The sequence below is a fragment of the Ambystoma mexicanum genome, chromosome 4q, assembly GCF_040938575.1.
Source record: "Ambystoma mexicanum isolate Mex_15411 chromosome 4q, UKY_AmexF1_1, whole genome shotgun sequence".
Taxonomy (NCBI): Eukaryota; Metazoa; Chordata; class Amphibia; order Caudata; family Ambystomatidae; genus Ambystoma; species Ambystoma mexicanum.
Genome location: NC_090928.1, coordinates 143,051,227 through 143,339,584, shown reverse-complemented (window position 1 = coordinate 143,339,584; position 288,358 = coordinate 143,051,227). Strand labels below are relative to the sequence as shown.

Below are 288,358 nucleotides of genomic sequence, written 5' to 3'. Positions count from 1 at the left end.
CCGGGCGAGGCACAGAGCGGCCCAGAGTGCTGCTGCCATGTGGGCAAGTGGCAAAGAGACCTGCCTAGCAAGAATCCAGATGTGGTTCGGCAAGGGACTGGGTGACGATGTGAAGCCCACAGAGGAGAGTCAGATGCATCTGCCGGAAAGAATGGAGGCTGCCCTAACAGTGGAGAGAACCAGCGGGGTTGCCAGCTGTGACACGAGACAGAGGAGCAGCTGGCAGATGGTCAGGGGCAGGACTCCCAAGGGTGTCAGAAACTAGTACTTGAAATGGCCTTGCAAATAGACTGGCACATAGCTAAAAGGGTCCACAGTCTGGTGTGGGAATACCGCCCCTATGGCGAGAAACCAAGGGAAGGAAGAGAGTGAACAAGGATAAAGCCCAAACCTCAGCCAGCAAATGAAACTGGAGAGCCTGAAGTATTGTAGTCCCTGTGAATATGAATCTTCAAGCAGATGAAACAAGCAGAGGTTGCTCCCGATGACGGCACAATCAGTCTAAACCTCTAGAGGAGCTGTGACCAATGGAAGTGCCAACAGCACCTGACGGTACACTGATATGACAGTAAACTGCTGAATGGTATCAATAGAAAGCAGAGCAGCGCTATAGTAAGGACAGAGAGGGATCATTGCCCCGTGAAGGGGCTCCATTGGCTGTGCAGTAAAATAGGCACCCTTCATGAGCCCCAAGAAAAGTAAGATACCATCCCACAACAAGGAGCTGTGGTTTTCAGTGGCTGGCACCACGCAATTGAAAATCTGTTCAGCTGCCCCACTGTAAGGGAGAGGAAGGCGTGATGGTGGTTGGGAAAACAGCCAAAGGGGCCAAACTCACTAAGGAGGACATTGAAGAAGCCTGGCTGAGATTGAAACCAACATAGGTAGTCTTAGAGGAGACTGGTCAAAGAATTCATGCAAGGTCTCTTTAGGTCATTCCCTCCAGTGAAAGCTCTGGCACTGCCATAGGAGCTAAATGCTGTCCTCAGGAAGCTCATGGGTCCTCCATTTGAGCCTTTACATCTTGCTCCTCTCAAGTTTCTTTCATGGAAGGCTACGTTCCTAGTGGCAATCACTTCAGCCAGGCAGCTTGGGGAGATCCATGCGCTTTCCTGAAAGAGTTAGGATGCACTTGGCAGGTCATGTCAGCGGATTAATAGGAACCATCAGACTCACAGTGAGTTTCAATGCTGGTTCTTAGAGTCGCAGCTAAATAGTTAGTTTAACTGCATTGACAAAATAGTGATGATCAAACTACGATGTTTAGAAAAGTTTATGGATACAGACATTACTGTTAACTTTCCATAAATAGACATACTCCGCTAGTCATTTAGCAACAGAGAACCCTTTAAACAATGGCACTGATTGGTCTGAGACCACTTGAGGGTGCAACCAATTAAGACGTAGACGCAATTCTATTTAAATACGAAGGAAGGGTTTCCGCGGATGTCATTTCACCATATACATGTGAGGAGAACGGAACTATATGGACTAGGTAAGCCTGAAATCCATTACTTTGAACTCTGGTTTGCCAATACATGATTAGGCGTACATTTTCTACAGAATCTACAAATAGCGCAAATGGGCGAATTATGGGAACGAGGTAATTTAGAGCCATGGTGAGAGGTATTAATCATCCCTATCGGGATTAAGTGGTACAAGAAGTTGTTTTATTCGAACGCGTTAAAGCGAGCGATGGTTATTGCACAATAGTCGCTTTTTGAATTCTTCTGTCAAATACCGTCTGATAACACAGTTAATGGCACGGGCTAACACTGCTGCAGGACGAAGTCCTCAGACAATATTAATACACTTTTAATGTTATTCAGATCAGCAGATAACATAAGCTGTAGGACTAGTGGATCGATATTCTTTAATGATGTGACCCTTTAGTGACTTAGTACAGAACTACGGTTGAGTTCACTTTAATGCATGTATTCAAAAGTAAGGACACCATTAACAGGCAGTCTCATTTTTCCACATAAGTAGCTATTCTAAGGAGATTAAAGCATGTAATCGCAGATAGAACTATGGCCTAGTGAACCGTCATGAAAATACTCGATTAACATCTTCAATTTTAACTAGCATGAAACGGTACCAAACAAGTCACGTACTTATAATATACAACCAGAGGCACATATCGCTATTTGAGTAGCATTTTCTTCTCTTGACAACAATTGCAGGCATGGAGATTACACCCGAATATTGAATTTTGCGCTATCGATCGAAGGTGGTTCCCTTAACACCTAATTTGGTGAGTTCAACTTCTCTTTCACTACGTTTTATGGATGTAACAGCATCACATATCGTAGGACCACACACAGATCAACAAATTATTACTAAGTGACTTAGTCTATGAAAATGAGGCAAATAAATGAAAACAATGAATATGCTAGTGTACCAATGGTTGGCTTGCACATCATGATGAGTAGCCCATTTGAATAACATGTATTCTATACTAAGCGATAATGAATGAATGGTTCATTAGAACACAAAATGATGTTTAGATGAGATAAACAGAGGAGTACGCTTTCTATGCAATATTAACATGTCATAAAGTCTGTAACCGTGTTCTAAAATATGTTTATTTTTCTTATCACCATTTTCTCATTCTCTCTTATTACTCTTTCTTTTGTCTTTGTTTTTTCTTGTTACCTAACATATGGTTACAACCCCTGGTACAACCCCTCCAATCTCTGTCTTTATCTTGAAAATATCCAATGTATATCCAATGGACGATCTCATTTTACTGGGACGACATACGTGATATATGTATGGCTACTGTATTCATGTTTGACACTGATTGAATTAACTGTATGCGACTACACGTTTTGAAATGAACATTCTGATTGGGTGCTTATGTTCAGTACTAACATTTAATTTGCAAACATCAGTCCGGTTCTGAAGAAGGGCACAGGCCGAAACACGTGTCATGTACTGGACACCTGTTATGATTAAGCATTTTTGAATTAGCAATCTTGACCAGTGAATAAAAGTACATATGCAAACTGGCGCACACAGCGTGGTGGCATCTATTTTTAGTGAACATAACGAGAGTGCAGTGGGTTAACTCTTTTGCCTGCACGCGCTGTGACAGATGGTAGCAATCTTACTATGATATACTACAATTTATTCCAATACACGGATCTCACGCTAAGATCCTTCTAAACCATCCCACAACCTCTTCCATTACTTTCCTGAAAAGCCCCCTGCTTATCGCTACAGCCTACTAGGGTCGTGCTCCGCACTCACCCCACCTTCATGCCAAATGTCCTGCCTGAGTTCCACCTCAATGAACCTTTGGTGCTTCCAGTCTTCTTCTTGAATCCGGTTTTGGCTGCTGAACGGTCACTGCATACGCTGGATGTTGCTTGTGCCTTGAAGTTCTATGTGGCCCGTTCCAAAGATTTCCAGAAGACTTTGCAGCTCTTTGTGAACTTTGGTCCTGTGAATCAGGCAAAGGCCCTGTCCAAGGCCTCCCTATCCAGATGACTCTTCGACTGCATCATGCACTTCATCGTCTGGCTGACAGGCCCCTGCCAGGCCAGCTGAGAGCCCACTCCACCAGAGCCAGTGCTGCTACGATGGTATTTCTCTGAAGGGTTCTCCTGCTGTAAATGCGCAGGGCTGCTACGTGGAGGTCGACACACACCTTCATGAAATTCTACTGTGTCAACAGGGATTTCAGGGAGGAGTCCAGAGTTGGTCAAGCAGTGCTGCGCAACCTGTTTGCTTATGATGAGTCAGTTACGGGGGTAAGTGTTGTACTTCTGTTAAAGGAATGGTTCGGTCAGAAATATTATTGTCCCTATGGTTCGGCCATGTGCTTTTAACCATAATTCGATCGTACAAACATTTCACATGCACCTTACCCGCGTTTTCGTCTCATGAACACAAGCAAAATCAGGCAGCAGGGAGCGGCCATCTTGTGATAATCTTATCACTTGCCGCATTGCCCTGGGTGACCTGCGTTTGTGGCACTGAATCATATCACCCGCCCCTGAGCCTGACCTCACCAAATCATTTATATTCTCGGCCTCTCTCTGTGACGTTGCTGGGCAGTGTAGCCAAACGCGCCCAGTCATCACCTACGCGACTAGACGCGGAACCCGGAAAACAACACACATCGTCTCACAGCACTCGCGTCACAATTAGGAATAGGACACTGTACTTTAAAAGGAAACAGCAAGACTGTACAATTGGTAAAGTACATTTATTTCACATTAAATGTTTCGATAACATTCGGCGTCTGACCTAATCAATGAAAATTGAACTTTTTTTCTTTGCTCTTGTTCCATAAATCTGAAAATGTTTATCGTGAGTCACGCGCTGTTCCTATTGGATGCACAGGGTATTCGTTTTGTCTAAATGAAGCACTTCGGTCGCTCAGTGAATAGTAAGGCTGGTGCATCAACTTGGCACTAGACCACCGTAAAGATTGTTATGTTGCTCCTAATCGCCAGTACCGCATACGGACATATTGCACCTTGTCTGTCGCCCCAAAAGACGGATAAGTAGATCCAGTGATTGACATGTAGCTGCAGCTGGCGGTTGAAGAATCCATCGGTCAGGGTCTGGAATAGATGACAATCGCAGAACGGCATGATGTACCTGTTTGCGAAAGATAAAAATCAAAGTGTCTCAGTAGCCGATCTTTATTACAAATTAATCATTTCCTTTATTAGCGCAGAGGTGACACAATGTGAACCGAGAGAATACAACGTGGAATATCAAAGTACTCTGCTATTTGCTTCCGAGGATAGTGCGATCGAGAATGTTGAGCTCTAAACGTAATGCGTAAACTGGGGCAAGAATTCGAGGTGCAAAAACAATGTAATGATTTATTAGCATAGAGCCAGGGAGAAACGAGTGGTGGTCTACATGCGTCTCGATGCTGGCCTGCCCATGTGCCCGGTAGATAGCCCAGCACACAAAGGTTGTACTAGCACTTCATTGCAATAAGCCAAACAGAACGAACAAGTACAATGTCACCCAGCAGTAACGGTCAGCTATTCGTATTTCGACTAGTTCTGGTATGAAATCGTCTAAAGAGAAACTTACATTATATTCGGCATTTCCATTCTCTAGCCGTAATGCAGACCGTAATGCAGACTCCTCCGTTCGTGTCAACGATTTCTCATAAACTGAACTTATATGTAACTAGGTGCAGTTTTTCAATGGGCAACCTTAGCAATTATACGTTATTACACCCCCCCATTCAATTCAATCCCTTTCGGAATGGTCCCTGCCTCTCAAGGTCAAAAAACAATAGAACCTTATACTGTGCGCGGGACGCGTGGGCCTCTCAGCTCCCAAGCCAAAATTCACATCTGTTGATCTTCACTCAAAATGAACATACATTCTTACTTTGCAACATCCTGTGTCAACTCATCCATGAGAACATGAATTTTGAAGCACGGGTACAGGGAATCGGGGGCTGTCACTGCTCGTTTTTGGTCGCGCTACTGAGCTGTAGGGGAAAAATTGCCAATGACAGAATGCCCCCTATTCCGAAATTATAGTCGATGTAACACATAAAATGAGTCAAAATGTGTCTAGCGATAGGCCCACCTCTGCTTATCTCATGGCCTCCTACCCCATTGCATGTTTTCACAGTCAGTACTTCTTGCGTGCCTAGAATGTTTTGTGGCCTAGGTCTAATCCCTTTTGTAAGACGAGCAGATATTCAGCTTTTTGCGGAACTTTATTGCAAGGCAACTACCAAAACCCAAATATTCTTACACACTGTTACCCATTGGTCATTAACACGAAAAATGAAGGTCCCACAGTATCTCGACTAAACTGTGAAATGTGAAAGCAATAGTAATAATTGTAATATATTTTTAAGAAAAGGACTGAGAGAATAGATTTCAAAAGACAAATTGCATACTTTATTTGTACACTTTATAGAAACATTTTCTGCAAAAATAAAAACAGACGGTAATCATTTCAACCGGGATTTGAACGATTTAACAAGCTCTGCTTTGGGTGGACATGGCACACTGGCAATGTTTTGTGGCAATGTATGTGTGCTCTGAACAGATTTTTGCGCGATTCCATGAGTATGCATCTCGATGACATTAACAATAAGATCTTTCACAAAATCGAATTCCATTTTCTCATATACTGGTTTGAGAACCCATTTTTTGCTTCTTTTCGTAAAGGCCATAGTGTAGTGAAGCATCCCAAAGTTTCCTGCAGTCCTAGATTGTTCCAGGCCTACATTCTCGTTATGCGCTAATACCGCAAGTAAAGTCCTGCATTTCATCCCTTGGATGCCAAAATGCAATCTCTTTGGCCTGTACTTTAGGCACATATTGTGGAACACCTCCGAATCTCCAGGGTGACAGAATTCTGTGAGTCCCTTAAGATCTCTTGATAGAGTTTTATCAAACACAATCTTCTCAGGGGCTTTGTGTGGAGGTGAAGATGGGATCAACCACTTCTTCTTCCGTGCCTGCTCTGGGGACAAAGGGCCATGTTCACATTGGTGGAAATGTTGGTTTTCTGTCCAGTGGTGAACGTTGGAACAGTGGTGCATTAGTGACGGACATTTTTCGAGTACAATCTCCACAGACCCATCACATGTTTTGGAGCTCCACCAAAGGTGGTTGCTGAAAGACTGGGACCATTGCGAAATACTTTCAAAACCTTTTTTTTTCCCTGCAGCCGAGATTTTTTTATTGATTGATTTGGCAACATGCCATACATCAAATTGATGTTTAATAATTGGATACTGCTCTCTCATTGTCTTGGCTATTGAAACATGTCTGTCCATGGTTATGAGGTTGATTTGCATTCCCCTCAATTGTAGATCTTCCAGTGATTTTATAAAACCAAGTTTCTCCATGGCCACCGAGGATTTACATTGGGACACCTGCACGACCACCAAACTCACAATTTTCTTACTTTCCATGTCCTGAAGATGGTAGTTGCAGTACTTAGCAGAAAATCTGGGGCTGTCACACTGTCCATCGCCGGCTAGCCTGAACCGTTTGTCAGGGAATGTACTTTGAATAGCCAATTGTTCAATTTTCCAAGCATCACTAATGGCAGGGAATATATGACCACGTTGGTATTTGTAGTATTGCATTTTAGAAATGAAATGGAGTACCACAAACTGAAAGAAACTGGATAACTTCGTGAAACTAGACCCACTGAAAAGTAAAGCTGCTGCACACAGTAGATTGCCAGCTGGCAGTTTCCCCAGCATCGGTTGAGCGGACCATGAAAATGCTTTATGTGACTTTTCACAGGTGGCATGTATTTTGAGATTACTGCCTTGTGTTAGACGAGTCATGCTCACCAATGGCTTTCCACATACTTCCCCTCCCACTGAATGCACACATTTCAGCATCTTTATAATCTCCATCAAGCTGCTGTCGAATACTATGTATTTGGCCTCTTTTATTATACTGTCATCTGGCAACACTGTTGTTTCAGACTGAACCGTTGTGGACATATCAGCCAAACCGGACATACTATAGCCAATATCTTTGTCTGTTTTTTCAGTCAATAGTGTTGATGCTTCAGCTTCTGTCATTTCAACATCTTTTATTTGACCATGGATAGGAGAAAACATCAATGTGGACTGTTTTTTGGGGGGCATTTATTTGTTTTGGCGGGTGTCGATTGTGTCAAGTGCTCATCTAGTAATGTTAAAATATCATCTATAAATTCAATTTCACCTTCCTCTGGCAGAGCAGGCGCATTGTAGCAATGCTCCAAGAACACTTTGCTGGAATCGCCGGGCATATTAAATGAATTTTCTGGCCATTGGACATAGGCATCTTGAGTGTGAACACGACGCACCTCAATGAATAGTTCCTCCATGGTGAAAACAGTTTGGCAAGCATCATCTGTCATTTGTATCGCTGTCTGTGTCTGCATAGTCCGTACTCCATCGGGCAACTACAGGACAGATAGGAAAAGGGATGTTCAGTGTAAATCCAACATACAGTGTTGTACAATTTACATTAAAAAAAGCATATAATGAAGGCCTTAGCACAACACTATTGCCAACAATATGGGTCATTACGACCCAGGCGGTAAGTACGCCAACTTTACCACCATGGTGTAAACTATGTTTACACCATGGTGGATGGCGGATTTACCGCCCCATTCCAAGGTGAGTGGGGCGGTAAATCCCCATTTCCCATTTTACCCTTCCCCATTCCCATTTTTGCCCCATAGGGCATAATGGGAGTGGGGAAGGCGCTAATTACGCCACCGTAAATTACGGTGGCGTAATTAGCGCCATGGATTTTAACGGCTGCTAAAAGCAGCCGTTAAAATCTGAATCAGGCGTTAAGGGTTAACGACGGCATTAACCCTTAACGCCTGAGTTGTAATGAGGCCCAAAGTGTTTATAACTAACCTTATTTTTATTTCTTTTCTTTGAAACCTTCTTTACTCTAACATCAGCAAACTTGCGCACCGACTCAGATCCACATTCCTCCGGTTCAATATACAAATCTTGTATACATCCCTACAAAAAATAGTATCAATTTAAAATAAGTCATTGGCATTACACATATAATTAGTCCGACTTTCTTTCATTAGATGGTACTGTCAGTATGCATACCTCTGGCTCCGGATCAACAGTAAGGTCTGGTTCCGGAACAACTACAAGGGATAATTTAATTGTAGAGGACGCTGCAGCATCTCCCTGAAACACAGTGCTTGCATTAGTAAGGACGAAAAGATTGGAAACTGGACACACAATTTGGAAAGACGACAAAGGTACATATCAACAGTAAAGTAGGAATGAAACATTGTGTAATGCAATGATACGTTGCGAAAATATGATCATATTGTCTAGAATTCCGTGCATAAAACCAGTCTGGAACAGAATAGCTAGGTAAGATTACCTGATACGCGCTCGAAGTGGGTGATGACTCCAGGCAAGACATGGATGTTGAATCTTGTTCTTTCATATTCGGTGGATAGTCATGGAGTGGTAAAGGGAAAGTATTATTCGATTTAGAAATTCTGACATTACAAAATGGCATGTAAGGAGACTGAATATGAGAAAATTACACTTATTGAAATGCATAATATAGCATAGTTATCCGTCCCCATAAATCATTTTTCTATGTGGGTTCTACAAAACAAGGACTAATGTTTATCAAAATAGTCATTATTTCAACCGCTATTCAATCGCATAAATATGGAAAGTACTATAAGTGACATTTACACCGAAAATACAGGCGTAAAGCTAAATCCGGAAGCGTGACTCACCTGTGGCGGCATTTTCACGAATAAAGTCGGAATAGCGTTTGGGAGCAATTTCCGAGTTGATCTCAGTTGACTCCTCTTTGTGTACAAGGATGTGTCGTACATATCCGGGTCGAAGTGCAGGCTGCAGATGCGGTATCGATGACCCCTCTTGTCCTCCAAGACTTGTTTGACTCTACTTTCAAGCTCTTCTGGTGGATATCCGCAACGTCTGACCCATTCTCTTATTCGATCAACAGTCTTGGGGAATACATGCATTGTAATGCCCTTGGATTTGTCATGGGTCTTCGAAGGGCAACTGAAAATAGAACATGCAGGCAGTGTTGTAAATTCAGCAAAATAAAGGTCAACATTATTAGAAAATTATTTTGCATAAACATGTGAGAAAGAATTAATTGGACCATACATTGTTCATTGCACGCTTTATTTTGGGCACCACAGCGAAACCAGTGCAGCGTGTGTGGCTGTGTTATGGGATAAATTGCAGAAACAATTCATTGATGTGTTGAAAATCAGAACATGTTACTTGTCCCTTGAATGTACTATTGTGCATGGAAAGGAAACATGCTTATATTATAGACACGGTCCACGAAGGATGCAATACGATGCCAATTGACACTAATAAAAATTGATATATCGATAACATAACAAAAGAAACTCAAGTCAATAGCAATGATACAAATTAACATAGCACTACGGAGTTCGATACTTCGGAATAGATATACATTTACAAATGAAGGAGAAATGATTAGGATACATGCCCTTACCTTGACCAACAAACAGTTGGATTCAGCAAGCAGAGTAATTAGTGGTAGGAAAACAGGGAGATGTTCACACTGACGAGTTCACGCGAAGCGGTCACAGAGTAGCATGTTCACGAGTTGACTTGCAGTGCTCAGAGATGTTCTCATGGTAAATATCCAGTGGTTTATAAAGAATAACAAAAAGGGGTGTGTTTGTGAATGAATGACGTGTATTTGTCGTGGTATTATGTACATTGCAGGGGAGCGGCCTGCTTCAAGGGAGCCTGCCTGGAGACACAGAGTCTGAGGAGACCATGTGAACAATGGCCCCTGGGGGCACAATAACTTTTGATGTGTACATGGTGTTTGGCACCTTGGCCGTTCGCTCCCCTCACAGCACCCCATGGCAGCGCACATCCACTTGCGCGAACTGCCTTTGATAGTGGGGGGTGGGATGGATGGGCCGGGAGGCATGCAGACAAGGCACCGTAACACTGCTGAATGGAGACACACTTATGTGGATTGCAGGGGCACGGTCTGCTTCAGGAGAGGCCAGCCTGGAGACACGGGGTCTGAGGAGGCCATGTGAACAATGGCCCCTGGGCATAGGATACCTTTTGAAGTGTACATGTTGTTTGGCACCTTGGCCGTTCACTCCTCTGACAGCACCCCATGGCAGCGCACATCCACTTGTGCGAACTGCCTATGATAGTGGGGGGTGGGATGGATGGGCCGGGAGGCGTGCAGACAAGGCACCGGAACACTGCTGAATGGAGACACACTTGATTCACTTAAAAACTGAAACAACCATTGATAAAAAATATGTTGTGCTTTATTTGGTTTCTTATTTTGATGGCAAAAAAATACTAGACATTGTAAAGGTCTGGTTGCAGCTCAGCGAGGGAAAATCCCCTGTACTGACCACTGTCACTGGGGAAAGTTTGTCTAATGGCGCCAATCACACAGGTGGGTATTACTCGTCGAACGCGGTGTCCAAGCCTCCCATGAAGCCACCGTGTGTACGAACGATAGGCCACCAGCCGGTACCACCTATGAAAGAGAAAGATACAATCTGTTTTTAAATGACCAAGTGTATTAAACCTTAGTTGTGAATGACAATTCTTGTATGCAATGGCATTTTTGCCAGGACAAATGCTAAATAGACACTGCACAATATTGAACGACTTTTATGCGACTATTACTAGAGAATTGCAAGACTAAACGGATATGACAATGATATCTTGAAGTTACGAGAATATAGGGGACAACCGTGAAATAGTAGTGGCCTAACTGACATCACAACCAGACTATACTTACTCGTTAGTTGGGTTACGAGGGTGAACTGTTGCGCGAAGTTCGTGCATAAGCACCATCAAAATCCTCAACTCGGACCATGTGAGACAGACTGCCGTGAAGGCATTGCGGCTGTGGATCGCCTTGCGATATGTAGGGCAAGCATCCAGAGTTTTCTCGGCAGCAGCAGTTCTCCACCTCGGTTAGCATTAGCGCGCACCGATTGCAGGTACACCAGATGGAAACACTGTCCATGCGACTAGGCCCAGGTTCTTCATATGTTGAAACGTCCGCCCAACTGTTGTCCAAATCCCCATCGTTTACAGAGCTTGCTCTTTTCAGTAATTCCTCCTCGGAGTACAGGTAGGGCATTATTGTTGCCATTGTGTGCTAAAGAAAAGAAAATAATTTATAGCGGTCGTACTGCTATCTGTTCACATGGGCTACAAGCAACAAAGGTAGCTGACCAGAGCACAGAAATGAGTCACAGAATACTCAAAGAAATACAGCGAGAGGAATGGAAAAGAGCTGTTGTGTGTTTTGAAACGCTCTGTTTATACTTATTGAGGAAAGAGGCTTCCTGCTGTTTTCATGGCGCCACGTCATTAGCTGAGGCACAGAGAATGATGACACAAGACGTGCTTTGGCGTTGTGAAATGGGCGGTACGCGTCTAGTGATGTCAGGCTCAGGGGAGGTGGATATGATTTAGTGCTGCAAACGCAGGTCACCCAGGGCGATGCAGAAAGTGATAAGATTATCACAAGATGGCCGCGCTCTGCTGCCTGATTTTGCTTGTGTTCAAGAGATGAAAACTCGGGTAAGGTGCATAGGAAATGTTTGTACGATCGATGGAATTATGGTTAAAAGCACATGGCCGAACCATAGGTACAATAATATTTTCTGACCGAACCATTCCTTTAAGACTTGCCACCTCCGTGGTTGTGTATTTATTACTGCTGTATAATCGTATTCATGATCATGTGAATCCATGCCAGACCTCATGCTGGAGAAGGAACAAGTTACTTACCTGTAACTGTTGTTCTCCAGCATGGGTCTGGCATGGATTCACATGCGAATCCTCCCTCCGTCCCTGCGGTGGCTCTTCATAATGGTGTCTCACCTGCTTCTAATCTGAAGATGGCTGCTGGGGGCGGGACTTAGGGAGATGACCGTCATTGGATGGGTGCAGTGTGACCCGTCTTCAGTGATTGGATAATGGGTGAAAGGCAGTACTTAAGCTTTTAAAGCAATACTGCGTTCTTTTTTACCGTGGATTCCCGGCCTGACGACTGGGAATATTCATGAGCATGTTGATCCATGCTTGAGAACAACATTTACAGGTAAGTAACTTGTTCCTTCTGACCACAAATCACCATCAAAGAGCCTCCTACTCCCTGCCCCCACTAAAGAACTGGGGGCAGAGCTTACAGAGGAATGGGATAAAACATTTCATGGGACCTACAAAAACCTAAAGGTTACAGAACAGGGACTTGCAGCTTAAATTACTATATATATGGCATTACACATAATCTGAAACTGCTAGCTATACTACCATCCTCTAAGTGAAAGATGCCAACAACTATGTTCTTGAACATTTGAATGCGATGACTGGGTGGAAGGGGTGAGGGAGATGAGGGTATGAGAAATGGAATTGAGTTCGAGTTGTGCCATAAGAAGGTAGAATAAAGTACAAATATTTGCTTTTGACAGTTATGTTAATAAGAGGTGCGGAAGGACTGATATGTTGAAATCACGCTTATGAAGGTGTAACACAAGTAAAGCTAATTAAGATTTTTGTTTATAAAAGAACAACAAACTGCAAACTGTTTCGGAGCTGTCCAGGGTGAATACATTGATATGGAACATCTCCTTGTAGAAATACAAATAAAAGTAGTGGTTTGATCACCAACTCGATCTGAAAGGGAACTTTCCACTTTGCAATGGGGTGCAGAGCTGCACCAGGCCAAGATCTAATACTGCAGAGAAAGAAGTTCCAATCATAGGATGATTCTATAATTATTTAGAAGACCCAGAAAACAATCATTTCTCTGAACTGGATTGGCAGGGGAAAGAAGATCCTTGAGTATTGTTGAAATTCCAGAATATTTTCAAGATGGACTTTTGGTTCAGAAATCCTGCACATGACACAGTAGAAGCTGGTCATCGGGGTTTTCAAAAAACAATGGAGATCCTACATGAGGTCACTTTTTGGCCACAAATGGACCTAAATATTTACTTAAATGGGTGTCTAGTGTGTGACGGCCGAGTTCTACCTCTCATAGAGCTACTCTACGTAAGAGGGGAACAACCATACCGTGGCCTGAGCTTCACATCACTTTTATCAATCCAGTGGCTCATTCTACACACAGAAACAAATATATATTGACTGTTAAGTGTCTCTTCACAAAGTGGTTGAATATCTTCCCACTCCAAATTGCAAGGCAGAGAGACAGCAACTATGTTATTGGTTAACCACATATTCTCTCATTTTGGCCTTCTCAAAATATTGTGTCCGACAGAGGTAGTAATTTCATCAGTGAGGTAGTGACTAAAATGTGGGAAATTCTTGTAGTCAAGAGAAAATTGCATATCACCTACCGCCTGGCATCCATTGGGCAAGAGTAGCGATATAACAAAACTATTGTGAGAATGTTAAAGAAATTTGTAGTAGATTCTGGACCCAGCTGGGGCTTATAATTACCACTAGTCCTAATGGCTCAGAGCGGTAGAAAAATGGTCTAGCATCAACATCTGTTATACAAAACACAGGAACAGACATTGATCAGTGCTTCTACCAACCATGAATATTTGAAGTATTTGCAAAAGCCTCTCCAACATATCTTTGCCTATGTTCAGAGGAATGTGGAAAAATATGGTGTAAATACCAAAGCCTACTATAACTTGCAGACATCCAATAAGGTAGGTGATAGTTAATCTTTACAATTTCAAAAGGAACCAGTCCAAGGAATGTAAGTTCCTTGCCAGCTGGAAGGGGTCATAAGAGATCACTGATAAGATCTCTCCCATTGCCTACAAAATGCACATTAAAAAAGGGCAGTAGACAGAGGAAAGCCTGTCACCACTCCTCCAGATCAGACGGATTCTGACCAAGGAAAAAGTGGTCATTGGAAGATGTGAGTTTAAATGATTTGGTTAACAGGATGAATGTTTGTAGTATGTTTAAAGATAAAATATAATTGATTGCACAATACTATACATCAAGGTTTCACATACAATTAAGGAGTATGAAACTTTGCCATTATGCTATGCTAAATCAGCTTTTATAGCCCTCTCTGTAGTTACATAAGGATTTCCTTCCAGACTTCTGGACCAAAGATGGGAACAGGGCCCAGAAAAGGAAAGGGTGTCAATCGCAATGAAGAAGAAGTAAAGAATAATGCAATCAAAGCCTTATTGTGACAATCCAAGGCAGTTGTGTAATCCTCTTTGTGGGGCAGATGTTGACCCCATGTCAGAATCTAGTTTTATAAAGAAGAAATTGTCACTGAACCTTTTGGTCCTTCTTGAGATGTTGGCTCTGGGATGAGGGACCTTTAACGAAAAAATGCAGTGAAAGATAATTTCCCTAACGTAAACTGAGAATAAAACATTTTTCTATAGAGCAAAGAAGGCATTGCCAAAAAGTTGGATTTCTCAAAGAACAAAGTACAAAGAACAGTGTGCGCACCCGGGAGACAAAGTGTAACCATTTCTTAGGATTCCAGAGACTGGGTTGATAAGGACATGCAGAGAAATATTCCTATTGAAGTCGGAACTTTGCCACATCCAAAAGAATTCAGCAGGCCCCCAAAACATTTATTGAAGATTTGTAACATAAAGGAACAATTCCAGGATTTTATCACAGTGCAATGTTTGTAATGTTCCTGGAGGCCAAGCACAGAGAAGAAAAATGCACTTGTGTATTTCAATAACCTCTCCTGTTTTTCAATTATTGTATCTTGCTATGTATTGCATTTGGATAAAATAATATGAAGTTTAATGAAGAAGAAGCATCGTTTGAAGTTTCATTCTATCTTGCCAGGCATTTCATTTGACGTTGAAAAACGTTACTTGTGGCTCTAAAGTCAGTTTGTTGTCCATCAGGACTCCCAAGTTTTTTTACAATCGACGATGGGGCTCGGGTTGTACCGAGATCCCTTGGGCAAGGGATGTAATGGTTGTCTCCTCTGTTTTTTGTGACAATCATTATTTCTGTTTTGCCAGGGTTGAGTTTGAGTTAGTTATAGTTCATCTAGTTGTATATTTCACAAAGGCAATTCTCTAGTGTTGTGTTTTCTTCTTGAATGTCTTGTATTTGTAGACTATTTGTGTATTGTCAGCGTAGTTGCAACAGGTAAGTCCAAGGGCCTCATTACGAGGTTGGAGGTAATGGAAAAACGATGCCGGTAGAGGATTACCGGCATCGCTTACCACTCCGGTATATTATGACCCGGCAACCCACTATTAGCGGCACCCTAAATAACGGTGCCTCTAATAGCGGCATGGGCGCGTACACGTGCCCCTTTGTGGAGCAAATACCGGCTTGCCGGTAATAGGAGTACATCACAGCCCATGCGGACATGCAAATACCGGCATCCAGAAGCTGGTAATCACAGGCTGCACGATGCCAGCCATACAGGCATTGCGGACCACCCGCAAACAGCAATCAGCAATGAAGCCAACTGCCACAGGTGCACACAATCATCACAGGTGGAGTCAATGGAGGCTGGGCCAATATTAAATGAGCACACCCACACACCACACCCCTTCCTATACCAAAATGCTACCACTAGCTGTTGCAATCATGGCACTGGAGGACATGCCAATACTGCTACAACTACAGCAACAACACCAACTACAACAACTACAGCAGCAACAACAGGCAGCACAGAGGAGACGCAGGAGGAGAAGGAGGGTGAGACAGGCCCAGCAATTACCACCAGTGCAGCCAGCAGTGCCTCGTAGGCAGCCATCAATCCCTCGCATCAGACCCAGGCCATTCAACCTAACCCCTGAGCAGATCCACACCCTGTACCGGTTGGACCGGGAAACCATCACCACCATAGTGGACATGATACACAACGACATTGCCAGCCTCATAGAAATACGCACTGCCATCCCCCCGCTACTAAATGTGGTGTCTGTGCTCCACTTCCTGGCAACACACAGTGGGTCAGCTGCATGGCATTTCACAACCACTATTTTCATGAATGTTGAACCAAGTGCTGGATGCCCTCCAGAAGCACGCAAGCGCCCACATATCCCTACCACGGACTGCCCAGCAGATAACCAACACCAAAGTAGGCTTCCATGCACTGGTAGGCATGCCCAATTGTGTTGGTGCCCTGGACTGCACCCATGTGGAATTGGTAGTCCCCCATGCCATAGAGGCGGTGTACCGCAATCGCAAGCAATACCACTCCGTCAATGTGCAAATGGTATGTGACTCCAGCAAGATCATCACACATTGCTGCGCCCGATTTCCCGGATCAACACATGATGCCATGGTGCTGCGCAACTCCACGCTACCCTGTTACATGACGAGACATGCTAGACCACGTGCCTGGCTGCTTGGTGAGTTGTCCAACTGGCGCATGGCAGTGCTTTGGGGTACTGATGTGTAGGGATGCATACTCCACCTTGGTGGGAAAGGGGGGGATGCAAACTTTACCTGGGTGGCATTGGTCGGTGATTGGAGAATGCATGCAGAGCTAAACACTCCTGACCTGAAGCTCCCAAACAGAACATGACACATCACTGGCACACATTTGACCATTTATGCATATCGAAGACAACAAGTAAGAGGCACAACCAGGCCACCATGGGTATGTCAAGCAATGCATGACTGAACAGGATTGCAACTGTGCCAATGTGGCTAGTGTAACCATGCACAGTGTAGAATACACAGCATAAATGGGAGGCTAAACATTGTCGTACAACCACAGTACATCCGCCTCAGCATGCATTATTACAACCTGCATCATCTATTGAACGCCATCCAGACTACCACACCTCATATCAGTATAGTATGCATCTAGGTAACAATCTTGCATACATACCGGGGTACGTGCATGTCCACACCAAATAGCTGCGGCCATGACTGTGCTTCCTGACGGTGGCAGCTCAGAAAGACACACACCTATTTGTATTTGCTTGCAGGTGATGGAGGATATCCCTTAAGGCGTGGCTACTTACCCCTGTGTGGAACCTGCAGAACTGCCATGAAGAAGAGTACAATCGCCTGTTGAAGGCACGTTTCCGCTGCCTAAGCAGGTCTGGTGGGGCACTCCTATATAGTCCTGAGAAGGTGGCAAAGATCACCATGGCCTGTGTCATGCTGCACAACATGTGCGTACGGAGAAATGTACCACTGCCACATGACATTGACATGCATGCACCGGGTGAGGATGATGAGGATGGAGACCGAGGTGAAGTAGCTCCCCTGCCAGTATGTGATGCACAGGATGGCCATGCAGTACGCCAAGCACTGATTCACGAATACTTCTGAACCACAGGGACTATGATAGACATGTGTCAGTGACACACTGGGTCCATGTGGACATGCACACTGGGATTGTTGGGAGTTGGCCACTGAACACTGTCACACATTAAATGGATATACAGAAAATGAACAATGTCCAGCCATAGAATTTATTTGCACAAAACGGGTGTATTTGTTCACTCCTTTGGGTCTGGTGCACAGGGCTGGTGGGGACTGAGGATGCAAGTGTGGTGGCTGTAGATGAGTCGGAGACAGGTTCCACGCCTGCTCCAAGGCTTGGCCGCTGCATGTGGAGGAGGATAGAAGTTAGTACTTGTGTCACTGCCCCCAGGCAGTCCCTCATAAGCACAGCTGATGCATTCACAGCGGCTGTTTTCGCTGCAATGGCCGCTGTGGTCCCCACAATGGCAGTTGCGATTCCCCGCCTTGTGTCCTCTCCATCAGCAATGTACTGCTGCAGGAGCTCCAACATGGCCTCCTGTCGGGCCTCCACCCTTCGACAGACGCGGCTCCACTGTGTTGGTGGGAGCTGCTGTGGTGGGTAGTGCACTGATGGGGCCTGCATTCTGGGTGCTGTCCTGCTCAATGGAGTTCAGGTCTGAGTCTCGGAGGCAGGGATCCCAACTGCTGTGGATGGGTGAGGGCTCCATATGGTTCTGGGGGTGGACGGGGGGCTTGGGGTGGGTGGACAAGTCACTACTGTGACTCCCTCAAGGACCACATTGCCATCCTGGTCATCCTCTGTGGTTGCCGGCGCATGTAGGGACTCCCCTACAACTGGTCTGGGTGTGGGCTGCTGGGTCTGATGTGTGTCCGGCACACTGGCAGCAGGTGTTGTCGGCTGTGCTTCCACTCATTCAGGCACACTGCCTGTGGGTGTGGCCTGCTTGTCTGCCATGGAGGTGGTGCTGGGGGTGGTCCTTTTCTTTTGGTGCGACGTGGATGCCCATGCAGTGTTCTCTTGCCTAGCATCTTCCTCATTGGTGCCTGGGGGGTAGAATAGATGCAGGGCATCAGTGATGGTGTCACATGCGAGAGGCATACCATAGTGCTGTTCAATGTTATTTCATTTATGCATTCATGTCTTACAGGTGTGTCACACAGGGTGTTCTGAGGGGGCTTTTTGGCATTCACTGCATGGCAGGTGGCATGCCATTGATTTGGGGTTTGTGTGATGTGTTACATGGGCACGGTCCAGGTGTGTTGGCCGTGTGTTGGTTATGGGATTGGCACTCAACATGCATTTCTGTGTGGCAGGTTTTGGGCCGCAATCTGGACTTGGATATGCTGATGTGAGTGTAGGGATGTGCATTGCCTTGCCTAGTCTCTATTCCACATCACTTATGCTACGTCATGGTTTCCCCTACAGGGATGTGCAGGGTCACTCACCTCCTTCTGGGGATGATGCCGCACCCATCTCCATCTCCCCGAATCCCTCAATCGACTCTGGATCGATGAAGCTGCTAGCGGTCTCCTCCCAGGGCAACATCTTTGCGGGTGAGTGGGAACCCCCGCCTGTGGCCATGGCCGCCCTCCTGTTGCTTGACATTATGTTGCGGACCCTCAAGCGGAAGTCGTCCCACCTCTTACAGCTGTCCGACAGTACGTGGGGTGGTCCCCACGGCCGACATCTTGCGGGCTACCTCCTGCCAGATTTCCTTTTTCTTCAGCTGGGCCTCACGCTTCATATCATTTGCTTTAATGATGTCTGCATGTGCAGCGAGAGTGTCCGCCAACATATTCAGTTCTGCGTCGGAGAAACGCTGTTTCCGCTGCTGGGGAGTGGTCTTCCGGGTAGCCTTGGACATCCTCAGAGTATTGCCACAGAGCTCAACAGGAATCGACTGGTGGTTTGGGAGGATTGCAATGGATTGTATTTTCAAAGATGGCCACCGGCCCATTTCCCGTTCCGACGCGATGACGTTATTTCCGGGTCCGGTTTTACGAGCCCGGTATTAGCATGTTGGTATTACCGGGTCGTTATTTAGGGGTTCCTCCTAGGCCATGGCGGTATCGGCGGGTCCCGTGATGGCACTATCTGAGGGTTGGAGGGCCTTTTGCGGCATGCCGGTGTGGTCATTACCGGAATTGGGGGTTCGCGTGTGCTCGCTCACTCGTAATCACCCGCTATTAGTGCTATCATACGAGCACGGACCCGCTCGTTCCGCCATGCCGGTAATGACCCTGGTTTTACCGCGCTACTCGTAATGAGGCCCCATGTCTTTTGATGATCTTGATTAGTTGAGACAGGTAGTGTTAGAATTCTTCCTCTTGGACTTGGCCCTGTAGTGTAGAAGAAGAATTCTTCCTGCTAATATATTACTTTGAATGTGCAAATAAACATACAAAGCAATCTATTGACTGGAAGATTGGATTCCCATCGAGACCTCGTGGCTGTAGAAAATAAACAAGAATGATATGATTAGAACAACTGACAATGGGTAAAGAAATTAATTTCTCTAGAGTTACTCCAAACTAACCTGACTAATGTTTAGAGACTTCACAACGGATAAAAGGAAACCCAATAGATGTTCTGAAAGAAGGAAAAAACAATGTGAGCCTATAACCCTGGGATCAAATGAAGAGTGACAATAAGCAACAAGAACCATATCTTGCTTATAATAATGGGGAAAGTTTACCAAGTGAGACCTTCTTCCTAGGCAGAGCGGAGGCTGTTCCGCGGTGCAGCGGCGGCTGTCCCACGGTGCAGCGGAGGCTGTCCCACGGTGCAGCGGAGGCTGTCCCACGGTGCAGCGGCGGCTGTCCCACGGTGCAGCGGCGGCTGTCCCACGGTGCAGCGGCGGCTGTCCCACGGTGTCCAACGGTTATGTTAGTCTCTAAAACGCGGAGGTGAGATAATGTCTTTATCGAGTGCAAAACAACAGAAGGAAAACCAGAGAGTTGCCAAGTACAAACCGGGTCGTAAATCCAAGCGGGCAAGAACAGGAACAGGAGGAAAAAAGGCCAAACGTAATCGAGGGACAAAAGCAAGAGTTCGTTACCAAGAAGACAAAAGTTTTCAAAGCAGGCAAGGATGATCCAAAAGAGTAGTCGAGTCAAAAAGCCGGGTCAGGAACGTGTATTAAATCAGAACAAGAAAAAGGCCAAAAACCGAACGCCAAAGAATGCTCGATCAGAAGCACTGAACAACGTGGAGGCGTGGTTTAAATAGTCCAGGTCACCTGATCAATGCCGTGATCCCAAACGAACGTTGCGCTTCCTTAGCAACGTATCACGTAGTTTCCATGGCAACCTCCATTCACTGTGGCGAGTAGTGCTCCGATTTGAATGTTCTCTTACTGCATTAGCGGGACCAAAATTGCGTGAACCAACGCGCAGCGGTCCACGCATGACAGTACCCTTCCCTAAAGAACGACCCCGTTTCCTTGAGGCCCAAAAATCGGAGATCAAACGGGGAGCATGAATGTTCTGGACAGGCTCCCAGGTCCTCTCTTCTGGACCATAACCCTCCCAATCCACATAATACATCCTGACCCCTTTGGAAACCTTGGTGTCCAAAACCCTACGCACCACGTACTCCTCTTCCCCTTGCACCATGATTGGAGGAGGACGAGAAGGAAGGGCAGTATCCGGTAAAAAAGGTTTGACAAGGGAAACATGAAACACCGGATGCACTTTCCACTTTGCAGGTAAAGATAAACGCACTACCACAGGATTAATCACCGCCGTAACAACATATGGTCCTATAAAACGCGGAAGAAACTTCCTCCCTCCAGGTATCCGTAGATTCTTGGTGGATAACCATACCTTATTGCCTACTATGTAAGCGGGAGCCGGAGAACGATGGGCATCTGCGAACCTCTTAGTGTTAGTCTGCGCCGTCTCCAAATGTTCTTTCACCCGTCGATGCACTCAACACATGTGTTGAATGCAGGACGATGCCGCCGGATGGCGTGCGGGCAGGACAGGAGAAGCAGGCAACGATCTAGGATGTCTGCCGAACATAGCAAAAAATGGTGAGGAATGCGTCAATGTATGCAAAGAGTTGTTATAGGCGAATTCCGCCATAGGGAGTAATGACAACCAATTGTCTTGATACTGGTGCGTAAGGCAACGGAGACATTGTTCCATGGTGGAGTTGAGACGTTCCGTCTGTCCGTCTGTTTGAGGATGGTAAGCAGTGGAATATCTATCATTGATGCCAAAAGAGGCAGTGAGCGATTTCCAGAAATGAGAAGTGAATTGGGAACCTCTATCCGTGATGATAACAGACGGTAGCCCAAAACGACGAAAGACTTTCCTGAGAAACAGATCTGCCAACTGTGGGGCAGAAGGAACACCTCGACAAGGTACAAAAAGAGCCATCTTGGTGAAATAGTCGATGACCACCCATATGGTGTCATAACCACAGACCGGAGGCAATTCGACCACAAAATCCATTGAAATCATGTACCAAGGATAATCTGGAATCGGCATGGTCTGTAGAAGTCCAACAGGTTTGGAATTTGAGGTCTTGCACTGGGCGCATATATAACAATGAGCAATATGAACGGCCACATCCTTTAACATAGAGGGCCACCAGCACCAAAGTTGTAGAAGATCAACGGTCTTCTTGTTACCCGGGTGAGCAGCCAACTTGGCATCATGACACCATTGGATAGCTTTCTTCCTGCTACCCTCATCCGGAAGGAACAATAAACCGTTGATATGGGGTAAACCCTCTACAATGTTGAGGTTAAGTTCCGTAATGTCTGTGGGGTGGGTCTTTACCCATTCACGTAACTCATTACAGAGAGAAGACTGGAGCGTACACCCACAAATCACCTGATGTGGTAAAAGAAGCGGACCGTCTGATCTAGGGGGAGATGAATCCCCATGTATACGTGAGAGTGCATCCGCTTTAGTGTGCAAGGAACCGGGTCGATATGTAATGGTGAAATCAAACATGGAAAAGAATTCATGCCACCTAGCATGTCGGGCCGTGGAGCACTTTACGGATTGTAAGGCTACCAGATTTTTATGATCAGTGAATACCTGAATTGGAAAGGCTGACCCCAGTAAATGATGTCGCCAAGTCAAAAACGAGTCACGTACTGCTAGCAACTCCCTTTCTGTGATAGTATAATTCCTTTCATAAGGGGTGAGTTTTCTTGAATGGAAGGCCACTGGATGCAATCCTCCAGTTTCCGGACATACTTGAGACAGAATGGCACCAAGAGCGATGTTAGATGCATCAGCTTCTACCACAAATGGTAATTCAGGATTTGGGTGTTGTAGTACCGGTGCGCTGGTAAACGCCGATTTAAGACTTTGAAAAGCTCGATCACAAACTCTATCCCAAAGGAATGCTACTTTGCTGCTAGTCAACGCGGTCAGTGGAGCAACCAAGGATGAGAAATCTTTGATGAATCTCCTGTAAAAATTAGCGAAGCCTAAAAATGACTGTAATGCCTTCAACGTCGTGGGTACTGGCCAGTCCAAAACTACCTTGACCTTAGAGGTACTCATTTGTACACCTTTACCGGATATCTCATACCACAAGAACTCGACTTCTGTAGCATGAAAGATACATTTCTCTAATTTCGCATACAAACAGTTATCACGTAGCCTTTGAAGGACACAAGTAACATGAACCACGTGGAGATCATAGGATGCAGAATAGATTAAGATATCATCCAGATAAACCACTACAAATTGGTCCATCATGTCATGGAAGACGTCGTTAATGAAGTATTGAAAAGTAGCGGGTGCATTAGAGAGCCCAAATGGCATGACTCTATATTCAAATAAGCCATACTTGGTTTTGAAGGCTGTTTTCCATTCGTCTCCGCTACGGATTCTTACTAAATTGTAAGCCCCACGGAGATCCAATTTTGTAAAGATTACGGATGATCCCAACTGATCCAAGAGTACAGAAATAAGTGGTATGGGATACTGATTACGCACCGTGATGGCGTTAAGGGCCCTATAGTCTATACATGGGCGGAGGTCTCCCTCCTTCTTGGGTACAAAAATAATGGGGAGGCTGCAGGTGAACGTGAAGGACAAATGAAACCTGATTTAAGAGCCTGATCAATATATTCTTTAAGAATGACATCTTCCTTGTGGGTTAGGGAGTAGATCCTTCCTGAAGGGATCTTAGCCCCAGGAACCAAATCAATGGGGCAATCATATGGTCTGTGAGGGGGTAAAACAGTACCACCCCCTTCATCGAACACATCCTGAAAGCCGGAATATTCCATGGGCAATTCCCCTGATACTACAGCTCCGATAGTAGTGGCTGTATCCATCAATGGAAGGCAAGGATTATTTATAAGAGTCTTCCTATCATGACACTTGGTCTCACAGTATTCTGACAAGAACTCAATAGTGCCTGCGTGCCAGTCAATGGATGGATTATGCAGTCGAAGCCATGGTATTCCTAGAATAAGCCTGAACTGCGGAGCAGTGATTAGATCAAAATATATGTTTTCGGAATGTCCTTGAATAGTTTCCATTATCAGATCTTCGGTTTGCTGAACCACCATACCCGATATCAAGGTAGAACCATCAACAGCATTGACCATTACAGGGTTCTCTTTCTTAAGAACGGATAACCCCAAGCTTTCCGCATAAGAGGTATTGATATAGTTTCCGGTTGCAACAGAATCCATAATGGCGGTGACATGAACGATCTGCCCTTGAGGTAACCGGAATATCACCGGAGCGGCTACTGGTTGATTGATTGTAGAGTCCTTAGAAACATGAATGCTCGGCAATCGGACTCCTCTCATTGCCGAGCTCTCAAGTTTCCCTGTTTCTTGGTAGGTTTCTTGGTACATTAGTAAGTGTTCTGAAGAACCACAATAAAAACACAAGTTGTTTTTCTTTCTATGTTCTCTCTCTTCTTGAGTAAGAGGACCTCGTGTAGCTGCTCCTATTTGCATTGGTTCAGGCGCAGTCGTAACTGGGGTAGGAACAGGTTGAAGATTAGAAGCAATACCCCTGTTCTCCCCTTTTCTAGCAGCTTTACGAGCATCAATCTGCAGAACTAGCTCAAGTAGTTCCGGAAAGGTTACTGGAACCACTGTACCATAGCCAGTATGTCTTTCAAAGAATCGGATAATCCCTTGTAGAAGAGTGATGCCTTTTTATCATCAGGCCACCCCGTCTCAGCAGCCAATTGATTAAATTTGGCTAAATAGGCCAGAAGCGTCAAATCACCTTGTTGTAGATTCAACAATTCTAATTCCACAACTTGAGTTTTGTATCAGGTGTCGAACACCTTACCCATGGCCTCCATCAATGCATCGCAATCAAACAATAAAGGACTGCCTGCCTCCAAAAGAGGATTAGCCCACGCTGCGCAGTACCACCAAGGTGTGACAACAAAAACGCAGCTTTAGTGGCAGAATCAGGAAATGAACCGGGTCGACATAAATAATGGAGGCGACACTGATTCAAGAAGGTCCTAAATTGTCTTGGATCGCCATGAAATCTTTCTGGCGGGGCCAGAGGGAACTGGGATGTAATATACACCGGGCCGGCTTCTGCCTGTGCAGGTTCAATGGCTGGAGCATTAGGCATAACTGGTGCTACTTGGGGTACAGGTTGTATGGCGGTTTGTAGTTCTAAGATCTGTTGTTGAGTGGTGGCATGCGCATTAGCCATGTCGGTTCTGAGATCTGCCACTAATTGAAGAAGATTAGCCAGGGTCTCGTCGGGATCCATTTAGTAAGGCTTCTGATTATGTTAGAATTCTTCCTCTTGGACTTGGCCCTGTAGTGTAGAAGAAGAATTCTTCCTGCTAATATATCACTTTGAATGTGCAAATAAACATACAAAGCAATCTATTGACTGGAAGATTGGATTCCCATCGAGACCTCGTGGCTGTAGAAAATAAACAAGAATGATATGATTAGAACAACTGACAATGGGTACAGAAATTAATTTCTCTAGAGTTACTCCAAACTAACCTGACTAATGTTTAGAGACTTCACAACGGATAAAAGGAAACCCAATAGATGTTCTGAAAGAAGGAAAAAACAATGTGAGCCTATAACCCTGGGATCAAATGAAGAGTGACAATAAGCAACAAGAACCATATCTTGCTTATAATAATGGGGAAAGTTTACCAAGTGAGACCTTCTTCCTAGGCAGAGCGGAGGCTGTTCCGCGGTACTGCAGCGGCTCTCCCACGGTGCAGTGGCGGCTGTCCCACAGTGCAGCGGAGGCTGTCCCACGGTGCAGCGGCGGCTCTCCCACGGTGCAGCGGCGGCTGTCCCACGGTGCAGCGGCGGCTGTCCCACGGTGCAGCGGCGGCTGTCCCACAGTGTCCAACGGTTATGTTAGTCTCTAAAACGCAGAGGTGAGATAATGTCTTTACCGAGTGCAAAACAACAGAAGGAAAACCAGAGAGTTGCCAAGTACAAACCGGGTCGTAAATCCAAGCGGGCAAGAACAGGAACAGGAGGAAAAAAGGCCAGACGTAATCGAGGGACAAAAGCAAGAGTTCGTTACCAAGAAGACAAAAGGTTTCAAAGCAGGAAAGGATGATCCAAAAGAGTAGTCGAGTCAAAAAGCCGGGTCAGGAACGTGTATTAAATCAGAACAAGAAAAAGGCCAAAAACCGAACGCCAAAGAATGCTCGATCAGAAGCACTGAACAACGTGGAGGCGTGGTTTAAATAGTCCAGGTCACCTGATCAATACCGTGATCCCAAACGAACGTTGCGCTTCCTTAGCAACGTATCACGTAGTTTCCATGGCAACCTCCATTCACTGTGGCGAGTAGTGCTTCGATTGGAATGTTCTCTTACTGCATTAGCGGGACCAAAATTGCGTGAACCAACGCGCAGCGGTCCACGCATGACAGATAGATGTTGAATAATAGCAGGGAGAAGGATGATCCTTGTGGTACTCCGCATAAGGATTCTCTTGGGTCTGATTTGAAAGGTTTCATCCATATGGTCTCTGCTCTGTTTGTTAAGAAGGATTTGACCCACAATAGGGTGTGGTCAGTGATTCCAAGCTCTTCCAATCTCGTGATTGGAAGAACTTGATTCCAATCACGGTGATTCACCAATCACAGTGATGCCAAGAACGGTGATTCCAAGTTCTTCCAATGTCGTCGTTAACTGTGTCAAATAGCCCTGAGAGGTCTAGAAGTATCAAAGCAGTACTCTTGTCTGAGTCTTTTAGGTCATCACATATTGAGAGGAGTGCTGATTCCGTTCCTCTCATTGCGCTGAAGCCTACTTGTGCCTGGTCTAGTAAACAGTGCCCTTCTACGAATTCTTGGGTTGTTCTGTATATGTACGTTTCAAGCAGTTTAGCTGGATACGGGATGTTGGAGATGGGTCTGTAATTGGAGAGGTCCTCTACCTTTCCAGCTGTATGTTTGAGTAGAGGCCTGATGTATGCTGATTTGAAGGATTGTGGAACTTTCCCTGTTGAGATTGAAAGGTTGAAGACATTCCTGTGGTATTTCATGGGTGTTCCTTGTGAGAGGATTTGTATATGTCCGGAGGTCATCGATACGCAGGGGAACGTATTTTGTTGCTTTGATTTACCAGTTTGATGAAAGTCTCAGCTGATATTTCGGGGAAGCTTCGGAGTTTGTTCGGGCGTTCCTCGTGGATGAACATGGGTTCTATAGTCTGTTTGCATGGTCTGTTTTGTATGGTCTGTTGGATGGTAATGATTTTGTTTTTGAAGAGGTCTGCTAGGTCATTACATAGTTTGTTCGATGGAATTGTCATGTTGTCGCAGGTGGGTGGATTTTTTATTTCATTTATGATTTTAAAGAGTTCTTTTTGGGTGTTTGGTGCTTTGAAGATACGGTTGTCGTAATATTTCATTTTTGCTTTTTGTATTTCCTTTTTATATGAGCGGATATGTTGTTGAAACTTGAATTTTTTTCTGCTGTTGTTTTTTATTCTTCATTCTAGTTCCAGTTTTTGGTATTTCCTTTCAATGGCGCAGAGTAGCGGGGTGGACCATTTTGTCTTTACTCTTTTACTTGAAGGGGTGAAATGTTTTTCTTTGGTGATATTGTTGTTGTGATCCAGTTGTGGAGTAGAGTTTTTTTTGTCTTGGTCAGCTTCGTCCATAGTTGTTGCTTGTGGTTTGCTAAGTTCCAGAAGTTCAGTTAGGTTGGAGATTTTGATGGTTCTCCAATTTCTTTTCATGGTGATCGGTAGCTTGCCTTGTTGCTTGATTATTGGAGTTGTAAGTGTGATTGTGAAAGGAATGTTGAGGTGGTCGCTCCAGAGTACCAGAGTACTTGAATTGGTGGTGCCGTGCTAATGAGTTTTTTGTTGGTGAAGATTGCGTAAAGTTTATGCCCTGCCGTGTGGGTTGCTCCTTTGATTAGTTGGTGTAGATTCATTGCTGCTATTTGGCTGGCTAGAGATTTTTGTGTGGCTGTGGTTTCTTCATCGAACAGATGTTGAAGTCACTGAGGACGATCAAATGATTGTGCTCGATAGCTATGTTGGTGATAGCTTCCGTGAAGGCATCTACGAAGGTTGCATCGTAAGTTGGTGGTCTGTATATCAATATGAATGTCAGGTTTGTTCTGGGGGTTTGCTGATAGGCCGTAGGATTAGAGATTCACATTTATCAATGTTTAATGGGTCTTCCAGTTTGATTTCCAGGTGTTCCTTGTGGATGATTGCCAATCCACCACCTCTTTTGTTTTTCCTGTTTGCTTGGACGCATTTGAAGTGATCAGGCCGGCAGTTGTTGAGGGTGATCTTGTAGTTGTCAAATAGGATGTTGATACCTCCGTCACATAGGAGGTCATAGATTTTGGTGGCATGTTTAGACATTGACCTTGCGTTGATTAGATTGCAATGGATCTTTTTGGTGTGGTCTTGTTTATTTGTTGTTCCTTGATTTGGTTTGAATCATAGTGCTTCTCTATCGATGTCGATTTGTTGAGGATCAGCGATGGCAGCTTCTTCATTGAATCGGTCTGTTAGATTAGTGGTTTGGTTGTTGACCAGTAGTGCTTCGTCATCACGTATGGTGTGCTGTGGGTGTAGATAGTGCCCTTCTGTTCTTCTGATGTAGAGAAGTGAGGGAGTGGATATCTTCCAAATCTCTTCTTGTGTACTCCCATCATTTTTCTGGTGTTTGGGGGAGGGGGGATTCTTTGCTTGTCTCGAGATGTCAGAGTCGTTGAAGTATCGAGACTCTGTTGTTGTGAGGTACGGTGCAAGATATAAGGATTTTTCTATTACGATGTTTGTTCTGTTGATAGTTTGTGTCTTGTGCTAGGGCAGTATTACTGTTTTCCTCTTACGTTGCGATGCCTGGGTGATGTCTAAGGTGGTCTGTCCATTCTGTCGTTTGGGTAAGGGGTTTCTTTCCTATAGGAGCACTGTCCAAGGGAATAGGGGATTACTACGAGTTGGGCGTGTGGCTAGGCTATTTGGGGCTATGGGGAGGAGGTCAGCAGGGTTGGTGGTTGAAGGTAGTTACTAGCCTTGGAGGCTGCTAAGTGTTCTTGGGTGTCGGGCGGTCTAGGACTCAATAAAGGTTGATATTCATAGATTGCCCAGAGATTTGGAGTGAAAGATAGTGGGCGCCTAGGTTTCACTGAGGTTATAATTGAGGTACTCTTTCATTTAGGATCTCCGAGTGCTGGGGAGGGATCTAGGTTGGGCACGGCCCAGCAATAAGTTAAGCGCCTTGATTCCAGAATCTAGTTGACAGGGGCCAATATTCACAGTACTATCACAGAGTGACACTTTCTAGATGTGATTCGAGTCAATCTGAACAATTCTTTAGGGGTGACGCAGGCCAATAATCACACTACTAACAAAGAGTGGTGCACGCCAATAATCACAGCGCTATCACAGAGTGGCAATTCCTAGATATGAGTCAAGTCAATCTGAACAATTCTCTACGGTGTGGCGCATGCTTATAATCACAGTACTATCAAAGTGTGGTGCAGGCTAATATTCACAGTACTATCGAATTGTGGTGCAGGCTCATAATCATAATACTATCACAGAGTGGTGCAGGCTAATATTCACAATACTACCACAGAGTGGCAATTTCTAGATATGATTCAAGTCGATCTGAACAATTCTCTAGGGTGTGACGCAGGCTAATAATCACAGTACTATCAAAGTGTGGTGCAGGTTAATATTCACAGTACTTTCCCAGAGTGGGAATTTCTAGATATGATTCAAGTCAACCTAGACTATTCTCTAGGGTGCGACGCAGGCTAATATTCATAGTACTATCAAAGAGCGTTGCAGGCTAATATTCACAATACTATCAGAGTGGTGCAGGCTAATATTCGCATTTCTATCACAGAGTGGCAACTGCTAGATATGATTTAAGTCAATCTGAACAAATGTCTACAGTGCGACAAAGGCTTATAATCCCATTACTATCACAGAGTGGTGCAGGCTAATAATCACAGTACTATCACAGAGTGGCAATTTCTAGATATGATTCAAGTCAATCTGAACAATACTCTAGGGTGCGACGCAGGTTTATAATCACATTACTATCAAAGTGTGGTGCAGGTTAATATTCACAGTACTATCACAGAGTGGCAATTTCTAGATACGATTCAAGTCAACCTGAACAATTCTCTAGGGTGTGACGCAGGCTAATAATCACAGTACTATCAAAGTGTGGTGCAGGCTAATATTCACAGTACTATCACAGAGTGGTGCAGGCGAATATTCGAAGAACTATCACAGAGTGGCAACTTCTAGATATGATTCAAGTCAATCTGTACAGTTCGGTTCACATTTTTAAAGGTCCCACGAACAGGTGCTTTCTTCCAACAACTATCACACTCACTACAGTCCCTGCTCTGTATCAATTTGTCTCAGTACTTCGGTGGTTGTGGGATTTGAAGTTCAATGATATTAGCGGATGATTTAGTTGGTTGTGGGAATTGAAGCCCATTCATGATTTCTGATGCATATCTTGTAAAAGTAGATTTTGCATTATGATGTTGGCCTAAGCACATACACATTGAACCGCGCCATAGCGGTTTCCGAAAATGGCGTCTTGGCTGCTTTGCTCTCATTTCCGAGTTTTCATTCTGAATGCGGTGAGACTCATAAAGTCACTGCTTCAGAAGCGTCCCTAAAACATGCCCCTACACAGGAATGCTGAAACCGCTGAGCACGCTGAACTCAGAGAGCCTTGAAGCACTGGCACAAACATAGCTAATCTGTAAATTATGTGCCATCCTGTCTTCTTGAACACTCTTGTTTTCCGCAGCTAATTGTGAATGTGCAATCCAGACAAAGCGAGGCACAATTCACAGCATATTCTGTTTCTGAAATGATCAAGCTACGGAGCAGAAATACAGACTGACATTTTAGCCCAGCAATAACATAGATACAGTAGCGCAAGGAATGTTCCCTTGTGCTGGAGAACACAATATCCTCCTACACCCCTCTCCGCTTAACTTCCCAGACAGTAAATAGTCTGCAGGGTGACATGGAGTGTTGCCATGGTAAACTGCCCACGTCCATAGGTCTATAAGTCACATCACGGTATTCCGAAGGTGCATAAAACACATCTATGCCCGCACGTTTTTGCTCACTTTTCCTATGCCTTTATGCCATGCGTTGTAAAAGTGGAGTCCACTCAAGTGTGAATAAACTGTTTATATATTTGTTCCTCGTGACTGGTGTGTCTTCATTTCTTTGCAGTAGCCTCCTATTTTTGGACTAACAGAATGGCACCCGGAACGTGTGCTCTTATGATCAGGACCCATCGCTTGGCGAGGACGCAGTGGATGGACCGTGATCGGAGTATCGGGAGCCCCTGCACTTTGAAACATGATTCTTCAGCAGACTGCTGCTTGCGATCTCCGTATGCCACGCTTCGCCCAGAGGTCCTGATGGCAAGATACCCAGACTAGAGGCTTTTTGGGAAGACGGCCAGCACATCGATTGGTTGCTTAGATGGGAGATGTCTCTTTTTTTATTGGAATCAGGCGAGTCTGTTTCAAACCGAAAGTGCTGCCGGATGTTGTTTTGAGATGTTTGTACACGCACAAATATTGTCCTGGTAGAACTGCTTGTTTAGACATGCCAGGCTTTATAGTAAATTGTTATCCTGTTGGACAACACTTTGTTGTAGGGGAAGACACTGAATGATTTGGAACATAGTCAGCCGGCACCACCACCAGGGTCGCCGGCGTATGATATGTTCATTAAATATGGTATAGGAGCTGTAGTATTCAATAGTATTTGGCATTGTCAACCAGACATGAACCAGAACTTCAGTGGCCGAAATTGGGGAATTTTGAGATAGCGAGAATTGGGCATTTGGAAACTGTATATTTGCAAAAGAAAGCAAGACCGGTTGCATTTGACGTTGTTAGGGATTGGTGGAAGGAAGCCACCCAACATCTCAGAAGCAGGGAGAACCATGCACATAGACATATTACATAGGCTGTTAAAGCCTTAGCACATGGCCAGCAAAAAGAGGAAGGGGCCATGAGAAAAAATGGATAGGGGTTTCAATTAGAAGTACAGAAGTACAGAAAATATACCCGTCAAAAGATGTGCATGCATCTGATGAATTGATAAATAAATTATTAAATGAGAGGAGAATGTCTCCTAATGCACCGCCTCCATATGTATCGCCACAGGCACCACAGGTACAGCCACCATTGCTTGCACCAGCTACACACTCTGAAAGTTTTCCTTTGCCTCCTAGTGCACACAGCTTACTATTACTTTCATTACGGACTACTTCTAGCACTCCATTGTTGACAGAAACTGTTAGCAGTCAAAGGATTGTAACTTGTAGCACAATATTGCCTGCACAAAAGAGGGAATTACGAGATTGGCCAGAAAAGTATATAGAAGGGGGTGATGAAGCTGCGACTTTGCATTCTCTATCAGACCATGGGGCTATTCCTGAACAAAAGATATTGATAGAACAAATGGGTTTATACTTAGCAGAGATTTGGGGTGATTTAACTGATTCAGCTGTACCACAGGAATAGCAGGATTTGAATTTCTTGTCTCGTACCAGAGACACTGCACTGAAAGTGCACAATCATGTGTCAGAACTGTTTTTCTATAAACATGAATTAGATCGTTTGCACCAGATAGCATTAGACGAACGAAGGTACACGATTGCCATCGTATGCGCAGAAAAGATTTGTGCCGCCTCCATCAAATATAGTTAGCGAAGAAACGCGCATATGTACAAGAGACGCTCTTGGATGGATCTCAGGCGCCTCCATTACACCTATTGAGGCAGATGATACGTTTAGCTAATATTCTATGCCGATGCCGAGAGAGGTATTACAAGTAATGGTAGAATATTTACAGGATGAATGTTTGAAAAAGAATTTGTGTTGTCCAGCTGACATTATGGTAATTTATAAACATGCGTTTTCTGCTGGCACTGCGCTAACTTCATTGTCACTCGATTTAGCTTTACTCCTTAATAAACACTCAGACTTTCCCACTATGAAATTGCCTATGAGAGAGGTTCCTCCAAGTCTTGTCCCGAAGGTAAGCTGCCACGGGAGATACTTGGGTTGCCCTGGAATTAGCTGATAGATCTAGGAATGCTGGAGAAAAACTGCTGCAGAGCATATTAATGTTACTGAACCACATAGTAACTAAACTTAAAACCCTAGTGCCTGAAAAGAGAATTATTTGGGATAAATTGACCGCGCGTATGCAGGGAAAGACAGAGGGAGCAACCAAGTGTTTTAATAGGTTTGACAAGTGTTTTCAGATTTTAGTGGTCTAGACTTAAGTACAGAGCCTGGAAAGAGATTATTTGTTGACACATTTGTGCGAGGAGTATTGCCAGACATTCAGTCGCAGATCAAAGCTTCTGAAGGTGCATGGCAGGCGAAATCCCAATCAGAAGTTTTACATATGGCTCAGAACTATGAGAATAGAGTAAACAATGATAAAGAGAAATTAGAGAAGAAGAAAGGAGATTTGAAAACTAGGGTACTTCTGCTACAGATTGCGAGAGGAGCATGGGGTGGGAATAATGGGAATACACAATTGAGAAGCCAGTTCATGCCACAAACAGGGCCAGTGCATGCAAACCAATGTGCCTATTATAGGCAAGAAGGTCACTGGAGGGCACAGTGTCCGACCCGCCAGCAGAGAGCAGTGAATGGAACGATAGGTAGAAGATTGAGAGCACGCAATGGCATGCCCGGTCTAAACAGGAATCGGTTTGCTCAGAATCAACAGACCCAGCCACAAGATAATAATGCGAGAAAGAAGAGGAGGGGTTAATTCCCTACACCTGGCTGCTTACTTTAAAAACTCCACGCACGGCGAAACCGCGGTGAAGAAGGGTGGAAAAGGGCAGTCTCTGCCCAGGAGCACTGTGCGAGAAGGAAGAGGAGTGGTAAATTCCCTACACCTGGCTGCTTACTTTAAAAACTCCATGCACAGCGAAGCCGCGGTGGAAAAGGGCAGTCTCTGCACTGCACGAGAGGGAAGAGGAGGGGTTCATTCCCTAGACCTGGCTGCTTACTTTAAAAATTCCACGCACGGTGAAGCCGCAGTGAAGAAGGGCGGAAAAGATCAGTCTCTGCAGTCTGTGTGGCCTTAGGGCTGCAGCTTGCTAATGCTCTAGCAGCAATCAGAAAGCCCTGCAGTGGCAGCTCTGGATGTGGAAGTCGGCTTGAGCAGAAACGAGGTGAGGCACAGCTCCCAACATACTCCGGCCCCTCCTGACCATTGTAGGCTCATAAGCATATATCCCTTCTCTGCACTGTCACACTTTTCAAGGTCCATCGGGAAACTCTCTGGCGTCCTGGCATTGTCTGGCCTGTGTGTACTTTGGAATTCTGTCAGTAACTACTCGATGCGCTCTGTGATGAGCGGCAGGTCGCCTGCAAGCCAACCCCCCCCCCCCCGTTCCCCAGAGCAAAGTCACTGAAGCAGCTGAAGTTGAAGTTTTGAAGTTGCTGAAGCAAGGGGGCTGGTTTACTCTTGGCACCTAGTAACAGCGCTGACACGGAATTTACCTGGAACCTTTATACTGTCAGATTAAGACATTTCCCTGCTAGCTGTTGCTATTGTTACAGCCACACCCTACAAGTCATTGCTGTTTGACACCTGGAATTTGGCAGCTAGTGCAGTCTGAGGGACAGGGGGGGAGAGACGGACCAAGGTGGCTCCTTGAGCTGTCGGGCGTGCCATGTCCCAGTTCCCGCAGGCGGGGTTTCCTTGCTACAGTTTGTGTTAAGAAGAAAGTTGTTTTGTGCCTTCTCGTGGAACTGTTGGCCTAACTGGCCCATTTGTGTTATTTTTCCATCGCCTAGTGTCAACCCCTGGCTCCTCTATATGTTTTCGTTTCAGCCTTATAGGGTGAGGGGCTGCAAATGAATCCCCCCCCTCTCCTATCCTAGCCCTACAGTACACATTTTTCTTGTACTGTGTCTTCCCTGCACATTTATTGTTAGATTTTACTCTCCCATTCTGGGTCTTTTTCTTTTTTTAAATTGTGCATGTGTGCTTTTATTATATTGATTTCTGTGAGTACCGCTTTTGCTCACTCTGTTTTTCATTTGCACTTTAAGTAATCTGCTTACATTTCTTCATCAATTGGGGTTCCCTGGCTGATAGCTCTTAGGAAACACTTTAGCACGCCCCACTTTGCTAAGTAGGTGCTTTTAGTGTTACTAAAACATGTCTAAACGTAAGGCTAAAGCCCCCCCCCTTATCCCCAATAAAACTAAAAAAAGTAATCCCAGTTCTCTAGGTGGCCTGGGTGGTTCTGAACCTGGTGGTAATGTTTCTAAACCAAAGTCCAGAAAAAGAAAGGGTGCTCAAATCTCCCCAGGCCAATTAACTCTTAATGAATACCTCAAACAAATTGCAGAAAAACTTGAAGAGCGTATTCTACACACAGCAAGAGCCATTGAAGGTGCTAGTTTACATTCTAGTGTAATAGGTGAAAAGAGAATGCCCTCTTTACCATCTCCAAACTCCTCACTTCCCAGCCTATCGCAATGTCTCGAAACCACAGTGAACAATAACCCCCCCAGAAAGGGACCCATCGGGAGGCAGTAGTGTGGGGACCCCAATTGGGGATCCCGCTTTTGAGGAAGTAAAAGCAATTGCACCTTTTGGCAGCCCAGTGGATAAAGGACAGAATTCCCCCCAAGTGGTATCTCTAAATGACTCTTTGGAGTCAGCATCAAGTGATTTTAAAATCTTGGATGCGGTGCTGGATAGAAAGCTTGCACCAGTCCTAGATAAAATAGGGGCTCTCAAAACTTCTTTAAGTACAACACTTGGCATTATGGATTACCTAATAAGAGGTCATAAAAACGATATCCTGGAAATCAAAGATCTGGTTGTAGAATGAGCAGGGTCAGTAGTACCTGGGACTGTCCTGGAAAACCTAGTTCACCACCCTCTACATATCCCCAAAAAACCACATATGGGTGGGACTGTAGTTCACAACCCCAGAGTCTGCTATACCAATCTCGCTCCCAATATGCCATAATGCCTCTCTTCTGGAGGGCACCTCGTGGAAGGGGACTAAGAGTCGGATGGGGGCCTCATCTGTGGGCACACATAAGATCTTAAAGGACAAATGTCCTACCAGTGAGCAAGTAGTGCTCAACCTCCCTCCAGAGGCTGCCCACTGGTCAGAGTAATTATGAGGCTCCCTCAATTGGACCCAGGCCAGGTGGAATCCACTTCCTTTCTTTTATATAAAACAGCACAATGGATCAATACACATCTGCCAGGGATGAAGGTGAACCCTAGAGGTATCCATATGCCCAGAAGGGTTTCATGGGTGGGGAAGGAGCCTAAATGGGCAGAGGGGGACTGTGTGTGGTGTCTATGATCGCCCCAGCCATGCTTAATTATGTAGTTTCCTCCATTAACCCTGAGTGGTGTTCTTGCAATTTCCACCCACAAAATAGTGTTTTTTTTTCCATAGGAGCATTTTACCCTGCAAACCCCCCTCCGCACCTTGGTTCACTATTAAAACTCTGAACCCATGTGTGGCTTTGGATGGCCTTGGGGGAGGGAGCCAGTCGGTTCCAATGATACCAGTGGCTACTGTGGACCGGACAAATCGATTTCAGGCTCTGGGGGAAATTGAAGAATTGGATTGACCAACTGCTGAGGGGGAGGCAACTCAGTCTGGTGACAAATCGGGGAAAGGAGGGGAAACCGGGCAAAACCCCTTTATAAATGAACAGGTGTTCTCTCACACCTTTGTCATTTCTATGCTGGAACATAGCAGGTGACGCGTCCAAGCTCTCTAAGGGAAGACAGCCGCTACCCTGAGGGAATATTATATCATATTCCTCCAGGAAACGTGGGCACTCTCCCCACTATGTTTTGATTGTTATGTTGCAGAGTGTGTTCCAGCGGAGAAGGGTAGACGCGGGAGTTGTTTTGGTGGCCTGGCAATTTTGGTGAAGGCGTCCCTGGCCCTAACTCTAACGGTGAAAGAAACCAAAAATTAGAACATAGAATGTATCATTGCCAGTCCTGTCAGTGGCCGCCCTATACTTCTGGTTAACCTCTACAATAGCCCACATATTGCTAATCAAGGGTGTCCAGGGGCGTTGAGAGATTTGATTGAAGGATATGGCATTGCTAATGGGAGCCAGGCCTCATTGCTAATTGTGGGAGGTGACTTTAATAGGAAATTGGGGGTGGGGATCCCGACAGGGACCATAGACCCTGGTGAAGATTTTTTACATGGGGTAGCTCCTGCACAGATGGTGGATGAAAGAATGTGCGCAAGGGGACTGCAGTTCTGTGAGCGGTTTTTGGAATGGGGCATTCGCTCACTGAATGGCCGTGTAGGAGTGGATCGGCCTGGGAAGCCAACCTTTGTGGGCACACAGGGATCGTCTACCATTGATTACTTCTGTACCCACATAAGGGACTGGCACTTAATCAAGGAGTTAGAGGTCCTCAAGAACCTATGTAGTGACCATCACGCATTGCGGTTGGTCATGGGAATTGACCGGTCGGTGGTCCCAATTGTTAATCTTCCCCAAATGGACCACTGTAGCATTAATCCCCTGTGTAAGCAGAGAGTTAAATGGGCCAGACTAGAATCTGCGGACACACAATACTCCGTTTGTAAATTAAATATGGAGGAACTCACTACCATCTTAACAAATGGATCCCACCCAGGTACTATAATATCAGTGTCGCAAAAAATTTGGACTACCATTTCTGCTATTTTTCAAAGGGACTTTAAAACAGGGAGAAAGAACCCGGAAACTTGGTTCAATGTATCCTGTCGGACAGCACAGAAAAACCTTAAAGGCATTCTGGATGCAAAAGACAGTACCCGACGCAAGATAATCACTGCCCGGGCACACTATAAACACGTCCTGGCCAAAAGGAAGACCCACTTAGAAGAGCAAGCCTGGGTGAATTTCATTCAGTCTGTACAGTCGAAGGAGTCCAAAAAATGTTGGGAATTTGTGGCCAATGGGCCCCCCCACAAATGAACAAAAACCCACAAAGAGTTCAATGTAAGTGTGTTGGCCTGGTCTAATCACTTTAGCACTCTGTAGAAAGCAAATCCCCCTTCCCCCTAGTTATAGCGGGCCTTGTGGATCTCCTCTGCATTTAACCTTAAAAGAGGTAGAGATGCCTATTAATAAGCAACTCCCCAACCGAGCACCCGGACCAGACGCCATCCCCGCGGATATTTTCTGCGATGAGGTGGACCTGTGGGCCCCTATACTGACCAAGTGCTTTACTGCATTTTTCGAACTCAGCACCTATCCGGTAACATGGAGGCAGGCAATAATTTTTCCTATTTTTAAGAAGGCTGACCCTGGTAGTCCCCTCTCTTAAAGACCAATTTCTCAGTTGGACACCTTTTAAAATCTTCGGCCTGGCTAGGGACCAGGCTCTTAATCTGTACCTGGTGGGTGCTACGTCTAAATATGTGAGGGAAGAGCCACTATATCTAGCATTCATGGACCCGAGCACCGCATTTGACAAAGTGGACAGGGCTGTGCTCAGGGCGGTGCTCAGGTCCATGGGTTGCCCAGAGGATTTGGTCAAGGTCCTTCAGATAATCCATGAACATACATCAGCCTGTGTCAGATTTGGTGACCAGGTACAGTGCACAGCTTTTTTGGAGACCTTTTTGGGCGTCCGCCAGGGCTGCATTGTGGCACCGGTACTGTTTGCTCTCTACATAAACAGCGTTTATCAGGCATTGGTCAATTCCAACATTGACTATATCAGGGTAGGAGGCGTCCCCCTCCCAGTACTTGGCTATGCTGATGACATGGTTATAATTGCTCGTTCCCCCAGAGCCTTATAATGCCTGGTGGACGTTTACACTCAATTTATGGCCACCCATAGGTTGACGGTGAACTCCAAAAAATCAACCGTCATGGCATGTAGGAGCACGGGTGTCAGACACTTCAAGATGCGCAAGATATGGAACGGAGGTGAACCCATTCCTAGGGTTACTAGTTTTGAATACCTGGGAATCTGTTTTACTGGGAATTGGCGAGGGTTTGGCCATGTTGATAAACAATGTATGAGGATGAGACAGGCCCTTGAGGGCTTGTCCCGCTTGCAACATAATTGTGTGGGGCAGCCAATCAAACTAATCCTTGAAGTGTATGGGGCACAAACTAAAACTGCTACTAACTATGGGTCTGCACTGAGGGGCATGGAAAAGATTTCAAATATTGAAAATGTGGAGAACTCCTTTCTTGCAAACTCCTCGGGCTACCGCAGTCTTCGTCAAATTATGGTACACATTTGGAACTGGGGTGCCCATACATTGCTGACGAGTGGCTACTGGCCAACGTTTCGCACTGGCTGGCATTATGGTCAAATCAGAAAGCCACTCTCTCAAATAAGATCATAAGAGCCTTGTTGAGAAGCCCAGCTGCAAAGAAAATTCCGTGGCTCATATATATCCAGAAATGTATCAGACAGTTAAACTGTGTTAACCTCATCTGCCCTTCAACCTTCTTGACCCTGTGTGCTGTAAGGGCATACAAGCAAATGTTTAAAAACATCCTTGTGTTAAATTAGGGAGTCCTCTGCTCTAGGCATTTCTGCAAATAGAAGGCACATTGTTTTAACAACTGCAGATGCCATTCAGCTGTACCTGCTCCACAGTGAAAAACCCACAGACCGTTGGGCCCTGACTCGAGTCCGATTTGACTGCCTATGCTTAGGGGCTCGAACAAAAAGCTGGTCTCACAATGCACAACCTATAGCCTGCCCCTGTTGTCAGTGGCCGATGGAGGACCTTTTACATTTTGTGTTGTTTTTCCCATATTATACAGATCTAAGACGGAAAACACTCCTGCCACTTCTCAGGTCTGCTGGCATGTCTCAGGCTAGGCCTGCTCTATGTTATCTGCTCTCAGCTGCCAGTGGCTTGGGGTTCAGTGGATTATCTGAGAAGGGCCTGGCATCTGAGAACTAAATTTATTTCTCAAAACGTGACCAAACATTGAAAATGTAATGAACGAACTGGATGTCTCTTGGCGGATACTAATTGAAATTCACACATGCACTGTTTTAATCTTCTTTTATATGTAATGTTTGTAAGTTTATACTATGGCCTTTTTAAAAAAATGTAGAATTGAACTTTGTATTGTCTTATGTATTTTGATCTTGTATTTGCAGTTTATGGACAATTTGTCTCTGAATAAACTTATTGAATTGATAATAATGCAGGTAATCAGGGAGATCAGCAACAGAATACTGGTAATACAAACGCTTTTGACACTAATTTGCACTTCTATTTCACTGACGATTTCACATCTGATGGTGTTTTGTTTTGCTAGGACAGCCCGAAGCAGGGTCTGGAACCTTTTCCTATTCCCGTAGATCAGAAAGGACCCTAGGTAGAAATGAAAGTCAGAAATAGAGAGCATGTTTTTCAATAGGCTCCGGGGCACAGAAGTGTTCCATTGACCATCTGCAGGTTCCAGATATCCCACTGTCAGGGCAAAATAATGTTTCCGTAGGGTTCTCTGGTACTCCAGTAGTGAGTTTGGTTTCTCAACTGGTACCGATAGCTTTGGGGCCATTCACTGACTCATGTCCCTTTTTATTGACTACAAATTGTGGTGAGAATCTTCTGGGATTAAATTTGTTGAAGAAGTTGAATGCAATGATTTACTGTTCACCAGATGGAGTATATTTGACCATTTCCCCCCAGCTGAATTCCACCTCACAATTTGTGACTTTACCTTTACCAAGTGATTTACAACAAGTTCCTACACATTTATGGGCAGTAAACGACAACGATGTAGGGATACTGAATGTGAACCTGTACGCATAGTATTAAAATCTGGTGTTTCATTGCCACATATTCCACAGTATAAAACATCTGTAGAAGGTGAACAAGCGCTTAAAAGTATTGTTTCCGATTTAATACATCAAGATGTTATAGAAGAGATTTCTGGTAGTACAAGTAATAGTCCAGTTTTGCCTGTTTATATGAAAGATGATAATGCTTTACCCTACCGTTGTATTAATGATCTCCGCGCAGTTAACAAGGTAGTAGCACCACAGTTTCCCATTGTCCCGGACATCACCACTATGTTGACTATGATTCCTGCTACGGCTACACATTTTTCTGTAATGAATTTGAAAAACGCATTCTTTAGTATATCTATTTATCCAGACAGTAGATACTTGTTTGCATTTTCCCTGGAAGGACACTCTTTTACTTTCACACGCATACCACAGGTATAAACTGAGAGTCCTAGTATATATAATAGAGCACTTAAAGAACAACTTGATATGCTTGAATTGCCTTCCACTTGCACATTGATACAGTACAATGATGACCTACTTATAGCTGCAGATGCAGGGATGTTGGGTAGATCGGGAAGAACAAAGATGGATGCTGCCCAAAGCATATGTAACAGCGATAGTTACTATGGCACATGGACCAGCACACATTAGTGCGAAAAGCATTTGTAAACACTTAGACGCAGTTTGGTACAATAACATTCCCAAAGCTGCAGAGCAATTAGTTCAGAACTGTATAATTTGCCTACAACATAACATTGGTAAGGATACACCAGCACCCAATGGTAGTTTTGGACCTCCCGCTCTGCCATTTGAAGTGATACACTTTGACTTCATCGAGATTGAGCAGTGCCAAAACTACAAATATGTGTTAGTGGTGATATGTGCTTTTAGTAAATGGGTGAAAGCCTTCCCTCTGAAGGATAACACTGCCATGTTAACTGCAGAAGTAATGCTAAAAGAGTATTTCCCTAGATTTAGACTACCCAGAGTAATTTGGTCAGGTAATGGACCGCATGTTGTAGTGGCTATCATAATACAGGTATGCGAGGCTCTACAAATAGATAAGAGATTTCATTCAGCGCTGCATCCACAGAGTGCCTGTTTAGTGGAACGGCACAACAGTATCCTTAAGAATAAACTAGCAAAAGTATGTCCACATAGCAAGCTGAAATGGCCTGACGCTTTACTGTTAGCCTTACTGTCAATGAGGACAGCGCACAGTCTAGAACGGGACTCTCTCCTTGCGAGATTGTCATGGGGAAACCTGCTAATATATGGAATGCACCCAGACCTAAGAAATTAAGTGAAATAAGAGTATCCGTTATTAACAGATTACTGTGACCAATTGACTCAAAATCTGTGTTTTATTCACCAACAGGTTCGAGCTGCTTGGCCTGAGAAATAGGAAGGGCTTGTTCATCACATTCAACCTTGGACTTTATTCTGGTGAAGGACTTCGAGAGGAAGTCCTGCCTTGCAGCTCATTGGAAAGGACCACATCAGGTGCTAATGGCTACTCAGACGGCTGTTCGAGTTGATGGAAAACGCCACTGGATTCATGCAGCGCACCTGAAACGAGTGCCCTTGCCTTTACACCGTGACAAATGGGTTAAGGCAGGGGTTGAAGATCCTGATGGCAAAGATGTACCTGTGAAAAAGGGCACCCATTCTGATCCTGGGCAGAATTATGAGCCCAAACAACTCGAGAGGTCTTCACTTTTTTCAGATCCTGTTCACCTATTCATCGATCACACTGTACCTTGAGTAACGAGGTACAACCTTGGACCACGGAAAATAGTTAGGGATATTACATATTTTATACATTAGGCAAGTGTAGTTTGTATACTGCACCCACAAGAAGCCAACGGCCTTCCCTCCAATCCCCTAAAGACGGTCCAAGGAGTTCCACAGGGGGGAAGGGCAAGGAGATGACTACAAGCAAGATCGGCCACGTGGTCAAGCGCCACCTACGGATGAACTTATAGAGCCTGTTTCAGTGAGGCTTCTTAACGGACACTGAAAACTATGCCCATCTTTGGGAAACGTAGAAACGAGGACATGGATAGCATTGCTACTGGAAAGTGTGTATTTAGAGGCCTATGGTCAACAAAGGAGAAATTAATAATAATCACACTTGCAACTTGTGTTGTGATCATATTAATACCTGTATGTTGGTACTTGGAGAGTACAGATCCGCTTAGTTTACTACTGCCTACTGCTAGCACTACTTTGTCTCCTCTATATGTGCATTCTCACACTCTTCGTCCCATGGATTTAAAACATCAAGAAGGATACCATAATAACATACTCATATAGATTATGAATGCTACATATGCGATCTTGAACAAGACTAACTGCTGGGTATGTTCTCATCTACCACAACACGTGAGAAAGATTTGGGATGGTATATCTATCCACTTCCACTATCGACTTCTTGCTATGCAGCCTTTAGGGCCCTTTTCTTTGGGAAGTGGAACGATAGTGCCACTGGTAACTTCGATGGGAAAACATCAATGAATTGAATCGATTAGTATTGCTACCCTTAGGATGTTCTGTCTTTGCAAATAAAAGTATGACAAATATTGCCTCCACTGGAAACACTGACAAACATGCTAGACCATATCAATCCATGATCTCATTTAAAATGGCACCAGTAGGAAACAATTCCTCCATCTTAATGATGATCCAGATGTAAGGTTCTCGGTATGTGGGCATGTATAAGAAATGTGTAAACACTGCTGTGTTGGTGAACGAGAATAGGCCCTTATACATTGGGGGACCCATATACTTTGTGGAAAAGAGGCCCACCCATGGTTATCTAAAGATTGGAAGGGGACTTGTTATCTGGGGATATTGCTGCCAGGGGTTTATGTCACATCCACTGCAGACAATGCTGAAACATTGCCCTATGAGGGGAATTGAGGATTACACCCCCCTACAGGTATTGGATGATGTAGCAAAAACCATCCTTTTTGGGGCCAAATCATTAAATGGTGTGATTGATGATCACTAGATGATAATGTTTGTAATGTTTTTAATGTGCTTTTTATGAAAAATAATTAAAGAGATTTATATGTTGGAAAGTTGCATTCTGCTTTAGTAACTCTGCCAAGAAGGCGTTAACCCTGCTGATGAATCAGACAGGGTAACCTTTACCCTCACCTGTGTTACATACAGGACTTTAAGAGAGGGGTAGTCAATGTGTACTTTATATGTTTCTCCTTTTCCCTTCCTACAGACTTGACCCCCCGTTAACAAAAATTAGGGAGCACCCAATCATCTAAACCGCATGCAGAAAAGGCAAACATTTCCTCAGGATTTTGAGATGGAAGTGACCAGATTGCCAAACTGCACTGATCAGAGCTTCCATTGAGAGAGAGGAGGCAATCTTGACCCCCAGATCCTTAACCACAGATACAGGTGCTGGGAGATGACCTAGTGAACGAGGCCACAACGAAGATGACCAGAGAGACATAGAAAGAGAAGATCCCACCACTACAATGTGTGTCCCGTCACCCTTCAGCTTCAGCCAGTTGTCACCCATCCAGCACCCAATGGCTTCCAGACAGCCCCTAAACTGAGACAGATAGCTAGAATCCCTGAGATGAATCTGAACAATATTCTGAGTGTCATCAGCATAGGAAACCATGGGCACAATGGGATTGACAAGGAGCTGAATATAGATATTAAACAGAATTGGAGACTTGGCAGACCCCTGAGGAACACCACAAGTGTGAATTTCAGAACAAGAATCGAAAGGGGGAAGAGAAAGAATGTGAGATCTCTGAGCCAGAAAAAAAAGATGTAAACCAGGCCCGAGAGACCTGCCCTGGATAGGTGGGCCAGTAAAATCTAGTGATCAATGGTGTTGAAGACAGTTGACAGAGCTAACAAAATCAGGCCGCCTACTTCACCCTGATCTGCCAGGTCGTCCACCACAGACACAAGGACACTCTCAGTTCCCCGGCCCAAAACCTGACTGAAATCGATCAAAGAAAGTAGAACATTAGTAATAGTTATTGTTGAAAGACTTTTTCTCGATGTGTATTATTAATCTTACGAGTTAGCAAACACCAACTTGCAGATCTGTTTGGAACTTTTAAGGCAAAACTTTTAGGAGTGAGCTAGAGTCCCCAGTGGTAGGGTGAGATAATGTGGAAGAGATGATCTAAGTTGGGAGGCATGGTAAGGCATAGGTGTGCTATGGTAAATGTGTAGGCATAGGTGAGTTACAGTAGGTGAATTGATGGAAATAGGCTGGGGTAATGTAGGGTGGGTAGGCAAGAGTGAGGTAGGAATGGTGATTTTGGAGTTGGGTGAGGCGGTTGGTGGCAGAGGGATATTGTATAGATGGTTGGGAGTGTGGGGGTTAGAGCGGTGAGGATGGGTGGGGGTGGGATAGGGGGCAGAGACTGGTGTGTTAGGTTGGTGGGGGCAGAGAAAGGCAGGGTGGGTGGGAATAGTGGGGATCCGGAGTAAGGATAGGGTGTGGGGCTGTGGAGTAAGAAGGGTGGATGTGTGGGGTCAGTGGGGCTGTGGTGGATGAAGGGGGGTGGGGTAGTGAGGCTATAGCGGAGGAAGGGTGAGGGGGTAGCGGGGCTAATGACGAAGGGTCAATGTGGTGTAGAAAGGGGTGGTGGGTTGTCCCATCAGGATGAGTAAAATAAAGCTATAATATTCTATTTGCTAAAAATTATTTTTAAAATACTATGTAATATCTGAGTTTTTTTATGTAATTTGTGTACCTTTCAAGGCATCACTATAAAACTATTATTTAATCTCTTGGAACCAAAACCTTAACACATTCTTATATTAACTGTAGCTGGGAAGATATGTGGCCATGAGCTTACATTGCAGACTGGGCCCAAACCTATTTTCACCACATAAGCAAAGTGTGTTTGATCTTGGGAAAATCAGTTAATCTCACTGTGCCCAAATTGGAGCCAGTAGAAGTTATTTTAGTTGGTACCTTTTGGTATTAAAAACCTCCTCTCTCATGGTTTACTAAACTATACATTTGCTACACATTAATAAAAGTGATAGTTCATATATTGCACACCACAAAGCTACTTGTCAATTACCTTAACCTCTTTTAATATCACTATCAAAAATGTCCTAGTATCAATGACTGATGACACTCTTTGAAATGCTACTTCCGGTGATGCGATTGGCAATCTCAGTACAGGCTCTGAAAAGAGATCTAAAAAGTCAGTTCCTGGTATTGTACAACAGTCAGATCAGGCGCCCGATTGTAAAACTATACACACGTTGAGTGATCATAGGCATTTGAATATAATAGCTTCGACAAAGAAAACCTTTTCACTTCACACAACAAAATGTTGGCTATGTTGATTGTTTCTTTTTTGTTTATTTGTTCAGTCTTTCTACATTTTCCGTTCTTCCCCAAACAAATTATCAAAAAGACAAGTGATACTCCTGAGCAATAGAAGGAATGTATGACCGAGGACTGTCACCTTTTCACAAGGGCGGAAGAGGGACAACACAAGGGGAAGGGGAGGAAGGACAACACAAAGGGGGAGGGACAACACAAGAGGGGCAGCACAGGGGGGGAGCGGGGGCAGGACAGAGGAGGAGGAGGGGCAGCACAGAGGGCGAAAGGAGCAACATCACAAGTGCCATCTGTTAGTTCTATGTATAATTGCAGCCTTTTGTTGTAGTTGTCTTATATTGTAGTTTTGATCTCAATGTGATTTCTTACAATCAAGTATGTTGCTACTGCTCCTGTCCAAAAAACAAACAAAAAAACAGAACCTGGGAAACATGAACTGTCAGTGGTACTACAACTCTCCAAGGAACTACAACTTATAGATGTCTTCCCAACTTATTTTATTGGCGAGTTGCAATACCACTGACAACATACAGATGTCTGCATAAGAAATAGGACATCTGTATGTTGTCAGTGGTACTGCACCTCCCCAAAAAATAATCGCTCACTACGAAGCCTTACCCTGCGAGCTGAAGGGGTCACATTGTATAGTGCATTGTTTGTATATATTTTGTAATAACCTTTGTATTGTATAACTATTGACTGTAGAATCTGGCTTGATAGAAACACTTTTGAGTAAAAAAACAAAGATTGTTTTCAAACTTTTTTGACTGTATTTTTTCAGTTCATGTGGTGTGCAGGGGACGGGAGTGAGACACTTTCCCTTTACTGTAAGTTCATCAGACCCTGTGTCAGAGTCTATTCCTCCCCTGCACCCGATACTTGTCTATTCAAGAGAATAGGCATTCATAATTACATTGGTGTGCGCATATAGTTTTATCATCGCATAAGAAATCTAGGATTTCTTATGAGGACATCTGTATGTTGTCAGTGGAACTGCACCTGCCCAAAAAATAATCGCTCCTATGTCAGCAGTCTCTAGAAAGGGAAACCTACATATAGCCTAATGGGGCCAGGAAAGCAGCCCAACTCCGTCTGGCTGCGAAAAGAAAGATCACTGCACCACCCATCTTCGAAAGTAGCACAGTCACATGAAATGGTACAGAACTCCTGATTGGGAGACAATTTATTAAACAAGCCGCTATTGGATTACATTGGTGTAATAGAACAAGAAATAACATCTGTTGGCTTATTATTCTACAGCATTTGCAGTTTTCATGCCAACCGCAAAGTCAGCTTTCTGGCACCTCTTTACAAATTAGTTCTCTTCCCTGTAGCAATGGCGTTTGTGATATTCGGTGGCTGAGCTACCAAAATGCACCAAAACCAATCATTGGCAATAGGTTTGGTATTGCTCATGAACATGTCTGTAAGACTTTTTTTCTCATGGAGGATTAACAGTCTCCATTAACAAAGTAAAAACTATTAGTTTTGCCAATAACTGTTCGTGGCAAATTGGCCTTGAAGAAATGCCCACTGCTTCCTCTTCAGAGCTACTGGGGGACTGGCAAGATCTCGCTTAGCTCTGTAACCTTATTTGTATTTACATTTCTTTGGCCAGCACCAACCTAGTCATGCACTGCAGAAAACTGCCAGGTCTCACATAGAATAAATGAAGCCCTATTTGCAATAAAGAAACGTGCTTTCTTTCTGTAAATCCTGTTATATGTTCACCCGATGTACTCAAAGTGCTGTGTGGAGAGAGGTGAGTGTACGTACGATGGTGCTATATACAATAACACACACGCAATAATCACAACCTGATTTGACATAGGGGATGTTCCCCAATAATATAATGCAGTGACTCAGTCACTAAAATGTACGTTCCATGCCACATCTCAAAGTTGTCACACACAAGGCAAAAGCAAAGTGACAAGAACAATTATCACAGAGCTGGCACAAGCAAAGTATGCATCATTGTCTGTCATGACATATCACACACACAAACCACTTCCTCGCCACCCCTTTATTTGCCCAGCAGCCACCCCTGGAAGACGACCTATATGATAGGTTATTTATAAGGCGCTTAATACCCAGAGGTTTCTAAGCGCGGGATCGAACCTGTGTTGCTCGGTGTCGTCTTGCTTCCAAAGCGAGCACATTGCCACTGAGATATCCTCCCGAGACAAACATGATGGGTATTTCCTGGATGTCTGTGCAGGACAGTTTTCTGCAGTCACAGTTACATGGATTTTACTTCTTCAATTGTGTCTTCGCATTTGTCGTGGTTCTTGGTTATCATGTTGATGTTTATCTTTGACTGGCCCCTATTTTTTTGCCTTGTTCTTGAATTACTGTCGGTTCAAGCTTTCTATTGGACCCCTCTTCACTCAGGGTTTTCTTTACAATGAATGCAGGTAGGTAGGTATTTTCCTCTCTATCTGCATACTACTGACTGGGACCTAACCTGGGTTCTCAAAGGTAAGTAAAACCTATTTTTTCAACTGGTGGTCTTGCAAGTGCCACCAGTATGGACTTAGAGACCCTGACTTTCCTCAAGTGTTTGCCCCTTCCAGTCCTGTGACCCAGGTTCTCAGAAGGCCCTTTAGCCTAGTTTTCCCTTCAACATTGCTTCTCCTAAACGCTGGCTCTGCTGGTCCAGTGATCATCTCCGTTTACCTGATACTAGTCCCCAGTGCTCCAGATAAGATTTTGAGGTGGAAGTATTTTACTCCCTATTTCTAAACTTTGAGAGTACATGCAATTTCTCTGGATTAAATATTAGTTTTCTCCTTCACAACAGAGTTAAAAGTTTGACATCCAAACTAATCCATGCACAAAGTTAAATCTGTATGGAAATCATTATCATGCGACAGATGTCCACATCATGACAGAAAAAGATTCTCTCACAAATGGAACAGATGAGCACTAACACTCTGAGCTTCCCTTGTATGAAAAGAACAGGGGCACCAGCAGAATAAGCAGTTGAAAGGTTTGCTGACACAGAACAGGTCAGCTTCAGTAGGAGCCGTTCAGGCTTCCCTCACACAAACAGAAAAGGCAAATCAGGGCAACAGCAATGCAGGCTTTCATCATGTATAAAAGGTAGAGTGTTTCAGCGCTAGGTAAATCAAGGGTAGACCATAGCCACACAGAACAGATGAGGAATGAGTCTCTGTTTCAACAAGTGGAACATAGGCCTCAGCAGTACACACACTCCTCCTAATTTAGAGACGGTATACTCTGGACCACAAATCATTCTGTCCACACATGGAAGAGGAATGTTTTGGGTCTAAGTACAAGATGGCCACAGCAATAGAAGTTCCGCCTGCATAGAAAAGGAACTGCATGAGTTGGAGCAGTGCAAGTACCCCCATACTGTACAGTTAAATGAAGAGCATCTGCAATCAAAACTACTTGCCTAGAGAGAGAACAGCATAGGCCTCAGCAGTCCAAATTCCCATCACAAAGGACATGCCCAGCAGGGGCGAAGTGATCCTAGCTCCCCTCAGATAGCACAGTAATAGCATAACAGCAGTGGGAGCACCACCAACATAGAATACCAACACTTAATTGCATCTTCAGTGCAAGCTCCTCACAGATGGAACTAATATAGCATTGACAGTGACTAGTTCAATTAAGTAGGCTAACTCCTTCTGGAATCAGAAAAACTCCACATTTAGGAATCTAGCAAACCATAGTTAGAAAGAACTCAACCTTAGCGCAACAAATCATTTGTGTACCAATTCCCAGCGATTCTACGATCGGTTCACTTCCTAAAGCATGGTGCAGAAGCGGATATTATTACAGGAGGATAAGTAACTATATGCCTTTCATTATTCCCCTACAAAGGTCTGCACATTTGAACTCTTCTCTTCTGTATGTAGTTTTCATTTTTAAGATACAAACAAACCTGGCCAATTACTTAAGTGTTTTGAGGTTTGATAGCAGAATTTTCTTTTGATGATTAATGAAAGTCATAATTTCCTGAAACTAGTACAACTTAATGACATGCCAGTGTTGTGATAAGAAAGTGCAGAGAGGTAAGTGCACAGTGCTAAAATCTATATCTAATCTCCTGGTCAAATGTTGTCTGTCCCGAGTTAGCCATACATCCTTCAGAGGTCAGTAAACTATCAATTGAGGTAATATTCACAATGCTTGTTGGAGGAATCCCGCATGAAGCGCTATAAACACATTTTAAATACTGATCTGGATTACCACCATACAGATTTGTGTATCTGAATGTCTATTTCATTTGCAAATGAAACCCTTTAATTGTTGCTTTTGTAAAAGCCCTTTCACTGGGTGGAGAGTCAGGTTTTGAACGTTTTAAGTGTAGCTTGAAGATTTTAAAGTGGCTGCGACCCCTCGGATTGCTGCAATGACAATCACTCACCCTTGAGCAAGGGCCCTGCTGCTGCTGCTGACCATATAGCCGGTCAAGTGGCACAGTGAGGGCGCTCGCTTTGACATCAGTGCAGAGCCCGCCGACGGTCAAGTGGCACAGTGAGAGCGCTCGCTTTGACATCAGTGCAGAGCCCGCCAACGCAGGTTCGAATCCCGGCAGGGCCAGCTCAACCTTTCATCCTTCTGAGGTCGATAAATGAGCACCACACACCGTGGGTAATAATAAGCAGCGCTCAGATACCTGAGGGTTCGTAGCGCTATATAAATGCGAAATTATTATTATTTACCATATTGACGTCTGGCTTCAAACAATTACATTTGTGTAAAATGTTCTCCTACACATTTATGTCTATGAACACACTACATAGACATGTATGATACATGTGCACACTCTAGAAACTCGAAAACATTTAAGCAAGCCAAGCTTTCACTGAAAAAGTATAATTTGTTTGTTAAAAGGACACTGCCAGTTCGGTTTTCCATCTTATTACTGCTAGGATCCTAGAATGCTAGGAAAAGAAACATGCATACGTCATGCTCCTCTACATGAGCATCTAAAGACACAAAACACAGAGGAAGTTAAACAGAAAGAAAGCCGTTCCTTAGCTCACTGTGTGGATTTTATGACTTGTTCAGCTCAGAGAAAAATGTGTTTTCAGACCACTCTCAGCCTGCAATTTCTTGTATGAAAATAAGAAGCAAAGGATGTGTTCTGGTTTCTGCCAAGTCACCTGCCCTTTGCACTGCTCTCTGGTTTCAACTGGTGTGTAAACGACACGCATGGAAAGCTAAGAGGTGCTGAATTTACAGGATTTTAATGCATAAAAAAGCCCAGTGCGACACTCATCTGGAGGCCAGCCAGTCGCCCTTCTTGGATTTGCCAACAAAGGCTGTGTTCTTCAGATTCCCCCTTCACCTTATCTTCCGGTCACATGTTGTCTTTGTCTTGGTCAGCACACGTTTTGCTCTCTTCATTCTCCTTCTCTACCTCTATACTAACTGTACCAGCACTCCCTCTATGGAATGTCATCCTCACACCCACTAAGTCCAGGAGGCTTATGTCACTTCTTATACAGGTACCAATAGAGTGATTGAAATAATGAGGGTTCAAATTTGTGGATCAGTTTCCCCATTAGCTTCATAGTGCATGATTGACCCTTGTCTAATGGTTTTGTCGCCTCCTCCCACCCCCATCATTGTGGCTGCTGTATGCATTTTTCTGCAGGATACAAGAACCTTGTGTGCCATGTTTGGATCGGGCAGCATTATCATGGTAGCCTGGTACCCACTGTTTCAGCTTGCCTGGGTCTATGTGAGTTCCTATCCCCACTACCAGCACTGAGCACAGGCATTCACTAACCATTTCTGCTTTACTCCATGTAGCATTCTATGTTGGAGTTTGGGATATCTGTGATTTGACCGAGTCCTGCAGTTTCAAATTCTAAATTGCTGAATGCGGCAATGCCGAATTTGAAAAGCGAGACTCTGTCACATAATGATCCCCAACTGCCCCCCTACTTACCTGTTGGCGGCACACCTCGTTGTGTGCCGTCGACTCCTCCAGCTCTCTGCGACATCGGTTCTCTTCACACGTGGATGGATACTGGCGCTGCAGGGTCCTTTTGCCTTCTCTTTTTTCCTTCTTCTTCTTCTTCTTCTCGGGAGCGCTGGACACCCCTGATGCCATTGTAGGAAACAAGGGTGCAGGGCCACCCACGCAACCTCTGCTCCCCTTGTTCACTATAATGGCACCGAATGGGAGATTTGTTCGAAATGTGCAGCGTTTTTTTCGAAATTTTCATTCAGCTGAAATTCAAACAAATCTCCCATTCGGTTTTTTAAATTCAAAAATTTCTACCGATACCTGGAGCTTACGCATTCCACATCCTCTGCGTTTCAAAACCGCTCCGTACATGGGCCTGCAGCTGAGTGAAGTGTACAAAACACCCACTGAGTCCGTTTATATCTACAGTTATTCTGGGGTAAATTTTTTCAGGATTATCTCCCTAGCAGGAAAGGGCTGATCTCTGGACCAAAAGAATGGAGACATACTCTTCCGACTAGCAAAGCATATTTTCTTCAGTCTGACACGCGGCTGTCTTACTATTATTGACAATATCTCTACCCCTGGATCATCCAAGGAAGGACTGGAGAGCACAGGGGAATCCTCCTTATACTGTCTCCAAAGGGTCACATCATGGAACAGGCATTGCCCCATACGCTCCAGTTTTCCTCCAATGGTGGCAAACAGGTGACCCGGTCTCATTATCCACTCAGAAATGGCAGCCATGAAAATGTTTTCTTGATATACAACGAGCCAATGCAAGGCCCTAGCTGAACCACAACGCAGCTAAGTATTGGCAGCCTCATATTCTTTGAACACGCAGCACTCTGCATGAGCAGCACAACAGCGGAAAGCATCAGGTACCAAGCAGCACAGAAACCCACTCTTAAAAGCAACATTCAACCATGGTCTCCCCAACCTACACACAGATTCTACAAAAGGGCTGATGCAATAATAGCTGTCGTGGTGATGCACTCTTTGCTGTTAACGAGCTGCCACGTGATGAAGAGTCACTCTACATATGGGTGCAAGAGCTCTGGCTAACATTTCTCTATAGCCAGACCTACAAAAAAAAATGGCAGGGAATCTATTTTCCCTGTCCTCTTCTGTAGATGGAAAAGAATACATAGTGTGAAGCCTCTGCAAAATAAATAACTTTGGGTGCATTTTTTGAATATGTACCTCAGGCCAATTCACCCAGTGTTCTGCGCTAAAGTTTCAGGCTCATGTGTCTGTTTGAAAATGCCAAGTTAGTTTTTAGAAATTGAAGGTCCAGAGTGGCTCTTTACTTTTCAAAAAGTGCGTTTGATAATTTACAGTGCTATGGTGCCAAACCCTTGTGATCTCACATCGACAGGGCAATTGCCCTCCTTATTGGGCTTCCACTCTTTCACCTGGCCTCCCTCAAAGCGGCCCAGTCGATTAGAGGCATATCTCTCCAACACTGCACAAGCTTCACTGGCTCCCTCTCCCCACATATTCAAAATTGCGTGTAGTCTCAAACGGAACACTAACAAACTTGGCAACTAAACTCCACACCTCTGGAGGCTCTTGCACCTCAAGTAGCAAAACTATCAAAAGGTTGTAGTCTAAGCTAGCGAATAAAGAGAAGGCTGCAAGCAGACGTTCTCCGGTCATACCAAAATCATCTGGAACTGAATTGCAGCAGAGGCTCGAAATGCCTCGACCATCCTTCAGGTGTGCAAAACACTAAATCTTTCAACAAAACCTACCAGATGAATAGACATCCCTGCCTCCACCAAGAGTGTTGTGCTGCTATATAAAATGCAAATCCCAATGCTGGCACCCTCCTGACGTGTTCATGCTATGAGCAATAAAATATGAAATAAGTTTAAAATGGCAGATGGTGCCTCATCTGTGCTACATAAAAACAAGACAAATAATAGTGTGTATTACATGCCACTGATCCAGGCCACACCACACCCGGAGAGGGGCTCCTGCCAAGTAAAACACCCTCCCCAGGTATTACCCACAGGAGAGGAGGACAGGTTAGGTGGGGCACCGTAGAACCCTTTCAGAGTTATCTGGGCTGTCATTTTGGGTGAAGTCATGGGAATGGTCTGAGGCCACAAGTTATGCAGGTCTCATAAGATAACTGCACCAGACTTCTCCATGAAGCACCCAGCACATGGGAGAAGGGTGGAGGGGAACTGTGACCTCTGGGTGAAAGGCTGAAGAATCTAGCCACAGAATTTTGGATTTGTTGGAGTTTCTTGAGATGATGTGCTAGAACGCATAGATAGAGGGAGTTGGCATAGTCTAAGCAGGAGAGCATGGAAAGTGTTGCAGAGAGTCTCTGAGGGTAGGATAGGTAAGGGAAGATTCCCTTTAGGATGCAGAAGTAAAAGCTGCAAGTTTTGGACACAGAGTTGATGTGTTACGTGTCCATTGTGCATCCTAGACTTTTACAGAGGTGGACGCTGCAGGTGGGGCTCCTAAGCGTGTGGCTAGTTATCGGTTGGAGGATGAAAGCAGTTTTGCTGCATAGTAGTATTTCAGTTTTGCTAGGGTTGAAGAGAAGGTGGTTGGCTGTCATCCACTGATCGATTGCAGAGAGGCAGCAGGAGAGGTTGGCTCAGGGGGATGTTGGTGTTTTGGGGATATTGAAAATTATCTGGGTCTCATCTGCATAGCTATAGCAGGAAAGGTTGTATGAGTGCCGGCAGTGGGCTGAGTTGTAGAGATTGAAGAGAAGGGGTGACAGGTAGGCTCCCTGAAAGACCCCTATCAGGACAGGGCAAGGGGCAAAGGTGAAAGGTAGAAAGAGCATGATTTGCGATCGATTAGAAAGGAATGAGGACATCCATTTTAGAGCAGAGCCTTTGATGCCTAGTGTGTGAAGAATATCCATGAGAATTGTGTGGTCCATGGTTGCAAAGGCAGCTGATAGATCAAGCAGGATGAGTGCAGCGCATCATTGGGAGTTAGCTGTTCTTTTTAGATCATCCCAGACGGGCTCAAGAGTAGATTTGGTTCCTCGAAGGGGTCTGAAACCAGATTGGGCTTGGTTGAGAGCATTTTGAGTTTGTGTATAGGGCGAGTTGATTGTTAGCTGTGCAGTCCAGGAGTTTAGCAATGAAGTGGGTGTTGGAGATAGGTCTGTAGAGTTTGAAGGAAGAAGGGGGTCGAGAGACTGCCTTTTGAGAATGTGCTTGACATTCAGGTTTGGATACCAGACGAGTGAGGTTTGTTATTAACGGGCCAAGCCATGTCACAAGCACATGTTATGATTAGGATTTTTTAAAGAAGTGTATCAGGACAGGGATCTCCAGGGAAGCCCGTGGGCTGGTTTAGTGCTAGGAGTTTAAGAAAATCAGAGCGTGATATAGGTGTAAATGAGTAGAAGGCTGTCCGAGTGGGCCAGAGAGGGATAGGATAAGAGAAAGTGGGTGGGCAGAGCAGACATAGCTAGTTTGGAGAGGATGAGGCAGTGTCTCTCCACAGCAATGTTGTGAAAGTAGTCAGATAGTGTGTAATAGAAGGTTTTTGAGTATGGCACGTGAGATAGGTTGGAGTTAGAAATCCAGTTTTCATAGAATTTTATGGGGGCTTTTCTCATTTTGGTCAGGTAGGCCCTTTTTATTCTTGCACAAGCGATTTTGTTTTCCTGCGTGGGGTTTGTTCTCCAAGTCTGCTCTAGGCAATGCTTGATGGTTTTAAGGGATTTGAGGGAGGTGTATACCACTTCAGGATGGGGCCTGATCTAAGGGAGGTGCGTCTTATCGGCGTGAGGAGGGTCAGGACACTGGTGAGCCAAGGATCAAAAAGGTCAATGGAGGGGTATGTTCTCTGCAGTGGGAGGTCTCAAAGGGTGTTTAGAAGGGAATTGGCCAGATCAGGGTTTATGACTACTTCATTCCAGAGAGGTACTGTGGGGCGAGGGTTAGAGGTGGGGTTGGCGGGCGAGAGAAGGGTGCATGAGGCAGAAGAATATAGCATATTGAGCCGCCCAGATTAGTGGACGAGGATGGAGAGTAGGTCGGATGTGCTGAAAAGGGCCTTGAAGGTGTTCCCGGTGGTGTGAGTTGGGCAGGAGATCAGCTGAGTCAAGCTGAGAGCTTCCAAGTTGTCAGTTGTAATGGGTCATCAGGTTGGTGGGAACATCAAACCAGATGTTGAAATCTCCTAATATATTATTTTTATAGGCTTTATTTGGTTTATGATTTACAAACCTTTTGCCTTTGGTGTTACAATCAAATTGGTTAAAATAATCAAATTGATTCAAATAATCACAAATAAGTTACAAATTAAAAACAAGAAAAAAAAAGAAGATACATTTGTTTTTCATTTATCAAGTTCTATTTGATTATTTACTCTGTGACTAGTTGATTTTTAAATTGTTGATTTTCTTAAAGATTAACAACAAGAGTTAAACCAGCGCTTACGTTAGCCGTATTAGTTATCCTCTCAATAACTCCAGCCACCAATCTTCTGATTTTCGACATCCATTAGGTATTAATGATCCCAGTCATTAGTTGTGTTCTTATTGCATCCAATTCTGGGCAAAATAAAACCAAATGCTTTAGTGATTCTTTTGTCTTGTCACTTTGGCATAGCCTACATTTTTTAGTCTGTTTTGATCTTGCATTGAGCATTTCCCCACTGGGGAACAGATTCAACCTGAACCTCAGATATTGATCTCTGAACAACACATTCGGGAAGACTTCTAAGTATTTTGGTATTGTATTTAATTTTCTGCTTTCAGGAATCGATTTTCCATATAGTTTTAACTTTTGTCTTTCCTTTTATGTGTTGATTCAGTCCATCGTATAATGCTTCCTCTTGATCTTATCAGGGTTCTCCATGAATGTTTGGTCAGTCTCATCTAGGTCTGAAATAGTTGCTTGGCATATTATTTCCCATTCTTGTAATGTCAGGCCATTACTTTTTATGAGCGCATTTCTTATTGCGGAGAATCCACTTTTTGCTGGTGGTTCTAAGCATTTGCGATACAGTGCTGGCGATTTCTATGTTATAATTGCCTTTATTGAGGTTAAACCTACTTCCATGCACAAGGCCTGAATTGGTATGCCAATGGGTATTCACAGCGCTCTTTTCCAAACAGTCCTTCTATCAGATCTAAATGTGAAGACTGTTTCAGCACTGTATAAAAAATAGGAATTGCTTTGAGCCGATAAAAGTCTATCAAGGGTTTGAGGGAAAACTCACAATATCTTTTTAGCAAGATTCTACCTTGACTAGCAAGGTTTATGGCTTTTGCTCTTAGTGACTCCAGTCTCGGTTTGTCAATCTTGCTGGTATTTAGACATAGTCCTAGATATGTGAACGCTGATAATTGTAGAATCTTTGCTCCGTTTATATGCCAGATGTTTTTTTTCTCCCCTTCAGCCTTCTTGTTTGTTCTCCAAAGACCCTTACTATAGATTTAAGCGGGTTGATTCTTAGCCCGTTAATTCGAACGTAAGTTTGCAATGTGTCCAATTGACGTTGTAGTCCTACTGGAGTTGTCCAGCAGGACTATGTCATCAGCATACAGAAGAAAACTTATTTTAATGCCCCCAATGTTGGCCGTGAAACATCTGATATGGACAAATGCTTGGTCGATATCCGAGATCAACAAATTAAACAAATCTGCTGCCAGTGGGAAGCCTTGTTCTAGCCCTTTATTTGTTGCAATTGGTTTAGTCAACATCCCCAGTTGATCTAACCGTGTATGTACTGTAGTCTCTGAATACAGATCTTGGATTGCATGGAGGATTGGATTCGGACAACCCCACTGTTTCAGTTTGTTCCAGAGTTTAGGTCCGTCAACTGAATCAAAAACTTCAGTGAGGTCGATAAATGCTGTGTACATTTTTATGCCCTTAGACCGTTCAGTGTGTACCTTCAATATGTTAATTGTGAAGAGATTTAGGGAAGTACCCACTCCTTTGACAAATCCACTTTGCCAACTATCACAATGATTGGATTCTATACTCCACCTGCTCAATGATTTTGCGACAAAAGATGCAAACATTTTCCCCACCACATCAAGTAGTGCTATGGGCCGATAGTTGCTAGGCATAGATCTTATGCCTTTTTTGAAAATTGGAATTATTACTGCCATTTTCCAGGATGTTAAGAAGTTCTGGTTATTAATTACGTGCAGAAATAACATAAAAATTTCAGTCCACTGGTCAAGCTTCTCTTTAAGCAGGGCATTCGTAAGGCCATCCAGCCCTGGGGCTCTAGATTTGTTTCATTTGGAGATTGCTTCTCTCACAGACTTAATTTGACTTAGTTAATTTGAAATATATTCCAGCTTTGTCTGTCCAATTTTTGATCCACTGTTAGTTTTAGGTTTGGATCAAAAAGTTTGGAGAAATGAGCAGTCCAATTTGTGGACGTGATAGGATTCTTGTGGTGTATCCAAATTATTAATCATCGACCACATTTGAGAGGTATTTTTCGACTTGATGTTATTCAGCATTTGTTCTGCATCATTTCAAATAATCGCCCTTTGGGGGATTTTCCTCCAATTTCTGTATTTTTGTTTAATTTTATTTATGTGTGTTAGTCGATGGACCAATTTTTCATTTTTTAATGCTCTTATCTCCTTGTTCATTTTGTTTTTTTGTCCCGCAATTATTGGATCAAAGCAGTGTCTGTGTGCAAATCTCAGTTTGTTAGTATTTCAATTTTTTGTTTCAAATTATTTTAATAAAGCTGTGAATACCACTGTGTCTGCGGGTGTGGTTTGAGCTTTTGATATTATGGATGCTTTCAAAGTTTTATGCAGATGTGATAGCTGAGAAGAAGTTATTTGTAGTCTATTACGTCCTGGCATTACGTCTGGCTGTGCGTTCTAAAACCCTGCTACACTCTCAATTTGGCAAACCCAGGTCCTCTCTACGAGATTATGGTCACTTTGAAGTTTCTCCACCACTTGCATGGTAATTGCAGACCTCAATACATTTTCTGATATACAAATGATGTCTAAGATTTGATCATACTTCTTCCCCCTCCATGTTGATGATCCTGGTTTGTCTTCTGAGGGGTGGTCAATAAGATGTCTTAGATTTCTTTGTGTCATTGCTCGTCTTCAAGTCATACCCCTCTTTCTTGCAGCACTTAATGTAGTAGGGTCTTCATCTATGTCGTATCCTTCAGTATTCCAACAAAGGGCATTCAAATTTCCACAGATGACAAAGTGGGGGGTTTCAATTGTTCTCTAAGTTTATCCACATCTAGTGCTATTAATTCTGGGAAGTTGCTTAGGGTCTTTATTGTTGGATTCCAGTATAGATTTAGGATAATTATGGTTATAGATTCTTTGATAGCGTTAACAGTCACATTTCCCACTAAGCATTGTATATGTGGATTTAAGTTGTTTGATTATATTAATTTGAACTGTAGAGTGTTTTTAATTGTGATGAGAAGGCCCGATGTTGGTCTGCCTCGGGGGCCCTTGGGAGCTGGATTCAGGAATACAGAATAACCGTCGACAATTGGAGAGGTTTGAAACCAAGTCCCCTGTAGGCAAATTATGTCTTGTGTTAATTTTGATGATCCTTTACTTGATGTCAAATGGACAAATCCTCTTGTATTCCAGCTAGCTATCGTTAGAGATGAACTCTTGTTTTGTTTTCAATTCTATGTGTTCTTCATTTTCGCAGCAAACAAGCCGGCCAACGATCTCCTACTCTCTGCCATGTCTTTTTCTGAGGTCTATGTGTTTGGTGCCATATTCAGACGTTTGGACAATTGATCTTGGTTGGCACTCATATTCCGCGTTTGGTCTCTTGAACATGGTCTCTTGTTTTTGTCATTGTGGTTCTGTGGTTCCCTCTGAGAGTGCCTTGGAACGTAGTTCTGTTTTGGTATTGGATTTACAGCTTGTACTGAATCTTTTATTTCGATTAAATCGAAGCCCATCGGTCTCAAATTCCGGGCCTCGTCCAGTAAAAGATGTTTGATAACTGTACTGGTTAAATGAATGATCACTTTGTCCATTTGATCCTCTTCTACACATTCGATAGTTGTCAAATCTTGGCTGGTTAACAGCCTCAGTGCCAGGAGATGGTGAAATAGCCTGATAACATTGGCTCAATTTAGGGTTAACCCATCATCATTTGGGATGATACGTCCTAGTAATATACGGAACGTCAGTTCAGTTCGTTTTATTAGGTTTGCGTGGAGGGATAACGCAGATTGTGGTTCAGTAGTATGTTCTCAAGTTCTTTTTCTTTTCATAATTCTTAAAGGAGACATCACATAACCATTGTTTGCTGGTGACATTTGTTGCACATTGTGTGACTCTTACACTCCTTATTGCTCCTACTGCTCAGGTTAGGGTGCAAATTCCTAGATTTTTCAATTGTTTGAGATGGCTATATGTCCTCCTGAATTATTGAAAATAGTTTTGAATTCATTTCAACTTCATGTTCTTTTGGCCTTGAAACGGGATTGATTACTCGTTCGGGTAGACAATGTGTTTGTGTCTTTCCCTATGTCGCCAGTGTTATTTGCTGGATTAACATGAGGTTGCAAGTGTACAGGCCGAGAACCTACTGGCTTCTTGTTCCACGTTGGTTTACGAGATTTGTCAAGGTCGTCTTCAGATTCCAATGATCCAGCGTCACACGTGGATTCTTCATTGTTCGTGGACTCTGTCAGACTGCTCTGATGTTCATAGGTCCATAAGGTCACTGAGTGAGGTATTGGCAACTTGTATACTCTCAATAGTTTTGTTGATTTTCAATTTTTTATCAAGTATTTTTGTAGATGCCGTTAGTTGATTTGGGTTTGGCAATGTGATGTTTTTAATAAATGTTTTGCTGCCATTTGATTTTTGTTTTGTCGTTGGTGGTAATTTCTTGCTTTTATTGTTTTGACTGAGCGCCTCTGGAATTCTGCCCTTTTTGTGTGTCAATTTCTTTCTCTTTGACTCATTAGATGTTGTGACTTGTAATACTGTTTGTGAGTTGGTCTTTAGTGGTTTATCAAAGATTGGGCACATCGTCTTTGTTTAAATAGTTGGCCTTCTCATTGACTGGTCTTTTTCAACAAGTTTTGTTCTTGTACAGTATCCTTGGCATCAATATTGATTTGAACATCCTTCTCATGTTCTAAAACCAATTTGTCTGCTGGTTGGTTGTTTAATGGAGGATTGGGGGGTCGATGTCAAGAGCGCGTCCCGTGATTATTGCAGTTGGTTGATTATCCCTGTATTGGGTATTTTTGATTGGCATAGAGAAGCTGATGTTATTTTCTTTGGTTTTGCAAAGTTGAATTGGCGAATCTGTTTAGCAATTGATGTCATTCTTCTGGAATGCTGAAGAGTGCAGATTTAATTCTACTGGCTCAAGCGACTGCGATAATCTGCGTGCCAGTTTTTCTTTTATGATGAGATCTAATAATGTGTGAAGTAGAGAAGATACTTTAGCTTTGTTAGTATCAATGTTCTGCTGTACTCCACTTACAAATCCTTTGACGTGTATCTTCTTCGAATGAAGCATGGCGAGAACTGTTGTCTGGTCTTTTATTTTCTCATCAATTTGTTCGTACAGATTCATAAATGGTGATAATATTGACGTTAAAGTCGAGATCACTATAAACTGGCAGATGTTTGGGATGTTATCTTGAACCCTCTCTTCAGGAAGTATTTTTTCCTCAGTTTGAGTTTCTTTAGAGATCTTACTAATGCACTGTTGTTTATTTGAATTCACAAAGTATCTAGCTGGTGACTGGATAGAAATAGGTTTCACTTGAAAACCTGGTTTCATGGTTTTTTCAAACGGTTTGAGTTTTGGCTGTAATGTGGGTTGTGGTGATGCCCAGCTCCAACTTGTTGAAGCTAAGTTCGATTTTGGGGCGCTCTTGTATTTATCCTCATTTGCAAGGTAGATGTCATGGCCTTCACTAGTCTCCATTACCGTGGATGTTTCTAGAAGTAATTGATCTGAAATTTCTAAGTCATTATTGTTGTTACAAACTGACACAGGTCTGTTGAAACAGGTCAGTCATGTTTTTGGCTGTGTATAATTGCTTCAATTTATAGCTTGCATAATGAAAAGCTTGTTCTGTAGATGTGTTACATTGTGGCTTAAGGGTAGTAGGTTTCCATGGATCCAAATGTTTTGCGAAGAATTTGGCAGCACGTTGTTCATGAAACGAGACGTCGTGTTTTCTTTTAGGATCGAGTACAGGGGTTTGATTTTCGTGTGTATCACGCGTATCATTGGAATAAAATGTAGGTACTGAGGACACGAAACAAGGGCGAGAGAACGTTTAACTTGTGTTTGCTGTCGTGTACTGGTGAATCGGCGCGGGAGGGACTTCAATGCCAGTGTCGATCGCCCCATCGCTTCTCATCACAACAGCCTCCGCTGCGCTGCCTCTGTTAGCCTCACAAGTTCCCAGAAGACATGGGAGGTCCAAAGCCACAGCACCGCTCCCGACCAGCTCCTCGGTGCCCAACACCAGGACCCCAGCAGTCGGAGCAGTCTCACTCTCCCCCACTCTGCGGCGCCGGCTCCCTCTCTTCGTGAGCAAGTCTGTATGTGTGTTTGTTTTGTCATACTTCGTAGACGAAGATTTCAAATTGGTCATATTAGCTACGTCAATGACGTTGTCTAACATAATGTTCTCTGTATGAAATAAAGTTGTTTCACTTGCCATCACAGTAGTTTGTAGAATATTAATGTGGGAGCATGTCTTCGCGGTAATATCAACATCGACAGTAAAGGGCGGTAAGCTATTAGGCTGACCTTGAAAGTCTGAAAATGCGAGGGTTCATGCAGTTGTAGGCAACATTTCCCCCACTGTGTATGTTGCAATGTAAAGTAGAGAGTACAAGATCAGCGCTTTCCTCTCGATATGCATGGCATTGTTGTGTGTCATTTTGCGACTGGACATCAGAAGTCACGCTAGTTCATATTGCATCATCTGGCTTTATTTTGGCAGTTAATGAAATAGAGATGACAGGGCTAGCGTTTAATGTCATTGTTGGGCTGAGAACGAGAGTCAATAGTTGCTCACTGCTCTTGGGACTGCAGGACTGTTCACCTATGTCCAGTTCCGTCTGCGAATGTACCGCATTGTGGAAGCTGGTTATAAGCACATCTTCTCCTCAAACAGGTAGCAACTGTAGAAATACTCCAGGACCAGTCACACAGCTCTCCAACTGCAGGACTGTCCACCTCTGTCCAGCTCCGTCTGTCTCAAATATAGGGAGGGATGGAAGTAGGATTAGGGTGGCTGATAGGGTGCCATAGAGGAAGTTCGCGAAATTCCTGTTATAGCCCCGAGACCTATAGAGGTGTATACAGCTGTGGGTGACAGATGGGGAGGGGGATCTTTACTAGTACTGATTTGCACTCAAGAGTTACAGGGTAGATTCTCAATAGGTATGACAGCAGTGTTTGTGGAGGATGGCTAGACCTCCTGCTCTGCTGGACCTATTTTGTATGATCAGGAAGTAGTCTGGCAGGGAAAGCCTCATGTGCGATGGGTCCGCAGTAGTCAGTGAACCACGTTTCAGTAATGAATAGGATGTCAGGGTTTTCATTAGAGACGAGGACGAAAATGTTGCATTTGATTTTTGAGCCAGATCTGGCATTAATGAGTATGCAGGAAAGCTGGTGTGGTTTCTGGTGTACGGTCGGGTAGGGGATGTCAGGGGTGGTTGGTGTGGGCGTAGAGATGGGTAACTGGGAGGGTGGATGGTCTGAGGGAGATCAGGGTGGTGATCAGTTGTGGTGCTGGAGGCGGGCTGTGGTGGGCGACAAATCAAGGATTCCGGGGCAGAGGGGTATGGGATGGGGTTTTAGCGGTGATTTGAAGAGAGCCAGCACGGGGTTAGGAGTGGGAGGAGAGGGTTGGGATGAGTAAAACGAGGGCGTAGGGTGGGATCCTGGGTGGAGCTGAGGAAGGACTCAAGGGTGTGAAGTCCTCTGGTGCATGAGGCTCATGCGTTTAGGTGGTAGTTTGGGGATGTTGAGCGAGGTGCGCTAGGCCAGGTCGTCCTGTGCTGTACTTATGGAGGTTAAAGTGTGAGATGGGGCACTGGGAGTAGGTGTGGGGGGAGAGGGTTGGTGGGTTGCAAAGGGAGGATGGGGGTCGGGTGTGAGTGGTATCTGGGTGTGTGTGGTAGGTGAGGGTTTGTGAAAGCAGGGACTGGTGGGCGGTAGCTGGTTCTGATGTTCTGGACAGTAGAACATTTGAAAATCCATTCACGTTTAAGAGGGGCCGGAATATAAAACAGCACTTGGTCAAGGCAGAGAGATTGGCTAGAAAGCCAGGCACAAATTTGAGAATATATTTTGGCCTTCCCAACATTACAGGACATTATGCCTGCAGCAACTGTTCTATGTGCAAATTCACAGAACAAAAAAATCTAATTTGTGGTTAATAGAAAAGATTGGAAGCTCAAATTCCATAGCACTTGTAAAAGTTTGGATGTAATATACATTGTTCAATGCCCATGTAAGAAATTATATGTAGGTAAAACTTCAAGACGAGTCAGAACCAGCTTAATGGAACACAGGTCCAAAATCAGGACTAAGACCATATGAGCCCCATTAGTTGATCACTTCTTGGAACAGGGGCCTAACCAGGACAATTTGCTGTGGTGGGTCAATGAAAAAATTCAAACAGGTGACCCACACATGAGGGAGGAACAGCTAGCTAGAAAGGAACAATACTGGCTTTACACTCTTCACAGTCAGCAGTACGGCCTAAATGATAGGAGCGAGTGGCATCCTTTAGGCTGGATCTAGGATTCACCATTGGCCTTTTTGCATACTGCTGCCATCCTCTCCTTGGCAGGGAACTATGAAAATATCCCCGTTTCTATCACGAGTCCTCTTGACATGTCATTTTTTGACTCTCCTTGATACTTTCCACACAGCACTCCATTTCGAGGTGTTTGGAATGTGTCTCTGCATGGGACAATGTAACTGTCCATAGCTCTCCTTTCAGGTTACCATACCCTCCACTGAATTCAACAAATACAAATAGGTTTATTTTTACTATTGTTTTCAAAAACATTTCTGAATTTTTCCACAACTACATTCCTGCTGCCATGAATAAAAAATGTTTTTCACTTCGGGGGGGGTCAGGCTAAACGTACGTGTAATTCAGCGACAACAAGGGAGTCTGTCTTCCATTTCTTAACAGGTTATGTGCATAGACCAACAAGTCGCTGATTCAAGGGCTCACCGAAAGCTATTACGAGACTGTAGGAAGGTAAGCACACTTGCTCTGTGGCACCGATGGTTAAGTAACGTAACTTGGAACCAGTGGCGTCGCTAGGGGGGGGTCTGGTGGGGCCGGGGCCCCCACTGTGAAACCCTGTGCCCCCCCTTGTTCCCCCCTACCTAAGACGAGCAGTGACCATGCTCTTCCCCTACCTTTGTCTATGCCCCCCCACCTGTTGTCTTTGGTCCCCTCTGTGCCCCTCCTAAATTTGATTCCTGGCGACGCCACTGCTTGGAACGGGACACTAAAATTTCCCTCATTCTCTAATTTTGTTTTACAGCAGATTTTTGGCTAATTTAAGCTTCTGCGGCTTAATTGCAAGCGGGATGATGTAGAGCCCCACATCAGCTTCAGGTACGAGGCAGGTCACTTGGCTACATGCGTCCAGCGTCTGGGTTTATAATAAGAGTTCACATCAGTGTGAAGTGGCAGTACCAGATGGGCCACGCACTTACTACACAGTACTAAAAGTGTTCCTAAATCATAGTTTAATGTATGAAAGGATTAGAGGCTTGGTGTAAAAACATGGCACATTTCCATCATTTTAAGGCCGTGTTCTGTAACTTTGTTTTGTAGGTTTGTGAACGTTTAAATAGGCCCGATATTTAACAGAGAGACTTGACATAGTGAGTACGCATTTCATTCATTCTTTACATGGGTAATTAATTTGAGTCCTCGCAATACACACGTTGGTGAATGTATGCCGTTTTAATTATAGATTGAAGGAGATATTCCTGAAAATTTGGAAAATGAAGCCAGTCCTGAGCAAAACGAGGTCCACATTGGGATACTATTTGGTTTAAACTAGGATGGGGTGATGACCTTGCACCCCTTTATGCCCTCGATATAGAAGACAAAAATTCTTTAAAAGCAGACGAATTGTCTCTTACAGCTCAATTAATCTTAATCATTATAAAATGACACAGCCTAGACTATATTCTTAGGGCCTAGCACATTGCACTTTTAAAAACATTTTTTTTTTTTTTTTTTACACATGTCAAATCATTCTGCGTCTTAATTTTTTATATCATTGGTCTGATGTCACGCACATTTCACTTTGCTGAGATATGTTTTGTTGCCATTGTATGCACTTTATGTGATCGTTTTTTGATGTATTGCTTTTTTAAAACATGTTTGTTATACATATGTTCGCTATTGCTTGGACTTATTTCCACATTGTTGGTTAAAGGTTGACTTTATTCAAATTAATTTATATTCGTTTGCTTCAACCTTCATACACACACTTGTGTTTTGTCTGGACAGAGCACCAGTGGGCTGCTCTGTTCCTGGAGGTGTGGGGGATCCTGGGGTAGTAGGTTTTAGAGGATGAGAGGTGAGGGCAGGTGGGGGGTCGCAGGATGGGCGAGGCCACTAGTTTGGTTGGTAAGGGAGAGGGGAGTGAGTGAAGGAGAGGGAGGGTGTGGGCATTGGATTGTGGAGAGGGTGAGTCGGTAGAGGTGTGTGTCATTGGCTAGGCTTTTGAGATGATCTGGGCAGAGTGGGGCATGGTACGTCACCTAGATTCAACACACTGTGTGGGAAAGCCAAATTCACAAGACAGAATACCACCAGACCACCTTACCTTCACCAACTCAATATACCAAAGTTTAACCTGAAACCAGCTGGGGGAGCAACTTTCCCTGTTCTGGCAGACAAATAATGAAATGCACTACCCATGACAGTAAGAGCCTACACCTCATTCTGGTCGTTTAGAGCCAAAGTCAAGGAACTGCTCAGCACCCAACAATAGTCTGGCCAAGGCACTTAACTATACCCGAAGTGTCCACTACCCTACTTATGTCATTGTAATCTAATGTATTATCTGCTTCTTCATTCAAATGTAACCTGGTCCTTACCATAACCTACTATGCTTCTCTCCGGACCACTCTGTAACCAGGTCCTCGAACCACTTTGTAATGTATTATATTCACCTGCCTGTATGTGCAACAATCTGTAACCACTGTTGAACTTAAAGAATTAGTTACCTTAGTGTTCGGCAGCGCTTACAAATAAGCAAACTAAACTAAAGACGCATCTAGAGTCAAAGCATGCAGTGTGTGGATATGCACCAAGATTCAAAGCATTCACTGCGTGGAAATACACCCAGATTGAGAAAAAAAACACTTTGTGGAAAAAAGCACCCAGCCTCCAAGCAGACACTGTGTGGAAATGCACCTAGATTCAAAACATACACTGTATGGGAATGCACCCAGATTTAAAACCGTTAGTCTCAGAGGTGCAACAGTACCAAAGCACTAGAAACGTGCCTCCATGTACCTACATTCAGAAGGCAAGAAAGTTCCTAAAATGACACTGGATGCAAAGGGAGTGCCAAACCTAACGTGTGGTCACAATATTAATGCGAGGACAATGCTTATATGTTGGTAGATTCTAGACATTCACCTTGAGCGAAATGCACCTAGATTCTAAACGTACACTGAACAAAGTACACCCAGATTCAAAACCTACACAGTAAGCCCAGGTAGACCTAGCTTAGAATCCTATGTGAGCAAAATGCACCCACTGTGTTTAACGTATATTTGAAATCAAAACGAAACACTGTGCAAAATATTAGTGTGGTAGTAATGTAAAAGTGGTGAGGTTTTCGGGAGCCGTTATGGCTGTGCTCCCCGCCTGTAGCACCATACCTGGTTGTCACTTTCGGGTCGATCTTTCCATGGGCAAACAGGGGCTAACAGGAAGGCAAGCTGCCCTTTTCCTCTGGCCCTTTGCTGGATGGCTGCCATGTGGTAGCTCGTGAAGTAGGGCACTTCTGGTCACCGGATCCAGTCAGGGAGACCAATCACAGTGATATGGGCGGGCTGGGGTGTGGGGGGGTGCTGCAGGGAAGGAAGCTGGTAGCAGGAAGGTGGAGAAGGAAAAGGTGCACAAGGGGCCTAAGAAAAAGCGCTAAAAAGTTATGGAGAAGCCAGAAACAGCAGCGCTTACCAGAGCAGCTTGGGCACGAATGGACTGATGCAATAGTATAAGGAGAACCTGTTCTGATAGTTTACTACTGTATTATACAGTTAATTAGCCTTGCTGGAAATGGTTCCTCAAAGAAGAGCAAATATGAAGTCAAACAGGATAGGTGGGGAATGTTGCACACATCAAAGGTTGGGAAAGAAAACATACAATAAGTTTGAATATACACTTCACTGTTCCACAGTATGACGTTTAGGGCTCTTCTGTTCAAATAATGCATGGCATACCTTCGATATGTACCAGGATACACATAATTAAACCACTGTCACCTACGGCAGTTAGGTGGCCAACTTACTGTGTAAACATTTTCATATTCTACAGCAAAAGGCTGCAATAATTCATCCCTCAAAAGTGTCTTGCCAGCTTCCAAGCAGATCTCCCCTCATTGAAAGCAGAGCCTGGGTACAATAAAGGCTAAGACAAAGGGGAAGGATTGCAGGCTTACACCACTAATTTCTAAGCACATCAAACTTCCTGTGCACAGATCTTGCAAGATTTTCCAAAAGGGAAAAACACAAATCAATATAACAAAATGATAAATCCGTGTGAGAACCATGCTAGATCTTGAATAAATAGAGTCCCAATAGCTCTATAAAACCTGTGACCAATTCCCAGCGGTGAACGCTTCAAATTAAGGGGGTAATTCATAGAATTCGGCGCACAAGTGGCGCACAGCGTATTCATGGATTAATACATCCATAAGCAGCCGTGGCGCAGCGACCCTGCAGCAGCGCCAGTTACGCCCTCAACCCCGCCCCGTGCGCCAAAAACATCGCACGAATCCAGTACATGGCGCAAAGGCCAGTGGACCAGCATACAGCCACCCAACCATGAAAACTCATGTAAAACTCCCTGCGCATGCCCCAGAATACACGTACCCCGCTCGCGCCAGGCCCATCGCGTGTAAAACTCCCCGCGCACCCCTGGAATACACGTAACCCGCTCGCGCCAAGTAAATTGTGTGGAAAAAGTCCCCCCTGTGGTGTGGGCTGCCTGTGGGGCATGGCCAGGGTGGATGGGCCGCCTGTGGGGCATGGGGAGGATGGATGGGCAGCCTGCGTGAATTTCTGTGGTGCGCAGGAAGTTTCACACGCGATAGGCCCTGTGCGAGTGGGGTATGTGTATTTGTTGGGTACGCAGGGAGTTTCACACGCGATAGGCCCTGTGCGAGCGGGGTAGGTGTATTTGGGGGCTACGCAGGGAGTTTCACACGCGATAGGCCCTGTGCGAGCGGGGTACGTGTATTTGGGTGGTACGCAGGGAGTTTCACACGCGGTAGGCCCTGTGCAAGCGGGGTACGTGTATTTGGGGTTGTGTGGGGAGTTTCACACACTATTTGGCATAGTCGGCCCTCCCGGGTGTGCAGTTTCCCCCCTCCACATTCCCTGCAGGCAGCTCACACCACAGGGGACTACCCTACAACCCTCACCATGCCCTGCAGGCAGCCCACATGGCATCATGCACTTGTAAGCACACTTGTGAGCCCTGACTCATGTCCCCTACCCATACACCCACCCCCAGTGAATGGGCACCTGCCAGCAGGCCCCGACTCATGTCCCCCCACCCACTCAGACGGGCACCTGCCAGCAGGCCTGACTCATGTCCCCCCACCCACTCAGACGGGCACCTGCCAGCAGGCCCGACTCATGTCCCCCCACTGACTCATATTGACGGGCACCTGCCAGCAGGTCCTGACTCATGTCCCCCTGCACCCTCACCCACCCAGCAGTGACGGGCACCTGCCAGCCACTCCCAATCCACAGTCCTCCTGCCCTCCGGCCAATGCCTGCCCCTCTGATGTTGATGGCCCGAGCCATCATCGCTCCCACCTTGAGCCTGCAGCTGCCGTGCATGTGCCCTGCCCATTGATGCCTGCACGTCCTCCTCCTGCTGGGGTCCAGTGGGGTGGCCACCCCTGCTGGACCTCCGACTCCCGACTGTGGCAGGGATGTGTCCTCCACCAGCCTGGCCGCTGGGTCAGGGGCAGCTCCACAGGGTGACCAGGTGATACATGGCCAGAAAGATGGCACGGAGGACGACAGGCGCATAGGGGGTTCAGTTGAGCAGGGGGGTCGGTCGAAGGTCCAGCACACGGAGGAACCCAGCACTGGTGACCCGTCCTAGTAGGTCCACGTGGTCAATGAGGCATCCAAAATAACGTGCACAGTCTTCACGAGAGCCCTGCACGTCATCCCGGATGCCACGTTGACACAAGGCCACCCCAGCCAGGACAGGCTCAACACGGTCCCGGATTGCCACATACGCAGGGAGAGGAAGGCCAGTTGTTGTTAGCGGATCCCCTCCCTGAAAATGGGTCTGGATGAAGGCATCCCTGCTGGTGCGGGATGATGCAGTCACAGGATCGGGACAGGATTACACACAGGCATCTCCGCGGCCGCCTGTGCTGCCTCCTGTCCCTGCCCATGGACTGCACCACTAGCACCAGTGGACTCCCCCCTCCAGACCCTGTGTGTGGCCCTTCCATGGCCTCCTCATCAACCAAACCCCCCCACCGACCTGGATGACTCTGTGCCATCTTCCTCCATAGGCCCCTGTGGGGTCTCAGCTGCCCCTTCTGCTGCCGAGGAGTCGCCTCTTGGACCTACTCTCAGCAGCTCCGGCGATGGACGCGGCCTCAGACTCCTCACTCCCCGACAAGATGACAACCTGGGAGGGGAGCTGGGCCTTGCGTCTCCGGCTGGCGGTGGGATCCCTGCCACTGTGCTCCACAGCACCGTCTCCGCTCTCTTCATCAGTTGACGCTGCAGACAGGGAGAGACAGAACACAGGCATCAGGGCCCTGTACAATGGTCTGATACACACATGACAGTTGCACATGAGTGGCAGTGTCAAACTTCACACATGGCATCACACTCCCCAACACACATATCATTTGAACCCACACACATGCACAAATTCACAGGAATATTGCAGCAGGCAGCACCATCCATACACATACAACAGCATGAGCATCCGAAGGTTAGCCTGACGTTACATGCAACACGGGGAGTGCCAAACACATGCACACACGCCACCAGAGATACATGCATCTGTACATCTCCACCACCTGTCGCAGTGAAATCATCAGCATCCATGTCACATCTGCCTATCAGCCTCCTACATGTCGGTGTCACATGCATCCATGGTGTATCACAGTGGCACACATGTCAAATACACACACACATGCACATGTACATTGTGCACATACATGAAGGTGGAACCAGCATCCATGTGTCACACCACAATCATGCCACAGTACATACACAGAAATCTAAACATGTGTGCACCCACACATGCATTTGGGCACCATGCATTTGAACACATACACCATTGATGTGCATCACACATGACTGGACTCACATGCAGCAGGCTCATGTCCCTGTAAATACACATCCATACATGGGCCTTTCAAGACATATGTCCAACCTGCACACTCCTGGCACACCTCAACATGCGCAGCGTCCAATCAGTACGCATGTACAATTACCGCTCGACTCCGGACGGGTCTGTCTCTGAAGGACCTGGAGGTGGAGTGCTGGGCCTATGCGTTCCAGGACCCTCATCTGGTTGTCGGTAAGGCGGACCCGGCACCTCTCAGCATCCACTGCCTTCAAGAGATGCCGGGCCTTGCTGAGGGTCCTGGACCTGAAGTCCTCCCAGTTCTTCTGGACGTGTTGCATGTCGCGGGCTGCCACCCCCTCCACGTTGATGGCAGCCACAATGTCCTTCCAGATCCTCTTCCATCCTTCATTGTCGGCGCGTGAACTTCCAAAGAGGGCATTATAATGCCCCAGGACTTGCTCCACCAGGATGCCAACTTCATTGGCACTGAAGCTGGCAGCCCTCTGTCTCTCTGCTGGGGGGTTGCCAATGGTGCCAGATGGTGTTGTTTTGGACATGGCAACCCCCGAGGCAGGTGAGGGTGGGCAACTGGGTCCTGGGGCTGGGCTGTGGAGCAATGGAATACCAGTCGGGAGTCTTCTGTTCCAGCAGGGGTGGTCACAGCAACTGGACCCCTGCAGATGGCTGATGTGCAGGCACCAAATAGCAGGGCACATGGCTAGCAGGCAGGCAGGCAGGCAGGCAGCAGCAGATGGCAGGTGGGAGCGTGCTTGGGGCTCTGGGGGTGCAGGAAAATGGCCTTCTGGGCAGGAGCATGGTCTTCCATGTGTTGTCGCGTGGCCAGCTTGATACGGAGTGATTTGGCATGTGAAAAAAATCACATACGCGTGTTAATGTGTGTAATCCGAGGAAAGGGCATAAGCGCGTAAGAGAAGTGATGCGCACGGATGTTTCCCTCAGCACAGGTTAAAGGTGAGTGGGACCAGCAGTTCGCTGTACGTGCCTTTCATGGAGACCGACGTGTGTATTGCTACTTCATGTTGTTTCGCGCGCCTTCAGAACTTCACAGCAGATCAAGGACGTATCTCTTCTTTTGGCGGGGGTATTGGCTACGCGTGTTTTACATTATCACGCTAGTCTGACGATGAGTCGCGCACGCTATTTTTCCCACTGCAGGTGCCCCTGTGTATCGCATACCCGTTTTCAAGGTCATAGTAGCCTGCGTGTCCCACGCGTATGTGTTTTTCGTGTCCCTGGGTGCCACCGTGTACTGCGGGAGGTTAATTCCACTCACGTGGGCTACCAGGGGTTGCGTGCACAGTTTCACTGCAGTTTTGGGGTGCCTGAGCGTTGCGTGACCCGTCACTTTATCACCAGGGTCACATACAGCCTTGCAGGTGCAGGGGTGCTGTTAACATCTTGTATCCCACCCCCTTCACCCCAATTGCCCAGGACAATTGTCGTGTACACCTCCCATTGGCACTACCACATCTGTGCCAGCACTGCTACATCTATGCCATGGCTGGGAGGCCACGAAAGATGAGGGGCGCCTCAGCTGGGCGTACTCCACATGGCGGGCGTGATCAGGGACGTGGCCGGGGTGACCAGGGAGTAGGGGGATTCCAGGGTGGGCTGCAGAGGGGGAAGAGGCAGGGGTGCGCCACTTCGGCATGATGTTGTGCCACGTATTGGTGCAGTCATGCCACCACCCCCTGCGGCTCCGGGAGATGCAGTTCTTGCATCTGGCACTGGCGCCCATGTGACCCGGCAGTCCGTTTCATCAACTGCCATGGGCCCAAGGGGAGTGGTAGCTGTAGGTACAGCTGTGGACACCACCACCCAGGCTCAGGGTCTGCCAGCGCAGGCTGCGTTGGCACCTGAAGAGTCCCTGGAAGATTTTGTGTAGGTGCACGCAGGGCTGCCCTGACTGAGGCACGTGTCCCTGGGGCAGTAATGTCATCTGGTGCCCCGACCAGCCGGGTGTTGGTAAGTGCATGGGCAGATGCAGCCGACACCACCCCGGTTGTGAGTCTACCATCCAGGACAGTCCCGGTCAATGACCCCCCTGGCACAGCGGATGTTGCTGTGCAGGGTCCATTCCAGGGCACCCAACAGCCACTGATGCAAGTCAGGGCTTCCATCCTCGTTCCACCTGCCACTCCCTCAGTTCAACCTACCAGCGCCACAGCCCATACTGATCAGGGCGGCATTTGCCAGCCAGGGTCCGGACCACTGTCCAAGAGTAGGAAGGTTGCACCTGCAGTAGAGGCTGGGACCCCAGACACAGCGCCAGCCTCCGGCACGTTGAGGAAGAAGCCTTTCTGTGTGCAGGAACTGGACTTCCTTGTGGACTACGTGTGGCACCACAACCGTGATATGCTAGTGGGGCGAATTGTCAAACTACGGTTGCCCATCGTATGTCCCACTGGAAGCATGTTGCGGATCGTGTAAGTGCATTCGGCCATGAGGTGCGCACAGCTCAAGAGTGCAAAAAGCATTGGGATGACCTCAAATGCAGTACTAAGGCGAAGCGTGCATCTAATTACAACATGACTCTGGTGACTGGCAGTGGGCCACCACCTGAGGAGGAAGACCTCACTTCGCATGAGTCAGTCGCCATGGAGTTCATACCTGCAGGAATGGTCGAAGGAGTGGGAGAGATGCTGGAATTTCATGCCCCATCCAGTGAGTGTTCTTGCATATTTGTTGAGGCCATGTGTGGTTTGCTTGTGTGATGTGTTGTGCTTGACTGCCACTACATGTCATGTGTACATGCTTCTCATGTGCAAGTCATGCAATGCTTCACTGATGCGTGCCTGCTGTGCAGGATGCTGGACATGTAGAGCAGACGGGGACTGTCCTCATCGCCACACTTGCACCCTACTCACATACTACTCACCCGGATGCCCCTCCGGTCCATGTTCCAGCTCACTGGCCCTTCTGCATGTAGCCTGGGGTGCCTTTCCTCTCAGCACTGGGACTATGTCATTGCATGACTGACATGCATGTGTCTTCTGCCTGCATGCGGGTACTCCACGTAGGCATGCTCCCTTGCCCCTCCACCCCCATTTCACCATGGCACTGGTGTGCATCATGTTGGCGTACTGCACTGGCCTGTTCAAGGCTCCTGTGTACATGCAAACTTCCACCAGCCAACCTGCCAGACACATACAGTGGGGTACATCCTCTGTCCTTGATGCAGGGTGTGTCACTTGGACTGTGCAGATGGCAGATGCTACGCAGGGACATGAGTGCCCATTCATGCTCCATGTGCATTCCATGCATGCCCCTGTGTGTCCTTGATAGGATGATCATTGTAGTACGTGTCCAGGATGACCTACATTTCATGGCATTTGATCATCCATTCCATGCCCACTCTGGCTCAGTCCAGCATCACACACAGGTTTAGGGTGTCACAGTCTGTGTGGGGCACAGACCTCCCCCTGTTTCAGGCCCACTGACTGTTCAACTGGTGCAGTGGCTTCTGCACACATGGGTGTACTACTGAGGGTTCATCATGTGTCCTGCTTACTGTCCCATCATCATCTGCTGTGTTGTCAGTTGACTCAGATGATGCAACTGATGCTAGTCAACACTGTCTGCCAATACACAGGTCTCTGGTCACCCTTTTGCTGCCATGCAATGCCTCCCTGCATTTTCACGTGGGGGGTTTGCTAGTAGCCATGCAACCCATTGCATGCACATTGCATGTGATGCCCTTGCACTGCCTTCGCGTTTATTGATAGACATCGTAATGTACTTATTCATGTAGATAGTGGGTAACGTGCACATGTTCTGCACTGCATCAGCCCACTTCTGAGCCGTGTTACACCCTTCTACATGCCTACTCACTGATGCAATGTCAAAGTCCCTGGCATGTATGGCCAGTTTTTCATCCCTTCTCTGTCATGGGCACTGATTGGATGTAGCCTGCCAATCGGGTTGTAATGACTGTGGAGCTTCCTTCACGTGTGTATGTGTGCACCTCCACATACATCAAAGCAAGCAGCGTTATAGCTGCTTGCTTTGGTGTATTTAGATGCTGGTCATGTTCACAATACAGGTGTATGGGGAAATGGGTGTTTTTGAACGCTTTCACATGTACATATGCAAGCATCTTCAACGTTGTGTGGTGCAACATTGCGAGTACTCACTTATGTGTTTGTGAAAGTGTCCATTTACACATGTATCTTCCGCAGCTTTTTTTGTTGACTGACTAATATGTAGCTGATAGACATTTATGCTGGTGAGATTTCTGCATTGCGCACGTTATGTGGAACTGGCATGATCCCAAAAGTTCACTGTTGTCCATTATGTGTATGCCCAGGCCCACTTAGCTACAATGGTGGGTCCTGGGCGTGGAGATTTCCACACGGAATGATGTAATAGGGCACATTCATAGCCCAATGGGCTCAATCAGGCCCTGAGGGCTGTTGTGGAGGCCTCACATCCTGCAGCTCGGGTGGTACTGGGCGTTATGGTCCCTCAGGCCTGGTTGCAGGCCCTTGCTTTGCTTGGGACATTCACTAGATCTACATGGCCCATGCCACCCGGTACGGGCCGAGCTGCAGATGGATGTAGCTATATTGATGATGATGCTTTAGTGATGCATGTTGAAGGCAAGCGTCCCCAGCCAGCACGATCCTCCCCGCAATGAGAGACAATGACGGACTCTCCCAAGTCGGGAATAAAGCCAAGACAGAGTGCGGGTGAGCTTAAATGGGAGTTTATCAATCAAAATAGGGCATGCAAAGAACTCTGCAACCTCCGAGAGCGCTCTGTCTGACAATAGCAAAGACAGGCGTATATATTTACAAAAAACGTCATAAGAACCTACATACTATAGGGGGCACAAGTTCGATGGGATTGGGTGGCGATGACTAACTATAGGTGCTGCTGCGATGCGGTTGGCTTCGGCTGGAGGACGTCACTGGTCAGCCTCGTGGGTTGGGCTGGGCCTGGCAGGTTGGCTGAGTTCATCCGGGCGGTGTTGTTGTGCCATCGCGGCCAGTGTCAGAGATGAATGTCTTTTCCTGACTTATTTGCCCTAGGCCATGCACACCGCAGTCATTCAGTCATTACAATATTATCTTCTTTAGTAAATCTTCCAATAGGTTATTCTACAGGTTAATGCAACACAGGAGGAATGGACCTTATGAAGGGTCTGATGGTCATTCGTCAGGGCATGGTTACCAGTGTCCTGTTGACCGGAGCCATAGGTTGAGGGGCTAAGCTTCAGGGCATGGGACGGGCGGTACATGCCTCCCTTTCTTGTTAGATGTGGTTATAAATGTGCCGCTGTGTGTTGACACAGTATTGGGTGTCCTGATAGCACAGGGCCATAAGTCTAAGATGATCCGGTGGGTTATGGGGTTTACGAGGGGGCACCTTTGGAAGTGTATGCTCAGGCAGAGGTTTACTGCTGTGCTGTAAATTATGCAGGTGGCGGGCCGTGGCCTTGGGTGCTGTGGAGGGGGCTACACATCTTTGAAGCGGCTCCAGTCTGGTTGGGGGAGGTGGAGCAGCGCAGCGCGGGCCTCTGCTCTCATGTTTGTCAGTCTCCGCAGGGTGGGAGGGGAAATGGCCTTGCACATATTTACGAAGGTATCTTCCTCGTGTGTTGCCGGCTTTTAGAGGTGAAAACATCACAATCATTTGAACACTTTATAATATTTGTTTGAATCACTTGAAAACATACATTTCACTTTGCTGGATGTGCCTCAATTATATCCAGTCTGAGCACCTTATTCGTACACTATGTTTTAACAATTACAGTATTTAGTTATATGCATATACATTTGCAGTAAGTGAGGTAGTAGTGAAGTTGGTGGAGTACCTAGAAAATGACCCGCCACCGTACGCGACGGTGGTGGCACATAAGGGGCTTAGACATACACGCATGACAAGTGCATTCTCGCACATCCTTTACATGAGCCCTCTGTATGGTTACATTCGTCTTCTTGTGTACTCTAGCAGCATTAGTTCAGTTATGGCACGGGACCGCGGGGTGTACGGTTTTCAATGATACATATAGAGAATAATCCCCCGGAATGCTTTTATCATTTGCACACCCCTGCAGGGGTGTGGGTCCTTCATAGCTGGTGTCATGTAAACATGCGTTTCGTACAATCATTACACAATTTTACAGGTTTCTTTAGTAGAAGTAGTTTTATGGAAAGGATACACGTATTAAAAGTAGTTTTTGACATTCGTATTTGGGTATTTTTCTGCTTTCATCGGATGACCATTCTACAGATCTCCCCATCACCCAGGCCTCGCTGACCGGGTCATGCCGGGAGCAGAGATACACTGTGGACGGTGAAATGTTACAGTGTTAGTATCTTATGCTAGTTCATGTCCGTCTTGTTCGTGGGAACGGGCTCACAGCGGATCTGCCAGGGTGCTGCGGCGACAGGGATAATTGAAACTCTCCGAGGGTGGGGGCCGCGCTACAGTGCGCTGAGCTCACACCATCTTTGATAGACAAAATAGTTTCTGGGCCTAGCTAAATTCAATACGTGTGGGCAATGTCTTCAGCAGGTGAACCCTCCACCACCTGGGCCCGGGTGGTCTGAGGGGACGCCCAATGAGCCATGGCCCTCACCTGGGGAGGGGATGCAGGCAAGGAGGGTCTTCTGGACCACTCCTCCCCTACATTTCCCCCCTTTCGTTACTTAAGTAACGAATACTTTAAGTCCTCCAACCTTCTACATTCTGCTTCGTCCATTACTGCCTCATCCCATGCAGGTGTGCCTTTTATGGGCATCCATGCTCTGCACACCCCCCGTAAGCTCTCCCCTCTTCTGGCATATTCATCTGGGGTACAAGTCAGGTATATACATCCGCCATCTCCCGCCAAATCTACCCACACTTCCTGGTACCATTCTAATACACGGGGCTCCCTAATGGTGGTGTGCCATGCTTTATCTATGACATCCTTGTCATGATACCTAGGCACCAGTTGATATCTTGGTGCGTCATCAGTTCCAGTTTGTACCTGCACTTCCTGCATAGTTTGCATTGTCCCACGGGTGTTGCCCATTGTCACCATCATCATTGCACCATTAGGTACTGCGTTTGCACAACATCGAAGACCCACCTGGCACAGGCAAAAAATTAAAAGGAGGAACACCACAGCTGGCATCAAAAATTTCACAGTTGTTCCAAGCCATGAGGGGACCCAGGAGAAGATGTTATCGAACCACGTACTGTCTTCTGCTCCACCTTCCATTTTCATTTTTTCTCCCAGGTTGTGTACTGCTTCGATCACGTGGGACAGGGAGCCGTTTTCTGCGTCTTCGGAAGGTACGAAAGTGCAGCAGGCACTTCCAATTTTTCGGCAAACACCTCCATCCATCGCCGTCAACAGGTCCAAGACATACCTGTTTTGCATTGTCATCAGCCGTAAAGCCCTTAATTCCACTTTTATTACGTTGAACCCTTCTTCAGTGTCATTGGCCAGCTGAATCAATTCCCAACGTGTTATCTGGAGCCATTTTGCGTTTGCCCTTGCTTGGACACTTGAGATGAGTGAGGCAAAGAATGTTTCTGCTGAGCTCAACAATCGATATCTGTCTGGGATCTGAGCCAACAGTTCTGATGATGCCTTTGATATGTAGTTTGATGCGCGTCTGTTACGGGTCAGCACCTCTCCCTTGCTCCCGGAAGACAGGACATACATTTGTGACTCTGCAATCGGCTGGGCTGCGCTCTGTTGTATGCGTTCCTGTGCCTTTTTGCTCTCATCGATGTGGCTTTCTGGTATTACCATTAGGGCTGAGTGCAGAGTGGCCATTGAGCAGCTCCAACTCCATGACGGGGGAAGGTGCAGGTATGCCTGGTTGCCGCATACCCAGTACGTGTCCATCAGGGCCGCTGTCCCTTTTCTCAGATCTGGGATGGTGAGGGTCTTGTTACAGTTCTTGTTTGTTCCCATGGAGGTTTTCCCCTCTCCTCTGAAACATAGTTCATAGTCTATTTCGTTCTGTAGTTTGAAGGGTTTTTCAATGGCGGTTACCCAAGTTAGTTTTGAAATGTGTTCCTTCCATATTGGTGTGCATGTTTCTTCTATCCACTGCAATTTCTCTGGTGCCACACCTCTCAGTGCTTCAGCTTTGCCCATTACTTCTTCATCCTTCCACTTGTTGTCTGAAAAAAGTGTCCCTTGTATTACAAAAAATGGTTCTTCCAGACATACCACCCCTGCCGTCCTTGGATAGCAAGTTTTCTCCTTCTGCAGCATTGTAAAAGTAACTTCATGTGCCTGGAAGGTGTTCTTAATCCTGCATAACGTGAGATGAAGGAGACATTGGGCATCTATAATTGGCAACTCTTTGGGTAGCAATACTTTGGGTGTACCTGAAGCATGAGGAATGAGGGAGCAGACATAACAGCTCTCATTTGTTGTTTGTTTAGCTGTAGCACTCATATCCGCATACCATTTATTTGTCTGGTGGGGGTGTCGTGGGTCTTCCATTTTATCTAGTCCTAACCCATAGTACTCATCATACCTTCTTCCCCCTGCGTCTCTTTTTCGTCTGTGGTTCTTGTTCCTCATGTATTTCCCAGCCTCCTGGGCGAGGGACAAAATAGACCCCCCTTTCTCATTCCCGCCCCCCTTGGCCCATTCATTATATAAGATATCGTGTGCTGCTAGCATTTTTTCCTTTTCGTCCCTGACGTTATCTTGCAGGTTGTTTTTTAATATGGGGGCAGGTTGGCTGGTGGGGGTATCATACAACCACGATATGGCAGACGGGTTTTGATCATTTAAACTGCGAGCATTATAATTAGATATCTTTGGTGGAGACACTGTGTTGTTTTGCATTCCACCCTGCGGCTCTTTCTTTTCTGAAATGACAGCATTGGATGGTGTAGTATAGTAACCCCATACAAGTTTAGTTCCGTCCCATACCAGAAAATCACCTTCCCTCGTATTGACACTTGCAGTTGCATTGGTCCCATTAGTGCTGTTAATCCCAGTAGTGCTGTTAATCCCTCCCCCCTCGTTCATCTCGATAGAGATGAACGCTACATACCAATATGTAACCAGGCCAAACATTATTATAAAAAACAACGTAATGCACACAGATAAACCACACTCATACGAATATCTGCATCTCTCATTTAATAATTCTCTCATTCTACTAATTCTATCCATTGCAGGCTGCCCGTTAGATGCCATGGTAGTTCCTGTTCGAGATATAAAAGTGCATTAAGTGCATGCATGTAAACATTTTGTTGGCACTAACAGTGCCAATATATATTGACGGGGAATGGAAGCGGGTAGGGATGCAGGGAAGGGTATTCACAGACACGGGTGTAAACACGTCATAATTTGGTCACTTCATTAATTACATATAAGTCTACAAGATAAAAAAGAAAAAAAACGTCTTTTTTTTCCAGTAACATCTTAAAAAGAATGCAAGTATACTTATGAGCCATTTTCCCATTCAGGTCCAGTACTAACACACATACACAAGTTCATTTTCAGACATTCTGCTCAGTTGCATCGTTTGCTGTTGTCTGTGCCTCCTCATCTACCTCCTCTTGCACATTACTATATGCTTTTCGTACATCTGTCAAGTGTACCCAGTACTTCAGGCCCTTTACTTTTACTGCCGTGGGCGTGCAGAACACTACCTCGTATGGGCCATGGAACCGTGGAGCATTCCATCGACGCACAAAACTCCTGACATAAAGCAATTCGCCCGGCATCAGCTGTAGCTGTTGCTCAGGCTCCGTGACAGACCCTGTTATGTTTCCCTCTTCTCTAGTGAAGGGCGGAGAGAGCTGCTTCGATATTGCGCGCGCTGCCCTTGTTAATTTCTTCAAATAATCTGTGAACTCATCTCCCAATATCGCAGCGCTTCTGTGTGCATCTGAGTGTTCGCGCAGTGGAGAGTGTGCTGTGCACATTCGTCTCCCAGTCACGATCTCGTGCGGGGACAAATGGTGGTCTTTGCTTGGCTGATTCCTCAGCTCAAATAGCGCAAGGGGCAGACAGTAAATCCAATTCTTTTTCAATGAAAAGCATAGTTTTGATAACCTGCCCTTTAACAGTCCGTTCATCTTTTCCACTATGCCATTACTTTGAGGATGATAAATCGAACACAACTTGTGTTTTATTCCCAATAATGTAGTGACTTCCTTGAAAAGTTCATTTACAAAATGAGTGCCATTATCTGAGCGAATCACGTCACAAATTCCCCAGCGCAGGAACACTTCCCTCACTAGGAACTTTGCAGCGCTTTTGGCATCAGGTCGTGCACATGGTCCTGCTTCCACCCACCTTGAGAATGGGCATACAACCACAATCATGTACCGTGCGCCATTACACCTTTCCCCCATGTCGGCGTAATCAATATGTAGCTCTCTGAATGGGCCAATGGGTTTTGGAATTGTTCCCTGGAGCGTGCGTAATGTCATTCCTGAATTGTAGATCTGACATGTTGTGCATTCCATTGCTAATCGAGATACGTGCTCCTGGAGACAGGGCACGAACCATTCTTCCTGTATTTCTGCTGCAATGTGCTGTTTGGTATTGTGTGCAGGGAAGTGTAGTTGTTGAAACGCAATTTCCAATAACTTTATTGGCATTACCACTTTCCCTGAGTTGTTTTGTCGCCACAGTAAGTCTGTTGCCGACTTGCTGCACCCTCGTTTTGTCCACATCAATTTTTCGTCTGCACTAGCTCCTTCCTGTAATTCTAGTATTTGTGATATAGACATCATGTTGTAGCCTTCTGGGAGCTCTTTGTTTGTCTTGTGCTGCAGCATGTACTCACCTGCTTCATATTTCTGAAAATAGGAAGCCTCCTTGGCGGCAGCGTCCGCTGCCGCGTTTCCCAAAGACACAACGTCTTTGTTGGATGTATGTGCTTGGCACTTCACTATTGCTACTGCAGTAGGGTTTTGGAGGGCCTCAATTAACTCTTTCAGTAATTCCGCATGCTGTACTGGCGTTCCATCTGCCCGTCGGAATCCCCTCCGCCCCCATCTCGCTAGACCTCCATGTACTGTCGTCGTCATGTAAGCTGAATCTGTGTATATTGTCACTGCGCAACCCTTTGCTGCATGTAGTGCTTCGATGAGCGCAATCAGTTCTGCTGCTTGTGCGGAGTAATGTGATGGGAGGCGGTACTGTACTAGTGTTTCATACTCGCCGTCTTCTAACCACACCACCGCCATACCAACATGTTTTTCTCCCGTGTCCACATCAATCGATGCAGACCCATCCACGAAGTACACTTCCCCCTCGCTCAGAGCGTTCTCACACACCACTGTGTCCTCCCCTCTTTCTCCTGTGTAAGTTGCACAATCGTGGTCCTGCATGTCCTCTAGTGTGCATGCTTCTGTAATGAATGTTGCGGGGTTCACTGCCTTGCATCTCACCACATGGATATTGGCGCTAGACAATTTGATCTCATAGGCTGTTGCCCGCTGTGTTGTCAGTGTGCTTTTTGACCTCTCTAGTATTGCAAATAATGAATGTTCCACAAACAATGTTACAGGGCAACCCATTACTATTGTGGCACTTTTCTCAATCGCGAACGCGGCTGCAGCGAGTGATTGCTCGCACGCGAAATGGCCTTGCATCACGGCATCTAAAGTACCACTATAATAAGCCGAAGGCTTGTGTCCTAGGGACGTCTTTTGTGTCAGAACAGCTGTCATGAGTGTTCCCTTGCAGTGTGAGAATAGGTAAAATTCGCGTCCATAATCAGGATTTGCTAGCACTGGAGCGCTTGAAATTAACTCTTTTAATGATTGGAATGACGCGCTCATTTCTTCTGACCATTCGATTTTTTTATTTTCCTGTTGTGCTTCTTTGAGTGCTTGTAGTAGGGGCCTCGTGTATGCTGCATAGTCTAATATCCATGCTCGGCAATAGTTGCACATTCCCAAGAATTTCTGCATGTCTTTCACTGTTATGGGTTCTCCTACTGATCTTATCGCTTCTACCCTGTCGGGGATTATTCTTTTTCCATCTTTTGATATCAGCTGTCCCAAGTATAAGACCTCTGTCAGGCAGTACTGTAGTTTCTCCTTGTCTACCTTGTACCCCTTATTGGCCAATAGAGTCAGGAGCGTTGTTGAATCCTTTCTACATATTTCTTCGTCTTGTGCACACACTAGTAAATCGTCTACGTACTGAATGATCATACTCTCAACTGATAGGTTCCCCAAGTCTTCATGCAATATGCGGTTGAATATGCTTGGGCTCTCACAGTATCCCTGTGGTAATCTGCAGTGTTCATATCTCTTTCCCCCCAGTGTAAATGCTGTCAGGTATCTACTCTCTTCAGCCAGGGGGATTGGGAAAAATGCGTTTTTCAAGTCTACTACTGTGAAGTGTGATGCCGTTTTTGGGATGCTGCATAATATTGATGCAGGGTTCGGGACCAAAGGGAACTCTTTCTGAATTACATCATTTAGGGGGCGTAAATCCTGTATCATCCTCCAAGACCCTCCCTTTGCTTTTTTGATTGGATAAATACATGTGTTACATGGGGAGTTCGAAGGCACTATTATCCCTTGTGCTAGTAGTGCATTATTGTCTCTTTTATCCCTTCTTCAGCTTCACGGGACAATGGATACTGTTTCACTCGAGGTAAAATTGCTCCTCGCTTTAGTTTTATTACCACAGGTTGTACTCCATGCAACAGCCCTACATCATGGGGGCCTGTTGTCCACAAATTATTTGGTACGAGCCTCATGTCGTCATCAAAAAATGACGGCGGTGCTCCCACCACTGCCATCAGTTGAACGGGGATTTCCCTGGCTTGAATCAAAATGTCACAGGGCATCGCTATTTCCATTACTATTTCACCATCCCCTTCTGCATCTGAAAAGAGATCCTCATCTGCTAACTCTCTTAGGGCGATGTTGGCGTTTGTACACAGCACTGTACGCCACTCACATCCCTCCCTATCTAATCCAATCACAGCAATCCTTTTCGCTGATACCTGTACAGCGTGCAAGTCTAATGATACCACTGATCCTGGTGCTGTGTCGGGGCACACTATGGGGCGGAAGAGGAACTCCGCTGGAATCCTCCAGTCCATTCTTCTCAGCTCTGGAATTATGAGGGCCAATGTCTTTAGCCCTTCAATAAACATTTCCTCATTTTCCGGCAACCCTCGTACTTCTTGTGTGGTTGTGTAGGCTTGCACTACCAACATTGCACGCAATGGGCATATTCCGGGTGTTGAACACACTATTCCTCTCTCTGTAAATGATATGGTCATGTTGAGTTTACTCAGGAGGTCCCTCCCTAATAAATTTATTGGTGAATGTTCATAATACAGTAAGGGTGTCTTTACAGTCTTACCCCCCACTGTTACATCCAATGCTTCTGTGTAAGGAACTTCAATTACAGCCCCAGAGAACCCCTGCGTCTCTAACTTCCTGTTGGATAACGGGAACCGGCCCTCCCTGATACATGATTTCTCCGCTCCCGAATCCACCATGAATATGAACTGCTTGTCTCCTATCTGCGCCCCTACCAATGGTTCCTCTGCTGCATCGTAGGTGGTAGATAGAACTGGACACGCAAGTGTTCTCTGTGGGCTGTCCTATGCGGGGTGTCTCATCGCCCCCCCTTGATTGAAGACACTCCCTGAAACTGCTGATACGCCGCTATAGGGTGCTGGGGCGGGGGCCCCGTTTGCCGCTGTTGCAAAAGGGTTGCCTGGCGTGTACTGCATATTGTCACTGTTTTGTGGGTAGTTCTGTGTTCTATACTGGTGCCCCGGTTGTTGCTCATTATTACCTTGTCCTACGTTTCTCGGTTGTTGTTGTCCCATTGGAAGACCATATGGGCTCCCCGGGTGGGGATGGCCATACTGTTCTACCTCTTGGAACCCGTTGTTGGGTCTGGCTCTGCACTCCCTAGAGTAATGCCCCCATCTTCCACAGTTCCAGCAACTCCCTTGTGCACCTCTAGGGCCCTGCCATCCATTTCCTCCCATTCCCCCGTACCCCGGTCCACCCCTTCGGCCCCTGTACCCACCTCGTCCTCCTCGAGGGGCCCACTCCTGCCACTGCGATCCTCCGCCTGTCTCCTGCTCATTCCACTGCCGCTGTCCTGCTCCCGCCCAACTAGTTGCCATCCTTCCTTGTATGGCTATCAGCCCCTCCTCCTCCTCATCTCCCTCCCTGCTGTGGGGGAGTGCGGCTACAGCCGCTGCGACCTTCACCAACTTTGTCTGCACTAGTTTTGCTTCGTCTGCCAATCTCCTCTGAACCACCTCCTTCTCCCTTTCCTTTATTCGCTTACAATGGTGCACTATTATGCTCTGAATCTCAGGCCATCCCTTCGCTTCAATGCCCGCTATTTTGTCAAGCGCCTTTTGCACCTCTTTTGGGAGCCCTCTTTTTATAATGAAGTAAAATAAAGATGTCGATTGATACCAGGGCGTGCCCGTTTCTGCTCTCCACATCTCTTGGACCCGAAAAATGTAATCCATAGCCTCCTCCCCGTCATTCATTGTACACTGCATTACTGACTAAGTCTGGCGTGTCTGGAAACGTTTCTCGCAAGGCATCCCACACCCTCGCACGCACTGTGTTAAAGGAGGCTCCGTCATGGCGGTCGCAGTCTAATGTTACTCCCGGGAAACCGGCCTTAACCCATACTCTCTCAGCCTGATCCCCCACTGCTGATACGAGCAAGCTCTTCACATCTCCTATTGCTAGGGGTACCCCGGCAGTGTGTTTTTCAAAGGCGTATATCCACTTACTTGCCCCTCCCGATAACGGGGGCAATAGCTTTAATAAATTGGCTTTATCCATCTGAGCCCATGGGATATAATTCGGCCTCCCTCCTCCCCTACGTATCAATGGGAGCTGTAGCCTTCCTTTTGTCGTTGCATCTGGACCCGTTTTGGCTGCTGATGTTCCCAGTGATGCCATTTTCCCCACCCTGTTCCTTAATCGCCCCGTCCACTCATCATCCAGTGTTCTCATTGAACATGTACCATCCACCCCTTCACTTCCCCCTCCCATTGCCATGCTCAACCTGTCGCTTTCTTCTAAATCGTCCCTTATATCACATAGTAGTTCCTCTCTGTCCCCTATAGGCCTTTCTTCATTATCAATACCTCCCTCTCGTGTCCCTACTTCGATTATTCGTGTCGGTTCTTCCTCAATTCTGAACAGTATCTCACCTTTTTTCCACCCGTCTTCGAGTGTTCTATTCTCACTCGGCGCTCTAGACGTGCGCCCTGATCTTGCTGCATTAAGTGCTGTTTGTTCACATATGTCTTTTATCCTTGAGAGCTCATCTTTCGCTATTGAGAGTCTGGATTGTAAATCATCTGTTAGCTTTTCTATGTCCACCCTTTGTGTACTTGCCTGGGCTCGCTCCCTTGTACTTTCATATGGCGGGGGTGCCGTTGGCCGGTGGGGTGTAGTAGTTGTCGGGGGAGGCACATAAGTGGGGTCACTGTACCCTTCTGCGGGCACAGGCTTGTTTAATATCGGGTACAAGCTTATTACCTCTATTGGTGGCGCTACATTTGACGATTCTTTAGCATCTTTCTGTATCATCAGTGGATTGTCAGTGGTGGATGGGAGGTCAGAATTTAATGCTGGTGCTTTAGGCGGTGGTATCTCTTCAAATAACCTCCAGAGATCTAATATTTCCCTCCTATTGTGCAACTGCTTCCCCTTGTATTTCAAACAAATGCATGTGGCCACCATGTCCAGAACACTTTTATCAAATGACCCCCCCTCGGGCCATATCTGGGTAACCCCTCTCCCTTCAGCTCTGTTATCCATTGGTCATGATATTTCTTAATTCACTCCGCGTACCCTGGTAGGTTCTTACAAATATGTGATAAGGGTGTTTCGGCCCCCATCTCTGGGTTTTCCTAGTACTTGTGTGTCTCTGTGTGTCCACAATTACAATGTAAACCTATTACCAATATGGGTTTCGTCTTCTACTTCACATTCAATAATGGGCTCCTTTGTGCTCTTCTCCCTGCCTGCGCAATACAAAACTGGCCGTGCACAGTCTCTATTCTATTCTCTTTGGGGGGGGGGGCACATACCAGAGCAAACCATCAGTGATTTTGACAATATTAACCCGGAAATCAAAAAGGTACACACTCACTTCACCTTGTCTTTTTTTCTTTCAAGAAGCTTTATCCGGCCACACTTACCATGACCATGCAATTACTATACATTTATAACCACTTTACACACCCACAGCACCAAATTGTCTTCTGACGCATACGAGGTGCACACACTTCTCTGTAACACTCTATTCACAATTCAAGCTGCCCTCCCTTTCCTCCCTAGCCGGCTGTCCCTGTCCGTCTTATTCAGATATATGGATGCGCATATATATATATTAGTCTGCTCTTCCCTCTTCTAGTAAGACTCTATCTCTTTTACTTTCTCCCTAACGTTTTGTACTGATCTCACTTTTATTTCCCCCCCCAACCCTAAAGAAAAGAAAAGAAGGAAGAAATAGCAGTCACTAATATATTCTCCGTGTCCCCCTTTGCCAGACACTTTTATCTTATAATCCACTTCTTCATATATTCCCAGTACTAGTCAAGATAGCACTATGCAGCGCCGCCTTCCACCCACTTTCGGAGCTAGGTTCCTGTCACTTTTATCTTTTATTCACCTCTTATTCCTAATGGCCATATGCAAAGAAAAAGCAAAGAAATTTTAGGATGATCCTTAGTAGATCTGCGTACCCCCTTTTCTACCCCTCTTCGTTCTCTGTCCTAGACTTCTTCCCCCACTCCCTTTACGATCGCTCGCACTCAATACTCACGTGCCCGTCTTGAACCGATAGTCTCCGAAACTGGGTCCGTCCAGGCAGTGTTGCCGTCCGCTCAACAGTCAGCCCCGGCGAGCGGTACTCAAAGGGGATTTTTCAACTGGGATCCCGTACCCTCTCTCTTTTGAGTGCGCACTTCTCAATGTACCTGTGTCATTGTGTGTTTTGATTCACTTGCAGCAGTGGTCAATTTGCAGTTCAGAAATGCTTATGGGGTGTTGTCATCTGTCTTTTCTGCCTGTGACATGTGCCTGACAGAGGTGGTGTCTGATGGAGTTCATATACTACATTTTGTACTTGTGTAGGCTTTGCTATTTAGACACATCCATTTCTGCTTTTGGGATGTGTTTGCATATCAAGGCCACTGGATGCATGCCAGGTTCTCATTATGTCTGCTTCATGTGTTGGCTGTCTATGTGATGTCTATGCGTGTGTGTGTGTGTTATGTGCTTCTGACATGTGTACTAATGTTTATCTTTTCTCCACTTTTCAGATGATGACGCAATGGAGCCAGAGGATGGTGTTGCCATGCCAGACACAGGGTTGCTATCACACCAGCAACCCAGCACAAGTGTGGATCGTGGGGTGGTAGGCCACGAGAACCCACTTGTGTTACAGACCATCTTGTCTAGGGCTGGCAATGAGTCTAGCTCGGATGATCACTCTGACAACAATGTCGAGTTGGATGTGCATCGGGTCCATTCGTCAGGGGTGATTGATTCTGATGTGGACGCTCCTGTGTCTGCGACACATGCACTGAGGGGCCAGACGGTGGTGGGAACTTCACCTGTGGTGGATCGGGACGCTGGGTTACCCTCCACTCCAGTTGCTGATGTGCCTGGGGCATCAGGTCAACGGAGGAATGTAGTCCTGCAGTCGCGGGCGGTGCCAACCCAACAAGGACGCCGACTCCTTGGGCCCCGCAGGTGTCAAGCCCAGCAACGCAGTGGCCACGCGCCACTGGGGTATACTGAGTGGGAGCAAACCATGGTTGCCAATTCAGAATACCTGGGGGCAGCAACTGATACCATCGCTGAGAGCATGGAATGTGTGGCCCAATCCATGCTACCCCCTGCTAGGCAGGTGGAACTCCAGCAGCGGGTGGCACAGTCCATGGCCCGCTCGCTCAGGCTGGGCATGGCGGCCTCAGACAGGGCATGCCGGGCTGAAATGGTGTCTTTGCGTCAAGCAATTGCTGCTCCCGCAGAGGCACACATGGAGGCCATGAGGGTTGACTATGAATCCCTCAAATCTACTCTGGCTGTGCTCTTGATGTCCCAGAGGACGCGGTCAGAGGAGAGGTTGGAGCAGCTACAGAATACCATCTCATATAACTGAAGGGTAAGCTCATGAACAAGTGGAAGGACTGAGGAGCTAATAATACTTGAAACAAGTGGGAAGGCGTCCTGCCACTTACTTTGGAACCGTTTACCTATATGTTTTGGTAAAGGCTAAATTCTTTTGCATGCTAGGTATGGCAGTGGCTTTGTTATTTGACTAGCTGTCATAGGTATTCTAAAAAGATGAGCAAGAAAAGCCCTTTGAGAGTGCATCATAGCATGCTTTCATTATTTTGCTAGTGCTAGTAGGTGCACAACATATTTTATGCATTTGAATTTTTCAAGAAATAATGCTATTTCATAATATACATCTTAAATCAAAATACATTCATCTTGTTTTGGAAATGTATTAGAAAAGAAAGAGTGAGTGATAAACATAATTGTGACAAACGTTCAGCAAATACAAAATATCTAACACATGTAGTACACAGAGTCACCATCAATAATGTTTTTTTGTGTCTTGAGTGGATCATATATGCAAGACAGCATGGTGTCTGTGAGCTCTAAAAGAGACAGGCACCTAGTCGTTGGTCAACGTAAGGAATCAGATCAGGTAACGGAATGGGATTGTGGGAATGGAGCCCTCAAGGTTATGTAAACCCGTGACGTTTCTGCAATGAGCCTTCTTCTTGGGCCTCGACTTGGTCTCCCCTGTGTGTAGAAGAGAGGGAGAAAGTAAAAAAGGGTTTTGAGTAAAAATGGGGGGCAAACTTGCTGTAGAGTTCATCTAAAAAGAGGGATGAGTCTAGTGCTAGTCTGACCTGCATGCATTAAAAACTAGTGGGGACCAAATGGGGGTACAACAATAAAGTTGTCCTATCGCTTGCTGGCACTTAAATACGAACCTGGACGAAGGTCCGGGGTTCAAATTGACTTCTCGATGTTGAAGACGGGGAGTTCTTTTGAACTGTCCGACATCAGGTTTTAACAAAGGAGAAAGCTGAAAGTAGATGGTAAATCTACTGGAAATGCTAGAAAGTGGAAAAAGGAAATGGAGACAGAAAGCAACAATGTGTGTCTCAGTGAAGTTGGGATTCAAATACAAACTCCACAGCTAATCATATACCCAGAGAAGTGACCATGCAGTACCTCGGGCACAGTAGTAAGTGCCTGGATAATAAGTTGCAGGCTCGGGAACACGGTCGAGCATCCGGTGTCAGGGTACTGGAAACAGCACTGAGCAGTTCCTTAATATTGCTGTGTTACCCTAGGTAGAGATAAACCAGCGAAAGATTAGTAATGGCGCCGAAGTGTGTTTGGAGGATACACACATGCGGCTTGGTGCGCGCATGTCTCCCAACCCGTTTGTGTGGCTAAGGATTGAGTCGTGGAACGCAAGGTGGAACATGAAGATCAAGGGGAAGGGGATCCTGTAGCCAGGCAGACTAGAAGGGAGAAGGCTACATACCCCAGACACAGTTGTTCAGAAGGTCATGGTGATGTGTAAATGAGGGAGGGCCTTTTTTTGTTGGACAGTAAGACTGGGCTACAGTGTTTGGGCACTCTATGACAATGTCATTGTGGGGTACTATGTACAAGATGTGTTCTGCTGGTCGATGGCTGTTCCTGTGTTGTATTTACTTTTCAGGTGTTGGGATGGTTGTGGTTTGACATGCTGGGGTGTACACATGGGCAATGTTGGCATGTGATGTGTACAGGACACTGAGGGTCACTTTATTTCACATGCATATATTTTGTGCATGTCCCTACTGACACACAGTAACACAATGCTCCACCACACGTACAACCACCCTTCCATGCCCACAGGTGCACACAGTTTGCCTTCTCGGGCACGATGTGTCCCTGCAGCGCATGACCGATTGCCATTTGGGGATCGTGTACATGCGTCAATAGGTTGTTTATTTTGTTTGTCCTTTTGATGTGATGCTCAAGGTGTATCCCCAACACAATGGCTGCTCACTGTGCTGTGTGCTGAACAGTGTGTTGCAGGAGACACACACAGCACACAGGTTAGGGAGTAGCCATTTTGGCTTGCCCAATGTGCATGTGAACTGGCATTCAGTCTTTTGTTCATGCTACCACTGGTGGAAAGCATTTGTGTATGACTACGTTTGTGTGGGATGTTGTTGGTCAGTCATTTCATCTGATTCCATGTTAGGCGTCATTGTGTCGGGCCACTTTCCATTTATCACATGTTACTTCGTATCTTATTGGTCATGTGTTGGGCTTTTGCTGTTGCATGTCATGTCATGGTGTGGCAGACAAGGGCGATGAGGGTTGAGAGGGTTTGGGTGACATACCAGTGATTGTCATGGCCTGTTTTGCAGGGGGTGGTGTGATACACACCTTAAAATGTGTTCCTTTTGGTCACACAGGATTGGTTATGTTTAAGTAGCTAGAGATGGACACAATGTAGCATTTCCATGGCAACATTCTCAGGGTGGTAAGGTTGTGACAGTTGACTGTCTCTTTGTAGTCATCGATTGTCACCTGGTAAGTGCCAGGCCTGTGTACACTCTGCAGGGGTGGAAGTTTAGGTGAAAAATGTGGCCACAAGCTGGGTCCGGGCTGCCTCGCCACGTGCCCTTTCCCCTCCCATGGGCAGCGCCTGTGCATGTGGTTGGGGATGTGGGGGCACCACCATGTCCACCAGTACATCCCGCCGTGTTGCAACATTGTGCAGGACACATGCTGCCACAATGATCCTGCACACTAATGGGGGTGCATATAGAGCTGGCCGCCAGAGCAGTCAAGGGAACGGAAGCGTGACTTGAGCACTCCGAATGTGCACTCCACTATGGCCCTGGTTGCAATATGGGCAGCGTTGTATCTTACCTGTGGTGGTATGGTGGGGTTCCGGATTGGCGTCATCATGTGGTTGCTCAGAGGGTATGCACTGTCCCCTGGGGAGGTGATAATGGTTGTGATTAGTTGGGTTTGTGTATTTGTCTGTGTGTGACATGCATGCATGTGCACAGGCATTTGTACTCACCTAGGAGCCATGTGTCGCCATGCTTCCCAGGTTTCAGAGCCCGGCTCAGCGCAGACATTCTGTATATGAAAGTGTCATGGGATGAGCCAGGGTAGTTTGCACAGACAGAGTTGATGATTACCTTTGCATCGCATACAACCTGCACGTTGATGGAATGCCAGTGCTTGCGGTTTCGATAGATGTGCTTGCGGTTTCGATAGATGTGCTCAGTGGCCCTAGGTGGACGTAGGGCCACATGGGTGCAATCTATGGCACAGAGCACTTTGCAGAAGTGTGCCACCCTGTAGAAGTCCTGGACCACGGCCTGCCTTTCTGCAGGTGTCCTGGGCATGTATGTGCCTGTGCGGACTGAGGGGTGCGCAGTCATGATTGCCAACACTTGGTGTAGGCAGCATGACTGCGTGGGCCTGTGAGACACCCCCCACTATGGCAGTTGTCCGCTGAAATGACCCAGTGGTCAAAAAATGCAGGACATTGAGCACCTTCTCCAAGGGGCTCAATGCTTGGGAGCACAGAGTGGGTGATGTAAGGTCATCTTCCCACTCCCTGACCGAGGTGGAACCCTATACCTGCCATAGACCTGGTCGTCAGGCATCCCATAAAGGCTCGTCCGGGGCAAAAAAATGCGGGCCTGGCTATTCTCCTCCTCCTGCGGTGTCCCACGATCAGTGCTGAGACAAATGGGGCATTCATCGTAGCTGTATATACGTGTTTGTTGCGCACACTTTTATACTGCGCACAGGGACGCTTCCGCCTGCCTTCGTGTGGCAGACGTGTTGATGCCTGTGCTCGTCTTTTAGCGTGCGCGGGTTTCCCATATTCCATTCCATGAATACGTGGTGTTTGCATGCGTGTGGGCTTTCCGTGTATTTCCCTGCAGTACTTCCCCAGTTACGCCTTCTTTTTCACGCTTTGTTCCCCATTCCGTGTGTTATGCCCCGTGTACCACCCCCTTTTTGCTGTGTGCGCCAATGTTGTGCGCTTTCGTTGTGCGCACAGCGTTCGGGATGTTGCTGTGACGTGTGCACCCGTGCGCGCCACGCTCAGATTTGGCATACATCCCGCAGTAAACACACGCAGGCCCTTCCATGAATTGCACGCGTGCGCTTGCTTTTTCACGTTTGCGCCAAGATTTTCGGCGCACATTTGTCCCATGAATCGGCCCCCTATACTCTGAAACCAGTATTGCCCTTCTTGCAACATTACATTTCCACTTAAAAAATCAAATCTCACAAGCATATGTAAAAAGACTTTAATAATTTCTTTTTAGGAATACATTAAAAATGGTTTACATAAAGTGTCATCACAATCATGAAGAAGAGAACAGTAAGCACTTGGGAGCATGTCTAGCTAGTAGTGTCAATCCTTTATGGGTGTGCACGGAAACCTTTCTTGAAAGAAAGCTTATCTTTATAAATGCCATTTTCCAAATGACACACTTCAGCGTAATTATTGTCCACTCAGGCACATTTAGAGTAATTTATTTACTTTCCAGCACTCTATTGCATTTTATACGCAGAGTAACTTCATATTTTGCTTATTTCCTTAAAAAGATGGAGACCACTGAAATCCGAGGACACAAGTGCGATTGTTACCTGAACGGTTAACAAATCCGACAGATCCCAACAGGTCAACGCTGGATTATAAATTAGTAGACCTGCTACGATGCATCATGTGAAAGGATCGTAAATGTATATAATTCCTGCAACCCCTAATCTGATTTATGGAATGCTTGCTGCAAAAAGGCATGTGATGCCAAATAACATGGAGATCTGATAGGGAAAACACCACCTGATTTGTTCTCCCGTCTAAGCCTGGTCTTATTTGCAGTATTTCCTTAGTACTTATCGCTGGTGGGAACCTAGAATTAAAAATAAATAACCCCTTGGTCATCTGCAACTCCACTTTTTTGATTTGTTTCACAAACTTCAAGTTCATAGTCTTGACCACTCCCGGGCACAACATCCAGGTCAGCCATACCATCACCTTATTTCTCAAGGCTTTATACCCAGATGTCTCCCAATGTTGGCAACAGCCACAAATCTTTTGTTGTATATTATATCTTGTATTTTCTTGTTTAATATTTTAGCCGGCACACTTTTACTAATCAGACATTTTATAATCTCCTGGAAAGCTTTCAATGTATAGGTGCCTACTTTGTAACTTACACATTGCCCCCACATGCTTGACCAGTCCCACTCCCTTTTGTTCCACGACTAGGGCTGGGACTGGGTCGGTATTGGCAGGCTTGGCCATGTAACATTGGACATCCCTAGTTATGCATATAAGCATGATCACACTTTTGCTTGGTGGAATCCCTGGACTTTTTTTTACTTTCCTCATCATGTGACAGAAATTGTCAAAAATATCTTGCAGTATGTTACATTTACCAAAAGTGTGCCAGTCCCTCTACCGATAATGAACATGGTCAAATATCCTGTATCCTGGCCTGACTTTCCCTCGGGAGGGTCTACAGCCACAATATCAAGCATGTAAAATGTAGCTAAGCTTAGTTTGATTTCTTCCCACCTTCGTGGCCCAGGATGGCCTTTTTGCCTCATATCATTTCCTTCCTCTGTATGACTTCTCAGTCCCCTTCCACAAGTAGGAAGGTCCAAAAACTTCCACTTCTCTCCTTTCCCTCCTATGCAGGACAGGTCTATAAAAATTATCTTATGGCATGAGAGCATTTTTAAAGTCTCCAAAACACAGTTTAGGTGCTTCAAATGGTACAACGTCCTTTCATCGTGGGTTGTTTTTTTGATGTTTTTTTTTTTACTGTGAATTTATTAACGAAAAAACCCATCTATTTTTTTAGGGGGATTTAGAAAAGTATATATATATGGGGTGTGGGTGTTTGGGAATAGAACATTAAAGGAAATAGGGGTCTGGGGTGGAAACCCCCCAAAAATATATTTTTTTTAAATTCTGTTTTTTTCATTAAATAATTCACAGTAAAAAAATCCAGCGAAAAAACATCCCGCGAATAAATGACATGGAACTTTCCAATCTAAAGTGAGAGGTAAAACTCCATGTATCGTCCTGCATCGAAAGAGGGTGTGGCTTTTTTAGCTTAGCTGTCATCAGTGCCTATGCCCTCTTCTTTTATGAGGTACAATTCTTCTAAGACAGAGACATATTGTGACTTCTTACAGCAATTTCAAACTAAATTAGCGGTTTGCCTATTGAAGCGGTTGATATTAATGGGAGATGTTGCGTGAGTACACAGCTCATCAATGACACCTTCACTATAATTTTTATTTGGAGGGTTTGCTAAACTGGGGGAGAAGCAAATGTCCATTAGACGCACTGCATTGCTTAAGTCCACTTTCAGGCTTAGATTTTATCAAGCCAGCAGCCCTTAAGCCGCTTCCTTCTCAACTCACTGCTAGCCAAGACAGCATGTATTCAGGTCATTGAATGAGACATAATGGAACTTTCTCTAATGGGCCAGGGATCTGTTCAACTCTTTGAAATAAGTCAGTTAATTATTTTATTTTTCTGGCAAAACAGGGGCGCAGGCCCATTTTGCACCCCCATACACACACCTATAGTAAGTGCAGGTAGTACATTTCTCGTGTGTGTTCTTGTGATGGGCATGTTACAGTTCTTCCGCCTCTGCCTTACTGGAGCCTTAACATACAGGTATGTGAGCAGAGGTATATTGGGTGATCGCCGGAGTATTCAACTTGGCTTAAGAGGCAGAAAGTCTGTGCTTAAAGCCAAACCACTTGTACAATCAAAATGCAGAAATGCAACCATACAAGGCTGTGTAAGAAAGAGGGGGTCTGGGACAACATGAAGCCTTCTAACGTGTTGACTGTTCGCCCTCCTTATAACATCACTCTTCTCTCCTTTCGGATAACAAATGATCATTAGCAACAGCACAACTACACCCTGTTTGTTCGCTTCTACTCCATGACGCTTTCACTAGGCAATGTCCACTCGACTCCGGGTTGCCTGGCCCCTTGTGTGAACGACAGACAACTGGAAAACAAGGAACTCAGATTTTCTCTTGCGCATGAGCGGATCAGCAGTTCCGGCATAGCATGTTGGGAACAGGGGATGAAAAAGGGGAGGGCTCACAAGCTACACTGCTGGGCCAAGCAGCTGCTTCTGTGAGCCAAACAGTTATGGGATACGTGGAATCGAAAAGGTTGTGGAAGATATGCTGCCCTGCACTTATATCATGCACTTATTTTAAGCCTGGAACCAACACTGAAATAACACGCAGGACACTTTTTTTTTGCAAGCCACCTCTATACTTACATGCATCACACTCAAATATGATTCGGACAGAGCCTTCTAGGAAGGAAGACACTGGGAAATGAGCAAGTGATTGTGGAAGATTGCACTGGAACATTTAATGCACTTCGATTAACTAGCCTCATAGTAGCCAACGGGCTGCCAATAACATTATATTCCCATTTTTCTGTTGAATTCTGCCATCTCATGATTCCCAACTTGTTGCAAGAGAGCACCAAGAACCAACACACTCTGGAGATGGTTGCAGTAGTGAGGCCTAAAGCAAAACAGAGGTCTACCAATTGGAACAGGTAGTCATTAACATTTACTAAGGCGTGAGGGGCCTTTGTGGCATTGGACAGGAGTGTTTTCACAAAAATTAGATATTGAAAAGAAGTTAAACCCACCCAATAACAAAAAATGCAGTTTGTAATAATAAATGAAACTCCCCCAAATAAATTGGAAACAACTGTGGTTAGTATAGGTTTAGTGCAAGTTGTGGGGAGGGAGTGGGGTTGAGTTATGGGTGTCAATGAGGAAACCCACCAATTTTAAAAGATGGGTCTAAAACGAACTCCGGAATAAAAAGCAAATTTGTGAACAGTTTCATTAAAAGGGTTTAGATATGTGGCTCCTATGCATATTTTCGAAATAAGAACAAGCTTTTAGAATACCACAGATGCAGATTGGCAGTTAATTACAGAGGTGAATAATGGCATTGATTGGCCGGTTCAGATCAATGATATCCCGTTCATCGCTATCACAAGGGTGTATCACCAAGGTAGCCTTGCCATGGTTGCCACCTAGGGTCTTTGTGTTACATGCAAATGCATGTACCCACACCTTGGCATCGCTTGACAGGCTGGTAAGGGCTCCAAACAAATTGCACGGAAAATCATGATACTTTGTAATGGGGGATGCAAATGTTGGTACCCTAGAAGCACAGTTTAGTCCAACGTAAGTGACCTCTCTTCAGTACCGTCAACACGGATACCAAGAGCCTTTCTAAAAAGTACACCGATCGGATCCAGTATCACCCGTGCTGCAGTGAATGTGAGAAAATTGCAGAACACACTGGAATGGCAATACAAATGTTTTGCACTTTCAAAGCCCCTGTACTCAGGAAATCAATGCAATATGCAAAGTAGCCAGTGCAGTGCCCGCGGCAAGATTACATCAGTGTAGCATGTGAGGACCTTTTCTAACACACACCATAAGGAGAACACAGCTTTAGCACTGTCACCTTTAAACACAGTGGGCCAGATAACTGTGGCGGCCACGGTATGAACGGTGCCGGTAAGGCACAGGCACCGTTCATACCAGGCCGCCACATTACGAGTTCTGCTCGCGGGTCCCTGACAGCTCACCAGGTCTTACCTGGCGAGCTGTGCGGCACCCGCAAGCAGAACTCATGATTGCACTGGCACCGTTCGCAATTGTGCCGGTGCAACCATGCTCCCCATCCCCATTGGGAGCCCGGCATTACAGACTCCTGCGAATGGGCAATTATCGGTCCACTCATCTCGTAATGGGACAGTTATTGCCCAAACGCGGGAGGCGGTGCCAGAGGCGAGCATGGCGGTAGCCGTGCCTGCCATAGAGGTACAGCTACCGCCATGCTCGTAATGAGGCCCAGTATCTTCACTTGTAGGCTGTCCCCACTATTTTAGTGGGAGATGCTGCTCCCTCACTCTACACACTTTCAGACAACGCACTCTACTTTTGGGCATCATTCAACATCAAAATACATTTCCGATAGAAAGCGGAGCCCAATATCCCCCCCCCTTGCCCATTTCCAACATTTTGTTTGGATGTCCTTAAAATCGATCCGCCCCACTCTTTCCCAACATAAAAATATAAAGGGCTGCGCCACAGGCTGGGGGTCTCTGTAGTTCATTTTAAAAGCATGATTTTGGAAACTTTACAAAAATGTTTTGCAAACGTATTCTTTTAAAAAACTGTACAAATCATCATCCTGGACCCACCTGTTAAATTTGTAGCACAGCCGTCCTGAATCGATGCGCCCTAGCCCACCTACGTGCGAGTAATAATACATCATACTGCAGTTAATGATCAATATCACTTTTACAATGAGGCCAGTGTGGACCGCATGTCTGAATTTTCTTCTGGATCGGATTGCTTTTGTTGGCTTCATTGAATAATAACGTAATGTAAACAAACCTTGCGGTCCCCTCCCCAATAAAAGGAAAAACAGGCAGGTGTAGACAGATACCACAATCAGCCAAATTAACGCATGAATGGACAATTTCTTTTCAAGATTAGTTGATGAAGGAGTCCGTGAGAACAAAGAAATTGATCATTTTACGCTGGTCCGATTTCAAAGCACGACTGGTAAAATCATACTTCTCTTAAACGGGGGTCTTCATTTTCCTGGTGGCTTGAAAGTCACAGGAGCAACGGGACTTGGAAGCAAGTCAAAAAGTTCATAGTTTTCAAGATCACAAAATGAACTTTATGGAAAGTCCGATTTTTTCACACCAACGAGAAAACGTTTTTTCTGCAGCATTGGTTGCTAAACTTAATGGAAATTTGAACAGTCTCCAAGTGCTGCCATTTCCGGTTCATGACACAGGAAGATTCCACACGCACATTATTGTTTGTCTTGCTGTAACATGTCCTCTTTACAATCGTCCTCCATGTTCTCTGGGATTTCCAAAAGCAAAGGTATAGCCACGATTGGTAATACAGTGATGTCACCATGGTAAAGAATGCCCCTAAAAACATTAAAAAAAAAGACACTTATTCTACGTGCTGATACTCTGTTCAAATTCCGTAGAGAACATTATTAAAGTCAGTTGATTTATTACAGGCATTGGAGTCTATAATTGTATTATGACAGGCATTGGAGTGTATAATTGTAAAGTTTAAAAAAGAAATCATACATCAAAAGAAAGGACGGACCAATTGAACCTAGTCCTATAGAAAAAGGCACCCTTGGAATTTTCACATGAATTGTCAGTACATTCACTCCACAGCTCACAGTGGTGTATTATATTTATTTTCTACAGAGCATCACGTACATTTTAATTTGCTTATCACGGTGACCCACCCTTGTTCGCATTGGCCATCTTGTGGTAGCAAAGTCAGACAAGTAGACATGGAATGCTCTGGTAACGCAAACCATAGCATACACCCTTCACAGTAATGCCTCTGGCCACCGTGGCAAAAGATACTCTCAACACATTTGAACAATCACAAGTCGCTATGGAAGTGCTGAAGATGTACTTACTTGCAATACATATCAATACAGCCATTCTCAATTTTCCTTTAACATTCCTGTGTTTCTTCAGTGTTTGGAACTAAACTTTACCAGATCACTCCATACATCCTGGTTAAACTACAACATACCTCATAATCCTCTACATCAGTTAGAGGAAGTGTTTAACATTACTTATGTTACCGATGCAGCATGCATTTTTTGGAGGAATGCATGTAAACATCAATATATTTATTTCCATCAATTTCCACAATTAAAATAATGCTCTACTGTAGCTTTACATGGTATGTTTATCTGTTTTGTAGATCAGAGATTCACCAATGTTTATTAACCTGTGTAGTGTGAAATCATTCTGTGTGGTGCATTTTCTGTACCTAGCCTCTGCAATTGGTCTTATTACCATTGTTGCATCATTTATAATACCTTCAACAATAATAACTTTTGCAAATACTTGTTTGAAGTATACTTTTTAGCCAATACAGGTTTTGGCTATACTTTTTCGAACAGGTCTCTTTTGTCAGCGGTCATAACTATTACTTTTTTTTAAATCTACTAAATATTTTTCAAATTTACAACGGGTGGTCTTCAAGCCTTCATGTTTGAAGGGGAGTACACCAATACTGAAACGCAAGCAAGATATAGTCTGCTACTACCAGAGCCGGGCAGGAAAGAGACACTACCCTGAACCAAGTAGACTGGACAAGGCTTCCACTTGGTGCGAATGCCACTGTCGTGAACCGATGGCCCCCATATCCTGAAAACACAAGTCAGGAGAATTCAACGTGTGGAACCAGTCTATCCAAAGAAACTCCACCCCAACAGTGCAGTATATTGCAAAGGGATGTTCAGCAACATGTCTTACCCACTCAGTTCTGCATATGGTGATGGCATGATGCATGAACTTCGGGGCACTGCTTGTCCACGTGTAACCACTAATGAGTATATAACATTCCATTATTAAAAATATGTTTCAAACATTACTGTACTTTTACCAGCCTGTCTGGATACATTGTTTTCCATGGGATGGCACTAGTACTTGGCATCCATCCATCCTCACCTGTGATATGAATATATCTGGCATTAGCATGTTTACTTGTCAATGTCTATTATTTTTTTAATTCTTTTGTGGGCATCCCTGATACTTTAATTGTGAGATTAAAATGTGTCGAGTATTCAGTAAAATAGTGGTACACGCTTGCCAATGTCAAATCATTACTTTTGGAAGCAAATGTTTCGTTAGCGCAGAACGTTGATTTTTTTTCTCGCAAATTCCCTCATGTAATGTTGATTTACAGTCAATGTGGGCTAAATCTGGAATGGCCAAAAGTGGTGGCTCACCAATTAAGACACCCTTTAACCAAAAATAAAACAGAAAAAAAACATTAAATGTTGGCTGTGCACTTCCTTTATTGTCATGTTTCCCAGATGATGCCCACAATAGCCTAATCTCACTTTAAGGTTTGCAATCCGGCTGTAAATAGGTGGCGGGGTGCGAGGGTTTGCAAGGGATGTTTTGCATTAATAACAAAAATGTCTCATAGAAAATAATTATCTACAAGCATCTTCCATTTCAAATCTCGTTATTAATCTATTGAAGGCATTTGTGAAGTTGAACACTACAGCCTTTCTTGGTCTACTCAACCAGTCGTTAATGCTGCACTGGGCAATTAGATACCCGAGAAAATAGCTATTCCCTGCAATGGACGAAGCATGGTGACAAAAGCAGGCATCATTGAACAACGCACAGGTAGGCAAAATGCTTTGGTTGGCAAGTGATGGGACAGCCTTGAATTTAGCGCAAGGTATTACACTTATCATTTGCAGGACTTGTACACCAAGCGTTAAGCTCTGTGATGATCCATGTTATTGCATTTACTTCACAGTTGCGATGGAGAAACATGATTTCGTAAAATAAACTGAGCTTCTTCAATCCACACATTTAGAAGTCGAAATGGTAGCCACTAGCAGACACGCGAGTATAGCCAAAGTAACAGGAGTGAGGCTCTCACTGATTAGGCACCCTTTCGACACTTGGACAAAGGCCAAGTCAGTGGCCAAGAAAATAAATCCGGCATGGGGAAAAAAAGATGTGAAGAACTACTGAATTGGTCACAGTCAATAAGTATTCATCACTAGTGGAGTTATCGCAATCAATCAGAAGGCATAATAGTTGAAAAGTGTCAATCACTTCTGCACCATACTGACAACAAACTTGCATGCCAAGCAAACATGCACTGTCATGCTTGCACGCCCATGAATGAGCGAGGTGGAAGAAATGGCTGGAGCCTGGATTGCTGCCTTCCACCCTCTTGAAGATTGTATGCAACAAGGGGGTCGGCGGGGGAGATTTTTCATAACATGCGTCTCAAATACCAACCCAAAAGATTGCATTCCAGCACAAACGGCATGAAGGTAAGGACACACTTGGAAGTGCTGGCAAACAATGAAAACAGATGGGCAACCGGCAATAACTGGTGGTGGTATAATCAGAAAGGAAAGTAGCGAATAACTACAGCAAGGATTGGCCTACACCACAAGGAAAAGTGGTTATCCAAGGCAATTTTCGAAACAATGCAATTTGAGTCCATCTGGTATGGATGGCCATGACATGGAGAGTCATGAGTTTTAAACTGGATTTGAAACAAATGGCAACTATTGCCCAAAAATATTGTACAGAAAGAACGCCCTCCAAGGTCTTCCATTGTCACCATACTTTGTAGCCGATTTCAATGAACATGTCATGTTCTTCATTACATTTAGAATGTGTTGCCTCCATTAAAGGACGATTTCATTAGCTAGTCCTGTAATGCCTACTGTGTTTGCTATAAAAAAATAAAAGGGATTGGTGTGGTCTTTTTACATTTCATTGGCTAATAGTGTATATACTGTAATGCTCTTTCTATGCATAATAATGAGTTAACGCAGATATGTTGGTGGTTGCTCTGTGGGTGAACTTCACTACTTTCTGAGGTGATGAGTGTTCATGTGCAAGACTATGGTTTGGTGTTCTGCTTTTCTCCAAATAGAGGGTCAGAAACATAAACAGTACTTACTTTTGGATACTACACTTAAATCCTTGCATGAGTGAAAAAGTGTCAAGTACATTGGGAGGGAGCACCTGAAGCCTGCCTGTTTGAAACGGTGTGTGGCACACATTATTTTACAAAAAGATACACGCCATGATTGCTTACGCGGCCGTGCATTTAGCCATCAGATCTAATACACAGCATGGCTATTTTGACAAGTACATTTCAATCTGAAAATTTAGCCTGCATTGTTTTCTGTGTTCACATTACCAATGCCAGATCTCTAGGCCATTCACGTTGTTAACGAGAGAACCAGAACCACATACATGAAGACAGGTTCATAAAAACAACGATATGCTACTACAATGTACGCGACGCATCCCTGATGTGGTATTTGATTGCTTTCTTATTTTTTAGGCACAAAGAAATTTTCATTTTAGTTCTAGTTTTTGATTTGCCCTGGTAAAGGTCAGGGCATGGTCAAAGCAAGCAGATCCTTGTTTATGGGCACACATACCAATTCTAAAGATGGCAACCCATTGAATTCGTGGAGAATGTATGTGTTTTACCTAAACAGACAAAATATTGGTGTGACCAATATTTCAGCACACATTTATGGAAGAGGAAAAGCTTGGATGACAAAACGTGGTCCATGTTTTGTGTAATCATTCACCGACACAGTGCAATATATGGTCTCTTTGAAAAAGATTTCCAGGCACACATATGGCTCATGGTGCACTGCTGCCTGCAACATACAACACACATTTTAGAATGTATAACATAACTACATTGAAGCTCCAGAGCTCCGTTTACTCAATTGCGATGTTGTGTAAAATGTTATTCGCTGCCAATAAAAAGCATGAAACTTTAATATGCATTGTGATGAGGTAGGCAATTTCGAGACTGGAAGACCCATATGCAGGTTTTGCCAGTGGCTTTAATACTGACAATCTTCAACAATCCAATTCCAAGCCTTCCTCATCACAGTTAAACGTCACTCCATCCCAAGACCCATTAAGGCTTTTAGCCGCTTGATCATAAAATAGGAATTTCCAGTTTTTATGACATACCCCTCCACAAAAGCAGAGCATAAAAGTATCAAAAAAGGAAAGAGCTACTCTTTTTTTAAAGGCATTGTGAAGCAGTGGTCTTCTGGGCGGGGACTCGCTGCATATAGAAAAAGCACTCTGATGAGTGTTAGGGTAGATTTGTATTTATATGCCAAATCACCTTCACATCCGAGACCACACCAGCACTTTTTGCTGCACTTGGGGATTCTTTTTCAATGTTCCTGAGCGAGTGGGAATCTTTTTTCCCCACTGATCTTTCTTTTACTCTTTTTATGGGTGTAATGTCTCTCCATAGTTTATTCTTGAATCTATCCGTTCCTGTAACCATTTGGGCATCTACATTTTATTATTGCAGCTCACAGCACCTTCTGTGTAGTGTTGTTGGGTTGCACCTTGGGCTTCCCTTTTTATTTTCTCTAGACTTACCTTGCAGAACACATTCTCAAGGCTAGAGAGGGATTTGTGTCCCCTCCTTTACATTTTATATTGTGAGACCAGCACACCCCACATTATGTGGAGTGCTGTGGAGACATATGGTATCCCCTTTCTCACTGCTCCTGTAACATTTCTGTTACAGTGACAAGCTCACTATTATGGCTGGTGGCAGTGGACATTCTTTTCTGATTTGTACTTGCAGTAATGCACAGAAGGGTTACATTCTTCTAGAATGGTGGCTTGTTCCTTTCTTCTCCATTTGTTGTGCTTGTCCTTTCTCATTCCTCCTTCTGCTGCCCCAGGTGGGGGAGTTCCTGGCCGTTCTTTCGTCTTCATCGGGAACCCTTTGTGTAGCCCGCAGAGGCTCCACAGGGTATGTGAAGGCAGGAAGAGCGGGAGGAGTGCAAAACTCTGCTCACCTTTGTCTTCTGGTGTGCCTTGAAAATCCAGTACCCAATGGGGGGGGTGGGAGGTGTTGGCTCTCCTGATTGGACAGCCAACCGCCCCATTCTGTAAACTGCAGAGATTCAGAGGTTGTTTGTGAATTTTTATATCTGACCTAGATCTTGGAGCTGAAGACAGGTCGACCACTGGAACAAAACAGGGGGGGGGGGGGGGGGGATCTTGTACCACAATTCCCTGTTGTAGCGGGCCACAATCGGTAGGGCGTTGGCCACCTTAATTGTCGTCGCCGCTGAGATGACTCTGATGAAGCTGATAAACCCCCCCCCCCCCGCTTTCTTCTTGCCCGCCGCTGAGACGACCGAATCTGGGTCGGCTGCGCCCTAAAGGCACAACAGGGCGGCGTCGGGGACCCGGTACTTCTTCTCGTACCGGTCCCTCTTGGCAGGTGTCATGGACGGGTACTTGAGGAGGGCAAGCCCCTCGTCCCAGATGTCATCCAGCAATGGCACCACGGCGACCGTCTTCCTTCTGGCCTTGCACCGTTGGTAGAGGAAGCCTTCCTTCTTCTCCTCAGGGCAGAGTTGAAAAAGCTTGGATGCCCTGGCAATCATGGCGTGGAAGGAGCCAATCTCGTCGGGCAGGGACACCCGAGGAATCGGAGACAGGAGGCCAGTCCCGTCATCACCGCCGCCGTCACCCGTCCCCATGGTGGCCGTGTCTGGTCCCATGTCGTCCCTCGGGATCGGGGAAGGTGACAAAGGCTGAGAAGGCCATGTGGGCTGAAGGGGCACTGAATGAATTCTCCTCCTCTTGTTTGGAGGGCTTCCTGACGGACCCAGTACAGCTGGGTCGTCCGTCAGGAGTAGGGGCAGTCTCGTCCTTATCTCCTTGGATAAGGCCTGGATTGCCGTCAAAGTGGCCGCCGAGTTGTCCTGAGGCTCGGGTTGCGACGGGAGCGACAGTTGTTCCTCCATGGGAACCTCGTCGTTGCCACCCTCGCTCTCGTCGTCCCCCTCTTCCAAATTCTCGGCCAGTTCCTCCTCTGAGGTTGTGTCCGTGTCAGTCACCCCCCCCCTCCGTTTTCCCACTGGGGGTCTTCACGGGGGACCTTGATGGGCTTAAAAGAGGATTCCCTCCGCGGAGGCAGGGAAACTCTAGGCCCTGAGGTCACCTCCACTGGGGTAGCCTCCACAGGCTTCGCCAGGGCCGCAGCGACTCCCTCGATAGAGGCCTTAGCCGGGTGGATCAAGGCCTTTGCCCCCTTGGGTGTGCTTGAGGCCTTCACCTTAAGGGAGGGTCACCTCCTCGTTCCCCCTCGGTCGGTTCCTCTGAGATCGACCGGGCCTCTCAAGAAGCTTAGCTGGGTTCTCGGATTTCCTCTTCCCCGAGCCATCGCGGTTGATGGCTTCGGTGAAGGTGCGCCCTGCCTGGCACCCGAGGAGACCAACCGTTTGGCGCTCCTGGTGCCTGCGGACTCACAGTGCTTTGCCTTCTGTTGGGCCCCTGTCGTCAAGGCGCTCTCACAGGATTTAGAAGACCGCTCAGACGACGACTTCTTCTTCTCACCTGCTGGGCTCTTGCCTTCCAGCCAGTTGGAGAGACGGGTCCGGCGATCCCTCATCGTCCGATCCGTCATGTTAAAGCAAAACGCACAGTCCTTCTCCACGTGCGTTTTGTCCTTGTGGAGGCAGTAAAGGCATTTCAAATGCTTGTCCTCGAACACATTTTGTAGGTTGCATCCAGGGCAGATCCTGAACAGTTTGCCAGGAGTCGAGCTTCCCTTCTCCTGGGCCATGTTCTTCTCGTCCATGAGGTAGGCCTCAGAAACGTCTGGAATCCTGAGTCGAGCTTCCCTTCTCCTGGGCCATGTTCTTCTCGTCCATGAGGTAGGCCTCAGAAACGTCTGGAATCCTGCAAGAAGCGTAACTCGATGAAAACTTCATCCTTGAGGGGCGTAGATAAATCCAAAACGGGTCCCCGTTGATCAGAAGTAGAAACGGTGGAGCTTGAGGCTCGATTAAACCGAAAAAAGAGAGCTATAGCACGAGGACTCCCAACACTTGAACATGCGATAAAAATCTGAGGATGGCTGCCAGGGGTGGGGTTTAGGGAGAGGGCAGTCATTGGCTGGGGGCAGTATGACCCAGAGACCAGTGATTGGTTACTACTAAGAAAGACATATCAGAAACGAAACTGATACTAATTTTTTCTTTACCAAGGATTCCCAGCCTGACGACGGGGAATATTCACGAGCATGTGAATCCATGCCAGACCCCATGCTGGAGAACTATAGTATTCCTGAAACAGAATAACTAAGATAGCTTATTACCAATAGGGTCTGCTTACCCTGAATTAAATACTGTCTGATGTGGTTTTGCTCACCTTCAACTGCATACTACTATTCTAAATAAGTTTTATACTTTGGTTTGCATACCATAAGTATACTGTTGGTTTTTATAATTGTGTTTATGAATGATGATAGTACTTACATTTCTAAGGGATTCTCTTTGCCCGTGTATATATGAAATAAACCATTATTTTCCTCCATCTTAGATTTTTCTCCCCGATTTATACAGTTTAATCAATACCCTTGAACTGTGAGCATTTGCGTCTGTCTTTACTGTTTCCACCAGGCGTTCCTTATAGTGCCCACTTCCCGATATTCTGGGACAGTCTGGATAGCCCCAGATAGTGAGTGCCCACCCCTGTTTGTCCAGGTAATGCATGGCTGTGGTACCGTCACTGAGGAGTAGAACAGTTTTCCCCTGGAAGGTGTTCAGGGCCATGAACACTGCTAGCAGTTCCAATAGGTTGATGTGATTGGACGCTACAGATGGGGTGCGCTACTGATGGGGCGCGCAGTCTGTTGAAGGAGGTGAGCCCCCGACAGAGATTAGTCTGTAGTGATAGTGGCGTCTACTGCGGGGGTGGTGAAGGTTTTCCCCTGCACAAGGTTTTCCCTTGGCCACCACTGCAGATACTGAATGTAGGCTGTCGTGACATCCACTAGATCGTCCCACTGGCCTGACACCATTGGCTCGAGAGCCACTCTTGTATGGGGCGCGTGCGCAGAAAAGCCTGAGGCACTAGGAAGACACAGGAAGCCATCACCCTTAGCAGCTGCATGGCCTTGTGAATGGTTACCCGGTGATTGGCTACATAGTGAGGGATCTGCAACATTGGAGGTGAAGACAAGCCAGTTTTCTGTCTGAATTAGGGCCCCAGAAACTGTTTGACTTGGCTGGGTGCCAGGCTGGGTTTCTTCTCCTTGATAGAGAATCCTAGGTTGAAGATGAGAGCCACTGTCGTCAGGCATGTTCGATACGAACCCCCTGTTATGAGCCAGTCGTCGAGGTAAGGATATACGGGATGGACTGCATGCACAGGTGGGCCGCTGATACCACCAGTACCTTTGTAAATACCCTTGGGGCTGAGGCAATGCTGAAGGGGAGAACATTGAACTGACAGTGGATGTCCTCTATCATGAACCGGCAGTACTTTGTGCGCTGGCAACATTGAAATATGAAAGCATGCATCTTTCATGTCCAATGTGGTCGTGTAAACCCCCTTTCTCAGCAGCTGGATTACTTCCTGAAGAGTTGTCATCCTGAACTTTTGAGGTTTGACATATTTGTTTGCAGGATGCAGGTCTAAAATAGGGCGCATGGTGAGATCCTTTTAGGGTACAAGGAAGTACATTAAATAAATACCCTTGTTTACCTGGAGAAGGGAGACGACTCCGATAGCGCCCCTTTCCAGCAAGACCTGAACTTCTTCCAACAGGAGTGGCAGGTATTCGGGCGACAGATGTCTGCTTCTCGGTGGATGGTAGCGGGGTGGCCTGAGGAACTCGCTACAGTAACCGTGGGTGATGATATTCAGTGCCTACTGATCTGATGTGATCCCTACCCATGTATGGACAAATGATGTAAAGTGTCCCCCGACCGAGGAAGCATGAGAGGGGACCCCCTACCGATGAGTCACTTGGAGGTGGAGGCCGGGGAGCCTCTGGAAGCAGAGTTTCTACTTCTGCCATTACCCTGACGGAAGCCTCTCTGTTGGGACTGAAGTTACTGGAGGAACCCTGTCCGGAACACTAGTTGTAACCCCCCCACCCCCTCCCTGACACCCACCCCTGAGTCATAATGAACATTGGGAGAACAGGTGAAGAACTGCCAGCGAAAGGACTGGTGGGTGTTGGGGCCGCGGCGCTGGGTGAAGTGCTTAGCCGAAATCTGGCTGAGTGACTTTAGCATCTCATGCTCTCTTTTTTTGCTGTTTCCGGCTTGTTAATTAAAGAAGTCGGAGTCTCAGGTTTGAAACCTGAGTTTTTTAACCAGGCATGTCGCTTGAGTAGTGTCCCTTGCAAAAGGGTGCCCCCCCCCCCGGTTTCGGCAGAGTGCAGAGTGTTCTTCAGTATATTCTGGGTAATTGCCTTCTGCCACGACCACCAACAGGCGTGATCGGGTAGGCTCTGGGACCTCCTGAAGGCTGTCTAGGACTAGGCACAACGGGACATCACAATAGCTCGCAAGGAGCGTGGTGTTGGCAATCCTGGTGGACTATGCCACCGAAGTGGTGACATGCTTTCCAAGGGTGTAAGGTTTTTTACAATCCTTGTCCTGAGGGGATTCTGCTGAAGCTAGCGGTACCCCTACCTACTTGCGAGTAGTGGTTACAACCGGGGAGTCCAGTGTAGCGTGGTCTCTTCTGTGAATATGCCATGTATTTTGCCTCTGGGCCACATGTAACTGGTTCCTTTCAACGCCCTGATGCCTAAAAGGTTTGTGTTCACTATGCAAATGAAATAATTAAGAGGGGGTACGAGGGTGCCGAGTGAAACATCTTTTCCATCCAGGGGTTAACCGCACCTGTAAAAGGGACAGAGAGCAGCGAAGGGGCCAGGCACTTTGTTTGAATTCAACAGAGGGATGGCTTGGCTGACGGGTGCTTTCACCGTCAGAATTTGCTCCACAGAGTCGGAGTCAGGGTGGCTTAACGTGTAACAGTCTTAAAATAGTCAGCCGCCTTCTTTAGAAGGGAGTTAAACAACATTTGGTCGTCACTGTGTGCCGAGTAGTAGACTCCTCCAGAAAGGGGACGTCTGGGTCAGTGTCATGTGGTAGAGTGTGCCACTTTCCCTAGCCGTCCACCGGGTTCCAATATGGGTCCTAGTCGGTGGGGTCCTGGTCAACACCTTCATAGAAAACATCCTGGCCCCGATCATTAGGGTAATTCCCAAAGACTTCAAAAAGGGGTTCCTGGTGGGGTTCACCTAAAGAGGGAAGCTAAACATTGAGGGAAAGGAGCTTCTGGGACTTCGAGGGGATGGGGCATGTGTCTACATCCCTATGTCTTTCCACAATACTGTCATATTGACCTGAGAAGTTGATAAACTCAGCCATCTAGCCCTCACATTTCTCCCTGGTCCATTCAAAAGGTAGCTAAAGGGTCATGAGGAGGAAAAGGCTGCACAGAAGGTGGTGAATCCTTATGTAGAGCTCTATAAAGAGGCTGGGAGGCCGGAGAATACTCTCTTGGGGAAGAGGAAGCTCTCCTGGGGTATAGGGCGGTCCAATCGGTGTCCAAAAGTTTCTCGCAAAGTTTTGGGAGTGTTATCACCGGCCGAAGGTGTTTCACCCGTCTGTTGGTGCTGCTGTGGTCAACAGCGCCACTGAGTCTTTCAGCGCCCCTGCTCCTTTCCACGGTAATGCGTCAGGAGTGCAATGTTTAGAGGGACTGCCCACTTCAGAAGGAGTTGAGGTCCATGCGCAAGCTGTGGCGGCCATTGCATAGAGGGTGCTGAACCGTGAGGTTCGGAAGGCTCCATCAATCTTTCGACAGGCCTGCGAACGTTGAGGCCTCTCTTCGGTGATCTCACCGAAGGAGGCTTGAGTTTAGAAGCACGTAGTGTGTGGGTGCCCTTGTCGCCGGGGTGTGCTTTCCCCGTGGCACTGCCAGAGGCATGCTTGTCGGGGCCGGGTACGGACATGTGGGAGCGTGAGGGCTCCATAGAAAGGTCAACTGCCTCCAAAACGGAGCCGTCGCTGCCGACGGATTCCTCGTCCGTAGCGACTTTGACGGTGGGGGGAGAGGTTTTTGGCCTACATAGCGTATGACGCCCACCACTTAGTTTGCCTGTCTTTCAGAGTCTTAGGCCGAAAGAGTTTACAGGCCTTACACGAGCACTCGTTGAGGTCACGAGGAAGATACCTATTGCACTGATGAGGGGTGTCCTTCCAGGGAAAATTTGCTGTTACACGGCAGGCACAATTTAAAGGGTGTCCTTTCCATAGAGGAGGGTGGTGGCAGCCAGACCAAGAGAAAAGGAGGAGAGGTAAAAGAAAGGCACTCTCAGAGAGAAGATGAAATAGAGCCCCAATCTCCCTACTGTGAAGGCCCGGCTGGAGGGCCGAGGCCACGTGGTCAACAGTCGCCAAGCAGTCGTGTGATGGAAATGCCGGTAGGAGGGATTATGTTACAATCACACCCATGTCGACGTCCCTTTCGATCTTCAAAAAAAGATGCAAAACTCAGAGATTGCCACAAGATGTCAGACTAAATGCACAGCTTGTGATTCTAAGCACATCCACAAGCATCAGAAATATCTTTACCAATTTTCTTAACTAATACTCCTAAAATGTGGATAGAGTTGGGGGGCTTTAAAATCTATTTGGTAAGGATGAGGGAATTCATAATCTCTTCCCATCTCTGTGACCTTTGGAAATGCCAATAGAGGATCACAAGCATCCAAACGTACCATTTCAAGATGGGCGGATTCCTACATACTGGAGTGCTATTCAATCCAGGGACTTCCTCAACTGAAAGACCTTCCTGCACATCTGATCAGAGTGAAAGCGGCTTTGGTCGCCTTTCAAAAAGGTACGTTCCGTGGAATGTGATTGTCAAAGCAGCAACCTGGGATTCCCCTACAGCTTTTTGTAAGGCACCACTTTCTTGACATGAGCTGGAGGGTGGATGCTCTCTTCGGGCAAACTGTCCTCAAGGACCTGTTCAGTTAAGCGTGGAATAATAACCATACACCCCAAAATTAAGGAGTGCTTGGGAAATCTCCTAAAAGTATGGAGGAAATGGAGGAAAGGGGATGTGATTCAGGAGTAACTGCTGTACTCCTATTCTTAAACCCACTTTCCTCCTTTTACACCTTCCACTTCAAACCTCAGTGGTTTGAAAAGGAAGGTTGAGGTCACGGGCGGGCACAGGAAGGAACGACCAACGTAATGCATGGGAAGGCCCAGTTTAGAAAAACATTTTTTTTAAAATTTAATAAAATTCTTCGGTGCTACAAAAAAGTGCTCGCGACTAGCCCCATAGGGCAATATGGCATCAGGTAATATTATCCCCACCAAAAATATTGCTGTATATATGGTCGCCGGGAAAGGCCATAGGCTATTTTTTTAGAGGGGATAATTTTTGGGTTTATTGGGAGCGGGGGTGTCCCCGGTCCCTTTAAAATAATGTGGGTTGCGGGGGTGTCCCCCGCAGGTTCCATGCCTTAATATTGCTGCAAAAATAGGGCAATATTTTTGTATGGCGATATTAACACATGGAACCGGCAATAGGTCCTAAAAGTATGAAGTAAAGGGGACTTTGGACTAGGAGTTCAGTAGTTACTATGGCGAGTACATTTTTCCTTTGAGCCCACTAGAATTGACCTACTCTAGTACTACTCATTCTCTATTCTTATCATAGGTGTAGTACATTTGGTGAAGTATGATGGAGGAGGGAGGGTCATGTTTCCATTTTGTACCATTGTATACATATTTCTTATGTGGGGTTATTCTCTATTATGTTCTATAACCACCTGTAAACTCATATTTTATGCCTTGGTTTGTATTGGCTCAAACTTTTCATTTATCTCAAAAGTTCAATATGCACACATCAAGACTGATGGATGCGAGATTAGAACTTCAGTTGTCGGACGGGTAGATAAACTATTTAATAAAAATTGTGCCCCTTCTTAGAATAACATTTTGAAAGAATCCCTTGGCAGCTTCTCTAAATGTCTTTCAATCAAACTATGATTTCCCCATTCTAAAAGTCCTGCTTGATAAGCTGGCGGTCTGCATCGCCAGAAATGGGCCAGTTAGCTCCACACAATAAGAACAAAAATGGCCCTGCAACAACAGCCTGGGCACGTTTTTCGCTTCCACTGGAATTACGTGGGCGAAGCTATGCACAAAGATTAAGAGTATTTACCAGGCCAAGAATGTAGTGCCCGCCTATCTGGCCAAGTAACTAGTGCAAGTGGAAAAGGATGCTAGTCTTGTGGTAATGCAAGCTGAAACGGGCATTAACACTACATTTGCCAAGGCTGTTGGCCCTTCGGGGAACTATGGGCTAACCCAAAAGCAGTCTTGTGTCAAGAAGCTATGCTGGATCCCTAATCTTGAGAGCACATCTATTTGGGATTTTGAACAAGTCAAGACACCACTTCTTAGGTATGGCCCTACCCAGAAATCTGAAGTGAGAATACAAGAATGTAAGGTCATGCATGGCTTTCAAGCTGATCTTCCTGCAATCAAGACCGGTAAGTAGAAAGGGCTTATAAACAAAGCTTTGATTGGTTCAAGTCCTGCAGAGGACCCTGGTGGGGGCCTAGCCAGGCCTTAGAGTGGAAGTAAATATGAGAGTTTAGGGCCGTTAAGATTCTCATGCTCTCTGCCAAGTGTATCTAACAATATGGGGATTCCGTATAACTACAGACCTCGGGAACAAACATGTTTCTACTGCTATAAAAAAAAAATACAATTTCGTACCTTTTGAATTGGATGAACATCGACCAAGACTTCAAATTTAGCGCACACACACACACATTTGGGATTTAACATCTTCATAATCTGCAGAGAACCTCTGGTGGACTCAAAATGTGTATAATTTAGGAGCTCTATCAGGTTTATCAAAAACACTGCGTTATTGTACTTTGTATTGTCATTTTTCTGTATAATGCACATTGTTAGCTGCGCCTCTGTGTGCTTAAAACATGAGCCTAGGATCCTTCATTAAACATGATGAACTTTCCGTAAAATCATACTTGAACTGAACATGGAGTATAAAGTTACGTGTGCCATCTTGTTCTAAATTGAATCAGTGAGGCGTGAGGCAAGGATTAGAATCTGTTAACCTCATCGAATTCGTAAAATGCTATGAACTGAAAAAGTACAAAGTTGCATTTTTGACAGCTGTAGCAACAGATTTCTGCCCAGTGTAGCTGGTTGTGCCATCACTGGGTAAGGACTTTATTTTAGTATGGTGGCGAGGCTGATTAGGCGGGCAAGGTTTCTTCTACAATCGAGAGGACGGCTTGGTGACATTTGAAACTGTCTGTTGGGGGCACCTGGAAGCAAAGGATAGAGATGTGTTGCTCTTGACTAAACTCGGGTGTGTTCTCATTGCTTTAAAATTAAATATTATTGTTCCAAATCTGTGTTTTTCTTTGAAAATTCACACTGCTTAAGATTATGTTGAGGATCAATAAAGATTGACAACAGAGCCTTTCACGGGTCAGCACAGTCGCGCGCCAGTGGGGTACAGTGGTCGTCGCCTCATGAAGACACAAATACATTCAGTTCTCCCCTTTTATTCTCGGATACTCACTTGTGCTTGCATGATGGGATACAGGCTCTCAGGAGCTGTAGGATTAGGAACGCGCCTGCAATTCCTACTGTCGTCACTTCCATAAAGTTGAACAACACTGGCAGGACTTTAAGCCAGAAGAAGGAGAGCCGTGTTCTCAAATCATCCACCCATTTGCACATGACCTGGAAGCAAAGTATTTTTGAATTAAACGTCCTCTGAATCACGCAGTAAACATTTTTTTCGGGACGATTTAGATTCCCACTGTACCAATCCTGTAAGACTAGTGCAATTTGCTATAATTGTAATATTTGGCAATTTCTTTCAAATGACTGGCGCACACTACGTATTTGCTTAATAAGAAAGACTAGATTATGTTCAATAAAACAACCGTCATCCTTTTGTTCAGTTTCATTACTTATTGTGTATTTCTAGCATTAGAAGGGAAACAAACTAACGGCCTAATTCACAAAAAGTTCTCCCCTCCCCCACATTTGCTTGTGCGCTGTACGCACGCCAAGTAGAGGACACCCCTGCATTTTGCATGTGTTGCGACTCCTAAAGTTCCCCTTTGGCCTCCAAGCAAGATTTATGCTGTGGGGATGGCCTGCCTTAGGTCAAAGCACTATCCAATTGGATTCCCTTCGATTTGCGGCACCCCTGCAGCTCCTTAGCCTATGCCCCCTCCAGAACGACACAACCAGATTGAAGCGCTCACGTGTTGCCTAGGATTTTCTATTTGTTTTTAAAATGTCCACCTTTGAGGCAAAAATGAACAATAAAACGCATCAGCAGCAAATGGACCATTACGCCCAGGCACTCCAGATGCACTTGCTGCACCCCTTCTTTGTGGGAGCCTTCACCAGCCTCCACCCACATGGCTTCCGGCGGCAATGCATGCCCAGATGGCTTGCTGTGGGTCCACTGCACCTGCAGCCAGTCCCTAGTTTGCTGTGCATCAGCAACTTCCGTGCATGGGAACGCAAAGCATCCTGCACCCGCTGCGTGTTGTCAATTGGCACTTAAGGTTTCAACTTAATGAATGCTGCTGTGGTGGCAGATATATACTTTATTAGTATGATGCGATACATTTTATTTATAGCGCGCCTATTGCATAAAAATATGTCTATTTTAAAGTTATTGCTTTCTGTTGCACTTAATAATGAATCGAATTTTCATTTGATTTTAGAACAGGAGAATATAATTTAACAGTCACTATTGTGTTCATAGTAACAATGTACCTTTCCATTTGTACTACACTCATTTTCAAGCAATGGGATGGGCAACTCACTGACTCCCTCTAATACAGTAAACAACCTTGGATGCACCTTAGACTCTTACCTAACGCTCTCGCGCCAAATCAACAACGTCTCAAAGTCCCGCCACTTCCACCTTAAAACTCTTAGGAGTATTTTCCCATACCTCTCCTTTCCCAACAGACTCTGCACGGTCCAATCAATTGTTATATCAAGACTGGACTACACTAACCCCCTCTACCTTGGAGTCCACGCTTACCAACTGACTAAACTACAAAGAGCACAAAATATTGCAGCCACATTGCTACCAGCACTCGGCCCGAGAGACCACATCTCCCCAGCCCTCAAAACTCTGCATTGGCTTCCCGTTGCCCGAAGGGTGACCTTCAAAAGTCTATGCATTTCTCACCGAGCACTGCATAAAACCGGACCTCAATATCTGCAAGACAAACTAAAACCCTATCACCCTCCACGTACTCTAAGATCAAGCTCAGCCGGCCTCCTAATCATAGCTAAAACAAAACTCAGTCAGGTTAGGCGGATCATCATTCTCAGCCATGGCCCTCACGCTGTGGAACGCACTCCCACCCCACATCCGACTCACGGAAGACCTCATGTCTTTCCGCAAACTACTGAAAACTTGGCTCTTCCACTAAAACCGACCCCGAGCTCAAACTAACTATCTGAATAACAGCATCTCAATGACTTTACAGAATACTAGATCATAAATAGCAATGCAGCATCTAGATCCAAGCGAGAAATCGAAAACTAAGTAACATCTAACACAAGCAAAATAGAATTGAGTAAAATGAACACGTTGTACGAGAGCTGCAAAGTGGCTGAAATTAAGGAAATTGACAAAATAAATGTAATGGACATGAGGCTCAATGTGGATGTGAGGAATAAAGTGTATAATAACAATTCAACTAACCCAAACTACTAGATCTTAAATGACAATAAAACAAATAACATTACAACATCAAGAGCCAAGCGAGAATTCGACAACTTATAACCTCTAATGTAAACTAAAAGGACAAACGGAATAGAATGAGTAAAGTAGACCAAAGGAGTGAAGTGGATAAAAAGAATACATTGTACAAAAGCAGTAAAGCGGTTGAAATTAATGAAATGGATGTAATGATTGCAATGGACGAAAGGAACAAAATGGATGAAATGAATAAAGTGAAGAAGATGGAAAGATGAATACAGGAGGCGAATGAATACACTGACAGATGACATGGAATGTACGAGTGCATGTTATAAACGGAAAGTACAGAACAGACGATTTGAGTACATGAGACAGGTGTAGTGCATGGGACAGATGGAGAGCACGTAACGGACTCAGTGCGTACGGCAAGTGACATGGGCTGAACCGATAATGCAGGATGAATGAATGAAGTGAGTGGAGCGGACGAAGTCGTTCGAGTGGATGAAGCGCGTATAGCAGATGAGTGCGTTGAGCGGATGAGGGCGTTGAGCAAATTAGTGTGTAGAGCAGATGGGTGCGCAGGGTGGGCGGGTGCGCAGGGCGGGTGCGTAGGGCGGATGAGAGTGCAAAATGAATGAGGGCATGGAGCAGATGAGAGCATGGTCAGATAAGAGCGTGGTGCGGATGTAGGTCGTGGTGCGGATGTAGGTTGTGTAAGTGGATAATAGAATGTAGCGGATGTAGAGCAGATTTAGGGTGTTGAACAGATGTAGGGTGCAGTGGTGTTGAGCCAATGTATGGTGTTGAGCGGATGTAGAGTATGGTGCGGGTGCGGAGCAGGTGTAGAGTGCTCAGCGGGTGTAGAGTGCTCAGTGGGCGTAAAGCCCGGAGCGGGCGTAGAGTTGTGGAGCAAATGGGTGATGTATGTGTGGGATGGAATGGTTGGAATGCATGGAACGTTTGAAAGAGCATGGAAGTGATCGGTTTGGAGTGCTTGAAACGGTCGTAATGCATGGAACAGTCGGAGTACATGGAACGGATGGAGTACTTGGAACGGATGGAGTACATGGAACTATCTGAGTGTGCTGATCTCAAACACCTAAGCTAAACCACCATATCACATCTCCATGTTTACCTTCTTCTTTACACCACCACTCAACTAGAACACAGCGATACTATGACAACATTCGGTATAGCTGTTCTCATACCATCATCTACCTCATACTCTCCATCACCCTAATTAACCACTGATGGTTACATTCCCTCCAGCCTAGGCGTTTCTCCTCAGGCCTAACACAGCCAGAATCGGTCTGGATAAAACCTGCCAGAAAAAACACAGTCTCCTCATCTCTCAACCACCACACCTACCGCTAAAAAGCAGCTATCACACGAATGCCACACCAGCTGCACACATATCAGGTGCTTACACGCACCTTTGACTCTCTCTATTCTCTCTACTGACTTGAACTTCGGTTCCCAAGGGCGTTCAACCTACTAGCGCCTTGAGACCATACCAATGATACATAAGGTCGCTATATAAATGCAAGATAACATAACATAAAATAGTTTTGCTTTGGAGTGCACATTTATCTAAATAATTTAAGAACATTTGGAAAGTGTGCAGTTTGGCTTGGCAGGACATTTAGCAAGGACACGCTGTGTATCGATTGAGCTGCACACGGTTCACCACCCTCAACTTCTATTTCTCAGCAGATCCTTCCTATTTGTACAAGCATATGGTACACACACACATACAAACTTGATGGCAGCTTAACCTCGAATTTACTGCCAAATAAAACACCTTGTAAGAATCTGTAGGCTCTGCCCGGAGTGGGGTCTCTGGTAGTTTGCCAGGAGAAGGCTCTTCATCCACTGTCGTCTCGACCAGCCCGGAAAGATATTGGCTTGTTGTTTGCAAAGGCCCTTGGGCATCTACTAAAAAGAGAAATGTGACCAAGTTACGTAGGTTTCTCACAGAGGCAGGTGTTGCAACGCTCCTTTATCCCCTCCACCCCCCCACCTACCCGCAAGACAAACCGGTCCAATCCCACTGCTGAAACAAAGACGAAGAAGCAATGCAAGACAGGAAAAGAAAAAAAAACCCTCCCGCCCCACACCCTGTACTTGGTCTTTCAAGAAGGAGATTTAACATCAAGAGGAACAAACTGGTTCATTCAGTATGCACATTTGTGATGACAAGGAACTAAAACCAAATTAATCTCGTTGTCCAACTTTTCAAATAGTAGATGTTTAACATGGACTTGCTGTTGGGATTTTGAATCAACGTTCATCAAAAGACGATGTGTATGTGTGCATGTTATTTATCAAGCACAAGCCTAGCACTATGGCCGCAACTAGGGCTTACACGTAGGATGCAGGAGAAGAGGAGGCGCTGGGATGGGTAAGGAAAGTAGGGGGAGCGGGAGAAAGTGTTGAGTGGAGCGATTAGTGATGGTGGATGTTCTAGGGTCTTCAGGTCCTTCCTGAAGTGTAGAATGGGGTGTGTGGGCCAGTCTTATCTGCAATGGTCATTTTTCCCCAGAGAGAGTGCATAGCAGGAAGAGGCCCGTTTCCTAGGGTTTCCCCATCTTGCAGCTCTTCGTTTCCATTCTAGCGATGGTGTGGCTTCTGGTGGTGCGCTGGCTATCGGAGATGTGGTTTCTCAGCCAGGTAGAGTGGTGTTTTTGTGGCTGCTTTGTAAGTGACACAGCAAGACTGGCTACCCCTTCAAGCTCACATCATATTCCAGTGCACCTGCTTGAGAATGGGGGTGATGTGGTCGCATTTGATTGGTCCTGTGATGAGGCATCATGCAGTATGTTTGACAGCTTTCAGAGTCTCCGAAGTGGCATCTGGGACGTGTGCGAGCAGTGTATGACCACTGTCCTAATGAGAGATTACTAGGGCTTCAACAACTGTTCTGAAACTCTGGGCAGAGATGAAAGGCTTGACTTTGCAGGGGATGGAGGGGGGAGTGCAAGCTTGTACCATGCCAATTGGGTCCTCTTGGTCATGTGTGTTTAGAATGAGGGGTCATAGTCGATAACGCAGAGATCTTAACCCGTGCAAGAGTTGAGGTGTGACTCCATCACGCTTCATGTCCGACAGCCAATTCTGTACTTGGGTACACTTGAAGTGTCCTAGGAGAAGGAATTCAATCTTTTTAGAGTTGTGCCACCCATACTTGGAGGAGGGACAGACAGTGCTTGAGTCGATAGATGTTACTGATGCAATTGATGTGTAGTTAAAGCCTACAGCGTGTCCTTGGCATATTAGTGTATCTTGATGTCATGTTTGCGAGAATACTCACAGAAAAAGGAATGTTACAAGACAACCTATTCTAGCTTTCAGTGGCTACTCATCCTCAGTTCAAACTGCTTACCATCACAAGTATCCGCACACAGCAACTATGCAGAAGCAGGAGGTAAAAGACTATTGTATTCAAAATGTTGTACTGAACAGGAGCTACTTAGCTTGAGCACACACCCATTCACCTCATCGTGTATTTCCCTTGCCCCTCAGATGTATTTTCAGTTTCAGCAGTGTGGACAGATTCTGAGAGGCCACCCTATTCTGATGAACAGGAGCAAAAGCTAATGTCTAGCCAAGCTCTACCTGGGTAGTGTGACTGAACAGCAAGGTTTAGACTTGGTGTGCGAGAGCAGTGAAGGGTTCAGTTAAGCACAGAAAGGGCATGCTTAATAATACAGGTTAAGCAACATGTATAAAGATTCAGTTATCTATTTAGGACTAAAACAACTCTTATCAATGAAAAGCCACAGGTAAGTAGCACACTACATTTACATTCATCTTAACGTGCTCTGCTAAGAGCACCAACACTTCAAATTTTAAATTGACTCACTTTTTAATATACTGCAAGCATAGAAAAGCAAGTGAATAAAGAAATAGAACCAGGTAAGTTAATCAATACTTTGAAAACAAATAGGTTTAGAATAAAGTTAGAAAACAGATCTAACCATAGGAAGTCTCCCCCCCCACTAGAAAAGAGGCCTAGTGCCATTACAGTCACAGATCCCAATAAACATTTTCAGACTAGGGGTCCCTTTAGGAAGATTGCACCAGTGTAGGCTTGCGCCAACAAGTAGTTGCAAGTGTTCCAAAACAAGAGTCTTTAAAAGATCCTCTCACAATCCAACCACCTTAACGGAGACAGGGGGCAGGGGTTGGGAGGGGTCACAGGTAGAGTACCAGGCAGAACTCGCACCGTTCAAGGCTAGGCTAGAGAGAGAGCTAGAGTTAGGACTTAAGCCCACATAACCTTACGAAGACAGGGGGCAAAACAGGTATGTTCACTCATCCCCTGTGCTCACATTAACTCTGGGACCACCATAGGTGTCCCTGAAATTGCTGGCACTTCTGGATTTGTGCCTTGGTTCCACTGGAGGAAACCTAGGGGTTGGGATGCAGGCCACTTCAGGTGTTAGGATTGTTATGTCTAGCTAATTTGCAGTTCTGTGCACAGATGGACTGGATTCTGGGTTCAGGACAGCTAGCCACTCAGGACACCGACTTCAAGACCACCACTCTGGCGATGACCTCGGAGGACTCCCAAGTCGCGATGTAGGTGGCCAGCAGTGATGGCCACTTCAAGAAAGTGGCGGATGTTGACCCTTGCGGCAAGAACAAAAACTGGTCCTGTAAGACCCCTTTTCGTGGAAGAGAGCTGTAACTTCAGGGAAATGCTTCTTGTTCCATAAGCTAAAGATCTGCAGAGTCCGAAGGCACAAATGGGGATGGCGGCCATTGCAGCGAAGTATCCTGGGACATCTGGCTAGCCCGTAGGATAGTCCAGCATGATCTTCAAACAGAGGTCAGGACTGCTTATTCCGACAGGTCCAGGTATCAAAGCAGCAATGTAGGTCTTCTGGAGATCTGCAGAGAGGCAGAGCTTTGCCGGGCATGTGAAAGAAGGGCTGCTAGTGATCTTCCAATGACGAGTTTCGGGTCTTCAGTGGGCTGCTTCTTAGCTCCAACAATATGTTGAATGGCTGCATGGGTCACTCATATCCATGATCTGGGGTGGAATTGCCACGAGGTCACCCGTGGCAAGGATATACACCATTCAAACTAGCAGCAGCTGTGCAAACCTGGACAGCCTCTGAACACTCTTCCCAACAACAGACACACTTTGCATGGACGTGTGTACAGGTGAAAGTCTCGTGGCACGGCCATTTAGAGTATATAGTACTCGAATTGGCATTAAGCTGTAAAATGCAAAAGTGCACAAGACTATAAACAAGAAACACTACAAAGCCTGTGCTGCCCCAGCCCATCCTGAACACATCATGCAAGTAACAAAAAAGTTACCAGAGACACCAATTGTCCCAAAGGCACTTTGTTTATTTTTCCTGCACACATCACCTTATGCAGAGATCTTTACTACAGAGAACAGAGTGCTACTGCACTGATAGCCAAGGGACTGATCAATGCCCCCAAAAGAGATGAGCTTAGCAAGGCAAGTAGAACAAAAAGGCTTCACTGACCTCCAAAAGTCAGGAAAGGTTCAACACAATAGCAAAAAGGATTTCCGATTGATGTCCAAAAAGGGAAGGCACCAGGCAAAAACAAAATATGGATTTTTTTTAATTGATTTAGCTGACTTCTCATCTTTACAATTTTTGTTTATATCAAATTCATAAAATCTATTTCATGATTAATTCATTGTTTAGAAGGATGAATTAGATCCAAATTTAGAACAATGTTTCAAACAAACAAAACATGATTTCAAACAAATAAAATTTGCAAGCATATTTGTGAACATAATTGAAAACAATGATTAGAAACGCGATTAAAAACATGAAGAGGAAGCAACAACATATCAACAAAAGAGCATAAAAATATGCAACATAACAAATCAAGCAAAGAATTTTAGAAGCTTAGTTGTATAAATAGAATTTCAAGTCTAATACGCTTTTTCAAATTCTAAATTAATAACAGATCAGCAGCATTTATGTCCATCTGATAGTTGCAAAGCATTGAGAAAGTTAGTTGTTGCTATGCGTATGCTCATGTTGGGTGTTGCGACTATTGTAGCCCACCTGTGTTCCAGTGGAATGCTTGCAATTGTGACCATATGTTTGGCAAATAACTTGTTTCTCTCCACAGATAGTGCTATGCAATCATTGATCAGATGTTCTAATGTTTCTTTGTGTAGTACATTAACACAGAATCGGCAAAGGTATTCGTCGTGACTGATCAGTTTCCTTTGGGCCATTAGGTCACGGGTTGGCCATAAACTCAATCATAACCTTAATATAGCAGACCGTATTTGAGGATTCGGGGTCTTACACAAGTATGGTTCAATGGACCCCATTTTCTTTTCACCAGGAAGACGCTGGTCAAAATGTTCATAGGTTAAGCATGTCGATCGTGTGTTAATCCAATCTTGTTGGAAGATCTTTTTTTTAGCTTTGTTTGGGTCATTGATCAAAGTTTCCAGGTTAATGTCAGCAGTTGCCATTATTTCCACAACATAGTTGTACCACTCTTGCACAAAGTGATGTTTAGAAGTGAACATATAGTTGGCAAGTATTGTTAGTAGAGAGTCAAACTTGGAATAGGTCAGGCATTTGCGAAATAGGGCACAAAGTTGCCATTAATATTTGGCTTGCAGAGAGGCGAGTCCTAACTCCTATTTCAACCAAGATCCCGGTAATGCACTGTGGAACATTTAGAATTGCACGCCAATATTTGGCCTCAAGTTTGTTAAAAAAGTTGCATTTCATAATGGCAGTTGCTTCTAACCCATATTAGAGTGTAATAGTAATCTTTTGGCACCAAAAGATGATTGCTTGACAGATAGAACATTTTCCAAACTTATACAAGATTAGTCTAGTCTGAGAAATGGCAGAAGTAAGCTTGTTTTTAATGATTGTCATTTGTGATTGTGCAACAGGATGGCCATCAAAAGCCAGACCCAAATAGATATAGTTCGACACAATTGCAAGATTAACATTTTTAACTTTCCACTCCATTTTGTTCTTTGCTGTATATTTAGGTGCATACATAACTACCTGAGATTTCTCTATGTTGATAACAAGTTCATTTTCATCAAATTACTGGGACAGTGCAGAGATTAATTTCTGAAGCCCGGATGGAGTCTTAGAAATTAAGACTAAATCATCAGCGTACCCAAAGAGCACGTACCATGACATTGTTCATTTTAGGTGAATCAGAGGCAATGTTCATAAAAGAGAATCTTACATTATGGATGAAGAAGTTAAAGAGGGCTGCAGAAAGTGTGCAGCATTGTTTCAGTCCTCTTGCAGTGCATATTGCGGATTATAAAAGGCCAGCCATCGAAAGTCTAATTTGAACTGATGTACAAGAATGTAGCTGATAAATAATATCTACCAAGCTTGATGGCCAATGTGCTTTAATAAGTTTTTCTATTAATTTAACCCTCAACACCGAATCGAAGGCAGCTTTCAAGTCGATAAAGGCAAAATAGATTGGAACTTTTGTATTGTGTGCTTGTTTTTTCAGTGCGTTCAGAGTAAGAAGGTTTACTGCAGTCCCATACCTGCAACAAAACCCGTTTGATTTGGGTCCCATTGTTTGAACTCGTCCATCCATTGATTAAAGTCAGAGTAACTTCCATGCTGAGTCTGGTTGTATAATATGGTTGTAAGTTTTGAATTTTTCATCCATGTATAGTGTGGAAAAATGTGTTATCCAGTTAGTTTCGGAATCACCATTCAGTTGCGAGTCTACTTGCTTTTGACCTGATCTTTCATTCAAAAGCAACCAGATTTGTGAGCTATTCTTCCCCGCAATTGAGGACATGAATGTCTCACTGTCCTTTTGCAACATGTTTGCCCTATACGAACGAATCCAGTTCTTATATTTACATTTGAGGGATTGTCTAGTTTCTTTCCTTTCCTCAAACGGCAATCTATTGACAGCTCTCAGTGCTCTCCTCGTTTGTTTTCATTTGTTGAAGTTGAGGATCATAGGTGTGGCAATTGGTCTTTGTTTGGGAATTTTACAGATTAATTTGTTTCTTGGTTTTGAATGGATCTAATGTACCTACATAGGACTCGCAGCCTATGTTAGCTTGTTGATTTTGTATGGCGCATTCAGCAATTTTAGTTTGTCAGGTGTCCACCTGAAACGAGTTTTTGCATTATTGATGACTAAGTTCCCTGGCATCCGTTTGTGTCGATTGATAAGAGGATCACCCCAAGGCCAGGTTAAAGTTAGCATATGGTGATCACTAGTAACCTGTTTTAGAATTTCGAAGTTTGTCGCTCGCATAAAGAGATTTTCCGAGAGGAATATGTAATAAATAATGCTTTTCGATTTTCCTCAATCCCATGTTGGTTGGGGCGGTATATCTCCGGGCAGTGAACCATTAGTCATTCGGAAACATCTATCTTCCATAATGTTTTTCAATCTTTCGATATCTTGAAAATCTGTCTATTTAGTAGTATTCATGCTGTTACGGTTGAAATCACCCAGTATTATCGTTGACATGATGTTATCAGTTTTGGCTATTGTTTCCAATAAGGTGGACAGTTCTATGTAGAAAACATTTTCGGCAACTGCTGCTGGGTTTTATACAGATTGATCAGTGCCAGATCTTGCTTTCCATTTGAGATTTTAACCAGATATAAGAACTAGTTTGGTGACATCCAAGATTGTAGCACAAAACCTGCACTTATTTGAACTGCTACTAGTAGTCCCGCCATAGGTCTGCCCTTAATTGCAGGTATTGCTGGTATGAAGGAGATTTCATGGTCATCCCATATTGGTGGATTTATCATCCATGTTTCCTGGAGTGCGATAATGTCAAATTCATTAAGATCTTTGTTTAAGATTGATTGCAGATGACTATTCCCTCTAGTGTTCCCGCTTAGTAGAGTGGCCATGCATTTGTGTACGTCTACTAATGGTTATGATTGTTGGGAATGATCACAGAACGCACAATTGCAGTTTTGCTGAATCTTTTGTTTTGGTTGATTCTGATTTTCCTTAGATGTGTGATCATTGGGCTGCTGGCCCAAACGTTCCGGATCCTGGGCTAATAGGAAGCCCATTTCAAACAGGATCATCTTAACCTTCCAAATTGTATTCATCACTGAACCTGATTTGATCCATTAACGTACCACAGATAGATTGTTATCGCAGATAAATTCGACCTGATCAATATCAGGAGATGAAATATCTTCTAATTGATGTACTTCATTGAAAATATTTAAAATACTGCTTCTGCACAGATCGTACTTTGCGTGCGGAAATTCTCAACATTTAAGTATCAGCGTGTGATGGTTTGCAAAGTTTATCTTTTGTTCATTCTTGAGAATTTTCAAAGTGTCATCTCGTTTTGAATTCTCCTGTATTTATTTCCCCATCATATTCAATTTGTTAGGATCTCCAACTGTATTTGTGTAGTTGGTGGTCCTCTGCAAGTTGGGTTGTTGCTGCTATTGCTGGTGACTTGAGCAATAGTTCATTTGGGTCTGTTCTTGTGTCGTTTGCGTCAGAAAATTTCTCTGATCCACTTCACTACTTGCTTGCAATTTTCCCACGGATGCGCATTGAGAGTTAATTGATCGTGGAACCTCCATTAATCGTTGTCACAAGTAGGAATCAACAGCTATTTTAATTTGTTGCGCTGGATCATCTACTGTTAGTTGTGCTTGTGAACCTGCCAGTGTATTAGTTGCAGTGGTTGTTACTCGCGGACTCAGTGCCTGAGGAGGTAGGACGGGATGGTTGAAGTTTGAGATGAAGTCAAAAAATAAGTAGTAGATATTACTAGTTGTGTGCTCTTTGTCTGGGGCGGTGGCATATATGTTTTTGGATTATTCCGCAATCGCTGGCTACATTGTCAACCATTTCTACTAGTTGATCCAATGGTGGATGTGCTGGGGGCAAAATGTTTACCAGTGATGGCTCTTTGGGCTCAGGTGTGTTCTTGGAACTTATTATTCTCTGACGTGGTCAGTATTTGAATTGTATCGGGTTGATTGAGTACTAGTGCGGTTTGTGTAGATTCTACTACCGATATTCTAGCTTCACCTTTCACATTTCTCTTTGCCTTTGGGATGTTCTGGTATGGCTTTGACATTAAGCGTCTTGGACGACTCTTAGCAGGCGGATGTTGTTGAAACACGTCATAATTTTCTTTATTCGATGGTGGTGATATGACAATTGGTTCTTTATCTATACTTATCCATGAAGAGTATAGTACTGTGACTGCAGCCTCACCACCTTCTATCAGACGGATTATGTGCTAAAGATTGGTAAAGCAGATTGGGTTGGCTCCTGTACTCTGTCTTGTGAAAACTGAACATTCATAGAAGATATGGCACTTGATTGAATAGCTGGGATTGTAGAAGTAAGGGTTCCAGAGTTTTTTTCCATCCATTCTACTATAATCTTTGAATTGATTGTGCATTTAACTTTGTCTCTAGCGATTCAAAGAGCTTGTATAAGCTTTTAATTGTTGTGCTTAACATATTTAAGGTTACCTCCATTAATCCAGTAGTGGATTGTGTTGGTGTATTCTCTATGGGAGCTCGTCCTCATCTTGGAGTAGGTTGTAAATATGAGGCGGCAATGGAAATGCTAGAGTCCATAGAACATCGTGCCTTGTAGTCCGGAGAGATGGCAATAGAGGAGGTTGTAATGTTTCTTGTGCTAGCGTGAATTGATACATTTGTAAATACTTCGTCGCTTTCTGTAATTTCTTCCAAACTTGATGGTTGCACCTTCTGGGTTTTTATCGGCGATTTTGCAGCTTGTAATAAAGTGATATCCGATATGTTTGGTTTGAATTTTGCAGAGTTGTTTCTGCCATTGATTGTGGCACCAGTTGTGGATCACCAACGCACTTTTCTATGTCTGCTGTGCTTCCCTCAGGATTCAGCGTTGGTTCTGTATTTTGGGAACTTGTTTTAACATTGCCATTGATTGAATCGGCAGCAGGTGCTACCGTGTTTAGAACTTCTTTATTTAGGGTCTCATTTTCATTCGGCTTAGCACAAAACGACCTGATGTCCTTGGTAGCGGTCGTCGGTTGAGGAATAGGTGTTAATGTTATTGATTTGCGTGATGACGCCCGTTTTGTTTTTGTTAGTTGTTTAGACTGATTTGCTACCAAGGTCAGTGCTAATGCTGTTTGCCCTGGCATATTTGTTTTAAGTGCATTTATGGTTTGGCTAAAAGCTACTCTGTATTTTGGTATTTTTTTTAATGTGATTTGTCATGCACCACCCGCGGGTCTGAGTCAAAGCAAGAATAGGTGTTTGCTAGGTAACTGAACTCCTACTTCGTCAGTTCGAGGCCATACACGTGAGGAGGGTTACAAGAGAAGCTCACTAAACAAGCATGTACTTCATGTGTGTAAATACAAGAAGTGCAGTGTGAATGAATGTAGTACTAACAATTTTCATAAACTTTCATAAATATGTCTAGGAATTTTGTTTTACCGCCAGGAAGATTCTTGGATTCTTAGAACTGCTATAACAGCTGGGGATTAAAAAAGTACAACTCTTGTTAGCACCGTGGACCGCAGCGCCGCGGCTAAGCGGTACTTGAGGGTACTTGCTGCGGTGCGCACAGCCTCCCTGATTTATACACGCCTTTTAGGGGGTGTGTCACAAAGCCTATGCAAACAAAGAAAATGCAGTTCTAATACAATTTAAATTGATATTGTAGTCCTTATATCAGCACAGCAGTATTCACCTGCTGGGTGCTGAAGTCCACGCAGTACAAAGCAGTGAAATGCAAGTCCTGGTAAGCACGGAAGAGAAAAAGGCAGTCCTTTTGGGTCTTGCAACGCAGAGAGTGAGTGGCCAAGCGGTACTAAATATGGATTTAGTCTTGCTAGGTTTTGTGCCAGGCTTTGTGGGTTCAGTTTAGCCAACAGCGTACTTGGCCGCACAGGCTTCATTCAACACAAAGGAAGTCATGTTTAGATGTGCAATCCCTTCAAAATTTCAAATGCAAGATTGCCAGCCATGGGTTATGAGACAGGGAAAATATATGGCTTCCTTAATTTGTTATTAACTTGGAGGAGCCTGGGCTATTTACAATGTAGTATCTGCTTTTACCATCACCAGGCACAGTGACAGTGTTGCACCAACGGAACACTTGCGACAATGGGTAAAATTCAAAACCTTTATTGTACCATGAGCGAGGATTGTATGAATGCCGCAGGGTTTAGTTTTCAACTAAACTATGGAGTGATCCCTTGTGATCGGTGTGTCATGATGGAGGCACAGCAGAAATAGGTGCAATGGCCTATTTTAAAGATTATCTACAGTCCAAGTCCACGCTCCTTTGTCTAAATATATATTTATTCCACAGTTATGCTGCCCAGTGTGACTCTTTGGTCATACACAGCCCAGGGAAATGGCCCCCATAATACTTTTATTGTCTCTTTCTCCATGTTCCAACTTCAGCCCCGTGGCCCATTGACAGCCTCTGCAGGCCTTTAAATGAAGCAAGTGTGTACCAGATTTTCCTCGGCTGAAGTCCTCAAAAGGCTCCAACTTCTCCTTTGTGTTCCCTAGCCCTTGCTAGAAAATGTGGGAAAGGCGTTATTAGGCTCATCACTCCCATTCTCCCTGTTCAGATCTTGGTGAGCTTGTTGGGTACAGCCCAGGACAATAGCTTGCTCACCTCAGGTTCTGACTTAGATCGGGAACGGAGCTCCAGCCCTCAGTAAGCTGTGGTTTTCCTCCTCTTTTCTCTCTGTGCACCTTTTCTCTGGATTGTCATGCAAACGCCCTCAAAAGTCTTGTCTCCTCTTGTCACCTTTTACATCCCTGGTCCCCCGCTAGCTTGCCTAATGACGTACTTCTCCAATTGGTAAAATACTTCTCCAAATCAGGACAAGAAGGAAGATTATCTGGCAGCACACGGCTCGGCAAGTTAACCCTGTTCTACGGTAGTACAGATTTCTTGGTGGCAGTGAATGGGAATGCACCGGCCCTTGAAACGCTAAGGTTTTGGTGGAGGATGAGCACTTCTTCCTGCTCATGAGTGTGGAATGATCTATGAGGTGCTCTCTTGTTCAACTAAATGTATGCAATAGTGGGTGTCCTTTTCTGAAGATAACTGAAAATCCATTGCCAGTGGGGTGGCCAATCTGGACATTTGCTCTGAAGTGACAGATTCGATTAGTGGAACAGGTATTCACTACTCGCTAGGCTGCAACAACCTGCCAATACCCAAAGGATGGCTGGGGGTCAAGACCCTGGGGGATCCTCACCCCTCATTTACTGCCTCCAGCTGTTGCTTTGTATAGCACATAGCTTCCCGTACGCCCCCAGATTATCCCTGTTCTCCCCAGGTAATCTACATAATGTGGCTTTGTCCCATTACATTTTCAGGACCATACCCCAAAAGGTTTAAAGTCTTCCAACCTCATAATACACAGAGTAGTGCCCTTAGTGAGGCTTTGTAAGGGGAGTGACTAGGGAACATTGTTGGAAACTCGGGATAGTAAATTCCCAGTTACACAAGTGCTTATCAATACATGGGCGGATCCAACTCAATTAACAAAAAATAAAAAAAGGCACAAAGTGGAAGTAAGTTCATTTATAAGCCTTTTTCTTTAGCGTCTTGCATCGTTCTCCCAACCTGAGAGAGTGGGGTAAATTGTTCCGAAGCTTAGGACCCTAAACTGAAAGATTTACCTTTATAGCAGGCTTTATCGTACGTTGCTTGTGGCAATTTCATTTTCGTTGAATATCTTTGGTTCATTGTGGACACAGGTCTTTGCAGTTTTTGGCATTGGAACGTAGGGCCCTGGGGACCAGACAGCGAAGTCTCTCGCAGCAAACCAAGTACACAAATCAAACTACTTAATTTTTTTTTGCCCCAGTTCAAAAACTATAATATGTAATTGGGTACAACTGGTTGGTTTGCTCTATTCCTTAATATGGAATTAGCAACAGCAAAACTGGTGCCAAGTGCATCAACGCTATCTTTATTGCCAGTGCAAAGGTTATCAGGTCTCCCCTTAAGCAATAACCCCTGAGCCTGCGGACCATTACTGCATAAGGTAATGCCCCCGGGGCCCATAGTTAAAGGCCCGAACATAGCGGGGGCCTTAATGTAGGCCCCAGGGGCATTACCTCATGCAGTAATGGCCCACAGGTGAGGGGCTTATCGTCATTAGTACGCTGGCCCGTTAGGCCGGGGTACTCATTATTTTTTTTTCTCAGTTGCGAGACGCAGTTCAAAGAAATTGAGCTCCTGAGTGGTAATGGGTTAGGGAAAGCCGGGCTTGCAAACATTTTCTGTGACAAACGCTGGAGATATTTTCTGTGAAGAGGTTGGTAATTCACCCATACAGTTTTGTGAATCAAGTGAGTCACTACCATAGATGGGTTACTTTGACTACTTGCAGATTCAGAGTACCTGTAATGCTTGGTTTGGGTCCTGAGATGCACAATTATGTAGGGTTTTTCTCCCAAAGTGGAGGGCATAGTCTCGACAATGGAGTTGAGAAACCTGTTTGTCATCAGTAGAATTAGTTTTGCGTCATCTGTGTTCTAGTCTCTGTTTTATAAAAGCTGGATCCTCATACCACTTACTGTTTTGTTTAGTAGAAACAGAAGCATTTTTATCAACAAAAGTGTTAAATTATCCAAGGTAAATTCTTGTCTGAAGTGGAGATGGTTTATTAAAGTGACCAGGTGACCCAGCTTAGGTGCAGACTGCCTGCTGTTAGTAAAGGTGCTAGCGATGTTAGCTCTTGAAAACCTTGTAATAGGTCTGAGCAGAATATACAACATATTTCATTTAATTGTGGTTTGTGGATATTTGAGAGGGTAAATTATGTTTGGAAGAGAGCACTTGGAGGTCTGACTAAGATGAAGTCTATTAGGCTTGGGCAATATTAATGCCAAAAGCAAAGATCTGGTCTGACATAACGCTGCATGTGTGTGCAGGATCATTAAATTCCAATTTAAAGCGTAGATTGTTAATCTGGGTCACAATCCCAGGCATGAATGTCCTGCGATCTAACTTTACTTTAGTAGAAGGTGGGACCTCTAGGAAGAGCGTCTAATCCCAAGAGTGTGCTGAAATCGGGCTGCATTTTAGCAGCAGCACTACTGACTGCATTGATGGTCAAATGGTATCACATCAATCAAACATGTTTATTTGGATAGAATCCAGTGAAAAAGTGTTTAATACATTTTCTCTTTTCACTATGGGGGCAGAGCCTTTTCTATCGCTGCGGCTAGACTCTGGAACAACCTCCCCCCGACACTAAGAAGTGTCTCTAATCATCTTGGGTTCAGAAGAGCTCTTAAGACCATCCTGTTCTAATTTTTTTTTCTTCTTGGCTACCTTCTGTAGGATCAGCGCCATGATGCCTCGGCGACAGTGCACTTTATAAGCTCAATTAACATAACATATTAAATACCAAAAAATAAAAAAGCTTAGGCAACCAGACACCCAAACTGCTATAACAAATGTAGTAGCAATAAATTGCAATTTTCTCTGCCGCAAATTCTCAAATAAATTTACCTAAACCACTGAGATCTCAGCAGTGGCATCAATGCTGTGGCATGAATTGCTGCACATTTAGGGCACAGTAATACATTATTAATCTCAGTAGTCTCCATCTGTGAGCATAAGATGCAAAGAGGCATGCTCTCATTAGAATATTCCCACACAGCAAAAGTTCTACCAATAGAGAAAATCTCGAATCTACAGCATATAAACCACCGTCTAGGAGGCTTCATGGATCCATAATATAGCTTTCACGCCCCAGCTGGGGAGTGTACATGGGTTTTAACGACCCACCAGCCCGAGCTTTGGTAGGGCTGAGCGAAGCAAGGGCCTCAGCTCGGACTGCGGGCCGTTAAAGCCTATTTACGCCGCCCACAGGGGATGTGAAAGCTATTCGCACACCGGGATTTACCAGGCCGCGGATATGTTTTTTTTTTATCCAATGTGAGATTAGCTCTGTGTGAGCCCATCTCTCGGAGAAAAAAAATGCCCAATGCCATTGAAATGGAAAAGGGACTAGGTCCCTTTTAGGATGACAGTGGGCATGCAAATCATGTTCCAAAAAGGCTGCCGTCATCTGAAATGGGACCTAGTCCCTTTTCTATTTCTATGGCAGCGGGCACAGGCAAGGAGTATCGGGGACCGGAGCACAAAGCACCGGCCCCACAGGTAAGTTGGGGTGGGGTGAAGGGGAATTGGGTTTTCCTAATGTGGGGAGGCAAAAGAGAGATGCTCCCTGTTGCCTTCCCACGTTAGAAAGAAAATTTGAAAAAAAGGGAAAACAAAAGCGCCACACGGGCAAGGGCCTCGGGTGGCTGGAACATCGGGCAGGGTTTGTGTATTTCTGCCTGCTGTTCCAGCCACCTGAGTGTGAACACATTATCTTTAGTGAGCCCATACGTATTGATCTAATGTAACATGTTTTCTGCTTCCTAAGCTCAGAGTCTTCTCTTAAATCCCGGCCCCGGTTAATATCAGTTCTTTGGTCATTTTGGATTGTCATGGATCGGAAGAAGTAGAACGTTTTTCAAAACAGTTCTCTGCTGGTTGAAGTGGTGCATATACAACACACATACAACAAAATATGTATAATGGTAAATTACACCTGTGGATTATGTAGGTATCTAATATGGGTGTAGGGATTTTTCTTGTTTGTCATCTCCTAAAAATGTCCCTTACTATTTGTACCGGTACTTTCTGGAGGGTGGATGATCTCAAAGCAATTGTTGAACACAGAATATAGTTCCACAGACATTTGGAGAATGGGTGTGGAGGTAAGGTTTTACCAACTTGCTGTGTAGAAACAGGAGTGTGGGGTGTGTAAACAGATGCTTTATGAGGTAAGAGCATTAAACAGCTACTTAAGCAGTGGGATTTTTGTATTGATGAGAGCAAGCAACAGGGAGAGGGTGTGTGGCAGCAGGGCTTGCAACCTAAAAGATTGACGAAAAATTAAACCTATTTAGTTTGATATCCAATTATCAATCTCATTCACTTTCCTAAATGCATCTGCATGAATTAAAACAGATAGCTATCAGCTACAAAGTTTTAGCGATATGTTTCTTTTCTAAGCCAAATTCCCTTCAACTGCGAGACCCCCAGCACTTTTTGATGGACTTCTGGATTTTTTTGGTCTGTCTCCTGAGTGAGTGGGAACCTCCCCCCTCCCCCCCACTCATTCTTTTCCTCCGTCTGTGGGAACTTTTTGTAACTCTTTTTATACTTTTATATTGGAATCATGTTTGTCTCAAGTGTCTATGGCATCTGTAATTTCATTTTGCAGCACACAGCACCTTTTGTGCCGTGTTGCTGGGAGCCCTTTGGGCGAACCTTTGTATTTTCTTTTTTTCTTTGTGGGAACACAGGTTTCCCAAGGGTAGAGGGATACTTTTTATCCTTCTTACATTTTATCTTGTGAGATCAGCATACACCACCTTACGTGGAGTGCTGAGGGGTTACATAGTATCCCCTTTCTCACTTCTTCTGTAACATTTCTGTTACAGTGACAAGCATACCCATGTGGCTGGTGGCAGTGGACGTGTTCTACTGACTTGTGTGATCTTTTACTCGCAGGCTGTCAATCCAGCCGTGGTAATGCAAGGGTCACCATTCATCTAGAATGGTGCCTGTATATTTGTTTTGCCATTGTTAGTGTCCTGGTCCTTTTTTGGGCCTTCTTCCGACGCCCTGGTATGGGGAGGTCTAGGTCCTGGTTTGATTTTCGTCTTCCGCGCGAATCCTTTGTGTAGCCCGCTCAGGCTCCAGAGTGTCTGTGATGATAGGAAATGAAGAAAGAGTCTCAAACTCCACAGCCCTTTGTCTTTTGGCATGCCTGCCTGGAACCAATTCCAGCTGGGAGGCTGGCTGTCCTGAATGGACAGCCACCCCAAAAAGTTTGAATGTAGCATGAGTGCCGATTGGTTGGGTTCCTGAATAAATGGCCTGGATCTTGGAGCTGAAGACAAGCGAACCATGGGAACAGGAGAACCGATGTGGAAGAAGTCTGCAGCCACTTCCAGATGAACAGAGAGGTCTCCTGTGTAACTGCTGCGGCACAACCCCTCCTTCCAAGAGTCGTGGAGCTCTGAAGCGGATCCCCCCCCCCCGTCCCCCTCTTTTGGGCTGGTGGTACCAATCAGCTTCAAGATGACCTGCAAGACGAGCCATCCCATGACATGTTGCGACCTTCCTGGGCTGTAAACTGCGAATACCCTGGGACCTTCAACCCAAGTGCATTGTATCATCTTCTGAACGACGAATCCTCTTGAAACTTCGGTGGACTCCTGCTGCACCTCCAGAAGCAAGATTCGACTGCTGAAAGTCCCCTCCATCAGAGTGCTGGAATGAGCAGTCAAGACGGTAACCGTTCTTCAGCTGGTGTCCTGGAAAAGGCACCAAAACCATAGATCAACATTGGAGCACAAAGAATACTTTGCTGGAAAGCCCCTCTATCAACTGCTGCTGTGAAATCCCTTCCAGTGTCCCTCTTTCAGTCACCACGACCAAGGAACAAGGAAAAGGTGACCGGGTCTACAGCTGCTGCATCATGAAGGGGTCCAGCTTCCTCTTCTTCATCAAGCTTCAGTTATTGTTGGACTCCTGGGAATACTTATCTCGGGTCATTCTGCCGCTCCTGTATTACTAGGGTAGTGATTCATGTGTTTGGGAGCTCGCCCATACACGTACGTGCAGGCCCAACGCTTTGGTGCATTATGGGAGACTTCTCTGAAGTCCCTGATCCATGTTCCTCACAAAACATGTTACTTACTGCTTACAGAAGATTTCCACAGGAACTCTGGACTTTTCCACAGCTTGTGCCTGCCCTTTGACCTTCATTCTGACCCTGAAATAATCCTTTGTTGGGAGTCTTTTCTGTCGTCTGCTGCTGCAAGTTAGCATCCATTGGCCGTTCTTTCGTCACCACAACCAAGAATCCAGAAACCGGGTCCTGTTCTGCTGCATTGTGAAAGCGTCCATCTGCAAGCTCTTCATTGCTGAGGCCCTTTGTGGCTGAGGGTAGTACTTACCTAAAGCCTTGTGTCACTCCTGTGTAGCTGAATGGGTGGTTTGTGTTCTCGCCCATACCGTTTAGCCAGGCCTAATGCTGGAACGCATTTAGGGATCCTTCTACAAAGTTCCTGACACTTTCTACCAACTCCTAAGTCTGCACTTGTTCGTCAAGAAATCCTCTGGAACTCTGACTTTGCTGCATCTGAGTCCTATACTGACCTGTATACTGTTGGCCTCCGAGTGGTCACCAGTGTCCCTCTTCTGTCTCAGAGTTCACTCATGCCTTAGAATAGGGAAGGACTTAAGTATAAGACCTCTGACTAGAAAATATAACGTGTTGCAAAGTACTTACAAAGGTGTTTGTGTGTAACTTTAATTCCGAAGCAGAATAAGTTACAAATTGTTCTTACTTACCTTTGAGTTGCTTATTGCCCGTCTTAAGTACAAGAAGTTATTTACTTACCTTTGAACTGTGTTCCACTCTTCTATAAAACTAAGTTGTTATTCCTTTATTATTCCTGAAAATGGATAAGTGTAAAGGTTTACCAATAGGGTTTACTCGCCTTGAATGGCTTGCTGCCATTCTAAATGTGTAACATTAGGTTCTTACTTACATGAACTGCACACTGCCTTTCTGAAAAGTCTGATAAAGTTCTTGCTTACCTTACAATTGTGTTCCACTCTTCTGAAAAGTAACATTGGTGTATCTAGATATTCCAATAATAGAAATAGTGTAAGAGTTTATAACCAATACGGTTTTACTCACCTCGAATAGGGTACTGCCATTTTAAACGTGTATCCCGAGTTCTTACTTAACCATGAAGTGCTTATGGACCCTCAGAAACGTACTTCCCAAGGTATTGCTTAACTCAGAATTGTGATCAAATATTCTGAAAGGTACTGTGGGTGTAACTGTATCATTCCTGAGAGAAGAACTTACATATGTTGCAAGAGTTTAACTTGTAACAGCGTTGGTATTACTAGTTTTCCTGAAACACAATAACTAAGATAGCTTATTATCAAAAGGGTCCGCTTACCTTGAATTACATACTGTAATTCTAAAAGTCTACTAAAGTGGTTGTAATCCCCTGCTTCCATTCTAAATGTGTATCACTAGGTTTTACTCACCTTGAACTGCATAATGCCATTCTAAATAAGATTTATACTTTGGTTTGCATACCAGAAGTATTGTGCTGGTTTTTATTAATTGAGTTAATGAAATATAATAGTACTTAACTTTCTAAAGAAATTCTCTTTGCCTGTGTACATATAAAATAAACCACTACTTTTACAATAAATCAGTGAATCAGTGTTTCTTTGAATCATATGCATGTTACAAGGTATTTGTATCGTGCACCATCACCACCGCCGCCACCAAAGTGGAACCCAGGCGCTCGGGTGGATCTGAAAAGGGTTCTACGTTCTTTCTTCACCAGTAATTACAATGCCTGGCTTGTAAATGTGTACAGATTTACGAAAATGGTCATCGAATTTTTTTTGGGGGGGTACCCCCAACTACTTATCTGCCCTTTCCCACCACCTCCTTAAAATTTTGTTTGACCATTTTCGATTTTCATAATTCTGTACACGTTTAAAAGCCAGGTGTTGTCATTAATGGCGATGAAAGGACCCGAAACCAAGAAAAGGAGGGGTGGGCTGTTAGTAGGGTGTAGTGGGAATAGGAGTGTGGGAACTATGATGTCCTGTTTGCAGCTTCAGTTCAGTTTACACCGTCCGCTGAGCTTGTGCGGTTAACGGGTTGATGCGCGTTCCCATGTGCGGTTGATACGGATTGAGTGTTTGTTGTTGCAGTGTGGTGAAGTGCGTGCGGATTGCTGTGCAGAGAAGTGGTTGCGTGAGTTTGTGTGAGAGCTGTATGTGGAAAGTTGAGGTTATCTAGTTGAGTTAGTGGGTTATTTATTTTTTTATTATTTATTTAACCTCTTGGTCACCAGGCTTTCTTGCTCCACATCTGTGGCCATCTGTGTTATGTTAATGTTAAAGGATATTTGTACCGCGCACTATCACCACCGAAGTGGTCCCCTGTCGCTCTGGCAGCTCTGAAAAAAAGAGGGAAGGGGAGGGTGAGTTAGCGGGGATAAGCTGGAAAAGTGCAAGAGAGCAGTGATGTGCTGTTGCAGCCTCAGCCCGGTGGGTCCGTTGGCTGGGCTTGGGGTGTTTTACGGTCGGTAGTCATCGTGTGCTGTTGTGCGAGTCTATGTGTGGTTTGTTTTGTTGTTACAGTGTAGTGAAGTTTGTGCGGATTGTTGTGTCGTAGGCTTGTGGTTGTGTTTGGTTAGAGTATGGTTAGAGTATGAGAGGTGTATGCAGAGGGGTAAAATTGTTAGTGCTTTAGTTAATTGGCATTGCTGTCCTTGTAGTTATGTCTAGGTGTGATGCTTGCTATCATTCACTATTCCATCTGAGTGTGGCATTTGCTAATCTTCAATATCCCATCTAGATGTGAGGCAGGCTAGTGATCACGATTCAATCTAAGTGAGGCCCTTGGTAACATTCACAGTTTCATTTGTGTGGCGCATGCTAACATTTACATTTCTATCAAGATGCGACGCAGGCTGAAGTTCAGTATTCCTCCAAGTTCGTTGTTCCCATCTACAGCCCTCTCTCCCCCCTAAGATATGCCCCACTGCTCCGTCATTACTACCAAATATAATGTCAGGTGGTACAGGTCTATACAACAGTTTACTGTATTGTCCCTATAATAGTTTTCTAAATACCCTTGTGTGGACTTTAGAAAAACTGTCCCAACAGTGGGCACAAACAGCTGCTGGATAGTTGATGGAAGAGGAAGGAAGTTGCTTTTAGGATGCCCTCTGGCACATGCCACCAGTCCCTTTGGGTGTTTGGGGGGGCTGGGGGGGGCGGGAGGGGGTCAAACTCCTAGTCCCTGCTGTGATCATTGGCATCTATGCATAGCCCATAGATGTTCTCTCTGAAGTCTGTTCTTGTCTGCAGTGAAGAGATCTAGCCCACAGCACCACAAGAGTGGAAAATGTCCCAGAGAACCAAGGACGGAGTCTGACTTGGTCAGAGAAGCTGTGGAAGCTGCGGTGGCTGCACCACATGCACGCTCAATGAAGGGAGGGAAAACAAACAATGCTGTCCTACTGTCAGAACCATCATTGCACGAGCGCACACCTTCCAGCCCCTCATGCATCCAACATGACTGTGCTCTAACTTGCAACTCTCCAAATCTGCCCTGGAAATACAACACTTCAGGACATATCTGCCTCCTCCCTTTTGCAGACGCATGATCCACCTAACCGGACTGGCATGCACTCACCATCACAAAACATTCTTCTGCTAATACATCCTTGCCCCTGTTTGTTGCATCTATATTCTGCTTCGCCCCCTCCCCCTCTCTTCTTATATTCCCCCGCATTCCTTTTCTTTCCGCCAGCAGACTGAAGTCTGGATACCCCTTGCAGGGGCACAGTACGCCAATCCATGGACACGCCTAGGCGTTCTGAGACGACTACTACTGTGGCGATTTGGCGCAACGCAAAAGCCTATTTAAATAACATAACATGTGGAAGATTTGAGGAGATCAGGCGGGACTAGAAAGCCCTCTGGATGTCTGACCAGAGGACAATGAGAAGACCCCCACCAAACAGAAAATTACCATAGTAATGTGGACACCCGATGAGGGTGGAATCGGAGTGAGGAACCTACACCGCCGCCGGGTGTGTGTGGTAGGGGCGTATGCTGGGCGAGTAAGAGAGTTGGGGATGATCTGATGTGTGTAGCCAGTCGAGAGACCAGGGCGGGAGGGGAAGAAGTGGACCTCAGCCCCTTGTGTGAGGGGGGGGGGCCGTGGACATATACTGCAATCAAGGATGAGAGGTGAGAAAGAGCAATAGACTCCAGTTCAGGAGTCCAGTGGTGTAAAACAGCAGTTGAAGCAGTAAATATGCACCTTGGGCACTGGAGTAGGACGCCCAAAAGTTTGAGAAGCTGATGAAAAACGCTGCCTGTGGAGACTCGGGTGTATTCCAAGAGCAAACTGAGGAAGTAATTCCAGGGAGGAATTCAGAGTACGAATTTCAAAAGAGCGCTGAGAAAATCTGCAGAAAACAAGGATCCACTGCATGTTGGGAGCGAGTGCGTTAGTTGCTAAAGGTCTTTGAGAAAACCGCAGTTCATTAACATTGCATTTTGGGGTTTGCAGTAAAAGGTCCTAGAGCGAACCAAGAAATAACCCTCAACAAAAAGAGTGCAGTGCAGGAGACAGTCCGAAACCCGGAAGACTGAGCAAGAGACCACCGTACATGCTCCGACTTGGAGGCTTCTCACTGAAAACATCACGACACAGCAAAACCAGTAACATCTCGACCTTGAAACCCGTCAAAAGTGACAACCATAGACAACTTTGACAGCGTAAAATATTGGTTAACCGATATTTGGTCGTCACATTATCTAATCACGCGAGTCTGTCACACGATGAAGCAAAGACTGCTTTTTGTATTGTAAATGTTAATTACTAGAAGAAACAAATATCTCTCATGCGTGTTAATCTAACATCCTCTTAGCCATCATAGGTTGCTTTATGACGCACAAACATATAGCAGGTTATATATTGTACATATGTCCAAAGATTTTCCTTTTACTACCAATTCTTGTTGCTTTGCATAAATATGCATTCAAAGAAATAGACAAAAACGTTAGTGCCAACAGAGGTGTTGCTAGGGGGGGTTCTGAGGGAGCTATAGCCCCAAGTCTTTTGGTTGTGTAGCCCCGGATAGAAGCTCAGAGGTTACAACCAAAAGGCTAACTAGCCCTGCATCCCGACATTAGTGTAGCCCTGCATCGTTTCCAGACCTAGCAACACCCTTGGTTGCAGATATGTACTGCTCACATATTTTTTATACCAAAAGAGCAAACGTACAGAATATTAGTTAGTGCTTATACCACATAAATGTAACTATGTATATTTAGGTCTAATTTTTGTATGGACTTCCATCTGCTAACTCTCAATTGCGAAAGATATATATATATATATATATATATATATATATATATATATATATATATATATATATATATATATATATATATATATATATATATATGTACATTTTCCAACAAATCTGTGATATTGTTTTGGATTCAAAATGTAACACCTACGCTTCTTTATGGTCTTGAAATGAAAAAAGTCATACAATCTACTTATTTGAATAAATTGGAGGTTCAATTTTGGCGATCAGTACTTCATTTACCACAAGGTAATCCGGGTCCATGGCTGCGATACGAGCTGGGGTTGACATCTCTGACAGCCATGTATTATTGGCATATGTGTGCCCTATTTAGGAAATGTCTACTTTCTGCCCTCAATGGATCTACTTTAGCAACTGTATCTCAGTATATGTTGACTTCTCATCATGTGTTAGCACAAAATTGGACTAGCCATATTAGTGTGATGGCGAATGCTGATATTACAATCGATGTTCTTTTTGCGAATCCAGTCCGAGCCAAGACATAACTATACATGATGGATTGGATGGATACAAGAGCCTCATGCCTCAAATATAAAGTCTTTGACAATCACTGGTTTGGCCCAAAAAAGTATAGAGATGTGGAACCATATTTATGCCAAGCACCAACCCCACAGCTGAGATGTGCAATATTACGAGTGCGGCTTAATTTATGACCTACACGTGATGTACAAACTCGTAGGAAACCCCTTAATGCTGAAGACAATTTTTGTCGGTTCTGTGGTGACCATCAGATTAAGAAAACATTGGAACATCTGATAGTAGACCGTCAGTCGCTTATGGGGCTAAAACAAATACATTTTTGTAAACACATGGCCTCCGTTGCGAACCTTAAGCCGGAAGACAGATGGGTAGCAATTGTCGCCACGAGGATCATGAGTATTCGAATAGCGACAGTACATTTTTTTTGAATGCATTGAAATTAGTGCACTAGTCCCCATTTTGCACATAATAATAATACCAAAACAGACAATTGTTCAAGTGTATGAAGTGGCAATAATGAGCACAACAGTTCTCGTTGATATTTTAAAGATCTCTGTATGAATATGAATATGTTAAGTAATGTGACTTGAGGTGATCTTGTGTTAGATTTTGGTAATTTTAAGGTCAAATAGGCATCTTGTAATCCATACTTGCTTTGTCTGTTTACTTATAGGGTCTTTAATCTTGTGTGTAATTAGAGATTTAGAGAAGCCTGTTTGAAGATATTTTATTCTAAATTTAATTGTTAATGTTTATTTGGTTCTTTGATCACCCGTCCGTGATTTTCTTATTCGGTTTACTTTTAAGGGAGCCGTTTAAAACGTGTCACTATGTTCGTACTTTTATATTTATTGCTTAAATGTGTTATTCATTTTTGTAATTGTAATAATTGAAAAAGTTGATTAAGGCAGTGAAATAAAATTCCTTCCATGGCGGGCCATACAGGGTGGTAACTGCCTGCCACCAGGGAGTGGAGGCTCGAGTGAATGAAAATTGGCTTAAAAAAAAATAAGTTAATTATAGTTATCCTGCAATGGCTCTGCAGGCAAGGAAATGCAGTCATTAGCACCTGGGATAATGCACGTTTATTTGTTTTGCCAAGAGCACTTTATGACGGAAAGAAAACAGAAAAAGGTCAGCGAGAGCAGCAAACCTTCACCCAGTCCCTCCACCCCCACTCCCACCCAAAAGAAAGAAAATGCGAGCATGTAAGGGGAGGCGACAACCCCAAACCCACGTGCTAATACTTACTATCTAGATACACTAACTTACAGCTAGATTTGCTTTCTCTGTAATTCCCCACACAAACTTTTGTGCAAAAGGTACGATTATAAATGGAAAGCCGAAGGCTATTTTTAGACACCCAACAAGCTAATCACATATAAACCAATTACTTGAGTACTCACCTGACAGGCAAATTACAGTAATGAATAGTAATCTCATTTTCCAGTCAAGATACATTATTCTTTGCCCCCAACCTCTTCCCCCAAAAACAGTGTTCTTATTGGAACGTTACCTTTTCCAGAGGGGTTAGACTGCGTGATTAAAACATCGCCATCTCTTGGTAAAGAATGCAGCATGCTTTCATTCAGAGAAACCATGTACCGGGAATGTCGTTCCACCCTCAACTCTTTATTTACTAGGATTTCCAGAACCACAGTCTCCACTTGCTCAGCCTATGAAGAATGGAGAATACAGAGTGATTTCCGGGCGTTATAAACCCATTGAGAGACTTTAGATGAGGGAAGCTGTAATAACTTGTCATACCGTTGTTTAATGCATTTATTTTATTGCCTTGATCACAACTAGTACCAAACAAAACAGTTCAGACATGTCTTTCAAGAAAGCGCATCACAGACACTTCTAAATGTCCCTGAAAAACACCAAACAACACTTTATTATTCAGATGGGCCCTCGAGTCCTTTGTGAGATTAGACAAGAGCAACACAGACATAAGATACGTTTTCAAAACCTTTAGTAAAGATATTTGTGTTGGTGAAATGCCTATCTTGCCCCATCTCTAACTGGGAGTAGTCTCGACCAGAAAACAAAAGAAAAATAGTCAGGGTTTGTTAATAAAATAAAAGTGATGTCTGTGTCGAACCTCTGCATGCCTTCACTTTCCAAATACAAAGTGTTCAGGATAATATTCAAACAAAAGGGTGCATGAAAGTAAAGTAAGGATGGCCATGGAGCTATCCCACAGCTCCCTTCCCCAAGATGGAGTAACTTGGGGAACTTCACAGTTCAAAAGGCAGTTACAGTTCATCAATCACAGTTCTCCTCGACCTCCTCTGGGATTTCTCTTTTCCCCAGGGTGGAACAGTATTTATCTTAGTTTCCCAGTATTTTCACTCAAGTTCCTCGTGATTTGTTAGCACCAAGTTCATACACTTTTGTCTTTTCCTCAATATCAAATCAACCATAGCCTTCTGGCTAGTTCTCTACTACAACTCGCACAATGCCTTTCTCTCTGGACAGCAATGTGTTGTAGGCTTTACCAAGTCCCTGTTAGTACACTTGTCTTACCAAATCATCAATAGTTCACTTACATAAATAGTTATGCTTTTCAGTGGGCCTCTTTGGGTTCCTTTCCCCAAGCTCTGGCCCCTCTGGTCTCAACGGTTTCACAAAATTCAACAGTTTCTTCTCTTTAGGGAAGAATAGCGTTAGTGTCACTTTAAGGATTTTGCTCCCACTTCACCTCTCTCAAGGGGAGATAGCGGTTTCTTTTAGTTAACACTGGCACTGTATCAAAGGAAAACACATAGATTTTTACTTCTACGAGCGACCACTCTGTTACGGTTCATGTGATAATGTCCCCGCAAAAATTTCGCCATGCAAAACATTAGCCGAAAAACTGAAGTTTTTGGCGGAGACTTTCCTACATGAAACATGTGGGGGGGACCCCTGCAACCACCAAAACCTTTTTGTTTTCAAGGGGAGACGGTGACACCCCCGTCCCTATATATATGGACACCTATATAATGTCGCCACTACCTTTTCCTGGTGACATTATATTCGCCGACCATATATATAGGGACATTATTACCCGCCACCTCTGATACCTGGCTCTCTTCTCTTCTGGCTTGCGGTTGCTGCAGTGTCTTTAGTCCATGGGACTCTGCTTTCTCCCTATGTCTCTGGCACCCTCTGTGCTTCCTTCTGTTTTCCCCTTATGCCTCTTGCACGCTTTCCTTTACTTTGGCAATGGTGTTCACTTTCAATTTTACATGTGGGCTACTTGCCCTCTCTTTCAAATCACTTTGCTTTCTGTCAGCATCAAATAGCCTCCTGGCTGAAACAATACTGGTTTCCTTTTTGCTGAGGCAATGCTAGTTTTTTTATAGTTCTTTTCTTTACCACATGGGTCCCAGACTCCTCCGACTTTCTCCCTAATTCGGGTCCCAGACCCCTTTGCTTTCTCCTGCAAGTCCTACAATGCCCTTCTCTCTATGGACAATGGTGGACTGTTTTTATAACCAATCACTTGCTTTCCGTTTCATGTCATTTTAACGATCTTGCTTCTCCTCCCTCTTCAGCCCCATCCACCCACACGCTCCCGAGTTTCTGGGTCACACGAAACTCATCGAGTAGCGTAGCGCTGGCGAGCGGTTTCTCCGGGATGCTTTGGGTCGAGGTCAGGGTCTCACCACCTGCCCCTCAGATACCCTTGGGACCGGCACACATCCCAAGGGAATGAGCATTCACTGGGACATGGCCAGCAGGCTACAGTTTGCCTCACTCCTGCTCCTTGGATACATGGCTCCCTAGCCACGCTGCAGCCCTTCAACACACACAGGGCCAGCTTCTTGGCTCCTCTAGTCCAAAATGCCTCTCCAGCTTGTTCTGCTATGGCTTCAAAATCTGGTTTGGGACGGAGAAGGGATCCCCTGCTGGACTCAGCCATGCAGCCTTCCTCCTTCTCTCCCAACTGCTTCTCCCTGTGCGCTCTCAGCAGTCCCTTTTTATACCCAGGTGGTGTATCAATGGGCTGCAAGTGGGTGGCCAGGGTTGGGTTTGCCTGGCCTTCAATAATCCAATTAAAAGGACATGCCTGTCCTTTAGTCCTGAAAAGAGAGTCAACTTGAGTCAGGTGTGAGTGGCCAGTGTTAAATGCCTGTTCCTGCCTGGCTAATTATGGGACAACCTAATGGTATTTGGTGGCAGTCTTTTCTTGGTTTCTCAAGAGGTTTTTCATGGCTAATCCTCACTGCTCTTGGTTGCCTTTTCTTCTTCCCAGTACTAGTCGAAAATGGGGAGACGGAATGGGATTCCAAATATTCCATGAGAGCTGAGGAAGGGGTTTCAGAGGGAAAATGGGGATGTGGGGGGGTGGGGGGAGATGGGGCGTGTTAGGAAATACCCCCATTAAGGCTGAGGGAGAGTGGGTTGGTATACAAATCAAAAGGGCGGGGGGGAATACCATGTGTCACCCTTGGGTATTCGCATCCCAATCCCTTGTGACCCTCCACTCAGGTGATCCTCCCTCACTTGTCCATACCCAGCTTTTGGATCCAACAGCAATGGCAATCCCCTGGCCACCCGAGCAGAGGATCCTGGGGGAGTAGCTGGTAGAATACCGTTAGATCTCACACCTATTTGTGAAATGGATTTTGAATCAGTGCAAATAAAAGCACAAAGGTAAAAGTTTGGAGGGAAGCCACCAAGCCTCATTTTCCTAAAATTGTTGATTGCAGGCATTTGACCACCAACCTTAGCACTTGCCCACTTGCACGGAGGGGGACAAGAAAAGAGGCCAAACCACTATCACTCTTGCATCTCCCCCTCTGTCTCGTGAACATGTAAATGCCACAAATTTCGCTTTGCATGTGGCATTTACTAATGTATTCCTACCTGTGTTTTGAGCAGGTACAAAACTGAGGAGGTTTCCATAGAAATCTGTTTTATGCTTGAATAAAAATGGTCATGCAGGCATAAAACGAAACACACCACGAGACAAAGTCAGCATGGCTGAGATCTTCTCTCTGATCAGTGCCCCTCATCCGCCTCATCACTGTTCGAAAATCGGGTAGAGCATTGAGGCGTAAAAGCATTACACCTCACATTTTACCTTTGTATTTAATCCACGCAACCATTTAAAATGAGCTCCACTGTATACTTAAGCAGAAAGATCTGCGCCAGAGCGATTGCCAGCCTCTTTCACACACAAATTCAAGTTCACATCCAAAAAACGAACAGATCTTCTGTGCCACACTTGTGAACTGTAATGCAATTGGTTCAGAACCCCCTATCCTAATGCACAGAAGATTCTTATAGGCTGTGGGCATCCAATCCTCCTAGCGTGCACTTGATCATCTGGGCTGGTACCTGCACTATCCATGCCTTCAAGCTCTTTCTCTTGTAGTTTGCTACAAGGGCATTACACATATAATCAGAAATAAAGGAAAGGCCATCAGTATAAGATACAAAACCCTCCACAGGAACCCTTTGTTTATGACCCGATTTAATCTCATTCTTAGTTAAGCTAACATCTGCATCCCAGAAGCCAATTGCATCACATGTTGACATCAGCCCCATTTATTAATAATTATTTTTTTACTAACTAGGTTAAAGCCTTATATGCGCATTGGGTAGGACTGGGTTGAATTGAAGGCTAATTTCAAACGTTCTCAGGAGCTTTCCAGACAAAAGTGAGAAACCTCCAGCCTCACGATAGATACAGTGCAAGTGACACTGGCTAGGCAACATCATAGAGCTCCTGCTCAAAGCATCCAAGCTAGACAACCATGGCCGTCCTCCCAAATCCCATCCTTGCAGTAGGCTACATGGAGCGAGATTAATGAAAGACCAGCAAACTCAATGTTTCCTTAATGTAGGGCCTGCACAATCTTTTTAGCAATAGCTTCTTCAAGACATTTCCCAATGCACAAATCTTGGGTTCAAATAACTGCAGTTAGCACAGCTAGTATTTCTCATGGAAACAAGCAAAGCACAGTACCTCATATCCTTCAATCTCTGTCACTTCTTCCTCTACAATGATTAAGGTGGAATCGGAACCCGATGCCAGAGGCCACTCGTGGACAAGAATTCGAATACCAACAATTCCTTCATGTTCTTGGGCTTTGGAGTCATGCGAATCTTCATTTGCTGCTTTGCAAAATAAAAACAATGCATAAGATGACAAGTTATCAAACAATACATTTACACCAACCCAATGCCCACATCCCAATCTTTTAATAGCTAGGATGCTCACAGTTTTCTTGGGGTTTCAATATTCCAAATAGCTGGTCGAGAGGATATCTGAACGTGAGGAGGACAGAGGCATACAAGTACCAACATGCACTTTTGTTTAATTTACTTCCTTCAAATGTATTTTATATGCACCAAGAGTGCGTCTGCCATAAATCATACGTGGTTCCTATGCTGTATAGGCCCAAGAAGTGAGGCGGAAAACAAAAATGGAAAAGAAACGGAAGCAACAGCACCCTGATAATACAAACGGAAAGAGTGCCTACAAATGACACTTCCTAAACCGGTGGCTACAATGGAGCTGCGGCTTAAATTGTGGGTACCTCTCGCCCTCCTTACACCTCACATTACTTTAAAACTCCTACTTTACAGGACTCCAAGACCTAAGTCGTGGTGCTTCAAATTAAGCCAAAATTCATTTTTGTGCTTGTGATGAATTGCCATCTGGAAGGGTGTGAAAGCCTAGCTTCTTTGATTGTTATCAATTGATCAAATGATGCAGGTAATTCCACCTTAGAAAGGGTAATCTGCTGATCAGATTCCCCTTTTCATAAGGTCTCTGACAAAAGCATAGTGTGGAGCTGTGCCCTGCTGCTTCAGTATCCTGATCTTCAGCGCCTGCTCTAGGAGGGGCACAGAGCAGGTTCAGTGGTCACAGGTGCCCATGTGACAACTGCAGTGACAGCCAAGTCGCTGCAGCGCAGTGGATGCATTGAATATTTGCAACCTTGTACCAAAATTATGATGATTATAAGTAGCCCATGCTGGCTGCTGGGTAAACTCTAAAAATAAGCTATGCCAGAGTCAAGGCTTAGTACATGGCACTGCTCATTATAATTGCAGCCACATTACATTGATATCATACATTTGTCAGCCCTGTAGACCCAGATCAGCTGGGGAATGGTTATGTGTATTCTCCCCAGAAGGCTAGACATTGCCCTACTGGCAGGAACGTTGCATGGGGAGGTGGTTGCCGCTCTCCATTCGTTCAGAGGGACATATGTAACAGCCTTCCCCCCACCATCCCACCCCTGCCCCCATCGACAGCCACTCCACAGGAAGCTTGCCTCAGAATAGGAATCAAAGGGCACAGCCATTTACAAAAGGCTTAGCCTCACACCAGGGTACTGCATATTTAAAGTCCTTTGATCCTATTGAGAAGAGAAGGTGCGGGTTTATGGTAGACAGGGAGAGCTATGTACAGTTGGAGGTTTCCACCATCTTGTTTCTCTCCCTGCCTCTCCTTCGCATCCTCTCCACTTCCTCTAGCACATAGCACTTTAGGTGTGACATCAGAAAGGCAAAGTCCACTTCTTCCAAGAACAGTAATTGGACCACAAAGGCAGGCTAGCATTAGTCCAGTCACCTTTGGGCTTTTACCTTTAAAGAAGGAGTCTCCCCCCACTCCTTTGAACCATCTTTTGGACTTCAACCCTTGAAGATTTCTTTGGAACCTGTTGGGAGAGCAGACCTTAGCTCTCCAGTTGTGAGGTGAAGACAGATGTTCCACAGAAGAGGGAAGCTCTGTCCCCTAACTATCCCCAAGCACCAGTGGCAGTGAATCTGCTGCTGGAACAAGACCTTTTCCACTCACAGCGGTACACACGACCTCACCGTGCTGAAGGACCCCTGCAGTTGGAGGACAAGAAAAGGACTCATCTTGTCCCTGAGCCCCTGGATCGAGACACTCACAGCACCCAGAGAGCCAAGACAGCCAGGATCCTAGTGTTTTTGCCGTTCAGCTGCTTGGAGATGTTTTCAAAATCCACTCAACATATTCAAATCACCAGGACATACCAGTAGTTTTTTTCACTGTTCCAATCTTCCAATTTCTCGCACAGCACCAAGTCGTCTGATTCAGCACTGCCGGGCCATCAAGAATCTCAAAAGGGTACTGCTGACTTCTAACTGCCCTGCCTCACCCACAACCCCATTTTATGGCCTAAAGACTGGTGTGAGGAACCAGGAATGAGACACAGAAACAGAGACTTATGTTTTGGCCTGAAACGTTTATTGACATAAGAAAAGGGGGTTGGGAAATACTTTTCAATCCCTATACTAAGAGGCATTTCCCTACCTCAAACAAAATGAAAGGTTTTTCAGATGTTAGAATGTCCAAAGTAAAACATTCTGTGTCCAAAGTCCTATTCTGGCCCTCACATTCTAAAAATCAACTCGAAGGTGAAAAGGGAAAATGTCTTTGACCTTTTGTAGTGTATACATGTTCAAAAAGGAAAATGCGTAACTCTAACACAAATGTTCCAGAAGGATAGAGTTCCTTGTTTCAGAGGGTAGTTCCTTCCCTTGGATTTCTCTTCACTTTGTTTTATACTTCCAAGAATATTAGTTCCTTATGTTTCTCTTAATCAACATCCTAACTGGAATCAAAATAACTTGGCTGCGAGTCTGTCTCTTGGTGGGATACCTGGTGCATTCCCTTGCCAGGTTTTCACTCCTGTTCTCCTGAACAGCAACACAGCCGTTTGCTAGACCGGATATTTCCTTCTCAGAACTTTATGTGGTGCATTTCATATAAACTGTTCAGCTTGTCCTTGGCTAGTGTGCTTCCCCACCAGGGCTTTCTTATATGAACACACTAGCAACTGCCTGGTATACTCTTCTGCCAGGCCTTTTCTCAGGTGGTCTCTGCGCACACTTCCAAACTTGATAGCCTCTTATATTTGTTTCATCTTGTATTGGATCTGCCTGGTATACTAGGCTGACAGGGCTTCTCTTATATGTGTATTGCATACACTCACAAACTTGAAAATCTCTGCTAGTTCTGTTCTCCCTTTTAAAAGCAATGCTCATTTGACATTTCTCTTTCATGTGCTTCATTAACAATTACTTGGGTTTGGAATGAATGGCTGCCAATATGCCCCGGTGTCCCCGCTTCCCTTGGGTGACTCACCGGCTCTTGCTGGCATATTCCGTTTCTCCCGCGTCAGGCCAGTGGTGGTCATTTGTCGTGCTCTTCCTTCTCGCCGCATGTTTCTCTTCTTCTCTGCCTCTCACGATTCCTGCTTGGCTTTTCTGCATAATTTCTGACTTTGGTAAGGCATAGGTGGCCTGCCAACACCTGCAAACACCCAGAAGCCTCACGTCGGCTTCTGGCGTTCCTGCAGCGTGTCCTCACTCGCGGTCAGCTTTGGTTTTCCTTGTCCTCGAGCTGGTTGGGTCCACGGAACACTCTCCAGCCCCACGGTTTCTCAGTCCATACCGAGAAGAGCAGACATCTCCGGCCATCAGCGCGCCTTTGCCGGCTGCTTTTCATGTTTAAATTTCCAAGCCACAGTTATGCGCTTGCAACAACTAGAGCGCAGCTTGTGCTCTTGGCCTCCATTGATCTGTATTACTCGGTTCATCTTCTTCGTCACAGTATTCTTGTATTTGCGGGAATGGAAGTCCACTCTTGAAGACTTGCATTTGAAGTCTAGGTAAGTGTTCTCAGTGATCTTTAAGGGCAAGTCAGTTCTGAATGACTTGTAGGTAGAGTCTGAGAAGGTGTTTTCATAAGTCTTAAAACGCAAGTTCGATTTTAACGGCTTGCCTTCAGATCTTGTGAAAAGGTTTTCAGTACCCTTCCTAAGTGGATGAGGAGAGGGATGACAAATATGCCATTAAGGCATTGGGCATCAACGGCGTATCCTCAAAAGAAAAGGGAGAATACTGTGTCTCATCCGATGATGCCATACTACCCGAGAGGGTGCCTTCCCCCCCCCCACCCCATGTGATCCAATCTCGTCTAGCTGGTCAAGTGGCACAGCGAGTAGAGCGCTCGCTTTGACATCAGTGCAGAGCCTGCGAATGCAGGTTCGAATCCCGGCAGGGCCAAACTCAGCCTTTCATTCTTCCGAGGTCGATAAATGAGCACCACACCCCGTGGGTAATAATAAGCAGCGCTCAGATACCTGAGGGTTCGTAGCGCTATATAAATGCCAAATTATTATTATTATTATTATTATAGCAGCCCCCGGGGTCAGGATCAGGTAGCAGCTGCCTTCCCCTGGCTACACAGGGAGAGACTACTGCTGGGAAAGAAGTGATGACACCATTGGATTCATCACATTGGTTAGGTCACTTTTTTTTTTAAAACATATTTATTTTAAACCAAGGCAGGACAGGTTACAAATAACTTTGCATGGCAAATTTGCTTGTAATTAGTAGTTCCTTCAAGTCCGTACTCTTTTCCCCCCCCTTCCCAATTTCCCAACCCCAGTCCCCCTCCTCCAGTTCTCTCGGGCCACAGCCCGGCCGGCTGCCCCCACCTCTTAAGTGGACTCCTGATCCCTCAGAGCCCATCGGGTGTTGATCGGTTTGAATGTCAAGGCGCGGAAATCGCTGGTCATAGTCCAGTACTGGGGCCCAGATATTCTGAAAGCAGTGCAGGACCCCCGCTCTCACCGCGGTTACCTTTTCTGCGATCAGGGTGTCCCAAAGTTTTCCCCACCAGTGAGCCAGGCAGGGACCGTCCGGGGACTTCCAGAAGCGGGCCAGCACAGTTTTGCCTGCTAGGAGGCATTGGGTTAATAGTTTTGCTCTGTTTCCGGAGCGGGGGTAGATCCCGGGGATTGGGACCCCCAGTAGGATGGTTTCCGGATCCAGTGGGAGGGCGGTCCCGGTAATCTGTTCGATGGTCGATAGGCACCTAACCCAAAATTGCTGAATCTTGCGGCAGGTCCACCACATGGCTCCACATGAAAGAAGGAGCCAGGCTGGGCGCAGCCCCTCCAGCAGGTGCAGTCCACTCGTGGGTTCATGTGGTGTAATCTGAGCGGGGAGGAGTACCATCGCAGCATGAGCTTGTATGCACATTCCTTGTTGGTGACACAGGTGGATGAGGTGTGGGTGCATGTCCAGATGTCGACCTAAGTTTGATCGTCAATCGAATGACCTAGGTCTGCCTCCCATTGGGCCATGCATCGAGTTTTTGCCAATAGGAAGTCCCCCAGGAAGCGTCTGTATAGGGTCGAGGTTCTGCCTCTAGCTGGTAGGTCCTTAAGCGTTAGCTCAAGGGGCGTAAGGGGGCGCGTGGCCGCCTGGAAGGTCTGGGGGTGGGAGCACCAGTGACGGAACTGGCAGTAGGTGAATCTATCTCCCTCCTGGAGTTGAAACACTTCCTTGCACTGTTCAAAGGTGCAGGGTTTGTTCCCAAAGTATAGCTGTTCCAGGGTTTCGAGGCCCCCCATCTATCCAATTTTGGAAGTTACGGGGATTAACTCCCGGCGAGAAGTTTAGGTTATGAAAGATTGGTGAGAGCGGGCTTTGGCCTCTCAGGATTCCCTTCCGTTTCAGGGCCCAGTCCCAGGCGCTTAGTGTGTGTTTGGTCATCTGCAAAATGTTCCTCCAGCGCTCCCTGAGGAGGGGCTGGATATGTGGGAGGAATCGCAGGGGGGGCGGGAGTTGACCCTGCTCCAATTCTACCCACCTGGGGCGGGCTGTGTTGATCTGCCAAGCGTGAATGTGTGCGCGCTGCGCTGCCACCCTATATGCCTGGAGATCGGGGACCCCCAGACCTCCGAGCCTGGCATTGCCAACCAGGGTCTTGTGGGGGATTCTGGCCTTCTTGCCTCTCCATATAAACTTTAGCATTTTCCTCTGTAGATCCTGAAGAGCTGGTGTTGGGATGGCTACTGCGCGGGAGAAGCAGGCATAGAGGAATCTCGGGAGCAAGTTCATTTTGGTGGCCGTGATCCGTCCCATTAGTGAGATTTTTGCGTGGTCCAGCGCTTCAGGTCCCCCTCCAGTTCTCGAAATAGTCTGGGGGAGTTTGCCTGATAAGTGCCTTTCGGGTTTGCTGAGATGTGAACTCCCAGATAGGGGATGGACCCTTCCCGCCACCTGATTGGGCACAGCCTGGTTAGTGCTTCCCGTTCCTCCCGCTGGAGGCCGATGCCCAGGGCCACTGATTTGGAGAAGTTGACAGTGAAGCCGGTGACCTCCCCGAAATTCTTGATTTCTGCCAAGGCTTGCCTCGCTGAGGTGCCAGCTTCTGAGAGCGTCAGCAATAAGTCATCGGCGTACAGTGCAATTTTGTGTTGAGATGGACCCACCTGCGGGCCCTTGATGAGTTCCTTCTGCCTGATCCTCTGGGTGAAGGATTCCATTGTTACGGCGAAGAGAAGGGGAGACAGCGGGCAGCCCAGTCTTGTCCCGCAGGTCATGGGGATCGGGGTTGAGAGGGCGCCATTAATCCTCAGGATGATTTTAGGGGCTTTGTAGTTGGCCAGAACCATGGACCAGAACGCTGGGCCGAAACCGAAAGCTTCTAGGGTGCACTCCATGAATGACCAGTCTACCCTGTCGAAAGCTTTGGTGGCGTCTAGGGCCATCAGGGCGAGGTCTTGGGAGTTTCGGTGGGTGAGGTCTACCAGGTTCAGGGTTCTCCAGATATTGTCTCCCGCGGTTCTGTGCAGAATAAAGCCCGCCTGGTCGGGGTGGATTATATCTGGAAGTATGTGTGATAGCCGGTTGGCCAGGATCTTGGAGTAGAGGTTGGCGTCTATGTTTGGTAGGGCGATAGGTCTGTACGATGCTGGGTCTCTCGGGTCCTTCCCTGGTTTAGGAAGGAGGACAGTTGTGGACTCCTGCATTGAGGGGGTCACCAAGCCCGTCCCCTTCAATGAGTTGAATTCTGTCACCAGGTGGGGAATCAGCTGGGGTTTGAATATTTTATAGAATCTTGAGGAGAACCCGTCCGGGCCCGGAGCCCGCGATTTAAGAGCTTTGATGGCTTTGTTGACCTCTTCGTCTGTTATGGGTGCCTCCAGCTTCTCTCTCTTGGGATCGGGCAGGCGTGGCAAGGCGGCCCTCCGCAGGTATTCCTTTTGTTTGGACCGGACTCGTGGGGGTGCAGTCATGACGTGGGTTAGGTGGTCCACTGCCAGTTGTTTCTTCATCTCAGAATAGTGAATCATCCCTTGTGGGTCTCGGAGACCTGCAATGGTACTGGTACATCTCGTTTTGGCCAACTTGGCTACCAGTAGCTTGTTAGCCTTGTTGTTTTTGGCATAATAGAATTGTCTGGTCTTGGCCAATAATTGCGCGGTATGCTCAGCATAGTGGGCCTCCAGCTTCTTTCTGTCTGAGCGGAGGGCTCATTGAGATCTGGGGGACCACCCGTTCTTCTTTTGGGTTTCTTCTGCCGTTTGCAGTTCTTCTTCCAGGGCTTTCCGGATTAGTCTCCGGTCCCAGTGGAATGCCACCCCTTGGGCTATCAGGGCTCCCCTAACCATTGCTTTCATCGCGTCCCAGTTGTTAGCAGGGGAGGTGTCTGTGACCGGGTTCTCCTCGAAGAAGTTCCTAATGGTGGTTGCGATCTTGTCTCTAATTAGCATTGAGGATCGGGTCATAGAGCGACCATCTGCGTGGGGTGTTGGCTTTGGGGTCCTGGATGCGAAGCTCCATTATTATGGGAGCATGATCCGATAGGATCCTTGGGCCGATGGATACATCGTTGGTGAAGGCGAGGGTTTGGGGCGAGGATAGGAGGAGGTCAATTCTAGAGAAAGTTCGATGAACATCAGAGAAAAAGGAATAATCTTTCTCGGTGGGGTGGAGCACCCGCCATGAGTCCACTACTTCCAGGGTTCTCAAAAGGCGCAGGAGGCGGAGGGCCTGTGTGAAATCGCCAGGGGTGGGGGAGGGGGTGGGATTTATCTCTGGTGGGGTCTGGTACTCCATTGCAGTCTCCTCCTATTATTGTTTGGCCTTCAACGAAGCCCGCGAGGGAGGAACCCAGTGAGTCGTAAAAGCTTGCCTGCCCCGAATTGGGGGCGTATGCTGATACAAAGGTATAAAGGTCTCCCAGCAAAAGGCATTTGATAGCCACGAAGCGGCCCTCTGGGCAGGTCATAGTATCCAATATCTGGGGATTTAGGTCTTTCCTAAACAGGATCGCTGTGTCCCCCTTCTTAGAGTCTCCCAAGGCAAAGAACTGGCGAGGGTAGATACGAGATCGTAGGCGTCCAAAGTCAGCCAGAAGGAGGTGACTTTCTTGGAGCAACGACACCCCGGCCTCCTCGTCTTGTAGTTTCTGTAGGATCGACTTGCGCTTGGGGGCCGGGGGGGGGGCATGTTAACGTTCAGTGACAGGCATCGTAGTGTATGATGCTTCTGGGTCAATGCCTCAGTTACCATGGGCGTAGGACATGGGGGGGACAAATCCCCCCCACAATTTTAAGTGGGGGGATGTAATGTCATTTAACCCCCCCAGAATATGTGCTTGGTGTGTCATGCAGGGATCTGTTTTTGAAGTGGGGGGAGGAGCTGCTTACTATGTACGCTGCCCTCTCCCCCGGCCCCCCAAAGCATGGGGGCAATACCCTGGGGGCAGATGGGTGATCATCTGCCCCAGGGAAGAGGGGCATACAAAACAAAAAAAAAGGTGTCCCGACAAAAACGTTACCTCACATGTGTGGGTGCACCTACCTGGGTGCAAAGGGAAAAGGCTAACCCACTGGTAACCCCACGCCTTTCGGCAGAGCAGATTTTGCTCATGTGGACAACATACAGATTTGGGCCTAGGGTGTCAAAGCCACCAAGGAAAACAGAAACCCATGCATTTCCAAAAAGAGGACACCCGTGGGAATCCACAGAGGTCTGACTTGCGCAAATCGTCCCCAGAATGTATTACCCACAATCCACGGCAAAGTCTGAAACTTGGTGAAAAAACTACAATTTTCAGACATTTTCCTCTTGCCACCCACCGAAACACGCTGCCAACACTGCATGTCCTACCTTACCGCGTTCCTACAGGTGTCCGATGTAAACGGTACCTCACGTGTGGGCGCTCCTACCTGGGCCCAAAGGGAAAAGGCTAAACCACTGGTAACCCCCAAAGGGTTTGGGGAGACAACCTACATATTTGGGCCTAGGGTGTCGAAGCCACAAAAGGAAAAACAGGGTACCCCATGTATTTCCGAAAAGAAGACACCCGTGGGAATCCACAGAGGTCTGACTTGCGCGAATCCCCCAGAATGTATTACCCACAATCCCAGACAAAATGAAAATTGTGTTTTTTCCATTAAATTTCAGACTTTGTCAGGGATTGTGGGTCATAAATTATGGGGCGATTCGTGCAAGTCAGACCTCTGGATTCCCACGGGTGTCTTCTTTTCGGAAATGCATGGGGTTCCCAGTTTTCCTTCGTGGCATCGACACCCTAGGCCCAAATCTGTAGGTTGTCCACATGAGCAAAATTTCTGAAAATCTGCTGTGCGAAAATACTTGGGGTTACCATTGTTTTAGGCTTTTCCCTTTGCACCCAGGTAGGTGCACCCACACATGTGAGTTACTGTTTTTATTGGGAAACCTGTGGGAATGCGGGAAGGAAGGCCATGTGTTGTTGGCTGCGTGTTTGGGTGGGTGACCAGAGTGAAATGTGCGGAAATTGTGTTTTTTTCCTGTCATTTTCCCGATTTCCCCCCAAACGATGGAATCTTTCCATACCTAGTTGTTACCTGACCTGTGCAAATCACTCCTTCCTAAACTTGGAAAATTGTCGACTTTCCAGAAACGTATGCCTTTCTGGCTTCCAATTCAGCTTTCCTACCCTTTTCTTCCATTCCGTCCACGCATGTCCTATTGGACAAAAAACGCCAAAATCGCCTACCTCTCACAAAACGGCTGATTAGCATATCAAAATATGTTATTTTGGTTTCCACTCAATCTGTTCTTGAAAGCCTGGAAAATGGCGAATCCAGCACAGCAAACCATTTGTTCCTAGCTCTTACAAGGAAAACACCATTGGCTTTTTTGTACAACATTTTATTGGGATTTTCTGAAAAACACCCAAATGTTCTCCTTTTTGGTTATTTTCCCTCACCACCCTACAGCAAACTAGGATTCCTGGGTGGCGTTACGACCGCCTACATGTGGGAAAAAAGGGGCCAACTTTGGCCGAGATATCTCATGTAACAAAGAGGTTTCAAGGGATTGAATGGCGACATACCGAAATCACCAAAAAAGGCCTTGGCACTGGGGGGAAATACCCATGGCAGGTAAGGGGCTAAGACGGTAAAGCCCCAGAGGATATTTCATTTGTAAGGTAGCTCAGTTAGTTAATTCTCCAAATGCAGATTGTGCACAGGAATATGTAACACCTGTGTTCAGCACCGGGCTTAATCTTCCGGTGGGATAATAGGCAGAGTGAATGCATTCAGCTTTTTTACTGTTGCCTTTTCTATTTGGCCAGATTTTCGTGCATTTTCTGGGTGGAGTTTGGGAGCAGAGTGGACACACCAGGACCCCCTGTATTTCCCGCTCTACCAGACAAATGCGGCCTTACTGCCAGCATGGACTCTCATGCTGGAAATAAGGAAAGGGATTCCTCTGGGATCTGCTTGGAAATGAAACCTGGTAAAAGCGGGTGGAGTCTAGAGGAAGCCATTGTCAATTCCGCCAGCAATCTTTATTTGCGTGAGGTATTTACACTCTTCCAAAGTGGAAAAGCAATGTGATTTCACCTGCCTTTTACTCTAAAATCTTCCATTTTGTGGCGGAAAAGTAAAAACGTGTGCCAATGGAAGTGGTCCATTCCATTCAGTTTACTTTGCGCCTTGATGCTTGGGGGTTTTGCTTGATGCTACACATGTAATAAATAAATACATTTAACATGACCCCAGATAAATGCCAATTCATGATTAGAATGAGTGAGCATGGTATGTCGCTGGTAAGAGGGTGTCCTGTGCTTCTTGAGTGCGTTGGCAAATGCCCTTAATTGCCATCTCGCGTTAAGCAGGTGCTGAAACCCATCAGTGTGGATTGCGCAATAATAAGTCGACAGAGGTATTTCAAATGGCCAATTTCGCTCTTTGGGTGACCTAGTCAAAGTGGGAGAATGTTGCCCAGCATGTGCCACTTTCTCTGCGGAGTGAATTGTGCCCACCTCGAGGAAGAAGTGTGAAAAACCCACAAGGGCACTGTGCCCTGCTCTTTCTGTGTGTGTCTTCCCCACAGGGCGACAGATGTCGACTCAGCCATGGGTAAGTCTGAGGTGGCAAGCCTGTACCCTAGTTGATGTGGCAAAGGATTCCAGACTTCTGAGGCGGATAACATTAGTATCATTGAGTTGCATGCCACCGGACAGGTATGTGTTATAAAGTTGCAAAGCAGAGCTGTTAGTGGGCTAAAGCAGGAGGCAATGTCTGCCCACCCTCAAAGAGTACGTACAACCAAAAGTAATATGCCACTCCCCCCATCATGGCTGTCGGGGCCAGCCCCAAAACAGGTCAAGAATGCCCTCCAAAAATCCATGCCCACGAGTAGGGTACCCCTTGTGCTCCAGGAACCCTGTTGAGCAACCTCTGTGCTTTCCAGGTAATACTAAATGTATTTAAAGCCAGAAGTCTAAAAGCTAATCGCTTAATTGCAGCTGGAAATTAGCTCCTGGCGTGATCAAAATGTCTTAACCAAGTGAGACATCATCCCCTTCCTTTATAAGCAATATGTGTGCTCTCGCGTTTCTTCATCCACTGAATTAGTGTTAGAAGCAAAGGCAAGAGTTGTGTCTCTTGTGTAGGCATTAGGAAGGCAGCTGCCAGCCTCTGGCGTAATATGCCCATGTTCTTCCAATATTGGCTAACTGTTGCCCTCTTACGGCGAGGTAGAACCATCATGGCAGTGCCTGGCAAATGCCTTTCTCCTGCAGACAGAAAAGTGGAAATAAGAGGCCAATTCAAGACACGGAACAAATTGAAGTTAAGACAGACTGCAGCTGCCTTTGCTGTGTTCGGGAGAATATGTTGAGTGTTCAAGCAAGGAGGTATGTATTAAGCAAGCAAGCAGTGAGACAAGGGAGAGGCAAAGAAAGTCCAGAGGGGCTCTTTGAATAATGTAACAGGGCAGAGGGCCCGTGCTCTGCCGTCCTAGTAACATATGAGAGAATCAAATAGATCAGGCTTTGCAGCAAATGTTAAATGAGAAAGGAACAGAGTCGAGCTCTGCATTCAGAATAACAAAGGCAAAGAAAGGCTAGGCTCCTAATCCAGCATGAGATGGAATAAGAGGGACCAGCCTCATCGTGAGAGGCTGGCCCGGCCCACATACAACCCTCCTAATAGGCATTCCCCGGGTCCGTCACATCCGGCAGCGGACCTGGGGAGTTCTTATAAGGGGGTGGCCTTGCGATCGCTCATCCTCCTTGTTTGCTGTAGCTCCCCCCCCCCCCGGAGGACAGTCAAAGCAACAACATCACACACCTGCTCCTTCTACTCCCATAACAGGGCTTACTCAGAGGTACAAACCAGATTTCCTCTTTCTTTGAAACCCCCATATTTCCATTCCAAGAGACACACACGTCTCCTTGCCCCACACAAAAAAAGTAGCAACTTGCAGTTGGCAGAAAGGGCTTCAACTCCTATATTTGGCAGGAGTCCACTTACAGGTGATCTGCCTCTTAACGAGCTGGCGTCCTAACTGTGGCCCACTGGAAGTAATTGTTATTTCCTCTCGCTTACCATGAGCTCATTGTCAGATGAAAAATCCAGAAATGCAACATACAAAGACATGTTCTTTGCTGCTGCATCCTTTAATTTTCTTCTGTTTTCTGTTCTTCTTGACTCTTGTTTTATATAGTGATATTTGTAATTTAATACGTACTGCTATTGTAATTCTAATTTTGTGAAGTCGAGTTATTTGACTAAAACACAATAACTAAATAAATAAAGCAAAGTCCCCAAGATGTCCCCTGTCCCCCCCAGATTTTATGTGTCTTCTACGCCCCTGTCAGTTACCCTCTGCTCCGGGGCGTTGGGAGAGTTGGAAGAATGCCCATTAGTTGCCATCATAGGGGTGGGTTGGAAGAGTGCTGTCCTGCTCTTGGGGTTTTAACACCGGCCCCCAACGGGAGGCCAACTTTTTAACTGGTGGGGTGGCCAACTTTGTGAGTGCAGCCCAAACGTTGGCCAACAGGGCCAATTGAGACATTAGGAGTAACATGTGTTTCCAAGTACCTTAAGAACAAACCTTGGAATTGGCATGGGCCGTGAGCGAAGCCCGCCGCAATGAGTGACAATAAATGTATGCAAGGCCGGAACTGATGCTTTGCATAGCGAAGGGGTCGGACACCTAGGCTGATAGTGCAGCAGTGGGTCCTTTAGCATGACTTAGGATCCGATTACCTCCTCCTGTTGTTTCGAGATGCCCTTGACCATGAGGATCACCTGGGTGGTGGGGGAGGGACTGACTTGGGGCTCCCTGTTGCCTCCGGGCTCGGCAAAACAGCCTCCTTGGGGGAGGACGGGTGCATGATCTTGCTGGCATTTTCCAGGTGAGTGATAGCCATTAAATGAAAATTGCAGTATCGTTGGAAAAAGCCATCTGTACGCGACTTGTCGTTCCTGAAGGAAGAGGGCCAGGGGTCGGAGCGCCTTTCTCCTCTGGAGAGTCAGAAGCGAAAGATCCTGATAGATCTGAAGAGGCGAGCCCTGGAAGAAGAGCTCATTGCGTGAGCGGCTGATAGCGGAGATGGCTTCTTTCGTGGAGAAGTAATGGACTCTAGTGATGACATCTGGAGGGAGGTCCGAGTCCACCACTCCGGCGCGGGCGCAGTCTCTGGGTACGATCCAGCAGTAATTGGGATTTGTCCAGTTGCGGGAGGAGGGCCTGGAAGAAGTGCCCTATATATTCTGGCAGCTTTTTGTCTGGGACCAAGGATGGGACTCCCCGGATCCGAAGGTTGTTGCGGTGGGCTATGTTCTCTAAGTCCTCCTGCCTGAACTCGAGGATTTCACATTTGTCTTGGAGAGCTCTTACTGCCTGTTGGATGTCCCTCAGTGTGGTTGCCTGGTCTTGGGAGCGGTCCTTGACCTCACCTAGCCTTTGCTCCACCTCAGTTACCCTATGGTCCGTTTGCTCCAATTTGGTGGTGAGTTCAGACATGCAGGACCTAAATTCGGCTTTAATGTCTGCCATAAAAGCCAATAGGTCACCCCTGGTGGCCGTGGTATCACCCCACTCCTGAGAAGCCTGTGGGATGGGCTTGGCCAGATCTGTTTTTTTCCCCCTGTCTGGAGCGGTCAGCATGGTGGCAATGTCTGCGTTTTTGGTTGTTTTCGGTTGCTTAGACATATTGCCGAATCGTGGGGCGGAAGAGATGTTGGAGAGGCCGATTTTACGTCCAGCCACAGGGTTGCCGGTTATGGCTTGGGGGTGCTGGTCCCGGGGACAGCCATCGTGAGGCACCCCAGCGTAGAGGGACAGGTCCGACAGTTCGGAGGGTTTTGGGTGAAGAAACTGTCCCCTCTGTCTGGTGGGGGGAGGATGTAAGATACTCTGCCACAGAGAGGCGACAAGTCTAATGGGTCCCCACCGGAATCAGATTGGGGGAAGAAGCGTGAGTGCGGAAATGGGCCGGGGCGCCCCAGGAAGTTGGAAGCTGGAGTGTGCCGCTTCTGAGAGTGCTGTGGGGTCAGAGCCTCCTCCTAGAAGGGGGTGGGGGGCCGAAGCAGGACGACCAGTTATGGAGTACAGTCCATCTGTATCCGGGACTAAGAGCACTACCAACGGGCTGGGGCACCAGGCGGGTGGCGTCGCTGCCTGGTGGGTCCGCCTACCACCACTGAGTGGTAACAGGAGGTTCCAGGCCTTGGGGGGGCAGTAGGGTTAGAGACTGAGGTTTGGGACCCCCAGCGCTGGCCAAGTGGGGTCTGATGGACGCACAAGCCCCCAACCCTATCCCATCGGTTGGGGGAGCAGGAGAAGAGGATCATCCGCTTCCCAGGCCAGAGGAGAGGCACAGAGTGTGGGCATGGGGCGGGGCGTCCCAGGAATCAGGAGTGCGAACTCAGGGTTAGATGTGCACTCTCCCACTGGCGTTGAACAGGCACCGAGAGAAGACTGAAGCGAGTTCCAGGGGCCGCCCGGTTTGAGGGCTGCCTCTCTGCACCACAATGGTGCGCGCACTGTAAGCTCCCCTGGTGGAGGCCCGGGAAGGGGGTGAAAAAGGCCCTCACCTCACCCTCGCCCCCCAGCGTCCCCTACCTGATGGGGCACCGATTGTGCCGTTGTCCTCTCTGGTGCCGGAGCAGACGCTGTATTCCCACGTAGGAAGGCGCTGCAACCCGCGGGGGCTGCGGATCGGCCTGGAGTGGGCTGCGAGGGTGCTGCAGACCTCGTTGCGCGGAACGCTGGGGGCCGCTTGCTTTGGGGTGGTTGTGGGAGGGGGATCCGGGGTACCACCCAATCGGCGCCCTCAGTAGACTCTGGATCCAAGGCTAGCCTCGCAGATGCTGTGGGCTGTCACAGGAGTCGCCAGCAGCACCTCCGGAGTCCGAGGATAGGCGCGGCTGTCATCTTGAATCCTCTGATGCCGCTCCGAGCCCAGTGGTTCTGGTCGGATAACTTTGTCCCGCATGAGCGTTAAGATCCCTTCTTTGGCCCATAGGTGCCTCAGGCGTTCCGACGCCCTGGGAGTTAATTGGGCTCCCGCTGGGGCGCATGGAGCTGCATCTTTTCCATTATTGCGGCGGGCTTCACACTGCTGGCCTTAGGGGAGCACCCACATCGATGGCGCTCCAAGCCACACCCCGGTTAGGTCACTTTTATCCCTTTTGCACCGAAGAACATACCCTTTTAAAAGAAACATAAGGTGTAAAATAAGCCGTTCTAGCAGATGTAAAGGTCAATATCGGTCGGTATTTCAAAGGATCACTTCTGTCCCCCTTATTAAATATCGGAATTACCACTGATCGCTTCCAGGAAGGGGGCATAGGTCCCTGTGACTTATTAATGGTCATTGAAAAGGATAAATGTTTTTAAATTTGAAAGGCATATTTGTATCAGATGGAATGAGAGGTGTGCGCAGTATAAGAACAGTATCTACGTTTAATACATTCATTACACAGGCCTCTGAAGTGCCTTTGTAGAAGTGTAATTGTCAACCTTGTTTCATTTGAGAGTCCCTGTGATGGCATAAGATTGCGTAGTAGCATAATTACAGCCCCTACTTTCAGTTTTTGCTCAGGAGGAGGCATTCAGTAATTAACTGTTAATTGGCACTGGAACCGCCATACCCTCTGTGAAGAGAACTGGGGGTGGAAAGAAGTAACTTTATACAACCATGCAAGCCCCAAACCATCATCAATATGTTAAAGGCATTCTTATCCCACTTCCTCTGTCTCTTGCATCTTCTAGACAGAATGTACACCGCCAGCCTTCAATTTGATGTATAGGTTATAAAACTTATTTTAACTCCAATATATAGTGACTATATTTGTACTTCTACACTCAAGAACACATAGGTGAGAATTTCATTCTTCAAGGCCATAAATGTGGTTTCTGGGTTAAAACATATACCTGTATTGCAAAACATGCTGACATAATTTTCTCTACATCTAAAACAAGTATTTGTAAGCTTCATATATTTTGACCATATACGTGGTTTTCTTCTGTTGCGTTACCTTTCACTCCAACTCTAGGTTAGGCTAAACTCTCAATTTTTTTGTTCCTGAAAGGCAATCAGGGTACGGTAGCAGAACGACAAGCCTTAATCTTAGGGTGCGATTGTGGTCTAGGGCTACAATGAGTTCACACAGAGCAACACCCATAATTTTACTTAGACATGGAAGCATAAAAGTATGCAATCGTGTATAAGGCCTTTAAAAACACACACTAAGCAAGTAAAACCATTAGTCAAATATTGGCACACCAACACTAATACATCAAGTATATATACATTCACCCTTCGGAGAAATAAAATAGCATTTGATTCAATGGCCCGAGAAGCAGAGATAAGTACTCCGATGCATAGACGTAGAAAGGATATATTTGTTTGTTTGTTTGGAAACATTTGAAACAAAAGTTTTTCTTTGCCGTATGTTGTAAAGAGATGCTGTAGCTTTTCAAATAAAAAAAAAAAAAAAAAAAAAAAAAAAGAAAGGATATTTTGGAATATTCATAGAACAGCTTCCTTCGCTTTCATGAAGTCAAACCCGAAGACGATTTGGAGCCTTGTGCCCAAAAGTCACTCAAATACTTTACTGTTAGGGAGAATTCTCAGAAATGTGCTAATTCCCTCCACCTTAGAGACCCCCAGCAACTTTGCTGGATTTTGAGGACTTGATTTTTTTAACCTGAAGAAAGTGAGACCCTTTTTCCCCACCCTCTCGTGTATTTTAATGTGATTTTGAACTCTGTTTCTTTTGGTTGTGGAGTCTGACAAACTCCATAGGCATCATCTAGCACCTTCAGTGCAGTGACACTGGGAAGTCTTTCAGATTTCCCAAAGGTTTAAATACCTACTCTGGATAAACTACTGTTTCCCAGCACAGTAAAGTGAAACTGACTTTACTTACATTTGTAACTTTCTAGACCCAGCACACTCCATCTTACAATAGGGTGCTGGGGGGGTTATAGTATCCCCTTTGTCTAGTTTCTCAGGTAACATTTTTATGTTACCCTTTCCTACCTGAATGGCTGGTGGCAGTGGTTTCGTTTTAACTACCGTGGGCTGTGTTTGCAGCTGCAGTAAAACACCCATGGGTGCCATTTTTGTCAAAATGGCCCCAGTATTCTTTTTTCGCCATTTCATTGTGGATAGGTCCTTCTTGAGATTTACTCTGCGTGCTAAACCAGGTTTGGTCCCATTGTTCGCTTTGCCTTTGGCGGGATTCACAAGTGAAGCCCGCCTCTGGCTCCAGGGTGTCTGGGGTGGGCAGGAAGGGAGGGAGGTACCCAAAACCCCCTGTGCTTAGTCTCATAAGAGACCTAAATGCCCTCTGTGATGATTGGCCGACTGACTGACTGTCTGGCAACGACAGCCACCTTGCTGGGTGACTGACAGCTAGGCTGGAATGAATGCGAGAGAACTGAATAAAAAGGCGAGGCTTTTGGTTTGGAAGGCAGAGTCGACCACTGGACGAAGGAACCAAAGAAGAACTTGAAGAGGAAGCCTGCTGCAACTCCTGGACCGTTGGTTTGCCCGGTGAAGACCTGCTGCTGTGCTGAAACTCCAAATTTGTATCGACAGAGGAGCCCCTGCAAGGACAACTTCTCCTCTTGAGTTGGTGGGACCAATCAACTCCAAAGTAAGCCACCTGGGCTTCCTTCTCTGGGCTGGTTGAATTTCCACAGAGTTGCTGCTGGAAACCGAATAGCCAGGGAGAGGAACACCATATTGTGTGCATTGCTTTTAAGTTGGCCAAGAGCTCCAGGAAGATTCTCTGGACTCCCAGGAAGCAGGATCGACTGAGCCTGAGCCACCTCAACAGAGTGCTGGATCCCAGAAGCAAGGAAAGTCTAGCTCGACAGCCAGAAACCACAGTGTTGCTATTTGCAGTAGTCACAAGGAGCTGGAACACTGAAGTGCCACTTGTTGGAAAGATTGCCGGTTGCGAGCAGTGACCGTCCCATTGCAGTGCAGGAGTCCCCAGACGTCCTCCCTCTTGTCCCCATGACTGAGGCCCAGAACAGTAAGATCTGCCAAGATGCACAGGAACAGAAGTCATCTGCTGCACTTTATCTTCAATACAAAGGTACTGTACAGTCTGAGGGAATTTACCTCTTGTTGTAGAGTTGCTTGTATATTCTACCTTTCACAAGTCTAACAGCTTGTCGCCCATGTGATTCTTCTTTTCTTCAAAGACTTCTAAAACATTGTTCAAAGACTTTCTACTTACCTGCAAATAAGTGCTTCAGCTCATATAGAATTTTGCCTATTGACTTTGGCCTAGACTTTTTCATTGAATGGCTCTTATTGGAGGATCTGAAAGTATTTGCCTGCTTAAGAATATTTGTGGTCTCTTGTGTGTTCTAATAACCTTTTCCTTTGACTTGTTCCTACATGATTCTAAATGCAACAGTGATATATTAATGTCCCCAGCACACTAGCAATTGAAGTCACCTGAGGGTGTAGGTTGTGTCTGTGGGCCATCCCAAAAGGGTACTTACTGATTTAGGCACAAAATGAATAATTGTTTATTCAAGACACCTTGTGCGCAAGTGTTTATTTGAATGCTTGTCACTGTGAATCTCTGTTTAACGCCCTTACAGCTCACAGTGACCCCTCTTGAGATAAGCCTGACTGCTCAACATGCTATCAAACTGTGTAGTACAAGCTTATACCAAAGGTTGGGTTTCCCATTACCTGTAGTCAGAGTTGTTGCAGTGTTCCCAAAGAGTACTGCATACAAGCTTTGCCTAACATATTTAAAGCGATTGGTGGTGCCGGTGTTACGATTAATACGTCAAAATGTTAGATAAAGTTCAGTTAAGTAAACTCACTTAATCCCCGTTATTAGGATAGTCCTAGAAAGGCATAGTTGACCAGGCCTTCACTGACCAAAGTCAGTTCATGATTAATTTAGGGACAGGACTTTACGCCCATGTAGCCCCATGCAGACTAGTAGAGGGGAAGGAAGAAACGGGTAGGTTGACTTAACCCCCTGACTCTGATTTCTCCAGAGACCACTGCTGGTGTTCTGGATTCCGTTGGGTATACAATCTTCTCTGCCTGGTCCGGTTGAGGAAGGGTGACGGATGCAGTGGTTACATTCAGACGCAGGATTTAGTTTGTCGGTCGCAGTGCTTAGGAATCGGTTCCAGACAGCTTCCAGCAGTACACCCAAACGAGGAAAGATGAAGTCTTCTGTGGGCAGACCACATCTGGACACCTCCAGGGAATGAAGGAGTGTTGCAACAGGAGTCACCATGTTAAGGCGGTCTTCAATAGAGAAACAAAGGAGCAGGCCCAGCACAGCTTCCGTTCATGCAAGAAGGCTTAAAATGCAGAAGACTTAAAATGCAGGAGCAGGCGTCTCGTTCCATGAGTTGAAGATTCTCCAAGTTTCAAGAAAGCCCTTGGAATGGTGACGGCTGCAGCGAGGCAGCCCAGTGTTAAAATGGATTTCTAAAATCTGGCCTGGTGGACTGATTTTAGAAGGCCACCTTAGTTAGAATGATTGGGGGAACTCTGGGAGTTTAGCCAAACCAAATCAAGTTAAGCATGAAGTGTGGTCAAGTCTAGGTCTCCAGAGAGGTGGGTGGGCTCCACAATGAGTTCACACAGTAAAATACACAATGATTACGCTTAGTAAGTTCAAAAATACTCTATTGTAGGCCCAAAAAAACACACTAGAAAAATAAATCAAGCAGGAAATTTCACACAACACTGTAAATATAAATCATATAAAGTCACAGTTGGTTAAGCCAAGGACAGAACTACGGCAGCAGGCGATTCGACGCGGGAACGCAACTGGTACCTCTGACATACAACGCCAGATTCTTCAGCCTGGTCTTATGCTTTCAATTCAAGGTTTCGTAAAAGTAATGGTTCTTCACCGAAAAGGTCAAGGGCACTTCCCTCCTTGCGATCCTCTTCTGTTTTGCCGTCTTTCGCCTCGTATTAAACTGCCATGCTGGAACTGCTGTTTCCTTGTATGCTTTCCCTCGCTCAGAGTGTTCTCTCGTTCTCCGCCTTTTATCTGTGTGGGGAAATGTAATGGAAGTCAGGTGTGTGTGATGGTCAGTAATTGTCGACCCTGCCCGACTATCATATTGGGACATGTCAGGTACGGCTCAGGTATTGGTCCCTTTTCAAGGATGGGAGAAAGGTGTTATAGGGAAGGGGATACCACGTCTCACTATCCAGCATCCAACTCCCTGACGACCCCTCGCCCAGGTGATCCTCCCGCACTGATCCACCCCCAGGTACTGGATCCAAAAGCGATGGTCGTGTCCTGCCCACCTGGATGACAGATCCGTGGGGATTAGCGGGTGAGACACCTTCAGGTTTCTCACAGCCCATACACACATGGCATGCACTAGCCTGTGGAAACAGCAGATTTTCCGGGCAAATGCATGACCATAAAAAGGTAATTCCTGCCAGGAGACGGCTGAAAGAAGGCCAAAGAACAAAATGGCCAAAGAACCAGCAAAACCTCTTGTGGCATGGTCATCTTGGGCCACTAGCAACTGTTAGTAACCAAACCTGGTAAACGCGAATGAGCCCACTAAAAATATTGTACATATTTGCGGCCACCAGCTTTTTTTAGGCACGTTTAAAAAAAAGTAACCACAAATTGCTGTGAGTCTAGAGCGATACAAAAGTATCCCCATTGCACTGCACTGGAAGATGCTGTGGGCAATATGAAAAGTTACCCAAACAGATAACATGTCAAAGGACACAAGGGAAACAAGTTTCCCAGTAATGACAGTCTGAAAGACTAGTCCATTTCCCCATAACAAATTAGCAAAAAAGGCCTGTGAAGGGAAGCTGAAGGCATGCATCCTAGAGCAGGGGTCGAGACTGGTTTTTCCCTCCGGTCCAGGCGTCGAAGCACCAACAGCGATCTTGAGATCTGGCAGAGGAGCCGGGCTTCCGCGTGACAGCACTGGAGGCGATGCTGGCCAGCTGCAGAGGGCGTCAGTGGCCTCTGACTTCTTTGTAGAAGTCTTGGCTCCAACGATGATCTGTTGAATGGCTCCAGGATCCCTAGTTTTATCCATGATTTGGGATGGGGGCATGCCAAGCCCACCAATGAAAAGCTGCAAAAACAAAATCTTCTTTAACAGCACCATCAACACATTCAGGCTAATCTCAACTGTAGACCCTATTAAGATTATGCCCAACATGAAGGCGTCTCAGTGGAGCAAATCCCTCCAGCACGGCTGGACCATGAAGCAAAAGCCTTGTCTGCCCGGTAAGTAAGCGTATGAGTCTTATGGTGGTAGTCTCTGAAGGTCAGGCTCCTTCTCTGTAATATTATTTTCATTACCACATCACTCCGCCAGCTTGCATAAAATACCAAAAAGGAAGGATATATGAAATAGGGCAGTGTGGAATATTTTGAACACCACTCGTTCAGAGATGGGCAGTTAACCATCCAACAGCACTGCAGCAGGTGTTTAATAGTGAAGTAGCTCAATGGGTTCTGCACATCCTGCAGTCTAGAGCTCACAGATTTAAAGTCCCACAAGGTCCAACAGACACATTTATTGAGGTATCCCAAATTGAGAGTAGAAAATTGTGCACGAATAACATCAAGGCACTCATCTTCGATAGTGGAGTAATGTGATTGAAAGGGATAAAAGCTTTGAGTACGGCTTTAGCGCCTTTCAATTACACCATGCCATTGTACATATTAATTTGTATGGTGGAGAGGAGGGGCAGAACACAACGTACGTTTCCGCCACCTCCCTTTTCTAAACCATACAAATGCTCCAGCATTTGCGATGGTATGGATTTTCATGCCAACACAAATGCTGGAGATACCTATGGGGTCCGCCTGCTTGATGCACCATCATAAAGCAGGCAGTACAAGCTGTCTCCCATGTGTACAATTAAACTTTGCGTGACAGGACCGCATGCCGGGCAGCGTTTATTTGCAATTGTGAACACTGCGTTCACGATGAAAATTAAACGCAAGTTTAATTGGAAATGTGAGAACCGCTTCCCAATGTGAGCATGGGACGCGGTGATCACAATTAAAAGTAAACGCTGCCTGGCATGCCAGCATACCAGGTAGCATTTACTCACTTTGCATGCCAGAGTGCAAAGATGCAGTGCACCTGTACTTTTGCACTGTGTCGTGCAAATGACGGAAATTTGACAGCGGAGAGACCCCTACGTAGATGTCAAAATGTGCTCACAAATATTTAAACGTCAACGACTCGGTTTATGTTGTGCATATACGAATGGTCAATAATTTAACTGTATTGTTCATTTTCTTCAGGGTCAGGAAGATTGGAATGACCATATAAAGGCTTGCACGATTCCTCAGCCTAGAAGTGGTTACTGTAATTCAATAACTTGCCAGAAATGGCTTGATACATGGAGTTTTTAGTTCTGGCTGGTGCAAGCGTTGCTCGCTTGATGCTAGACTAAAGATACACAGAAAGAAGGGCCCTGGTGTCAGTCAGCAGGTTTAACGAAGCAGACCACTGCATACTGCCGAAAGCCATGTTACATCAAGGGCTATTTTGAAAGTCCCAGTTGAGTTGTTTAAACTGGGGAGACAATGGCTCAATTGTGCTTTAAAGTGCTGGTTTGGTTTCTATGATGCCTGTACATTGAATGTTTTCACTTTTGTGACATCAATAAAACATTCTACAAAATGTTGAGTCACTGATGGTTAACTTTTATGCTGCATTTTAATGTGGTTTAGTGATACAATAGCTCTGCTCCCAATTCATAAGATTCAAATGAAGCAGTATGTTTCATGATCACCATTTGTTAATGGCCACACATGCCTAAATGTTGCATCTCCGGCAGTTAACTCGTGTAGAAAACGTGAAGCTGAACATATGGATTAAATAGACCTTGAAGGCTACAGCTCATCCACGAGCTGATGTATTCATAATGGATAAAAATTAAGCCAATACATAGAGTTAAAATTGTGATGTTACACTGCAGTTGGCCAAACAACCTAAAGATGTCCTCACAATGGTCTAGCAGGATGTACTGCGGGAGACCTCACAGAAGGAGAGTCTTGCGCCAAGCCCCCCAGCAGCAGTGTTTTTGGTGCACCTGTGAAAGGGACTTGTCGAAGCCTACCTCAACTGCCAGCAGACAGACTAGCACTGCAGGTGCTCATCACAGTGGGGGGCTGTAACTACTGAGCAAAGTTCAAGAAAATAGGGCCGAGAGTACAACTTTTCCTCTCAGCATTTTACTTTGAAATATACCACTAGCTCTCGGACTTGCCACTGGTATCATATGGTGCTTGGGGGTTACGGTCAGGGCTACTTGTGCTTTGGTAAGCTCAGGGGCGCTGGCATTGCTGGAAGTGTATGATGTAATTGCAGGCCTGTTAGAGGGGCATGGGCAAGGAAGAGCGGCTTTACAGCTTACTGATTGGACGAAGGAATACCGTATAGGCTGAGGACAGGAGCAGTCAGAAGTTACGAGAAAGAATTATGCGCTGCCAGGTAATTAACAGGGCCCAAAGGGCAGTGAAATGAAGTACTTGTTTACATGGAGCACCCACCTTTCCCTGGGTACATCCCTCTAGGATATCCCTCATCTTATCCGAGAAGCTCAGACCCTTTAATTGGCCCTATGTGTAGCTATCTACCCCCTCACACCTGGGTCAGAGAATATTCATACACAGAACTACTTCACAGGCCTTGTCACAAATCCTGTACAAACGACTGAAAGAGTAAAATAAGGCCACACAAATAAAATGCAATAAATTATATAAGTCAGAACAGCCTTATTTTTTTTTCCAGCCAGGCGAGACTATTTAAGCATTTCTATAAACAGTTTGCAAAGGAATACTGCGCACGAAGCAGAACTTCTCTGGTAGTTCACTGGGGGCGAATGCATGTGCTGCAAATCTGTGTGTGATCGGCCATAGGTTCGAATCTTTGGAGGTCGATGATAGGAGTGCAGTCAAGTTGGGTAGTGGGAGCTTTACTGCCCTAGGACCGATGGTAATACACTAGGGGGCGCTGTGACTGTCTGTGCTGCCTAAAAGTTGACAATTCTAATGTCATTCAGGCAAAATGGGCAAATACCGGTCCGAGCTAAGACGATGTGTTTTACAAGCCGTCTCTTTTTGTAGCATAGACCAAGCTGTCAAAAGATCTGCTGTAATGCAGGATCACTAGCGTTTCAGACAGTCCGATAGAGTCCCCCGCACAGACATTGGCTCCTCCCACCCCTTTGCCTGTCCCTTTTTCTGTATGCATCAAAGCCCATTAGACAAACAGAGCTCAACTGAAACTTGGAGTGAATGTTCACATTCACAAGTGTATGTGCCAGACAACCCTTTCTTGAACCCGATCACCTAGGTTTTTTCAGGCTGTACCCAACATACAGTGAACGTAAAAAACATCATCAAATGAAAATAAATAGCATTACTCAGACATTTGAGGCTGCATTTATATATAATGACAGCACCTACTGTGTCACAATGACCATTAAATATACATGTTAAGTCTATATAACTAGATTGTTATGTGAAGAGGTTTTTACACTGTGCCAGTCACTACCGGACTGGTTGAACAGCGCCGAGGCTTGTCCAGAAAGTGCTGTAATGTGCCCCTGGAAGGGGAAAACGCACCAGACGTAACTGCTTAAGATGGCAATGCCCACATAGAGGAGGCTACATTTCGAATATCAAGACAGCACTGGGAAATGTGGGGCTATATTTAGCCCATGATGACCATACCTGATGTCTGAGGCGTTAACTGCGGTCGAGTAGCAGCAAGTGGCAACATGCCGCTGTACTGGCATATGAAGACTCTGCCCATGGCCTCTGTTGGTTATGCTAGATGTCCTCCTGCAATACCACAACATGATATACAATACCCCGATATGCAATATACGGCATTAATGATTATAACATGCTAGGCGTATCACGGCAGTTTCCTGGTTAATACATGGTTGATAACTAGTATGGTCTTTTGTCTACTTTAGTAGTGATGTGTTTCATTGATTGTCTAACACCTGTGATGTCACTTCCTGTGAAGTCATTGCTATGATCATTACTATTTTTCAGATCTGAAAAGTCCTACCACATTTTGGCCACAGAATGTTGGCAAGTATGCATCAGCTTGTCCCTGCGCCATGGTGAGGTGTTCAAAGACTGCATGTGCTAGAGGTCCACTAGAGCTTAGTAGTCCAAGAAGGAGCATACACCAGGCAAGAAGTAACACTGTTTAATACAGCTGGTTGAGCACAAACCAAACAGCACAATGGAACAGAACTGGTTGATGAGAGCTGACAAACTGGCTCACAGTGGACAGTGCTTTTATAATTTTAATGCAATGTATGTACAGTTAGAAACAGTTGCATTTCAATCTTCACGCCTTTTCTGTTCTCATGGAACTGACTGGTTACACTATGGCATGCCCCTATAGCTAGACATACGTTAGTTAAACATGATTGGATCAAAACAGACCCGCCCTCTCCTGCCTCCTCCCAGTGTTATGTTATGTTTATTTTATATAGCGCTTTAAGCCAAAGCGCTTTACAGTAGACAACAAGATACAATAATGGTAGAAGCAAGTTAACAATCATGATACAAACAACGATTTAATATGTAGAACAGTTTCCTTGGAAGTGGAGATGATGGAACGGAAAGAAGGAAGGGAGAGGAGGTAGAAAGGAAGAGGAGCAGTAAAGTCAGATATGAGATATAAGGTCAGGTGGATGTGAGAAGGGAAGGGAAGGTATGAGGGACAGGGAGATGGAGAGGGGAAATGGATGAAGGTCAAGGGGGAGTGAAAAAGGGCTTTCAAGGAGGTGCGGAAGGAGGTGTAGGTGGGGATAGAGCGGATAGAGAGAGGTAAGGAGTTCCAGTGTAAGGGGACCAAGAGCTGAAAGGAAAGAAAGCGAGAGGCTGCACATGGTGACGGGGGTACAGTGGCAAGAAGAGGTCAGCAAAGCGGAGAGGACAAGAGGTAGTGCAAAATGGGAGAAGAGAAGAGAGATAGGGGGGAGCAAGGTCGTGGGGTGATTTGAAGACCAGTCAGAGGAATTGGAATTTAAGTTGGATGGGGAAGGGAAGCCAGCCAAATTGAGAGAGTGAGGAGGAAATAGAGTCGCAAGGGCCGAGTAGACAGAGTACGGATAGAGGAGAGGTAGATGGATTTGAGTGGGGGATCAAATGAGAGGCAGGAAGTCCAAAAAGGAGAGAAGAGCAGTAAAAGAGACGGGAGAAGATGAGGGAGGAGATGAAGAGTTTAGACGCGTGGAAGTGAGGGAGAATCGGATCTTGCGAATGTTGTAGAGATGGTGCCGGCAGGAGCGAGAGAAATGTGGTGGGAGAAGGAAGGAGAGGAGTCGAAGTGGAGACCAAGATTGCGGACATGGGGAGATTGGCAGGGGGAAAGTGGATGGATGGAGGAGGGGAAGGGGAGAGAGTGTGTTAGAAGGAAAGGAAAGGACTTCTGTCTTGTCGGTGTTGAGGGAGAGAAAATGGGATGACATCCAGTTTTTAATAGCATTAAGGCAGGAAGATAAGGAGTGATGAAGCAGTGTGGTGCAACATTGCTTCCCGCTGCAGCCTGCAGTTTGCAATTAGTAATAAAATAATTGTGCTGATCTCCGGATCTTAATTCATCTACCATTGGCCAGCACCAGGAAAAAAGAAACACGAGACACCCTGAACTAGTAGGAAGGGAGACATTCACACAGTACCTGCTTGATGGGAGTCTTTGCAAACACTATTGTGGACACTTTGTGGGCTTGTTACATTCCAGGGACAACAAAACCTACCGTCTGATTGGTTCTTCTTGGAGCACCACTCCATCCCACATCCTGGTTCCAATACCCTCGGGCCAAGTGGCAATTGGAAACCGCTGTGGGTGTTACTCAAGTGCCTCCCCGGATCCCAGCTACCGCAAGTAACCGTGGGATTGGCTTGCCATCCTTTATTGTACTGCTGTATCATCCAGTTCTGTTCCCAGCAACCACGGCCTGCTGGAGACGAGCATCTTGAGTTTGCCCCCCCCCCTCAGCCGCTACGTGCGGATTGTATTAAAAGGCTAACCTACTGTGAGAGACCTACCTGCAGCGCCCCCATCGAATGCGCTTGCCAGCGTTTCCGCCTACCTCAGCCAGTTCCTGTGTGTCCATATGTTTTTACAGCGTGGCCCCCCCTCCTTTACCTCCATGCTGGGTCCCTGGAGCTGGCTACAGCTTCCTGCAACCTCCCCGCCTCCCCCTTTAGGGTGTCCCAGCCAATCCCCTTATTACCGCCATTGATAGGTGCACCCCTCTTTCTGGTGCTGAATCAGCACCTTTATTGCATGCGTGTGTGTAGTGAAATGAGTTTCTTATCTAGAAAGCAGCCTTATGCTACTACAGTTGTGTGGGAGAGCTTCTTGCCCACCTGTGCCTATAGAAAAGCCTTTCTGTACCCTGTCGTGCTCTGGATAGATTGTGTGCAAGGGCCTCAGCGATTGCTGAATGGGAGGGCATGCAATGTAGATTCCTAGCTCTTAAGTGAAACATAGTTTGTGGGCTCATACCAGGGACGTCATTTGGGGTTGCCAGGGGTCGAACTACGATCCCTGGGTACTCCCTTGCGACCCCAATGATTTAAAAGAATAAAAACAAATTTAAAAAACAGAACCCCCCGATGTAGCAGGGGCCCTCGCCACACCAGGTCTGGGGGGTACCCGGCCCAGTCCTCTCCCATCAGGGTGAAGGCTGGGCCGGGAAGGCCCTCAGTAGGGGTTGGCGTTGGAGCTGATCGTGACATGTGTCACAAGTCACATGCCACGTTCAGCTCCAACCGCTTCTCCCTCAGCTTTCTCCCAGCTCACATACAGCAACCAGAAAGCTCTTGCAGTTTCCTGGTTCCTGTTTGGGAGCAGCACGGAGAAGTCGAGGGTGGACTGGAAGCATCGACCGAAGCTGCAAGAAAAAGGTAAGAAGGCTTTTATATATGTGTGTATTGCACTGCATGTGTGAAGTGCGTGTCAGATGTATGTATAAGAATGGTGGGTGAATGAGACATAATGTGATGTCATGTGTGTTTTTAAATTTCTGTGGGTGTGTGCCTGTGTCCGCATCCCCCCCCGAAAATGTTGTGCTACCCCATTGTCTGACAAAGGGGTAGTGTGGAGTGTGTGCCTTGAAGTCTGCCAGTGCCCGGAGTGAGAAGCAACTTGTGAGCATTTTCAATTTAAAACAACTGTGTGGTGCCACAGATTTATGTGTGCAGCAATTATATTACATTAAATGGTGGAAGCTTTTTTAATTCCTCTGGCACCCAGTAGTACGCTTAGATAATAAAAAACTATGGGGGTGGTCTTGGGTATATTGAAGGAACCTTTTGCAGGTATGATACTCCAGCAAAGATAACATTATCAGGTGCACTCCGCTGTGTGCATGCAGACCAGTCTAATAGGTTTCTTCTATCGTAGAGGTAGCTGACTCAGATACATTTATAACCAGGGGATTTTGTTGATACTAAATCCTGGTCAATGATTTAATTTTCAGGCCTTGTTCATGCAGCATTTTGCTCCTGGGTAAAGAGCAGCGCACGCCTCCCCAGGCCAGTGCTTTTTGGGCATGTTTAAACACAGCAGTGCCGCAGATAACGAGTACTTCTGTGTCCATTGATCTATAGATGTTTCATACACTAGCTGTAGCCTGCGTTAGAGATTTTGGTTACCCTGTTCCAAGTACTGCATTATGTATGTTTTACATACAGAGCCCATGTTGAATACAGAAAATGACATTCCCCAAATGTGTGATCGTGGACAAATCACGCCTCCCTCTGTGCCTCTGTTCTTAAATCTGGCTGAAATGAGAGCGCCTGGAAACATGGGTGCTAGACGTCTGAAAAATCTGTAGGTCGTTTGCCATCACTTCCTGTGATGTCACTTGTGGGCGGGGTCAAATGGCATCGCTTCCTATGATATCAGGGGTGAAGGGCCGTGTGATGTCACTTGCGCTACCCCTGGCATTTTGGTGAACTGGCGTCCCAGGCTCACCCCTCGTTTGATGCATATAAAAGTACTCTCCGGCTGAGATTCTCATCTTTAGCCATTCAATCTAATACATGTTCACGAAATGGTTAAGATACAATAGCATTTCCACAGCAGAGATTGTCCTTTAACTTTTGCAAGGGTGAAATCAATGTAGAGTAATTACAACACTGATACCCTGAGAACTTTAGCAGAGGCTGGCCATTAGAGCCGCCATATAGACACCTCCTTCACGCATCAACTCATTCCTTCGTCTATTAATGTCACGTGAGCAGCCAGGTGTGGATGCAGGAATAGACAAGGGGGGGTGGCAGTTATGGGCGTAATTTTAGGGGGGGGGGCAGGGGTGTTTCCCCCCCCCCCCCCAACTTTCATGGCACACTATTTTGTCCCCATTCATTTGAATGGGGCACATTTTCTTCAGAGGTCATGTCCCCACCAACATTTCCAGCAAATTTACTCCAATGGTGGCAGTGCTTTCCCAGATTCGGCACCTCTACAAAGTGGCCCTTTTCATCACTCTGATTTATATCCTCTCTTGGGAAGTGATTACAGAGGAGTGCGTGACCCGAGGCAAAGACCACCCTTAGGCAAAATGCTGATATCATACATATTTCAGTTGCAGACCTTGATGACATTTGTATTGCAATCCATCTGGGAGAGCCCTGGGCAGAGAGCACCTGCCCAGGAAACTGAACAGCCACTGTCTACTACTGTGTGGGACAGGCTCTAGTTGGAGCCGTTATAGGGTACAAGTTGGGTAGTGGGTGCCTATATCCAAGAACTTTGGGACTTGTACTTTATCAGATGCTGTGGGATGAATTACCCATTTTGACATGCATTAAAATTCGCATTTAGGTGTCAACCCATCCCTCCTCCATCCACACATCCATCCTTCCTTCCTTCCATCCATCCATCCATCCATCCATCCATCCATCCATCCATCCATCCATCCATCCATCCATCCATCCATCCATCCATCCATCTCTTTATCCATAAACCACCTGTTACACCTATAAAAAGACAGACCCATTTGCTTTGCCAATGCTGGATAATCTTTTATTTGTCTGGCTGAGAATTGGAGTTCTCGTGTGCGGGAACTATTTGCTAATAGGCCAAGACTTTTTACAGTGCGTTCATCAGGGTTGTGCCGTGTGAATCAGGAAATGGCAAGACAGAGGGGAAGGGAGAGGCCTCGTTTTCCAAGACTTGACTTTGTCCTTACAAACAATAAAAATACTTCAACCATTCGATTTCAGACACTTGAAAGGGAAAAGGGCCTAGATACTGCGCAAAATCATCAGCATAGTAGTTTCACAGCAGTGCATTCTGCCAATATGTGGTATATAAGCTCTTCACATTTATTTTACAGAGAAGAGTCTGGACTTTCCTTATACCTTTACCCAATTCAATGCCCAGTTGGATGCTTAAGGCGATAAAACTGCCTTTGCAATGGCGCACCGCGGTTTCCTTGAGATGCTGAAGGCAAAGCAACAACAGAGCCGCAGCAAGTTTGGCGTGGCATAATGCGTACACACACACGTGACCTGCACCGTTGCTCGCTCCTCGTGCACCGTTTCCACAACATGACAGCAAATATTTCTTTGCGCACCCCTCTGATCAGGAAACCTAGTCTGCTGTACTTATGTTAATCTGCAGAAGCTCTACAGGCCCCTAGAACCTAATAGGCAACCGTGGGGAAAGGAAGAAAACGTTTTCAGCTCATACCGATGATAAGCCATACTTGCCAACTCTACAGATTTAGGCAGTCGGCTACTGCTTTTGAAGCAGCCCTACCACCTACAGATTTCAGTGACAGATCCTACGGCTTTTTACAGTGGCAAGTAATTTATGTGATTCTAAGGCAGACTGCTTAAGACCAGCCCAGGCAGGACAAAGCATGCAACACATTAATTAGTCTGTCTGCACAGTGGGCTGGTAGGTGATTATTTTGATTGGGCTCAGACCAATCCACTGACCTGTCAGCTACGTGACACTCTCCTGCATTCTTGCCAGCACAACCCTTAGGTGAACCAGCAGTGAAAGCAAGTGACAGAGTGTAACACCATCACACAGATCTGCCAACAATTTGGTGTTAGCATTCAGAATTATACATTTTTAACATTTCAACATCTTTCCATGTTGTGCTGTTTGTTTTGTATTTTCCTGTGATGTCATTGTTATGGGAATTATTATTTTTCAAACTTGAAAAATCCTACATCTTTCTGGTCACAGAATGTTGGCAAGTATGATAAGCCAAGGACTAGAGTGTACTATAAGGAGCCAATCGGATCACAGAGGAAGACGATCCTGTGTAACAAAAGAAAGCAGCAGTGTTTGGGAGGGTGGGTGAAGCAAGAGGATTCATTGACAACTCACATATGAGCGTGGTGAACGTCATCCGCGTGACCCCTCTCTTCACTTGGAAGTCGTTTATATACGTGTCTCCACGTACAAACGTAAGGTTGAGGACGACCTATATAAGAAACACAATTCGATTAAAATCGCAACTTTGAGCACATATGCAACAAAAATACAGGTATCCAGAATAATGCAATTTCCCATTTATTGTCTCGGGAGGATAGCTCAAGGGCAACAGGAGCAACACAGGTTCAATCCCCGGGTCCGCGGTTAGAAACCTCTGGGTATTAAGCGAGTTATAAATAACCAATCATATCATATTGTCTCAATGCGCATAAACAGCAGGAAGAGTAGAGTATAACATATAAAGAATGCCCCAAGAAAATAGGGCGACTGGCAGATACGAAAGCAGAAGAAACGGGCTCACCTGCTCATACACTTGTTCGTTCCGTTTCAAGGCTCTGACGTTTACTCGCATGGTTTCCTGAAAAACAGCACTACATAATCATGGATAGTATAAATGTTGTTACATTCACAAGTTCATAAAGAAAACATTGGAACGCTAGAACCTAGCTATTGCCGGCAATTGGTGTTGTGTAAAGGACTGGTTTATTTATATGCATTAATAAAGTTTCACTAAGTGAGCCAACGACAATGATGACGCAACAAGTAGCTGGGGGTTATAAGTAAGTAAGTCTTTATTTCTTCTGAACTGACTCATCCCTTTACTGTAACGTGAGCCCCATGTGAAGACCCAGGATTGGCAGAAAGACTGGGGACCCGCCTGCATAAATCAAAACAGGTCACACTATTCAATTTCTTCAATCCACCTTAGTGGTTTTCTGATCACTCTCTTCGATGGACTCCCAAGACATGGTTACTTCAGTATCTACTACATCATCACTATCTACGTCAGCATCCATATAGTCAGAGTAACTCCCTTGGGAGTTGACTAGGTCAGCCGGCTCATCATGATCAGGAGTACCTTCTGCAAGTTTCCTGAAGAACAATGAGTTTCTGGTGATAGAACGACCAGAACCTTCTGCCGACACCATGGATCCCTGAACTGCTGTCCCGATCAATTAACTGTGATCAAACGCAGACACATCCTTCTGTGCCCAAGGGTGGCGTACTAGCACAGAGTCACCCATTTGTATATTCGATTTTCTGGCCATTCTCTGACCGTTTGCATAGCTCTTCATTTTCCTTTTGCTTACGACATCCTTCTTCCGAGCTTGCTGATCCAGGTTTGGACAGATCACTGGATCCATCACTTGTGGCAAACGAGCTTGCACCACTTGTGGAAAACATCAATTCTGAGGGGCATACTCCCATAGAGCTTGCGGCGTGTTCCTGTAATCTCGCAGTAACATGCAGATGTCTTGCATGAATGACCCTCAGGTGATGGCGCAAACTTGAAGAGTACGTTCAATGTTGGCCATGAATCGTTCCACGGTGCCATTGGCCTGAGGCCATAGTGGGGTGATCCTTCCATGTTGAAACCCCAGATATTCTACGAACATGACAAAATCTCGCCCACTGAAGGGCGGACCATTGTCCGACTTTACGGTTTAAGGAATACCAGTCAGCAAACATTTTGTCTACAGCTGGAATTACTGCATGAGCAGCAGTGGAAGAAACTAGATGTACCTCTGGGAAACGAGACATCTCATCAATACCAACTAGCACGTATTTGCCATTTGGCAATGGTCCAAACATGTCAATAGCCACTTCATCTCACACCTTCAGTGGTAACCGTGTCATTTGCAAATGTTCTGGGAAAATGCGAGGGGCCACTGACTTGCAGATGATACGTTTTCGAGCATCTTTTGTATTTTATCGTCCATTTTGGGAAACCAAACCTTTGTTCTGAGCTCTCGCTTGGTGAATATGATTCCCCCATATCCTACGTGAGCAAGACCAATTATTCGATCCTGCAGGGATGGAGGAATGACGATTCTGGTCTCGTTTAGCAGTAATCCCTGTGGAAAGATGGACAGCACATCCTTATGAGATGAAACACCTTTAGTGATTTCCATTCGCTCTCCGAAAAGGATTCATCAACTATGTGATTCGCGCAACCTCTCTGGCATCACCTTATCTTTGACTCGTGTCAGAACTTTGTTTAGTAGTAACCCCTTGACGATCTCCGGAATGGTCAAGGAATTTGAAAGTGCCTTGTCCACTATATAGTTAATGTATTGGTCTGCTTTCATGGACTAGGCCTCCTTTGTCGGAAGTGGAAAGCTGGACAGGAAATCCGCAGGATTGTTGTATTTTCCTGGCGGGTGTATAATATCAAAACAATATTCTTGTAGCCTAAGATCCCAAAGTCCAATTCGGGTTTGCCATAAATTGGTGAGCGCCTGATGGTCTGCAATCACAGTTTTACGTCCCATGTAGGAACAGGTGGTAATGTTCACATGCCCACACGACAGCCAGGCTCTCTTTCATGTGCTGCGAGTAGGCACATTCAACTGGCATGTGCAACAATGTGTCAGGGCAACGATGAACCTGGTTTAAACTGCGCTAGTATGGTTCCTAAGCCTACTGGACTTGCATGCACCGTCAGCTGCGTTTCCAGGTCAGGATTGTAGTAGGCCATGGAAGATGCCGATGAGATGCGAGACTATCTCGCTGAAGACTTCCTCGAAATCTGAAGACCATTGACATTCTTGTCCTTTGCTGGCAAGGAGTCGCAACACTGTGCTAACCGAAGAAAAGTCCTGAATGTATCTTGTGCAGTAGCTGGCCACGCCCAGAAATGAGCGCACTGCTGATGTGGACCTGTGGGTGGGCGTGGAAACCAGGGCTTGCACCTTAATTTCAATGTTGATTTTCTGAATTCACAATTGGCTGTATTCAGTGTCCAACATGCATCCTCCAACGCCATGTACACTCGTTGTAGAGTGTCCTTATGAGCCTCCTGTGTGGCCCCAAACATTAAATCATCATCACTGTAGTTAAGGCACTGGGGAATATGCCGAACGATTTGAGGTATTTCATTTTGAAAAATCACAGCTGCTGAAGAGACCCCAAAGCTGAGCCTCTTGTATCTAAATAATCCCAAGTGTGTTGTGAAGGTAGTGATATAGCAATATAGTACACATAAATGCATTAATAAAGCTTCACTAAGTGAGCCAGCCGCAATGATGACACGGACACACAGCTGGAGGGTTATAAGTACGTCTTTTTATTTCTTCTACGTACCCCTTACTGACTCTCCTCCCTTTCCCGTCACGTGAGCCCCATGTGAAGACCCTGGGATGGCAGACAGACAGACAGCAAACTAAACACAGACATAGAACACTACAATGGGTCTGTCAGAATGTAAGACAAGTTTCAGGAAACGAGGGGCAAAAAATATTTACACAATTAAGAACGCCAATAGTAAAGCCGTAAAAAGTGTGATAGTGAATTTTATAGACGATACCATGGTGAAAAGGTAGACCATATTTAGAACACTACCATTAAATGACCACATTGACTTCAACAAACCTGCTAAGCCTAATGCTGCCATTTGCTCCCCCATTACCCAATTAAAGGTTCCTGCCACTCCTTCACTGCCACTTGCTTTTGTTCTCACATAAAGCTGCCCCTTAACCTCTCCAGTTATTCCCACCCCCCCCACACCCTATCACCTCCCCCTACCCCGAGTTGTTCTCAACCGATCCACGCCTAGGTTCAAGACACAGTAAGGTCCAAGCGCAGAGTTGAATTGGGGTAAATGCGTCTAATTTCCAGTACTGGTTACGCATAGCAAAAGGTCACTGGGTACACAGTGCGGTGGAAGGAAGCCAAAGTGAAGCTGCTGTGATAGGTGAGAAACATGTAATGCCCGACATATGTCCCTTAGTGGAGAGGTATACCAAGGTTATGGAATAAAGCACCTGCTTTAGCTCTGGGGCGACATTCTGGAAGTTACCAGGTTACATCCACTCAATACATGTATGGTAATGGCTAAATAAATCCGTATCCCAGCACAGACAATGACTTTGAGGACCTTCTGAATGTGCCAAATGGCGTCAGCCTCTCATTAGACAGTGGACGCTTATTTAGACTTTCAAGCTCTGCTGAGGGTTTTCACTGTGAACAATGGACGACCTCACTGATTGGTCAATGTCCCATCGAGTGAGCAGCAAACAAACCAGGCAAGTATTCTCTCCAGACCGTTTTCAAAGCAAAGCAGAGGTTTCTGAAGTTAATTGGAAGAATCTACCATGATTAGAGGGTGTATGTAAATGGGACCAAAAGGTGTTAAGGTGTTCTTTTTTTTTGTTTAGGTCTGGGCAAAGAACTGGCTCGAAACCAGAGCTCTGAAGATATACATTAGAGGGACAATCGTCTCAATCTGCTGTTAGGTGATGCAGAAATTGCATCCTAGTCAAATGTGAGTGGGTATCCGTTTACATGATGCCAGTACAACACGTTTGGGCAAATATATTGCAATGGGATAGCACTACCTGGCATATGGCTTGAAGATCCTGGATATAGGCAACCGATTGCGCTATGCCCTCTTTTGGTGCAGCCTTTTCGGCGTGGCGCTTTTGGCGCAGGCCCCCGTTCAGTGCACCTGTGGTCATCAGTTCGCCAGGACCTAACAACTTGCAACACCTGTACGGCAGTGGACGAAGCGTATGCAAAGTAGTGGAACTATGCTCCCTGCTGGCCTGCCCCCGCTTCCCACAAATCCCATCACCATGTCCCCTGCCATGCACCCCCAAACACACCAGCTGTTTAAGGGAAATGTTCAGTGCAGTGCACTAAAGTGCCAATTTCAACTTCTTCCTACACTTTTATTTTAAAGCCAAACCATTCCGGAACGGTTTCTTTTTAAATTAAATATAGGAACTGTAAAACGTAATAAAACAAGGTACGCGCACCATTTTGCACCTGCCACCATCAATGGCCAGTTAATACAACTACGGGAGTGCCTAGCCAGTGCCTGTCCCATGCCTTCACAAAAGCCCAAACTGTTAGCATTGCCAGTGTGTGTTTAATGTCTAGTCGCCCAGCTTTTATATGGTCTCCTAAATTTATTTTTCTTCCAAGATGACATTTCGATCTACAGGGATTCATACCCAAATAATTACGCACTGGACAGGGGGTTGAATCCAGTGGCATGATCTTGCATGAAGACAAATGCCGATTTGTGCAACCGATGGCGGACTTTCTATGCTACGAACCTTCTGTGAATGCCGTGTTGCTGAAGATTTCATTGGTTGAAGTCATAAAGCTTAGACTGGCGCCCACTACTAAACAGCTCCATTTAGTCATTCATGGGCCTCACGGAAAACTAATTTAGTTCAAAACATTTGTTCAAAAATAGAACCTATGAGGGCATTCCTTAAAAAAGATGACACTTCCCATTGGGACGCTCAATGCCTGCCAAGTTCATTTGATATCAATAAAGAGATATTGTGAATGTTCCATGCTAGCCACTGCTGGAAATTGAAATTGTTTGGGTGAACTATCACTTTTTTGGAAGGGCGGGGTCAGGGGGAGTGGTCCCAGCCAGTTTGCACAGTATCTCTTCATCAAACCCATTCCCAGCGATTTGCATAAAAGCTAAGAGCATTATGGGAACATCATAATGTCCACAATTTTAAATGTTAAAATAGGTTTTATATTGACTCAGTAAGAAGCACATTTCAGGTGGATAAGGGATTCTTTAGTTTTTATTGGTCACAATATTCACCCTACTAAAGAGAAGTCTATAACTTGCAGGACATATATATCAGTTAGGCTTTGGCAGTTATTCTGATATATGGGCGACTGACGAATGATGTGTCTATTTGTACGGCTGAGTTGGTGGCGATTGGATTGGCGATTGATAAGAGTGTGCGAGTTGGGGTATGAGAAGGTGGTGGTGTTCTCGGATTCATTGAGTGGGTTGCAGGCGATTGTGGCAGGGGATGGTGATAGGAAGGATGTGATTTTGGATATCAGGAGGAAGATTGATCGGTGTGTGCGTGGGGGAATGGATTTGGAGTTGGCGTGGGTCCCCAGTCACAGTGGCATTTTGGGTAATGAGTTGGTGGATCTGGCGGCGGGTGAGGGTATGACGAGGGGAGCGGTTGATGTGAGGTTGCCTTTGAGTGTGGATGAGGTGAAGGCTGTGATGGTGAGATGGGTCATGGATGAGTGGCAGGAGAGGTGGGTGAGTGGGGTGAAGGGCAGGTGGATGTTTGGTGTTTGTGGGAAAGTGTCAGTGAAGGTGGATGCGGGGAGTCTGGAATGGAGGATGGGGAGGAGGTGATGCTGGATCGGTTGAGGATAGGGCATGTGGGGCTGAATGACTGTCTGTTTCGAGTGGGGAAGCGTGAGTCGAGGGACTGTGCGGTGTGTGGGGTGCCTGAGACTGTGGGACATTTTTTGCTTAGGTGTGAGAGACATGTTGAAGAGAGAGAATTGATGAGGGTTCGGTTGACTGCGCTGGGTGTGGCTGAGCTGAGTGGGAGGGCTTTGCTGGGAGGTGACGGGGTGAGAGGCAGGAGGAGGAGCAGTGTGATGTTGGATTTTGTGAGGCAGAGGGGGCGGTGGGAGGAGTTGCGAGTTTATGTGAGCTAAGTATTGGTTGGTGGGTCTGGTGCACATCATCCTTTAGGATGGGGAAGCGCCTGCGTGGGTCCGCCCACACCTCCGATAATTGAGAAGAAGGCGGCTTTGGCAGTTTCCAGTGCTGAGACTTTTGAAAGCTTGTTGAAGAGCTGGTTACTTGTGTGTGCTATAATGCAGCTTCAGATCTGCTTGGTAGATTTCTGTGCGACCCCTGGGCCCGAGAAAAGAGCACATGGTGCAGGCGTATCCTGAGCTTTTATGAGCAGACTGCTTTCAGAAGACTAAGCAGCGCTCTGTGCCGAGTCTTCTGAAAGCGGTCGGCTCATAAAGGCACAGGACCCGGGAGAGATATGTGCATTTTCTGCCGGAGCGGCGTTCCGGCTCATTCCCTGCACTGCTTCTAGCCATTTCTTTCAGATGCCCTCACAACCAAAGCTCTCGATGCTGGTGCATAGGGGCGTCCTAATGCAATCCCTGAATGCTAAGAGACTCACTTTTTTGCTCTCACTTCCCCACTCGCTCTCTGACCTGAAAAGTAGTACAATGTCATTGTGCTGGAAATGTTAGCCTTCACTTGGACAGCCGAATAGTGTCACTCGTACATTTGAGGATGCAGGTTTCATCTTTGCACCGACCACAAGCCCTCGGCCACATTCTAGCGCCAGAGGACACAAACAAGATTTGCTCCAGGTTGGCATGTCCCTCAGTCAAACGCCAAGAATTTAATTTCCAAATAGATGATGCTCCAAGATGGAGAAATGAACAGTATATCTTTCGCGGCGGCCCCAACAAAGTTCCAACAACAGAGGTCGTGACCAGAGCTTTATATCTGCCATATGGAGGAAAACAGAGAGGTTGTTTTTGTTGAAGGAGTTTGTGGGAAGTCGAAGCTCCCAGCAGAAGCGGAGCAGGAAACATTTTGTAGCAGAGATCTCCAGGGCTAGCAGATTTAAGCATCCATGGACCCACGTTACATCATGAGCAACATCTCCTAGGACACACTTGCCCCACACTTAAAGTGGGTATCATGAATAGCGCTCAACCTGGTGACACCGGCCAAAAGTGAGTGAGCCGTGAGCTATGGGTATGAGAGTGCGGTCCCGTGGTTGGAGTGGAACACTGCCTGCACTATAACCAAGAGGAGATTCCTCCTGCAACTGCTAATAAAATAAAGTGGCCATATTCAAACTACAAATGAAGAGCCGGCAGCCATAAAATTAAATAACAATGGCCTCGGATCAGATCCAGCGTCAGCCACTTCTGGCGCTGCATGGGGTCAGGCATGCAAATGCACACTGTTGGATTAAGGCTCTAGAAAAAAAGATGTCCTGAATGTTGGAGATCCTGCTGAACAAGGCACGCACGGTGCAAAACCTGCCCCTGATCATTGCAATAGCCAACATCCCAGTTAATTGGATTAGGGCCTGGCCCTCTGCCAGCTGCTCTGCTGTGTCCCTGCAGGCCGCGCAGCTGTGCCTGTGGGCGCGTGCACTGCTCCCAGGCTCTTAATGTAGGTGTGTTCCAGCCCGCAAGTACAATACAGGGAAAGGGGCAATGCAAGGGATCTTGGAGACTGACAGTGTAGCGCCTTCTGCACCACCTGCAGGTACAAAGCCTCCGTCCATCACCCAAGGGGGTGCTGGAGTCAGAGGGGAGCATACCATGCATTCGCACTCGAGGTTGCAGATAACCATGAATGAAATGAAAGAAAATGGCCGCTTTGTTGGGAAAAAGCACATACAGCCAATCACATACCACATCCTACTGACATCACAGCCAATCAGGGACTGCTTACATTAGACAACACCCAAAAGCAAGTGCTTGGAAATTTTAAGAGACATTTTGAAAAAAACCTATCTATGAAAGCTGTTTATTTTACAAATAAATTAGATAACAATTAAAACATTTTTTTATTAACAAGAACATATGGTGGCCGCCATTTTGGAAGTATAAATGGCTGACAAATTCACCACACAATACAAACTCAGACAAACCAAGCAAACAAGTGTGATTGGAGAGAACATGGATGGGAATGGGAGGAAAATCCTATAGATTTCACTTAGCAACGGGCATTAAATGGGTGGGAGATGCAGCCAAACTACATAAATTCATCCTCATATTTGTCACCTGCACTGAAAAACAATACAAACTTACATTCAAACCCCCTATTTCAAGCACTTATGCTAAAGCTCTTATTTTAATGACAATAGTTTCGGCTTTAAAGGTAGCGCTTTCGGCGTCGCCCAATAACCAAAACAAAAAAAAAAAAAAAGTAGAATAGGCACACCGCCCCCAACCACTCCCGCCCACTTCGACCACTGCTGTACTGCTTCCAAAACACTACAAAATGCAGTGTTTTGGATGACTTTTTATTCAAGGAATGTTGGCCTACTCAACAAGTGAAGACGACAGCACAGCTTGCATTCCTTGATTGTACACACAGTCATCCAAAACACTGCATTAATGTTTTGCATGGCAGTATATTGAAGACCTGATGCCGAGGGGTGCATGCCTTGCCATTTTTTTAACACTACGCTCCCATATTCACATTCATTTAGGAGAGAAATTGGTTGCATCAGTGAGTTAGTGTGTACATGCATGGTTAAACCCAAGTACGTGTGTGCAGGTGTAAATCAATGTGTTTGAACTGTGCAGTCAAAGAAAGCATATGAATGCATGTGTGCAAGTATTTTCGTATGAGATTGCATGTGTGTTAGGAATTGGAGTAGTCTGGTGGGAGTACATTGGCATATTCTGGATATATAGCCCATGCTTGGACTAGCTGGCATATGCTAGAATAAATTAGCATATAATGGCAGTACCTGGTAGAAGCGCCTGGCATACAAGGAGCATAAGATGCCTTAAAACAGTACTCTGACTGGTAGCACCACCATATGGCCATATACAGGCAACAAATGCAATGTGATGCAATGCCTACACTGAAACACAGGTGCACAAAAAACGTCAGGCTTATTTGCAGTACACTTGGTCAGGTTAAGATCACTCATATTAATGGAGTCATCGATTTTACATAGGATACTATCCCAAACCACACTTCCTCAACATTCTGCCAATACATGCATCTGTACAACATGCACCATAAGAAAGGGCACAACTAGTGGCTTTGCAAATGCCGGTTTGCATGGTGCTACCACGCTGTAGTTGCTTCTGAGTTCAATATGACAAAGTGGAGCGGAGAGATGGTAAAGATGGTAAGGAGTCCGGAAGAAATGTTAAGTACTGTTCTCAGTGAAGACAGATGCGATATTCCACGAGCTTTCATGCCTTCATGCTTACTAATGTCATTAGCCAATTTATAAACCTCAGACAAAAACAGGCAGAGTGCACCGTGCCGGCACTTGTAGTGGTGTCCCGCAAGCTGCGCACAAATGTTTGGGGCAAGACCCGCAGAGGTATTTTACTGGCATTATTGTAAATAGCATCCCACCTCTAATTTTTAAATTGTAAAAACCTTTTGTGAATGTGAGGAATTGCCATCTGGTGAGAGCATAGAAGCCTGAGTTACCTTGTTTTTTTTATTACCTAATAAAATGATGCAGGTAATCCAACTCAGGTTGCCAGCTAATGAGGCCCCTTCATCCCCCAGTTCGATAAACTCCAGAAGCGTAGTATACACCTGTGCACTGCTGCATCAGTGTCCTTATCTGCAGCACCTGCCCTTCTGTGGCACAGAGCAAGTTCAGAGGTCACATGCCTGGCTGGGCAGCAGCTGTGACACAAGGTCACTAGAGACAGAGAATGTGTTTAACAACTGTCTGTTGGCAGGGTCATCTTTAGGAATTAAGTTTTTTTTGTATGGTGACCAATAGTGCACACAATTATTAAAGCCATATCAAATGTTCGTACTCATGTAAACTCAGTGAGCTCAGGCCAGCTATGGAAAGGCTATGTGGATTATGGCCAGATTGCCTGCTTTAGCAAGCAAGGCAAGAAGACAGGAAAGCTGCTTCTTTTGATCCTCTGAGAGATGGGCAACACCTCTCCTCTAGCCCAGGAAACTATCATCAGGAGAGCTCCTGTGCACCATGCTTTAAAAAGGCACATCCATAACAAAGGCCAACTTGATTGTTCTGTTTTTTTTGTTTATGTTTATTTGTTCAGCGCCTTTGGCAAAAAACACTTCCTACATTTAAAAAAATAAATAAATAAGTGAACACTTTCTGTAAAACATGATTCTGTTGTTTATCAAATCAACTTGAAACTGAATAATTGTACATGACTGTGAACCAATAGAAGAGGGGTCAAATTAACCCTCTTTATGTAGCATATTAGTGCTTGAATTGAAATTTTAAGAATAAGCCGTGAATGAACACGAAATTTGTTTAGTCATTTTCTTGAATTGGTGTTTTTTTCAAAATTGAATGTGAATTGATGTAATTTAGTATTTGGGATTTCTCCTATAGGAGTGCCCAGGTATTTCCTCGATTTATTTCAAGGAACACCCACTTTTCACTTATCCCCATGTGGACACAGGCGATACGGAGCGAAACTTGAAGGCCTAGCCTAGAACAGATTGCTGCCAGGCCCCTGTCGACAAAGCGGAGCACCACCATGCTGCGTTTCCCAAACTGTGTATACAGTTCTTACTTTGTAGTGGGGTACTGGGTAGGCCTTTGCCTCACCCTCTCACATTGGGTTTCTTCAGGCCATTAGGCTCCTGATTGGTTAGGAAGCATCAGTCACTGTGCCAATAATAGTTGAAAGCCCAGCTACACATTTTCCTGCAACAGAACAAATAATTAGCTCAAATATTGTTAAACAAGCCCCGATTAGTGAATATGACAGAAGGAGACCAGAAATAAATCTGTGAGCCTGCAAATTAATGTTGCAAGTGTTACCAATTGCCATGGCAGCCAGATATTTCGATTCCAACAGCATTTATCTTTCTTTGCTCTGTAGCATGTATTTCGGACCTATGGTGGCGATGTGTGCCACCAAAATGCGCCAAAACTAACAATGATCCAGTGAGTCTTGTTGACAGAAATCTTGATGGGAAATTGTTGCTGCCATTTCTTGAAGTCTTGAAGGCAGATAAATGCTTTTTTGATTTTTGCAAGTCTACTTATGAAGCTAGAATGTTTAGAATTCAATCAATAACAGTAGTTGAGAGCTATCCGAATTGGTTGAGAGGAGGCCAGTGACATCAATATGCTAACATTTAGTATTCTAACAACGTTAAGGTCTGGTCTTTAAAATTAGCCACACTCCAAACACTGCCCCTTATTCATTTTCACATTAGAATGGACCATTTCTTCTAGAACCCACCAAATTGGGAATCCATGTCTGCTTAATCATCTGAACCGTCACGAATGACAACCTGATAACCAAAATATTTAAATGCTATCAACAGTTAGCAGAAAGAGTTTAGCAGCCTTTCTTTTTGTGTATTTCTTTTCATTCATATATACAGTACAAAATACAAGCTTAAAGGAATGGTTCGTCCAAAAATGTTTATTTAAAAAATAGATAGGCCACATAAAAAAAAAAAAACGATTGGGTGGCTTTTCCTTCATTGGTGCTGTACGCGGAGGACGGGGACCGGGGACTACAGGCAGAAAAGCTGCAGCTGCATCTCGGTAAATGCTATTTTTTTTGTAAAAATAAACACTAGCTGTGGTTTTTTTTCTAAGTTTTCCGGGCTGGAGGAGCTCGGAAAACAGAAATAAAACCACAGCTTTAAAAACGTATTTATGTTTGCGGTAGCTTTTGAAGTGACGGCAAACATAAATACAACGTTATTGTGTTTGAAAACGCTGCGGTTTTTCTTTTTTGCTAAATGCTCGGAAGAGCCTGAGAACCTTAGAAAGATAAACCGCAGTGTTTTCAAACACAATAACTTTGTATTTATGTTTGCGGTCGCTTCAAAAGCGACTGCAAACATAAATACAACGTTTTTAAAGCTGCAGTTTTATTTCCAAGTTAAAAAACCCGCAGCTAGTGCTTATTTTAAAAAATAAATAAATAGCACTTACCGAGATGCAGCTGCAGCTTTTCTGCCTGTAGTCTCCGGTCCGCGTCCTCCAAGTCCCGGCACCAATGAAGGAAAAGCCACCCAGTGGTAGCTTTTGTTTACTACTGCTGGCTGGCTTTTCCTTCATTAGTGCCGCAAAAGCCAGAACAGGCGGGCAGCCAATTCACAAAATGGATGCGCCCATGTGCTTGCCTTTTCAATTTTTGAGCTTGAATTGCTCAAAATTTTACATAGGGACTTCGAAAAAAAAAAACGTTTTTTTTTTATGTTGCCTATCTATTTTTTAAATAAAAAATGTTGGGCGAACATAACGAAAGTTAAACACTTGAAATTACTTTCCCCAAAATGAGAGCCCCCATTAGCCCAGCGACCCTGCCCCGGCCAGCTCCTTTTTTACAAAGATATGGGGCATCCTTACACCTCCAAAGTTCCCGAGGTCGTATCGACGTACGCCAAAGCATAAGGGACATACCAGGCAGGTCTAACTCCTCAACTCGCCGCTACCAGAGAATGACACTAGCCCTGGTGCACACCCAATCCTCTGCACAATAGTGCTGTAAGAAATTCGTCCATGCCCCCACGCAGCAGGTTACAGATAGTTCAACATTGGCGTTATGTTCTCCATGTCATATTTCCCTGGGCTCGGCTGCCCATTCCCTCTCATTTGGCAAGGCTTCTCTTTTCCAGGGAAATCGCTATACATGCTCTAGCCGCCAACAGCGTGAAACGTACCATGTGTGACAGGGCCCTCCACCCCTCTCCGCACCCCTCTAGCCCAAACAGGTCCAGCATAGGGTTTATCTCTCTGTGAATCCCGCCCAAATCTCTGATCCAGCCCAGGCCCTCTTTCCAATAGACCTGCACCCTATCGTAGGACCACAGGATATGCCAATAAGTGGCCCGTGCCCACAGTTCCGCCAGCATATCAGGCTCACTGATGGATACTTTTTGGACAGCTTCACCTGGTCATACTGCCACCTGTGTAGCATTTTTACCATACATTTTATACTGACATGCTATTAGCATTTTATATGCTCCCTTACACAGCTTAATCCATAATTCTACATCCAAATCGCTGCAGAGGTTTTTCTCCCATCTCCTTTTCAACCCTTGTGTTCCTCCTACCCTCACAGCTCACATACATGCATATCCAAAAAGGTTTCCGTTGGTGTTCAGTCTCTTTCTGTCGCTGCCTTCCATGTATTCGTGCTTAGCACCCCTTTAAGCTTCAAATAACTAAACACTGCGAGTTTGCCTATGTTAAGCTGTGCTTCTAAGTCTTGTATGGAGATACAAATTTCCCCCGATCCACAGCCGCCCTTTTTTCTCAAGTGCTGCCTCAAACCATTTTTGAAAGCGTAACGGGTCTGGGGTCTGGGAGTTCTTCCCTCACTGGCAGAGCCCAGATATGATTCAGTGGAACCGTCCATGTAGTGACCCTTCTCATCCCCGGCTGCTTCCTCCAGATATCCCATTAAAGGCCCAGAATACCCTGCTCTCCAACTTTCCTTGGGATGCTCCCCTTCGGTACCTATAGCCATTCCCCCACTGGGACCAGTATCAACGTATTATTTCCTAGCTAGAACTACCGTTTTTCGTGATCCACCCTCAAACGAGGGACAAGGGCCCTTAGTTGTGCTGCCTTATAGCAACAGTTCAGATCGGAAAAACCCACCCCACCCTTTTCCATCGGCAGGATGAGAGTGTCATAAGCTACCCTCGGTTTCCTACCCTACCATAGAAAATGCATCATCCTCCGGCCAAACCTCTTTCATCATCAATTCTGGTACCCTAAAAGGCAACATTTGGAACAGGAAGAAAACCCTAGGCAAAATGTTCATTTTCAGTGTGTTAAGTCACCCCCAGGCTTTCATGTCCCCGTATAGTTTGTCAAATAAAGGAGGAAAGTTTGTGTCACATAAATACTCCCACGGATCTGGTCACTACTACCCCTAGATCACAGGTATTCAAACTCTGGGGCGCGCCCCCATCCCTGGGGGGCCGTGAGAACCCTGCATGAAATGTAAAAAAATATTATTTTTTTTCAGTTTGGAGGAAATGGGAAGGGGCAGCTCACAAGGTCGAGCTGAAGCATGGAACTGTCTCAGGCAGCAATGAAAAAGTGGTCTGCAGTTGCAAATGGATATTCATTCCTTTAGTCACAGACTGAATAGAACCCAAGCAGGTGCTTTGTGTTAAAATGTAAGCAAATTATGATATTTAAAGAATATTTATTCAGCAACAATGGTCAAATTTAATAACTGCATAGTGAAGTAACTCATCAAACTGGCACACATTGGCCAAAAAGGTGGCCCATTTTGACTGGTCCACACTAGCATTTTGAATTTGGTACAGGCATTGCCCTATATGCCAGTCCGAGCCTGGTGGTTCATCCATAATGGCGATGGGGCGCCCACCCAGTGGCCGCCTAACCCATTATGGAGGAGCTAAGGAGCCAGCCCAGTGAAACAATGAACACTCCCTCAGCTGCTTTTTCCAGCCCGGGCAGTGTTCCTTAAGATCCTGGATAAAGCTGCCCACAGCCAGATCCAACACTTCCTTGAAGCCCAGGCTATTCTCGGGAAAAGGCAATCTGGCTTCCGCAAAGGGCACGCACAGAAACAACCCTAGTGGACCTAAAAAAAACAAATTGCCCAAATCATGGATAAAGGCAAGCCAGCCCTCCTGTTACTCCTACACCTATCGGCTGCCTTCAATCTTGTGGATCACAAGACACTCACCTCACATCTCAGCCAATCAGCTAACTTCTCCAAAGAAGCAGCTTCCTGGGTCACTTCTTTCCTGGAAGGAAGGGCAATTAAGGTATTCCCGAACAGAGATAATGCAGCCCCCACCACTATCCACTGCAGAGTCCCACAGGGCTCTTGCACAGCACCCACATTGTACAACTTGTTCACAAAGCCCCTCTTCGACAAGCATGATGCACTTGGTATTGCATATAGTAACTACGCTGACGATACCCAAGTACTCCTACCACTCTCCGGCTCTTACAACAAAGACGCTGAAGCACTTCATCTAATATACACCACGATCCAGGATGGCGGCCATTGGCCTCTGCCTCAATGAGACAAGACCAAAGTCATCATTTTAGGTAAAAAAAAACACTTTAGCCAAACTTGACAAGCTTTACTCCAACTTCACCATAGACAAGACGATCATCCCGGTCTCCACATCCGTCAAGACCCTATGGGTTTACATAAACTCTATGCTATCTATGACAAGGCATGTCAGTGCCATCACCTCTGCCCACACCACAAAGCTCATCAACGCAATAAAACCCTACCTATCCAAGCCCAACTGTCTATCACTAGCCAGAGCAACTATTTGTGCTAAATTAGATTATTGCAACTCCCTCCTAGCAGGTACAGCTGCAAAAAATCTAAACAGACTCCAAATCACCTAGAACAACGGTTTACAAGCAGCTCTAAGCATTCCCAAAAGGAAGCACATCTCCCACACCAGGCAGGCAGCTCATTGGCTCCAGGTTAAAGAGTGCATCACTCAAAATCCTCACCCTCACTCACAAATGTCTCACCCTCACAGCAGCTTCATACCTATCAGAGACGATAACAAAGTCCACCTCTACACGACCCACCAGAACCCGTTATGCTAACCAACTCTACACTCCACATATCAACAGGGCCAAAGCAGGCGGGCTAGGCTTCCCTTACATATCCGCAAAGCTATGGAACGAGCTCCCCACAGATATCAGAGCAGAAAACTGGCCTTCTGAAAAAAAAACTGAAAACCTCACTCTTCATCTAACCATTTGTATCCACCGTCCTGCAGGATATTTTACAGCCAATGAACGCACATCTCCTTCCGCTGCCACCTCCCTTTCTTGCCCAAAACATTCCACCCCACAGACGCACATTTACTCCATCCTCCTTCCCAACCATAAACATTCCCTGTGCTCCCTCACAGACACACCACAAACACCTTACCTTGGGCCCCAGCGACTTCCTGTTTTATATGCCCACCAGCCCTTGCATGCACTTGTGTGCATCCAGGAGCATGACAGTGATATAGAAAGACAGCTCAGAGTTGTCTTTCTAAATATATTCCCACCCCCCTACTTTTTGGAAAGGTTTCACTCCATACCATGTAGTCCATTTTACCAGAGTGCAACATGCGTTAAATGATTGACAACTGTACTGCTAGTGCAACGACTTAGGCCGAGGACCCTTAAGTTATTCCTCCTCTTCCAGGTCGTCAATTTTCAGGAGAGCCACCTCCTCTCTAGTCTCAATGTCCAGCCACCGTACTTTGAATTGCATCTCTAGCAGAACAGCGCCAACCTGATTGTTCTCAATTCCCTGCACCTTAATCCCCAAGGTGTCCAGTCTACTCTGCAAATCTGTTAAGTATGTCTGTATATCTCCATGTAGGGCCTTGATCTCTTGTAGGATACAGAAATATCCTCCTGATGTGACTTAGTACCTCCTTCCAAGACCTTTGCCATTTACCCCCTCTCTCTCTCTGCTGGCCATGCCGTACTCTCGGTGGTGCTTCTGCAGGGACTATGCATTGCTGGTCTGCTCCACCGCTGTCTCCAGCCTGCCAGCTTACCTCCACTGGATCAGTTCAAACCTACCACCACTTAGGCACACCACACTACTCCACTCCTTGTTGGCCTCCTTTCATGCCTCCCCATTGCCTCACTCTCCCTTCTTCTCACCTCCTTATGGTCTTGTCTGCAGCACAGCAACCAGCTGAGCTCAATCCGCAGCCAGATGCCACCAGCTGAGCGGCAACTCCAGGGCCCTCTCCTCAGTTCTTTGCCGGTTCCATCTCCCTGTCTCGGGCTGGAAGGCTGCCTCCTTTCCACAACCACACTGGGGCTCCTGTACCCCTGGGCCCTCTGTCAACCAAAACAAGACTTCGAACCATGCTTCACTGATCAAGGAGGGGCTTGTCAGTCAGGACTGGGCAACCCCACCCTAGCCCACAGACCATGCATTCTCTCCAGGGCCCTTTCATCTGTTGTTTTCCATCCCAGTCACCTTATCGCTGGTTGAAATAGCCACCTCCCTTTCTCCTTCGAGCATAACAGTCCTCACTCTCCTTCCTTCATGATGGGGGTGGGTCAACCCCACTTGGGCACCATCTCCTCCAACGATGGCTATCACCGCTCCCTCCTACCCACTGCCCCCCAAATCAATGGACCAGTCCTGCATTTGCGGCCGGCCAGCATAAATCCGCACAAGGCTGCAAACTTAGCGGTCCTTCTAGGGTTTTCACCTCTGCAACCGCCCCGTAGTGACACCGCCAGCTCAAGGGCCGTCACTTCTCCTGCCACCGTCACAATCCGCACTCTGCTTTCTTTGTGCTGGGGCTCATCCAACCCCAAGCATTCACACCACCAACGATGCATTGTTTGCTCCTCTAGCCCTCAGCAATGTCGGGTCCAGAGGAAAGCCACAGTGAGCAAGCACCTCTGTCATTCTATCAACGCATAAGTGCACCTCTCCTCACTCTTGGGCCTCAAGGGACCAAGAGGTTGCACCCAATCTTCAATTCACATTAAACAGTTCTGCTGGGCTCCTCCACCACAATTCAGTGGCAAGGGTGTGCAGAACCGAGATTCACGTGGCCATCTTGGTCCACGCCCCCAACGGTCGACCTTTAGCAGCCTTTCTAATCTGTGCTGACCTTAATTGCACAATCCAGCACTGGCATATGAAGAGAATTGGGATGTATTTGGCAAGAAGGAACTACACATTTGTTTGTCCGATTTGAATATGTAAAAGGTTCCCTGTGAGCACTGCAACCTATGTACCAGTGCAGAGCCTAGAAGCCTAGAGTAGTGACTGAGGGTCTAAATTCAAAAATGTAAAATATAGTAACATTAACAATTTAAATATTGAACTGGCATCAACCCATACAGTTTATACATTAGTGTGATAACATTTCTGTACATGATTAAGGCAAGGAAAAAAACAAATCATTTAAAAAAAAAGGTCCATAAATGTGTGCATGACACGCCCACCAGTAGTTCCACCACGTGGTGGCCCAGTGTGCTGGCATAAGGCAGGATTCGAGACAACAACAAAACCCTATCATTGGGAGGCCAGCAGGTGGGGTTGCATTACAAAGGGCATTTACTCCATGCTAAAATGTATCCACCACTAACACTATCAGTTCTTATTTAATTATTGGTCATTTATTTAGCGCCTATACACTTTAAAAAGCATTTCAAAGCACTCCAACGCAGGGATAGAGAGTAGAAATTACATTCATAATAGGCATTGGATCATTCAGAATGGACCAGGGCTATGCATTAGAGGTGCAACATAGTACAAAACACAGATTTATTACAACATAAATTATTGTACGTGTCCGACAGTCGATGCAACAATGCAAGAGCTTTACATAAAATAAGTGAGAGAGAGGGAGAGGGTAGGGTAAGAGAACATAACAATGAGACTATCAACATGCATGACAGCAGCTCTGATAGTGTTTAAGTGCTAGACCCCTAGTGGAGAGGAGGCGAGTGGGGTAGGGGGGTGGCTGGAAGAGGCACACTCACTGGAAGCACAAACGGAAGTGGCAGCAGATGTAAAAGGACACCTAATTCGATTTCTAGCAGAGGCACACTGGGAGCACAAACTAAAATGTCGACAGGAGAATAGTCAATGGAATCGAGTTAGGTGAGCTGTCAACTCACAGTAAAGCTGAAGGAGTGCAGGAGGTTCTTGGGGCCAGGTACTGCCTTTAGATTCCAGAAGACTTTGTTGTGGTCTGCTTACGCTGTGAAGAGGGCTCATGGGGCAAAGCGCTCTCAGATGGTAGCTATGCAGCCAGTAGGAGGTTCCAAATGGTTACCAGGCAAATTGGAAATTTAGCGGGCGCTCGAAGCAAGGACGATCAAAGCACTGTATCCAGGTTTTGGGCTCTTTCAGCAGAAATGCACTTCCTGGTGGAAGCAGAACCTGAAACCTGCCCCTTCTCTAACCCACTGCTGTCCCTTTTAAGATTTCAGAACTGGAATCAGGGAGTCTGAAGGCCTTTTCCGGCATATAAATGTAACTTGCTGGTTCTGGTATTCTGTGACGAAAGACTAAAAGACTAATGCTCTGCAAGAGTAGAGGTAGGAGGGAGTTGCTAGACTGTCTACTTAGCCTCACACTACTTCTAAACCAAAGGTGATCTCAATCATAAAAGATGCAACAGGCCCGGCCCAATAGCTATACCTCCTTTGCCTCTTCGTAATGTGGGCCAAAGGCAGGCAGTATCTCCAGAAGGGGTGTGAGCTGATAAAGTTGCAACACAAACAACAATAGTACAGTGGTACTAAAATGAAAGAATGTCCAATTATAGGTCTATAAAAATGGGGAATTTAAGCAAAGCAATCAACAAATTAAAAACAATAAAGACCCCCGATCCCCCCACCCCACTGCCACACAGAAAGATGCACAGAATGCAGACCGTTGTTAAGAAAAGGCAGTCTGGATTGATAAGCAGGAGTGTTTAGGCAAAAAGATTTCAGCAGCAAGGCATTTTTTAAAGAATGTTTCTTTAAAAGGGAAGAGAAGGGGGCTTAAGGGTGGGCCTGTGAGGTAGGGCTTCTTCAAGATACCTTTTAGTTCTAGTCTTGGGTACTTGACAGTGTAGAGCTGGGCTTCTCGCCGTTTTTACTGCTACAGAGCCAGTGTCAAGACATGCAAGTCGTGTGGGCCTACTGGCAAGTCAGCAGTGGGTCATTTCAATGTGCAGGCACCAGTTAGATTGATCCAGCATTCAAGATGGTCAAATTAAAAGCTTCAAATGCTTTGAAACAGCAGTCGAATCAGTGGCGAAATGATGCTTCTGCTGTATCGAGTCAACGTTCAAACCAGCTACTTCGACAAAGTTGAACCAGCGGTCGGGACAAGCTGCTCAGCATCAATGGGTAGAATAAATTCACTAAACAGATTGTTAATATAGATGGATAAACAAAATTCATCATACAAGTAATTAATCAGAAGGTGCATACAAGTCTAATGATTTAATGAATCCTGCAACCGCAATTCCGTCTGTAGTATTACAAATAGAGAGACAGTTAGACCAAATAAGATTTTCTGCCCCCAGAAGTCCCAAAGTATTGAATCTGCCCAAATAGAGTCCCCTAAAACCTTTCAGTGCTGCACATTCTAAGAAAAGATGACGGGCAGATTCAATGACCCCTGTATTGAGACAGAAACGACAGGAGAGATCCAAGTTACTAATCACCTTCCTTCTATATAGGACCTCCTTAGTAGGCAGAATGTTCCATATGAGTTTCAGAAGGAGGGAGCGGTAATAGCGGTTAGGAAATTGTGTCAAAATAAAAGACAGACAACCTCTCTTCTTGTGGTCAAATTGTAAGTCACAGAGAGATGGGTAGGAGTGAAATTTTTCCAAGGTATCATTCCAGTCATAGCAGAAGAGCAGCTCTTTCACCCTATTCGGATTGGTCAACAGAGTGTCCCTATCTGCAGACAAATCCGATAAAGTCTTGTCACAGATATCTCTAAATTTTAGAAGGAATACATTTCGATCTAGGGATCCCTGTGAGAAGAGAATCTTACCCACATCGTCATAGAGCATGTCATATTTAGGACAGAGAAGAAAAGAGTGCAAGGACCCTCAAAAGGATTCTGGCACGGAGTGACACTAGACCCAGTTTGAACCTTATAGCCACTATCGGGACACAATTGGGAAGTTTCATGACCTTTCGCCAAAAGATACCCTCAAGGATATCCCAAAAGGTCAGGATATCCAAGTAATGTAATTCCACTCCATATATTAGTTTCGGAATGACCTTTCCCTTGAAGAAACCTACCCAGGCTTGACGGAGAACCTACCATACTGGTTATCTAGCTTAATAGAGTGTGAAATAAGCGGGAGTGCTTTATATCTGAGTGAACGTCTTAATTCAGCGGCCGATGGTTGGGCCAAAACAAGGAATCCCAGATAGACAATTTTATGAGCTATCAAAATGTTTTCACCACCAATTTTCCACACTTGTTTGTTCCCTTTTTTCCCCTTGGTAAAGACCATTGTGTGAGTTTTGCTCGGGTTAATTTTTAGCCCATTAAGTATAGAATATTCTTCAAACTTGCATATAAGTCTTTGCAAGCCCACTTTGGTCTGATCGAAGAGAAGGAAATCATCAGCATATGTCAACCACGAGAGCCTGAGATCCTCCAGTTTTGCGTTCACCAAACCTGCATCTCGGAGAAACTGCCCTACATCTGCCAAATAGAGAATAAAGAGGCAAGGAGCTAAGGAACAACCCTCTCTAACCGCAATACGTGTCCTTATTCTTCTAGAGAGGGCTCCCTCTAAGTCAATCCTTATATGAACCCCTGAGTTCTCATACATTGCCATAATTAGGTGAAGAAGGCCTGCCGGGATCCCCCACCTTGATAATTTTGCCCAAAGCCGAGACCTGATAACCAGATCAAATGCATTTGAGAAATCGATTGAGGCGACAAAGAGTACCACCAAATTTTCCCCATGTTGAACTTTGTAAGGCAGTTAGAATAAAGCCATTTAGGTCAGTTGAGTGGCGAACCCTAAAGCCTGTTTGTTGTTTCAGAAGGTTATGGTTCTCCTTAATCCAAACATTGAGATGAGAAAGAAGCATAGAGGCAAAAAGCTTACAATCCGCATCAATCAGAGAGATTGGTCTGTAGTTCTTAACCAGAGTCTGTTGACCTCTTTTAAAGATGGTAACAATGGGGGCAGTCTGCCAGCTAGTTGGAACATTACCAGTATTTGCTATATCTTGAAATAGCATGCAGAGAAGCTTTGCCCACATTTCTGGTTCGGCTTTCAGAGTATTATTCGTAAGGCCGTTAGGGCCAGGAGCCCTATATTTTTTCTTAGCTTTGGCGATTAGCCCAACTATTGTCTCAGTCAATTGCGGGCACCCACCTAACATTAAGTACTTTCCCCCCAGTTGCACAACATTCTAACCCTTCTTCCCATTTACCAAAGAGTTCGGTATAGTGATCTACCCATTGGACCTCGGGATGGCATTCAATTGGTCAATAACCGCAACATGGACTTGAGCTGAGAGAATAGCCCAAAAAGCCTCAATATCCCTTTTAACCAAGAGTCTCAACATATGCTCTGCATCATTTTGCAGCAAACTGGATTTTCTTGATTTACAATAGTTTTATATTTTTGACGTATGTATTTAATTTTAACTTTTTTATTATCCCGGTCAATGTCAATCAATTGGACTTCTCTAATAAGTTTGCGTGTGTGGACCTTTTCATTAGGTAGCTCCTGATCAAACCTATGGACATGGACTCTTTTGGAGATACCCTTCTTGAGTGAGTCATAAATGATGCGTTGAAGAGCATTCAAGAAAGTGTCAAAGTGTAAGGTGTTAAAAACCACTTGTTTCCACAGGAGCAAAGTATGATCTAGTAAGGAGATGAGTTGACCGTTGAGGAGATTAATATTAACCGGCGACCATCATACCCCAGTCCCATGGCCCACAGTTTTTAATTGTTGTGGTCCCCCAGAAGACATCTTCGTTGAGAAAAAGAATGAAACCGACAGGGACCTATGATCACTCCAGGGGTTAAAAGAAACCTGGACCTCAGACGAGAGAGAGGACAGAGAATGGTCTACGAAGACAGTCTATAGTAGATGATGACAAACCTCTATGCCATGTAGGGCATAGAGGAAGAGTAGAATCATAGGAACCATTCAAACATATTAGACCCACCGATTCCATAGAGAGATTCCAAAGTCTACCGCAAGCAAATTTCTGACCTCTCTGATTATCATCCTCTAAATCCTGTCCCAGGTCCCCATAATTGGCCTCAGATGAGATAGAGCAATCAGAAATGAGATCTCCAGCCAGGATCACTTTCCCCCTGGTATGGAGAGATCTCGAAGCGAGAGCCATATCCGTTAACTTTCTCAAAAAAGGCTCAAGGGCAGCAAGGCCTTTATACCAATAGATGTTAATCATAAGAATGTTAACCATGACCTCTCCAGAAAGAGACTCCAATGCTAAATTAACAAATTGCGTGTCTGAAAGAACCACATTCCTAAGGCCAAGAGAAGCTCTTATCCTGATGAGAAGACCCCCTGAAGCCCTTCCTCCTAGACTAGGTTTAGCATTTTGGGAGTACATTTCAAAGCCATCAATGAAGGGGGTATGGGGGTGAGAGCAGCCAGGTTTCCTGTAGATAGAAGCAGTCAGAACCATTGATCATAGCCGCTGTGTCGGTATTAGTTAGGAGATGTAAATTTCCCCTGGAGTTCCAGGATAGAAAAGTGAGTTTATTAGGGGCCATATTGTTAATTACTGGGTCCAGACTCATAAGGGAATACTCATTGCCACAGGCCAGAGGTAACTTGGGCCCAATTTCTGGCATGTCCGTTATTTCTGGCCGTAAATTGCCTCCGTTGAGGCTGCAAGACCTTTTCTGGGTGATAGACCATAGTAAGATTTCCCCTATACTCTTCAGATCCTCCATAGGGACTAGAGAGCTGAGTGGATTTTAGCAATCTTATTTCAATACCAAGTTGCATTAGGCCCTCTTTTTGACCCATTAGGAGGTCCAACACCACTCTAGATTTCAAAACGACATTACTCTGATCCACACGATCCTTAGAAGAGAAAAAAATCCTTTCCAAGCCATAGCTAGAGATGAGAGAAAGAGGTGTCAATTGATGAATGATTTTCAGGATATTCCCATGGTTCAAACAAAGAGGCGAAGATTGTGTGGCAGGAGCCGCCAGGGGGCGCCGAGACGTGATGTAGCTTCTCGGCTGATCTCCCCAGGGTGATTATTTTTCAATCTGGGCCCCCCCAGCCCCATTAGAGCCACGTCCAAACCCCCCTGGGGGCTGTATGGTGGCGTTGTGATTTCGGGGAGCGCAGCCCCGGTGATTGGAGGTGCCAGGATCCAGGAGTTTGCAGCCTCCCAGGTGGCGGGCGGCCGAAGCCGAGAGCCCGAGCCCGCCTAGGAGAGGCGCGCCTAGCTGACCATCGAGCGGTGGGGGAGGGGCGGAGGCTCCGGGTACTGTGCTTTGGCCAGGGCTGGTGCCCCCCCACAGCTGTATTGCGGCCTTGAGGCCCCCCTCCGCGACCTGTGGCAGAGCTCTCTATGCAGGACAACAACCAGTCGGAGGTATCAGACAGTCAAGCTATGTGCCGCAGCATGGCAGCCCTGCTTGAGGAGATCCGAGGTTTTAGGGCGGACATAGGTAAAAGGCTGGACACTCTTGATAAGAAGGTGGATGATGTTGAAGACCGTGTCCAGGCCCTCGAAGCTAACCAGTCTTCAGCCGTCCTCTTTGAAACTCATGAGGCTGGCAAAGGTGGAGAGGATCACGCTCAAGTTGGAAGATCTGGAAAACCGGGAGCGACGATCAAATCTGCGTTTTATGGGTGTTCCGGAACAGGAGGGGGAGACGCAGGCCGATATCGTGAGGAAGGTCAAGGAAATCATTAGCATTTTGTTTGGTGGAGACAATACTAATGTCCCTACAATCGACAGAGCTCGTAGGGCTGGTGGTCGCGTAGGCGGTCCTCGCAAGAGGGGACCTATCAACTGCAATGACGCCAAGGCTTCCATCTACCAAGACCTTTCAGCGCTCACCCTTGCGCGCTGCAGGCTCTGTGGGCCCTTGACGAAGTGGCTGCAGGCCAGGGGAGTGCGCTACAGGTGGGGACACCCGTTCTTGCTTTCATTTGAGTTCAATGGAAGAAGTATTCTCTTACCTCAGAAGTTGACATTCAGAAGACGATGAAGGAGTTGCTGGGTGATCCTCCCCCCCCGCCCCCCCGAGCGTGGTACAGTGAGCGATTGGCGTCCACAGGATCGTCAAGGGGAGTCCTCGGAATCTCATGGGCGGAGACGCGTTCGGGGGCATAGGAAATACAGAAAGATTGCTCCGCCCTCCCCGGGGCAGCCAATGTCATGAGGGAGAATCAGTTTTTTTCTCTTCAATGAGGTTGTAAAGTAACTGAAGGGAGCTTCCGGCTGGCTGGCCGGGCTGGATCTCTATGCTTTGGGTTTTTTGGAATGCAACCCTGTTTGAATGGTTGAATGAACTCTTGTCTTTTTTGCTTGGGGCTGGGGGGGGCTCAGCATTTTGTGGTGTATTAAGAGTTTTATTGCCCATGTGGAGGTGATCCATGGTGGTCTGGGGGCTCGGCAATCTGTTGATGCAGTCCTTTTAGATGCTCAAATGTTGGGGGGGGGGGGTCGGTGAGGGTGTTGGGTTTGTGGGGTGGGGGGTGGTTGGAGCGACTTTGTTCACAGGACTCCTTCAACTGATGGGTGGTTTCTGTGTGTGCTCTGAGGACTTGGGGCTGGCTCTGCAGGAGGGCAGCCATTGGGCCTTGAATAGACAATCAGGCTTCCCTAATGGATGACCTGGTTAAGCCAATGTCAGTGGGGTCCCTTAATGGGCGTGGTCTGAACTCTCCGACCAAGAGGTCCCTGGTATTGAGGGAGTTTGTGAGGCTGAAGCTTCACTTTCTCTTTGTGCAAGAGTCCCATTGGATTAAGGGGAGGGAGCCCGCTTTTAAGTCCAAAGCTATTCAGCAGATGTTTCTGTCCTCATACGGGGCGAAGAGGCAAGGGGTTGTGCTTTTGGTTTCCCCTGATGCCCATTTCTCGCCCAGAGAGTCGACCCAGAAGGGCGCTACATTATGGTTAAGGGAGAGGTGGAGGGGTGTCTTCTGACTCTGGTGGGAGTATACGCCCTGAATGTAGGGCAAGATGCTTTTTGGCAGGGGTTGGGCATGAAAATCAGGGATTTTGCAGAGGGAGCATTGATAGTCGGGGGTGACTTTAACATGGTCTTGCACCCTGATAGAGACAGGAAACTTTCTAAATCTAGTTCTAACCTTGGACCTCAGGCGAAGCTAGCGGACTCTTTCCGCCGGGTAAATGAGGATCTGGGCCTGATGGATGCGCATCCATCGGATGATGGTCGTGAACCCTTTTTCACTTTTTTCTCTGCAGTCCACCATTCCTTCTCCATGATAGATTATGTGTTCGTGGACTCCGCGACCCGGGAATGTATTACAGATTTTTGCGTTGAAACTATCCCCTGGTCTGACCACGACCTGGTTCGGGTCAAGCTTGGTCTCCCCGCAGTGGAACAGCGCCATCCTCGATGGATATGTAACGATTCCCTACTACAGGATAAGGATCTTAGGCAATCCCTTCTAGCTTATATCGAGGAATTCTTTCTTTTGAATGAAATGGGAGAAGTCGGAATTAGAAATGTATGGGACGCATTTAAGGCCACGGTCAGGGCCATTCTAATGGAGATGGGAGCTAGGAGAAAGAAAGATCTAGAGAGGAGCGCAAACTAAGGGAGCAGATCCATACCATTCAGCCGGGGGGATAAAATGAAGTCGCAGATGAGCTCGGATGACTGCGAGAGACTACAACGTCTTAGAGCAAAGTTGTCCGCACTCATGGTGGGTCAGATGGAGAGAAAGCTGGTGTTTCTGAAGCAGCGCTATATGGAGAGGGGGGAGAAGGCAGACAAGATTCTTGCCTGGCGGCTGCGAGAACTTCGTCAGAGCAGGCGTGTTAACTGTATTATTTCTCTGGCGGGTGAGAGGCGGTTGGGTGATACTCAAATAGGGGAGCAGTTCAAGATGTACTATGAACAACTTTACACGTCAGACTATGGTGGGGACGGAGTTGATATAGACCGGTTCTTTGACCCTCTCCCTATCCCACATCTCGCTCAGGAGAGTTCTGCCTCACTGGACCTTCTCATATCGCCCCAGCAAGTTGCGGATGCTATCTCCTCTCTGAAGAGTGGTACGGCTCCAGGGGATGATGGATTCTCGGTTCGGTTCTTTAAAAATGTTGTTCCGCTTTGGCCCCTTTCTTAGCTAGAGTGTATAAGGACGCCCTCGAGTCTGGGTCTCTCCCCCCTTCAATGATGTCGGCCTTGATAGTGGTTATTCCGAAGGAGGGAAAGGATCCCTCACTTTGTCAGTCCTACAGGCCTATTTCCCTTCTTAATGTAGATGTCAACATTTTGGCCAAACTTTTAGCAAATAGGATGTCCAAATTCCTTCCCTCAATGGTCCATGGGGACCAAGTGGGATTGGCGTCGGGGCGCGGACAACATCAGGAAAACGCTGGGTCTGATGTATGAGGTGTCCAAGCAGGAGTGGGAGGCTTATCTCCACTCGCTGGACTCTGAAAAGGCCTTCGATCGCATGGAGTGGCCATTTATGGGGAAGGTGCTTCGTAGGATGGGCTTTGGTGATAGATTCTGTGGGTGGGTCTCCGCCTTATATAATGGTCCATGTGCGCGGGTCCTCGCTAGCGGCTCTACTTCATCGGGATTTCCGCTTTCGAGGGGAACTCGCCAGGGTTGCCCTCTTCCCCCCCCCTCCTATATGCTTTGGCATTGGAGCCATTCGCCATTGCGGTCAGAAATGACGAAGGAGTTGCGGGGGTGAAATGTGGGGACTTTGATTTTAAATTCTCTCTTTTTGCGGACGATATCTTGGTGGACATGTCTGAGATTCAGAACTCTCTCCTGTGGTTGTTGGATATAATTCGATGCTTTGGGGCATTCTCTGGGCTCAAAATTAATCTATCCATATCCTGCATTATGTCTATGGGTAGGCTAGACCAAGCGACCAGTGATAAGGCAGAGGTGTTGGGGATGAGAGTGGAGCACTCTTTTACTAGGTATTTGGGCACCAACATACCTAGGGATCTGGGTAGGATCTATGAGTTGAACTCCTCCCTCCCCTGCAAGCCAAGATATTTAGTGACCTGGTCAGATGGGCTCCTCTCACACTGTCCTGGTTCGGGCGGATGGTTAGTGTAAAAATGAATATACTCCCCCGTCTCCTCTACCTCTTCTCGGCTCTCCCCTGTATTATTCCAGATTCCATTTTTGAATCCCTTCGTTTCCATCTCCTTCGGTTTGTCTGGGGTGGTAAGAGAGCTAGAGTGAAATTTGGTATCTTGACACTTCCAAAGGCGCTCGGGGGGTTTGGCCTTCCGGATATTAAGTTGTACTATAAAGCAGCTCAGTTGCGGGCGATGCTTGAACATCTTAGGGATGACATAAGGACATATTGGACATATGTCGAAGATGTGCAGGTCCATCCATAGAAGGTCAGAGACTTGCTCTAGGCTCCCCCACGCTCTCTGCCAGTGGTGGCTAAATCTCACCCAATCCTTTCGGTTCTATGGGCACTATGGAAGCCGAATAGGGACAATAAGCTTCTCTCTTCATGGCCTTCCCCCGGTCGTCTTTGTGGGGCCCCCTGCTCAATTTGGGGACCCGGGACTTTCGCGGGACACAGTCGTGGTTGGATCAGGGGCTAGAGAGGGCTGCGCAGTTGTTTAACCAGGGTTGTTTTATTGACTTTGCCCAGTTATCTGAAGCTCTCCCGGAAAAGCCAATCTCCATCTTTGATTATTTGCGGCTCAAGGACATCCTTACTCAAGCGGACTTGGTGGATCCCCTCTCTCGTCCTTAGCCTCCACAAACATTTTCTCATAGGGAGTCAAAGTCCAGGAAGGGCTCTCTTTCCAAGATCTACAATGTTTTGGTGTCAGCTAATTTAGAGGCCAGGCAGGGGTTTAAAAGTGTATGGGAGGAGAGGGTGGGTGAGTCCTTAGATCGAGTTTGGGAATCCGTATTTAGGGTAACTTTTGAGGGGAAGCTCTAGACCGCAGCCATGGAGCACAATTTTAAGCTCTTGCATTCCTGGCATCGCCCCCCTGTCACCTTGTCTAGAATGTTTCCTAATGTGTCCCCCATGTGTCCAAGAGCATGTACAGGCAGAGGAACGTGGTTTCATATGTGGTGGGAGTGTCCGGTCATTAAGGGTTATTGGGAAGAGGTGCTCAGCTGTATCAGGGACATTCTGGGTTCATCCCCCTCCCTCCACCCTTTGGAGATCCTACGGAGTACTCCTAGGCCGGAGTCTGAGACGCCGCTCTTCTCTAAATTGACAAGGGCTATGTTGAGGGCTGGGAGATTGGCCCTAGCCCAGAAATGGAAAAGTCCCCAGGTCCCAACGAAAGCAGAATGGTTGAATAAACTTTTGTCAATGTTTACCTACGAGAAACTTGCAGCTATAGCTGATGATAATATGTCTTCTTTCCTGCAGAATTGACTATTGTGTTGTTAAGTGAAGATTGCAAAGCCTTGAAGCTTTAATGTAATTGGACTCGGCAGGAGACTTAAGACGGTGTGGTTGTGTCGGGGCTTTTATTTATTTTTATTTTTTTTTAATTTATTTTTTTAGGGACCTTACCGTCGGAGAGAGGTCATAAGGGTGTTGCCCTTTGGTTAAGACTTAGGCTCAAACTCCAGTGCGCACTTTGTTTGTTCTTCCTGTATAGCTCCTTGTTTGGGGGGGGGGGGTTTCGGGGTGGCGGCTGGATGGGTAGGGAGGGTGAGGATATATAATGTTCCTTTGTTTTTTCTCTTTTGGGTTTGTTGGTAAGGTTTTTCGTTTTGCTTTGTCATTAGATGTTTACTGTGTGTTTGTTGCTATTTGTAAAACTTAATAAACACAAAGTGGAAAAAAAACAAATAGGCATGTCCTGACACCAAAGACTAGTAAGTTGCAGAATTTCTAGTGGGTGTTTATCCCCCAATGGTTGGGGAAGTGAGTCAGCAATATATTTAGTGAATTGATTTAAAGAGTCAACTTCCAAATCAGGACCCCTTGCACCCCTTAAAATGGTCCTATTTTGGGTTGCATAAGGACCCACGGGATATCTTTCATGACCATTGAGAAGGGCCCTGTTTGATGGCTTTAATTGAGCAGTGTTTAAGATATTAGGAACATAGAGATCCCCCACAGTCCTGAATCCCATAACATGCTCCCCTGAGATCAAATATGTAGAGATCATATAACCCTCAATAGAGCAAGATGAATTGCTATCTATGGTAGAAGAACTAGTAGTGGCGACCATGGCCCGAGCTAAACCTGAAGTCAGGTTAGCATCCACAAAAGAGGGGAGATTTATTCTACACAGATCCTGTAACAATTTTTTCGCCATTTCAAGATTAACCAGGGTCGCAGATATGGGAGTTGTTGTAGACACAGGATGAGTAGAGATTGGGCAGGGTAATGGATTACCGGGAGTAGTGAGGGACTCTATAGCCGGGGAGGGAGCCACGGAGTTACATTCTATTTGACCATTCAGAATAACTAGAGCACTATTATTTATAGTGCTCAGAGAATATTGGAATTACTTTAGGGTTACAAATGGCGTGGGTTTCCTCAGCCTGAGCAACATTCCCCGCAACCACAAGGGGAATATTGTAATTCGGCATAGAACTAATTGACAATGAATCTGTCTGACTGCCTACAGCTATGTTAGTAGGCATTAAAGTAGCCACAGCAGGTACAAGGGCAGCACTAGGAATAGCAGTAGGGGGTACTGCTGCTTCCTGCGGAATATGACCCCCCCTTAGAAGGGGTAGTAGTGCGTATGTGCGGGGAAGCAGTTGGCAAAACCAGATTTTTAAAAACTGTATTAGTAATTGAGTTTATTTTTTTTCATGTTTTTCAGATTTTTGGATTTCTTAGTTTGTTGAGTAAATTTTTTTTTACCCAAAAGGAACAAAGCCCTTTAGATGTACTGCTTGTTTAGAAAGATCTATGAAATCAGAGGATTTCTCTGTAGTGGGGTGAAATTTAGAATCTAGGATAGGAGCAGCGATATCTCCCTTGTGTTGTTTATCCGTTTCTAATGTAATGGAGTCACAGACCGGCATGGAAGAAGAAGGACCTGGAAGATGGACAGCCAACCCTAGTAGGGCTTCTCCAGAGGGGGTATTAGTAATCCCTTTTTCCGGGATAATTGGCGATTTTGCACCTAAGACATGGTCCAAGAGGACTTCCTCATTCTTCAAAGAAGGGATAGGCAAGATTTGAGCACATATTTCCACATTAGGGCCCCTCTTAACTAACAGCCCTTCCGTAACTTCTTGACTTGGCCTAGTAGAATCAGAGCACGATTTAATTTTGGAGGGGTTATCTTCCTTAATAATCTTTACCAACTCTTCAAACCTATCAAGTCCCTCTAACCTGGCGTAGATTTCAGAAAGTAAAAAAGAGAATGTGATCTAACCTCTGCCCAGATATTGTCATAAAGACTAACAAAGGAACTATATTCAGGGGGGAGAGTGTAGGTTGAGTCAATCTTATCCTATCATCAGCCTCTTTGAGGGTATGGTGAAGTATAGAATCACTAGCATATTCCTTTTTCATGTCTGGCAGTAGGCCCCTTTCTCCAAGCCAGTTTTGCTTCTCTGTATACTCATCGATGAAATTAGTGAGTTCAGAGGAAGAACCCATGAAAGCAGCATCGCAGGTTTGTTGAGTTACATTGTTGTTATCAGTAGGCTTAGGTTGTAACTCGCCCTCAGCTATTGGCTTGTCTGCACACTCGATGCGGATATCATCGATATCATTGTGTGCAGTATCAGTCTCTAGTTTCTTTACTACGTCAGCCAAACGCAGATGATCCAAAGTAGGCACTGTCAAGGCTGAGTGAGGAGGTTTAAGAAGGGTACTGGTTTCTGTTCTTTTCCCAAAATAATTGGAGATTTTTTTCCCTGAATTGGTTCACCTAATGTGCCCATTTTAGATTTTATTTTCGGAGTATTAAGCAGCATTTTCATTAGGAGTGTTTTAAAAACTGTAGGTTTCATAGTAGGAGTAACAGCGTTTCCTACAGAAGCAGCAGAGAGGTTCACGTGAATAGAGGAAGTGTGAGTAAACACCCCACCAGAGGAGGACACATCCATAGATAAGTTGGAGTGGGAAATATTATGGTTATTGTCCCCCTCTAGTATTGAAAAATGCGGGACATTGACAGCATTAGGGACAACAGAAGGTTCTATAGAGTTAGAACCAGAACCATCCATCAAGGAGCCAGACAAAAGTAGTTTTAATTGTGACAAAATCTGAGTCAAATGAATAGTATTGACCATAATATTGTTTGAGTAGTCGGAACCGGGCCTCGCTCTTAATGAGCAGCCACCATCATCCAAGTTTAAGGCTATAGTAGCTGCTAGACGTTCTTCCTGAGCATCTATGGAAATATCCCGTTTTCCATTAAAGATGCAGCTATTGTCGGCTAAAGTATGTGGTGTAATGCCCATGATGTTGAATACCTCACTCCTATCTTGAGAGTGGATTTGAGCATGTACCGTGCTTTTCAAAACAAGCACTTGTGTATGCGGGGGCTTACCCGGAGAGATAGGACAGGAAATCAAGGAAGGTATGGCTTCTTTGAGATCAGGTGAAATAACCTCCATGGCAGGTTGCACGGAGTCCAGAGAAGCCTCCATAACTGACTGACTCCTAAGGCCTTTACGTGTCATCCAAAAAGAGAAGCAAGCTGTGCTCAGAGATACAAGAACCAGGGAGAGAGAAGTATCAACAAAATAGACAACTCTCTAGGTAGCAGAGGCAGGGTATCAGTGTTGAATAGAGAAAATCGGTATTGCAGACAGATAAAGTGCAGTTTGTGAAAATAGAGCTAAACTCTTTGGGAGAGTACAGAAAGGTCAAAATGCACAGAGTAGAAATGGTGGGTAAAGGGAATCAGTAGATAAAAGTCAATAGAAATGACCACTAAAATGCATTAGAACACACAAATATGAATCCTACATTTAAAATCAGGAAACACATAGGGAGAGATGTATTAATCAATTATCGATTAACTAATGGTATATAAAACTTATGAAGGAGTAAAAGTCACACAGATCTGCAAATGTCCGAGTAAGTCCAAAGTCACAGGGTAAGGAACGCCCGACAGCTTAAGGAGCTGCCAGAGTCCGACTCTCCCCCCTCACCCTGGTGACTAATATAAGTTAGGATGACCAGTAGGGCAAGTAGGGACCCTGGCTTAAAATATTCACTGAGTCACTATTGGTGGGTAGAATATCCGTTGGACAAGGACACAGGTCACAGCCAAACAGCAAAACAGAAGCTCCAGCCCTTACTGCCTCCAGGACTTAACGCCGCAAGGGTGGTTGGGCTGGCAATTTGTGATGTCTGGAAGTCACGTGATCCGTCACGTGTTCTAAGAGGGCTCCGCCCCCTCCAGGAAGCAGGTGGAGCAGCACGAGCTCTACTCGCAGTGCTGCTGTGAGGTAGCTGCAGACAGGAGAGGGCGTTGGAAGGACAAAGCGCTCCTTCAAAGTTTCACAATACACTGCAATTGAACCAGCTCAAAGGTGTCTCGAGACGATGAGAAAGAGTTCCAGCTGCTTCAGGACTTCTGGATTGCTGGGAGGCCCCATCCAAGGGCAAGGCGAGTCCTTTAGTTCTGCACTTTCACCAGAAAGTAGTCCTTCACCGCTAATGAGCTGGATCCTGGTTGCAGTGCACAGGCAGCAAAGTTTTAGTCCACAGCAGCATCACCCCCACTGTTCCCTAGTGGGAATAAGGGAGCAGAGCTTCACTCAGTGTCAGATTCTGTCTTCACCTCCATGGAAGAGGATTTGCTGCCCTTACAAAGTTGGATTGGTCTAAATGAAGCCCGTTTACAGGGGTCCAGTCCGGGCTGCTTCAACAACTTTCATTTGCTTTATGACATCATACCCAGAGCCCTTTGCATAAAGTGAGGGTGAACAGGAAGTTGTAGAGAGACCTTGCAGAAACCAATAGGTTATATTCATTATCTCTCCCTCTCTCCCTCTTCCCTCCCCCCACCTCTCTCTTGCCCCTTCCCATTGCTACAGACTCAGAGGGACTCCAGTGATCTACACCCTGGAGTGAGTGTCTTTATGTCATGTCAGGACTGCCTCTGAAGCACAAGTTCCCAGGAGACCTCCAGGAGACGGTTCCTGTGCCCTGGGAGTGTGTTGTTGGCCTTTCTCTGGGGGAATCAAAGAGGCCACTTCCTGGGCATTGTCCTGCATGGCAGTTGTGGAGACAGCCAGGAAATACACATCAGCCCTGTCAAATCTGTAGCACTGCTTAGTATTCTGGCACTAATATTTTATCCAAATGCTGTGGCTGCATATTTGTGCGACCGCAGTAACCACCATCTCACATGTTTACAAGTTAAACATGCCACCAGACTGTCTAGGACACACAATTAGGTTTTTAATCTGAGATGCAGATAAATAAAAAACCACCTCGCTTGTAGGAACTGTGTGTTCGAGCAGATATCAGGAATGCAACTGGGATATTTGAACCCACCCTGATGCCAGTGCAGAGCAGTTGCTGTAGGTGTCAGGAGACTTCATAGCAAAGGCACACACATGAATGCACTATGCTTTTGGCATGGAGCCTTATAAAGAGAGGGGGCAGGATTAGCAGACCTCTCTTTCAGAAACAGAACTACCTGCATTATTTAATGAAAAAATGAAAAAACAGCACAAAAAATGTTTTTTTTTTAAAAAAAAGCTTGGCTATTCTGCTCTTGCGAGATGGCATTCTATCACTTGTTTATTATACAGTCTTCACAGAATGTTTTTATGGAAAGGGATTGATCCATTTCTCAAACATACTTATTAAACAGCTCCAACCCAAAGTCGCTGGAGTAGCAAGGGAGCATGTAACTTAACGAAGTAAAGGGCCGCCCGAGTAAAGGAGGAGATCAAACTAAACAATTATCATATGAAATGGTAACACCTTGGCAATTTCGAGCATTTTCTTCCAATATGCCTTTTAGGTTCAAGTTCCTGGATAAGAGTTTGCTAAGCTTTGAAAGTGTTTTTAAGTGTACAGCAGATGTGAGCTAACAGTGGATTCAGAAGGTGCATGTAAAGTTCATGTTCCCACTACCAATGGTCAGTGTTGGAAACCATAGGGTGGGCGTCTCATCAGGAAGAAAGAAACTGGTACTCTTCCTTGCCTGAAAAAGCTGCCACCTTGGCAAAGTGCTGGCCTAAAACATTCAAAGGCGTTTGGCAACGAAAGACCACCACTGCTTTAAGACAACATCCTACAGATAGTAAACAGGACTGCTAGGACACTTTTGTTAAAAAGAGTTGCCTCACCGAGCGGTCTGATGTTCATAACTGAAAAATAAAAAAGGGTAAGATGTGGGACTCCAGCATGTAAGTTGAAATGCCATTATATAGAGCACTAAAAGTCTCATGGCGCAATTCTTCAGGTGCAACACAAACCATATACGTTAACAATTGGCGTAATGAGCATGAATGCACATAACTTGATGGGGAGCAGCAGCCAATCAGATTGCTTGTGACACGGGCTGCATCTGCCAGCAGGACCGTGTCATGAGCAGTCCGATCGCTTTGCGCTCCCGCACCTCATCTTCACCATCGGCTCTGCACCATTCATCTTAAAGAAATAACTTTGACATAAAGCAGCTTTTGCTCGTTTCCTCCTTATTCGCCCCACCCCAGGCAGCCTTCTCTGCAGCACCATTTACGCAATAGAAAGAGAGCACTTTCTTTTGAGCTCCCTTTCCATTTCTCTCGGCAACCATGTTTGGTAAATGTTCCTTTTCATTTTCGAAATCATATTCGTGCGCGATCAATTTTGCAAAAATGAAAAGGGATCCATGGCTCATGAGTCATGTCCCCGCCAAGCGCTCGTATAACAAGAACAGCCCTGGCTGTGGACGGCCCTGACTGCGAATTGCACTTCAGGCCTTGTTAAAGGCTACAGCAACACTTACTGGTGGGTCATTAAGAGCCCGTACATCTCACAGCTGTGGACTTTAAAGATGACTTACTAGTTAATGGGCAGTCAAATAAACATTACCATTTCACAGAACAGTCGATGCTCATGGACAGGTTTCATCAAAACGGGTTTAGCTCACTACCATACATCATGTGGTGAGGAAAACACATGTGTATCTGTGGTGCACATTAGAATTTGCTACAGTCTATCACAGCTATCTGTGACCGTGATGCGACCGGGTTTCAAGCCACCTCGCATCGCCTGCCTTTTTTTCTGGGCATATGCCTTGGACAATGAACTTTAAGCAGAGCCTCTCTACTGGCCAAGGCTCTTTCTCATCTAGGTGCTCTGGTAACCCAAGGGGGGAGGGCGCGTGTGCGTGTGTGTGATCTGAAGTTATCTCTGCTGTCTCAGGCTTTAGAACTATAGCAGATCCATCCAAACTATGATACCGCGCCTGTAGCACATTCTAATGCATACCCCAGATGAACGTGTGAATTTTCCTCACCACATGCGTTTTTGGCAGTAGTGCGCTAAACCAGGATGGAGTGTTCTGTGAAATGGTATTGTGTATGTGACTGCCCATTAACTAGTAAATAAGCTTTAAAGTCCACAGCTGTGAGCTGTGGTCGGTACATCGGGGATACAAATATAAGTGCTTCGCAAAATGGCAGACAGCAACACAGGCTTCCCCATTGTCTCCTGATGAAAATGGAATAAAGTAATTAGGTCGTTTCTGTGAAGACGACAATCGAGCTAATGTTCTCCCACCGATGATAATGGGCCATAACAAGTAAAGAGTAACTTAAACAAGGTAACGCATTTTTCCTTCTTTAACTATATACTTCAGCTAGAACACCCATGTCGATACCGGATGCTAACAGACCGCCATCTCGAATGCAGAGAGGGTGGCCGCGCCACAGCTATCCAGTAGAGGCTGCAACCGAGTTGGTTATGGTTATTTGCACAGACAGTGTAGGCCTGACACTTTGGATTCCACAAGATTTATTTAAAAAGGATCACTCGATTGCGGTTAGGAGTAAAAAAAAATATTCCTGTATATCACATAGTTCATCAAACTTTAAATAAGGGGGTGGGGGCAAGTGACCGGAGGAAAGTGCAGGCCCATTCTCGGGAGTAACAGGTCTGTCTCTTAAGTGCCTGGCATTAGGTTCTGGGTGCTTTGGCATAGCAAGGGACACAGAGTAACCAGGGCAGTTCATAATCTTCGAAAACGTCTAGACTTTAGGAGGCTAGTGGGTGGCTGCGGCCATGCCACAGTGCAAGCTAAAAAGTGGGGTCTGCAAACATTTGATGAATGAGGGTTTTTAGGAGCCCTTTCAACATGGTATAGCTATAGTTTTCCTGTCTTGGTGATCAGAGCAGCTCATACTGGTTAGTGGATGTCATGAGAGCAAAGGGTTTTCCTTCAAGGTTGACATCGTTTGTACTCTAAGGGATTCAGTCATCTGAAGACCTTACGGGTTTGGGTTGGTAAGAAGCAACTAAGTTGCTAGCATATTTCGGACCTGTATTCTGGAGACAACTCATCAGTGTGTTAGGCATAAGACTACATTGCACTCAAGGTTCAAAGGGTAACCACCGTAGAGCATTGAGGCCAGGTGTTCTGTGGTGCCTGGTGTTTTCACAAATGAAAAAGAAAATCCAACTAGTCAACTGAGAAAAATGGATTGGAGTCTAAAATAAAGCATTCACTTTCTATTTCGATGCCGGACTATGTTCTTGGTGCAGCAAGGTTGGGCAGCCATGGAGCGGCGAACAAGAATGAAATAAGCAAAAAAGTTAGGTGTTCCAAAATTATTACTTTCAAATAAGTAGAACAGATGTGGAGCGGGTAGCGAATGGGGGATGCGCGAGGGAGAAGCCATCTGTCAGTTCGGAACACAAGCTTGTATCATCTGAGAGAGTGTGTACTGTACAACATGGATAACAGTTTCAAATAGCATCTGGGAAATCTGCCCCGTAGATCAATTTTCTAGCCTAAATGTCCAATCCAAGGTCTTCATAAGAATCTAGAACACTAGTCAGTTTATCTTCTTTTTTTACTACATTTCTCATCTGTTAATTGAAGCAAATGGACTTTCTGTAATTTGAAACTTCCTAATCAAAAGGAACTCTCCTTAGCCTTCTTCCCCTCATTCAGAATTGTACAGAATTCCAACAAGGCGGCCAACTAACAGCCGATTTAAATGTTGAATCCAAGTACTTCAGAAAACTGTACATGGTTAGTGAGTGTTACCGTGTATTATTCATTAAAGGTTGACTGAGCCGATCTTGTATCTATCGAGTTTGGGCATCAAGTGGACACATGATCTAAATTAGAACTTGGTAGGGTTCTTAAGGTGGTCTTGGAGCATAGGTCACTTTCAAGAAAGCTTCAAACTAGAGAATAGCAGACTGGGCCCCTAGCCCCCATCTCACCTGCTCTCCTAGTATGAAAGCCGCAGCTTATGGAGGTGTGTCAACATATTTCATTGACTAGTTACCATATCAATACAAAGGGTAAGCATACAGCGTAAAAGTGGATATTGCTGTGAAAGAGACCTTGGTTTTGGGGCTCATTTTTATTTACCATTTATGTATTTTTTCAAAATCATGTACGGAGTGGGTGGGCCCAGACTACATATGTGCCATTTCGTTGCTTCTGGTAACATTTGAGAGGTTTTTAGTGACTGTAAAAGGGGTTTTCTAATTGTATCATACAGAAAAAAGGCTCCACTTGTTTAAGAAAGGTGCAGTTGATGTTAAAGGAGTCAAACTCAAGGGCTATAGTGTTCACACGATGATGGGAAGAATTGAACTCCTGGATGGACTAGTGGATTTTTGTAATGAACTATGAGAAGCGGAGCAGGAGCGCGATTTGCAGGATTTTACCAAGGTCACTAGATCCATTATATAACCACATTCCTAACAGTAATTATTTGCAATTCACCATACAATTTTCAGAAGCACCGATTCATCCTGTTCCTACACGTTTTTTCAAATAATATTTTTTGTTTTGTTTTTTTAACACCCATGGTGTCATGTTCTATACAAGAGCATATTGCACGGAGTATGCCCCCTTCGTTTGCACTACAGTGAAAAATGTCCCCTTCGTACAAGACTGCAGAAGATCACCTACAAGACAGGGCTCTTCCAGGACAGCCACAGAAGTTGGTCACCAGACCTTCTTCCAATGGATCCAGTGTCGCCTTACACGTATTGCAGCTGGGAGGAACCTGAAGGAGCCAAGTGTCCTGTGCAGGCTCCTTTGGCTTTCTCCCAGGATCTCTGAGGAATGGGTGCAGGGGTCCTCTTCTTATTCAAAAAGAAAGTAAGAACCGAAACTCCCACTAGCCAATCAAAGGTCTGGCCAGCAGACACCCCAGCAGTGGTCCAATCAGGACCACTGGTAGCACAGCTCATGCATACCAGTCAGGCACACTGAAACCACTTTGTGGATTGGGACAGACAGTCCCAACCCACTTCCCACACAAATCCTCAGCTTTCCCCAGGCACTAGAAGTTCATATAGGGATTTTCCTGTCCTCCCAGGCCAGGAAGAAGGGTTAGTGAGAAGTTGGCCAAGGGACAAACAAAAAACCCTGTGTTGTGGCCATGTTTGGACACTAGCCACAGTAGGTAGCCAAATGTGGTAAATGCAGTACGGCTAAAGTAAAATACATCAAGAAATAGCAAAAAGTAACTGCTGCCACCAGCTTGTCCTTTAGGGCCACCTGAAGTAACATAAATCCTCTTGGTATTAGTCTAAGGCAAAACAGAAACGTGTACCCCGATGTACTGCATTGTAAGATGCATTGTACAATGATGAGAAGTTACCAAAAGCGATAACAATGTAACCAGGGGTCAAGTCCTAAAAATTAAAGTGGAGGGACTCCTCAACAAATGCAATGGGATGGGACGTTGCCAGAAATTAGCATATTAAAGGTGAAATGAGCACATTTCATTAAATTGGCTTTACATAACCCCCCAAATTGCACAGGACGATTGGCATTTGCCTTTCATAAAATCAACACACAAAACCAAGAGGATATTTTCTTCTAATAGTGTTTTTGAAAACATTATAAAAAAAAGATGCGCATGTTTTAAACTCCAATAACCAATACAAATGTTTTCCCGGGAACCTGCAGTACTGAAATGGAACATTTCACCTTTAGTTGTTTGTTATTTTTCATCAGGTTATATAGTGCAGTGGTGAAGTGTCCGGCCTGCAAACCTGACTGCGGTTCGATCTCGGAGGTTGGCTTTAATTCGTAAATTCAAAGAGGACATTCAATGTTTCTGATTTTAGCTGGGGGGGACTGAGTCCACCCTCTGAAAAAAGTAAAGTACCCTCGACTTGAGCCCTGAATGTAACAATACTAAGAGAAACAATGTTTCCCAGTACTGACAGCCTGACGGACATGTCCGTTTCCCCATGAAAGAGGAGCAAAAACCAGGCTTTCCTGCACTGTAAAAGTTCAGGTCAGATTACAAAATAAAAGCAAAATGTTTGGGGGTCTGTAGAAATGGGGGGAATGGTGCTGTAAAGAGAAATCTTTCCTAACAGGCAGTGATAAAGACATGCATTGTTAATGTTAGATTGAATTCTCACTAGCCCATGGTTAGATATATCGAGGATGCAACTGCTGGCATTAGATTTAGGTTTCTGGGTGGTTTAAAATCGGGACAAGGAACTGGTTGGAGGGCTTAGCACAGGTTAGGCGGCTTTTGCTACCGACAGCAGCAGAAATAGGAGCCATTGGCTAGGAATGATGCAGCAGCGTCTGGCGGCCATCTGAATTGAAATCAAATGCCACTCTTCATATCCCTTCTATATAGCCGCAGCGGCTTGCATCTACAGTTTTCGGCAAACGTTAGTGGACAGAGTAGACCCCTTCTGTACATAAGGTTGCTTAACCAGAGTAACACGCAGGAAAAATAATTTCCGTCCAAAAGGGAAGCCAAAACTTCTGATTGCGTTTCCTAAAAGCACGCATTTGTTTTGTTAACGTATAGAACATACAAACCTTGGACCTCATGGGAATTTGCAGTCATCAAAAGCAAACTAAGGGCCTAATTCACAAAAGGGTTTTATAATGGCAAAACCCCATAGGAAAACACTCTGAATACGGACCTTCATGCAGATTTTTTTTTTTACTGAATGCTAAAACGCACATCCTTGCTCAGCAGCTGCGCCTCTTATTTCCAACGGGATTCGCATATGCAGCGAAGGTTCAACAGCGCACAGATAGCAGGTTTAAGGACTCTACGAATTAACAAAAAAAAAAAAAGCATATACTGTCGGACTAAACTTAGAAGAAAAGGGAAAACCCGAGGCAAACATAGCACATGAAAGTGTGTCTGAGCAATGCCAGTGCGAGGGGTGAGTATACAAGGTCAGAGCCAGCCTCAAAATGTTGATGACAGCTTTGAAAGCTAATCGTGAGTGGGGCCATTAACCCCTGCCCCCTTCCTCGTAACCAGGAGGCTGAATAGCTATCGTGCCTTCCTTTGGCCCATTAGATGCACCCTTCCCTCCAATTCAGAGGATATTACGTTTCTGCTAATCGTAGGATGCTGAGCTATCTAAAATCCGAGCCCAGCTGATAAACCCTTGGCTTCCTCATAGGGAGTGCCTGTGTATCTCCTGGGCAGGATTCTGTCCTCTGCACGTTTGCTTCTGTTGCTACCGCTACATTAGTTATTGGTTAACTGCAAATACTCTGCTCTCTCAAGTGAGAAATTTGACAGGATCTTTCTGTAGCACCCCTCCCTCATTGAAGCCCCGCCCGGAGTATCACAGCACAGCACGGCCTTCTGCCTGCAACCTCCTCAAGCCCTGCAAGTGCAGGGCTGGCTCTGCCCACGTGAAAGGATGTAGAGGTAGGATTGCTTTTTTTTCTGAACCCAAACATCATTCCCAAAACACTGGCTAGTCCCATATTTAAAACAAGCATTGTTAATGCCAACAGTTTGGGCTTTCTGTAGGCATGGGAGAGGAACCTAGCAGACACAGCTGTAGTGGCATCCCATAGCAGTGCCTGGCAAATGCTGAATACTTCTACACAAGCCAAAACTGCTGGCTTTGCCAATATTGGCTTTTAACTGGACTTCAGTGAAGGACACACAGTGCTTATAAATTGAGTGGCTGAAGGCAGACGTGATTAGGACATTTTTATTACACCAGCAGCAGGTTTAAAACTCCAATTAAGTCATTAACTTTCAGAAGTCTGCTTTGAAAAAAATACTGGTAGGCACTTCAAATGCAAAGTTTGATGGTAAGTCTTGATTAAAGCGAGCTCAAAGAGTTTCCACGAGGAGGTGGGTGGGAATGGTTACAGGGATTAGCATGGCCATGGCCAGTCAATGGGTGAGTAAAAAACCAACCAGCACCCAAAAGATGCGTGTCGCTCCTCATTTGTCATCTCATCTCACTTCTACCTGCACTACAATGCAATCGTTTTGGTTTATAGGTGGTTAAGCCCAAGCTAAGATGAGTTTATTCAGGCACTGAAAACAGCAGAGTATATAAATACACCCAATGTTTCTGTATGTGGGGAACAGCAGCGAAGTGTGCTCAACTTGTGTTGGAGAGTGGTTTAATTGGGGACAATTCTGTCAGAAGATCTTTTGGGATATTTACTTATTGTTTGCTTTCTAAGCGCTTATACATCAAGTCAAATATTGTTTCAAAGCGCACACATGGTTGGGGGGATTCAAGGGAATTAAATACACTACACAACCCAATAATTCATAAGAGCAGTGGAGAGAAAAGGACGAACCTATTATGCCTTGTGAGTATTCAAAACGTGTAAATGCAGCAAGGAAAAGGGCAGAGGGAGTAAGTGCTGGGAAGTACGGCTCATGGGTGAGCCACAGATGAAGTGCTTGGCTGTTGAGAGCTACATGGATAAGGTTCCACGTTAGGAGTAAGTGCGATCCACCAGGGCGGAGGGTGTGCCAGGGCAAGTGCTGAGTGTGAAGATGGATTTCTGAACTCTGACCTGGTGGGCCGAGGTTCAGAAGGCCAGCGTAGTTTCTTGGAACAGGGTAATCTTGTGGACAAGCCAGACCAATCAATGTAGCATTGGCGACGGTCAAGACTAGGTCTCAGGAGGGCTGAGGGTTATCACAAGCCCACAATGAGCACACACAGTGAAGAACACCACAAATTACTCTCAGTCAGCTGTATATCAAAATACATATCCTTTAAAAGGCCTTTAATAAAATGTATAGCTCAGGGGGCAACGTGCTCGCCTTGGAAGCAAGACGACACGGAGCAACGCAGGTTCGAGCCCCGGGTCCGCACTTAGAAACCTCTGGGTATTAAGCGCGTTTTAAATAACCCATCATCACATACCAAATAGAAGCAAAGATCAGCAGTAATACTTAAACCAACACAACACTACTATGATACATATATACAGATGCCAATGGCCTAAAGAAATGGCACACAGTAAGGGTCCACAACCTGTAAGGAAAGGGAGAAAACAGTGCAAATATACTTTAGGCAGTCCTTCACGTTATCAACCCTAACTGAAAGGCAGTCCAGTCCCCAAGAAGAGTGGAGCCTTATGCTCAAAAGTACCTTTGGATGCAGGTGCAGGTGATCGTTTGGTTGGGCAAAAACCAGGGTCTCTTGCAGGGGCTGTAGCAGCTCAGGAAGGCAGGTGAGGCAGTGAAGCATACGTTCCCACTATTCGAGGAGGGTATCCCCAAGAGGGCAGAACAGACTCCAAGAGTTGGGACTAGCTCGGTAGCACAGGCTACCTTGATAAAGGTGAGTGACCCTCAGGGGATGCTAGTGCGTAGAAATGGATGGATGCGCCAGGGGCCACCGGTAAGGGTTGCAAGTATTCACCGACCCAAGGCGCACTCCACACCAAACTTCGGCAGTAGAGTCCACTTCGGTTGCGGGTTCAAATGCTGCAATTGTGTGGCTCTGCGGCTTTCAGGGGCCGAGATCCAGGGATGATTCCGTGGTGTGACAGTGATGATTTCTCCTCTCCTGGTGAAGGGATCAACTCGATTTCACTGCAGCTCGTCTGAGGGCAAAGGGGGGCGCAGCAGCAGCGGACCCTCGAAGTTCGTCACCATGGCTGGGCGACGCAGTAACAGCGTGCACTCTGGTTCAGGCGTACTCTCCTAATTCCAAAACCTAGGGTGCCTAGGTGTACGAAACTCAGCAGGAGAGTGCCTTATACCCAGTGCCTACAATCTCCAAAGTCTCAAGGGTCAAGCTGGTCAGTTCAATGGTTGGCCCAGGAACACTTCCGAGAAGACTTGCTTGCAGGTTAAGGTGGAGGTGCTGTGAATAGTTGTTCCCATTTTTCAAATGGGTCATAGCGCCTTTGCAGACCTTCCAAGTTCGATAAGATGCAGAGGGGTCCTGCGGGACAACAACAGGCTCAGGGAGCCAAACCTTCCAGCGGGTCGCCAGCGGTTCCTCTACTCTGCTTCTTAGTTTCAGGATGCTTGGATCTTATCCTAGATTCAGTGAGAACTCAAGAGATCGACCTGGAATGGGTGTTTGGGCCCTTCTCTTGTCCAGAATCTCCTTCGCGCCATAACGAAGAGGACCCAATGAGAGACCTGCTCACATACAGCCATGCCAGATGGGGACCAATCATAGACCACAGTGGTCCCATCATTCCCAGCACACCAGACTCTCTGGCACCCAGGATGTGTATTGGAACTAGACAGTCCAGCCCACATCCTGGAGGCACACACACACACGGCATGCAGAAGCCTGCAAAATCTTGGCATTCTGCAGGAGAGTTTTGGGGGAGAGTGCTTGATCAAATAAGGACTGACCCAGGTCTGCTCAACCTGGGGACGGCAAAGGGACAAGATGGCCAAAAGGACAGAACATAGGGCCTCGTGGAATGGCCATTTGGGGCCAAGCCACTGTCCAGAGCCAAACGCAGTAAACGCGATATGGACCGGAAGAAAGGGTTAAACATACATGAAAAAATAACAGCTGCCATGAGCTCTGTCCAAGGCACATTTGTACTTCTACCGAAAAATCCTGTACTGTAAGGTACTTTGTGCACTGGTACAATGTTGCAAAGAACTTTCAACAAAGTGAAAGGCTAAGGGAAACAAAGTCTCCCAGTACTGACTGTCTTTAAGGGCATGTCAGTTTTCCCATAACAAAGTGATCGAAAACACAGCGGAGTGCAGCAGAAGGTTGTGCTCCACTGACAAAGGTCAGGCTAGGCTGGTCAGACAACAGCAAAAAGTGAGGTTCACAACTGGAGGGAAAATTACACCAACTTTTTTTTTTGTTTATTTATAAACTTTTTCATGTGTTTCTTTAGAGTGTGAAAGAATAGTGATTGGACTATGTCTCAGAACGTTCTTCTATTGAGTTCCAGTGTGGTACTGAGAAAGAGAGTGATTGTGTATGTGTATTTGTTATTTTGCCCGCTGAGTAGGGCGGCCCATCTTTCTTCTGTGTTCATTTGTTGTGACGAGAGCTCAAAGAAGGCCCCAAATTGTTTGCGTTGGCATGAGAGTGATTGGCATTCCATCACCAGATGGAATAAGGTTTCTGGCGTTGTTTCAACCTTGCAGAATCGACAGTGGTTGCTTGTGGTAGCAATCTGCCTCGTTTTTGCCAGGTATGAGTTTTTAGGTAGGATGTTGAAACGTATTCTTAGAAATGTTGTTCTGATGGTTTGATCTGGAAACATTTGGAGATATGGTGGTGGTTCATGCATTTTTCTGTTGTCTTTGGTGCATTGGAGGATCGGTTTGTAGCCATTTTTCATTTGGATCGTTTTTATCCAGTCATTCTGGAGAAGTTTGGTTTTGGCATGTTGTGGGCGAAGGGTTAGGAGTTCTTCTGATATCTATTTGCTTTCCATTTCCTTGATGATAGACTGTTTCCATTTTTGTAATACTGTGCTGTTGAAGGTATTTGCCTGAACCCTCAGAATTTGGATCGCTGGGGTTTTCTCATCAGAAAGGATTTTTCGGAAGAGGTCTAGTCTTTTCCAGAGGATGATGGATGCAATTGATTGAGTTGCCATTTTCGTATTGTATTCTCGGCATTGGAAACGACTGGGGGAGATGGAGAATCTTGCGCTAAAAGATAGCTTCGAATTTCATCCAGTTTACTGTGCCAGCATTCATCATCACTTCTGTTCCGTACGGTATTATAGGGATGTACTTCTGTCTATAGTAAACGATGATAGGTCTGAATGAGAATTGCCCATATTTCCTGTGAAGTAGACATCCTTGTCGTGCCAGGGTTTGTGATGTTTGTTCTATTTTATCTAGCCATTGATCTTCGATTTAGATTGATTGATTAGTATACCGAGATATTTGAAGGTTGTCACGTTTTCTAGTTGGGTTCCATGGATGTTGAATGTTGGTTGTTTTACTTTGTTTGCGGGTTGGTTAAAGTCATTGTTTTTGAAGTATTGATTCCTAGCTCGTTTTTGTTCATGTAGCTGCTCAGCGCTGTGAGGGCTGCTTGTAGTCCAGAAGGCGTTTTATCAAGGAGGATGATGTCATCTGCGTATGCCATAGCGGGGACTGGAGTTGAGTTTCTTTTCGGAGGATTGGTTTGGGTACTGGTCAGATGTTCCTCAGTGTCTGTTGTGAACAGATTGTATAGGGTTGCCTCGAGGGGGCACCCTTGCTTTAGCCCGTTTGATGTGGCTATTGTTCTGGTGGTGGTGGCGCCTTGTTTTGATAGTCTCACTTTTATGGAAGTTTGAGTATAGTAGGATTATTGGCTACAGGATATTCGATGGGCACTTCCATGTTTTGAGTTTCGACCATAGTTTGTGGCGTGATATGGCATCGAAGGCCATCTTCAGGTCGATAAACGCAGCATGTATGGAGGTGTGAGTGTTGATGGCTTCATGTTTTATTAGATGAAGTAGTATCAGGTTGATGTTGGTTCCAACGTTTGTGGTAAATGCAGTTTGCCTGACCGAGAACCTGCCATTGTCGATTGCCCAGGTACTTAGGTGCTTCAGTAGTGTTGACGCAAAACGTTTTCCGACCGGGTCCAGTAGGGCAATTGGGCGAAAATTCTGCGGTTCATCTCAGGGGCCTTGTTTATAGATGGGGATGATTGTGGCCGATCTCCAAGAGTTTGGAATTTGGTTACGTGTATTTATCAGGGTTATGATCCGACACATGAAGTTCGCCCAGGCCGGTGGGTCTTGCTTGATGACGGCATTGGATATTCCATCCAGGCCAGGTGCTCTAGAGGTGTTTAGGCTTTTGATCAGTTGTATCAGTTCGTCATAGTCTACCTTTACTTGCCATTTCGTTTAGTTTCTGGTCGTTTCATCTTGGGACTGCGATGGGTGGGCTCCATAGATGGTTGAAAAGTGTGTGATCCATGCTTCTTGCGATACGTTAGCCGTCAACATATGTTGTTTTTGTGGGTTGTCATTGACGAGATTCCAGAGCTCTCTCGTGTTGTGTGACTTGTATGTTTTCATTATGTTTTCTGCATCAGCTTGCTGAAGGATTTTTTGTTGGGATTTTTTCCAGTTAGTGTATGTTTGTTTCAGTCTTTTAATGTGTGTCATGTTTTCTGCAGAATTTGTTTTCTTCAAGTGCCGTATCGAGTTTGCTAGGCATTTTTTCTTGTCAGCTATTTCCTGACTGTATGTGTGCTGGTGTTTTTTTTGTGGTCGGTTCTTAACTGTTTGACAGAAGTGTAGTAGAGTCCAATCATAGTTCAGTTTTTCGGCGTCTTATCAGGTTGGAAGCATGGAGTTTCTTTGGTAGGTGTGCCATTGCTGATTGCGGAATGCGTGGTCTTGATGTTGTTCCATCAAGTTCTAGTAGGCATGCTGGTGTGGTTTTTTCTTGTTCAGATAGCAGACGCGAGTGCACAGTTAGTTGATTGTGGTTGCGTTTATCCAATGTTACCGTTTGAGCTGACATAACAGATTCGTGCAAGTTAAGTTGTGTGATAGAAATATGTAGTGAATGATTGCGGTTGAGGATCCTCTGGACCATTTTGGCGTGTAAGATGTCAATTTGTCCCTTGCATGGTTTAGGAGGATGAGGTTGCGGGTGATGATTTTGTTCATCCATCTGCTTGCTTTTGGTGAAAGTTGTAGTGGAGTTCAGAGAGTCCAATTCTGGGTGAATAAGTTGATGTTCAGATCTCCACAGATTATTATTTCTAGTTGTTGGTGATTTCCAACAAGTTTGTCGATTGTTATGAATACTCCATCGATGAATGCTTCAGTTGTTATTGCTGCGGGGGTCCAGTAGATATTTAATATTGCGATTGTTGTCTCAAGCTTTTTTTGTCTCGGGCGATTCTCAACACTCCTTATTTTTGTTAGTTGGATCCAGGAGTTAATATTTTCAGTGCTCAATACCGTCCTTTGGGAGTTTATCTTGATTAGGGTGAGGAGGCATGATGCTGGTCTTCATTGTTTTTTGGCTATTGCAGGGTTGAGAAAGGTGGGAAAGCCATCACAGACTGGGGTTTTGGTGAGCAATGTCTCTTGCAAGCATATGATTTGATGGTTTTCGAGGTCCTGTGAAGGGTTGGTGAAGAGATGTACATTTCCTCTGGTATTCCACGAGCAGAGTGACCACGTGTTTTCCAGCTTCGTTGATTGTTATGATTGAGAGCTTGTTCAGTTTCCTGGGGATGCGTTTTCTGTGTATGAGCTTTCCAGGTCGTAGTTTCTTTTGATTGGTCGTTCTATTCTGGTCGATCGTTCCGATTGTGGCGATTGGTTCTGTTTTCTGGGTGCTCCTGGGTGGTTGTTAATGTAATTGGTCATTTGTGTCATTGCTTGATATTGCCAGTAATCGTCTGTCTTTCTTTGGTCTGTGTTTTTGTGGGTTGGTTGTTCTTGTAGATGTAGAGGCCCAGCATGTGAATCCGAGCCGTTTGAACTGGGAGCGCCTTGATAGAATCAGTTCTTGGTCTTTGGGGTTGCCTAGTTCAACAATGATCTGGTCTAGATGCCGGTCATCTTTGAATATTATTAGGTCAATGTCTCTTGTTGCAATTTTGAGGTATTGCTCCAAAAAGGCGCAAGACATTAGTTCTGTTAAGGATTAATGGTTCAGATCTGTTGGTTTCATTTTCAATGTGGATTTCATAGATTTGTTTTTGGCATAGCGGGTTGACAAATGATGGGAACGTGCAGCTGACTTTGGTGGGATCTATTGATCGTGATCTGTGTGAATCGGATGAGATTTGGTCGTATGTTTCCTCTGTTGTTGCATCCATTGTGTCACTTTTAAAGGTTACGTCTGAGATTGCTTCGTAGTTGTTTGCTGTTGGTTGTTCGTGTTCAGGAGCGTATTCATCTATTATTATGAAGCTTGTGTGTACTGTAAGTTGCATAGATGGAGGTGCGTTGTCTGGTATTTTAGCTCTGTGGGCCAGATAGGTTGAGTAGATCTTCATCGTGAGGTGAATTGACTGGTGTTGTCCGTGGTGCTGGGTGCCACGGCAGTGTTTTGGGTCTTTTGTTTTCCTGTGTAGGGGAGCTTTAAGTCTTGGGTTTTGTCGGTGTGTGAGGTTGGTCAGTTATTTTCACTGTTCTCAGGAACGCTCAAGCCGGTTTGTTGCTTTTTATTGGTTTTTGGTTGTGTTGGTTTCAGATCATGTGGTTTTTTCTCTTTTGAGAAGATCCGGTATGACTCTGTGGTGTCCTTGGTTGGTTGTGTAGGTCCTTGAATGACCGGTTGTGGGATGACAGAGATTCCAGTTGTTCCTTTCCGCGAACACTCTTCAATGATCGGAGCTAAGCGGTTCGGTTGTTGTCGTATATGCGGATTAGGGGGGGCTGATGTGACTTGATCAATTGGTGGGTTCAGTTGAAGAGCCGTTTGTTGGTGGTGTGCTTTCAGCAAGGATAGGACTTCTGTTAGTTTTGCTTTTTCTTGGCGATCGCCTCTTGCTATTTTTAATAGCCTTTGTTGCCAGCGATTGGATTTTTCTGCTTCCATATTCAAACGTGATTCAATTGTCGATATGAAGTTCTCCATGTAGGTTTGCTTGGAGTGTATCAGGGCTAGAAGGGTTGCTTGGTCCTTGATGCTATCTTTCATAGATTCATGTAACTTGAGAAAGGGGATCATCGATTGTGAAAGTACTGCAATGAGCAGGTTTTGTAGGTCCAGCATAGTGGTAGGGATCCCGGGGTTATTGTTATCCTCGAGGTCTGGGTCTTTTGACGTAATGTTGGTGTTTTTGTCTTGTGAAACGTTGCAGAGTGGGTTGTCGATTCTTGGTCGTGGGGTCTGGCGTGTACAAGGATTCATCCGAGTCGTAATTGAAACGGGTTGGGAGAGATTGTTTTCCATGGGTGGCAGATTCAGTTTCTTTTTTGGTGTATATTTGGTGGCTTTCGTGTATCATGAATGGAGTCAAAGATAGGTGTGGTTGATGGTTTACGGTCAAGTTGCCAATTATTTCCTTTCGTTTGTCTATGCTTGACATAATTAATTCGATTTCAGTGATGTCCATCGATAGTCTTACTGCCTTGGTTGTAGTTTTGTTAGCAGGGTTTTCTAGTAGTTGTACCAGTTTGATTGAATTGCGTGTTTGTAGCCACGCAAGTTTGGCTAATCTTGCTTTTTCTTTGTTGGGTTGTGATGCTTGATGGCTTTTGGAGATTAGTGTTGAGTCTAGACTCGGTTGCTTGGCATTTGGAGATGTCTTTTTTGGATACGTGGTTGTTGAAATCCTTTGTTGTAGCGGTGGCTTCTTCCTGTGTTTCGCTAACAGGGTTGGGGGCTGTTGAGTCCCCTCCTGCTATTGGCGTTTGTGCGTGTATATTTGCTATCTTGATGTTGACATTCGGCTGGATAATGTTATTGATTTGCGGATCGCTAATGTCGGTTACCGGTTTTCTGTTTTCTAGGTGCTTAGAGTTGTTTTGTATCTGAGGGGTTTCTTGATTGTCAAGTGTAGGTGCTGGTGTTTCTTCTGTTTTCCTGATGCTTTGTGGGCTGTTCTTTGGGGTTTGGACATCGTCGGGGGGGCCGAGTAGAGATTTTTGGTCATGGTGTTGGTTCATAGTACTGGAGCTGTGGATTTGTGCTTTGATGTTAATTTGGTTGGGCGTTATTTCTTCAGTGTTGGTGTGGTGAATGGCCTCAGCGGTTGGTCGTTTGGGCTCTGTTTGGAGTATTTCTTGGAGTGTGGTGTTGGTGGTGGGGGGGTCTTCTGGTTTGTTGTGGTCTTCGTACTCCAGTTCGGAGTGCTGTTGTAGGTGTTTTGCAATTCCTTTAATGTTAAGTGCTCTTAGGGGTGATTATTCCATTGTTAGTTGCAAGGAGTCCAAGTCGGAGGTAGCACTATTGAGTTTTGCTCTTACTCTTGTTTTTGGACACACAGTGGTTTGTAGTTTGGTGATTCGATTTGTAGACATTCTTTCTCATTTGTTGTACCATATATATTTTAGGATCCAAGGGACGGGCCCTTTCGGTCTCCTAACAGTGATAGAGATTATCTAAATGTGGTTGTAAGATGCAGGATCCAAGGGTCATGCCCTTTCGGTCTCCTGAATCGGAAGTATGTCAGTGTCTCTGTTGAGGTTTTGACAAGGGGAGCCAAGGGAGGTGCCTTCTCAGGTGTTGCGTTTTTAAGATTATGGTAGGTAGGGTCCAAGGGACAAGCCCTTTCGGTCCCCTACCGGTAGTGAAAGTTGCGTTGAGGTGGTTGTTGGATACAGGATCCAAGGGTCTTGCCCTCTCCTAATCAGTGGTGCAATATTGGCTCAGTAGGGTTTGTTGTAGTGGGAGGCAAAAGAAGTTGCCTTCTCAATCTCCTCGCTGTTCTTTTGGGTTGAAGGGTGTGTCTGTTTCCAAGTGGTTTGAGAGTTTCAAGACGTTGTGGGTAAGATCCAAGGGTCGAACCCTTTCGGTCTCCTACGAATGGATAGTTCGGTTGAAGAGTTTGCGAGGTAGAGGGTGCAAGGGTCGGGCCCCTTTGATGTCTTAATCACCTGGTTCGGAGTGCTTTAGGAGTTTCAGGATGTTGTGGGTAGGATCCAAGGGTCGGAGCCTTTCAGTCTCCTACCAATGGTATAGTTCGGTTGAAGAGTTTGCAGGATAGGGAGTCCAAGAGTCAGGGCCCTTTGGTGTCTTGATCAGAGGTATAGATTGTTCAAGGGTCGAGTGCTTTGAGTCTCCTGGTCAGAGGTGTAGTATTATCTCGTTTAAGATTGGGGAGCCTGTGGAGGGGCTACTCGGCTCCTGGCAATTCACTTTGTTGCGCACATGGGTAAGGTGGAGGGCCAGGTGAGCTGGTGGTGTAGAGGCCCAAGGAGTGTGCTCTTTAAGTTGTTGACGGCTTTTCTGGGGGCTCTTGTCTTCCTGTTAAAGTCACCTTGGCTGGGTTAACAGCTCTTTTCGGTGGGGGGGTGTCCCTGTTCAGCCATAGGGTCTCCGTTGATGAGGTTGCAGGGTGGGGCGCCGTTTGACTAAGATTCTGTGCACTCCCGTTTTCGATGTACGTGTATCAGTGGGCAGTACTGCGGTGACAGTTCCTCGCGGATGTTATAGGAGCGATGAGGTCACCAAGGAGGAGCCTGGGGATATCGAGTGCGTGGTGGTTGCAGTTGAGAGGCGCCGCCTCCGTGGACGCCGCAGACCCACGCTGACAGAGGGGCTCGCAGAGTGAGTTTGCCGTGGAGGCAGCACCGCTGCGGGGCGTCGGATCTGGGAGGTACCGCTGGTTGTTGGCCACACCCACGGGCGCCGCTGATGGAGGTGGCGGCGGGCAGATTCAGGGGCACGGCTTGTCCGGAGGACAGCACTGTGCTGGTGCTGTTTCACCCGTGGGCGCCGCTGGAGCGGTGGACCGATGAGGGTGCCGGCGAGCCGCCCCGTGGAGCTGGCCGTGCAGAGTGGATGGTTGGTGGCTGGCTGCCCTGCAGCAACACGTCAGTCCCACCAGTGTTGTCGGTGCACTGCCCAGCCAGCTGCAGGCTCCTCCGCTGATGTGGAGATTCAAGGTGAGGGTCACTACTTCTTCGTTGTGGTGGGGCGGGGGGTGGGAAGGCAAGGGCAGGGCAGGGATCCAGGCAGGAAGTTGGGTGCTGGGGGTGCAGGAGCGGGTTCTGCGTAGGACACGTTCCACTGGGATCACACGATGTCAATGTCAATATCAATGGCACGCTCCAGGAAGCTACGGGCGGTGCTGCGGAGCCGAGCCCGCAGAGCCCAAAGACCAAAAGACTCTGCAGCCGACTCTGCGGCCACTCCCCGGTGTTCTGGGGGTTTTGAGCTCCTGGTTAATGGGAATAGAAAGCGGACTGAGACAGTCCAAATGAATAGAGAGTTAGCAGCAGCAGCAAAAAATAGTAGAACTTTCGCTCTTGCAGACCAAAAGACTAAATTGGAATCTTTCCTAACACTGAGGGAAGACAGGAGCTGGGCCGATTGGGTGTGGGATGTCAGGGGCCCGAAGATGCATAAGGGCCCCCGACACCATCACATCAACTGTGGGATTAGCAGAGAAGAGAGGAAGGGAAGGAGGAGGTGAAGAAAAAGGTCAATTTAATTTACTATGGGAAAAGCTTTGTATTGCAAATTGTGGCCAAGCTGCAAGATGCAGACCAAGCTTTGTGCTTGGAGCAATGTTCAGTACGGTTTACGCTGAAACTGCTCTTGACAGTTTGGATTCAGGTTAGATGCAAAGCACATGGTTTCCCTGTGGGGCATTATGGTTGGTCAGGTAGACAGCTTGCAGAATTACGGCATAAAGGGCCAGAGGAAAAAGGACATACAGGCATCCTTGATAGAAGAGGTTTATTTTAGGATTGTAGGGATACAACCATAGCCCATTGGGAGCTCAGGCTTAAGATCCTCACCTTGCAGTGTTCCCTTTCTTTCTGCATGCACAGTCCACTTGCATGTTTCGAATGGGGGCAGGCTGCAGGTACCATCCCGAAAAAGGAGACCAGAGAGGGAAGAACGGATGCTAGAGCATATTGTTTACTTAAGGACGGAACACTAATACCGACTTCCACCAGCACATGAATCAAACAGGGTCTGCCTTGTCCCACTTAATATACATCCCCCGCCTGTAAACGTTTGCATCTCCTCGCCCCCTGCCCACAATAGTCTAGCCATCAAGCTATATCCATATTATTGTTACGGTCTTCCCCTGTTGTGCTTCACTCACATTTAAAATAAATAAATAAAAGTTCAGCATCTGTGATCCTTGACTGTACTTTTCTTTGTCGCGTTTCTTCTCAATGCTACCTGTTGGAGGGGTGTTCTTCTGTTGTACAAGAACGCCCCCATAATGCATAGCCAGATGAAATGTCAGATGTCTGTCGAGTATCCACTAGGATTCATTCCTGGTCTTCCACTTGCTGATTTATATCAGTGCTGTGAACACGCAGATGGTGTCAGCCTGACGGGTCTGTAGAGTTCACTGTTCAAGTGGCCCAACTTTCCTTAGGTGACTGATCATGTTGCAAATCTCCTCCACCTCCAGTGGCTCACTGTACTTAGAGGAGTTTTTTTTTTTTTTTTATGGCGAAATCTTCAACCAGTGTCGTTCAGAGAAGTCAAGTGCCTATTGGATCAGCAAAAATTGCACACTGCGCCAAATTTGACGTGACAACTTTTCACTCTCTAACCCGATTCCAGTAGTCAAAGTGTATGCAAGAAAGTTAGTGGAACGATGTTCCATCTGCCCCACCCCTTTTTCTGTTCCCTCCACTCCCCCATACTCACAGTTACTCCCCCTCCCCAAAGCAAGCCCTTTACTTAGGCCAGTCCTTTCTACACACCACCTCCACAACATTGTGTTTCACCACAGTTCTGTCAAGACTGAAGAAAATGCAGTCAAATAATATGCATTCACATTACCACCATTAGTGTGTCACTGTCCCGTTAGTGTGGTGTGTTTTTTTTTTTTTGTGTTTTCTCTCTCTCTCTCTCTCTCTCGTCCCCAAAGCCAATGAAGAAATCCATCCCACGACTACACACTCATCCTGACAGGATGGAGTAATGAGGCTAAAGCCTTGGTATCCAATAATCACAGACGATGGATAACATCTGTCAGCAAAAAGAAGAAAGCCGCTCACATTACCTTCAAAAAGTGCTGTGCCAATGCATAAAATAAGCATGTGTCATATAGCAATTTGCTACTCATATTGACACTTGAGTAGCAAAGCTAGGTATTTAAGTTGCCCTATTCAACAAAAGCACAGGTCGCCCTGCATTCCTCTCTTGTCCTCTGCTCTCTTCACGCTCCTTTCTCTGTTCACTTCAAGTGCTAATGAAGAGAAAGTGCAGCAGTAACCATCTCCTCCGGTGCCAAAGGCCTGTGTGGGAGTGCTGGGCAAGATATATTTTCAAATAATAAACCAGAAGTAATCAGAGTAATACTTTTTGCCAGATGGATATTGTTGGGTGTCCTGACCCACGTTTAAGCTATCCTGCTACAACATTTGGTGCTGTGGGCTTAGGAAATTCAAGATGGCGGAAAACCCACATGTGCGCCGAAATCCAGGAAAGCTGCGCAGTTTGTGCGCACACTAAAATGGTTGCCTCACTTGCCACCCACCAGTGCGAGAATGAAAGGCCGGGTTGCCATGAGGGAAATGGGTTGCCAAAGGAAAAACAGTAGCGCCGGTTAGCTTCAAAGCGCTTTAAAACCACCATTGGACTACCCGCACAGTAGTCTGAAACCATTGGGAATGGCAATGCTGATTGCCAAATGCAACCTAGAAGTGTGGGGAATTCATTTCTTAAATCCCAAAAATGAGTGCAGTACCAGTACTCACCACTATCCAAAAGCCGGCGTTTTAAAACCACTCTGTGTGTTTCTGAAGGCAAGTCAAAATGCCTATTTCTAACAGTGCAACATGTGCAAAATATTTACTGAACACCAGCAGACATTGGCAGAATGGAGTTTTGTGTGCCTACAAAATCTGGGAAATGAAGAGCCCAAAAACAATGCTTATAACAAAAATGCTATGGAGTCAGCAGCTTAAGCCTAACTGAAACTGGATTTAAAACCACCAAAATCGAAAATGTTAAATTAAATGAGTGACCTATGTTTGGGTGTCACATGCCTTTGTAACTGTTGAAATGTCATAGTTTTGCACTTAGAATCAGCATTCTAGCTGCATGTGTAAAATTACAAGTTATTTTAAAAGCAACAAAAGTTAGCTGAAGGTCTGGCTTAAGGAACTTGATTTTGCCTAGCAACTACCCATCAGGAGTGAAACTTGAGTCACCACTGTGTTCCCAGGCCAACCTTCCTTTTGCTGCCCAGGCTAAGGATATGCCATCTATCTGATAATTGAATTATCTGTGCTCTGCAAGAGAGTGAACAAAGCCCTCTTCACTCAGGCAAAGGTTTTTATTACCGCAGTCGTAAATTGTAGCTTCCTCTTGGCAGGAGCTGGGAGGAGCACTGCCTGTGAGAGCAAGCTGGCTTGGCAGAACTGGAAAGAACCAGAAATTCAACCTTGTGCTGAGGGTAAACCACACCCCTTTGGAGCCAGAACATAACTTTAAAAAGATGAATAACTCATAGAGCGGACATGTGAAAATTTTATAAATGATACCATAATTCTTGTGATTTTTCTGCCCACAGTTTAAGACGTGGTAGGAACCGGTGGTATGTTCAGGGGGGTTTTAGCGGAAAAGTGGATATTACTCTAAATGTGTGCATGTTAAAAATCTGAAACTTCATCAGTTAATGTCCCTACCCCCTGCACACATGTATGTAAAGTTGGGTCCATGTCGGAAATTGAAAAAGCAGTTAAAAAGTCAATTATGTACACTCTTTGAATGCAAGCTCCGAGAATGAGCAGATTTGGACATAGACATGGCTAAATTCAGCCACACCATGTATATGTAATTTCAAACAACTGTGTAACTCTGAAGTATGGATTTTGATCATATATATATTTGGGTGCACAGATGACAAGGGAGGTTGTTTCAAGAGATCATAAAATGACATCAATCTGACTCACAGTTCAGTTTGCCAATCAAGCGGAGGAATGGAAGCCTGACCAATGACGAATGAGAGGGGCAAGTCTAGTGATGCAACACACACACCCATTCTCAAGAAACAGATAAAAGCAGAGAGTCAGGACACATAGAGAGATTCAATTTCATCTGCCGCTGGAAGCCCTGCCGGAAAAATCCATACTTACCTCCATCAAACTCCAGAAAGCCAAACTAGAGACTTCAATCTATCCAGAGCAGAGACCAGACCAGAGAGAAAGCAGTGCTGTGCCTAGCAGAGACCAGACCAGAGAGAAAGCAGTGCTGTGCCTAGCAGAGACCAGACCAGAGAGAAAGCAGTGCTGTGCCTAGCCGAGACCAGACCAGGCGCTGTGAGCAGAATCCGGAAAGACCTGACCAGACTGAAGATCGTGACCAAGTCGCTTTCCTGTTCAAAATCTCTTGTGAGTACTTAGCAAAACTCAGAACACATCTCTTAGTTTAAATTCATCTAATTCAATCTATTTAACTTAAGTAGAACTGCCTCCTATCTGTCACCTGTCAATTCTAGTAAAATTTGTCACTTGTCAAAGTGTGCGTTTAAAATTGGCAAAACCAAAAACGACCTTTACTAAATTGCTCATATCTCCGCAACCGTTTGGGCTAGAGACTTGCAATAACTTTCATTTGGAACCTGAGATCCTAGGCTTTCCCAGGACCCCAAAACGGTAGAGATAGTCCTTGCGGTTCCTCTGTAATAGCGCTCGGCGCATCCGCGAATTTTGCCGCGATTTGCAATTTCTTCACATGTAAAAAAACTGCTGATGCCTGCTTTCCATTTGCCAGAAATTCGTTTAACCTGTTAACTATCCCTGCATCATTGCTAGTGTGAGCCTGGACTAATATTAACTAGATACCACTCACCCTGAACCTCTAAAAGGGAATTAAAAGCGTTTCCAGCATATTTCTCATTCGTTGCCAGCACATATCAAAGCAATTTGGGCCTGTGATTTCAAAACTCCTATCTGTTTTCTGTTGTCTAAGCTTGCTGGATTGAACTGATTACATTGATTGCATTTCTGAGAACTGTGTGCTTCCTCCCATTTCCTTGCATTGCATAAGGAAGGGGGGAGTGAATAGCCAGAGAAAAGTGATTACATTGTTTGGTTGAAATCATATTGAGTATTTTCTGTACTGCATTCATTGAATATTGCATCCACCTGAGCCTACATAAAGCATCCTCTACCACATTATACTTTTGTTCCTATTTACCAGTGTGCTACCTTATCCATTTCATGTCAACTCATTAGTGATTAAAGAAGTGTGCTAGTGCCAGATTCTCCGTTGTTAATATTTACCATATCAGATTAAGTGTGATATTCAATTATTAATTTATTAAAAAGTGTGATATATATTTTAATTTATCAAATAAACCTTTTAAACTTGCAAAACAGAATTACTTCTTGGCTCAGTGGGGTCAGGGGGATTCCAAGAGAGGGGTGTTATACAAGGGTAGTCATCCAGAACGCATGAACTGGACCTAAAGGTATATCAATAAGGGTTTTCATTCAGTATTCTAGACTAGGCGTTAACTTGGCTGTAGTGCTGAATTGAATCCTCTTACAAAGTGGGGGCTCGAGCCGAGACGTTGGGTTAGATTTACCATTTGTGCAGATTAATACAGTGTGCTAACTGACGGGATACATACATCCAGTCGGATCACCACGCTGCATTACGCTGTGAAGCATTCCTCAAAAGGGACACTCCAAGAAAAGTTCTGTTCTGCAAAAATAAAATACAAACTTCTGTAAGTCAGGACAGAGACCAATCTCTAGAATGACGACCTTAGTAGACATGAAAATAGCCAGAGAGCACCTCTTGCATAAGCTATTTGTGAGAGGTGAATGGACCGAACAGGGCCAGGATGTGTGGTTGCAGGCCATCACACAACAGGTCACTGAAACAGGGTCAGATATATATAGAGATCAGGGTCCCTTACATGTGGCCCTGAGTGAACTATATATGGCTCCTAAAGCCAAAGAGGAACACAATAAGATTGCCAGGATAGCAGCATACCTGTACCTATATATGGGAGACATGCAGGATAGATGTGCAGAAAGCCAAAATCTGGCAAATAGGCAACAGATGGCATTACAGAAGGTCCAATCTGATCTGGACTCTTCTGAGCAGAGGCTGCAGAGGAGCCAGGAGTCAGAAAATGACAGCAGACTGTACATCACTAAAATGAAGGAGGATATGGATGTGCTGCAAAAGGAAAAGTCAGAACAGGATACCAGATTTCTGGCCTTGCAGAAGGAACACCAAGAAGGTTTGGACTCCCTACTGCAAAGCCAGAAAAAGCTGGAGCAACAGTTAGACTTTAACAGGGCATGCACGGAGCAGGTAGCCACCCTGCAAAGTCATCTAGATAGAGTGAAGGTAGAGAGCAACAAGCTGATCTTGAAAGACCTGGATACCCAGGCAGAGTTTGATGAGGAGCGCCAGAAAGCTGGTGCCTTCCAAAGGCAAAGGGACGACCTGGCGGCACAAATGCAGGCTCTTAGTCAGGAAAGAGACGCCTTAGGCCAGGAAGTCTGCCATTTAAAAAGAAAAATGGAAGAAAATCACCTGGCCCACCAGGGGCTGGGTGATCTCCAAAAAGAAAACCAGAACTTGGTAGAGCACACCAGAAGGGTGGAAGATGCTCTAGCAAGAAAGGAGCAGGCCAATAGGGACATTGCCCAGGAGGTAAACCTCCTGCAGCAAAGACTGGCCCAGTTCTCCAGGACCAACCAGGAAGCACAGAGGGAGAATGAGGCCCTCTGTCAACACAATGATAGGCTCCAGCAACAGGTAGCGATGCAGGAGAAACTGATAGAGTCGAGTAAGGCCTTAACAGAGGAACTGAAAGCACAAATGCAGGCTCTTGCATTGCAACAGGGAGCAGGGGCGGATAGAGATGAGGTTCGCTGGGAAATGGAAACTCCGGAGCATAACCTCAGGAGCCCTAGTACCAGAGGCCCTCATACCTCTCAGTCCCTGGACTCTGCCACCCCCATGTCCCCTGGCGCACATGAGCACAGGGCCACAGGGATGGCAGATTACTATCCAGCCAGAAGCATGGGGCTCATAGGCCAGTACCATCCAGGAATGGAGGGGTGGGCATCCGGGTATGGGCACCCAAGTACAATACAGTTCAGTGGGGAACCCCAGGAGAGTAGGCCCATTAAGGGCATCCTGAAAACCTCTGCCCAGTTAGGTCAGTGGAGGGGGTACCCATCAAATCCTGGCAGCAAGGAGGAATCTGAAGACTCCTCTGAACTGCGCAGGACACAGGAGACCAGGTCCCCACATTCTGCCAGCCATTCCCAGGCTCGCAGAATCCGGGAAAACCTGGAAGAACAGACGGGAACCTCTGGGAGCAGTGCCTCTGAGTCCGAGGAAGAATGGACAAGGGTTACCCGAACCAAAAAGGCCAATAAGGCAAAAAGGGCCTTGCTTAAGGACCCCTTAAAGCAGATTAAGGCGATCAGGAGCGTCATCACGCCTTACCATAAGAACGCTAAGTATTCTGTTTGGGAGCACTTAGAGTTGTTTGAACAAATGATGGAGACTTTCCATTTGAAGGACAGCCAAAGCTGTATTCAATATGTAAAGTGGACATTCTCCCCGGAATACTCCAGTTTCTTTGCGGGGCTGGAGGACCAAAATCATTTAAGATGGTCCACATATAAGGCGGCCATCCTGAAACATTTTTCTGTTCACAGAAATCCTCAAGAGGCTCGCAAGGCGGCCTACAATTTGCAATGTGGGGAGGATCAGGCCCCACGAGAATTTGTGCAGGAGTTAAAGCGTGCTTTTGCGCAAACCACCAGAAGGGTGCGCACAGATAGTAGAGAGTTTGTCAATACATTTTTCCATGCCTTGCCCAAATATATAATGACCCAGCTCGTGAGAGATTTTCATGAGAAAAGATCTTTAGACTGGGTCATTGAACAGGCTACCCGGATCTATGAGGTGCAGAAGCCCATAGAAAATAAAAGCAATGCCCAGAAAAACCCCAAAGCCAACAGCACCCCTGCTGCTGTCAAGGTGGCAGAGGTAAAGGTCACCCCCGTTTTGGATCTGGAGATGGAGGGGCCTAAAAACCTACCTGCACCTAATAATGCTAGGCCCAGAAGGTCCTCGGGCCAGTCGCAGACAGGGAGCCAGGGAGGCAGCCCCACAAATGGGGTCCCTCGCTCTCCTGACTATGTAAGTCCTCGCTACAAAGGTAACAGACCCATCCTGGGTTATGTGTGGACTCCTCCAGCCCAAGGGGGGGGATCCAGCCAAGCACCTAACCCAGGGAACTTCCCTCCAAACTTCCCACAGGAGGGCAGAAATTTACCAAACCCTGGGCAGAACTTTTTCCCCAGATATCCACCCGACTTCCAACCCCAAAATCATCCATCCTTCTTTCCTCAATTCCCTGAGCCCAGACCACTGAATCCGGGAGAGGGGAGGCCAAGGGTGGAGGGGTACCAAAATCTTCCCAACCAGGGGTACTACCAGAGGAGGGACAGCTACCCTTCCCGGGATCAGCCCAGGGGAGAAAACAGGGCCCCGTATCAGCCTGAGCGGGTTTCCCAGTTAGAGCGCCAGGTTCAAAACATGGCGCGGGATATGGGTCATATACTGAGGGCACAGCAGAACCCTCAGATCAGCATGCCGGCGCAGAACGCACCCAACTCTGGACCTGGTGCTCCAGAACAATGACGGGGGCAGCACCCCGATAAATCACCGGTTCCCAGGGAGGAGGCACAAAGGGAAGGGGGGTGTAAAGCCTTGGAGGAAGCTTCCTTCCTCACTTGTAAACAGCCCCTGGAAACCCAGGAACCGGAAACAAAATCTCTTGCCCCTGAAAGTCTGCCTCCTAAGGAGCAGAGGGGGGGTAGGAGAAACAAAAGACCCAAACAGACTCAGTTTGAGGAGGAGGTACAGATCTTCCAATTTGAGGGAGAGGGATCCTCAGAGGATCCTGGGAAAAGGATCTTCTCCTTCAGAGAGGGGGGAACTCCTCCCAAAGAAAAATGGGTCCCTAGGGATGCAAATCCAGACTGGGGAGATGTGGAGACTGAGCTACCGCCGCCCACCATCTCATCCCAGAACCAACAGCAAGAAAATCCCCTGGTTCAAACCCATCCTGGCGACTGCCTCCAAAAAGGGGGGGGCGGCCCAGAAACGGAGCCAGGGGAACCCACAATGGCTCTGATCTCCAGTTGCAAATTTTTTCTTTCAGATTCCCAAGACTCTCCACAGAATTCTGCCCAAATCTCCTCGCTAGCGATGTCCAAAACCAGAAAGTTAGCCCACCAGTTGTCCAAAAATGTGCATTATCTGTGCCCCCTTGAGGAGAAGGAGGGAAGATATTATGCCCCGGTACAAGTACAGGGGCAGGGTACAATCTCAGCGCTTGTGGACACTGGATCTCAAGCTACCCTTCTGTCCAGAAGGGCCTTTGACGAACTGAATGCAGGAAGGGGAGAGAATTACCAAATTCCTCTCACCTCTCTTCCTGGACAACTGCAGAACTTTGACGGGAAGGAAATTCCCGTCGAGGGGATGGCAGACTTGGACATTAAGATCGGGCGACACAAGTTGAAACACCCGGTCATAGTTGTGACCCCAGAGGGCACCCCTTGTTTACTAGGGAATGACCTCCTGAGAAGGTTGTCACCCCTAATAGATTGTGTAAACAAGGTCCTCTGGACCCAGACTAGCCGACCAATAAAATTAAAACAGAGTGTCAACCATGTTAGTTTAAACGGCACATGCCACATGGTTGAACAAAAATCTGACCAAGTAGAATTTCACTTCCAGAATAGCCAAATTCCAGACGTGACAGTAATAGCAGTAGGACAACAGACTGGTGATGGGGGGTCTTCTCTATTTCTGAAAATCAACCTTCCTTCCAGTTTAAGGTGGTATTCCACGCTGGAAGGAAACACTCTGAAATTCTATACCAATCCACAATCAGAAACTCACACTCCTATAGTCCAGAAAGATGTGAAATCAGCTCAAAGTCTGGCTGATATTCAGCAAATAGGAGAGCAGTTGTTCATCCCTGTTCAGTTAAATGATGGGAAGGACTCTGTTCTCGCTCGAGTGTGTGTGAACAACGGTAAGAGCTTCATCAGCGAAGCCATGTTTCGCCAACTTCCAAAAGATCCAGCCATTCCCACCTTCAAACTGATAGACAAATGGGAAATGGACCTGGAAGCACCTGACTCCAAACATCTCCTGCCAAGCAGGTGTATGCTCAAAATCTCCATTGGCAACAAGAGCATAGTCCATAATTGTTGGGTCGTGCGAGACGTCACTGCCGCCTTTTACTTAGGCAGTGACATTCTCAATCGCTTTGCCATTAGTTTGGACCTAATAAACTTCAAAGCTTGGTCCCGATTAGCGGATAATCCCATGGGCTTTGATGATCCAGAAAAAGCATTTAGGTCAGCTCAATTGCTACCTTATGCAGTTGAAATTCAGGTTAAAGAGGAAGTCACCATCCCAGAAAGGACCCGACAATTCTCCCTGGAAGTGAAAGTTAAAAGGGGACAAGAGTTGAAAAACCCTGATGCTTACATACATCTAAATGCTTCTCTCCAACAGCAAGGGTTGGGGGTAAACCCGACTCCATTAGTCAACATAGAACATGACCCCATTCTAATAGAGGTGGATAACAGCGACTTAAAGAGTATTACTCTAGCCGCAGGCACCATTATTGGAATGGCGGTTGATGACCGACATTTCTCCATTGATCTTGTAAATGAACTGTTAGGACCCATCCCCAAGGACTGTTTTGACAGTGACAGTGATGACAACGCAACACCAGACAGGATTTTTACCCGGCATGGGGGGAACTTCCTGGTGTACACTTCCTGCCCCTATGGTAAGGAAGATGTGACCTGTGACTTCAGGAGGGATGAGGTGATTTTCCAGGTCCATGAGGGCTGCCTTTCCCACCTGAAGCCTCCGGTCCAAATCAGCACTCTGACCAGGGACTTCTCCACCCAGCTGGAGGAGGCCGCGGAGATAGCCAAACCAGAAGTCTTTCCAGGCTTCAGGCAGATGGTGGAAGAGAGAGTCAACCTAGCTGATGCCTGTGTGACTCTGGAACAAAAGCAAAAGTTGAAACAAGTTTTCTTGGATTTCCAAGATCTCTTTGCGGTAGACTCATATGACTGTGGTCGCACCGACATCCACACCACAACAATCCCCACGGACCCTGGCATGACTCCAGTGTTTGTGAAGCAATATCGCTTGCCTCTCGCATCAATGGAGTCCCTTACTGAAATAATTAAGAACCTTGAGTCCCGGGGAATAATCCCTCCAGTCCACAGCACCTTCAATAATCCGGTGCTGGGAATATTGAAGCCAAACGGCCAGTGGAGACTCTGCGCTGACCTCAGGGAGCTCAACAAACGGGTCCACACTTCCCGATGGCCTCTTCCCTACATTGACCAAGGGCTGGCCCAGATTCAGGGGTCACAGGTATTCACTGCAATAGACCTGACCAATGGATACTGGACCGTGCCTGTCAGTAGGGAGGACCAATACAAGCTGGCTTTTACCTTTGGGGGCCAGCAGTACACATGGACCCGGACTCCCTTCGGATACCTTAACTCCGGTAATGAGTTCAATATTTTCCTACATAAGGCCATGCCCGACCTGGGTACGAGGGGTAACCTGGCTTATGTAGATGATGTCCTCATCAAAAGTTCATCTGTGGAGGAACACATAGCAGAGATCCGTTATGTTCTGACACAGTTGAGGGCCGCCGGAGCAAAACTTTCCTTTCAGAAAGCACAGTGGTGTAGAACCCGTGTTAATTTCTTGGGGCATGAGATTACTCCTCAGGGTCTCTGTCCCCAGGAAAAGAAAGTGGAAGCACTTCAGAAACTGAGAGACCCCACAACTCTGCGGGAACTAAGGAGCCTCCTTGGACTGACTAATTACAGCAGAAAGTTCATTGAGGGCTACGCAGAGATCACCAGACCCCTGATTCATCTCCTGAAGGGGGGGGTCAAGTGGGAATGGGGTCCAGAACAAGCCGAGGCAGTAAAACAACTCAAAAGAAGCCTCTCACAAGCGCCTTGCCTAGCTTACCCTGTCAGAAACAAGGAGTTCTTCCTGGAGACGGGGTTCTCTAATACGTGCTTGACGGCAGTATTATATCAAAAGCATGACAAGGTCAATAAAGTAATCTCCTATGCGAGCAAAACTTTATCCTCTGTGGAGGAAAAATTCAACGATTGTGAGAAGGCACTCCTGGCAACGGTGTGGGCATTGAAGAATTACCGCCCGTTTATCCAGGGGGAACACATCATAGTGGAGACTCCACACCAGCCTCTGCAATATCTCCAAAGTGACAGAATCCGGGCCGGAAATGTGAGTAATTCCCGAATTACTTCCTGGATTCTGTCAATGCAAGGCTTTCCTGTGGAGGTCAGATATGGCCAAAACAAGAAGAGTCCACTCGCGCAAGGTCTGGCTGACTTGCATGATTGTGCCAGAGAAAACTGTCTCGAGGACGAAAGTCTAAAAATAAAGGACAACATGGAGGCATACCTTAATTCCCCACACAAAGTCTTTGAAGAAGACAAGTGTGAGGGAATGCCCACTGTCTATGTGGATGGATGCTCTTACCATGTTGACAACGACGGGGAGAAAGAACTGGTGGCTGGCGTAGGGAATGCATGGGTGAATGAGTCCCCAGAACCCTCCGCTGGATACAAAATTGGTCCCCGAAGTAGTCAGGTGGCAGAATTGATGGCTGTGCATCAGGCCATCCTCACTGCTGTCCAGCATCAACTCCACGAACTGGTCATAATCACAGATTCGGATTATGTACGGAACGGGTTCGTGGAGCACCTGGTTAATTGGAAAACCAGAGGCATGTTATGTGCTAACAACAAACCCTTGAAACATGGGAAGTTGATCCAAAACATTGATGATCTGGTCACCTCGAACGAGATGACCATCTATTGGAAGAAGATCAAGGGTCATTCCAAAGTAGAGGGACCAGACAAAACTGGAAATGACTTAGCTGATCAGCTGGCCAAGACCGGGGCCATCCAAGGGGATCTAATTGAGATTGAGTCCCTGTTGGGGGAAATCCAGGTCACTGCCATCACTAGGTCCCAGACAAATGCTCACAACGACCTTTCAATTGTACAATGGAGTAAGGAGACCCCTGATGCTGATTTGATTACTGCTCAGAAGGGGGATCCAATTATTGGTAAGTTTTACCAGCACCTTGAGGACCCTGAGAACTTTCCCCTGACGGATACCGATTACATTGGGAAAGAGGACCTAAGAGTGTTGATGAAATGTCCAAAAATGTTCCGAATCCAAGACGGTTTGCTGGTAAGGAAATCCAAAGCTGGCCACGATCAGTGGGTGGTTCCTACCTCATTCCGAAGCCTGATGTTAAGTCACGCCCATGATGCGGCCACCGCCGGTCATAGGGGGTTTCACACAACATTGGAAATCTTAAGAGAGGTTGCATACTGGCCACACATGGGCCAGGACCTCAACCAATATTTGAAGGGTTGTCTTGTGTGTGCACAATTTCAGCCGACATCCCTCACACACCGGGCGCCTTTACAAAAGAGGGGAATGACACTGCCATGGTCAGATTTACAAATCGACTTTGTAGGTCCTGTGATTCGCTCGGCTAGGGGGAATAAGTACATGTTGACTGTGACATGCTTGTTTACCAAGTGGGTGGAATGTCTCCCAGCCCCAAATTGCAAGGCAGAAACTGCAGCTGCCTTGATGATTAACCACATCTTTTCCCGTTTTGGTCTACCTCAAAGGATTGAGTCAGACAGAGGTAGCCACTTCACCAGTGAAGTAATGACAAAGATGTGGGAGATACTGGGGGTCAAGAGAAAGCTGCATATTGCTTATAGACCAGCTTCTTCTGGGGCAGTAGAGAGATATAACCGGACAATTGTGAGCATATTAAAGAAGTTTGTGGCAGATTCTGGGCCAAGTTGGGATATCCGATTACCTCTGGTCCTAATGGCCATCAGATCTACCCCTTCATCTGCAACCAAAATGTCACCATTTGAGTTGATGACTGGGCGCAAGATGGTGCTTCCTCAGCATTTGCTCTACAGGACCCAAGAGCAGACACTGATAAATGCCTCCACTACTCATGAGTATGTAGAGAATTTAAGGAAACACCTCCAACATGCTTTTGCTTATGCTCAGCGGAATCTAGAAAGATCGACTGATAGCATGAAGACCCATTATGACCTGAAAACTTCCAGGAAGGAATATCAGGTGGGAGACCGGGTCTATCTATACAACTTCCAAAGGAACCAGGCCAAGCAGCGCAAATTTTTGCCTACATGGAAGGGACCCTTTGAGATCGTCGATAAGATCTCCCCTGTGGCCTACAAGATCCGCATCCCCAAAGGCGGTTCGGCAGAGGGGGAAGACAAGTGGGTCCACATAAACCAGTTGAAATGTTGCCATCCCAGGCACACTCTGCAACAACTGGAGGAATCCTCTGGAATCCTAGCGGGTACTGTATCAGACTAATTCAGTTCCAATCATAAAACGTACCACATCTAGTCTCTAACATACTGGGATTTACATGAAACTGTCTCTAGTGATACTGTTTTTTTTTCAAAATAAGAATGTAATGTTTCGTTATGATGAAATGCATATGCCGCCCCACTACCTCAACAGTGGTGGAAAAACGTCTATGAGTAGATATTGCCGCTTTTGCTTTATCATCCTAGGAGAGATGAAACCATGAAGGATGACCAAGAAGAACGATCCGGAGACCGGGAGCAGAGACGCAACGGGCCCGGGGTACCGCCCAATACTCCCATCAGGACCGGCGAGGAGAACCGATCGATCAGTACCGGATGGAGAAGAAGATGCTGAACTGTGCCATCTACAGAAGAGGAAGAAGATTATGCGGACAGACCGGTGCATGGGTCAAAACCCTTGTGCACGCGACTCCCCATCGACTCAAATTCAAAGTGCAGTCGCGTGGGGGGGACTTGTTGGGTGTCCTGACCCACGTTTAAGCTATCCTGCTACAACATTTGGTGCTGTGGGCTTAGGAAATTCAAGATGGCGGAAAACCCACATGTGCGCCGAAATCCAGGAAAGCTGCGCAGTTTGTGCGCACACTAAAATGGTTGCCTCACTTGCCACCCACCAGTGCGAGAATGAAAGGCCGGGTTGCCATGAGGGAAATGGGTTGCCAAAGGAAAAACAGTAGCGCCGGTTAGCTTCAAAGCGCTTTAAAACCACCATTGGACTACCCGCACAGTAGTCTGAAACCATTGGGAATGGCAATGCTGATTGCCAAATGCAACCTAGAAGTGTGGGGAATTCATTTCTTAAATCCCAAAAATGAGTGCAGTACCAGTACTCACCACTATCCAAAAGCCGGCGTTTTAAAACCACTCTGTGTGTTTCTGAAGGCAAGTCAAAATGCCTATTTCTAACAGTGCAACATGTGCAAAATATTTACTGAACACCAGCAGACATTGGCAGAATGGAGTTTTGTGTGCCTACAAAATCTGGGAAATGAAGAGCCCAAAAACAATGCTTATAACAAAAATGCTATGGAGTCAGCAGCTTAAGCCTAACTGAAACTGGATTTAAAACCACCAAAATCGAAAATGTTAAATTAAATGAGTGACCTATGTTTGGTGTCACATGCCTTTGTAACTGTTGAAATGTCATAGTTTTGCACTTAGAATCAGCATTCTAGCTGCATGTGTAAAATTACAAGTTATTTTAAAAGCAACAAAAGTTAGCTGAAGGTCTGGCTTAAGGAACTTGATTTTGCCTAGCAACTACCCATCAGGAGTGAAACTTGAGTCACCACTGTGTTCCCAGGCCAACCTTCCTTTTGCTGCCCAGGCTAAGGATATGCCATCTATCTGATAATTGAATTATCTGTGCTCTGCAAGAGAGTGAACAAAGCCCTCTTCACTCAGGCAAAGGTTTTTATTACCGCAGTCGTAAATTGTAGCTTCCTCTTGGCAGGAGCTGGGAGGAGCACTGCCTGTGAGAGCAAGCTGGCTTGGCAGAACTGGAAAGAACCAGAAATTCAACCTTGTGCTGAGGGTAAACCACACCCCTTTGGAGCCAGAACATAACTTTAAAAAGATGAATAACTCATAGAGCGGACATGTGAAAATTTTATAAATGATACCATAATTCATGTGATTTTTCTGCCCACAGTTTAAGACGTGGTAGGAACCGGTGGTATGTTCAGGGGGGTTTTAGCGGAAAAGTGGATATTACTCTAAATGTGTGCATGTTAAAAATCTGAAACTTCATCAGTTAATGTCCCTACCCCCTGCACACATGTATGTAAAGTTGGGTCCATGTCGGAAATTGAAAAAGCAGTTAAAAAGTCAATTATGTACACTCTTTGAATGCAAGCTCCGAGAATGAGCAGATTTGGACATAGACATGGCTAAATTCAGCCACACCATGTATATGTAATTTCAAACAACTGTGTAACTCTGAAGTATGGATTTTGATCATATATATATTTGGGTGCACAGATGACAAGGGAGGTTGTTTCAAGAGATCATAAAATGACATCAATCTGACTCACAGTTCAGTTTGCCAATCAAGCGGAGGAATGGAAGCCTGACCAATGACGAATGAGAGGGGCAAGTCTAGTGATGCAACACACACACCCATTCTCAAGAAACAGATAAAAGCAGAGAGTCAGGACACATAGAGAGATTCAATTTCATCTGCCGCTGGAAGCCCTGCCGGAAAAATCCATACTTACCTCCATCAAACTCCAGAAAGCCAAACTAGAGACTTCAATCTATCCAGAGCAGAGACCAGACCAGAGAGAAAGCAGTGCTGTGCCTAGCAGAGACCAGACCAGAGAGAAAGCAGTGCTGTGCCTAGCAGAGACCAGACCAGAGAGAAAGCAGTGCTGTGCCTAGCCGAGACCAGACCAGGCGCTGTGAGCAGAATCCGGAAAGACCTGACCAGACTGAAGATCGTGACCAAGTCGCTTTCCTGTTCAAAATCTCTTGTGAGTACTTAGCAAAACTCAGAACACATCTCTTAGTTTAAATTCATCTAATTCAATCTATTTAACCTAAGTAGAACTGCCTCCTATCTGTCACCTGTCAATTCTAGTAAAATTTGTCACTTGTCAAAGTGTGCGTTTAAAATTGGCAAAACCAAAAACGACCTTTACTAAATTGCTCATATCTCCGCAACCGTTTGGGCTAGAGACTTGCAATAACTTTCATTTGGAACCTGAGATCCTAGGCTTTCCCAGGACCCCAAAACGGTAGAGATAGTCCTTGCGGTTCCTCTGTAATAGCGCTCGGCGCATCCGCGAATTTTGCCGCGATTTGCAATTTCTTCACATGTAAAAAAACTGCTGATGCCTGCTTTCCATTTGCCAGAAATTCGTTTAACCTGTTAACTATCCCTGCATCATTGCTAGTGTGAGACTGGACTAATATTAACTAGATACCACTCACCCTGAACCTCTAAAAGGGAATTAAAAGCGTTTCCAGCATATTTCTCATTCGTTGCCAGCACATATCAAAGCAATTTGGGCCTGTGATTTCAAAACTCCTATCTGTTTTCTGTTGTCTAAGCTTGCTGGATTGAACTGATTACATTGATTGCATTTCTGAGAACTGTGTGCTTCCTCCCATTTCCTTGCATTGCATAAGGAAGGGGGGAGTGAATAGCCAGAGAAAAGTGATTACATTGTTTGGTTGAAATCATATTGAGTATTTTCTGTACTGCATTCATTGAATATTGCATCCACCTGAGCCTACATAAAGCATCCTCTACCACATTATACTTTTGTTCCTATTTACCAGTGTGCTACCTTATCCATTTCATGTCAACTCATTAGTGATTAAAGAAGTGTGCTAGTGCCAGATTCTCCGTTGTTAATATTTACCATATCAGATTAAGTGTGATATTCAATTATTAATTTATTAAAAAGTGTGATATATATTTTAATTTATCAAATAAACCTTTTAAACTTGCAAAACAGAATTACTTCTTGGCTCAGTGGGGTCAGGGGGATTCCAAGAGAGGGGTGTTATACAAGGGTAGTCATCCAGAACGCATGAACTGGACCTAAAGGTATATCAATAAGGGTTTTCATTCAGTATTCTAGACTAGGCGTTAACTTGGCTGTAGTGCTGAATTGAATCCTCTTACAATATATATAGCTTAATAAGACCAGTATTTGTTAATTTTATAATTTCTTTAAAAAGACACTCACACAATTCCTTCCCTAAAATGTAAGTTGTTACAAAATGCATAATTACAGTATTGATACTGTAAAACACTGCATCATCTGCATGCTTTACACTAAAGTTTAGCTTAGTGTATCTCAATCTCAGAGTGTCAACGATATTTTATTTTGTTGGGAAAGATGCATCATATTGGCAAATGAACACTTTTGAAAATGTACATGACCACATGATCAAATGCTTTTGATGACAAACCTAGTTCTACAACTTGCTGGTTGTATACATTTGTGCAACTTGTGCTCAACTCATGAGTGATCCCAAGTCCCTTGACATTCTATATTATCACCCTGTTGCTTTATGCCAGCTACCCCGAAAGTGAGATGACCACAAACTACAATATTCCATCTAGTTTGCCCAATTCGCTGCTTGCTACACCATCCACTCTGCTTAATCCCCTTCTTTCCTCTTACATAATGAATACATAAAGCTAACTACAGGTTTACGCAAAGTAGTGATCAATAATTCCATCCAGTCTGTACATCTACAGATCTAATGCACTACCATACACTGTAGTTAGCCTGCAGAGCTCACTTTGCTTTATGATTGCATTATATATTAGCACCCGCAGGAGACAGCTGGCCAAAATGTTTTCAGAGCCTTTTTATCATACCTATTTGTGACCATCCATGCATCTAAAATTTTACTTTTGACAGACACTCGCCCAGGGCTCCCAAAGTCTTTTCGCCCACTTGCATAGTCGAGTAGATTTTATGAAGACAAGTACCATTTGAAGGGATGTTTGAAACTTTTATTTAACATTTAGTTAGTTTGCAGTAAATGTGTATGGCTGGCCTCTGGGTGGCAGCTGTGTGCCTAATATAAAGTTGGTTTGTAGCTGCATGCGCCATTTTACAGAAATCGCACTTAAATGTGTTATCCGTAGCTATGGGTCGAGTGCATTCCTCTGAGGCCAAATAGCTAAACTTTATTTACCCGACCTGTAGGTCTAGCTGAATTGGAAATAATTTGCAAGGCCTGACTCCTATCACTAATGTCTTAACTGCTGTTTTGCTGCTCATTTCATGTCTTGGGTACAAATAACGTCTGGTGACAATAATATTTGTACAGCATTGCTAATCAAATGACTGTTTGCTAATCAAGAACATTTCAAATTAGCAAGGTATGCTAATCAATTTTTGAAAATGAATGTATGCCTTACCGTGTCTTAACCAATTTGCAGATTATTGCTGAGCTAAGCTTTTTGACTGCTTGGTAATAGTCTTTAGTTCCCAAGCAGTCTATTGAAATAAAGAAAGCCAATCCAGCACCTGGGAGACGGTGCAATTAGATTTGACAATGGATGGTTACCGGCACGGCCTAGATTGGAATCCCCAGCTGGAGAGAAGTTGAACAAAATATATAAAATCAAAAAGGTAGTCTATGCTACCATATTGGAACGGTACTCTAGGTTACATAAAGTAAGGGACTGATGACAGATTTCCCTGAGAAGTGAGGGAACGTCATACGCTTTAGTTCCCTCCCACTGTGATCTCTGCCCGTATCAGCAACAAGACGAGTTAGTGTGTTTTTATCATCATTCCCCCACCAAAGGATTCAACTTTATATTTGACGAGTGATATCTAATTGGCTGAAGAGGGATCCCGGTTGTGGAGTTGCCAGGTGTACTGCAGTGGCCTTCTAAACAACCTGCTGCTCAACTAACCCATGCAGGTGTATGTTGCTGCAGTGTACACTTGATAATTATGTTTAGGTGCTCTAATGGACCATTGCTTTTGGTGAGGTAGACGGTTGGTTTACAGTACTATATGCCTCGCCAGAAGAAACATGGTTATTTCATTGAATGTAAATTGTACTCTGTTGGCCGATACTAGAACTGTGGATACCTTTCCTTTTTTTAAATGACTGACAATTGCCTGGGTGGCCTTATTTGTGATCTCATTGAGGAAGTGCACTTAGACCCTTTTTTGTACAGTTCGTTAGTACACAAATGCAGCAATATTCTGTGACAAGGCAGTCAAAGGGACTGATTAAATCAGGGTTCTGGAACCTGCGGCTCTCCAGGTGTTTTGGACTACGACTCCCATGATATCGGACCATTGACTATGCTAATTAGGGGTGATAAGACTTGTAATCCAACACATGTGCAGAGCCAAAGGCTGCAGAAACCTAGATTAAATAAATGACAGCCTGCTCTGTGACATTGCCTGTCACTCCAACCAGAGGCTTGTCGCCTTCTACACCAGTGGTACACAAACTTTTTCCTACCGAGCCCCCCCCCGTCCCTCGCACCCTTCATCCTAGAATAAAAATATAGTTTCTTTCCCCAACTAGTGGTGGGCCCAAAAGGATGTCCAGGGTGGGCTCAGGCTCTATAGAAGCGCATTTTCTACAGCTTAGATTTCTATTAAAAACAGACATCTTAATCACTTTTCAAAGAGTCTGGGCCCTACTGGATATCCTTCGGGACCACGTGGGGGGTGGGGAGGCAGACCCCAGATTTAAGACCACTGTTCTACAAAAATTGAACAAGAAGTAAAGCAATGCCTTACATCCAGTCACTGGCTGGTCACCTGTATAACTCGCGATCTGATATTTCATTAGTGTTATGCCCAGGTGCCTTTCATGGTACAGTTTGTTCAGCTTGATCTGAAGACTTATAGGGGGGTGGATTTTTCACTTTGCACCCGGAGGCCCAATTCCACTGCTTTTTCGGAGGCCACTTTCCAACAAGGCTGCAAACTGTGTTGCAGTGACTGTTCAGTGAGCCAGCCTTGGGCGACATACTTTTTAAGGCATTCTAGAGTGTGATGCTTGACAATGTGCTCTGCATACGATTGCATTTTGATTGCCCCAGTACGTTACTCACAGAAGGCAACATACAAAATAGAGAAAAAACAGCCTTTGAACTCTAGTGGTTGAGGAAGGAGCACAGCGAATGGCATTGGTACGTGAGGTTTTGGGATTCACACCATGTAATACACATAGAAGCATAACAGAGCATACATAATGGGCAAAATGTAAAGCCTGTCTCTCCTGTGGAAGTTTCATTTGCGCATCGCTGAGTATTCGTTCCTGGCTCCTGCCTACTGGGTCATGCCCGACATCCAGGAGCCGCTTTTAGCTGCAACTCAATGAATCCCATTTTCGAGCCCTGTGCAATATCCTTCTGTACTATTTATCCTTTATGTTAGGACTGTGCCTGCCTACCTCCCATACAGCCCAAAGAGCTTCAAGGCCATGACAATGGTAAATAGGCTCTAAAGAATAATCACATAACATTTTTCTCTGTCACAACATTGTCCTGTATGTCTTGCTGCACCTTGAGCAAGCGTACCACTGTGGAAATAGACAGAATTCCCCTGCACAAGGTTATCATTCTGTAAGCCAAGACATTGGATGTGCCTTTCAGATGATGAATGAGGAGACTGAAACAAAGAAAAGGCTAAACGGTATGCAGGTAAACTGAAAACACTGTCCAGAGTGACAAAATCCTTTAGTGGTTAGGGAAGTATTTGGTGTCAGTAAGCAGCAGAACCAACACATTTCAGTTAGGCACTACTGTCTGCAATGCCGTCGTTTAGACTCCTCCAAAGGAGCTGAAGAGCTAGGCCATTTGCTTTTCTCACAAGCACAACAGAATTAAGTTGCTTCCACAAGCTCAAAACGCAAGAGGAAAAAATACCGCGATTTTGATCGCCACTCAACAGACACAGCCCTGAGTCACAAGCGATTACAGGTTGCGAATCAGGTGAATTTATGAAGCAATTACTGCAGAAAAGCAGAACATTACAATACATTTGACACCTTGCCAGAGCGGACACAGCACAATCCATCCAGAATGAATCATTGAGCAACATTAAAATTATACAGGCAGCCTCGCCGGCATCCCCGTGTCCTGTGCAATCATCTGAACACAGTCAAGACCATAAGAAATGCTATTGTTGCAGATACAACTCTCCCCACATCGGCCCATGCCCTGCCATAGGACACAACTGTGACAAATGCAGAGGTGAAACCACTTTCAATCAGTGTGCAACAACATTAAACACTTTGAGAATACCTTAAAACCACAAGGAAACCAGGTGGTGGGAGAGTCACCATCCCAGGCAGGAAAGCTCTCCCCCCCCAGAATGTGGCAATCTCCTGCCCCCAGCTGACATAGCTTGCGCAGCAGAAACAGAATCGTCACACAGAGACAGACGGCACAGAGAGAAGAGAAGATGCCAGATACACGTTCCCCAGGAGAATCAAAAAGTAGATCTACACAGCAGAAAATAAGATATTTAGAGGCTTCACCGAGGCGCCACAATGATTCGGACTCATCATCATCAAATACTGATGGGAAAAGGGGCTATGTGCACGACATAGGCAATGCCACAGCAACCCAATGCAGCCTGACTTGGCTGTTGCAAATAAATGGACGCAGTCGAGAATTCCTAATAGATACAGAAGCAACAGTCAACAAGATCAATGAAGAGACCTATAGGTCCCTTGACAACAAGAAACTACTAAAATCGGCAGATATTGACATATATACATATATACATATGGCACGAACACACCGTTGGAATGCAAAGGAATGTTCAAGACTACCTGCGCATACAAAGACAAGAGAATGAAAGCCACGATATATGTGGTCAAAGGGGAAGTTCCAGGAGGAAGCACCACCAGTTTCCGGTTGGCCATCCAGGTGGGACTGGTGCATGTGATGTACGAAATCATGTCAGCCTACACCACAAGTCCGAAAGACATGACGAAAAATATGTTCCTGTCCTTATTCAAAGGCCTAGGGAAGTTAAAAGGTTAACAGATCAAGCTGCATATCAATAGACACGTCAAGCCGGTAGCACAGCACTACCATGGAATACCCCTCAATAAGTGGAGAATGAAATACAGTGGCTACTAAACCAGGACATCATACAACATGCAACAGGACCCACGCCCTTGGGGGTCTCCAATAGTACCAGTACCTAAGAAGGAAAACAACAAAGGCTTTTTCATCTGCGTGGACATGAGATCACCCAATGTTGCGAGTGAAAGAGAGTGTCACAGGTAACCTAGAATGACGGACATGATGCACTTGTTACACGGCGCAAACGTTTTCTCCAAATTAGATTTGAATAAAGAATACCACCAGCTTGAACTACACCCAGACTCTCGCTACATAAGTACTTCCTCCACACATTATGGGCTTTTCTGCTATAAACGCCTCAGCTTTGGTGTATCTTCCACTGCAGAGATCTGCTGTATCTCGTTTTGAAAGATCATCTAACATATTCCCCAGGCACATGATGATACGCTGAGGAGAGTGTGCATGGCCCTTGAAGAAGCAAACCTGACCCTGAACACAAACAAATGTGAGCCAATAAAATCAACGCTCAAGTTCTTTGGGAACATCCTTTCACAAGAGGAATTACAACTGGATCCAGATAGAGTGCAAGCACTAGTTGAAGCACCCACACCAACGTCAGCCAGCAGATCATTCTTAGGGATGGGAAGCTATTTTACGAGGTACATTCAGGATTTTCCTTCTGTCAGCACATCCCTATGCCTGCTCACCGGCAAAGGACAGGAATTCACACGGTCCACCGACTGCAAAGAGGCATTTCAAGAGATCAAGCGACACAGTGCCTACACCTCGTGCATTGCCTACTATGACCCGGAACTAGAAACTGAATTAACAGTTGACGCGAGCCCTGTTGGCCTTGGGGCAATCCTGGCACAAATAAAGCCGGGCGCTTCACTGTCCTCTGCCCGTAGCATAGTGGCCTACGCAAGCCACAGCCTGTCCACAACGGAGTGTGCCTACTCACAGCCAGACAAAGAGAGCCTCACAGTAGTGTAGGCATGTGAGCACTATCACCTATTTCTATATGGACGGCCATTTACCTTTGTCACCGACCATCAAGCTCTCACAACAATATAAAGGAAACCTACAGCCAAAATGCCACCTCGCACCACAAGATGGGGACTCTGCCTACAGGAGTACTCATTCACCATAATACATCAACCAGGCAAAGACAGCAACCCAGCTGACTTCCTGTCCAGATATCCCCCTACCTGCCAAAGATGAGAAATAGTCTGTCAAGGCCAATCAATACCTTAACTACATAGTGAGCAATGCTCTTCCCAAATCACACACCATACCGCAAATACTTGAGGTCACGAGACAAGACGCTTTACTCACAACAGTAAAAGACTGTGTAACGTCAGGAAAGTGGCATCAAAGAAACAGAAATGAGATACCACAATCAGAAACACATAAAAAAAACTACTCCAGACTTCTCACCTGATAAGACACTCCCGGGAGGATTACTGTTAAAGGAGAACAGGATTGTCATTCCTGGAAACCTACAAGATCAAATAATTGCCATTGCCCACACAGGACACCGCAGAATCATGTCCACCAAGAGACAACTCAGAACAAAACTGTGGTTCCCACAAACGGATGCCAAAGTCAAACAGGTGCCAAGGAAATGCATAGCGTGCAAAGAAATTGCACCTTGCACCTTTCCTGAACCACCCAAAATGACAATGATGCCACAACAAGTGTGGGACGAGGTCGCCATCGACATGTTTGGACCACTCTCCAATGGAAACTACAGCCTAATGATCATATATGAAATGTCCCGATTCCCGGAGATACATCTAATTAATTCCACGGAAGCTCTGTCAGTCATCCGAGCACTGGAAAAAACATTTTCAGACTACGGAATCCCCACCATTGTTAAGTACGAGCATCGAGGAGCATCTAGGATTCCAACACCGCAAAATCACACCACTCTGGCATCAAGCAAATGGAACAGCAGAGAGATTCATTGCCAACCTGAAATGCACTCCGCAAATCTGCTCAGTCACAAAGGGCTCATTCATGCAGGCCATCTGCACACTCCTCCGGGATTATCAGAACATACTGCACAGCTCCACAGATGTGTCCCGCTCAGCACTGATGTTTGACCGTGTTGTGAGAACCACCCTCCCGCACAACCCCAAAAATGAAGTAGCTGTCAGCAGTAAAGCCAAGAACAGAACAAATAATCGGAAAAGAAAGTACAAAATGAAGGAATATGCTGACTGCACAAGGAAGGCAAAGAACAGTGACCTTCAGGTAGGAGAACAAGTGCTAGCACGCCAAGTTCAAGAATCTAAAGAGAAACCTGCGTTCAACCCTGACCCTATGATAGTGACACACATCAATGGGGTCCATGGTAACCACAGCAAGTCCCACAGGCAATGTCACAAGAAAGTAATTCTTCAAATAAATTGAAGGTGAGCTGACCCCTTGAAGAGAAGGGTCAACCACTTTCAATTACTCCTCTGATGAAGCCTCCGAGTTCATGGATGCTGATGTGGACACAGATGACAGTGAGGGTGATCAGAACAACAGCAGCACCCCTCCCATGCGAAGCCCATCAAGAAGGGCGATTCGTAAACCCTTGAGATGGATTGAGGAAATGGGTTAAGCATACAAGTTTCTGTTAAGCAAAGGGGAGATGTAATGTCCTCTCTCTATACCCATGTTCATCCCTGCAGGGACAGGCAGTCACCTGTCCCCTTTTACTGTTTGGTGTGGTTAGCAGCCCACCATGTATTGGTAGGCGAGATTATGCCTAAATCGGCAGTCAGTGCATGAATAATAAAGAAGGTGCACCAGGCTACTGCTTATTATTGGATTGGTGTGTTGCATTAGTTGTATTGCTCACATCCACTCATGTGGATTTAATAATTATACCTAGCCCAGGCCGCCTTGCAGGTAATGTTCGCTGCGGCATTTGTGAAACTCCAAACAAATGCCTTAAGTTTTTAACTCTCCCTTACAAATGCTGTATATTTTTCTTTATACAATTCAAGTTTATTTTATTTATGTCTAAATCACTCGGATTGTAATGGATACAAGGTCACTTTGGAGAAATAATCGAAGGCCACTTTTGGTTCCCAGTCTCCCCTGGGAATAGGATGCTACAATTATATACAAAAAGGGATACCACAAAAGGGCAGGTCCTTTACACGGGCTTTCTAGCATTACTCAATAGAGTCAGCATTGCCTTCCAATATACATAACATGGGCACTCTTGTTCGTTTGTTGTTTATTTGTTAATGCGCGCCAAACCCATGGGTAGCCGGGTGCAACAGTTTACATGAAGACTTAAACTTGTTACAGTATTTGGCATGAGTATATACACAACACAGTGGCAAAAAAGAGCAAATATATGTGAGACTATATACAAGCATATGCATATAAAACACAACAGCAAAAAAGCAAATATATACAAGAATATATACAAACATATACCCAGAAGCAGGGCAAGTCTAGGGGTGTTCAAGCAATGGGTAGGTTGTGGCTAGGTATAAGTTATGTGTCATTGGCACGCAGCCAATTGATTATCTTGTGCCTGAATTTTGGGTACAGTTGTTCCGTTCTGAGGTCAAGGGTTAATTTGTTCCAGCAGTGAGCAGCTTTGTATCCAGCATACAGTCGGTACTCTCCATTACAGACTTGCAGTCTGTAAGTACAAGACACGGACCATGTTCATATGTAAACATTTAACGTAGGTACTTCTCCAGTCATCACATGAACACACGCCGATCAAAATACAGCATGCTATTCTGCTCATGGCGTGGAAGGAGCTGCCTACTAAAAAGACAACAGGTAATCCGTATCCATTCGCAGTTCGGCCACATCAAAAGCAAGTTGCCACATTGATCAGCTGGCTGATTACTGGTTGTGGGCGAAATGCAAGCGTAAAGCATTTTACAAAACGCATGCACATATTCGCTGCCCCTCCACGTTAGCCCTTAGAGTGCTCCCACCCCCGGTTTGTTTCCGCCCCTAATTTCTAGAGGCTTCACTGCTCTCTAGAGACCGGGGTTGCTTCTCTCAATCGTAGTTAGACAATTGCAAGTGTCATGCTTTGCCATGGACATTGGACAACACCATCATCGTAGCCACGTTCAGCCCAAAGGAATGGTCAAGATAAAAATGCCCCTGAGCACTTATGTTACTTCATGTTAGTATTTCCTAAATCGCCAATTTGCAGCTGCTTTTCGTTTTTTAGAAAACTGTCCTCCTTTACTTGGATCAATATCACAATCACCTCCCCCTGACTCCGCCCCTTGTGGTGGTACCTTTACGTCTGGTTCCACGGCTGACGGTGCTTTCGCTGCCCAGACGTGAAAACACAAACCCGAGAAAAGGAGCAGTGGCAGCAACCGGGGCCACAGCGGCGGCGCTTCCATCTTCAGCCAGGGAGAAATAAACACACAGGCCAGGGGGATGCAGGAGCCTGGGGGCGGGCATATGGTAATGGACAGCCCCTCGCTGCGTGCTGGGAAAGGACTAGCCATCGACCAGTGATTTCTAAAGCCGAGCTGTTGAGAGGGGTAAGGATTTAAACATCTACCTTAATGCAGTAGATCTCGGGGACTGAATTTTGAAGCAGGCCGACACCAAGAGTGTCTTAATAAGAGATGTTAAAACGACAACCAAAAATAAAGATCCACCGTATTTAAATGTTCCACGTTTATTTTTCCGATCATTGCTTAAACAAACAATAAACCTTAATGATTATATTTTTGCGTTCTTTGTAAGAGAATGCAGAAAAGATCTGGGGAAAAACGGTCGCTTTCACCCACTCACTTGAAAAGTACGATTCTACAAGATGGCGCCTAGTTGGTCGAACGTATCTTGATGAATTGACAGTGAACTCCCCCCACCTCTCGCCCCTCCCACCTAACTGCTCCCCATCAAAACACAGTAGGCTGTATGGATCGTTCGTCTTGCTGGGAGTTTCCTTGCCAGGCTCTGATTCACTTCCCGTCTACAACCTTGCTACACTCCTGATTCTTCCTCCCCCAGAATGTTGCAATCCAGTTCTACTGCTGCAAGGCGAAGGAAACGGCTTTCCCGTAGAGTATGCGAACTTCATGCCATTACCCTTTCCCAGAATGTTACTTTGATCCTTTTTGGAAGTACACTTTCATTTTTATTTAAAAAAAGCTTTAGCTCTCATGCAGGTTTGAAGTTGTGAGGAATTGCCATCTAGCAAGGCTGTAGAAGCCCTGGATTTTTAGTAACTAATAAAATGATGTGGCTAATTCCATCCCAGAAAGTATGACCTGCTTAACAGTTCCCCCTTTCCCAAAACTCCATGCCAAAAGTGCGGAGTGATGTAACTCTGTTGCATACAGTTGGTGAAAAAAAGGGGCGTTAACACGCCTGCTAGGGCAGAGCAGTGTGGAGCCTGGAAGCGATACAGTGCATCCTGTGTGGTATGACGGTGGGGGCTGGGGGGTGCTTACGCTGAGCGGAAGATCCCATACCCAGGGACTCCCTCATTACAGTGTACACCTCTGCCCAGCCACATCAGTAGTCCGATCCATAGGTCTCAACTCGCAAGCTTTGAATGAATGTCACCTGCCAAGCCTCATTCCCACCTACGTAATTCAATGGGCATTCACCCACCCAAAACAAAATGGTCTGCTTTCACCCACCCTAAGGTTGGGTGGTATGCTTATCTACAACACCTGGTCTCCAGTGCCACAGAGCAGGTTCAGGGGTCACCAGCGCCCTCTTGACAGTTGCAGTGGCATGCAAAGTCACAACAGTCCAGGTGCTGCATTTAAGTGGCACATTAAACAGCAAATATACACCATACCTGAGTTTATGGTATAGTGGCCAGCATCTCATAAATATCCCAGCCACATCATATTAACATCACAGATGTGTCAGCCCTGTGAGCCCATTTTATCCGTGCAAGGGTTATTTGCATTCCCCCAACCAGTCTGTCCTTGCTGCCGCCAGCCAGACTAGCCCGGGGGCTTGCCTCTCATTGTTCCTTTATGAGGGAAGGTAACGCCCTCCCCAGAGAGACTGCCACTCCACAGTAAGCTGCCATGTAAAAAGGACCTCACAGCAGGGTTCTGGAACCCAAAAGAGTCCTATTGAGAAAGGAAGGGAGCAGGGTTTGTGTAGACAGAGAGCTCCTGGCAGTTGGAGGAAGGTCCCACCATTTTGTTTATCTCTGCCTCTATCTTTCCTTCGAGTCCCCTTCACTTCCTGTAGCACAAAGCATTTTGGGTGTGATGTCAGAAGGCAAAGTACACTTTTTTTCAAAGACCAGGAATGGACCCCTAAAGCAGACTTGCTTTTGTCCAATCACCTGTAGACTTTTGCCTTTGAAAAAAGGGGACTCCCACCACTATTGTAATAAACTCTGGACATTAAACCTTCAAAAAAAAGCTGCAACCTGTTGGGAGAGCAGTCCTTTTCAAATTCCTACAGTTGTGAGGTGTTGGCAGATGTTCCAAGCCAATGACAAGTTCTGTCCTCTATACATTCACAGGAACCATTGGGGGTACGTTGCTGCTGGAAAAAAGACTTGCATCTCTGCCAGCCACACTCCTGCCCAGAACCTCACTGTGCTGAAGGACCCCTGAAGCTGTGTGCCAGCCACTGCTAAGTCTGGGAGCCTGAGGAAAGGACGTATCTTTTCCTTGAAACCCTGGAGTGCGACTCACAGCTCCTGAGAGCAAGGACAGCCAGCACCAGTAGGACTCCATCTGCAAACTAAAAGGGGAGAGGCACTCATACTTTTATCAGGATATTCTGAAACTCTTCGCCTAGGTTGGGTCAACCAAAATTCTGTGCTTTCTGAATCAACACTACTTCCCTAACCCCAATCCTGCAGAATTATGATGCAACTTATTGTAAACCTACTTGGAAATTGCCACTCATAGCAGTAACCAATAGCACCATATTTACATAGGAAATGTGATGAATGCAACAATTCTCTAATTCCAACACTTGTTGGTGATATTGGAGAAAGTAAAGTTCTTTGAATAATTTGTTATGTAACTTTATGAGTAATTTATAAATGTTTTGAAGTAAAAGAGAGTTTTGATGTACTGGCCAACAAACAGCAGAAATGCATCTAAAATGCCTCTTGCGTTTTGGAAATTAAACAGATGGAGATAGAAATGTTAGTCTGTAGAAGGATGCATGTGTGTGAGAAATAGGGCGATTTATACAGGCAGGTTACTTTTCTGACAACCTACCCCACAGGGACAAGGGGGTGGGAGTTCGACTCGGGCTTGGAGAGTCTTGTTTGAAGAAGCCGATGTGTTGCTGCAGGCCACGCCGCCCTTATACACAACTATCCATTTGCACCACAGGAACAGGGGTGCATGAATTCGACTCTCGCTGGGAGTTCTACGAGCATTGGGGGTGGTGAGGGCATGAGCCTCTCGGTGCACTACAACACAAAGTATTGCTTGATCACCCATTTTACCAACTATCAACTACAGTTGTAATAGGTGGGAGCAGCTGGAGCAGTCAGCAAAGAACCGAGGACCAGGTAAGTCGATCAAGTCCAGGACCAAGGCCTGGGGGGGATGGAGCGGACAAAGGCATCCCCCGCAAGCCATTGTGCGTGGCTCGCTCCATTCTTGTTATAGCTGCCCTTGTTGTCTGGTTAATCACAGATTTCTGAACTGTTCAACCTGCCGATCTACCTTCCCGATACTGCTCTTTGTTTTATTGGCTCACTGAGTTATGTAGCGAGAGCCTATCTCAGTTTCGGGGGGTCCGTATGATATTTAAAAAAAAAAATTGGACTTTGAACTCGAACTGCCCCAGCTAGTGAGGATCTGGAAGACAATCATTAAAATAAATATTTCTTGAATCAAAACTGGACCTCGAACTTGAATTGAATGTGAAATATGGGCTTTTGCGCGCACTTCTAAAGTTTTGTATCAAATCAAAAACCAGGTATCAGGAACCTTGCCCATACATGCTCTGCTTATCGGGTGTTGGTGCTTTTAATTATTAATGAGGCACAGTGAAATATTGTCAAGGGTCTCTAGCGCTGACCTCTAATGGGTTAAAGAAAGGCGTTAAGCCCCCCACATAATGGGTCAGCCAGAAAGCATACCACAAAAGGTTGTGGAGCAGATCGAGGAAGCTAATGCATTGATAGAGGAGATAGCTGGATTCCTAAATGATTGCAACCCTTCTACTGAAGGGCCTGGAAGTTGGAGGAAGGCCTGTATAAAGGGGGGACCGAGGTTGACCTCTAATTGCAGTGTGCTAGTTGGTCAAGAAACCATCGAGAAAGTTAGCAAGGGGGGCAACCTAGGGTCCATAGAGAAAGATCAGTCCCCAGAAGCAAGCTCAGTATTGCTGAGATGCAAGCACTACCCAAAGAAATAAATCATGGGTCCCCATAAAGTAAGTTTGGCCACACTCGTGGATGTGGACAACATACTCCCAGGTTATCAAATTCCTAGCCACCTAGAGGGAAATGAAGGGACGCACTATAGCATACCTGTGGAGGTTAATCTGCACCCACCAGTGGCCAAAGTGAAGGAGTCTGGGAGCAGGGATACGGGAGGAGGAGCGGCCCCACCAGATGTGATGGCAGCAGATGAAACCACCATTACCTATGCCCCAGTGGTTACTATTAGTAATAATTGCCAGATACTTAGTACTATGCCTACTACTGAAGTCATCACTGTTGGTCCTGTAGGCCCCCTGGCACTGGAACCCATGCCTCTTTTGACGCTTCTAACCACTGTCCTTGGGAGCGTGGGGGGAGTGAACAAGAGTTAAGTGTATTAAATATAATAAGGTCTAGTGGGTGCAAGGGTTGCAGGTGTGCCATGGACCTCATAGCCCTTATGCAGAAAGAAAATAAATAAAAAGTGATATGAGTAGACTGGCCAAGATAGTTGAGGGCCTGGTGTTACGAGTCCCAGCAGCACGAGCGGCAGTTGGGGGTGGGGTGCAGGGGCAGCGGGCCCTCCAAGAAAAGGAAAGGAGCATATGCCGGGTCAAGTATAGTTAATCGGTGTAGGCCAACTGGCAAACTCACAGGTGAAGAATGATCCCCCTTTAAGTCGTGCAAGGGCAGACAGAAACAGGACCCGGGCAGAAGTCCCAGTAAAGATACCTTCTCCAGCTGATAGTTAATCAAGCTGGGGCACCAAGGATGGACAGTTTTTTTCTAATGACTGTGCCTCAGCCTCAGGACAGTAAATATAATTATAATTGTTCTTTTATAATGCGCTTACTACCAACGGAATCAGGATTCAAACCTGTGTTGCGCTGCGTTGTCTTGCTTCCAAGACAAATGCATTGCCCCTAAGCTATCCTTCCTCGCCATATGATCACGGGGAGGGAATCATCAGTAAGGGTATACACTGGCTGAGGGCCAAGAGAGGGTGTCTCTCTGTAATACGTAGTGACATTGTGTCTTGTGAGAGACTGTCCAGGCCACATGGTAAAGACTCAATAAGAATCCAGCTGAAAGACCCCCTGTTAGTTCGGGGTGTACTGGAAATGGAGCAGTGGTCGTTAACCCCAAATGGCATAGAAATGTGCATAAAATGCTTCCACCTACCTGGGACACTGCCACAGTTGTGGGAAGGAGGGGGCTTTATCGGTGCACTAGTGGCACACTTAAGCTGCGTACGATGAACATAACAGCCAGCAGTCTCACAATCCACCAAGAGTTGATCGCTTGCCCACATGTACTATTGGCTGTTTGGGGGGGCCTTATGAATGATTGTAATTTTTCTACCGGAATCCAAGAGATCAGCTCAGTGGGAGTCAGGGTATGTTCCCCGGGACTGAAGGACAGGGCACCCCGGCAGGGCTAGAGTCATGTTTCTTCTGGATGTGACCTGCAGCTGGACTTAGGGGACAAACGGGACATGTGAAATTACCATCTAGGTGCATGTCCAGCCCAGCTAGTGCTTGGAGTGCGGGTCCTATCATGGAATATTGCTGGGGCAAATAAATACATTTCAGACAATGATTGGCTTCTCTTTGTCTGAGAATTTGGGGTGATTTGCCTGCACAAAACATGGGCTCTGGTAGCTCCCAACATCCAAAGATAATCAACCATTGCTATACCGTCACGTAAAGGTGTGAAGGGACGTCTGAGCGGGGGATTGTTAATATGGGTGAATGTCGCCTTGCTCGAATCTGTTGAGCAGATAGACACTGGGTTCCCCACTTGTTTGAACTACATCTCAACCTTAGAGATGATTCTGCTGATGAATTTTTATAATAGGATCGTTCCAGGTAGGCGGGAAGAGCTCACAGGTAAGATAACTGATAATGTTTTGGCCTGGAGATTATCTGCCCCGGGGCCCTTGAAGACTTTGGTGGTGGGGGATCTTAATCTTCAATTCAAGCCTTTGCATAGTATGGCTGACATCTTGGAGGAGGAGGATAGTCACTGGGGGCTGGGGCCTTTAAATTCAATCTGCACGCCCAGGCAACTTAGGTATGCAGAAGACACTGCCATCTCCTTATTGTCAGCCAATTTAAGGGCTTGTAATGGACGATTCCCAGGGGACATACCAGCAGCCCCAACATTTTAAAACAACTTGACTAATAGCAACATTGATTATATCCTGGTGAACATTGAGGCATGGGACCTTGTGAAATCATTTTGCATACATAAAAGGGTTAAGAGCGATCGTCACCTTTTAACCCTGGAGGTGAGTGAGGCCCGCTGGGCAACATCGGATGGGAGAGCGATCTGTGTAAAGGACGTCACCGTCTCACTAGAGGTTTCAGACAATGCCAGGCGAAGCATCAGGTGGAGTAAGCTGGACCTGGAAGTGATCTTGCCATTTGTCTACCAAGCTATTGTTCCTCTCTTAGATGAGTTTGCTATGGTAGATTCTCACGAAGGGGATACCCTAGTAGCAATACATGAGACCTTGATGGCGAAAGTGGGGTCACGGTTCTCTAAACCCCACAAAATAGTTTGTAAATCTGCAGAGGCCTCAAACCCATGTTATGACAAAGAGTGCAGTCTGGCAAAGGGGCGGATGAATAGGGAAGCAAGATCCCGAACGTCATCAACTGGTAATGGATTAAGGATGGCTAAACCGGATACAAAGAGGGTCTGGTGTGAGAAAACGGCGAGGGCCTTGTTGAATGCCATAGATAAAGGGGACTCAAAGGGATTTTGGTCTCTGGTGGGGCTGGGCAGGGTATAGGACCTAACATGCTGCAAACCTGCATTACAGAGCAAGCCTTGGTAGATCATTACAGCAGCCTGTATGGGGATAACGGGGCAGCGATTAGCATGAGCAGCCCTGGTGGGGTAGGTATCATGGGTGGAGACAATCTAAACTACTCTCCGCTGACGCTGGCCCGTGAAGAGGTCGGTAAAGCGTTAGTGTGCCAGAAGCTGGGGAAAGCACCAGGTCCGGACAGAGTACCCATAGACTTTTATATGAATAAGATTGTTGTATGGGTCCCATATCTGACTAAGTTATTCAATGGAATCTTGAATAAGAATGTGGTGCCAGAGTCATGGACAAGAGCAGAGCCTGTCCCAATGCATAAGAAAGGCCCCAGAGACGAGACATCGAATTTCAGACCTATTTCAATATTAGATGCTGGTGGAAAAATCTTTGCAAGGGCTTTGGATTCCTGGGCTAGTAACAGGAAGATTATTAATCATCGCTAAGCAGAAAGAGAGAGGAGATTGAAAGAAGACGGAGCGAAAAAGAAAAATAGACAAAGACGGGAACAGTTGTATCAAGAGGAGCAACTGAGAAAGCAGGAAAGAGCAGAGGAACAGAGAAAGTACGACAATAGACAGAGGACAATCGAAGAGCGAGAAAGAACAAGGAAAGAGAGTAAGAGGAGGAACAGAAATTAAGGGACAAAAGAATACAAAGACGAAAGGACGAGGAGATATGAAGGGCACCTGAAAGGAGAGATATGAAAAGAAAAGAGGAAACAAGAATAAGAGAAGAAGCAAGGAAACAAAGAGAGTTTGATGATGAACTAGAAAGAAAGAGGAGGCAGAGAGCACACAATCTTGAATGTGTGGAAGAGGAATTAATAGATCCTAATCCAGTAGTGGCATGGAAAGACAGAAGAGTTCTTCCCAGCACATGAGCCAATAGCAGGTCGTCTAGAGCGAATCTAGAGGATGACTTTAACTCTAGAAGCATTGGGGACGCTATCGATAAAATCTATCATGATATGAGGACTAAGAAAGTGCTGCAGGGGAAGTGTAAAAATGATCGCCTTGAGAGTACGCAGTTGTACGGCAAAGAAGGAGCCTCATGCAGTTTTGAGCCAAAGGAGCTGTTTTTAGATAGACTGACTCTGAATAGAGATGAAGAGGAGAGAATTCACACCAGTTGGGGACAAGATATGGACAAGGACAGGGAAACCTTCCATGGGGAGGAGGAAGGTAATGCATGTGGCCCTGAAGGGTGCTTTTCAATGGATAAGAAAGTGAGATGGTCGGATCTAGACCTACCCAAATCTCGGGCGTCAGAATCATTGACACAGCTAGACCCACCTGGAGGGCGATCCCATGGTCAATATATTAGGTCGAGATTTAATGACCAAGATGAACATGACAATTTCGTTCACTGATAAGGCATGGTATGTTCAACACCAGGAATACCTTATTTAAACGTGAGTGAATTTATTATTTGCAGGACCGATGGCCATGCGATGAGTACCGTTAGAACCAGAAGTTTTTCACTATGGGGTACGCAATCTGCTGACATGGCTGCCAGGTTTAGTGGGCAGAACTATGAGAATACCTGATGAATTCTTATTGAGGCCAAAGATACCGATGGATGAAGAGGAAGGGCAAAACTTTCCTTTAGAATTGCAAGCAGCCATAGTGCGAGGAGAAATGGTTTTACTTGATGGGAATGATTATGAAGGCAGACGATGGTGCACAGTGATTGCCATTGGGGAAGGTTACAGATTGACTGACGTCACTGATGAGGATATGTATGGAGACCATCCATCAGATGACGAAGTAGTATTTGAGATGAGTATTACTTATTGGGTAAGAGCAATTAAACGTGAGGTTCCTCAGAAAATGATGTTAGCCCAGAAACGCCCCAAGTATTTTGATGAAGACATGGCGAAAGTGTCAGTTTCATTATGGACAACAGGCCCCTATGACGTAGGCCTATTGAAGGGAGTTGGAGAGGAGAAGATTAAATTGAAACCAGGAGCAATTCTACATCGAGCACAACAGTATCCTATGTGTCGAGAGGCAGATTAAGGTATTTGTAAGACGATATCTGTTATGATGGAACAGGGCATCCTAGTGACGTCAGAGTCACTGTGTAATACTGCAATTTATCCTGTGACAAAAGGGAAAGGGGGGGTTGTGGCGTTTAATTCAAGATTTACGCCCGATTAACCAGATTGCAGAGGCCGAGTTCCCTCTAGTTCCTAATCCTGCAACGATCTTATGTAATATCCCTGTTAAAGCACGATATTTCACTGTGATTGACAAATGCGTTTTTCTCAATCCCATTGCATTAAGACTCACAAGACCTGACATAATTTACGTTCCGACAGACTTGTCTGAAAAGTACTCACCTACCCCAGGGGTACTGTGAGTCTCTGTCAATTTTTAATAGGGTCCTGCAGATGGACTTAAGCAATATTGATTTGAAAAGTATTGTGTTGCAATATGTGGATGACATATTGGTCTGTAGCACCTCAGAGGAAGAGTGCAGACATGTTTCAGTTCAACTGAAGAATATTCTTGCAGACAAAAGATATCAAGTAGATAAGGAGAAATTTCAGTATTGTCAAAAGGAAGTGCTATACATGGCTCAGTTAATTTCGTATGAGGGAAAGAAAGTTACTAATGAGAGGGCTGAGGCTATTTTGAAAACAGTAAAGCCACTCACGATAAAGCATATGCAGAGATTTTTGGGATTGTATATCTATGTAAGAGCATGGGTCTTTGATTACAGTTCATACCTAAGGCCCTTGTTGCAAGCTCTGAAGAAAGCACGGGCAACTCAGGAGAAAATAGTTTGGACTGAGGAAATGGAAGAAGGGTTTGATGATTTGAAAAAAGCAATTTGAACAGCTTCAGTTTTAGGGCTTCCCAATTATGCCGAGTAATTCTTTTTGTTCTCGCAAATGAATGGCACTGTTATGACAGCTGTACTTACGCAGAGAACCATGTTGGGGTAAAAGCCCCTTGCATATTACAGTGGGATTCCAGACCCAATTATGAGGGGTTACTTTCCATGCGAACCGTCTTTGGCTGCAGTTGCGTTCGCCATTGAGAAGGCAGCTAGCATAGTAATGGGGTGTTCCATGACGTCGTTTGTTGAGCATGCTTTGTTTGCCATTTTGGAAAAACCTAAAGGTACGTTGACTTCTCAAAGGGCTTCTGCCTATGAGGTAGTCATATCGAATCCGGCGATTAAAATAGTCCCATACAAAATAGTGAATCCTGCCATGTTTGTAGCAGAACCCCTGGCAGAGGGCGAGCATGCGCATGATTGCTCGAATTATGAGGAATTCTATGATGAACTCCTGATGGTGAAGTAAAATGCATTGGCAGCTGGGGAGATTCTTTTTATTGATGGTTCTTCTAGAATCGATCAGAATGATGGACACATGATGGCCAATGGCGAGTTTGAAGTACTGATAAGTGCACGACTACGTCTCACTTTTCGGCACAGGCTGCAGAATTAGTGGCGCTGATTATCACGCTCGAGAGACACGTAGACCAGGAAGTAAATGTGTACAGTGACTCCGCCTATGTTACGTCAACAGTGCATGCAGGGCTAGCACGTTGGAAAAGGAGAGACTACCTCACAGCGGACAGCACTCCAGTGCAACACGCAGCCTTATTGGACAGGCTTATTAGAGCACTACAACTAACAGTAGCCATCGCAGTAGTTAAATGCGCAGCACACACTAAGAGAGCAGACTTTATCTCACGCGAAAATCAAAAAGCCGATGAGGACGAAAAGCGAGTTACATGTACAGATATTATTTTGTTTGATACGCCTGATGTAAATGAAAGCATGGTAGTGATGATAAGTGTGTCTGAATGTTATAATAGCTTGCATAGGACTCAATTGGCAGAGATTCAAGGGGAAGCGCCTCAAGATGTGAAAGACTTGTGGATGCGGAGAGGGTGTTCTTTAAACCCCTCTGAAGCATTGTGGCGACAAGACAGCACTGGTAAACCGGTGATGCCTGTGGCCTTATTAAGGGTGGTGTTGGAACAGCTACAATACCCTGCGCATGCAACTAGAGAGAGCCTCGCCGCAGCTATTGTGGAGGATTGGTTTGTTCCGAATATAGTAGAACATGTTGCATTGTATGTAGTAAATTGTATCATAAGTCAAAAGTTTACTGCTGGGCACACACTGTGCACAATTAGAGGAGTTATACCAAGACCCAATGGGCCCTTTCAGCATTTGCATATCGACTATGTCGACATCCTGCAAGTATGTAATGTACACAGATATATGATTGTAGTGTTATGTCCCTTTTCGAGGTGGATTGAAGCTGGACTGTGTACACACCCAGACTCCACCTGTGCAGCACAACCTTTAGTATAAGAAGTATTTCCTAGATGGGGAATATGTGAAGTATTAAGATCAGATAATGGCCCTCATTTTCTTAATGAAGTCTTTGAACAAATAAGCTTGTTGCTTAGCATAAAGCACACGTTTACATCAGTGTATCACCCGCAAGCAAACAGACTCTGTGAGAGACTCAACAGCTTGCTTAAAGAGAGAATACCCAAATTGAAGCTCACCTTGAAGAAAGGATGGTTGCATTGTCCACCACTGGCATTGTACGCGTTCAGACCACCATCTTACCCCCCATGAGATAGTGACAGGGAGGAGAATGAGGACACCTCTCACACCTCCGTCTAGAACCAGAATTGATTCCCAGACAACAGCAGAATTGTTAGGAAAGGAGCTACGTGATTACTTAACATGCATGACCTCAAGTATCTCTGTCATTTCAGACCAGCTGAAGCAGAAGGGGTGTGGGGCAGCTCAGAACACAGAAGGTAATGCTACAACAACTGGAGTTGAAAAATATGTCTTCCCAAACTTTTCCCTGGTAATTTGGTCCTAATCAGGAATTTTTACCAGGAAGTGGCACGAGCCACGTTTCAACGGTCCCTTCATAGTGGAAGACGTTTCACTGTCTGCAGTCAAAATGCAGGGTAGACGCGCTTGGATATTTCTTGGAGACGTGAAAACCTATGCCGGAGAACACCCTTTGCCCCCACCCCTGTCGGAAGCAAGCATCGGGGAAGAACCACAGTACGTGCAGACTAGGTCCATGACGAGAAGGACGCAGAAGCTGTTAAATAAGGATAAAAAGTACATTGGACTGTGGCTTATTTCGGGACACTCTTTTCAGTCACTAAAAAAGGTGTTAAGGGAAGCTATTTGTTCTTGAGCCTCAGGAAATTGTTGACATTGGACTGAGACATGTTTAAGTTTTGATCACAAAGGACAGCATGCCAGATATGGAGTTCCTTTTCGACGACTGGAAGAGGGAACAGTTCCCCAATTCCTTTCTCACTGAATTTCTTTTCAGAAGTGTCCATGGTGGTGCCCCATGACAGCGTTTCACGGATCGTTCTTGCAGTTTTCCTGTTTATTTTGCATGCATACCCTGCGCTTGTGCGGAGAACTACTAGAGTTCATTTTCTCCTTCAAGATCCTAAGAATGGTCCATTCGTGAGGAGATTGCTTGCAGCTAATCATTGAGCAAATCCTTTAGCTTCCTGAGTACAGTGGCGAAAATGCAAATACCCCTATCAGCGGATAAAGCACATAGACTGGTTAGTTTGGTATTCTATTATTTGATTGAGGAATACCCACATCTCGTTGGGAGACGAACTGATGTTTGAACGTTCCTGATGGATCCGAGGAATAATGATGCACTTAATGAGATACTAAGAGACATCCTCACCCAAGGCGACTAACACATCATTCCAGCTTTATTTCAGCCTCAGTCACCCCAGGCATACTCTTGCTAGCCCGGTAGTCTCAGTTCAACACGAACCCGGATTATGCTCCCAGACCCATGCACGGCCCTATGCTGCAGCGCCTCGCATCCTGCCCAGTGAGCCACCACTAATTGGCTGACATACAAATGCATCCGGTCCAGCAGTGCCCTCTTTGCAGACACCGGAGCTTCATGTGTACTTTTACATCCAATACAACCCTTAGTGTATCAGTCTAGAAAAATAGATCCCTCTCACGACCAATGGCAATGTATCATATTGGCTGACGACCAACCGTCTCATGCACTAAACATCAGAAATACACACTCATAAGTTTGACCAATGTGTGGCCATTTTGTGCTCTAACGTTTGCTCATTGCTTTTTTTTCAAAACTGCTTAGCCGAAAGCTTATTCTGCTTATTCTGCTTTACTGATTACTTTGTTGTTCAAAGCGAAAGAGCAAGGCCGCGAGGCTAGGAGTTATTTGTTGAAACATAACGTAGGCAGCCCCAGAGAGGAATGCCCAATCCCCTCCTGCATATAGCCTTGGAGGAGAGCAACACAGCATTTAATCATTTCACTGATGCCAGCCAGTCGAGTTAATATGGTTGAAATGCTAGAAAGAAACAGCTAAAGGCTTGAATTGTGCTTTTCTTACGGCCCCTCTTTTCCTAAGCCCAGCAGAGCGTGCTGACTCCCAGGACACGAATAGCAAATAGGAGATAGCAAGGCCTGCAATGCGACTCTTCCCCCGTACGCAGCTTGCCTGCAAGAACCGAAGCACTGTGTTCTGTTCAACAAAGAAATATGTCTCTAGACTCGCAATGTTGCATGCATATTGTTGATAAAATAGATGCTCGAAGGTGTCATATTCGTTGAAATTGTCAATCATCTGACCCAGTTCAAATAAACTGTACAAAGGGCGTAATGAACATGTCATGACTGATTGCAGGATGTCCATTTTGTATATATGTAACTGATGTACGTTATTTGCTCTCTTGCGTCCCTCGAGGTCTGGAGACACACGTCGCGGGGCGTGAGACCGAGTTGGCCAACTGAGACTATTTGCTTTGCAATAAATCCCTAGCTTTTGGGAATACAACCTCGTGTCTGGTGTGTCAGTTCATGTGAGGTGATTTGCCTTGTTTCCACTACGCGAGGGTCCCCTAGGGGCTCCTTCAAGTGTACAGTACACCACCTTTGTCCATTATCTCAGCCCGAGTCAACCCTATAAGCAGCCCTGATCCTTCGTTTCTAAGCCGCAATTCATTTTGCGCCTCAGTTACCCCGACAACCCAAGCTGGACGCCTCCACGAATGTGCGAGGCCGAGACACTTTCCTGGCTTGCCAGCGTACTTCATATGCCAAATACAGCTCACTCCACAGTGAACGCGAGATCCATGAATGCTTCGTTTTCAGCGTCCACGGCCCGCACGGAGATGCAAGGTGAGTCTCTCGCCATAGGCAAGGCTCATTCTTCACTAAGTTCCCGAATTACAACCCCTCCTCCCAATCTTTCCTGTGACTTACAGACATTATGGGTGCTTTTTGTCTCCTGATCATGCTCCTCAGAATCAGACCCCAGACCTCCAGGCTGGATCTCTTTTCCCCCCCGAGACTTAATCCTCATCACGGGAACGGCACAGAACAACGCCCAGCACCCCTGCAGACATAAGGTACCTGCACTCCTTACTGTTTTCTACAGAAATAATGCCAGTTGCTCTTGTTACACATGACTCAAGCCACTGTCGGTGTCCCACATCCACAGATCACCTTAAAGTGTACACCCCACTTCTTGGATGAAACCAGGACAACGTCCACCACTACCCCGCTGGCTCTACCGATCAGCCCTTGAACTGCATCACCAATGAGCAAGGTTAGTGTTTGGGACCGAAGGGCCACCCCCCAGTTTAGCCTCTCACAGGCTTTTTAATATTCTTATTGATGATCGACTTCCTGCAACATTCAACTACATACTTCCATATTGTTTTTACTCATAGGGAGTCCTGCTTTACCTGGCCCCAGAAGAAGGCTGCCACCCCCTTACGGCCGAAACGTCTCATGTCATCACACCTGGATCCTAAACCTCCCAGAACAATGACCTGAATCCTCTATTACCACCCTTAAGTTGACGTTGCCTTTTTAGCAGACCCTATTTTTAGGTTTCTTAAAGCTATAAGGACTGTGCTGTGCAAATGTTGGTTGCTACTGTGTTAATACACTGTCCAGTTGGCAAATATGATGTAATATTTTGCAGCACTGTATACAGGCAATACAACACAGCACAATTATAGCAATGTGTAGGCAACACACTGTACCAATTTTGTATATGTACCTCCTTATTGAATTTCATGTACATTTCTAAAAAATCACCTCAGAACTCTGGATTGTATGGACCAAAAACAGGCTAAATCCAGCGATTACTTGTCACCAATGAACATGCAATGTTATTGAAATATGCACTTAATATTTGCAATACATGTGTTGTCTGTTGATACTACTCACCAAACTGGTGACAAGGTTTATTTTCTACTTTTCTATGTGTAAATTTGCATTTTCTACATTGACTTACCAATGTGCATATAAGTGGCCTAATTAATAAAGGACACATCCATTGTTTTTCCAGTATTTGGATTTGAACATTCCTCCTATGATGCATACCCTTGTAAGATGTATTAACACTAATATGGAGGAGTGTTAGAATTGTTCCTACAACAAATCACTGTAGTACAAATGTTTGAGGACAGGACCACCCCCCTGTACAAAATATTGATCATAAAGGACAGCATGCCAGATATGGAGTTCCTTTTCGACGACTGGAAGAGGGAACAGTTCCCCAATTCCTTTCTCACTGAATTTCTTTTCGGAGGTGCCCATGGTGGTGCCCCATGACAGCGTTTCACGGATCGTTCTTGCAGTTTTCCTGTTTATTTTTCGCACATACCCTGCGCTTGTGGGGTGAACTACTAGAGTTTATTTGTTCCTGCAAGATCCTAAGAATGGTCCAATCGTGAGGAGATTGCTTGCAGCTAATCATTGAGCAAATCCTTTAGCTTCCTGAATACAGTGGCGAAAATGCAAATACCCCTATCAGCGGATAATGCACATAGACTGGTTAGTTTGGTATTCTATTATTTGATTGAGGAATGCCCGCATCTCGTTGGGAGACGAACTGATGTCCGAACGTTCCTGATGGATCAGAGGAATAATGCTGCACTTAATGAGATACTAAGAGACATCATCGCGCAGGTGAACCTTTACTCTAAGAGAACACTGAGAACTGAATGAGACTTTCGAGGGGAGAAATCCAAGAGGCTGTGGATTAAAGTACTTTGTCTCATGCTGAGGGAGAATCGTCATGTCTTCTGGTAAAAAGCCAATTTGTGGTATTCAGTAGGAACTTTTGTTCATCATCGCATAGTCAGCAAGGTTGAAGCTGATCGAGGAAACTTGTGGAGCAGACACAGCAGTTTCCAGTGTATTGCATAATGTTGCCCGATTAAAGTTCATTTTTCCTTCCTTTAATAAAAGAGTAAAAATGTGCAGCATTAGTAGCAATATTATCATGGCAGATCCTGAGAGAGGTCCACGATGTGCAAGAAGCTATTGTTGTAAATGGACTGATCTGTACGTAATTTACTCTTGTATTCTGTTCATAGTGATACTGCTCTCACTTACAGTACATACTGCTTACTATATAGACGGAAGTGGAGCAAAGACTCCTGTGCATCTTCCTGTGCAGAGGAGGGTACTGATGTGGTAACTACAAGGCAGCCGAGACCTTATGTGATTGTTCCTACTCTAGAGATACACACAAGGGCACCTGGTCCTGTGATGAATAAGCCTGGGTTACCTTTTGGAGGGAGTTCACATGTGGAGATTATAGCAGACTCCACATGGCCGGCCTTAGCTGCTGCTAAACTGAGGTTTCAAGATAGGAAAATACTTTTTTCTCCCACACAGATAGTACATGTAAAAACACCCAGTCCACTGACAAATGTTTCTATGGTTGGTCCAGTAAGGAGAAATTATGCTGACATATTGAATAAGATGATTAGAGAAACTCGTAAGAAAAGAACGAGATCTAGGAGAAATGCTAAGGAGGATATTCATGAGCTGATTGATTACCTGGATAGTACAGAACACTTGGGGAATGACATATGGTATCAGCATATGAAAGAAGTGGGAAGGAGGACCTCAAAGAAGAAATACTTTGTATGTGCACTCCTGCCTTATAGCATGGGGAAGTCTAAGATCTTCATAGCTATTGAAATAGATGTCCAGACAGCACATTGTCTATAGCACATAGCACTCTGGCGTACAAGAGCCCAGTTCATGGGTCAAGGTGCCTATCTCAAATGGGCAACTGAATGGACAGATCCAGATGAAGATGATTATATCGAAGACACAAAGACAAGAAACAAGGCGCATTCCAAGAATCAAGTGATCAGATATGAAAAACCTGGAGTGAAAGGAGCTGGAATCAGATGGGAAGTAAACAAAAGACTGGAGAGTCCAGGAAAATATGCAGAAGAAATTTGTAGATGGAAGAACAGAGGCCAAATGCAGATCTGGGGATCAGTGATATCACCAGTTGGATGGGAAGACGGAGTGGTGATCTGCAGAGCCTGGGTGGCCATTGGTTGTTATCAACCAACCATTGACATAGTGCAGAATGGATGTAAGCCACTACGGCCAAGACTTGCTAAGCTACTGACCTGGATCGAAGAAAGAGGAGGACCCTTGCACATAGTGCCTTTGGAGAGTGCAAAACTGTGCTTCAGATATAATGGCACAAGAAAAGTTGGAGAGAATCAGAACTGTGGTCGAATCTTTGATGTACCAGAAATGAAACTTGGAAGAGCAGTAATCATGGATCACTATTGGCCCTGTGGATCCAGAGCATATATGAGGCTGTCCAAGGATTGGGGAGGACAATGCTCACTAGTGAATGTTCATGTTCCAGCATTGGTGATTCCTAAAAGTGACTTAAGTCTTGACAGTTTCCCGAAAGCAGATGCTCACCTGAGGAAGAGGAGATCTGTGGAGCTGATTAATCGAATGAAGAGGTAGAACTATTTCTCTGCCAAGTCAATAGAAGCTTTTGACTCTATTCCATATGAGCATAGGCTGTTCATCCAGACTTTGTCAGAATTCACACTGATCTTCATGCCGAGAATCCAGGTTGGAGCAAATACCAAATGGCTGCAGATTACCAGATGGGAACTGCTACACACAATCAACACTACCATAAAGGGATTCAATGCTATCAGAGAAGAGATGAAAGCCATACGACTGATGACTCTTCAGAATAGATACGTCCTGGACATGATTACAGCTATGGATGGAGGTGTTTGTGCAAAAATCGGAGAATCATGTTGCACGTTCATACCGTCTCATGATGACGAGAATGGCACCTTGGCAGAGGCCATAGAGATGCTGACGAAGTTACACGTCCAGATGATAGATGAAGTAGAAGAAATTGCTGATGACAGATGGTTTGGATCACTCTTTTCTTGGGTTCCACAATGGATGGTAGACATGTTCAAGTTCCTTGGAGCCCTGATCTTGTTGGTATTGCTTGGAATTTTTTGTGATCAAGATAATAATCACACAATGAAAGAAGACAGCAAAGAAAGCCATAGGGATGAAAATCATGATTGATGTTGAATCAGGATGGAAGGCCAGAGATTTGACAGATGAAGAAATCAGAGACTTTGTAAAGGCCAGTATCCATGCACCTGAGGGAACAAAGTTCCTGTGTCCAAAGAACCATAAGAAGTATGTGGGAAAGTGGATCTATTGCAGCCCAAGTGACAGTGCATGCATATGACTTGGAACAAGGATGAGCATGTGAAATCAGCTGGATGCATGAAAGGAGTCATAAAAATATGGATCCCAAAGAAGCATTTCTTCAGACAAGAATGTCTAGATATGAAGGATGACGGGAAAGTGGTTGATTAATTGCCCAGAAGGGGGAGTGTAGAGAAGGAGCCAAGTACCCCCACCTCAACCACTTCGCCCATATTGCCTATATGTTGGGAACGAGAATGTGAGACACGTGCGGTACCAGTGAAAATACCGATATCGAAGAGAATCCTGGAGGCAAAGTTCCCATTGATAAAACCATACCTGCATACGAGACAGTATGATGGCCATTTTAATGAAATACTGGAAGAAGCAGAACCAATAAATGGGAGGGAAAAATGGTGACGTCACATGAAGAAAGCCGACGTACATGGAAGAGATGCAGAGACAAGAGAATGCAGATATTCAATAAGGCATCAAGACGGTATCAAAGATAAGTGACATCTTGGGATCAAGATGAAGAAACTTATGCTGCATAAATGATGAAGATATCAAGTTATTTTACATGTGTACACATGCAAAGAAACAAAAGCAAATTAAGTATTCTTGAGGCTAGCTTTATAGTGAATAGATTGCGGCATGCGCCAACATATACGTTTATATATTAAAATGAGTAAAGAATTGATGTTTCCATTACGTATTATAGCTGAACTGGACCAGAGAAGGAAGGCCTCTTTTCAAGTGTGTCCCAGTTAAAAAAGCAGTTGAATTACAGAAGCAGATCTCAGAGAGGCAAGGCTGGACGAGACCCAAGAAACCAAGGTCTTATCAGGTAGGGGTGAGCAGACATTGGATACAAATCGTGTGAAAGAACAACACTCTTGTTCAGAAGACATAGACAAAAACAAGGAAGATGTCAGAGGCCCATTAGAAAATAGTATTTTAAGTACACTAGGGCTCGATTTTGTGGTCTTCAGTCACGTGGAAGTATGAAGATAGACAAACACAATGGTCACACCTACGCATGAGGGCTGAGCTTGCCTTCCTTCCCCTGAATTCTCCTGAGCGAAAGAACACTCCCAAAGCCAAGTTCAAAGCCATAATTGACAGCAGACCACTTAGGTGATGATAGATGAATATGCTAATTTGTGGGAAGCTATGGTTAAGACTAGCTCACCAGCACCTGTAAGGCCAGCCTGCGTGCTGCTAAACATAGGTGGAAAAGTACTGACAGAGGTTAGAGTGACAACCAATGGTAGGGGGCCGCGTGATTAAGGGTCCTTTAGTTTGTGTAACTAAGGGGACGTTATGTATTTAGTGACGTTCATAGTGACCTGTTTAAGAGGAGGGCTTAGTTGCCCCACCTGATGTTAAGAACCTATCACTTTTCTTCACTTTCTTAGATGAGTATGGATTGTATACTTGAGGTTCCTTAAGAACCTATCACAATTGCCACTAGGTTTTTGTAGTTTGCCACATAGGATGACATTAGCAATACGTAGGTTAACATCATCAATGATGATTATTTGCTATAAACGAATGCTTTGTTTTAAGATTCATTGAGAGATCTTACGCGGAGATGTCCGTTGATGTCCGTTGTACTCCCTGTTTTAGATAATTGATATTAAAACAGTTACCTTTTTGCCAACTACCTGAGTCGTTTTGATTATTGATGTTTGAGTAACTTCTGCATCCCCATCCATCTCAAGGGTATTGCTACCTCGTCTTAAAGGACTGAGTCCACTAGTTCAATGGGGATGCATATTTTACTCCTACACCAATAATTAGATAGACTCAGGAAGTTGGCAAATCTTTAGCTGTTTTATTAACACGTATCTAAAACAGGAAGTACAACGGACGTTCACTCAAATCTCTCTCAAGAGTTCTCAAAGCGTTTCATAAAAAATTACATTTATATAGTGAAATTCATCATCGTTGACGTCATACTACATGGCAAAATAAGGAAACCTACTTGTGGTGGGATAGGCTTAGGGGAACATCTAGGTATACTTTGTATGGGGGATAGTATCGTGATTGGATCTCTAAGGTCAGGTGGACAACGATGCCCACCCCTAGTGCAATTCATCTTCGCCGTCATGAAATACACAACATTTCATTGGCTTTCAAATTATAGGGCTCTTTACTACATGGCCCTCTATGATTGGATGGCACACTTGTACCCTTCTGGAATATCCCCCTCGCAAGCAGCACACAAGCTGGTACCCAAGGTGCTTGTGGGTTGGACTTGACCATACCTCCCCACCCAATTAGCTCATCATCTATCATCACTCCTACTGTTTGCCATTCGAATTGTCTTTGAACTCGGCCTTGCAAAGTATCACTGCACCTGAGAATAAAAGGGAGTGTGAGCATGGTCTTATCTTCAAGTCTCGGTGTAGCTTGCCCAAAGTCTATTTTCTTCTTGACCATGTGACAGGAGACCGTGTTGTGAGCTCCTTCTTTCGTATTTAACACTATTAAATGAATATAACCTGGCATTTCTAGTGTTTTTCCATTACACCGCAACAGAAGCTCACCTCGCCTCTCACGTTCATTGTATCTTCTCGAACGAATAGATAACCAGTTTCTTGGCTGCCCCAACCCTTGACACTGGGCCAGACAACCTTTCTCAAAAACTCCTTCGTTGTTAGCTGTTTTCTACGACTGCGCCACACTTTCATCCCTTCTGTTCATGGGGTCCTAGTTTGCTAAAACATGACGTGGAACATCCAGATTCTATACACATATATATAATGGCGGCAATGCCTGCAGTCTATTCACTACGTATAGTCAGCCTTCATGATTACTTAGTCTACTTGCGGTTCAGCATCTGTACATTTATAAAAACGGATTGCATTTTCTTCAGTGCTTTCCACTCGTGCAATCCTCATTTCACTCATGAAATGTTGCTCAATTCTTTACTTCGCCATCAAATTCTATAAGGTCTATATATTCCCTTCATTGGCATCTCTTCTGGGTGCGTCATTTCTGCTTCATTTGATGTCACCAGTCTTCTCTTTCATTCATCTTCATACTTCTTCTGGAACCTCCTTTAAAAGACTGTCATTTCTCTGCGGGTACATCATATAGGGTTTTCTCAATGGATACCTTGTTTCGAGGACTCTTCCCGGTATAGGGACCATTATTGGCGTTGTGCATGTCACAATTTCCAGTTTTCAACATACAGGCAAAATGGGGGTGGGACTTCCTGTAGAGGCACTTGGCTCCTCCTCTACACTCGCTCCTCTGGTTGATTCATCGACCACTCTCCCATCAGTCTTCACATTTAGACATCCCTGTCTGAAAAATTGCTTCTTCGGAGCCCATATCTTCATTACTCCTTTCAGAGATCCTGCTGATTTTACATAGTCATCAACACTCTAGGTCATGTGACTGCATTGTCCATTCAGGCTGCAATAGATCCATCTTCCCAAATAATTCTTGTGGTTACTTGGATACAGGAACTTTGTTCCCACAGGTGCTAGAATACTTGCTTCTATATACTTTCTGATTTCTTCATCTGTCAACTCTCTGGGTCCAAACTCTGACTCGACATTGATCATGATCTTCATTCCTACTGCTTTCTTTGCTGTCTTCTTACACTGTGTGATTATAAGTCTGATCACACAGAATCCAAACATGATCATTAGCAACAATGCTCCAAGGAACTTGAAGCTAATCGCCATCCATTGTGGAACCCATAAGAAGATTGATGCAAACCAGCTGTCATCTGAAATATCTTCTACTTCATCTTCCATCTTGGTGTGCAGGTTCATCAGCATTGTTATGGCCTTTGTCAAGGTCCCATTCTCGTCATCATGAGAAGGTATGAATGATCAACATGATTCTCTGATTTTGGCACAAACACCTCCATCCATAGCTTTAATCATGTCCAGGACATACCTATTCTGCAGGGTCATCAGTCTTATGCTCTCTCAATTCTTCCTTGATAGCATTGAATCGCTGTATGGTAGTGTTGATCGTCTGCATGAGCTCCCACCTGGTAATCTATAACCATTTGGCATTTGCCATTGTCTGGATCCCTGGCTTGAAGATTGTCGCAAATACTGCCGAAGACTGACTGCTGAAGACACAGCCCTTCCCAGTCCTTGGGTAACTTCATGTAAGCATTGGATCCACAGGCCCAGTAGTGGTCCATTATCACTACTGTTCATCCTTAATTCCTGGTAAAATGATAATTTGACTGCACCGCTGATTCATTCCAACCCTTCTTGTGCCATTGTTTCTGAAACATAGTTCTGCACTGGCTAGAGGCACTATCTGCAGCGGGCCTCCTTTATCACCAACCCATGTAAGCAATTTTGCAATCTTCGGCCACTGATGTTTGCAGTCTTTCTCTGAAGTATTTATAACTGGCTCATAGTATCCTGTAAGTGCTGGCGCCATACACACAATCAGGCTGTTATGCACCAGCCATGGAAGTTATGGTATAGGTGGAGATACACCTAGCATGGTTGCCTTCTATGTCTACGTAACGGTCTAGCCTCCCACCAAGATGGCGGCCGGAGCGTATATACGTATCACGCACAATAACAACGGTGCGTTGTATCATCGTTGGATTCTAACTTTGTTCATTGCCCCCTTGCTCGTACTACTCTGTTTTACAGAAAGATCTTACCTCCTTATCCTTGCCTTAGCCTTTTTCTACCCTTCTGCTTTCACTCGTGGTGTTACCCCTCTCAGGTGTATACTCAACAGCGGTTTACTCTGGTAAGTTCACAGGAGTTTCTTTTCTGTTTTTCTTCGGTTGTCTGTTCCTACCTTCACATTTTCTGCTCCCTTCTCGCCTGTCCGATACTCTGTCTGCTTCCAGTTCCTTTTTTTCCGCTGCTCTCTTTCACCGCTATAATTATAGTTCTGTGCCGAAGCCCCGGTTACCGCAGCCTCCACAGAGCCGCTGGTTCTACGCATCTTCTACCTTCTGCGGTGCCGTTAGGATCTTGCGGTTTTCCTAGACAACGTCTGCCTTCTACGGCGTCTTCTGGGTATCAGTACTCTTCAAAAGGTTGCCTGTCTCCTGTGGTGCCTGCTGGAACTTGTAGTTTCTCTATACTACATATCTGGTCTTGTCCTTTGATTGCCTCAAAGTCTTCAGAATATATCCACCTTTAAAGACCTTTTCGCCACAGCGGAATTCACAAATAATAGATCGGATACTCCTTCTGACAGGAGAGAAGACCTGCTACACAGGGTTTTTTGCCAAACGGCTTTTTGCCTGAAGTTTTGGGACTGGCTCCTGGGGGATCACCGGACTTGGTTCCCATCCGGTCAGGGTGGCCTCCGAGGAGCCACATCCTTATTTACGTCAAAAGAAGACCAAGGAGAAGACGGAATCGAAAAGGTATCGAAGAAGAGAGGATTGGTCGACTTCTACGGGATCCACTGGAGATTCAGGTGAGGAGGAGTTGGGCTCAAAGAAAGGGGAAGTTGTTAGTCTTGACACAGGCCTTCCTCCCATCCATCTGGAGAAAGTAGCGTTCTATTAATTTGCAGCTGACCTCTTTCCTTGCATCTTCCTATTTCTTCAGAGTCCTTTCCTTGACAATTGAGTTTTTTTTGTTTATTACGCATCTGATTCCTGGTCCCTTCATTCCAGGCTGTTTATATCTTATCACATGATCTCTGGTGTGTGCTCTTGCTCTTGTCTTCAAATCTTGCACATAATCATCTTCTTCTGGAGCTGTCCACTCAGTTACCCATACCAAGGATGCTGTTCGACCCTGGAACTAACCTCTCGTATGGCAGAGTGCAAGGTGCATCAGGCAGTGAGCTTTCTGGGCTGCTACGGCTATAGCTATGAATATCTTGGAATTCCCCATAGCATAAGGTAGGAGAGCACAAAAATACCAACTCTCATTAGATGTCCTTTCTCCCACCTCTTTCATGTGCTGATACCACATGTTATTCCCCAAATGTGCTGTACTGTCTAGATAATTATTTAACTCATAATCATCTTCCCTTGTGCTTCTCATGTGCCTCCCTATTGCAAGGAGGGTGCGTGTGCATAATGCTTATGAAGTACATCAATGAGAGTCCTTCCTACAGGGGAATCATAGGAACACATGTCAGAGAAATGGGTGACCTTACACGTGTCACTGGTGTAGGGATAATCACAAATGGTCCTGGTCTTTCAGTAACAGACAATTCTGCATAAGTCACTGGAGTGGGAATAATCAAAGGGACTTCTTTCTTACTTGGGCCAATGAAGAATACAGTATGGATTCGCAGAATCAGGAAAACAATAATAAATGCTGAGCACACATATATTAGGCACCAATACATTAGTCCCCACCATTTACGATTCTCCACACGTCGTTGAGTTTGCTCAGTTTCTGAAACTGTACCATTCTCGACAGTCCTCATTGTGCCTGTGCACTGCTTTAAGGAAGGAAAAAACCTTTTTAATCAGGCAACCTTGTTAAATGATCAGGTAGCTGAAAGATCTGTTCAACTATTGCTACAAGTAGCCTCCTAATTGCAAGGCCGTTTTTAGGATCTTGCAGAAAAACACGTATATTAGTACTACGCCCAATCAGAACAGGATAAGCTTGGTGTATGTAAAGAAAGACAGCGAGAAGTAGTCTATGGGCATCGGCATCGGATAGGACCATGGGATTAACTAAAGAAAAACTCAGTGAGGAATGAATCTGTCATGCCCGCGCCGCTGGCGCACGCATTTGCAACCATCATGGACTACTTGGTACTCATTTATCCTCCTAATACTCCTTGAACAACTCCTTTTCACGCCTTGGTCTTTTATTTCCATTTGCTCAACTTTGGTTCTTTCTTATTTTATTCAATTAACTACATTTACCATAATGCACCTGGCTGCAGTCCTCTATTCCTGGCTATTCTCATTCATCGTTATTGGGACCACAATCCCCAGAAGCCCTAGCGGCCAGTGCTGCTTCCACCTGCTCAGGACCAGAGAGGGAGGAGGCAGATTGTCTTCAGGTGTGCTGCTACAGGTGCTGTCAATTAGCCTGCCTCAGAACAGGGCAGAGCTGTATATAAGCAGCTGCCTGCAGGAGCACAGTGTCTTGCATCTTGAGATCTCCCCGCTCCTGTTTGCCTTGACCCGCTACTTTTTATGCTGTTCCTGTTGCTAAATTATCCTGTTTTGATCCAGTGCCCTTTCCGGGCTCCCTGCCCTGCAGCCTACCCCTCTCCGACTGCCTACAGTCCTAGTCCTCTGCAGCCCGCTTTGCAGCCTGCCTCACTCCGGCTGCCTTTGATCCTAGTCCTCTGCTGTCTGCCTTGCAGCCTGCCTCTCTCCAGCTGCCTACAATCCTTGTCCTCTGGGCTCCCTGCCCTGCAGCCTGCCTCACTCCGGCTGCCTACCGTTCTGGTCCTCTGGGCTCCCTGCTCTGCAGCCTGCTTCACTCCGGCTGCCTACAATCCTAGTCCTCTGCTGCCCGCCTTGCAGCCTGCCTCTCTCCGGCTGCCTACAATCCTTGTCCTCCTGGCTCCCTGCAGCCTGCCTCACTCTGGCTGCCTACCGCTCTTGTCCTCTGGGCTCCCTGCCCTGCAGCCTGCTTCACTCCGGCTGCCTACAGCCCTTGTCCTCTGGGCTCCCTACCGTGCAGCTTGCAACCTTCTGCTGTCTTCAAGCCCTTGTTCCCTGGGCCCCCTACCTTGCAGCCTGCACCTCTTCGCTGCCTACAGCCCTGCTCCTCTGGGCTCCCTACCTAGCGGCCCTATTCTTTTGGGCTCTCTGTCTGTCGCCTACTACTAATCCCTCTCTGTCCTGTTCTTCTGGACTCCCTGCCTTTCAGCCTACTACAGTCCTCCGCAGTCCAATACAGTTTGCCTGCACCTAGTGCCACTCTTGACTGCAGACCTGCTTCCTACTTTGCAGCCTTCTGTTTTCCTGACTGCTGCTCCTTGTTCTCTTCCTTGAGTCCTCTGTACTCCACCTTAGGTTATCTATTTCAGTCTAACTGCCTTTCCTTCATTTCCTTCTGCTAGATTGCTCATTGATTTTCTTTTCGCTGGATATTTCTGTTCTTGTCTTCTCATGTGTCTTATGTAATCCCTTTGTACAGAGCTTGCCTGTTGGTTTCCGGCAGGCAACCTCTGCCCCTTCCTTTGTCGCGTTTTCAGTGTTACAGACACCCACTGATGTTATTCCCAGCCATGAGCATACAGCGTGGGCCTCTGTTATAGCAATCTGTGCAGAAGGCTGGAGTTTCCTAAGGTTCGTGGAACACTCTTTCCCATTTCAGCATACACCCCAATAGGGAATCCAGTTTGTCTGTACCTTTGTATCTTTTGCCCCTTTTGGCTCACAGCTACTGTTTCCTACTCTTCTTTCTTGTTGAACTTCCTGCTGTGTGTGCTTATCTGCTACCTTACCTCAGCACAGCCACCCAAACCCTACTTGGGTACCCTGTGCCACTCTTGACAGAGTGCCATTCCTGATAGAATGCAAGACCAAAAAGATTCTTGTTCCATAGGCAGGAAGGGCACACACAGACCAAAGATGCTTTCTTTTTGGTTCAAGAAACCTCTGCAAAAATCTAAAGTTTTCTTAAGGACTGCAAACAAAAACCATAGTTTAAAAGACAGACTCGCCCTAGTAAACAAAGGTTTACAAGCACAGTACTACACTCACTGGCTCGCTGACCCTTCCATGTGTAACTACTGACATTTGCAACTATGATCCGCAGTCTCTTATCTATAGAAGAGCTACAGCAAGAAAATGAATTCCTGCAGATTTTGTTAGCCCAACCAGTGGAAAACACTCATGCGGTTTCTGGCATTTCTTCTGACACTACATTCGAAATTCAGCCGGTACACAAACCTTGTATTCCTTTATCCCAGGCTACCCTGTCTCAGGACCAATGTCGTAACACTGCTACAGCCAAGGATATTGCACTCATTGTGGCAGACTCTCAACCAGATTACGTTGTTGCCAAAGTGATATGCTCAAGATCAGCTTGGCAAGCTACACAACCTCCACTGACTGCTGTAAACACTCATTTAACTGGACAAGGCATTCAGTATCCTGAGGTTAGTGCAGCTGGTCCTGGGTACAAAAGACCAATACCGACCATTGGTTATCTTAATGCTTCCCCAGTAACTACTAACCATGATAACTCTAAGGTCAGTCTTCCTATTGCAACACCCGAATTTTCTGCTGCACCAGATTCTGAAGCTGTAGAACAGGCTAATGGGACATACCTGTTACAAGAACAACTCTTAAGCCTTAAAAGACAAACCAAAGACCTCTATGATGAATTTGTCTATCTGCATTATAAGAATCTAGCTAAGGGACCCAATTTACCAGACCATCTGACACTATGTCCAACACCCGACATTCTTTCTTTAGAGTTTAACAGATTAAGGCCTGTACTGGTAACACAGAAGAGGATACAGACTTATACAGAGCAGTTGGAAGACCTGAACTTGGCATATACATACCAGTTAAAGCTTGACACCGCTCATTCACTTACTAGCCACAGTAACACAGGCTGTCGTTCAGATAGTGAAGAATGGACTCCTCCAGTGGGCCAGATCGCTCACACGGCCATTACACCAAAGATCAAGTGTAATCATCTGACTGGACATTCCGCTGAGTCAAAGGAGTGTTCCATTCTTGCCCTTGATGTCAGTCCTTTACTCCCACTTACAGCCTCTACTGAAGTGACCAGATCTGAGATGTATTCTGCTTCTGTGAACATTGGCACTC

General features: G+C 45.6%; 1 protein-coding gene and 1 long non-coding RNA gene across 3 annotated transcripts; one reads left to right on the top strand and one right to left on the bottom strand.

Moving 5' to 3' along the window:
- Window positions 1-98,645: 98,645 nt before the first annotated feature.
- Window positions 98,646-98,978, top strand: LOC138467555 (uncharacterized). The gene is made up of 2 exons (XR_011268108.1): window positions 98,646-98,777; window positions 98,830-98,978. It is a non-coding gene; the product is annotated as an uncharacterized lncRNA (long non-coding RNA).
- A 175-nt stretch (window positions 98,979-99,153) lies between these two features.
- Window positions 99,154-260,403, bottom strand: GINM1 (glycosylated integral membrane protein 1). 2 transcript variants are annotated; one of them, XM_069607670.1, is made up of 8 exons: window positions 260,170-260,403; window positions 180,041-180,097; window positions 179,632-179,728; window positions 147,620-147,768; window positions 143,174-143,333; window positions 118,956-119,089; window positions 114,992-115,155; window positions 99,154-99,934 (listed from the first exon to the last, which is right to left on the bottom strand). In XM_069607670.1, the coding sequence occupies exons 1-8, from the start codon at window positions 260,386-260,388 to the stop codon at window positions 99,811-99,813; spliced, it is 1,104 nt and encodes a 367-aa protein (XP_069463771.1). In that variant the 5' UTR covers window positions 260,389-260,403; the 3' UTR covers window positions 99,154-99,810. The 2 variants fall into 2 exon arrangements, with proteins under 2 accessions (XP_069463771.1, XP_069463772.1); XM_069607671.1 differs by having other exon boundaries at window positions 118,956-119,086.
- Window positions 260,404-288,358: the final 27,955 nt, after the last annotated feature.

Excerpts from the sequence above, each read along its gene's own strand:
- GINM1 (XM_069607670.1), bottom strand. The coding sequence starts at position 260,388 with ATGGCTAGTCCTTTCCCAGCACGCAGCGAGGGGCTGTCCATTACCATA. Across the intron at positions 119,090-143,173 it reads GTCTAACCCCTCTGGAAAAG|TAGATGCCCAAGGGCCTTTG; the intron begins GTAACGTTCCAA and ends TTCTCTTTTTAG. Across the intron at positions 115,156-118,955 it reads AGCCTACAGATTCTTACAAG|GTCATGTGCAAATGGGTGGA; the intron begins GTGTTTTATTTG and ends CTTTGCTTCCAG.